This window comes from Schistocerca cancellata, chromosome 2 (genome assembly GCF_023864275.1).
Source record: "Schistocerca cancellata isolate TAMUIC-IGC-003103 chromosome 2, iqSchCanc2.1, whole genome shotgun sequence".
Taxonomy (NCBI): Eukaryota; Metazoa; Arthropoda; class Insecta; order Orthoptera; family Acrididae; genus Schistocerca; species Schistocerca cancellata.
In genome coordinates, this window is record NC_064627.1 from 479,465,790 (window position 1) to 479,682,229 (window position 216,440).

At 41.7% G+C, this 216,440-nt stretch overlaps 2 protein-coding genes across 3 annotated transcripts; one reads left to right on the forward strand and one right to left on the reverse strand.

Annotated features, from left to right (window-relative positions):
• Positions 1–25,181: 25,181 nt before the first annotated feature.
• LOC126162003 (uncharacterized) lies at positions 25,182–27,744 on the reverse strand. 2 transcript variants are annotated; one of them, XM_049918224.1, is made up of 4 exons: positions 27,578–27,744; positions 27,273–27,386; positions 26,806–27,167; positions 25,182–25,880 (listed from the first exon to the last, which is right to left on the reverse strand). In XM_049918224.1, the coding sequence occupies exons 2-4, from the start codon at positions 27,382–27,384 to the stop codon at positions 25,629–25,631; spliced, it is 726 nt and encodes a 241-aa protein (XP_049774181.1). In that variant the 5' UTR covers positions 27,385–27,386; positions 27,578–27,744; the 3' UTR covers positions 25,182–25,628. The 2 variants fall into 2 exon arrangements, with proteins under 2 accessions (XP_049774181.1, XP_049774180.1); XM_049918223.1 differs by having other exon boundaries at positions 27,492–27,629.
• A 102-nt stretch (positions 27,745–27,846) lies between these two features.
• On the forward strand, positions 27,847–202,372 carry LOC126162001 (graves disease carrier protein-like). Its single transcript, XM_049918222.1, has 8 exons — positions 27,847–28,187; positions 73,603–73,695; positions 82,601–82,734; positions 115,468–115,653; positions 156,293–156,449; positions 157,075–157,216; positions 189,313–189,491; positions 201,418–202,372. Exons 1-7 carry the CDS (start codon positions 28,124–28,126, stop codon positions 189,485–189,487), a joined length of 951 nt encoding a protein of 316 aa, XP_049774179.1. The 5' UTR covers positions 27,847–28,123; the 3' UTR covers positions 189,488–189,491; positions 201,418–202,372.
• Positions 202,373–216,440: the final 14,068 nt, after the last annotated feature.

The window sequence follows — 216,440 nt, forward strand, 5'->3', positions numbered from 1 at the left end:
GAACATATTTCAAGATTTTTCAGTCATTTTGAAAGCCTGGAGTGTAACTTGTAGAAATACTACTTCTTTCAGCCTTCTATCTGTAGCTGAGAAGGCCTTAAACTAATATCAGAGTGTGTAGCAGTCATTTCCCCTATTCCATTACCAAACAGCATAAGGATCTGCAGACTTGTAAGGGAAATATCACTTACTATGCCCAGTTTATCCCCCAAATTGTGATGATAACTCATACATTAAATCAACTATAGAGAAAAGGGATCCCCTTCTACTGATCCACAGATTGTCACCAAGCATTTCTTAAGCTGAAGCACTGCCTCCAAGCTGCTCTATATGCAACCTCACATCAACCTCATTTACCACTTATGTTAGCCATGGAAGTATCACCATACCATAAGGCATCGGGGCCATGCTATCACATAAGTAGCTGTATGGTTTGGAATTGCCTATTGCATTCGCATCTAAGATGCTGATCACAGTGCAAGAAAATTATTTGCAGATAGAGAAGGAGGGACTGGAAATTATATTTTTCACATTTTCCTATATGGAAATGATTTTGGGTTGTGTTGTTTGGGGGAGGAGACCAGACAGCGAGGTCATCGGTCTCATCAGATTAGGAAAGGATGGGGAAGGAAGTTGGCCGTGCCCTTTCAAGGGAACCATCCTGGCATTTGCGTCGAGCAATTTAAGGAAATCATGGAAAACCTAAATCAGGATGGCCGGATGCGGGATTGAACCATCATCCTCCCGAATGTGAGTCCAGTGTGCCAGCCACTCGCCACCTCGCTTGGTGGCAATGATTTTCATCTTGTCACAAATCATAAGTTGTCATTGTCCATATTTGGCCCTACATCAATGAGGCCTGAACAGATATTTCAGAGGTTATGCTGGACATTTTTCTTATCAAATTATCAGTATTTTACACATTATTCTTCATTAGCTCAGCACTCAAATCCCGGCACACTGTCTAGATTCCCTATGGATCCAGATGAGGAATTTTATACACAACAGACTGTTTGCACATTGATTAGGAATTAGAACAGTTGGTAGAAGGGTTTACCATGACATTCATAAATGTTTCAGCAGTTGTAACAAAAAGTGTGTCAGTAAATCTGTTGAGTGAGTAACTAAAGAAATCTAAGGAGTTGGTCATTCACACTTAAGGATCCATTCTTGAGACATGCTCACCAGTTTGTACAAACTGGCTGTCCTCTTATCCTTCCTTTGGCAACCTCTGCAGAAGTTCTTCCAGACACAGTGTCTGGTTCCAAGATGGCATACCAGGCAATGTACATCTGGCATTTCTGGTTCTTCAGCCATCATCCAACAACTCTAAGGAATCAGATCTGGACAATCCACTTGTAGACCTCCAGCCTGCATTGTGTCTAATGTCAGGCTACAGCCCATTCAGGAACCAGCAGGAATCCAAGGCTCCGACACACCACTGCCTTCTGCATCTTTGGCACCAGATCCAGGAGTGGTTCCTCTAATACTAGCAGCATCAGGAGCCACATCCCAGGCCTTACAGCAGGCCATGCCCATCTCTTTCTTCCCAGCATCAGCCAGAATGGTTCTGGCTGTATGGGGCAATTCAAGGGGGGAGCCATCTTGTAGTCCTGCCAGCCATATTGATGGATAATTTTATATAATTGAGCAAATATCCAGTGAGATTGCTAAACACAGTGTGGAAAGATACATCTGCTGATGACAGATCATTTGGAGCAATCTCTACTCCCCATTTGACCAAATATCATGCCTATTGTGTGTGTACTGATGGCATGTGCGTCCATCAAGAGAGTGGTTCATATTGAAGTGCTTCCCAGCCTGACAAAGTTACAGTGTACTCCAGCACCTCAGTAAATCCCCAGAGTACTTTAATTGCAAGATATATCCACTTCTAGAAGCCTTTGTTTTTGTTAGGTTCAGGAAGAGTGAGGATCTGTTATTTTTTGTCATTTACTGGAACTTAATTTGTGTCAGTATAAACAGTGTTGTTAAAGAAAGAGTCATACAACAAACAGTAGAAGGACACCAGGATGAAAGCATACTGCCATGGCCACATACTTCAGACGTTGTAGCACCTACTGCATCATTATCCCACTTTATGCCCAACCATCACGGGATGACTTACTGGTGGCCACAACACAACACACCACCAGGTCTCCACCAATGGCCGCAAGGGACCAGTATCCATTCACGGAGCCTGCAGAACAGCTTCACCACAGGTCACAGCTAGCCTAGGAACTACTTTGCTGTGCCTGGGACGTGATCACAAATAGTTCCAGCAGATACACCCACCAATGGGCTTTATAAGGCAGTGCACTGCCAGCAAAAGGCAGTTCAACACACTGCTTGAAAGGATACAGAGCTGTCGCCCTGGCAGCCATGGCCAGTTGCCTCTTCTAGCTGGCCGATCTCAGGGTATAGTTGACAAATCTCTTCACATTGTAGAACTGTTTGTGTTCACTCCCCTTGAAGAGTCAGGTCTTTTTTATTCTTATTATTATTTGTTATTTTGTATTTGTGTCAATTGGAAGTTGGGATTGAGTCTGTTGTTCTTTCGGATATTGTACTATTGTTTCATTTTGGTGAGTCCAACAAATTGTTTTCAGACTTGTTTTCTTCACATTTCTATTCTGATAGTGCAGATACTTCACATACTCATATTGTCTGATATGAGAAATGATACAGAAGTGTGCATCTGCCACTGTGAGGTTACTACCAACACAAGGTTATACAACAAAATGAGTTAATACCACTTGCACTTACCAAAATACCTGAACATGTGGTTGAATGATGCAGTTATTGACATTATGGGCACTATTGGTCACTTGGAATGATTGCTTGCACCTTGTCTTCTCGCAAAAATCTGTTACCAAGTAAATCATATAGACTCCATAGCATAACAAGACATAAGCACAGTAGCTCATGTCTTAGGGATTTATTCTGATAATATGGAATATATTCTGATATTCTCTGCTGTCAGGGAAGCAATTTTCATAAGAAAATTGTGTGTACCATATGTAAATTACTGCATGTTGACAGGATAAGTTTGAATGCATACCATTCAGAAGGTTTTAGATCATTTGGGAAAAAAGAGCATCACACAGACATTCAATGAATTCCTGAGTCAGTGCATGGGGCAACAGACAACTGGATATCAAATGTTGCTCTGTGTGCAAACCAATGGCAATTAGTGTAACCAAGCAGACACCATCATGAGTTATTCTACAGATGGAGATGTAACTTATAATGAGCACTAGAGAAAAGGCAACCCGAATAGTTGAATGGTCTGTCATCTGTGCACACAATTTTCCGCATCGCACACCAATATGAGATGTATGAGGTATGATTGTCACTAGTCCATTGAAGCCTGGAAATCTGTAGTGGATTATCCAGTTTTGCCATACATTATGGTAGCAGCTGGAGCATAACAAATGGTTGTGTGTGATACCTGAAGAAAAGAGTCTCTTGCTAATATGTGAAGGAGAAAGTTCAAGCCATCTCACTCACCAGCATGAAAAAACTACACGTATACAGTCAACATCATGGCTACAAAGTTACTTATAGTTGTAGGATGACTCTTTCATCTGGCTATCACAAAATGATAACATGATGATGCCGCAGAATGACAACACCATCTCTAAACCACTGACCTAGTCCCAGACAAATCTCACCATGACAAATGGTGCACATCACTGCAAAGTGAAAGTCAGACAGCTCACCAGCAGCCATAGATGCTTTGTGGACTCCCATACAAACCAAGTGTAAGAAATTTCCTAGAATCATATCGGAGTCCTCCTTGATTTTATACCATGACATTTAGAAGCTACAATTGAAGTATGAAAGTACTTCATGCAATACTGAAGTCTCTGTCAGAGACCATATACAGTTCTATAATCCTGACTAATTGTTCATTTTTACATGTCTAAAACCTCAATTATAGCAAGTGGTGGTGGTGGTGGTGTGTTGGGGCTTATGGGCGCTCAACATCGAGGTCATCAGCGCCCTGACACACATTAAAAGGAACGAATGTGGACAGACCTAAGAAAACTAAAGCGCACACTCAAAGAAAGCAGGGAAAGAAGGAAAATGCTACATAAGAAAGTAAAACCTGAGGAAAGGGGAAACATAGCAACAAAAATGTCACAGGAAATTGTTATTGGCTGGCCACTTACATAAAATATGGGCGAGCTTGTCACACAGTGAGCAAATTAAAATCCTCTCCCTAAAATCTTTGTAAAAACATTTGACAGGGCACAGAACTTTAAAACTTTAACCACATTCGTACGAGTGTTGCCTAAAAGAGATGGCAGGTCCGCTGGCAAGTCAGCCGCGACCCGCTGGTCAGAAAATAAAACGCAATCCAATAAAACGTGGTGCACAGTGACCTGGACGCCACAAGCACCACACATTGGAGGGTCCTCTCGCCGGAGAAGGAAGCCATGTGTCATAGGGCTGTGGCCTATTCGAAGCCGAGTGAGGAGAACTTCGTCCCGTCGATGGGGCTGAAAGGAAGTACACCACACACGCGTTGTGGGCTTGACTATACGGAGCTTATTGTCAGTCACTTTCAGCCACTCATCCTCCCACTGTCGCATGACCCGTGAGCTCAACAGCGAGGTGAGTGCGTGCAAGGGGATAGCACACTGAGATACTTGTGGATCGAGACACGCCTCCTTGGCTGCAAGATCTGCCCTTTCATTCCCAGCAATGCCGACATGCCCCAGAACCCAGCAAAAAGCTACAACCTTCCCCAGTCGCTGTATTCGGAGGAGGGCATCCTGGATGGTCTGGACTATTTTGTCTGCCGGATACAAACGTTGCAATGAGTGAAGGGCACTGAGTGAATCAGAACAGAAAAGAAATTTAGGAGAGTAAGAATGTCTCATGTGCTCCAGTGCCCGCAAGATCGCAGACAATTCTGCATCAAAATTATAGCAAGTGCAATCTCCTTGGTCTTACAGTTTTCACAAACTGTAATGAATATGAAACTGTATGTCTTCTTCACTTAGCAGTTAACTTCTAAAAATTTCGTCTTTCAGTCTTTACAAGGTTTTAAAATAAAAAACTTTAACATAGAGATTTTATTTCTTTATACATAATTATCTATGAATAGTGCATTACACTCAGAAGCATTTACAAACACTTTGGAAAATTACTTTCTATACTCAGGTGAAGTCCAAAAAATGTGTGCATCTTACAGTATTAAAAGAAACTTTGTGTATGTGGAACAAATAAATGATACGTTAATGTCATAATGGAAAGCTCTTGGTGGAATATAAATAATGGAAAGAACAAAGGTAACAAATCATTGCATTTGTACAGTGGGGGTGCTGAGTGGTTGATAGGACATAAACAAGACTGAAAATGTTGCTAAGCTTTTGACCAATGCCCTTCTTCTAAGGTAACTAGTCAAAATACTCATATACTTGCACAGTTACATTCTCCAGGCTGACTGCTTTGTCCTGGCACTGCAGCTTGGCTCATGTGATGGGTTGTATTGGGTCAAGTGCATTAGCGGAGCAAGAAAGCCATGAACTGGATGAAAGATTTGAGGGAAGCATGATGATAACTGGAAGAGAGAGGCATGGAAAGAGTTGACTGCAAGGAGGGAGAGAGAACAGAGGAGCAGGAAGACGGCAAAGAGGGGGGTTGTGAGTATGTAACAAGTGAAGTTGGTGATGATGACTCTTACAATCCCAGTGGACATATTGATGGTTCAATTGATATAATTGTGCATACATCCAACAAGGTCACTAAGTACGACAAAAAAGAATACATCTGCCTGCACCAAGTCCCACAGCAAAACACCCACAGCATATTTAAAGACTGCTGTGGACTGTGATTTGGACTTGGCTGTTACCTAATGCCAATGGCTGGCTAGCAGAGGGACTTGTCAAGCTGCCTAATGCAGTAATCCCTCCACTCACTGTTCAACTGGCAGTTGTGCCTGCAGTGAAGAAACTGACAACACAGGGTGCACTGTATTCTAGTGCTTCCCAGTCAAACCTACTGCATTTTAACCAACTGCCAGAATACAGAACTAGCCAAGAGGTACACCAGTCCAGAAGTTTTCCATTTTGTGTATTTCTAGAAGAGACAGGAACTATCTCTATAATTTATTTGTACACAATTTGTGCTTAACTGAATCTGTACTGCTGAAGAAGTAATCTTACAAGTGACATGTGTGGAGGTGGATGTGGGATAGGGGCTGATGGACATTGAGGCCATGAGAACTGCAAGACTGAAGAATAAGTTATAACAACAGTTCTCATGTGCATACTTCAGTGAAGGTGGTATTAGGGTGGCGGGGTATCTAGATGGCACAGGTTGTGGAACAGTCACTAAAGTTGAGCATGTTGTGCTCAGAAACATGCTCTGCTCTGCCAGTGGGTAATCATCTCTGCTCTTGGCTACATGATGGCGTTCATTCATTAGGGTGAACAGTTAGGCCACGCAGAAGTTATACCACAGTTGGTATATAATATGTCTGCTCCCACATGTAGCCCTGACTCTTGATAGGATAAGATATGTCTGTGAAGGGGCTGTAATAGTGTGGGTTGAGTGGGTGCAAAGAGCAAATCTGACATGGTATTCCACATGGGTATGACCAGTGTTGTAGGGGACTGGGAATATTTATGGCATAAGTATGAATCAGGATATTTTGTAGACTAGGTAGATGGCAGAATACCACATTGGAAGTGATGGGCATAAGGCTTCTCATTTCTGGGTATGATAAAAATCCTGGTCAAGAACATGCTTAAGTTGTTCCACTTCAGGGTGATACTTAGTAACGCTCTTTTGCAGTTGGTTAATGGAAGTGGCTGCAGGATTAGGGCAAGTGTGGATATGGCATAGAGACCTGGACTGGAGGGTAATGCCTGTCTACTAAGGCCTTAGTAAGACCTTCAGCATACTGAACAAGAGACTGCTCATCTTTGCAGATGAACCACTCATTGGTGGCCAGACTGTATGAGAGAGACTTTGTAGCATAGAAAGGATGGCAGCTCTTGAAAGAAAGACACTGTTGATTGTTAGTAGTCTTGCTACATATAGAGATTTTTATGGAGCCATCGGAGAGCTGGAAGATGGCTGCTTGTTATTTATGCCTAGATCTTGCATCAACTTGGAAACAGAAGCTTTTTTCCATCTGCATTAGTTTATATGCTTGCAAGTGCTATCTTTTTCCTCAGTGATAAAAATCATTACTGTTAATACAGGAAAAGCAATAGCTTCAACAACTGCTGGCAGCTAATATAATATATAAGGTGATTCAAAAAAGTTTGCAAACTGACACAGCACATCAGGCATACAACAAGGTTCAGAAATCATACAGGAATGAGGGGCCACAAAGGCCATCTGTGGCTACTAAATGGAGCTGCAGTTATTTGGCTACAAATGGTTGACTGCTACAGAAAATTCCCGAAGTTTTGTCCAGATGCATCGAGACATGTGTGACATCAACACTGCATTGAATGGTGCACCTTCTCAAATATACCTGGTCTATATCGAAGGCATCCTGCTACTACAACAATCCTACCCACAAGGTCCTCTGGCAATGTAACAGGTGTTTTGTATACAAGACGCTACAGATGCCCATCAGGAAAAAATCAATTGAGGAAAGATCAGCTGATCATGGTGGCCATATGTCTGGCTCACAATGATAAATCCAGTGGCCAGAAAAGATTGCTTGCAGATGTGCCCTAACTTGTCTGCTGGAATGCACGGGGCTCCATCATTCTGAAACTGAATGCAGTGATGCATACCCATTTGAACATCATTCAACATGTCCAGCAGAACCTCTCACAGGAATACGAGATACATGCAGCCATCAAGTCAGTCAACAAGAATGTATGACCCAATTGAACTCTTTCCGATAATTCCAGCCCAAACCTTAAGAGTAAATGTGCATTGTGAGGCTTGCATACATATGTGGGCTCACATCCAGCTATGTATGCAGGTTGTGGACATTCATCACACCCTCTAGTAAGAACACAGACTCATAAGCGAAGGGGACACTCACTGTGAAGCCTCGGTGTGCAGCAGATTCCTGTAGAAACTGCTATGCAAATCCCATACATTTGTTGTAACCTCCCCAGTTGCAATGCCTGGACACGCTGGAATAAAAGAGATACAGTCTTTCATCATGTAAAGTGCACCAGACGGAGGGTTGGGGGATATCAGTGGTGCAGGATACACCTCATGTACTTGTTTACGGTGCATGCTGCACTGTTTTGAGAATGCTTTCTTCTGTTGCAACTGTCCGGGTTGTTCACTGGCGACCAGCATCCAGCTTGTGCACATAGAATGAGCCAGTTTCACACAATGGGCAATGCAAAGTGGTGAATAATGTTTGGCACAGTACTTTTCTAATGGGGTATTTTTCATGATACAATTGCACGGCTTCTCATCCATTGCAGTGGGTTGTTCCATAAATCAAATGCATCTCAGCCATTTTGCAGTATGTGTAGCTAGTCATTTTAGTCCCAACCCACAATGGTCTCCACATGCTCCACCTGTGTTTGTATAGCAATGCCCTCTCATGACTGTAGTGCCCTCTTGTGGTGTTTACAGCCCCCAGTTCCTATATGATAATTGATCTTTGTTGTATGCTCGATGTGTCATGTCAGTTTGTAAACATTTCTGTGAATCATGTTGTTGTTGTTGTTGTTGTTGTTGCTGCTGCTGCTGCTGTGGTCTCCAGTCTGATGACTACTGCAGCCTACATTCTTCTGAATCTGTTTACTGTATTCATCTCTGGGTCTCCCTTTTTGGTTTTTGCCCCCCCTCCCCCCACCCAAACTTCCATCCACTTCTAAATTGATGATCCCCCGATGTCTCAGAATGTGTCCTACCAACCAATCTCTTTTTTTGGTCAAGTTGTGCCACAAATTTCTTGTCTCCTGACTTCAATTCAGTACCTCTCAATTAGTCACATAGTCGAACACTCTAATTTTCTACATTCTTCTGTAACATCACATTTCAAAAGCTTCTATTTTCTTTTTGTCTAAACTGTTTATCATCCCTGTTTCACTCCCATACATGGCCACACTTCAGACAAATACCTTCAGAAAAGACTCCCTAACATTTAAATCTGCTTTCTTTGGAACTGGAATCCTTACATGCTGCTTGAAGTCTGAGGGTAGGTCAAATGTCTCATGCATCTCGTGCACCAGATGGAGGAGTTTTGTCATGGCTGGCTCTCACAAGGCTATCAGTAGATCTGACAGAATATAGTCTACCCCTGGGGCCTTGTTTCAACTTGGATCTTTCAGAGCTCTATCAAATTCTCCTCACTGTATCATATCTCCCATCTCATCTACATCTACATGCACTTCTGTTTCTATAATATTGCCTTCAAATTCACATCCCTTGTGTATACCCTTTACCCAATGGTGTCCAAAATTAAAGAAACAAAGCACTATTTCCCTGTTCTGTGTCTAATTCATGTTCTGCATGGAAGGTGGCATTCTGGTCAACAGACAACCATGCCAATGATGACAGCAGGGCATCTATCAAAAGGGGTAGCTTTGCTGGCTAGTCCCTCATCCACGACTGCTTTGTACATAGTCACAGACAATGCAGTGTGGCACACAGAAGTTGTCTACCAGACTCTCTGCAATGGATGGCCATAGGAAGAATGGAAGCAGGACAGTCGCAAAACTGACGTGGCCCAATGGCTTAATGTGAATCGTTCTGTTGTTTCTCAGTTGTAGCAAGACCGAAACTGTATCCTGAAGACCAGGGCAGGGCCAACCATTTGTGACATCAGAAAGAGAGGACCGCTATTTGGTTATGTAGTGCACAGCAACTGGTATCTGACCCTGCAGCATCCATTGGACATGTTGTATCGAGGTAAAAAGTGTACAGAAGGCTTCGGTAGACTGGCCTTTATTGACAGAGACCTGCTGTATGTGTACATCTGACGTGTCTTCACAGAAGGGAACATCAAGAGTGGAGTCGTCGGTATGCCCCCCAGATAGTCAAACAGTGGGCCAACGTTCTTTTCACAGATGAGTCCCAATTTGGTCTGCAGTGTGATTCTTGATAGATTAGCATCTGGAAGGAACATGGAACTTGATTTTGGAACCCAAACATTGTGGAAAGAGATCAATATTGAGAGGGGTCTCTAATGGTGTAGGCAGGGATTATGTTAACCACAAAAACACCTCTTCACGAAATTGTGAACTGGCAAGGTTTAACTGCTACCAGGTACCTCGACAAGATCTTTGGACCTCATGTGTGGTTGTTGCAAGGTGCTGTAGGCCAGACTTTGTATTGATGGACAACGATGCTTGACCTCATAGAGCACAGATGGTTGATGTTTTCTTGGAAATGGAAGATATTGCACCCTTGGCGGGACCTGCTTGCTCTTCCAATTTGAATTCCATAGAGAATGTCTGGGATGGATGGGGAGACAGGTTGTATTAAATCAGCTTTCACCAACCACTCACCAAGATTTGTGAGCAGCTCTGCAGGAAGAATGGGTGCTATTGCCTCAACATGAGATTTATGACATCATTCATAGCATGCCCCATCGTTGTCATGCCTGTTTTGCTGCCAGAGGTGATCACACCCCACACTGAGCAAATTAGCCAGTTGAATGTGCAAATCTGTTAAACTGGAAAAAAATGAAGAACATTTTTGTCTATCATTATATATGTTGCAATTGTTTGTGTGCTGTATTCTTTACATTGTTTCTACTTTATTATTACCTGTGTATACTGTTTTGCGGCAAAATAAATGCAATCTTGCAAAATTTTCATTTGTTGCTTTAATTTTGGACATCAGTTTATACTCCTTCCACCTTTCAACTTTCACTTCTTTCCTTAGGTCTGGTTTTCCATTTGAGCTCCTGATATTTGTAGAGCTGCTTCTCTTTTTCCAAAGGCCTTTTTAATTTTCCTGTAGGCGGTATCTATCTCTCTGCTAGTGAAATAGGCTTCTAAATCCTCACATTTGTCCTCTAGTCATTGCTACTTAACCATTTTGCACTTCTTGTCAATCTCATTTTTTAAGTATTTGTATTTCCTTTCACCTTCTTCATTTTTAAATGTTCACCTTTCATCAAATAAATACACTTTTTAAAAAGTAAATTCTTTTCTCATTTCATACAATATTCCAGCTCATATTTGTTCACTGATGTTATGTTAGGTTATGTTATGAGCATACATGCCCCACATAAATAAATATATGTTTAAAATTTACTTCTAAAATTATGCAGCCTAATGCTACTAAGCACAGTCCTTTCGCAGGTACTAAAATGCACAAATCCAGAATAAACAGTGGCATGCTGTATCCTTAATTCTTTTTTAACTTTACATGGGTTCCCATCTTTCTGTTATACATCTTCTGACAGTCCATCCATAATTTCAGTGCCAATAATAACCTCTCTTTCCGAATACTTGACAGGGATGAAAACTATGTGTAAGCATTAGCCTAGCTCTTGAAACAGTATATTTTTTAGTTTACTCAAAATTTATTTTCATTGTTGGATTCAAATAGCACAAATATACAGAGACCATAAAAGAAAAATGAAGAGGTCTTTGCACGAAAACTGATTCTAAACATTACATACTTTTCACACTAATCACTTCTACTTGAGAACTAAAAATTCATCAAATAGTTCCTTGTTCTAAAAAATGACACCACAGGAAAATTCTGAAAGAAAGTATTCCAAGAATGCTGTCATCTTTGCATGCACACTAGCACAGCAACAGAGAAGTATAACTGTAAAGCACACAGAATTTAGATTCTTTGAGTAGAATATCAAAATTAAGAGAATATTTTAGTTTATTCTCAGTCTGGATATTAGAGGACTTCACATGGGTCATATAATCTAAAGTGCCCCTCCATATTCCCATTTTGTTATTGTGTTCTTCAGTCCACCATGCTATTTCATCCTGTAGAGGCTTCTTCATCTCTGCATAACTACTGCAGTCTGCATCCATTTGAACCTGTTTACTATAGTTAATCCTTGGTCTCCCTCTGCATGTTTTAACCATCACACTTCCTTCCATTACCAAATTGACAATTCCTTGATGCTTCACGATGTGTTCTATAAATAGTCAAGTTGTGTCATATATTTCTTTTCTCTCCAATTTAGTTCAGTACCTATTCATTAGTTATTTGACCAACCCACATAAACTTCAGCATTCTTGCGTGGTACCATATTTCAAAAGCAATCTTCAGCGTTCTTCTGTGGTACCATATTTCAAAAACTTCTATTCTCTTTATGTCTGAATTGTTTACCGCCCATATTTCACTTTCACTCCAGACAAACACCTTCAGAAAGAACTTCTTAACACTTAAATTTATATTCAGTTTTGACAAATTACTCTTTAGAAATGCTTTTCTTACTATGCGTTTTATATCGGCCCGTTTCAACAATTGTCAGTTATTTTGCTCCCCAAACAAGAAAACCCTTAAATTAATTTTGGTGTCTGTATTGTGTTGGCAGAAGAGCCAACACTGTGTTGCTAGAGGAGGCCGAAATGCATGCTTTTAAGCTCACGCAGGCTGGCGTGAGGTCTGGAAAATGACAATGTAATTAATATAGCCAATAAGGTACGTTGCTGCTGGAATACTGAACTTTAATCCATAATTGGTGTATATTGCTCTTGACTGTACTGGTTTTACACTCAATATTAACTGGTAATGGCGCCTTGCTAGGTCGTAGCAAATGACGAAGCTGAAAGCTATGCTAACTATCGTCTCGGCAAATGAGAGCGTAGTTGTCAGTGTAGCATCGCTAGCAAAGTCAGCTGTACAACTGGGGCGAGTGCTAGGACGTCTCTCTAGACCTGCCGTGTGGCGGCGCTTGGTCTGCAATAACTGACAGTGGCGACACACGAGTCCGACATATACTAGCGGACCGCGGCTGATTTAAAGGCTACCACCTAGCAAGTGTGGTGTCTGGCTGTGACACCACAGTCTGATTTCCTAATTTAATTCCATCAGCTTCTTTTGATTTAATATGAATACATTCCATTGACCTTGTTCTAATTTTGTTGTTGTTGTTTTTTAACCTTTTTTTCAAATACTGATTGTATAACAGATTCACTAAGCAGAAATAGTTGTTGTTGGGAATATATTGTAACTCAGCTAAAGCTTTTGACTATATGAACTGTGATAGCCTCAAGCAAAATTTGATATTCTGGGATATATTCAATATAGTAAAATCACTGCTTGATTTCTATCTTTACAACAAGGAGAAGTAGATATAAATTCCATGTTCATCTTATGTTGCTAAGCATCCTGGATTTAGATTATTCAGGTTTGATGAACCACAGGCATCTGTCTTGAGTCCTTGTTTCTAACAATTCCAAACAAAAATGAGGAAAGGCAACCACTCACCTATAGCTGAACTGTGTGTTGTGCGTAGACACATGAAACACTACAGAGACGTAACTACTTTTTGAACTACCACTCTGGAAGTATACCCTATCCGACACACAACAGCATGTGAGGAGTGATCAAAAAGTAACAGGAATTTTTTTTATTTCGTGGGCTTTATACATCCAATTTCCAAAATGTTTTATCTTGTTGGTACACATGTTCCTGATGTATGTTTGTATTTTTAACTGTTTTGAATATTTTGTTTATTGTTGAGAATTGAAAAGGTTATATGTGTTTTTGAGTGCTTGGTAAATTTTTAAAATGTGATCAAGTTCAGCACCACATTAGAAATATTGACTGTGGCTTTTGGCAAATCTACTATGATAAGACGAGAGTTTATGAGTGGTGATGATGTCAGCATATCCTTTGACTCATGTCAAGAAATGTTTTTGGGTGTTTTGGGCATGAAATATGTAACAGCAAAGTTTGGTCTGAAATTGTTGAATTTCACCCAAAAACAATGTAGCATAGATATTGTTCAGGAGTTGCTGAATGAAGTCAACAATGACACAGAACTTCTAAATAAGGTTAGAACAGGTGACAAAACATGGGTATTATGTCAAAACCAAGGCCCAATCATCCCCTGAAGAGACAAGACTGAAAAAAATTTGACAAGTCTGATCACAGGTGAAGTTTCTTCTCACTGTTTTCTTCTATTACAATGGGACAGTGCATCATCAGATCCTGCCTTATGATCAATAAGGAACACTACTCTAAGTTATGTTCTGTTTGCATCAGGAAGACCAAAGAAAATGACCAGAATTGTGGCAAAACAACTCATAAATTGCATCACGATAATGCTCTCGTTAACACCTCAATGTCTGCTCATGATTTTTTGGGAATAATCAAAACCATTATGCTGCCTCAGCTACTGAACTCCGGGAATATGGCCCCCTGCAGTTTCTTTCTATTCCCAAGGCTGAAGACAACCATGAAACAAAATGAAGAGAGCCATGAAACAATATTATTTTGCCACCATTGATGATTCCAGAAGTGCTTCCAAGACTGGAAAAAAGTGCTGGCACCAGTGTATTATGTCTAAGGGGGATTACTTTGATGGGGATGAAGTTGATTAATAAATAAACATTCTGCACCAACCTGTGACTGCAGGTGAATGTGTGTGTGTGTGTGTGTGAGAGAGAGAGAGAGAGAGAGAGAGTGTGACTTAAACTACACAGAGACTGGCAGTTCAAGAGTTAGTAAAGTCTCCGTACTGTTATGCATGTCTATGCTTCACACATCAGTCAGATACTGATGAGTGGTTTCCCTTCCTCATTTTTTCTTAGGGTTTCCATCCTGGAAATTCATAGTTGTAATAAACTTCTGTTTGCACTATCACAAACCATAAAATTCATCATTTGTACAGATAATACAAGTATAAGAATAATTATTAGCACTAGTTGCCTTACTAAAATAAGAACAAATGGTTGCAGGTAAACATCATCACAGTTGACAAGATTCAGTACTTGCAGTCCAGTATTTCTTACAGAAGCATAATCTATGCCATCAACAAAATCCAGAAAGTAGATAGTCCATTGTTTTTGTAAATACATATCAACTATAAACTTAAATGGGAAATCTAAGCATAGACTAAGAATTGTCTCAGTTCAGCTACATTTGCACCACCACTGATTACAGCTAAAGGGGATTTGTAAATGAACAAACTAGTTTATTCTGTATATTTCTGCTCAGTAATGAGTTCAGGAATCATAGTGTGAGACTTTTAGCTTAAAGAGCTAGATTGTTCAGCATATACAATAATGCTGGAAAAATAGTGTGTGATGTTACTCCTGGAACATTCCGCACATAACTTCTCAATGGTTTCGTGTTTTGAGGGTTGATTAAAATATATACATCGATTAATGTCTTTTTGTTGTTACCAATATCTCTTCTTTTCTGAAACAATATTTGATTACATAGCAGAATCAGATGCAGGGGTACACATTCTTTCAAACAACCTGCCACATTCTTTCAAACAACCTGCCAATGTACGCTGAATTTCTTGTCAGAAATACGGTAGTATCAGAATGTGAATTAAAGAACTGTATGTTGACCACCTCCTCCTACTGTAACAAAAAGTATCATCAAAGCATACAGAACTGTTAGGCTTCTGCAGCCACTTCTTGATGTATTTTCTGTTGGCACATCTTGTGTTCTTTGGCCGACATTTTTTGATGATTTTTCTGACTCATGTAAGAGATATGTCAGGCATAAATCATCAACCAAACATCAGCTGTAGAACCTGAGCCAGAAGCCAATTGGTACTATGGCTTCAGATAATACTTCTGAATAATGTGAAATGGCTTCAGATTTTAATTCTCCTACATCTATACTCTGAGAGTCACCATGCAGTGTATGGTCAAGGGTATTTTTTTATTTCATTGTAATGACTATAGTTAGTTTCACATTACACAGAACATTTTCACGATAACTGTTAATATTTGGAACTTGTCACTGAAACAAAAGATATCAGATACAACTTAAACTGAATTATATTTACAGGTTATTTAATGGCCATTTACATGTTTGTAATTGACTACTTATTTCTTTCTGGGGCTTCCTCTATGCTATAGGAGAAACAGTTAAGGAGAAACATGTTATGTATGTTTGAAACCCCTTCTGCAGTCTGTCAGACTTTTATTTCGTGGACAGAATGTAAAAAGAGTTGTATAACTGAGTATTTCACTTTCTTCTATGCCAAATTTAGATTCACTGGAGGGAGGTACAGATCATTTTTCCTTATAGAACTGTATTTGTGCATATCTCCTTTGCTCTCAATTGCAATTGATTGTTGATAAAAAATGTCATCAGTGAATAAAAGCATAGTAGAGTTTAGGTAAATATTTCCAATTGCTTAAACAGATGCCTGCTAGCTGTACGAGATTGAACCTACACATAAATCTAATTAATTTTTTTGTTGATTGAATACTTTTTGCCTGAGTGAGAAGTTACCAGTGAACATTATCTGGTAGTCCGTCAGTAAATAAAACTAAGCTAATTCTGTTACTTTGCTCCTTTTTATGCACCTAAATTTGGCATTCATTCTAATGGTAAAAATAACTGACCTTAAATGTATTAATGGGTCCACTATGTGGTTTTTCCACTTTAGGTTTTCATCAGTATCCCCCCCCCCCCCCCTTCCAAGAACTTCAAACTTCCTACCCTGTTAATTATTTTTTGCTGGTAGGTTAGGTACTTCAGTCGGACGTGTGATATATATATATATATTTCTTCCAATACAAAACTGGATTAACTGAGTTTTTTTAAAAAGTTTAAATTGTTACATTTATGCAAAACAGTAAATTTAAACACTACAGCATTTACTATTTTTCTTGCTGATGCTTCTTTCCTCAATCAGATAATAATGCTTATATCATCCAGTAAAATGACTAATTTTCACCCCTGATTAAAATAAAATGGTAGACCATTGACATTATTGTAATGGGTATATATCTAACCTTACAGAGCACCACTATGATTTCCCCCCAAGGTGCTTAGTTACTCATACATCCTGTTTCTCAAATTCCTTTGGTATTTCTAAACTCATTGGGGCAGATGACGGGACATGCATTAAGATATCAAGGAATAACTTCCATAGTACTCAGGAAGCTGTGGAGGGTAGAAACTGTAGGAGAAAACAGAGATTGGAATACATACATCAAACAAGTGGGGATGTTTGAAGTATTCCAAGGTGAAGAGGTTGATAAAGACAACAAAGTTGTAGCAGGCTGCTTCAAACCAGTCAGAAGATAGGGGGGAAAATGAATGAGTCCGGATATGACCTCAGGTATGTATACCATAAAAAACTTATTTTATGTAATATAGAATATTATGTAAATTTTCCTTGATATAATAGAATACTGTAATTGACACAATAAAATACCCCATGTAAGTTGCTAACTTTTGATACTTCTCATTTAAAATTTTTATTATGTCACATGAAAAAAGTAAAAATAGCTTCCCCAGTACTGAAAAACATTTGACATTTAAATCCTGATTCTCTAAGTATAACAATACGTTAGTGTGTGACAACCATTAAGTATACAACTTTCTCAAAAATTACAGAATGTGGAGTCGCCTTTCTTAGACAGGCCTAACAATGCGATATTTTAGTCCATCTGGTAAAACACCAAAAATTAATATGTATTACACATGTAACTAAGAGCATTACATTTTACAAGACCATAACACACAATCTGTAAATAACAGCAGCATTCATAAATAGAATTACTTACACTACCCAACATTCACTATTAAAGAGTGGCACTGAAAGAACTGAGGTATCCAGCCACAAAAGTCTTTGACCTCTTGCCCAGTAATGTGAAGAATTTAATAGATAATGAAATTAACTTCACACATACTTATGAGCCTTGAAACATGCAAATAACTAAATTAACATTTTAGTTTCTTGTCAGAGATATCAACTACTCCAAGCACTTTTACGTTTCATGGCAGTGACGAGTTTCCTTTTTCATAGGGATTGTGTGAGATATTTTCATTTCACTAAATTTCCTCTGTATTGCTTCTTCAGTGTACCTTTTTGCTTGATCTTATTGACATGAGTAGCTCTGATTATTGTTTGATAAATCGGTAGTCAAAGAATAGCACACTTTTACGTTTTGTGAAGTGCATATTTTCGTATTTCACTAAGTTATAAGGAAGCTTTTAACATTGTCTGTTTTCATAGATATGATGTAGATGCTGTTAAGACATTACTTATATCTTAAATTACTACATCCAGCCATGTCATATTGCTGAACTACATATTTCTTGAGAACAAGCATCCATCTTTAGCAAATACTTCACCACAGCACCATTGTGGTTCTGTCTCCCATTTCACACTCCAGCCATTGCTTAACCTGGTAATGGGCAACAATGAGGTGAATGTTACACTGGACCACTGTTTCTGCTTCTGACTCTACCTAGTAGAATTTATATGCTCAGGAACTATCTCTAGAGAGGTTGACAATTATTAAAATACCAGAATCATTTTTACGGGAATGAAGTTCAAATTTACTTAACTCAAAATACTGAGTTTCCTTGAAATCACTTCAGTTAAATGTCAGGATGGGTCCTTTAACAGTCCATAACTGCTTTGTCCTTAAATGGATCAAATATTTAGCCTCTGAAAATCCTCGCAAAATGTTGTTATCTTTCCCCTTTTTCCAAACTCTTCAGGGACTCCTGTTTCCAGACATGTTATCAACATTCAAGAACAAAGGGTATGAATACCCTAAAACAATACAATGGAACCTCACTTAATGAGCACCTCCCATGATGTGCAATTTGCATAATGAGCAAAACAAATTGTAAAAAATGAACTGTTTAACGAGCAATGTTTCACATAATAGTGATAACAATTTAGGATTTAGTGTGATGTGGTGGGGGAAGCATTCTACAATATGAACGCCTTTCATTGTCAGGGAATGGCAACTGAATCTCAATGTAGACAAGTGTAATGTGCTGCGAATACACAGAAAGATAGATCCTTTATCATTTAGCTACAAAATAGCAGGTCAGCAACTGGAAGCAGTTAATACCATAAATTATCTGGGAGTACGCATTAGGAGTGATTTAAAATGGAATGATCATATAATGTTGATTGTCGGTAAAGCAGATGCCAGACTGAGATTCATTGGAAGAATCCTAAGGAAATGCAATCCGAAAACAAAGGAAGTAGGTTACAGTACGCTTGTTCGCCCACTGCTTGAATACTGCTCAGCAGTGTGGGATCCGTACCAGATAGGGTTGATACAAGACATAGAGAAGATCCAACGGAGAGCAGTGCGCTTCGTTACAGGATCATTTAGTAATCGCGAAAGCGTTACGGAGATGATAGATAAACTCCAGTGGAAGACTCTGCAGGAGAGACGCTCAGTAGCTCGGTACGGGCTTTTGTCAAAGTTTCGAGAACATACCTTCACCGAAGAGTCAAGCAGTATATTGCTCCCTCCTACGTATATCTCGCGAAGAGACCATGAGGATAAAATCAGAGAGATTAGAGCCCACACAGAGGCATACCGACAATCCTTCTTTCCACGAACAATACGAGACTGGAACAGAAGGGAGAACCGATAGAGGTACTGAAGGTACCCTCCGCCAAACACCGTCAGGTGGCTTGCGGAGTATGGATGTAGATGTAGATGTAGATGTAGCAGCAGCATATGAACAATGTCTTTAGTATGTACTGGAGTCGGGGTTTAGTGCTCTTTCTGCTACCATCTTAGTGCAGCTGTGATCACACATTTTTCTAAACTTGTGTTCCCACAGTGTTTTTTGTGTGCAAGTTAACCTCCGTAGATATGTCTCCAAAGATAAAAAAAGCAAGAAGACAACCATAACAGAAAGAAAATGATCTTAGAAATCACTGAACATAAAACCACTGAAAAACATTAAAGTGTTGTGAGCGTTGCTAATTTAGCATGCACATACAATCGGTCTATTCTAACTATTTGCACTATTATAGAGAACAAGAAGATTAATGAGATAGATACTTCACAGGGAATGACAAGTAGCTAAACAACAGTTTTGTATTCTGGACAAAACTGAAAGGTTGCTCCTTATATGGATAAATGAAAACCAATTGCAAGGCAACACTATTAATGAGAACATCATTCCTGAGAATGTGAGACTGATTATCGCCGACCTCGTTAAGAAGAAGCCAGGATCATCAGCGGCTAAAGAATTTTTTAAGGCAAGCCATGGGTAGTTCAAGAATTTGAAGAGAAGAACCAACACCCACAGCATTGCGAAGCAGCCAGCTCCGACATAAAGGCAGCAGGATCTTTGTTGTCAACTTCAACATGTTCGTAGATTCTGAAGGTTATCTGCTGCAAAATGTTTTTAATTGTGAGACGGGTCTATTCTGGAAAAAGACGCCAAAGCGTACCTTTATAAGAGCGGATGAGAATGTGTTCCCCGGTCACATGCCAATGAAAGACCGTGTCACTTTGCTATTCTGTGGCAATTTGAAAATTACACCACTGCTTGTTTACCATTCAGAAATTCCATGAGGCTCCAAGAAATGCAAAGCCCAGAAGAGCATGTTAAATGTGATGTGGAGTTCAAACAACATGGTTTGGGTGACACGTGACCTTTTTTGTGATTGGATCAATGAAGTGTTTGGCTCTTCAGTGAAAAAATATTTGCTTCAGATTAATCTGCGATTCCATGTCTTGTTTGTTATGGACAATGTTCCTGCCTATTCTCCAGGCCTACAAGACCACCTCTTTAAAAAATTTCAATTCATCAAGATCCAGTTTCTGCCTCAACACCACACACTTACTCGAGCCTATGAACCAGCTGCTTGTTTCTAACTTTAAAAAGCTCTATATTAAAACACTTTTTGACCATTGCTTTGAGTTGATGGAAGCTACCAATCTCACTCAGAGAGAGTTTTAGAAATGTCATTTCAACACTGTTTCCTGTGTCAAGATTATTGAAAAGGCTTGAGAAGGGGTTACCAAGAGAACTCTCACTTCTGCATGAAAGCAGCTTTGGCTGGAGCATGTTGTTGAATGTGACTAAGGCATTTGAGTCACAACCTGTGGAGCCTTTAGTCAACGAGAATGTGTCTTTGGCCAAGAGGATGAGGCTAGATGTGGATAACAATATTGATGAGCGTGTGGAAGATCACAGCTAAGATATAACCACTGAAGAGCTTTTGGAGTTGCAATGTGTTTTACAGCAGGAAGTTGCATTTGAAAAGTTCTTCAGAGGAGGTGGAGGAGGAGGCAGTAACAGTGAAGCAGCAATCTTCTGGTGCAATAAGAGAAATGCTGAAAGCATGGGAATTGGTTGTATTGTACATTGTAAATCATCACCCCAATAAAGCAGTGGCATCACATGCACTATAAATTTATTTCACGATAATGCTGTGTCAATTTTCAGCAAGTGTTGAAATTTCAGCAGAAAAGAATGACTATAGATAGCTTCCCAGTAAGAAAGAATTAAGTTACATATCATAAAGTACATAATACTGTATGTACAATTTTCTTTGAATAAATGGCATGAATAAGATAAAACTTTTAGTGCTTTTTCTGCATGGAATGCATTAACGAGTGTTTTACACTACAAGTAAGATTCTGGAACGAATTAGGCTCGTTATGTGAGGTTCCACTGTACTTCATTCATATATAAATTACACTTCCAATGTTATTCTCCTAATGAGTAACAATCAAGCTTTGCCTTTTGATTTACTGGAGGCATGTCATCCTTCAGCCACATAAAACTTCCAATATGCACTCACACAGATTTATCAAACATGGGTGTTTTTTTTTTTTTTTTTTTTTTTTTTTTTTTTGGTACAAAACTGCTAGGGCCGTAAGCGCCCATTCTGTGGCTTTGAGAAGAGTAAAAAACCGAATGTTAAATCAACAGCAATGGGAGCGAAACTCAAGGAGGAGGGAAACTAAAAACGGAAGGAAACCTTAGAAAACTACTATTTAAAGGGGGGGGGGGGGGGTATTCCCCAAAAAAGAGATTCAAATGACCAATGTCATCTCACCGACACTGATAAACTCAAGGATGTGATCGGCTGAGCGCATGTCATCTGCTAAAAGGGAAGATATATCATATAACAGCTCAAACATGATGTATAGTGTAATTCCACAATAGAAAGGAAAAGATAAAACAGAATGTGAATAATTACATCTTAATGAAACTACAACCGAACAAAATTAGAAGGAAAGCCATATTAGTGGCAGAAGGACAAGAGATGGAGATAACTCAGGAACAGATTACAGAAACTGTGAAGAGGGAACCAGGAAAGGTGAATGATGACAGAAGTAGGGATCATTTCAGGACATATAATTGTTAACCTAGCAAAGATCTCACAAAGGTGTTAACTCTGTACCACGGAATTGAACTAAGTTGAAATACTTTTATTTCAAGACCTTCAGTACAGAGATAACTATTCCAGTAATAGTTGAGTAACATACTTATTACAGAGAGGACTATTATGGAATTTGATTGACATTCACCATTACACTCCATGACCGCTGCTGTTTGAACTATCTTTTATGTAGACAATGACAACTTAACTTCTGTATTGATTATTAATTTATCTGCATACTGAACTTTCAAGCATAGACGCGCAATCACTATTATGAAACTGCATTGTTTCATTGGAAGAATGCTGATATACAGAATGAGCAATTCCACATGTCTTGGCATTGTTTCTATGAGTCTTGATTTTTGACATCATGATGCCATATTTTTTGGATCAGTTTCTCGACGAGTTGCAACCTTGTTGTAATGTTGATCTTCCTCAGCTTCCAATTAACAATCGTCCATGGATTCTCTATATTGTTCATGTCTGGTCTATTTCCAGGCCATGGCAAAGTTTCTACATTGTTTTCAGCTAATAACTGTGAAACTGACTGAGCCTTATGCCAAGGTGTTCCATCATGCATGAACACAAAGTTACCGTCGGAAAACCATTCCTTCGCCCGAGATAAAAAGCCACTACTTCCAGAACTTTCCTATGCTGAGTTTGATTCATACTGCCTTCCACAATGTAATGGTGGCCAGTACCCTTGGCTGGCATGACAGTCCATACCATAACAGACTTGAGATGTTTTACAGTTTGCACTATGCAAAACTCTTCTTCAACCATTCTTCGGACATACTGGGTATTATCTTCACATATGGGGAACAGACTCATCAGAAAAGCAGTTGGGAAAGAAAAAAAAGTTTAAGCACAAAAAAAAAAAAAATCCGTGACGTCAGATTTTATATTCTCATCTGAACAGAATGGAAAAAAAGGACAATTTCTCAATACGTTTTTAAATATTTTGTTGAAAACAAATACTCATCTTTCAGAAGAAATTTTCACATACAGATTCTTGGTTGGTTTAAATAAACTTTATTTACCTTGCTCCAATCCTCTCCAAACTGAATTCTATCTTCATCAGTCCACCTAAGTCTCTTTCTACTCATTTCAGGGGTAAGTTTTGCTATTTTGCATGGACGACGAGCTGGAAGACCATCACTAATAAGCTTTCTGAGGACTGTGGAGCAACCAACATCGACTCCAAAGTTCTCCAGAGCCTCCTTCAAATCTTGACTGGTAACTCTGCTGTTGTTTTTTTTTGCCATCTGGACAAGATTGCATTGAATTCTAGGTGACAGTTTTCTCTTGCGTTCACAGTTCCCTCGACTTGCAGGACTGAAATTAAGGCCATCTTTTGCTGCCTGACAAATCCAGCTTACAGATTTGTGAAATTTATAACCTGGTTGCTATTTTTTACTGTGAACACCGTTCCTTCGATTAACAATTTTACAGTAACAACCTTTCCTGGTGACAGATCACTTTTCCGACCCACACCAACAAATATCTGACACACAAAAGAATTATTGATAACAAAAATATTGTCTCGGCTGAATTAAACTGTCTCCAAAACAACTGCAGCCATGCTATCTCTGATTCAACAGTAAGTTAATTGCTTAGGGAGTCCTGTCAACATTGTTGTCGGCACAGTATCTCCAATAGCAAAGGTAAATGTCATATATATGTAATAGAGTTAAAATGCCAATATCACATGGCTGAATAATTCCAGAGGAGAGAAACTAGGAAATATCAAACTCTGTTTTGAGTCTAATAATTTTCACACCTCTGTAGATCAACAACTACCGCACAGCAAGAGGAGAAACGTTTAGTGACATTCATACAGGTTCTTAATTTCGAATATAAGAAAGAAACTGTACCTGTTCTAAGTTAAATCCTTGTCATTTACATGGCTCTAGCAAAGTAAAAGTTATAATCACATCACACACAATTACTTTCAGAATAAAGTCACTATTGAAGGCTTACAGAAGGGTGAAGTGATGTCAACATGTGGATGGGTACAACTTAAGTGATTATCATGAACTATTTAGGGTACACAGAGTACGATTCCAAAATTTATTAGCTTCTGCATTATTATTTAACAATCAAAATATAAAAATACATGTCAAAAATTATGTTTGGTTGCTTGTAGATAGGCAACCTGAACGAATAATATTCTGGACCACAATATTTTTAATATGATAAAAGCAAACAACACTGTACCTAACACAAATACTCAGGTACAATGTATCTTAGAAGTTCTCACTAGAGAACAGATACTATATTACTACAGAATCTGCATATTTCTGGCGAAATTGAATTCCCTCTTGAAAACAGCTTAACAAATCTACTTCGTTGTAAAGCATAAATGGGTTTCCTCTACCCATTTTCAAATATATTCTTTGCAGGCTATAAATTAACTACTCTGTATCACATACTTTGGTGTTAATAAGTTTACAAACCAGTCACAGTTACATTCAGCCTTATTTTCAGAAATCACAAAAAGAAATTTATATCAACCTCTCACTTTCATAAGAAAATGAATATTTACAAACAGCTATATTGAAAACATGCAACAAACCACAAAAAAATGTTATTCATTCAATACCAAAAATACCTTATGATACTCAGAACCATCCTCAAGAATGTATTTAACAGAATCTGAAAACTGACAATTCATTACCTTCTGGAAAGCTTATACATAAATTTTTAAAATAATTCATTTACATAATACACACACTCAAACAACAAAATCTGCACTTATTCCTATATTACACAGAAATTGCACTAATGTTCAAATAATTTTAATTTTATATGATATTCAACGTCACTTCTTTTACTTCATTTACCAATCCTCCATCATTATCTCAGCAATGACAGTCTAGAGCTGTGAGGTATAGTGAATGACAAGGTCAATAGCACTTGGCAAGATTTTGGTGTTCTTACATGGTGTGTGTGTGTGTGTGTGTGTGTGTGTGTGTGTGTGTGTGTGTGTGAGAGAGAGAGAGAGAGAGAGAGAGAGAGAGAGAGAGAGAGAGAGAGAGACTATTTCTTTTTGTACAAACATCATAGATGTTCTATGTATTTTAACAGGTGCAACAACTTAGTGCCGTAACATGTATTTACGATTTCTATTCTGCATAAATGCCATTAGTGTCATGTGTATTCTTTATCCAGTTTTTTTGTATAAAACTTGTTCTCTCATATGTGTTCTGGTGTGAAACAATATGTAAAGCTTTGAAGGGCCTCATAGGTCTATTACAAAATTTTACAGTAGAAGAGTTCATGATATTAGCACTTCAGTAAATATATTGAATTTCTCAAACAAATTAACAGCACATAGCAATAGCAAGTAATTTTACCAGCACAGTCTGTGTCAAAAGTTGTTGATTACACCTGTCTGCTACCCACTGTCTGCAGAAGTCAGTGAGTTGATAACACAGTCAGTGAGTGTAAATGAAACCAGGTAGATGGCAAAAACACCAATCAGATGGGAAGCTACAGACACACAATAGGCACAAGTCGTCACTAAATGTGAAGGCAGTCCTATCAGTATCAGAGCTCCTCCCAAAATGCCGTAAGTGCTTGAGCTATTAACTGTTTTGGTCAGCAGTATTTCACTCAGCAGCAGAAGCAGTAATGGTAAAAACACAAGCTGAAACCAAGGAATATTTAATTACTACCATAAAGTTCTCAAAAACTATCTACAGCAAGCACCAATTCAATTATAATAAACTCCTGCTACTTCATATTAGAATTGCCTTATATATGTAGCCTAAATATAGCTACATAAGTTGATTGAGACAAGACAAAGTTGCCATCAGTTCACTTGAATGTTATAACATTGTACCCATCCATATGTAACACACAACTACAACACAGTAGCACAAATTTGTACTGAGACAACTGTGACAATATTAAAGTAATTTTAATATGAAACATAACCTGTTCTTTATTGTGCTGGTAATTGGTAACAACATTCTGAGCAATAGCCATGGTCACACATTAAGATCTGGGGCAACAGAATTAAGCCAACTTCCCAAAATCATAATCATCTTATAGCTTATGTAGAAAATGATACTTCTGGGTAAGTTCAATATAATCTTCTGAATCCACAGTTTTGAATAGGCCTACACTGACTGACTACCTATGCACCTCTGGTTGATTTGTGGTAATAGGCCTAGTTCATTTGTTACATGTACCAATGGGTCAAAATCTTTATGATAAAAAATAAAAGAACTATTTCCAAACAACACATTCATTTCCCACTGGTAAGGCTACATGCCAAATATTTTCTGGTGTCCGCTGTGCCAATTCATGCGAGATTCATTTCTGGCTACAGTAGCTCTAATTACACCACAGCTACCCACATACCAATACCCACTTACGGTGAGAGGTAGGCTTAATTGTTTACTTGTCACTGTACTACTAGTGTCATCATTACATCGGTTCCTTCCAACCTCATATCACATTTTATGAACGGTCATTCTTTCTCATTGTATTTTATACTATTCAGTACAATTCCCTACAAAGAACTGTATGATAAAATTTACGTGAAAATAAGGCCACTTTGCTCTTACCTCACTAAATAAGTACCCTAGTCCAAAGGCAAATAATGTTCTTGTGATTACTGCCGTACAAACAAAATGCAGATTCCACACAAAAAACAGTGATCTGTGGGTTCGCTGCTCCACTGCTTTAACTCCTGTTGTCGCCTCATTAGAAGTTTCATCTATTGGACTGTCTAATCTGCTGTACGGGATGTTGCAATTTTGCACTCTTCTTAGTATTTCGTCTGCATATTTACTTCCAGCACTCTCATAGTGTTCTTCAGTTTTCTGCTGGATTTTTACAGGCCTAATAAGCCCATTTATCGCATCCTTTTGAATGCTACTCTTCCACGTCGTTGCTTCTTCACCTGTTGTTGAATACTCCGCTTTTGCTGTAAATAAAAGCGTTTTTCAATCGTACATTAAATATGAATGGCTAATCATAGACTGGGTTCAAAACAAAGCGCTAAATCTTAACGAAGTATCGTTTTTATTACCATCCGACCCGCTCTCATATCTTCCTGTTATTCTCTGCAACCTGTTCTCCGAATTTTCTAAAATTCTTCGCCTTCTCGCTTCTCTACGAGCCGCTCTTTCATCAGCTGCCATCACTGAAACAAGCGTACCACCACAACCAATTATATCACATACTCTGCCTTTGTTTTTGTTACCACCTTATTTTTTTCTTTTTTGGTAGCAAGAGGCTTCCAACTAACCTACACTAGTGTTTGAAACTGGAAAGTAGTTGTGTTATTAAGTCGCTATATGCAGTATAGCTTTTTATTATGAAAGTTATATTTACGTATATTAGCCGTTCATTTTTCCGAGAAGGTACAAACGCCTCTCAAACAGCAGAAATTTCGTAAAGGGTCGTACGCTGTTTCCTATTTTGCATTCCCTGAATACGCGATTGATTTATGTCAACATATCACTTAAAGAACAGATAACATTCTACGTTTTAAGACCCCACTATTCAGAGCGAAAAAAAAGCGAAAGTGACTAGTGCACGTAAAGCAGCTATCCCCTCCCCACCAGTTCATTCATACCAAGTACGCGTTTGACGTCAGAGATTTGCTGTGCAAAAATCAGCTGGTACACTGTAACAGCAGTCTATGGGAAGCTCCGTGCGCTGCAGTGTTTTGCAGCTGCAGTGAAGTTAATGTAAATGACGGATTGTAGTAAGGGTAGAATTATCATGAAGTAGGTCATGACCGCGACATATGGAGGGTACGGGGACGTCTTCACTTCCTCAGGTGTGCTGTCAGTTGACTCGGGGACATGCTTGAGGTGAAAGCAAGCGTGCCCGCCAGTTCTGTGGAAGCGTTTTACTTGTCACATTTGTGTAGCAATGGCTCTAGCAACAGAGCAAGGAACGTCAGTGGAATTTATTTTGAAGTCACTCTTAGCGGGAGGTAAGCCACGCTTTTTAGTCATTTATTGATGGGAGAAAGTATGTATTTCACCAAAACAGCATGAATTCAAGGTTTACATCTCTATTTTGTTTCTTCCAGAAAACTGAGACTGCTATAATCACTCTTTCTATAAATCTACATTATGGGTGCATATATAAACTTCATGATAATTTACAGTTTTGTAGAGTGGGTGTGATTCCATACCTTTTTTTTAAATTTATTATCATTTACTGAAAGCAGCATTCAGTTCTGCTCACCTGGAAGACACCTTTGCAAAAAAGAGCAACTACATTAGTAACTGTGATTCCTGACATATGTTCAAGATTAAGACTGAACTTGTTAAGATTGTAATGAAACAGTTTTTATTGCATTCTTACATTTCATGAAAGCAAAACATTGTTGTCATCTTCACTGTTACTCTGTTACTTTAAATAAAATGTCTTGCGTTACCATATATTTTATGTACATGTAGTTTGAGAATCTGCCCGATATTATCAAGTATCTTTTACCCAGTATCAGTCACCCTCCTGCCTTTTCCATGAGTCGAAGATTTTATGTTTTGCATTTATTAACAGCTTTTCTTATAAATGTAACACTTTGTTGTTCGATTGGAAAGATTGGGTTCCCCAGCATTCCTAAACTTCCAAGGAGACCACTTTATTTCAAAGTAGATATTGCATCAGTACATGGATTGTTGTGGAAGCCTGAGTGGTTAACTCCTAATACAGATCATTTTCAATGAGGCACTGATACCTTCATCATAGCAACACCTCTGCCAGAAGAAGAGATAAGATGCTTTGTCAAACATACCCTGGATATAGAGATACTACTGAAGATTTCACATTATTCATTAAGCTCTTATACACAAAAATGCACCTTCAATGAAATAACCTAAGTATCTTTTAAACTGAGGCCATATCAGTAAAAACTGAGGAAGAAAGATGGCACTGATTATTTTTATTAGTGTTATAATGTTTTTTTCTGGTAAAATTATTGTGGGAAAAGTAAATGTAACGGGACCCAGTAGAAGTCAGTTAAAAGTTATTGTTAAAGTCAAAAACGGAATATTTTTTAGATGTTAATTATTACTTCAAAAGTCAACAGAAGTAGACATGTATGTGCACACATCATATATATCATGAGAGTGGATACTCAAGGATATACAATAAGTAAGCATACATTTATCAACAATTAATTTACATGTGTGCCTAGTTGTGTGTAGTGACCCTTTTCACCATGATGGCTGGATACACATCATAGCATGGAGTAAATGAGACACCAGAAGTATTTAAGAGCTATGATGATACATAAACTCAACTGCTGTGTACAGCTCACAGACATTGACTGTAGTTGGGTTCAAGGCTGAACATCCAGATTGATGGGTCCCATTTATGTTCAGTAGGACTCATGTGAAGTGACTTTGGGGCACAAAATCATCTCTGTGGAGTGTTCCGGATACCATCCTGACACAGTTTGAAAGTGAGTGAAAAGTGCACTGTCTAACTGAAAGTGGCTTGCTGCATGTCACTTAGGTGAAAGTGACACGTTAACAACTTACAAGCTGTAGAGAAACACTGGTATGACTGTCATAGGCCCTGATCTAGATTTTAGTTGGACAGAATGCTTCTCTATCTTTCGGAAGCAAGATGATGAAAGGCACACAAGACCCAATTTTATCACATGTAAACACACCACACATGAGAATCCCATGACTTACCTTAATTTTCAGTAAGTTGGGTTCATTGCATGGATTACGAGGAATATTAGATTGTAGTCATCAGTTTTGATCAGAGACATTATGTCAATGACTGATGTGACATCACCTTTCCTTGTGTATGTTCATGGCTTGATTGTTAGTTGGTGAAGCCAACAAATGTAAATGCAAAAAACATGGTTGTGGTGACAGATTGAGCTATAGCTTAGCCCGTTTGAAAAAAAAAATCACCACTGATATGACATTATAATCACCATGTTGTTTGTAAAGTTCGATGCATGTTTTCTACTTCACTGGTTATAGTATGTTTCCTGCTTTACTGGTTATAGCCGACTATAACTATTAGCCCATTGTCTTACACAGTTTTCAAAATCTCTCTAATGTGCCCATTGATACTATGTGTGATTTCCATCCATGATTAAAGGGACCATGTTTTACACTCAGTTTGCTATGTTGGCCATTTTAATGCAAAAACACCTTGAATATTTAGTGTCTACTTTGATAGCATGAACATTTCTGCTGCAAATGAGGAGAATACCATTGATAAAAGCATGTCATTTCAAAGAAAACTACATCAGTGTGAGCCGTTCATCACTTTCATGAAGATTATTACTTATGATGAAGACCTGTGAATACTTCAATCCATAATGATACATAACTGCAATCCTCAGGTGTTGTTGAAAGATCTATTGCATGGTTACTGAGTGCTGTAAATGAGAACTAAAACTGTCTGTAGGTGATGATTTGTGCTTATCTATCTCGTCAGCAGCTAGCCAACTAAATCTGACATTCTTATCCAAGTTTGTTGCTAATAGCAAGAAAGTGCACTTTTGTTAAAATAAATAAAGGGTGTGCATGATTGGAAAAACGAACAGCTTGTGCAAACATGTTAACATTCACTGAGATGGTGACAGAAGGCTGTCGAGGTAACATGGCTTAGTGTGCTGCAAATTACTTCCCAGGACTTGAACTATAACTCCTGAAATTTTATTTCCATGTACTACTTTGCAGCCCCAATTGAAGAAATATATTAAGGTTGTAGCAACACTTTATTCTCACAGATAGAAATATCTATTGATGTGCTTGGTTGAAAACAACATGCTATACATGGTCAAGTCACATTAATGTGACCACCACATATGTTCAATGTCAACATGCAAAAACCACTCATAATCACCTGGTGGCAGTGGTAACATTGGAGGGTATAAAAATCATGTCAGGAGGATGCAAAAAACAGTGTAGCCATTGTCATAATGCAGAAATGGAGTGATTTGTCTGATATCCAAAAGGGCATGATCATTGGATTTGAGCAGCTGACATCCCGGATGAACCAAGGGGCTACCAACAGGGTCTCCTCAATAACATGCATTCAGAAGCATGATGGTTCAAATCCGGATGGAGCCACCCAGAATTAGGTTTTCCATAATTTTGCTAAATCACTTCAGACACATGCCAGTATGGCTACTTTAAAAAAGGGCACATCAGATTTCCTGCCTCATCATTTTCTAATCTGAGCTTGTGCTCCGTCTCCAATGACCTCATTGTCACCAGAACATTAAACACCAATCTCCTCGTCCTCATCAATGACTGTCCATTGAATGTTGCTGCACTTGGGCCTCCACAGCAGGTGGTGGTTAATGTACTCATGCTGACTACCATTCATTGGTGAAGAAAGCTGGAATTTACACACCAATATCACAACTGGATGTCCACTGAGTAGTGAGATGTGGCCATTTCAGTTGTCGTGTGGATGTAGGTGTGTATGGTGTGAAACATCTGAAAGCAAACATCCTGCAACAATCGTCAGAAGGGCCCAGGCCAGAGGAGAGAGCGGTATGGTTTGCAGAATGTTTTCATTGCTTTCACAGGGTGATCTTGAAATCTGTAAGGCAAAGTGCATCAACACAAGCATGCACCTATCCTTGGGGACCGTACCCACCCCTACATACAGTTTGTTTTCCTTGGCAGTGGCATCTGCCAGCAGGACAATGCAACATGTCACACAGCTTGCAGTGTATGTGCATGCTTTGAATAGCATCAGGATGAGTTTACCATACTCCCTTTGTCACACTCTCTGGACTTAAACCCAATAGAGAGTCTGTGGGAACACCTCATTTGGCTCTTCATGCCATGGGTCCTCAACCAAGGAAATGGAGTCAGCATGGCTCAACATCCCTGTCGGTACTTTCCAGAACCTAATTCACATGTCACTGCCAGCTAGCACAGATTGATAACACTTGGACTGTACATAAAAAAGAACTGCTACAGTGTAGTACAAAGGATAACTGAAGGAAATACACCATGAGACACACGGGAATGACAATGTTATTCAAAGACAGTAATTGCACTAAAATCAAGATGATTCATGATGGTCCCTTGGACACTGCAAATGACAGGACGCAATTCTTAATAGGGTGTGTGATCACCATGAATGGCAGTGCATGCTCTGCAATGTAACCCCAAGTTGGGCACAAGACTGATGCAGAGTCTTGTGGTGGTGTGCTCCAGTTTTTCACCAGTGTAGGTGCCGGATGGTTGTTGGTGTATGTGGGCATGCTGCAGCATGCCCACCCAGTGCATCCCAAACATGCTCAGTGGGATTTAAATCGAGGGAATAGGCAGGTCAGTGCATTCACCGAGTATCCTCTAGTTCAAAGAGTTCCTCAACATGCACTGTTCAATGCAGTCTTGTGTTGTCATCTGTAAAAATAAAATCTGTACCAAATGCACCTCTGATAATTTTGCTGATCCAGATGTTACAGTGTGGGGAGCCATAATTTTCCATGAGCGTACCTACCTCCAAATCTTTGAATATAGAACACTCTCCCATCAACGTTACTGACACTTTACTCCTTCCCAATATGCATCTCTTCAGGGGAGCATTCGGCCCTGACTTCATTTTTGTGGATGGCAATCCTCGACCGCATCGAACAGAGCAGGTGGAGAAGCTCTTGGAGTAAGAGGATATTCGGTGAATGGGCTGGCCTGCTTGTTCCCCTGACTAAAATCCCACTGAGAACATATGGCATGCATTGGAAAGATATATTCACCTCGAACCACATGCACCAACAACTAACCAGCAACCCCACTGGTGAAAGAACGGAATCCCCTACCAGAAGAAACTCATTACCTGCCTTGTGCCCAGCATGGGGGAGCATTTCAGAGTATGCATTGCTGTCCATGGAGATCATACACCATATTAAGAACCATGCCACACCATTTGTAATGTCCAGGTGACTATCTTGAATCACGGTGAATTCAGTGTAATTATTGTCTTTGAACAACAGTGTCATTCCTCTTCATTTCATTACGAGTTTCTTTCAGTTACTATACTGTACTGTATTGTACATACTGTAGTTCTTCTGTCTATGTATGGTCCAAGCTTGATTGAGTTTGTTACTTGACAGTGACATAATGTGAAAGCTATTTTCATCCTTAAGTTTTGCACACCAGTATAGTCACTGGAACCCGACACCTGGTAGACATTCATTTGAACCTGAATGATTTGTATTCTTATGTGTATAACAGTAAGGGTTTTGGTACATTGCAGTGTTTGTTGTAGCCCATTAGGCAATGGAAGTGTAAACAAATGTTGGTGCATAACTGTCCCTGTTGAATAGGCCTAAGTGTCACTGAACCTAATGTTTCCAGTGATTTGTCTCCTTTCCAGTAGAATACTTACAGGTAGAACAATGCAACAGTAACATTTCAGTCACTAACTTGCATGCATGCAGTCGCACACGTGGCACGTGTGGGCCCCAACCACTGCAGTACTTCTTACTTTTCTGTGCTGCATGTCTATCCTCCTCCTATTCTATGTCCCCTCCCATGGGGACCATGTCTTGTGTACAGTTGGGAAACTGAAACTTGTGAAAGTGTTAGAAGACTTAGGTAGGGCTCCTGCATACACCCTGATAGAGGCCAGGCCTAGGGAGGGGTGTTTCTACCTTGCCAATTGCTGGTTGGTCTCTATGTCTGGAGTTCAGGAGGTGTGACCTGATATATGACAAGTCACCTAAGGTGGCTGTGCTCTTCTCTGTGGGGGCCTCCAGAAGGAAGGAGCACACCATCAGAGACACTAGCAGTCTTGGGGACTCACCCTTGATGAGTACTTCAACTCCATGAATGCAACCTAATAAACAGAACGGAATGAGGCCAAAGACATGATGAAACTTGCAGTTGCACCCTGCTATCATGGTCGCATGCTCAGAAGGTGGTCAGAACTTTTGTACAGTGAACCTCTTCATCATTCAGAAAGGTATGGATATAATTGCAGGCCCACTTAAATCCTGCACTTGCTTACACAATGGAAGTTTGCTTCTAGAGACAGACAGTGCCTTTCAAGCCCAAAAACTGTTTACAGCTATGCTTCTCCACAGATACCCTGTTTGTGTAGAGGCTCATCAAGCACTGTATTCTTCACATAGTGTCGTGTACACTCAGCTGCTTGATGGCTTGACTGAGGGCAATATAGAATGTTATCTCTCCGATCAGGGTGTAACTGCAGTCCATTGGATTATGAAGGTGGTTGATGCAGAATTAGTGCCTACTGCACCCTTTCCTTAACGTTTTATCGAGTAGAGCTCCTGTTGAAGATCAAGGTGAGCTATGAAGTCATCAACATCAGACCTATATAATGTATTCAACGCATTGTTACCAAATGTCAGTGTTATAACTATACTCGCATGGCCTGTAAAAACACAGCCAAATGCAACTTGTGTCAAGGATGTTCATGAACGAGACGGCCCACCTCATTCTCCCTACTGCATCAACTGCACTGGCAACCATGCTGCTTCATCCCATGAATGCCCTGTGTACCTTGATCAGTGATCTATTCAGGAGATCTGGGGGAAGGAAAAGGTACCTTTTAGTGTTGCTTACAAAATGTGAACTATCAGAAAGCCTTGCATACCACTATGCAGCAGTTACAGTACTGTTGTTTCTATTTCACTATGCATGAAAGATATGCCGAGGCAGACCTGCAACCTCCGTCCTGTGCTGTGGTGGTGGAATATCGTAGTGCTACAGTTCTGGCCTCACCTGCGTGCACCACAATTATTTTGACTCAACACACCAAAAGAACGTTTGTCCATACTGGTGAAGCCACTTGGGACACAATGAGCAGAACGGAAATTTAGAAAGGAAAAAAGTCAGCAAATGTCTGGGACCACGTCTGACGGACCAAAGGTACTAAGAAGTCAAACAAAGACGAACATTTTTCCCCTACTCCATCTCAGAGATCCTCTACAACAGTGACACCATGTGACACCTCTGCCTGGCTGACCTCTGTCTTACCAGTGCACCTCACGAACCAGTTCTCCACCACAGAGTCAGCTGACCAACCAAGGAAGTTTACTGGTATCTCTGAAGAAATAATGGAAGTGGATGCTCCAGCCTCAGAACCCTGTAATAGTTCACAGCTGAAATCTGGCTCTCGGGAGCCTCTGAAGTAATTGCTCCTTCTAAGAGAAATATCTGCTATCATCTAATACGGCTTTTCTGCAATGGAAAATTCGTGGTATCAGATCACACAGGATAGAGTTACAGCTAATATTGCGATGACAATGCCCAGTTGGTTTATGCCTCCAAGAAATGAAATTATGCCCTGAAGACCTCTTTGTTCTCTTACAATTCACTCCAGTATGTTTCGACCTTTCTTCCAAAGAAGGAACTCCAGCTCACAGAGGAGTCAAGATGCTCATTTGGGATGACATTCATAGCCAAACCGTTTCATTGAACACCCAGCTACAAGCTGTTGCTGTCCATCTTTCTCTCCCCAATTATGCCATTTCTCTTATCCCATCATTTGATCTCACCAGGAGGTACATATTGCAGCTTACCTCTCAGCTCCCTCAAACCTTTTTGGTACTTGGCGACTTAAACTCCCACCATTTCACTTTGAGCTCTGAGAACTGCCCAAGAGTCTCTCTCCTGGCAGATACTCTCAAGCAGCTTACTCTCATTTCTCTCAACACAGGTGAATCCACATTTCTTTCAGATGACACACACACTTTCTCGCACCTGGATCTCTTGTTCTATAATGTTCAACTTGCCCACCATCTAGAGTGGTCCATCCTCTCAGATACATATTCAAGCACGATTTTCTGTGTGTACTTTGTCTGCTAACTCATGTCCCGTCTATGTGCAGAGCCAAATGGCATCTTTCTAAAGCTTACTGGAGGCCCTACTCTTCACTGGCAATCTTCGATGAACAACATTTCCACACCAGTGATGATCAGATAGTGCCTTATGAGTGTTATCCTTACTACTGCAGATTGTCCATCTCCTGAAACTCTTTCATACTGCGATGTGTCCCAATATCCTAGTGGAGTGAGGAATGCCACAACACAGTCTGTCTGCAGAGATGTGCTCTCCATGTCTTTGAACACAATCCTTTACAGAAGACATGTATTCGTTATAAACAGTTGCACACAAGATGTCTCATCGCATTATCAGAGATGGCGAAAAACCTAATTGGATCTCTTACTATTTCTTTCAGCTGTTTAACTCCCTCTTCTGTTGTTTGGGGTAACCAATGTCGGATTTCTGGAAACAAGGTACATCTTCCAATTCCTGGCATGACTGTAGTGAATGATGTTATTGTGAGCCCTATCTATATCTCCAACACCTTGGCTCAATACTTTGCAGAGATCTCGAGTCTTCCGCCTTCTGACTAGTTTGATGCAGTCCGCCACGAACTCCTCTCCTGTGCCAACCTCTTCATCTCAGAGTAGCGCCTGCAACCAACATCCTCAATTATTTGCTGGATGTATGTCAATATCTGTCTTCCTCTGCAGTTTTTGCCATCAACAGCTCCCTCTATTCCCATAGAAGTCATTCCCTGATGTCGTAACAGATGCCCATCATCCTGTCCCTTCTTCTTGTCAGTGTTTTCCACATATTCCTTTCCTCTCCGATTTTTCGCAGAACCTCCTCATCCTGTACCTTATCAGTCCATCTAATTTTCAACATTCGTCTGTAACAGTCACTTACTTTAGTAAAAACATCAGGAAATATTGGGGAAGCAGTTGGGGCACCGGCCATAAGCGGATACTCAAAACTATGCCTATTGCGGATTTCATTTGCTTTATGATTTGGTGCGGAAAAAGAAATTAACAAGGGACCAGTCTTCAACTATAAGGTATAAGCGATATTGTCTAGACTATAAAACTGCTTTTGTCTCGGCCGCAAATAGGTGGGTTCTTATGTGTGGATCATACTACGCAGGGCTACAAATACTGTATTATTGAAGCATGCTATTGTGACCATGAGGTGATTTGCAACTCAAGATGCACCCTCGATTTTTTTCTCATTATCTCTCACTTTAGAGAATAATTGCGGGGAACGCATATGACTGCCGCATTTTCTCTGATATAGCCATGTCTCATTCAATTTTGGAATATTTATTTCGATCTGCCAGACTTAAACTAATGAAGTATCTGTCTACAGTGCTGCGGATACCGAGTACTCCTTTTATGGTTGATAGTATGATTGGTGGAAGAGGTATGGACGAACTGCAGACACTTATGTGATGATGACTCACGCTGAAGAACCTAAGCGCGAGCTCTACAGGCAAGACGGATCATTCTCTTTTAGTTTCCGAGCACGGATCTAGTTTTCCGTGTTAGAAGCTGGGTAGCGTTTTTATTTGTGTAGTGTGAGTCTTGAGAGGTTATCGTAGCAGAACAAATGGCTCTGAGCACTATGGGACTTAACATCTACGGTCATCAGTCCCCTAGACCTTAGAACTACTTAAACCTAACTAACCTAAGGACAACACACAACACCCAGCCATCACGAGGCAGAGAAAATCCCTGACCCCGCCGGGAATCGAACCCGGGAACCCGGGCGTGGGAAGCGAGAACGCTACCGCACGACCACGAGATGCGGGCTGTAGCAGAACAAAAGAATTATGTTGAAAGTAGGTAGACTAGAATTCCCATCAACGTAGAGTTTACTAGACCAAGGACAACGCTCGAATCCGTAGTTTCCTGTACAAATTTGGGAAAACCAATATCAGCAACTTGCTGTACCGTCCACCAACTCTAACAATACTTTCGCAACGTTCTCTAGAGTGGTTAGATATTTTAATCTGAATGAGGGACATATAGCAAGTGAAGAGAGAAAATGATATAGAGAAACAACTCTTTTCCAAAATGAGACTTTTACTATTTCTCAACATAATCTCCACCAATATCATTATGCTTGTCCCAACGGTGAACTAGCTTTTTGTATCTGATTTAAAGAAGCCTGTCTTGTTGTTGAGCCACTTCCCCAAAACTTCTTTGACCTCCTCATCGTTTCTGAACTTTTTTTCCACGTAATGGCCTCCTTGAGTGGACTGTTTCATCAGGCCTTAAAATCTTGTTTAGAAAAGGATCACCTTCCCTTTCATACCATTCTCTAAAGTCTGTACACACTTCGAATCTTGTTTCCTTGTATTGTTGTATTAATTCTTTCGGGACCAATCTTGCACTTGTTTTGCTTACTTGAACTTTTTACTGATAGCTTTAGGAAGTGTGCCAACACTTATCGCAAATGTTTCAGCTACATATTCATTTGTAATGTCAGTCTTCACAAATGATGTCCTCAATGCGTGTTTCAAGTGAAGGAGCTGACATGTCCAGGACGTTGCTCGTCAACCACTGAGGTTCGATCGTCTTTGAACCGTTCTACAAACTTAAAACATTTCCGCGCTTCATAAAACTTTCATCATTCATTGAAATCATTCGAGAGAAGATTGTTGCCCATTTTTCACCTTCAGAAAGCAACAAGCGGGTCACTCCAGATTGTTCAGCTAATGTGGAAATTTAAAGCGGACGCACCATCGTTAAATGCAATATTGAAGTTATAAATGAAACAGTTTTTATCCGTTAGCTGTTCTTAGCCATCACAGTGACGCCAACCTAAAGTCGTGAAAGAACAAAACTCCTCATACAAACTGTTTCATTTCTACATCAGTTTGCCTTTTATTTATTAAATGTCCCTAGCATTACGGTCGAATGAGCTGCATGGGCTTGTTAAAAGGGATATTTTATTTCAAAATCCTACGTTTGCATTATTCAAACACTTAATCCATTGATCTATGTTCCATCCTTTTAATAGATTGGTCTGCAAAGTCACGTTTCTCATGCATTTGGGAAAAACTACTTCACTTACAGTTTCTACTGCAGCTCCACAGCATACCACCCTAAGCGCCCCACAGTAAGCCAGCACAACTAAAAGGAGATCCCTTTCACGTGCACGTCGCATGACATAAAGACGCCGTCATTGACCGTGAAGTTTGTGTAGTATTCTTATCTCCTGCGAGGTTTGTTATCGTGTCTTACTCTCCGCTACTCTCGATAGACGATTGTCTGGTCATACATGTGGCTGTTGAAGCACGGAGAAGCGAGAGACATCAGAAAGCTACTAATGAAATCTGTGAAACAGAGCTACGCGGAACGCACGTTGCTTTGGAAGCTGTTGGACACTTAATTACAAAAATACTACCATAAGCAATGGTTACGTCGTGGTTCTTTCCCCTCTCTCAAAGAATCATTACAACGATGAGGCACGTTTAGGAATGAAACAGGTGTAAACTTAGCTTCCAGCCAGTAGTCGACGCAACTGCTGTGAATTCACGGCAGCGTGTCTAAATGAATATTTTTCGTGAACATCAACCGAAAAGGCTCCGATACGAGGAGTTCGATTAACACATTGCTAATCCAGTTTTTTGTTGTCTCTGTCATCACTTCTTATTTCTAAATGGTTTCATCTACCTTCCAAAAAGACAATGGCCGTGTGGGTAGCCGCGCGGTCTAGGGCGCCTTGTCACGGTCCGGGCGGCTCCCTCCGTCGGAGGTTCGAGTCCTCCCTCGGGTGTGTGTGTGTGTGTGTGTGTGTGTGTGTGTGTGTTGTCCTTAGTGTAATTTAGTTTAAGTTAGATTAAATAGTGTGTAGGCTTAGGGACCGATGACCTTAACATTTTGGTCCCATAAGATCTTACCACACATTTCCATTTTCCGAAAAGACAATAGATTTAAAGAAGCCTGATGGAGTGGATGTGGAAGTAGTTTCATCATTTAACTGCCCCGTAATGCCGAAAGAAATAAGTTTGCTGTACCATGTGTCTGCGAGTCGGTGCTCCATAGTGATTTCTTCCGATGGCCAGCACTGAAAGGTACAGCCTGTTACGAAGCCTCAACTACGCCACACGATATGCGCCCTCGAATTGCCACAGCATGCGACAGCATATCATCAGAATGTAGTTTTATCTGTTCCTCTCATCATCTAACTGTATCACATTGCAAAAAAAAAGGCCGTGAAACATGCAGACACCGATAAATCAGAAACAGCTGATAGATTTTGGAAATACTATAGCTCCCGAGTAAAAAAGTTTCAGCACTAATTATTTGAATTATTATAATCAAAATTTGAAGAACCTCATATAACCACCGTACCATTGCCTCACATGCTCGGTCTGAACAACTAGTGCTGTGGAACTGAAACGGTGAAGTGTCATGCTATTTGTTGACATTTCTATGCAAAGAATCATTCGATATGAAAATCAAGTTATTTGCAGTATCTATAAACAATCTCATTCTGGTCTGAAGTACCCGCACGAATCCTTCTTTCTTGGCTTTCACGTAAAATACACGACAGTAAGATTAATATCATGTGCACGAGTGTACTTGTTGATGGGCACAGATTCCTTGTACTACATGTAGCTTTAGTTACACAGCGACCGAGACTTTCAGATAGCTGTAGCATACGATTGAAGAGAGAATCGGGGAAGGGACTACGCGAAAAGAAGCTGCCCACTGAGAAAGTCAGCAGGCCGCTCTGCGCAGTAGAGAACAAAAGATCTCTCTCTCTCTCTCTCTCTCTCTCTCTCTCTGTGTGTGTGTGTGTGTGTGTGTGTGTGTGTGTGTTTCATACCGACGTCAAGTCACGTGTGACAGTCTTACCGTTAAAAAAAAGGCGTATTGCCGAAGTTTGGGTGCAGATTTTAACAAACACAGTAATTTTAAAAGACAGAACGCATCTTCCTTTCGTAGCCACTAAATGGCAGAACATTCGCAGTGATCTTTTCGTAGATTAGGCAACTGAAGCACGATGGACAGATTTCCCGAGTCGGTGCTACGAAATGACAGCTGATTCAATGGCAACAGTGCAAGTGGTTTCTGTAAGACTCCTTCATTCATAACATATTTTCCTCTAAAATCTATTTCATTGAACGTTACAGACATTTGTAGTATTTACATCATGGACTCAGTTCAAAGTTCCAGAACTCGGACAAAAAGTTAGAAGTGCTATTACTTAGTATAAGCCAGACAAATCAGCCACGACCGAGCGAGGTGGCGCAGTGATTACACTGGACTCGCATTCGGGAGGACGACGGTTCGATCCCGCGTCCGGCCATCCCGATTTAGGTTTTCCGTGATTTCCCTAAATCGCTCCAGGCAAATGCCGGGATGGTTCCTTTCAAAGGGCACGGCAGACTTCCTTCCCCGTCCTTCCCTAATCCGATGAGACCGATGACCTCGCTGTCTGGTTCCGGAGGCATCAAAGGAATCTTGTGAACTAAGATATACTCGCAGATATAAATTGTTTCTACGCATGTTCGCTTTCTTCCATCTAAACATGGAAAGAGAACAGTGTATTGACAGTCTGGCTAGATGCCAGAAAGATATGATAATATTCTCCCATGATTGTCCACGTCTGATATTTGTATGGTAAACTTGCAATGAGGTAGAAAGGTCACGGGATACCTCCTAATTCCGTGTCGGACCTCCTTTTCCCCGGTGCAGTGCAGCAACTCTGCGTGATATGGACTTAACAAGTCGTTGGAAGTTTCCTGCAGAAGTATTGAGCCATGTCGTCTCTACAGCCGTCCATAATTGCGAAAGTGTTGCCGGTGCAAGATTTTGTGCGCGGTCTGTCCTCTCGATTATGCCCCATAAATGTTCGATGGGATTCATGTCGAGCGATTTGGGTGGCCAAATCATTCTCTCGAATTCTCCAGAAATTTTCTTCAACCCAGTTGCGAACAATTGTGTCCCGGTGACATTGCGCATTGTCATTCATAAAAAGTCCATCGTTGTTTGAAAACGTAGAGGCTATGAATGGCTGCAAATGGTCTACAAGTAGCTGAACATAACCATTTGAAATCAATGATCCTCGCAAACACAGCCCACACCATTGTGGAGCCATCACAAGCTTGCTCGGTGCCTTGTTGACAACTTGGGTCCACGGCTTCGTGATGTCTGTGCCACGCTCGAATCCTCCCATCAGCTCTTACCAACTGAAATCGGGACACAACAGGAAGGGCTACGGTTTTCCAGTCGTCTAGGGTCCAACCGATATGATCACGAGCCCAGGAGGGGCGCTACAGGCAATGTCGTACTGTTAGCAAAGGCACTCGCGTCGGTCGTCTACTGTTATAACACATTAACGCCAGATTTCGTTGCAGTGTCTTAACGGATACATTCGTCGTACGTCTCACATTGATGTCTGCGGTTATTTCACGCAGTGTTGCTTGTCTGTTAACACTGACAACCCTACGCAAACGCCACTGTACTTCGTCGTTTTGTGAAGGCCGTCGGCCACTGCGTTGTCCATGGGGAGAGGTAATGTCTGAAATTTAGGATTCTCGGCACTCTCGTGACACTGTGGATCTCGAAATATTTAATTCCCTAACGATTTCCGAAATGGAATGTCTATTGCGTCTAGCTTCAACTACCATTCGGCGTTCAAAGTTGTTAATTCCTGTCGTGCCGGCGGTAATCACATCGGAAACCATTTCACACGAATCATCTGAGTACAAATGACATCTCTGCCAGTGCACTCCGCTTTTATACCTTGTGTACGCGATACTATGACAATCGTTATATGTGCACATTGCTATCTCATGACTTTTGTCACCTCAGTATATGAACATTGCGCATTATCCAGGTATCTGTCGACCATATCGAGCTCCCACGAAAACATCGAGACCGTCTACTTGATGCTAACGAGGATGCCGAAATTGTATACGCACAGTACTGTGCGATCTTTGTGTAACATTTTTGGAAGTTGGACCGAAATAAATCTAAATTTCTAATGTCATTCTTTTTTAACAGGTGCTTGAGTATGGTATGGTAAGAATGGTCTCTATGTTCGAAGACAGTGGAAGCAAGAGTGTGGAACACAACCAGTAACACGGTACAATTTTTCACTATTATGATAAGTTATAAACTTCAGTAGTGTGGAGACGTAGATGTTCTGCGGATCTCGCACAATTTCGTTCTGCTTCCTTTCCAGTGATCGCTATCGAAATGTACCTTTGCAGTGTTAAAAGAAGAAGGTTTAGTGAAGTACACTGCCACCACACAATGCATGGGAAGCAAAGATGTAGTACTAATATTATTGTCAGTCTTAATTTTATTAGTTCATAGTCGGTGTTATTGACTCATATTGTCGCTACAGGCACTGTGTGCGTGAAACCTTGGTCAGACGTAATAGAGGGCATGGTGGCCCCAGTCATATCAGAATAAACAAAATAAAAAATAAATTGAATGCGTTTTGTGTCATAACCCGGCGGAAAGTTTAAGGACCTTTCGTTTTCGGTAAAGGCAACTGTAACTGGTGTTTCCTATCTTGATGAGGTAGACCTCTGGCTCATTCCACAATTGTTAGACGATGGATCACAGAACGTTATTTGGCAGCAGATGATGCACCGCCTCACTGCCGTAACTCAGTACGCGACTGGTTAAACGGCGTTGTACCCTATCGCTCGATTAGCCGCAAGAGGGTGGATGACAGAGCTTGTTTCGAATGGCCTCCACGTTCACCCAGCCTGACGCCATGCGGTTTTTACCCTTGAGGGTTGATAAAGGATCATGTGTATATGCCTCTGCCACCAGTTGATCTACACGACCTAAGAAATAGTATTGAAGCAGCTGTTGCAACAATTACTCTAGTCACACTGATCAAGGTTTTGGAGGAACACTCTTATCGACTCGATGTGTGCCGTGTGAAGAATGGTTTTCAGATTGAACACTTGTGAGACAAACTTTTCGAGTTGCTCTTCCACTTGATGAATTATTTATACTTGTAAGTTGAATATAATAAATGCTACAAAGCCTTAAAACACCGATATTCATTTTGAAACTCTCGGTTGTTTAGAGCACGGTGTAAAGCGGATTTGGATTTTCTACGCAAATTTTTGATTTGAGAGTATGTTTTTCTGGAAAAGAAAGCCAGGTTACTAAGAATTAAGACTTGGTTTAAACTGTCATCTCCGGCTCTGAGTGGACCAAGTACTGGTGGCAATAAACTGAATCACAACATACATAAGCACTCTACCGCACTACCTTCTATTCGTACATTATGGAATTGAGCAATTTTACTTACTATTTACAAGAGAAATTGTGCACATTCACATTACAATAAATTTGAGCTTACCACGATGAAAATCATGCAGTATACTGGGTGGAACGTAGTATGAGGGTGAAATTCACATTTTCTCTGAACTTAACAATGAAGACGTCTATATACGAAGAATGTCATTTTCAACATTTGGAGTAACTGCGTAAGCCGGCAGCTGCAAGTGTTCTCTATTTATGTCTGATCAAATTTGACGCTTCAGTGTTATATTGCTTACTTTTAATGTAACGCGTGTGCATTTCTTGTTACCTTCAGTACGAGACGTTTTGTTTGATCAACGAGCAAACAATAGAAAGTTTTGTCACAAACAACATCGTCTCTTATTCCGTGCAAACATTGTACGTTACTATTAATTTTATCTACTTACAATTTATTTCCATGAGTTTCAGCCAACATTTTAATACGGAAACAGTTAAAACGTCATTTAAATTGTACAAGGTATGCTACTACTACACAACGCACTGAGATTTTTTACACTTGCTACCACATCTTTTATTAGGTTAGGGTATACAATCTTTGATCTGTGATGTGCAGAATTAGCGCACTCATGGATCTGACAAACGCCGAGTTTTTTTAACTCACGATATTCTCTTCAACCACTTCATTTTTATGGATCTGACAAACGCCGAGTTTTTTTAACTCACGATATTCTCTTCAACCACTTCATTTTTATGAGAGATATGAAATAGCTTGAAAGAATGTAAGTGTTGCATTAAACATGAGAAATAGTACGAAAAATGAGATCAAGAATACAGAGAAGCTGTACACTTCTAGTAATGAAAGAAACTATGCAGCTGCAGTTAATGACTGACTACAAGAAAAGATTTTAAAAACACATGAACAGGATACGTACATACCTCGAAAAGGGAGACGACGTGTCAGGGCACCGAAATACGGCACACAAAATACAGGGCATTTGAACGAAGAACTAAAAGGTGTAACTGAAGATTCCGCTACAATTTCCAATTCGTGTTATGTTGTCAGTCCCAATATTTTATCAGTATCATCAAGCAGTAAGGTGTTCTTTACTGGCTGACCTAGGTAATATAGCGTCAATTTGAAATATTTCGAGAAACCTAAAAATTCTGGCTTCGGAACGATGTGTGGTGCACAAAACGCAGCTACAATCTTCTGTTCAAAAATAAAAGAATGTAGTGGCGCCTAAAAACTGTGGTATATAAAGTTATAATAGTTCAAAGAGGAAACACTTCGGTCTGTTAATGAAGGAACGTGTTTTTTGTTGCGTGAAAATGTACATCATATCTTTTAGGACAACACACCATGTTCAACATTTTTGTGAGTTGGTTCCGTCCATGAAGTGGAGTGATACTGGAAGAGCTGAAAACACTAGTGTAGGATTGCAACAATCACTGGACCAGGAACGCTCTACAACCACAAATACTTTTATGTGCAAGTAGAAGGGTACGAAATATGATGGATGAAGAGCGTATGTTCTAACAGTCTGTAATCCAAACTCCTCTGTTTTCAGAATGTCAAAACACTTCCATGGGGCGATACATTTGTCTAGACGTAAATGACTTTTTTTCTTTTGAAAACCTTGCAAACTTCTTCATCCAGCTGGCCGACTTCGATAGCATCCACGAGCTGTTGTTTTACCCTTTGCAAAGAATTAAATGAAAAGAATCCATTTTGCGTACCGGAAAACATTGTTAGTAACGTTTTCAACAAATGAAATAGCTTCGTCCTCTTGGGTGCAAGTCACGGCTTCTTCGCTTTACTTGATTTTCTCATCATTTTGTCATGAATTGATCCCTTTGGTTTAGGTAAATTGGTCACGTCTTGAAACGGATGGAACTGTTTCGTGCCCTAGCAGCAGTCACACGAACGTACCGGCTGCTCACTACAAAGTTCTTCAAATTGCACCTGACGACTACATGCACACACGTATTTCCACGATAAATACTATAGAAAGCGGGGAAAAAATTCAGATTGTGTCTTGTAAAATTGACCGTTGCAAACTTGAAGCCTCACTAGCAAAATAAATTCAAAAATGCCTGTGTCAAGTCTGGCAGCGATTATCGGCTGTGGATTTAGTCACACCTGTTTCCTTGTACAACAGCAATTGCATGCGTGTAGTACAGATAGGCGCTCAAAAAACGATCGTTACTCTTGTGTTTACTACGATACGGGTTATCAGCTTGCCACTCGCGGTTACCGTGGACACAGTCGTGACGATAGTTCAACTCCCTGCCAAGGCCTCTGGGAATGGGAATATTCCAAACTGACGTGCGTAGTTAAGTGGATGCCGCATCTAATGTTGCTAGCTGACATTGGGGGTACAGTGCTGTGACGGTTTGTTTTCAGTTACCTACTCCTGCATCACATACGAAAAATCAGCTAATGGTTGCTGAATTAATTTCACAGTTTTCAACCTTGTCGTTGAAGGGGCAACATTATTTAAATCGTATACCGTGCATAAGGTCATGTCCGGTTTCCCCAGCACCAAGATGAAAACTGTACTTAGTCTTAGACGATCTCTGCTGGGAAGCAGGCAGAACTAAGGAGGATAATATGTGAGCGCACAGCACAACACCAATGTTCAAGGACAAATACCAGTGATGAAAAAGGACTTCCAAAGTGGCTGATATGTATTAAATGATTAATCAGATAGGATTAACAGCACTGTGATCATTCGCTGATGATTCTGTTTCCTACAGGAATGTAATGTCGGGCGATCGAAAGGAAATGTCGAAGCAGTTTGACTAAATTTCCATTTGGCGAAATGAATGAGAGGTACAAATGGTGATGGAACAAATACTTTCAGAACCAGCTACATACCGATGGAAAACAGGCACTAAAGTTTCGAGAACATACCTTCACCGAAGAGTCCAGCAGTATATTGCTCCCGCCTACGTATATCTCGCGAAGAGACAATGAGGATAAAATCAGAGAGATTAGAGCCCACACAGAATCATACAGACAATCCTTCTTTCCACGAACAATACGAGACTGGAATAGAAGGGAGAACCGATAGAGGTACTCAGGGTACCCTCCGCCACACACCGTCAGGTGGCTTGCGGAGTATGGATGTAGATGTAGATGTAATACCTGAAGCAGATCATACAAATGTGAAAGAGCGCATTTTTCGACTGAAAATAAATACAATTGAAATTACTGTACTCTAGGTCATCTATCTTCTGTTTGCAGCGAACCCTATATTTCCGAATTCGTAGATACCATATACTTAAACCGTATTCCTACCATGCAGCTGAATGCAAGATCCGCACTAAAAGACGTTTTGCTCATGGTAACACGCATTTTATTCCTCATTTCCGTGTGACCCGGTAAACGTAAATGTTTAGGAATGCCCACATTTGTGAATGTGGATCTACCCAGCTTTGAACAGCCAGTGAAGTAACAGCACTGCAATACTGCGACGTTTCGACGAAGGTAATAACAATCAGTTTCTGGCGAAGTGTACACGTAGCGGCATGTACAGTCATTGGTCAGTACACGGTATGTGGTAGAGGGTACTTTTGGCACCACTAGATTTTCTCCTTTTCTCTTCAATTCACTAAATTTGCTAGGGAAGGAAGATCATCAGTAGGCCTCCGTATAAGTTCGAATTTATCTGCTTTTCACACTCATATTTCTTTCACTAGATGTATGTGGGAGGATGTAATATGTTTCATGACTCTTCTTCGGTCGTATCATTTTGGAATAGGTACGGATTGAATAAAAAATCAGTCGTGTGAAACTCTTTACTTTATTCGTACGCGACAACTTACAACTGGTAGATACAGGTGAACACGTTTGACTGTATACCACATCATTGACTAATAACCAACTTATAGATACACGAAGTGTTTTTACAGATATGTTATTGACTCGATGAATATTTGACTAAAAGATCTCATTACGTTACAGTGGTTGCCGAATGTACAACAAACCATAGTAACAGCGAGTGTGCCCCGAAGAAGCATGGGTAATACACTCCTGGAAATTGAAATAAGAACACCGTGAATTCATTGTCCCAGGAAGGGGAAACTTTATTGACACATTCCTGGGGTCAGATACATCACATGATCACACTGACAGAACCACAGGCACATAGACACAGGCAACAGAGCATGCACAATGTCGGCACTAGTACAGTGTATATCCACCTTTCGCAGCAATGCAGGCTGCTATTCTCCCATGGAGACGATCGTAGAGATGCTGGATGTAGTCCTGTGGAACGGCTTGCCATGCCATTTCCACCTGGCGCCTCAGTTGGACCAGCGTTCGTGCTGGACGTGCAGACCGCGTGAGACGACGCTTCATCCATTCCCAAACATGCTCAATGGGGGACAGATCCGGAGATCTTGCTGGCCAGGGTAGTTGACTTACACCTTCTAGAGCACGTTGGGTGGCACGGGATACATGCGGACGTGCATTGTCCTGTTGGAACAGCAAGTTCCCTTGCCGGTCTAGGAATGGTAGAACGATGGGTTCGATGACGGTTTGGATGTACCGTGCACTATTCAGTGTCCCCTCGACGATCACCAGTGGTGTACGGCCAGTGTAGGAGATCGCTCCCCACACCATGATGCCGGGTGTTGGCCCTGTGTGCCTCGGTCGTATGCAGTCCTGATTGTGGCGCTCACCTGCACGGCGCCAAACACGCATACGACCATCATTGGCACCAAGGCAGAAGCGACTCTCATCGCTGAAGACGACACGTCTCCATTCGTCCCTCCATTCACGCCTGTCGCGACACCACTAGAGGCGGGCTGCACGATGTTGGGGCGTGAGCGGAAGACGGCCTAACGGTGTGCGGGACCGTAGCCCAGCTTCATGGAGACGGTTTCGAATGGTCCTCGCCGATACCCCAGGAGCAACAGTGTCCCTAATTTGCTGGGAAGTGGCGGTGCGGTCCCCTACGGCACTGCGTAGGATCCTACGGTCTTGGCGTGCATCCGTGCGTCGCTGCGGTCCTGTCCCAGGTCGACGGGCACGTGCACCTTCCGCCGACCACTGGCGACAACATCGATGTACTGTGGAGACCTCACACCCCACGTGTTGAGCAATTCGGCGGTACGTCCACCCGGCCTCCCGCATGCCCACTATACGCCCTCGCTCAAAGTCCGTCAACTGCACATACGGTTCAAGTCCACGCTGTCGCGGCATGCTACCAGTGTTAAAGACTGCGATGGAGCTCCGTATGCCACGGCAAACTGGCTGACACTGACGGCGGCGGTGCACAAATGCTGCGCAGCTAGCGCCATTCGACGGCCAACACCGCGGTTCCTGGTGTGTTCGCTGTGCCGTGCGTGTGATCATTGCTTGTACAGCCCTCTCGCAGTGTCCGGAGCAAGTATGGTGGGTCTGACACACCGGTGTCAATGTGTTCTTTTTTCCATTTCCAGGAGTGTACATATAATGGTCTCATTATACATAAATGGTTTGTTAGGTGTTGTCTACAGGAAAGTAATGTTGGGGGATAGAAAATGAGTGGAGAAATACTTGGATAAAAATGAATGATAGCTCTCTTTAAATGTGGATAAATAAAAGATAATAACAAAGAGAACGAAACCGATAGTATCAGATGCAAGATTTGTAGTGAATGTCTGGAACAAATCACATCATTTACATATTTAAAACTAATACTAAGAAACGAAATGAAACAGGGACAAATCTTCAAAATCAGCGTTAGGGGAGCAAGTAGATGTAAACTTAGTTTGAAGAGACAGGAAAGTGCAATGTACTTCAATACCGTATCCAGTAAACTTGTGTGTCCAATTCTAGAAAACTGTTCCAGTGTTTGAAGTCCTTATCAAGTATGCAAGACAAGTCGTCGAAGGAATTCAGAGTCGCGCTGGTAAGATCGTAACAGGTAAAATAGCCCATACAAAAATCTTGAGAGCATGGATAACTGAGATTGGAATCATTGGAAGAAAGTTGATGTAGTTCCCCATGAAGCTCTCTTGAATAAATTTAGAACATCTGTACTAGATGAAGACTGTGTGAGTAGTCTACTGTTGCCATCAATACCTCGCATAGGGATCGTGGGAATGAATACAGAGGCTTGTATACTTAAAAGCCAAAACATTATGACCACTCCCCTGCGAGATTTAATGCAGCCTAGTGGTGCTGTAGGCGCGTGATACGGCAAGAAAAGTATATTAGTGGAGCACAGTTGCATGGTGAATCATTCTTGTGAGGAAACATATTGTTCTGGTCTGGCGTCTGCAAATTAGGACCTTGCAAATGGAGATTCTGGTCAGCTGTTCGCATGGTTCAAGCACGTTCACATTCGATGTAGGAGACAGAGTGATGGGGTCCACGTCTCGTAACAGAATGATGGAGGTTGGAGGTTCAAATGGTTCAAACGGCTCTGAGCACTATGGGACTTAACATCTGAGGTCATCAGTCCTGTAGAACTTAGAACTACTTAAACCTAACTAACCTAAGGACATCACATACATCCATGCCCGAAGCAGGATTCGAACCTGCGACCTTAGCAGTCGCGCGGTTCCGGGAGGTTGGAGGCTTGTCTGCTTTCTAGAGCAGAATAGGTGGCGATCTTTGACAGATTTGACGACACATTGCAATGCTGGTGCAGGTACAAGTCTTTTAGAGCCGATCGTTCAGCGCACATTGGTCAACATGGGTATCTGTAACAGACAAACCCCTATGTGTACCTATTTTAACCAACGACATCGTCAGTTACGATTGCAGGGGGTAAAGGAACATTGGGACTGCACTGTGGATCAATGGGAACATGTCGCCTGCATGGAGGAATCCCGTTTCTCCTTACACAAGGTCGATGGTCATCTCTGGACAAGCCATCGTTCTGCCAAACACTATCACGATTGGTACACATAATCGTTACTTTGGACAGTTGACCACAATTGTGACGCGTACAGGCTGTTGGTTGTCATATCTCCGTGACGTTTCCTTCCAACAAGATAGCACAACACCACATGTTGCTCATGCTGCCTAATCTATCGCAATACACTGGATATTAGACTGTTGCCTCTTCCAGCACATTCGCCATGTCTGTCACCCACTGAAAGAAAACATCTGGTATTCGTTGCCAAGAGAGCGCTATTACTGCACTCGCCAGCCACAGCAATTGAACTCTATACCAGAGCTGAAGGAGCCTAGGATATCGTACCTGGACTGTCATCCAGGCTCGGTTCGAACCAGCCATGTTAGAACCATTGTTGTTAATTTGGCACGTCTATTTACTATATTTTGCCATCTGTACATCCCAAATCACCTACAAATTTAATCGTGTGTTCTTTCTATTGTAATGTACACATACAATAAACAAAATTTTGTTACTTGCTATCCTCCCTGGTGTTGCTATTTTAATAACCAGTACAAATTCCAATTGAAATTTTAAGACTTCGCTACTGTTTACTTCTGATTTCAGCCAGCTTACTGTTCCAAATAATTAATATGCGGACTCTCTGGCACCGCACCACTGACGTTCTTGTTTTTAACATTTTGTCTTTCTGATGTGTAACGACGAATGTTCTTCTCTCTGATGTGGGTGGTCCACGTCTCTCTATGAATACTCCGTTTCACTGCGTGTGGCAGGACTTCTTCTCGTCCTGTGCCATGGTAGAGGACCAACACGTCGATTTTTGCTCCAGGCTGGTGTACATTGATGTTCTATGGCTCTGATCGTTCTTGGTGAGTTCCTGAAGTATTGTATTGATGTCCTCTCATACCAGCAGCTTCTCAATTGCTCAGCAGGTGTGGCCAACTTGGTGAGTTCATTCTCTGCCTAGTGTACGCACTTAGGGGTTGCTAGGCTACGCAGTCTTCTGTTAGAAAAGGGAGGTCTACATCTACATCTACATTTATACTCCGCAAGCCACCCAACGGTGTGTGGCGGAGGGCACTTTACGTGCCACTGTCATTACCTCCCTTTCCTGTTCCAGTCGCGTATGGTTCGCGGGAAGAACGACTGTCTGAAAGCCTCTGTGCGCGCTCTAATCTCCCTAATTTTACATTCGTGATCTCCTCGGGAGGTATAAGTAGGGGGAAGCAATATATTCGATACCTCATCCAGAAACGCACCCTCTCGAAACCTGGCGAGCAAGCTACACCGCGATGCAGAGCGCCTCTCTTGCAGAGTCTGCCACTTGAGTTTGTTAAACATCTCCGTAACGCTATCACGGTTACCAAATAACCCTGTGACGAAACGCGCCGCTCTTCTTTGGATCTTCTCTATCTCCTCCGTCAACCCGATCTGGTGCGGATCCCACACTGATGAGCAATACTCAAGTATAGGTCGAACGAGTGTTTTGTAAGCCACCTCCTTTGTTGATGGACTACATTTTCTAAGGACTCTCCCAATGAATCTCAACCTGGTACCCGCCTTACCAACAATTAATTTTATATGATCATTCCACTTCAAATCGTTCCGCACGCATACTCCCAGATATTTTACAGAAGTAACTGCTACCAGTGTTTGTTCCGCTATCATATAATCATACAATAAAGGATCCTTCTTTCTATGTATTCTCAATACATTACATTTGTCTATGTTAAGGGTCAGTTGCCACTCCCTTGCACCAAGTGCCTATCCGCTGCAGATCTTCCTGCATTTCGCTACAATTTTCTAATGCTGCAACTTCTCTGTATACTACAGCATCATCCGCGAAAAGCCGCATGGAACTTCCGACACTATCTACTAGGTCATTTATATATATTGTGTCTCTCTCGCAAAGGAGCGGTAACTCACTTATCCATTGAAGACCCCCAGTCGAAAGTGTTGTCACAGGTGTAGGGCTAAGCGGAGGGCACAGTTCTGAAGTCTCTGTAGACGACCAATACGTGTGCGTGTGCGCTTGCGTATGCGTCTGCGTTGTGCATTTCAACTATTTAAAGCACAAGCTTCATGTAGGTAGCGAAGCTCTGCTGTGGGAGAGGCGTGGTCTGACAATTTAGGGATAAGTATGGAAACCATATCCTTCCTTAGACTGTGTGGAGGAGGTTCTCAGTATGTTGATTCCAGGTTAAGCTGCGATCACTGTTAATGCCCAGGTATTGACTGAGATGCCCCAAGGTTTTCCATTCTCTGGATGGTAGCCAGTGGTAGTGCTGCTGCATTGGCCATCAATGCAATCAATGACACGTGTGGGAGTATGGCTCTAAAATACTCCATCATTCAGTTGCATCCAGTGCCTCGAAATTGGAGCAGTGGAGTATGTCTTTTTGCTGTTGGATTTCAGGTGCCATCTGGTGGGCCACCATAACGAATCCTCGACAGCTTGTTGCAGTTAGTGCTATGGATGGACGGCACTCACGCTACAACTTTAGTATGCTGTGTTGTCGGCATGTGGGGCCATCTGGACTTAGGGACCGTCCTGGTAGTGTCTGCTGTGTATAATGTGTACAGAAGTTTTCAAGGATGGGTTCCTGAGATAGGTCGGCACACATGCGCTGTTCCGAAGACTTCCCTTCTGCTCCAGCGATGTATGACTGGAGGAGGAATATATGTAGAAAGAGGACTCCCTTCTCTAGAAGCTTGTACTGAAGCTGCTTGTGCCAAAATAAGTCAAATACTGTTGACACGTGTGGGAGTATGGCTCTAAAATACTCCATCATTCAGTTGCATCCAGTGCCTCGAAATTGGAGCAGTTGATCCATTGTCATGTGGTGATGTTGGAAGTGAACTGTTTCCTTGGGAGCAGCATTATGTCTCAACAGCTTGTAGACGACGGCGTAAGTAATGCCATCTGAAGACCTCCACCTCCTTCCAGTCTTCTGGTTAGGTACCTGAGTGAAGGACCTGATTAAACGTTGCTGCAATATGATCAATGGTGGCAAGTGGCGTAGAAGGGCATTCCTTCGTGGTTTTCTAACGTTGGGCCATCAGAGGTGTCGCGTAACCTCATCTGGGCTAATCCCGTCAACGGTGTCCTCTTCAACATAGAGGTGTGCTGTCAAGAAGACAAGAAGCCTGTTTACAACGAGTGCAGTGTAGTCTTGATCCATAGGCTCTTCAAAAGGCATAAAATTTGCCTCAAAAATGTCTACCACAGCATTTCATTATGCAACAGGCTCGCTGACGACTTGCTGACAATCCTGTACCTGTGTCAAAGGAAGGTCTTTGTGGCCTTCCAAGCGGAGTCATCGTCCTACCTTAAGGTTGCCATTGGTGTTCAATGACTACGACCTGGATTTCCTGACAATTGATTCGGCAGCTGCTTAGTTTGCGACTGACAAGTTAACTTGTCACTGACAAAATACTGTTTTTCTGTTATGGCTTCCAGTGACTGTAAAGAGTCTGTGATTGGTCTGTTGGAACTCACGTGGGAGGTGGAGCTGCAAGTCGCGTAGCTTCGGGGACTTGCTCGACAAAATGTCGGAAGCTCATGTCTCTGCCGACTTCTTCCGTTGAGAGGCAGTGACCATAGCGATCTCCGTCTGTGTCCTGTACTGGTCCCAGCTGGTGCGCTGTGAGACGAAGTGTCGTCGTTGGGGTAGCGTCCCGTCGACATAAAGGTAAAAAATAACGAATGTATAGTCAGAGGATAGCGGGTTGTAGGTAGTCGCTCCGTTAATACGCTTCACAAGCGCTACGTGAAGTGCGTCTGGGTGACGGCCTGCTTTTGGGTATCATGTTGGGGACAGCAGTATCCGCACCAGTCGTCTCTGTTGCACGGAGAAGCCGCGACTGACTGTTGTTGATGAGCCGCGAGTTCACGTTGCATACTTCGTGATGAAGTCATTCTCGACGAAGACATTGCCTTTGGGAAAGAGAAGAGCTTTTAGCGCGAGCCACTTCGAGATCTGCTCTGCGTGGTCTATTGCTGCAACAAATTTTATGCCCCCAGCTAACGTCTCTACGGGGACGGCGGTTGCTTACATTGCCTAGAATGGTGCTGGTTATGCTACATGGTGTTGTTCAAATATGTGTGAATTCCTAAGGGACCAAACTGCTTAGGTCATCGGTCCCTAAACTTACACACACTACTTAAACTGTTGCTAAGAACAACACACACACACACACACACACACACACACACACACACACACATGCCCGAGGGAGGACTCGAACCTCCGGCGGGAGGGGCCGCGCAGTCCGTGACATGACGCCTCAAACCGCGCGGCCACTCCACGCGGCGATGGTGTTATGTACTGCTACATTTACCCACCTCTGTGCTGTTTCGAATTTGGAACGAAAGTCGTCCACAGGCCCAAAGACGAGGCGCTTCCTCCTAGCACAGATGCTGTCTCAATAGTCGTCAGTACTTCATATCTGTTGCTAAAGCATAAGAGGGCAGCCGTATAGCCTGTTACTTCTTCTGCCTACTAGACACCTAAGAACCTAAAACTCTCCACTCATCACCATCATAATGCATAAACATTCTACGCTATATATATATATATATATATATATATATATATATATATAATCAGAAGGCGCAGCGCCATCAGCATTTCCAGGGAACACTGGATACAACGCTATATATATATATATATATATATATATATATATATATATATATATATATATATATATATATATATATATATATATATATATATATATATAATCAGAAGGCGCAGCGCCATCAGCATTTCCAGGGAACACTGGATACACCAGAAGTATTTTTACTCAACAGGCGCATGAAAAAGACGACCCTCTAGTCCAGGAAAGTAGCATGAAGCCTTCCGATCATGGCTAATATAGCTTCTTATTGTTTCTGGACAGCGGTAAATTTGTACTATAGCCATAAACAAGCGTGCGTCCGTGAGTCTCTCCTACTATGAAGAACTATATAACAATTCAGACATTGTAAAACTGAAAACTATGGGGATTCAACTATAACAAGAGATCGGAATGCACTATATGGGACTGCAGATGATGCAAAAGTATGTTATTATTACGATCTGCAATGAACGAAAACAAGGAAAATAAGACTTGGCCAGGTATCTCAGAATATATTCGTCAGAGGTTCTCTTCCTTTATACTCGTGAAATATTTTCACAATGCAGGGTTTTAGTAATAGTCGGCAGAATAATCTTCAGAATAATTCTCGTAGTGTGGCAACTTTTCTGTATCCGCGTGACTGGTCAAGGTGACGCAATAGTTACGGTACTGCACTCAGTGTGAAGGAGGAAGGTCCAAATCCGCATACGTTCATAAAGAGTTAGGTTTTCCATCGCTTCCTTAAATTTCTAAAGAAAAAATCCGGGTAAGTTATTATAATCAGACACAGCTGATTTCCTTCCTCGTGCTGTTCTTCCCTACCGTATTCCATGTCCGTAATGACCTTCTTGTCGACAGAATCTTCCTTTCTTTCAAACGCGCATTTCGCCAGTTATTGGAGTTTCTGTTTTTGAAGTTTCTTGGTAGCCTCCTTATAAAAAAAGACAGTGTATGGTATCATTTCATTCGTCCGTACTAACGCGAATCTCAGCGTATGTCGGAAATTTCCAGTGCCATACGGCCATGTGACACGTGGCCGAACTCTCGTAAACCAGGCCGGGGAACGAGAGCACTCAAACAGCGAAGCAAATACAGCCTACAGCAATCAGGCAAAGCAAACAGACTGCGATCGATCGTCATTTGGAGTTCTAACACGAACGACGTCTATGTTCCCTCCGCTTTTAAGATTTAAAGGGGGAGATGATTTTACTGCGAAAATGGAGCATTAGCACATTGTTATGTCAGTTCGTGTAACAGGTCATATTAAAAATAATGTTACCCTTACGTAAGCATCTACACGAGCAACCTTAGGCGGTTGTGAAACTGTGTAATAAGAGTTGAGACTGTCCTTCACTACATGCGTTGTATTTCGTCCAGATATCAAATTGTAAGACGCTGAGATGTAATGAAAACATGGTAAGATGAACAATCGAAATGAATAACAGAATGAAGAATACAAAATAGAAATATGTCGGGTAGACAATAGATATCATCAGTTACGATGACACATGGAACAAGTAACAAATAACAGAAAAATTGTAAAAGCATTACTCGATTCCTGTAAATGTTTGTGCAGTTAAAGAGGTTATTGTGACACACGGGCAGTTATCCATGCAAATAGTAAAGTAGTATAGTGCTATAAGAAGTATGCCAATGACGCTTATTTCATGAGAATGAGGAAGACATGAAGCAGGTGGCGACGAAAATGTGTACCGTGCTCTCTAAAAGACAGTTTACTTTAGAAACAGAACAATAATATCCTCAGTTATCTTGACTTAACCATTTCAAAAGCGAATGGGAGACAAGTTCGGCATCTTCAGAAAACCGATATTCACGGAACTGTAATTCATGCAAAATCGTACCATCTTAAGCGGTATAAGGAGGCCTATTTTCAATCTAAGTTGTTCAGAATGATACGACTGTCTTTGGCACAGTACGATTTAGATACGGAGCTCGAGATATTGAAGCAGACTGTGGAAACAAAGGGATACGACAGTCCTATGGTTACACGCATATACAGTAAATTAAAGCGCAGTCAGCACGAACTTAAACCAAGTAAGAAGTGTAATTTTGTCAAAATGTATCGTGGTGCAACTTCTGATAAAATCGAAGGGCACCTACAAAAATTTGACGTATACGTTGCCTACAGTTTGGAAAACGATCCATCAACCACACCACACCGCATCACTGACACTACCGCGACGTGGTACCTTCTCGTCAATAGCAAATATACTACAAGACAGAAACTGCACTGCGTCGCGCTGGTGGACTCACCCCTGTGCTCAAGTGCTATGTCGAAGATACAGATTTACTCCGTTTTGAGTTTGGGACAGCAACAGCTGTCTGGATCTTTGTACAGAAGATCGTAGCTTTCGACCAGCGAGTAGCCGCACATCAGGTCTCTCCTTCCATGCTGACATACCCTTACTCGACCTACTTTCCGTCATTTAAGTGGCACGCCATCATCCGAATCAGTGGCATGGATATCAACTATCTCTCCTGGGACGACATCGTCGAACTGGCAGACTTCTGGACATGTCTCCAAGCACAACACGATTCTCTGCGCAGACATCGACATTATCGGGCCACTTTCGCGAACTAACCAGCGAATTGGTTCAAATGGCTCTAAGCACTATGGGACTTAACAACTGGGGGTGACGTTTTTCGACGGGGTTTCGGGGTGGGCGTGGTCGGAGAAGGCGGTAGATGTCGTGGGTGGTCATCTTCCTGGACCTGAGGAGCTCGGTGCATATGTAGCTGTATTCCAAAAAGAACCAACTGATGTGTGATATCGGAGGTGGGATATGTGCCAAAGACGTCGGCAGGCGTGCGAAACCGGTGGTCAACATTCTAGTGAAACTAGTCTATTATTTTGGCTTTTCCATAACTGGAGCATAATATCGGTGTAAATTGCTGTGGTCCTAGCTCTCACGTTAACCAGATCGAGGCCACCATCCCGCTTCGGTAAAGTGAGGGAATCATACTGGACATTGAAGACGTGTCCGGAACATATAAAAACCTGAAAGCCACCTATAGTATGGCCGCCGTTAACGCAGCGATGGGCATAATCTGCGCGATTTAGGGTATCCGGGCTGCCAGATAGGTACTGACGAAGGTGACTCTGGCACATATTCAGCGGGCACGGTGGTGATTCTGTACGTTTGCCTGGATGCGTTGCAGTAGCGCCCGAAAATTGATCGCCGAGGTGCGGCGAATGACTCGGATATACACCAATCCGAGACAGCGAAGGGTGTCCATCGCTTCACGGCGCATGTTTTTGCGACGTTCATAGCGCTCCCTGCTCCTGCCCCTGCACTGCAACGGGTAATCCACAGCATCGTAGCTTGAAGGTCGGCCGCTGAAGTACGACGAGGTCCACGTCTTCAGCGTCAGCTCGTCAGCGGAACACGGTGTTCCGTAGTGGAATACCCGTCAAGCGTCGCCGTAACCCGCATATGAGTGGCTTCATTGCAATGGCATAAAGCACGGTCGACGGTGGGCAGCTTTGCCCTAGTGAGCGTTCGATCCGTGTAGGTTTTTTCAGTCTGCCATTGTTAAGAAGCCTGGACGTTGCCCCTTGAAGGAGCCACATAATCACCTTCGTGATCCAGTCCATCACTGCGTTGAGGAATGCACGATTGGCACGGTCAAACGCTAGGTTGAAGTCGATGAAGATTTAAACGCCTGGCAGTCGCGAGTGGGTTCCCACAGCGATCTCTGAGGGCAGTCTGGATGTTATTATCGCTGCCTAAAGAAACAATTTCTTGTAATGAACCAGCTGGCGGAGTGGCTCTTGATGTGTGTATGCCATGGGCAGTCACCGTGTACAAATCTCCAAGTGTCGATGGATAAATACAATACTGAAGTGCCTGCAAGCAACTTTCAAACAAAATGAGATATTAAAAATATTAGGTGAGCTTTGCTACATGGGTAGTGAAATAGCTGACGATGGACAAAGCAAAGAGGATATAAAATGGAGGCTGCTAATTTCTGAAAAAGAGAGATTTGTTAACTTTTGATATAAATTTAAGTATTAGGAAGTCTTTCCTGAAGGTATTTGTCTGGAATACAGTCTTCTATGGAAGTGAAACATGGACAATAAGAAGTTCAGACAAGAAGAGAAAAGAAGCTTTTGAACTGCAGTGCTTTAGAGGAATGCTGGAGATTAGACAGGTAGATAGGTATAACTTACGAGGAGGTACTTAATCGAATTCGGGAGAAAAGAAAAATTGGTGGGATAACGTGTCTAAAAGAAGGCATTGGCTGATAGGACACATTCTGAGGCGTCAAGTAATTGTTAATTTGACGTTGGATGGAAGTGAGGGGGGTAAAAATTGCAGAGGGAGAACAAGGCTTGAATATAGGTTCAAATGCATATAGGACGCGGTACGTACGCAAAGACGAAGAGGTTTGCACAGGATAGATTAGCACGGAGAGCTGCATCAAATCAGTCTTCGGACTGAAGACAACAGCAACAACAACAGTATTGCTAGGTATGAGTTACTACGTTGAGAAATTTACTTTTAATTAGAAAATCGTTGAAACGCTGAGAGTGCCTAAGTAAGCATTCGAAAGATGCTTATAAATTACTAGAAAACATGGAAAAACAAGTAATGGATCAGAGAACAGACAAGAGTGGAATGATTGATTATAACTGTAATTAAAATGAAATTAAGTGGACGGGACATGTAGCTAAGCGAATGGATGGTAGATGGGCCAAGTAAATTATTTGTCGGATTTAAAAACTAGAAACGACGACCTAATGGAAGGCTGGTGGATGGCATTGTAAAACAAGCGGGAGCAACCTGGATACGTATAATCAGTGTCCCTAATGCATAGAAACGTCGAGACGAGAAATTATCGGGAAGTGGATGTCAAATGGTTGGTGATGGTGATAATGTGACAAAACAGCGTGTGGATACTGCTATTGGCAATGGAAGACTATAAGGGTGTGGTTCCCTGGCCACAAGGCTGGGAGTGGATTGTTTGTGCTACCAGGATGCCGCAAGAGTCAGTTGGGAAGCCAGACGTGAAAGTGCCTCTTGTGGCTTCTACGTAAATATCGCGGCCCCATTCCAACTGGGAGCTGATAGCGCCCGTATTTTCACTTCGACAGCTCAGCATCCTCTGAGATAGCGCTCGATTTGGCCTGCAGTACTAATGAGTTGGCTAGGAAGTTAGTTTGTTGAATTATTCACAGCAGGTTTAAATATACATATTCTGCTTCCTTCCGCCCTCACTCCTTATTCCTCGTTGTGAGGAAAGCGAAGGAAAAAAGAAAGGTGCTGAAGAGTGGAAGTGCGACGTAACTGCAACGCTTGGAATAAAAGAAATGTTGTCCCAAAAAGAGAATAAACGGAAAGTTAATTGCCTTTTCGTAACGTTAATGGCAGCTGTAAGTAAAATTCTTGTAATTTGGCGTGTGTAACTCAGTATCTTCAGAATAATAATAATTAACGTCGTTAACTTATATTGCTCTTTATGCTGTTGAGGCTTCGCTGCAGATGCTGATTCCTGGATTTTTTTTAATGAAAACGTGCCGTGAACTGCATAGTTCTATACTCGTGTAAAGGCAGTTTTTGTTTCAGGTGTGCTATTTATTATGTCACAGAGTCCTCGTCGAAATCTTACATCGTGCGCCCACCTTTACTCCCCCTCTTACACTCTTCGTGTATCTTTTATAACATTCAATACATTGTTACACACAGAAAATTCGCCAATTACAATTACAATAGTTATCAGCAGTTACAAAAAAATATCATCCGGAAGTTAAAAATGAAATGCATAGAATGTGATATCGAAATGCTTTGAATAAACAACGCTGGCTATGGTTTTGTTAATTACACAGAAGCTACTCATTAATTCGAAATGCCCTTCGTTTATTACTGTATGTTGTTGGTCTCACTTTTGGATACCCGCTTATTGACGATGTAAACAAAACGATTATTTCGACTATTGTAGCATTTATTGAAATTCTGTTCACAACAACAAGCATCTTTCGCGGAAGTGAAAGGAATGTTAGACTGTTATAGGGATAGTGGGTTCAGCAGGTATCCAAAAGTGAGACCAACAACATTTAGTAATAAACGAAGGGCATTTAAAATTAACTAAAAGAAAATGTACCTATAACTGCTCATGTAAAAGCGTAGGGATCCTGTTACATTTTTGGGAGGCCCATATCATTAACGTCGATATACAGCAGGATTTTGGAACATACATTGCGCTCGAACATTGTGAATTTCATCGAAGAGAACGGTCTATTGAGTATTGACACACAATCAATACGGATTTAGAAAACATCGCGCTTGTGACACAGAACTAGCTCTTTACTTACACGAAGTGTTGAGTGCTATCAACAAGGGATTTCAATTCCGTATTTCTAGATTTCCAGAACGCCTCTGACACCGTACTTCATAAGCGGCTTGTAATCGAATTGCGTGCTTATGAGTTATCGTCTCAGTTATGAGACTGGATTGGTGACATCCTGTTAGAGACGTCACAGTTTGTAGTAATTTACGGAAAATCATCGGGTAAAACATAAGTCATTTCTGGCGTACCCCTACGTGGTATTATAGTTATACGCCTCTGCTGTTCCTTATCTTGATAAACAATTTAGGAGACAATCTGAGCAGCCGTCGTAGATTGTTAGCAGATGATGCTGTATATCGTTTAGTAAAGCCATTAGAAGATAAAAACCTATTGCAAAACGATTTAGATAAGATAACCGTATGGTGCGAAAAGTTGACCCTAAATTGTGAAAAGTGTGAGGTCATTCACGTGAATGGTAAAAGGAATCAGTTAAACGTGAGTTACAGGATAAATCAATCAAATCTAAAGACCGTAAATTTAACTAAATGGCCAGGAATTACAATTAAGAACAACTTAAATTGGAAAGAACACGTAGTGGGGAAGGAGAACCAAAGATTGAGTTTATTGGCAAAACACTTAGAAGATGCAACAAATCTGCTAAAGAACTGCCGAACTACGCTTGTCCGTCCTCATTCGGAGTACTGTTGCGCGGTGTGAGCTCCTTACCAGAGAGAATTAACGGAGGACATTTAGGACGTTCAAAGAAGGGCAGGAATTTTAGTTTTACTGATAAATTGGGGATAGAGTGTCACGAACATGATACAGGTTTTGCGGTGGAAATAATTAAAACACAAACGTTTTTCGTTGCGACGGGATCTTCTTATGAAATTTCAATCACCAACTCTCTCCTCCGAATGCGAAAATATTTTATTGACGTCGACCTCCATAGAGAGAAATTATCATCATAATAAAATAAGGGAAATCTCGAGCTCGCACGGAAAGATGTAGGTGTTCTTTTTTGTGTGCGCTGTTCGAGAGTGAAATAAAAGAGAATTAGTGTGAAGGTGGTTCGTTGAACCCTCTGCCAGGCATTTAAGTGTGACTTGCGGAGTAGCCATGATATCTTCAGCTGATATCAAGTTTTGTATGTTCTGGAGAGAAGTAGAAGCAAATGTAAATTAGCAGAAATATTACGATATACGGCAGATTTTTCCAAATATTCAACACAGCAGTGTGCTGTGAGCTAACGATAGCGATACGCCCAGATCTGGTTGTTCAGTCGTTAATGATTCAAGTGTTGTAGATGATTCTGTCGATAAGACTGTTTCAGTATAGTGTGGGTCACGAAAGTAGCATAACCCACAGAAGCACAAAAGACTACTCGCACCTATGCTTGTGTTTTGCATGGACTGGCCGGCACTGCCCTGACATTTAACATGGCCTTTCACCACCCACTGCGAAGATTACAACTAAATGACCTATTTATGGACTAAATGAATAACGGAGAAGAAATACCAGTAACTTATCATTAGGCTGTTCGTAAAATATCCTAGGGTCGCGATATAAAAACGCCGTAAACACTCTAAGGTATCATTCTTTCCAAAGCATGGTCTTAACATATTGCTGCTTGTTTGTGTGTTGTCGTGTGAAAGATTACAGTAAATATCTAATATTAGTGTAGCAAGCAGTTCTTTTTATTTAATTCAGCATGCTAGTAATGTCACAAAGAACCATCTTAAGAATAACTGACAAACTTAGATACAATAACATTTTAGAAAAAAAATACAAAAATTGGGAACTACAGTTGTGGTACGAGGCGTTACTATCGAAATAGTATTTTTTGAAACGTGTACTTCTTGCCGTTTGTGAGAATTGATTTAGCAGTATTAATAAACTTGCAGTTACTGCATACCTAAATATCCCAAGGTTCAATAGCGTTACGCGTAGTAACTAATTAATCACATATATTGGATGGAATCCACCTGCGGTGCCCTCCTACCTTCACAGGTTCGTACACATTTGCTTTGTCAATTACTCCGGTTCTGGCCATATGACGGAAGTCCATTTGACCATTGGTTCAGTTTTAGCAAAAGACAAAGTCGTACAGCATTGTTTAGGAGAAGCTATTGAGTTGTTAGTCACCTAAAAGTTTAATGTTTCTTGTTTCTGTCGCACACTGGCATCTGATCTACTTAAACTAATCGTGTTACCAGAAATAATCATGCTATATGAACGATATTCCTGGCTGTGGAACAATGTTATGCATGATGATGCACTGCATGTCAAATGTCAGTCGCCGCAAATTGGGAGTTTCATTCTCATTGGGCCGCGGAAAGCTATTGTATGGAGAGTTCAGCGAGGTCTTGTATCACTTGGTCTGCAATAGTATTGTGCACAACGGTCCCTCTCAGTTGTGAGTAATGTTCCTTGCCAAGTGGAACGATCTTGCTTTGTATTATACACACATCAAAAAATGTTTTGCGTCACCCCGTTTCCCAGAACTCCTGAAGATAGACGTTGACTGTGGATATTGTATGGCAAGTACAGTCCCTTTGACTGTTCAGAGATGTCACTAAATCCGCCCAAAGATGTAAACAATCATGCATGAGCAGCGCCTGTTAGACGGAGGGGGTCCGACAGCCGATCAGTTCCAGTCATTCCACCAGGAAGGAGGTACACGGCTCGTGTTGTCTGTAGTTCACCCCTGCCTAGACGGTCAATGCCGCGGTTCGATCGCTTCCGCGTTGTTACCTTGTGCCAGGAAGAGCTCTCAACAAGGGAAGTGTCCAGGCGTCTCGCAGTGAACCAAAGCGATGTTGTTCGGACATGGAGTAGATGCAGAGAGACAGGAACTGTAGATGACATGCCTTGCTCAGGCCGCCCAAGGGCTACTACTGCAGTGGATGACCGCTACCTACGGATTATGGCTCGGAGGAACACTTACAGCAACGCCACCATGTTGAATAATGCTTTTCGTGCAGCCACAGGACGTCGTGTTACGACTCAAACTGTGCGCAATAAGCTGCATTATGCGCAGTTTGACTCCCGACGCCCATGGCAAGGTGCATCTTTGCAACCACGTCACCATGCAGCGCGGTACAGATGGGCCCAACAATATGCCGAATGGATCGCTCAGGACTGGCATCACGTTCTCTTCACCGATGAGTGTCGCATATACCTTCAACCAGGCAGTCGTCGGAGACGTGTTTGGAGACAACTCGGTCAGGCTGGGCACTTTGGACACACTGCCCAGCGAGTGCTGCAAGGAGGTGGTTCCCTGTTCTTTTGGGGTGTCATTATGTGAGGCCGAAGTACGCCGCTGGTGGTCATGGAAGGCGCTGTAACGGTTGTACGATACGTGAGTGCCATCCCCCGGCCGATAGGGCAACCATATCGGCAGCATATTGGTGAGGCATTCGTCTTCATGGACGATAATTCGCACCCCCAGCGTGCACATCTTCTGAATGACATCCTTCAGGATAACGACATCGCTCGACTAGAGTAGCCAGCATCTTGTCCAGACATGAATCCTACTGAACAAAAAAAAAAAAAAAAAAATGGTTCAAATGGCTCTGAGCATTATGGCACTCAACATCTTAGGTCATAAGTCCCCTAGAACTACTTAAACCTAACTAATCTAAGGACATCACACACACCCATGCCCGAGGCAGGATTCGAACCTGCGACCGTAGCAGTCCCGCGGTTCCGGACTGTAGTGCCAGAACCGCTAGACCACCGCGGCCGGCTCCTATTGAACATGCCTGGGATAGATTGAAAAGGGCTGTTTATGGACGACGTGATCCACCACCATTCTGAGGGATCTACGCCGAATCGCCGTTGAGGAATTGGACAATCTGGACAAACAGTGCCTTGATGAACTTGTGGATAGTATGCCACGACGAATACAGGCATGCATCAATACAAGAGGACATGCCACTGGGTATTAGAGGTACTGGTGTGTACAGCTATCTGGACCACCACCTCTGAAGGTCTCGCTGTATGGTGGTACATCATGCAACGTATGGTTTTCATGAGCAATAAAAAGGGCGGAAATGACGTTTATGTTGGTATCTATTCTACTTTTCTGAACAGGTTCCGGAACTCTCGGAACCTAGGAGATGCAAAACTTTTTTTGATGTGTGTATGTGCGTCGTAATCCACGGAAAATACGTTTCTCAATACGTACATATCAAGGCAGCCTCGGATTAATTAGTCCAGCTAAACGTGTACCAAGAATCTTGCGTTTCCTATATAAGTCTTTCTTGCATGATCTGCTTAGAACATTATCGGAATCAGTAGCAGGTTGTTCTATGCTTTGACAGTTGAGGTATCTTCACTTTGCGAAAGTTCACTTGAAATCGGATATTATTCTTTCCAAACAGTTGCCGCTGTTTATGATGATGATGATTATGGTGGTGGTGGTGGTGGTGGTGTATTTACAATTGTAATGTTTATCATCAATGCCATTTCTAAAAACGAAATTGCTGCGGCGATTCTCCGTGCAGATACATAGGGGGAATTCTTCAGAGTTTCTGGCAATGCTGACACCAATACGTGGTTTGTCATCGGTAAAATCATTTTATCTGTTATCTTGTCATATATTAAAATCCATCAATTGTTTTGAGAAAAGTTCTTAGGATATACTAAATTACGACACTTAAAATATTCAGCTCACTGTTTCCTCGGTGGGTGGTTGGTTAGTGTTGGATTTAGTGCATCTTAATACTGTATTATTACAGTCCATAATTTTTTTCTTCAAAAGGGAGCCATGACACTTAAAAGTTTACTTATCCTCCTATTAAAAAAATTGACCAATTGTAATTAGGACTCGCGCACGGAGAGTTCCGTACAAAGTTAAAGTTTGTCCATCCTGGAATGGAGGCTCTCAACAGTTTTTGTTTGTTGTCGATACTGGCAAGATATTAGTCTCAAGAAGTAAAAGACTGTATTAAAATCTGTACAGGATTTCCGAAGACAAGCCCGGATATACAAAAAGAAGCGAGCAGGTGATTTAAGTTTGTGTATGTAGAGAGAGAAGATTTAATAAAACATTTTTTATTTACTTAGTAGCACATGTCTACAATTTATGTTTTGTGTTTACATGCAGTAATGTTCGTCTATTATACTTTTGATGGATGGTGAATGCATTGTATGCTCAAATGGCAATATATATTTTTTGTGATATAATTACAGTTTAACAAGTTTCAGATTTATTACTTTATTTGTAGTGTGAAATCCTGTGTCTTGCCGAATTTCATGACTCCAGGTCAAGGGGAAGTACCCTATAGGTTTTGATGAGTCAGTTTTCGAGTATCAAAATATGAGACCTAGATGGCCGTATATTTTGATTCCATTGATGTAGAAGCTTAAATTTTTTACACCTCCAAGGGACCATAGGCCTTAGAGTGTGACATAAAATTGAACTTAATACAACAAACTGTTCCAAAGAAAAAGGGTCTTAAAAGCGGACAGACTAACGGCCAGAAGGATAAAAACAAGAAAAATATTTTTTTCGCGTGATACAATTACATATTAATTATTTTCGCATTTGTTACATTACTTGTAATGTGAAACCTTGCTTCTCGCATAATTCCATAAGGAAAGCAACTTATACATGGGCGACTTTTCTACTATCAAAGTGTGTGACATAAATGCCTTTATCTTTTGACTGAAGTGACTTAGAAACCTAAAATTTTTACACCTCCAAGTGATCGTGGACCTTTTTCGTATTTGACATAAATTTGAACGTTATATGTCTCCATGTTTCTGAGAAAAAAAGGGTTCTTAACAGTCGGACGGACGGAAAGACAGACAAACAACAAAGCGATCCTCTAAGGGTTCCGTTTTTGCATACGGAACCCTAAAAAGGTTGAGCATGGGAAAAATTTATGAGTGTTAGTATCCCCACTCAGTCTGGCGTCTGTATAGGTGAATAAAACCTTACTAATGTCCTGCTTCTACTGCTTGAATTTTGTGAAAATGAAACAAGGATAAAATGTTATATGACCGGCGAATATAAGGGAAGTAAATTCGTCGCAGTATTTTGTACTTAGTTTTGGCAGATAAAACTTCAGATAGATGACAGGCTGCACTTGAATGGTATTACTGTTTCCCGTTTCCTTGAAAATTAAAGACGACAGTTGTGATCTCTCAGGTTTTCTCGATGCGATTGATTAACAGTGATCTTCCGAGTGTTCAGCCGGGTTGCTGTTATTTTCATTTTATGAACAATATTTCGACGACCGACACAGCCGACCTCTTCACGTGCTCCGAGTTTGGCTGTTGCGTGTTCTCGCTGCCTCGTCGCCAACCAGACTGTGAACTATTGTTGGTCTCACGCTACTATTTATAGCAGATTTCGACTCCTGGTGCTCACTACGGCCTCTGATGCTCTTTTATTTTTCAGAACTCTCACGGAACGCAAAATGTCTGTGGTTTCCGACTCTGGTGGACGTTATGGCCGACGAGATTTTAATAAACTGAGTGCCGGACCCCAAGCGTTATTGAAATTAAAACTGCCGTCCCCTTTTATTAAGTTTTCTGACATCTCAGTCTTGATAAACACCTTAGTTATGTTGTCCGAGAAACCTGACGTTTGTGGTCACATACTGATCGCATCCTATTTCATTTCGTGATTATATCAGAGGCAGCTGATTTGCTTGGTTGTTTCAGTCGGGTATGTCACTGATATTCCTAGCCTCTTCCCCGACTATTTCAATAGTCATCTCCACTAAAGACATGCCAAATTCGCACCCGGATTTTCGAGACCCAGATCGTCTTTAACATTACCTTAGCTGGAGGGAACAAAATCACTGGATGCCATGTTTCGGCATGAATCAACCAATCTTTCCGGATGTTGGGTCAACATCAGGTAAGGAGGCGATTTTTGGCTTCTCTTTCTCGGTCCCTTTCTCAGCCTCATTCTCAGGCGTTTTTGAATTTGACTCCATCGCCCTTTCAGTTTGATGATATAAATACCCAACATTCTTTGGAGTGGCTCCCCTTGTGTGAAAGTGTTAGAGCTCGTTGGACTAGAGTCCTTAGCACCGAATATCTTTGTGACGGACGGTGATGGTTCGAGATGTAGAGATACAGGTCAGAGTTTGTAGGTTCTATTTATACACTCTAAGACAAAAAGAGAAAGACGCACCACGAAGCACTTGCCCGAATGGGACGGAAATCGATAGATGTGATGTGCATGTACAGAGAAAAAAAAATACAATTTCAGAAAAAAATGATGATTTATTCAAGAGAAAGAGCTTCACAAATTGAGCAAGTCAATAACGCATTGGCCCACCACTGACTCTTATGCAAGCAATCATTCGGCTTGGAATTGATTGACAGCACCACAGTGCTGAAATTGATGAATCAACAGTATATAAAAAGAAACCAGAGATAAACATGTTTTATAATTCTACGAAAGGTGGAATTGACATTGCAGATAACCTGTCAGCAACTTATGATGTAATCCGTAACTTAAAAAAAAAAAAAGGCCTCAGACTGTCTTCTACGCAATAATGAACATGGCCAGCATAAATGCTGCTATTGTTCAGCGATCAAATGACACTAAAAACCAAAAGCATCGTAATTTCATAAAAACTCTAGGCTGTGTGCTCGTCAGTGAACATTTGAGTGCCAGACGAGAAATACCTCAACTGCCAAGCACTCTGGGTAAGAGAATCAGTGAATTTAGTGGAGAATCTACACAAGAATCGACTGCCGCTGTACGAAAAAGACGTCAAGAGTGTCCCCACTTATGTTTGTGAAGGTGGTCATAAGTACGTTTGTCAAGAACACATTGTTCGATTCTGCCAACAATGTGCTATGGCAAGAGATGATTAACAGCTCATGTCAAAAGTTTATTGTTCATTTTGTGTTCAAAGAAAATTTATCTCGTAAATAATTAGCAAAAAATCCAAATTACTTATGAGAATGTATGGTTTTGTAGATTAAAAAAAAAGTAACGTTAAGAGCTGTTAAAATGACTGTTTTGTAGACTTTATGTAATAATTTAGTAATGAAGCATTTGTACGCTTAATGGCGTTTATTTTTACGAAAATCCCTTAATTAATAAATAATTCACAAATTTAACTCCCATCGATTTTTGCAAGTGCCATTACACACTTAAAAAACATAAATGAGAAACAGAGTCAATATGACCCTCCACATTCTTGTACCCTTTTTGCACCACATCCTCACCTGGTTAAGAGAAGAACGGATGGATCCTGGATCAGAATGTAGACGGAAAACCTTCACGCACTGACTCCTATTTCCACACCTTATGCCATCACCATCTGTCACAAAGAAAATCGGTGCAGGAGACTCTGGTCCACAGGGCTCTGACACTTTTCAGACAGAGAGATCCTCAGCGAAGAATTAAAACACATACGAATAATGTTACGAGGGGATTGGATACTCAGAGTTTGAAACTGAGAAAGATAGATAGACTCCTACGTCAACATGGCATTCAGTGTATTTCGCTCCCTTCAACTAGTACAAGAAGTGTCCTTTGCATTATTAAAGACGATGTAGGTCTCCGAAAGTCGGGTGTGCTTCGCATTCCGTGAGAAAGTGACTTGTCTTACATGAGATAAGACAGTCAGAACAGTCGAGGAGAGATGCAAAGGAACATCAGCAACGTACGCGACTAAAACAAGCAAGCAAATCAGCTGCCGCCGAGCAGTGCCTCCAATATAATATAATTAAATGAAATTCGTAGAGACCAGTATCATGGTGCAAACGTCAGATACTGGGACAGCATAACTAAGGAGCTTATCGAAATAAGGATATCAGAAAACCTAATAAACAGTGACGGAGGTTTCATTTTAAATCCCACTTGGAGTCTGGCACTCAACTTATTAAAATTTTGTCGGCCATCATAGCCCCCACAGTTGGAAAGCCCTCAAAGAATACGCGTTTCACGAATCACGGAAATATCGGCGCGAGATCTGAAAAACAAAATACCATCAAAGGGTGTAGTGAGAGTCGGGAATAAATAGTGGCGTGAGATCAACAATAATGCAGTGTGGTAGTGTCGAGGCAGCGAGCACACAACAGTAAAACTCGCAGCCCCTGAAGAAGACGGATGGGTCGGTTGTCGAAAAGTTGCGGATAAATGGAAACAAGAACTGGGCAGAACACCCGAAGGCATGTTTTTAAAGGCGGCAATTATTTTGATAAAACTGGGAGTTTATTCAGCAGAGACTGAACCGCCTATATGTCACTCTGGCAGTGAACTGAAGCTTCGAAACAGCCAAATACGCGCTTTCTGACCAACGTGTAGAACTGTCCGACCTCACGTTGTACATTCTTGAGTAGCCTTGATAACGTGTAAGCCGTAAACTGCAGCGTTGCAGTTCGCAATGCTGGACTCGATGTTTCTGAATCTCTTCGGAATTTCACCTGGTCAGGGGTTCGGCAGAGTGTGTTTCCAAACGAAGGAAATTTGTCATAAGCACGTCATATGTCCAACGATTTTTCAGTGTAGAATAAATACTAGTTCAAATGGCTCTAAGCACTATGGAACTTAAGATCTGAGGTCATCAGTCCTCTAGACTTAGAACTACTCAAACCTAACCAACGTAAGGACATCACACACATCCATGCCCGAGGCAGGATTCGAACCTGCGATCGTAGCAGCGGCGCGGTTCCGGACTGAAGCGCCCAGAACCGCTCGGTCACAGCGGCCGTCTATAAGTACTAGGATAATGTGTGTTCTCATAGATACAATTCCATCGTTTCTACTTGTCTCAGTCTTTCGTTGATAACTTTCTCGAGAAACTTGTACATCCACCTCAAATGCCTATGAAATTTACTTTCCTTTATTATTAAAGACTCGTTTTTCATGCCCTTGTGTCCATAGTTTCTTCGTTTTAGTTGCAGTTTCTGAACATCGTGTTTCTTGTTCGCACTATGCATCCATCATACCTTATACACATATTCTTTGGTAAACTGTTTAACTTTGTATTATTCTATTCTATTTTGTTGTTTGACTTCCATTTTGAAAAGTTGCCCATGTATCGGTTGCAACTGTCATGTTTTTTGTCTTCTGTCAACAGCAATGTTAGTGGTTAATTTTATATGTTTGGTTTGAATTGTATCAGTTGCCTGTCTAAGCCTTTAGCTCAGTCGCTTCGTTGAGACGAAACAGGTACAGACATGTGATGTCAAATATTGGTCGTTATGTTTGTATGTTCACTTGTCGAGCTGGTAATATCTTGTGCACACTGGCAGGAAAACACCTTATTACGTATGCAGAAAGCGTAGAAGCAAGGCATCTTTAAGAAAGTGTACGGATATTTGATGAGATGTCACATCTAGAAAATACATATTCAATCACTTCCGCATTACTTCTTAACACGTAAACGTTGTAAGATTATTTCCTACTATACTGTCATCAATTAATCGATACGGATGAAACGTAGCGCAACTCGATGTGGGTATACAGGGTGAACATTAATAAAGCCGACAAACTGCAAGGGCGGATTCGTAAGTGCAAATGGAGGAGAAACGGTCGTATGAACATATGTCCGAAAATGCATCGTTGCCACGGTAGACGGCGCTGACGAGCGACATTTCCTCCGACCATGTGCCGTGTGTGCCTAGTGTGTTGCAGGTGAACAGTAGTGGTTGTCATGTAGGATACACAATCATACTTTGGCTTACATGTTCGCGGGCCACTGGCCTAGAGCTTGTGCTAGGGTTCGTCTCAGTATCTTGTAGAACCCTGTCCTTCAAATCTGGTGCACGCACAGTCCGCCACCTCACTGCAACGCACAAGAAATAAACGGCATGTGCTCAGAGGAACTGTCATTCGTCGGTGCTGTTCCGTAGCAACGATCCATTTCCGGACACATGTTCAGGGGGCCTTTTTTTCCCCATTTCCAGTCACGAATCCGTCCTGTAGTTTCTCGGTTTTCTTACTGTTCACCTTGTATAAGCGTCGACCTTTAGGCAAGGGCAAAGACGGTAAACATCCATCGGAGAAGGAAGAACGCGTATAAGGCAGTATGTCTACCGAAAACCATCGTTGGGAATTGTGCGCCACGAGATGCTGCTGTTTCATAATAACGCCCGTCCCCATAACGCAAATGCCGTAACGCAGATGCCCCGTAATTCTGATCTCTCCCCATGCGGTCGTCTGCCTTCGGTCTCTTAAAAAAGGCCTTGAAGAGTCGACGATTCTTGACGGACGAGGATGTGCAGCAGGCAGTTACGGAGTTGTTCACGTCGCAGGACACGGTGTTTTACCAAACGGGTATCTTCAAGCTGGTGTGTCGGTGAGATGATTGCCTCACTGCTCGCGACGATTTTGCCTGATTGGCATACCCATTCTGGACTGTACGGCCTCCGAACGGAAACTCTGAGATTGGCCTTTAGGAACGGTTGTTTCCAAAACTACTACTTTTTCTATTTTTGTTGATATTTTCACTACTTCTTTGTAAGACATTAATACTGTGTAGTATGTAAAGTTACCATTACTTTTTTCTGACTTTAATGTGGTCTGGAAGCTGATGTTCAACGTTATTCAGAAGCTGCAAGTTTAATTTGTACTATATGTTTTACCGTAGTGTTTTTCTTTGCAGGAGTGGCTGGTATGTGCTCCAAGACCGCCGTTGCCCCTCTTGACAGAATAAAAATCCTGCTGCAGGCGCACAACAAACATTACAAACATCTGGGTGAGTACACGCTACGTATTGGACATGCCGGACTACGTAAGAGCGCATCGAAATTTCATAGTTAAGAAAGGAAATAAACGCTAAAAGTAATTAGATGTATGTCTTCGGACTGTGCATATTTCAGGGATTTGCTGCAGATGATGTCACGTGAATTAAATCATGCACTAAAAAGTAGTTTCTCTATATAGGTTCTGCTGAAAATTAAGTGTCGCCAGGAGCAACATCAGCAGTGTATTGTAGATGTTTTTCGCGGATCGAGGACAGATATAAGGCAAAGTAACTGAAAACGGAGATCATGAAACATAAACGGCAGTAGTTATTGAAGTACAGACCCTGAGCATCGATTCGATCATTGTATAAACTTGGGTTTCCGTCGGCCTTTCTTACCACGGAGCAGAGTTAATCTCGCCCAGCCGGCCTGTTGTCGAGATGTAAGGCTGTGCCAGCTTACTTGGCCGGGTGTGCGTGTTTAGAGACCGCGAAGGCCAGTGATTCGGAGTCAAAATAATCACACGTGCCGGACTACATTGGCTTCTCGTGTGGTGTAGGGTGACAAAGACTTGTCATACTGTGTACGACGAGGAGTTGTAACGAAAAGCATATTCTGAGTTCGTATACAGTAAATTTTCTTCATAGAGAAAAACTTCTTTCCATAAATCAAATCGAATTGAGACAGCATCGCTCGTGCGAAACTCAACTCGCCTGTTTCTCGCACGATACTGTGCAAACCGTGAATGAAACCCAACAGGCGGAGTGCATATTCCTAGTTTTCCGGAATGCTTTTGACACAGTGCCATACTCAAACTGTCAACGAAGATCCGAGAATGATTTTCCAGATGTGAGAATGGTTCGAAGATTTCTTAAGCAATGCAACTTCGTACGTTATCCTGGATGACGAATGTTCATCAGAAACAAGGGTGTCGTCACGCGTGCTCAAGGGAAGTGTGATAAGACAGCTCCTGTTCTCTGTACATATGAATGAGCTGATGGACAGGATAAGCGGCAGTCTTTCACTGTTCACTGACGATGCTATAATGTACAGGCAAATGTCGTCATTAAGTGACTATGGGAGGATACAGGATGCCTTGAATAGAATTTACATTTGGTGTGGTGAATGGCAAATTGCTCAATATGCATAAAAATGTAAATTAATGCAGATGAGTAGTGAGAACGATTCTCTAATGTTGGATTATTGTGTTAATGGTGTGCTGCATGACACAGTGACCTTGTATAGCGACATGAAATGGTACAAGCACGGAAGGTCAGTTGTAGGAGAGGCGAATGGTCGACTTCGGTTTACTGGTTTATACCAGGGGTCTCCAAACATTTTAGTCCGCGGGCCACATTGAGTCCTCCATGAAGTCATAAGGGCCAAGATCTACCTAGTGGGATTAAAGCACCCTAGCACTCCATGATCACCGTAATATAAGGCTAAAGGAAAGATGAAATCGCAAAAATCTAAGGTTGTGGGAATAGCAAGCACTGAAACGAACCACGATTTTTATTTAATTTCATAATTTTGATTGGTGGACGTACGTGACCGAAATTCTGGCGTATTTTATTCTGGCGAATTTCACCGACAAAAAAGTATGTCACTGCACATTCTGTATGTATTTTACAACGTAATCAAAAGAAAGTGAAACCTCGCTTAAGAAGCATCTTCCATAATGATTGATTAGTAGGGCTAGTCGCCGAAGTGGCGTCCATTTGAAAGACTTGCACCAGACTCGTGAGCAGAATAAAATGCAAAGAATTTTTTTTACTTAAAATGTTTTCGCCAACTAGTCTGTTAACCGTTCTTTGTTTTCACTATCGCACGGAGAATGGTTTGTCTGTTTATTGTGGATAGCCACAAGTTTAACCATGACCTTCCGCTTTGTAAAGATAGAGCTCCGACAATGTCGCGGTGTATTGGTCGCGATAGGCCTCGAAACTCAATTGTTGCCAGTATAGGTACCACCTAAAATATTTGGCGGGCCGGATACCGGGGATGACCGGCTAGCTACCGCGGGCCGGTTAGCCGGCCCTCGCGGGCCGGTCTCGGCCCGCGGGCCGTAGTTTGGAGACCCCTGGTTTATACGAAAAGACGACCAAAGACGACCACTTACAGAATAGTTGTGGATCCATTCTGGAGCACCGCTCGAGTGTTTGCGATCCCATCAGGTCGGATTAAAGGAAGACATCGATGCCATTAAGAGGCGTGCTGCTAGATTTGTAACGGGTATGTTCGATAAACACGAGAGTATTACCGAAATGCTCCATGAACTCAAACAGGAAACCCGGAGGAAAGATGATTTTGCTAAACACTACTGAGAGAGTTTATAGAACCGGCATTTACGACAGTCTGCAGAACGATGCTACAGCCACCAACATACAACTCGCTTAAGGCTCACGAAGACAAGATAAGAGAAATAAGAGCTCGTACGGAAGCGTATAGACTAATTTTGTCTTCGCATCATTTTTCAGGTGGAAATGGAAAGGCAATGGATCAAGGTAGCCTCTGCCATATACAGCGTGTCACTCCTAAGACGAGTCAGGCGCATTTTGTCTGGTGTTTCGGCAGGTATGAGGGGCAGTCTAATCAAAATCGAACACCCGCCCAACGGGACAATGTAATGGCCCCATTCAAAAGTAATCACCACGCGTTTTATGACAAGTATCCACTGGGAGACAGGGCGATCAATTCCTGTCTTGTAGAATGCGGTCGGCAGCTGACGGCTCCACAACCGCAACCACTCTTGCACTTCCTCGCCCGACTGCAATCGACGTACACGCGTATCTTTCTTCAGGTCGCCAAAGACCACACAGTGAAAGATCCTGGCTGTACGGAGGATGTTGCATTGTTCCCCAAACAAATCGCTGAAGTGTAGCCTTCGTCGGATTGGGAGTGTGATGGAGGTTGTTATCGTGCCTACAGCATTCCGACAGCCCGAGGCCAAACGGCGAGGCAACAGTGGAAACATCCCACGTCTCCCCCGCCAAAGAAATCCGAAGCTGTTCACACAAGTTCCGATAAGGCCATGACGACCTTTTTCTTCGACTGCAGGGCCCCTCTGTTCGTTGAGTTTCCCGAGCATGGAACCACAAAAGCGTTCAACGCTATGAAGACAGTCCGCAGAAACTGCGACGCGCCATAAAGCCAAAACGCCCAGGAATGCTATTGGACGGAATCATCTCGTCGATAACGCCCGCCACAACACTGCCAATCGGACGAAGGCTACGTTCAGCGATTTGGTTGGGAAACACTGCAACATCGTCCGTACAGCATGGTCTTTCACCGTGTGATTTTCACATCTTTGGCGACCTTAAAAAAAGACAGGCGAGGACGTCGGTTTTAGTCGGACGTGAAAGTGCAAGGGTGGGTGCTTTTGGGGAACTGTCAGTGGCCGGACGCGTTGTACGCAAGAGGAATTGATCTTTTCGTCTCCCAGTGGATAACTGCCTTAATGCGTGTGCTGATTACTTTCCAACGGTACCATTCCGTTGTGTCGTTGTGACCGGTGTTCGGTTTTCAGCTGACTGCCCTTTATATTTGGAATTTCGTTTTTCCAACGTGTTTCTGGAGTCATCCCAAATAAGTACTGCTTATGACGTCTTTCATGCGACACCAATGTCGACGGAAAGCGTCTGTTTGTTTCGCGTTAAAACCAAAACCATTTTTTAAAACACATTTTCCGTGCCCGTTCGATAGTGCGGTCCTAGATTAATCCAGTGCGATATTCGTTTTATTATTATGTATTAACAGGAACTGTAATACACGGAGAATAAACAGTACTACAGCAGCACAGCACCGCCCTGGTCGGCGCCGACTGCTACCACCACGCAGCAGCACTGCTCTGTCGCTGCTAGAGTACTGGTTCAAATGATTCCAATGGCTCTGAGCACTATGGGACTTAACTTCTGAGGTCATCAGTCCCCTAGACTTAAAACTACTTAAACCTAACTAACCTAAGGACATCACACACATCCATGCCCAAGGCATGATTCGAACCTGCGACCGTAGCAGTCGCGCGGTTCCGGACTGAAGCACCTAGAACCGCTCGGCCACTAAGGCCGGCAGTACTGGCTATTCTCCGTGTATTACAGCTCCTATTAATACATATCTATAAAACGAATATCACATTAAATTTACCGAGCGAGGTGGCGGAGTGGTTAGCACACTGGACTCGCATTCGGGAGGACGACGGTTCATTCCCGCGTCCGGCCATCCTGATTTAGGTTTTCCGTGATTTCCCTAAATCCCTCACTGCAAATTCCGGGATGGTTCCTTTGAAAGGGCACGGCCTACTTCCTTCCCCGTCCTTCCCTAATCCGATGATATCGATAACCTCTCTGTCTGGTCTACTCCCCCAAAACAACCCAACGCACATTATATTAATTTGGGACTGACATCGAATGGGCACATAAAATTCCGCATGAAAAATCGTTTTTTTTTTTTAATCTGAAACAAATCGACGATTCACGTCGAAACGGGATGCCGTATGAAAGACATGATGGGCAGTACTTGTTTCAGCGGATTTCATCTCCCATCGCAAAAACGAAATTCCAGATATCTGCCTAAACACCAGAGAAAAGGCTCCAGAAGTCTGTTAGGAGAGACAGCCTGAGTGTACACACTGACGGAAAAAAGTCGCAGCACCAGCTAAGAGTTGTGCAACATAAACGAAAGTGGGTAGGCGTGTTTCTACATCTGAAGGATGATCTCTATTCAAATTTATGCGCGAGTCGCATAAGAGTGGCGCCAGTACCTTTGAGATTAGACATGGTGAATTGATGTTGGTCAAGAACGCCTTTAACGCGACAAAGGCGCCATTATCAACACCCCACTGAGGTTGAGCGAGGTCATGTAAAATGGCTACGAGGAGCTGTATGTTCCTTCTGTGATATTGAAGAAGGACTTGGCAGGGATGTAGACAATGTCTGCTGGGTAGACATACTGGACCGACACTTGGAGTTATAATCTGGGGTGCGGTTTCTTACGACAGCATGAGCACTAGCGCCGTTATCCCAAGCACCTTGGCTGTAAGTTTATACGACTGTCAGGTGATTCAACCTGCTGCGCTGCCATTGGATAACAGCATTCCAAAGGGTGTTACCCGACAGGATAACGCTCGCCCAAATACCGTTGTTGTAACCCAGAGTGTCGACATGTTGCCTTGGCCTGCAAGACCACCAGATCTGTCATATGGGACGACAACTTCAGCGCCATTCACACACAGCATAAACCGTCTCTGTATTGAGCGACTAAGTGCAACAGGCATGGAACTCCATCTCACAAACTGACATCAGGCACCTCTACAACACTATGCATGCACGTTTGCATGCTTGTATTCAACATTCTGGCGTTTGTACCGGTTACTAATGTATCAGCATTTCACATTTGCAGTGGCTGATCTCGCGGATACATTAACGTGTGATCCTGCAACGTTACTCACTTAAATATGTTATCTAGACAAGTGTATTCCCGAAATTTCATTACTCTTTATTAATTATTTTTTGGCATTGCGATTTTTTTTCGTCAGTGTGTGTAGACTTCACTGCTACTGTACAGCGCATGGCGGAGGGTACTTGTCCTGGTATTACACCGATTTTCTGTTCTATCAGTAAACCCCCGATTCCTTAAAGAATCGAACTCCCTCATATAAAGCAGCTTCAAACGCCTAATAAAAAATGAGTTAATTTTCTAAATATTTGACATTAAGCGTGTAAGTGAGAAAAAGTTTGAAAAAAGGTTTGAAATTATGTTTAAATTTTGTTGGAAGCCGCTAAGCAGTCTCATTATCAAACACTGGATGAGTATAGTCCGGGTAATTTGTGCTCCGTTTTAAGCAAAAGCTAGTTGTTCGCGCATCTGAATGTCTATGACGTCATATCTCACAAAAATACGTGTAGTACAATGATGTATTTTTGTACACACTTTCAGTGATATACGCGGATATTATATGCAAAATGTGTCGCTAATACAGTCAGTAGTAAAGAGGTAATAAATTAAAAGTTGTGCATGATGCGGCAGTTTTACTGCCTGAACAGCGAAAATATAGTAAGCAATAAAGCTTTTCATCATTTTGTGGACAGGTGTCAGAGAGAAAAAGTTTCGTAATGGCTTTAAATTGTGTGTAAAGTTTGTTGCAAGTCACTAAGTGCTCTCATTCTCAAATACTGGTTGAATATAGTCTGGCTATTTGCGTGCTGTCAGTTACTACACCTCAAGAGGTGTACATATTTTTAGCTGTAATACTTGTCGATTAAGATTATACCCCATTAATGAGTAGGTTATTACAGTGTTTTAAATTATTAAATTCGGTCAATAATTACACTTAGTATTGAGAATCCAAATTTTAGTTGCCCCTGGAAGCCAGTGGGTAGGGAACTTGTAACTGCGATCATGCACCTCGTTTGCCATTTACCAACATTGACTCAATTCGCGTGCTTGTGTGAGGAAACTGCCTATATCTCTCTGTACGTGTCCTACTCTCTGTTGTCATTTGAGTGATACCTGCGCAAGATAGACGGTGGTGGCAGTATAATGATGGCACCGACTTCTTCGAATATGGGTTCCTACAATTTACTCAACATGTTTCGCGAAAACCCAGTCGTTGTTCTCCGGTTTCCTGTTTAAGTTACCCGAGTAGTTCTATTACTTTTGTATATGCTATTATCATATTAGCAGCGCGTCTCTGAATTCGTTCAATGTCAGTTGTAAGGCCTACTTGAGAAGAACTCCAAATACCGGATCAGTACTGTAGAAATGGTCACACTGACGTCTTGTCTGTGGTTTTCTTTGCAGATGCATTTCTCTTTCCGACAACCATTCCAAGAAATCTATTTTTCATTCGCCTTTGGAAATACTGATTTTGTACATCTATATACATACTTCGCAAGTCAGCATACGGTGCGTGGCGGAGGGTACCCTGTATCACTACTAGTTATTTCCTTTGCTGCTCCATTCGCAAATAGAACGAGAGAAAAACTAGTGTCTATATCTCAGCATGCGCCCTGATTTCTCGTATCTTACCTTCGTGGTCCTTATGCGAAATATATGTTGGCGACAGTAGAATCGTTCTGCAGTCAGATTCAAATGGCGGTTCTCTAAATGTTCTGAATAGCGTTCCTCGAAATGACTCTCCCTCCAGTGATTCCCATTTGCAGCCCCGAAGATTCTCCTTAACGCTTACGTGTTGCTTGAATCTACAGATAAAAAATGTAGTACGCCGGCTCCTAATTGCTTCAATATCTTCGTTTAATAAGATCTGTCGCGGATCCCAAACACTCGAGTAATACTCAAGAATGGGTCGCACCAGTATCCTGTACGCGGTCTCTTTTACAGATGAACCACACTTTCCTAAAATTCTCCCACTAACTCGAAGCCGACCGTTCGCTTTCCCTAATACAATCCTTACATCCTAGTTCTATTTCATATCGCTTTGCAACGTTACGCCTAGGTACTTAAACGGCATGACTGTGTCAAGCAGGACACTGTGATTGCTGCATCCAATCACTATGGTTTCCTGCTCATCCGCAATAACTTACGTTTTTCTGCATTTGGAGCTAACTGCCATTCATCACACCAACTAGAAATTTTGACTAAGTCATCTTCTAGCCTCCTTCAATCACTCAACTTCAACACCTTCCCGTACACCAGAGCATCATGAGAAAACAACCGCAGACTGCTGGCCACCCTGTCTGCCAGATCATTTACGTATATACAAAAAAAAATGGTGGTTCTATCACACTTCCCTGGGACACCACTGACGATACCCTGTCTCTGATGAACACTCGCCGTCGGGGACAAAATATTGAGTTATATAACTTAAGAAGTCTTCGAGCCACTCACATATTTGGGGACCTGTTCCATGTGCTCGAGCCTTCCTTAACGGTCTGCAGTGGGGCACCGTGTCAAAACTAGAAACATGGAGTCTGTCTGTTGTCCTTCATCTATAGTTCGCAGTATATCATGTGAGAAACGGCCAGGCTGAGTTTCGCACCAGCGATGCTTTCTAGAACTATGCTGATTCGTGGATATAAGGTTTTCGGTCTCAAGAGAACTGAGAATATGTTCAAGGATTCTGTATCAAACCGATGTTACGGATATTGGTCTGAAATTTTGCGGATCCTTTATTTTCTCCTTCTTGTATACAGGAGTCATGTGAGCTATCATCCAGTCGCATGGGAATCTGCGCTGGGCAGTTGATTGGCCGCGAATGCGAGCCAACTAATGGGCCAGTGCCATAGGGTACTCTTTGTAAAACCGAATTGGGATTCCATCTGGACGTGGCGAATTATTTGTTTTTCAACTCTTTCTGTTGTTTCTCTACATCAGGGATGCTTGTTACTATGTCCTTCATTCGGGCTCTATGCGATGATAAAACGACAGTATGTTTGCACGATCCTAGTGCGAGGAAGATTTTTTAATTTTGCTATCTTCTGTTGCCACGCTGTTTGTTGGCCCGATTTCCTATCTTTCCCTAGTAGTTCCTCTAAATACTAATACCATTTGACGTGCTCTAGATGTTCGCTACTAATCTTGTTATCAGGTATTGTAGGTTATATTGAATTGTTCCTGACCTGCGGTTCTCTGAAAAGGAAAAATAATCCCTAATATTGATTTAATATTTTATCCATTTACTTTTAAGTCAATGTCAGTAGAATTAGAGGGCAGCTGTTAACATCCGAGTGTTATCCTCATTGAAAAATGGAAATCACTTTAAATATGATCAGTTCCTAGAACAATGTTCATTACGCTAAGCTGTAATTCTAATTCAGAGAGGAGCAGTCTGTTATTGGGATACCGTTGTAGTGTTTGTAGTGAGCAGCCGGAAGATAAGAAAGTACAAGGAGCAGCAGGATACTTGTTAGGACAGTTACATTTCCGAAGCTAACACTTTTTTCTTCGATGTTGTTTTAGGTGTGTTCTCGGGTCTTCGGCACATCGTGAGGAAGGAGCGGTTCTTCGCTCTGTACAAAGGCAATGGGGCGCAGATGGTGCGGATCTTCCCGTACGCTGCCACGCAGTTCACAGCTTTTGAGCTGTACAGCAAGGTAATCGAGCTGAGAGACTCTCTTCCTCTGCCTCTCATTGAAAGCGTGTAATCTCATTTCTGTGCAGCTCTACTTTACATAAACGCGATGGTAATTAACTTTAGATGTATATGTCCGCCTGAGGAGAAAGTACGTTTTCATAGTCCAAGAGCCGAGACAGCTTACTTTGTGTTCCTGCAGTGAACACGACGATGTTTTCTGACAAGAAACTGTGTGTGATAAAGATATCAAGTTACGTCACGATACGTCGTTGGAACACACCCCCCCCTCCCCCCCCCTCTCTCTCTCTCTCTCTCTCTCTGTCTGTCTGTAACTGGCTAAATGAGCTCGCTTTCTGGCCGATAGTAGGAAAGAGCATACTATCTGCAGTAGAGTTGTACTGTGTTGAAACCACTCTTACGAGTTAAGACTGATAAGGACGAAAGTAACTTTCGCATGATGTTTCACTGCCAAGCAATACAGCTCGGCGAAACTTTGACCATACATAGACACAACTGCTAAAGTACAGTACGGAGGGTAACGGAGAGAAACGTTCATTGAGACTAACAGAAATGTCTCTGTTATTCAAAGACAATAAATGCACTTAGGTCACCACGATTTCTCATCGTACCCTGATATTGCAAATTAAAGGACATGGCGTGTGGTCGTCACAGACGACAGTGCATATTCTACAATGTGCTCCCATACTGGCAACAAGGTTGGTACCAGTAAGGCGTTCTTGTGGTGGGGCGGTCTATTCTTTCACCAGCGCGGCCAGAACCGCTGGATGGTCGTTGTTGGGTGTGTACGCATGTCACACGTGCTCGGTGAGATTTAAGTTGGGCGACCGGACAGGCCAGTCAGTTTGCTTGAGTATCTTCTCGATCTAGGAGCTGCTCCACTCGCGCTGTTCGATGAGGTCGCACATTATCATCCACAAAAAATCAAGTCAGGACGGAGTGCACCCGTGAAAAAGACGCACATGGGAAAGGAGTACAGTGTCACAGTAACGTTGAGCGGTCAGTGTACCGTGTTCAAAGATTTGTATGCCAATATGTCCATGCAACATTATGGCGCCCCACGCCATAACACATGGACGACCAAAACGATTTTGTTAGACAATGCGGTTCGTTCCCTCATATGGTGAGAGTTGGAAGCACGTAATGCACTCAGGAACATTGTCGAACGTGATTGTTATGGTGGTACAGGTGTTATGGTATGTGGAGGAATAGTGTTGCATGAACGCACTGATGTCTAATTATTTGAACACGCCTCACGCACTGGTTAAGGTTACTGTGTCACTGTACTACTTTTTTTCGATCTATTGTTATTTCATCCGCCCCTCGCCCCATATTGGGGCTGGGGGGGGGGGGGGGGTGAGCCGTTAGCGATACAATCAACCTGCTCTTCTGATAACTGACAAGAAAAATCTAAATGAGATGAAAGAATAATAAATAAAAAGGTGATATACGTACATTGAGTTTAAAGATTTAAAGGTGAAAATAAAATGAAAGTTTTTATCTATAAAAGACTTGAATTCCTTCACATTTAGCTAAAAACAATTGCAATAAAAGATAAAACTCAGAAGCACAATAAGATTACATTTCAAAACATATTAAAAAACCTTGATGCAGAACACTGATGTTACAATGAAGCACTTCACTGGCACGAAAGCTTGGAAGGACTTGCTGTGGGGTAGGTGGTCTGTTATTAAAGTTGGAATGGTGATCATTCGGAAGGATAGAATGAAGATGGTATATAGATGGAGCATTGGTGCGGAGGTAGTGTGGGGTAGGAGCGAGTTTTGAAATACAAGACGGTTTGGGGCGAAGGGCGTTTTAACGAGGCTAACATTTGTTAAGGGAAAGGGGCTAGGGAAAGAAAGATGGAAGAGGAAAAAAGGGCTGGTTTGGAAAATACGTAGAAGGGAGGGAAAGCAGAGGTGGAATGCCTGTGGTGGGTTTAACGTTCGTAGGAGGGATAAATGTCGGAACGGAATTCATGGTCTGGGAGGTGGAGACGGTTAAGCTCCTTTGGCAGACTATGTGGAGGATGTGTAGATGGAGGATTGGTGGGAGTTGGCACCAGCGAGGTAACATACTAGATTGGAAAGTAGAGGGGAAACTATAGGATTATCGGAGTCGAGTTTGCGAATGGTGTAGGTTTTTTTTAGTTCAGTGTGAGGAAAGATGGGAGTATGATGAGTTGATAAAGGATTCATATTGGGAAAACTAGATGGATGTGGGAGGTAAGGTGGAGTGCATGGCATTCAAGGATCTGGAGGGACATACAGAACTGGGGGGGGGGGGGGGGGGCGTATATCAATGCAGCAGCAAAGGATGGGTCAGATCAAGGTTTTGTAGGTGTGGAGAACAGTGAAGTGGTGTAATCCACATGTTTGGTCAGTTAATAGTTTTAATATATTTTGGGCGTTCTGTGGGATCGCTAGTAGAGGAGGTTTCCGCGTTAGTTGCCAGTCGATGGTTAGTCCAAGTTATTTCAGTATGTTATGAACTGGATAGAACGGTGGTAACGGTAAGGTAGAAATCGTGGAGGTTGAAGGTGCAGTTGGTTTGTCCTATAATTATTCCCAGGGTTTTGGAGGGGTTGATATTGAGGAGCAATTTGTTATACCAGGTAGTAAACTGATTGAGCTGGATTTGGAGGGATTGTTGGATTTCTTGAGTGTAGGGGAGAGGGCGAGGAAAGCGATGTTATCAGCATACTGAATGATGGGGACTAGTGGGGATGATTTGGGCATATCATCGTCCAGAGGAGATAACTGAAAATGAATGTATTTGTTTGTAATTACTTGAACCACCTCATAGTGTCTCTATAGTTCTCAGCTAAGATAAACGTATTAGCTGATAGGCACAGTCATAGGTTTTCTCTCTTTTAAAAGAGTGTTAATGCGTCTAAGGCACGACGTCGTTATGGTGCTTATGCGTCCATAGCAAGGAGATGGATTAGACGATTTAGAGATGATGGTGAGGTAGCGAGACGTCCAGTACCTGAAAGATCACAGCTCTCTAAACGGAGACAAGATGAAGAATTGATGAGGACGGCCCAGAATGCTCCCTTGTCACTCATCCGGGAACCAAGGAGAGATTCACATTTCCCGAGCTTGCCGAGAACTGCTCACAGATGATTAAAGGACCATCGATTCATGTCCCGTCGTTCTCTTATCAAAGAACCGTTGCCTGACGAACAAGTCGTGGATAGACTAGCAATTGTCAGTTCCTGGACAGATGTTGATTGCAGGAAAGTCATTTTCTAGGGCAAGTGCACAATTGAGTCCTCGAACAGAGGTCCTGCTCATGTTTACTGCTGAAGTGGTCAACGATATGACGCGCATTTCGTGGCCACACGCGCTAGAAGCGAATGCATAAATGTGGAATGTTGGGGCTGGATGTCTTACATGGGTGCAGGAACTTTAGAACGTATCCAAGGCAAGTTCAATTCAGCATGCTATGAACATTTCCTTGAAAATGTAATCATTTCTGGGCTTGACTTTGGTTCACCGAAGCATGTCTTACTTATCAACACGATAATCATCCATTACACAATAGCATTAGGATTCAGATCTGGTTTCAGAGGAGGGAGTATATTATTCAGTGTCTTCCGTGGCCTCCAACGTCATCTGATTTCAATACCATAGAGCACGTGTGGCACAACTTAAGAAGACTCTGCGGGACAATTTGCCAGACCCTTCTCCGGGTACTGTGAGTGCCCTATGGGATTTGGTTCATTCTTCATTGGAGAGAATTGCCATGGATGAGAACTTTTCCCATAGACTTCTCACTTCTATACCTCAAAAGATCCAAGCTGTTCTTGACGCCAGTGGCATGTGGACTAAATACTGAAGCTATACGTAGCCTATTATTCATTTTATTTTATTTAATTTTTCTGTAAAAGGTCTACTAGTTATTAATTTAAAAATACAGTTCTACTTGCCACTATATTATTTGCATTTTTATGGGAGGCCAGATGAACATCACCCTCCAAGGATGATTATTTTTGTTGTTATGGGAGGTCAGATAAATATTACCTTCCAAGGAAGATTATTTTTAGACATGAAATTCAGAAACCATAGTTAGTTAGTTAGTGAAGAGAATAGTGAAAAAAGTAAATAGTGAAAAAAGTAAATAGTGAAAAAAGTAAATAGTGAAAAAAGTAAAATAACAAAAAGTAAATAAAGCACGAAATCTCTGCGACGCGATAAAGAAAAAAGACTGCGATGAGATTCGACTCGACACATAATACAGTAAGCTGACATGCTGTCAAGGAGCTAACGATCTCTTCTTTTTAGCGTAACCGTCAAGTATGCCTACCGTAGTTGAACGAATACTAATCTGGAAACAACAGATCTGGAAGGCACATGCACTCGCTCGTGTAAGCCGCGCGTGAGGAATTGAAAAATACGCCAATCAGCTGATACGTTTCTTGTGGAATCTAGAAAAGCCTACAACCGCACAATTTGTAACAAATTAAGGTTTGAAATATTAACTGCACATGTCTAAATAAAAAAGAAAATGACAATCGACTCCAGTTACATTCAAACGCTCGTCCTTTGCGATAGTAAACCATCAGCCTAAAGTATAACCACTCAGCCATTGCATCATATGTGAAACGCTCGTCGTTGTAGTAAGTCTGGCTACGTGGAGTTCTTATATTTCAACCGTTTCTAAGTGCTCGAATAAAGATTTTCAAAAGAAATGATATGATGAGTTAAATTGCAATTAATCTCGACATACACTGTATCATAACTATTACATTGCCTCTATTTGACTATGTTAACACCAAGCTGAAGCTCCACAGACTGCCAGAGTTATGAACACTTCTGAACTTAGGCATGTGCAATGCTCTATTCTTGGCCTCTCATTGTACGTGGAGAAGCTCTTGGAACAAGAGAATATTCGACGAATGAACTGTCCTGTCTTTCGCTCGGCTAACTCTTTGAGTATCAGTGGTTTCCGCCCGAAACCTCGATCCCATTAATTTTTTTAAAGAAATATTAGTGTGTTTCGCATGAAATCACAGACGCTACTGCAATACGGGGACATCTAATGGTACACTTAGATACTTACACGTATGTAGTGCATTTGGCAGTCCCTTAACAACGCTAAAAGCAATAGTCGGCGCGGAGATTGTGACTGTAGGAGATTGTGACAAGTGATTATATATGAGAGAGAGAGACCATATTGAGATCATTGACAGTGAAACGAAGTACATGTTACGTTATTGTAACGCAGAATTGAGTTTGTACTACTGTTTTTATGAGTCGTTAGCAGATGAAACTATTGGGGAAGGATGCACTTTTGATAAACATTTGTTAAATTTTAGGCCCAATTCTGATATTGCGGTCTGTAACCTGTTTCAGGCATTACGGGTTCATGGAAGTTTTGAGAAGTGGGATTGTGTCTAGGGCAAATGCGAAATTCTTTCCAAATATATTGCACGAAAGACAGGTGGTTGAAAACAAATACGTCCCAGTGCTCCCAAAGTGAAACTTCCTCCTGAAAGGAGTTGATTGTTTACTTCTTGCCAATTTTTTTCTTGTACTCGTTGCTTGCTAAGACGGTAAAAAAACAATATTGTGAAACATTTTAAAATTATGATTATTATTATTATTATTATTTGTATTCCTGGAACTGGAAGCGTTAAATCCCATCGAGCGCATGTGGGATGTGTTGAGGAGACGTACTGTAGCACTTGCACATACACCATCGACCATCTAACAGTTGCCAACTGTGGTGGAGCAATGGAAGGACCAACCACAAGAACTCCTGACCAATCGTATGGCCAGCATAGGAGCTCCTTGCAGAGTATGCACTGCCGTCTATGGTGATCACACAACCTATTAAGAACCATGCCCCACCTTTTGTTATGTCGAGAGGACCATCATGAATCGCGGAGACTTCAATGTAATTATTGTCTTTGAATAACGATCTCCTTTCTGTTTGTCTCAACGCTATTTCTTTGCGTTACCCTCTGTACAATACTGTAGCAGCTCCGTCTTATGTATAGTCAAAGTTTCACCGAGCTATGTTACTTGTCAGTGACACATCATGCGAAAGCTACTTTCCTCCTTAAGTTTTGCACACCAGCGTAGTAATCGTACATGAATAAGCAGGGTTCAACCTCGATGTCACTGGAGATCGGGCCCAAGCTCAGATTGTACACGGTAAGGACATGAACGCGGCCGCAGTCTTTCCTACATTTATATGTACATGATTATTCTCCAATTCACACTCGAGTGTGTGGCAGCTGCTTCACGATATCACCTTCAAGCTATTTCTCTGCCTTCCATTCCCGAACAACGCGGGGAAAAAGGAACACTTTAAACTTTCCGAGCGGAACTCGATTTATCTTACTGTATGTCGGTGATATTTCTCCTTATGTACGTGGGCGTCAACAATATATTTTCGTATTCGGAGGAGAAAATTGATGACAGTAATTTCGCGAAAAGACCTCGCCGCAACGAAAAAGTCTTTCTTTTAATGATTGCCACCCCTTTCGCGTGTCTTACTCCTAGCACTCTCTCTCTCCCTTATTTCGCAACAATACAGAACGAGCTGCCCTCCTTTGAAGTTTTTCGGTGTCCTCCACCAGTCATATATGGTAAGGGTCGGCTGCCGCGCGACAGCATTCCAGCGTAGTACAGACCAATGTAGTGAGGAGCCTGCCCGGCTAGCCGCGCGGTCTAACGCGCTGCTTCCCGAGCGGGAAGGCGTGCCGGTCCCCGGCACGAATCCACCTGGCCAGCCTGTGGATGGTTTTTAAGGCGATTTTCCATCTGCTTCGGCGAATGCGGACTGGTTCCCCTTATTCCGTCTCAGTTACACTATGTTGGCGATTGCAGCACAAACACTGTCTCCGCGTACGCGTACACCATAATTATGCATGGTGTAACCATAATTACGAATCACACAAACATTTGGGGTTACACTGGTCTAGTATGAGACGTTCAGGAGGGGGGGGGGGGGGGGGTCACACTGGGGGTCTAACCACACAATAACCCTGGGTTGTGAACCACCGTGGGCTACGGCGGGGACGAAGCCTCTCCGTCGTTTCTATGTCCACGGTTCAATACACACAATGTAGTGAAGGCATTCTCCGTAATAGATTTGTTACATCTTCTAAATGCTCTGCCAATGAAGCTTTCCCCACATCATTTCCTGTGATCGTTCCAGTTTATTTTGTTCGCAATAATAATCCCTCAGTATTTAGTTCACAGCCTCCAATCTTGTGTGATTTATCGTGTAGCCGAAATTTAACGGATTCCTTTTACTACTCATGTAGATGAACTCACACTTTTCGTTATTTAGAGTCAGTTGCCACTTTTCGCTCGCTATAGACATCTTGTCTAAATCATGTTGCAGTTGGTTTTGACATGTGGTTACTTCACTAGACGGTAAATGACATCATCATCTCCAGACAATCTAAGAGGGCTCCTAAGATTGTCTCCTGTGTCGTTTGTGTGGATCAGGAATAGCAGAGGGCCTATAACACTTCCTTCCATGGTTACTACGAACTATGATCTATCGGACAGGAAATCACGAATCACACAACTGAAAGACTTTCCATAGGCACCTGATTTAATCGGAAGTGTCTTGTGAGGATCTGTGTCAAAAGTCGTCTGGAAATCTAGAAACGTGGAGTCAATTTGTAATTCCTTGTCGATAGCACTCGCTGCTAGAGTTTCATAAGAACGGTATTTTCTGAATTCGTGTTGACAATAGATTTTTCTTCGAGGTAATTCATAATGCGCGAACACAGCATATGTTACAAAATTCTGCTAGAAAACGACGCCAGTGATATGGGTCTGTAATTCAGCAGATTGCCCCCATTTTCCTTTCTAGAGTACTGAAGTGATCTGTGCAATTTTCCAGTCCGTAGGTATGGATCTTTCGTCGAATGCGTGGTTGTATATCATTGTTAGGTATGTGGCTGTCATATCAATATACTCTGATTATGAGCGAAACAATCCTACATTCATTGGTTACAAAAAGGAGCGACCTCTGTAGCATTAATTTCTGTTAACTGTATGTGGTAAATGTATCATGTAGAAATGACTTGCGTAAATGTTCATGTGACAAAATCACTGACATCAGTTTCTATTGAGACTCAAGGAAGCGTCCTGGTACGAGTACTGTACAATGTTCATACGAATGATCAACCAATACATCAGAGAATCAATTCGTAGATGCTGACGATACAAGACTGACAGCTCAAGGTTCGACCATCTAAGAGGCAGAAGAATAACTGACACAAATTTGAGCACTGTCTACGTCCTTTACGATGAAGCCAAACCCCAGCAGGTAGCGACTTTCCACCTCAAGAACAGACAAGCATGGCGAGAACTCAGTGTGATGTGCGAGGTGAACAGCATCAGCACTGCCCACGACCCTGGATCGCACCCTAACTTGGGTTGTCGATCCTCGACTGTTGCGAATATCAGTTATGGGAATGCGTCTGTATGCAGCAGAGTACACTGCTTGTGTCTGAAGTGCATCTGCAGATTTAAAGACTGTGGATACCGCAGCAAACTGGTTAGTGCCAGTTCCAACGGGATGCCAGAAGCAATCAACAGTGCAAAAACTCTACCCTCTCATTGGTATTGCATCCGCTTACATGCACCGGGACATTGCGTCGGATGTGAAGAGGACGAAGATGGAAACCGACTGCCCTCAATGCACGGATGAAGACACTTGCGACCCAGGAAAAGCTTCATACGAGTAACGCAGGTCCTCGTGTGTGCCCATAAAGGCACCTGGTCGAGAGATGACGGACAGAACTGGATAACCTGGACATCCTAACAAGAGAAGTGCCAGACTGTGGTAGTGAGGTCTCCTATCCTGCTTGGCGAAATTTGAACAGCATGAGGGTGGGAATCCGGTGCTGCGTGGATGTGACGACTGGACCACTTGTTGCAGTGCCGCTTTGTGGGTCAACATTTCATACCAAAATATATTTTTAACTTTAAGTACAACACCATTTCGGCCGCCATTTTCTGGAAACAACTTCTTTAAACGGACTCTGAACAGAAAGAAAGAATGTGTCATGCTGATAGGATCAACTGAATAATCTAGGGATATGAATCCAAATTGGAATGTAAAATTTGAAAAAACTTTATAGGGCAAGGTATCAGAATATTAATTTTTCATCAGCTTTTTTGTGATTATATATACAGGCTGTCCCATTTGTCTTGACCATCCTAAATAACTGTTTGTCCAGATGCAAATTACCAAATGTTTCAAGCAAATGTTCTTCAGCCGTCAGGGGGACATCAATCAGCATGATTGCCTTCGTTGTAACTTTGCTTTTTACAAAGATATGAACAGCGGTATGACTTTTTTAAATGGCACCCTGTATTTTTTATTCGGTAATTCATTTCCTCTCCTAAAGACCTATTCAAAATGTATCACAGTGTACCATTCACTGAAACACAACGTTATTAATTACATAGTATAACATTGACTTTGAGCCCGGGATCACAAACTCGTCCACTTGCTGGAGTTTTCAGAAAACAAATGAAAACCAAGTAAAAACATAACACAAAATTGACTTTGACTCTCCTGTACCATTGCCCAGGAGTAGAACATTCAAAGATGCTCAAAGTGGTGACCCTGGACACCGATACACTGGTTCACTCGTTGAATGGAAGCGTTATTTACCTCTTCCAGTGTTGCCTGCTGAAGAGAATTACATGCAAGCACGATACGTTCCTGCATGTTTTCTGGAGTTGTTGGAATATCACGATAGACAACGTCTTTAATGCATCCCCAAAGAAAAAAAGTCCAGAGGATTTAAATTAGGAGACCTAGCAAGCCAAGTGACTGCTCCTCCTCGACCAATCCATCTGACAAGATACCTTCGGTTCTACATCTACATCTACATCTATACTCCGCAAACCACCTGACGGCGTGTGTGTACACGACTTGTACTCAAGGCATTATATGCTGGACATCCATCGTGTTGATATCACATAGGCATTCTGGTTCTTAGCGGCACTTCATCGAGAAGAGGAGGAAGAATTCTTCTGAGGAAGTTGGCATACGCTGTGCCGTTTAGACTACCGTTGATGAATTAAGGGCCAATAATTGTAGTACCAAGCATCCCACACCAGACGTTAACTCTCCATTGACGCTGATGTTCCACCTGTCTAAGCCATCGTGGGTTGTCGCTGGACCAATAATGCATGTTCCTTGTATTTACCGGTCCTATGAGAAGGAACATCCATCGTTAAATAGAACATCGGAGAAGAAGTTCGAGTTGGCGAGGATTTACTGCTGTGCCCACTGACAGAACTGTACACGATTCTGGAAATCATTCCCATGCAATTCTTGATGATGTAGGTGTACATGGTAAGGATGGAACCGGTGATGTTTAAGAATACGATGTACACTTGTTTTAGGAATGCCAATCTCGTGTTCAATCTGTCGTGTGTTCACATGTGGATTCACAGCAACGGAAGCGAGAACAGTAACTTCGGCAGCTTCGTCTGTGCAAGTGCTACGACGATTGCGTTGTCGTGGGTTGAAACTTTCCGTTTCCTGAAATGTCGCAACAAGACGAGAAAACACCCGTCGGGAAGGTGGGTTCTTGTCAGGATATCGCTCTCTGTACTGTTCCGCTGCCCTCGTAGCATTTCACCTACCTTCAACAACAATATAAGTAACGTTATGTCGATGCAGTTTGTAGGAAGGACAGCCAAGGACAGCCTACTTTACACAACAGTATTTAAAAGGACTAAACTACTGTACTAAATGTGCCATACGTAAGAAGATAGTATTGTAATTACTGTTCTGCCAACTTACATTCCCCATAGATGAGTAGCATTTCTACCTCCTCTTCGTTGGTGTACATTCTGCTCACACAACTCTTCAACTGACGATGGTTGACGGAATGACGGGTGTGCATTCTACTTATGTTTACATTTGTCCTCTGCCAACGTCAGTACGTGGATGTGTTCCATACTCCGAGTACTTGCACTAAGCGCTGGGAGCGTCAACGTCAGTGTTGTGTTATGTAATTAAAACGTTGTGTTCCAATGAATGGTACACTGTGATACATTTTTGAATAGGTCTTTAGGAGAGGAAATGAATTACCGAATAAAAAAATATAGGGTTCCATTTAAAAAAAGTCATACCGCTATTCTTATCTTTGTAAAAAACAAAGCTACAACGAAGGCAATCATGCTGATTGATGTCCCCCTGACGGCTAAAGAACATTTGCTTGAAACATTTTGTAATTTGCGTCTGGAAAAACAGTTATTTAGGGTGGTCAAGATAAATGGGCACTCCGTATACACATATACGCATTACTCATATTGGTTTATAAACAACTCGATAGCTGCGTTTCGTGAGATTCATGCCGAATGATTTGCTCGACATGGAATTGTCACTATTATAGAGTCAAATCGTCAGGGACACATGGCGATTATTGTTAGAGACAACTCGAAACAATGAGGACTTCATGTGTGTAGGAACACCATTATCAACAACTCATGTGGCTAAATACACATTCCCTAACAGTAATCATTTCTCATTACAATTACACACCTGATTGAAAACGTTTATTTTCGTACACGTTTCATTCTCGACATTGCATGTTGCGTTCTTAATATAACTGTATAGTGCAGGTGACTGATGGCACAACGGATACTGTTTGACAGTTACACTGTTCACGATTGATTCACTCTTGTTACAAGGCCGAACATGCGTATCACGTAGCGCAGAATGCTTACATATCGCCGGCCAGCGTGGCCGGGCGGTTCTAGGCACTACAGTCTGGAGCTGCGCGACCGCTACGGTCGCGGGTTCGAATCCTGTCTCGGGCATGGATGTGTGTGATGTCCTGAGGTTAGTTAGGTTTAAGTAGTTCTAAGTTCTAGGGGACTGATGACCTCAGATGTTAAGTCCCATAGTGCTCAGAGGCATTTGAACCATTTTTTGCTTACATATCAAATTGAGAGACTGACTAGTAAGCTCCATCTCATGCAAAATAGGCTCGATTACATTTTTCTTTCGCCCATGCCTGTTTCAGCATGTTATATGCTATCGTCAGTGGCCTTATTATCTACTCAAAATCAGTGTGAAGACTGTCATAGAACAACAGCTTTTGAAGATACTGTTAAGTCTTAGAAATAAGAACTATTCCTACAAATAAGAACAGTTTTCTGATTCATATTCATTCATGTAGGTTAAGACCGTGTCCCACGTTAGGAAACGATCTGTGCAATATTCATGCCTGTAAGGTTCGTTGCGTAAATTCTCTTTATAAATAAGAGAATAAAATACTTTATTATCTTAAGGGCCCCACATACGAGCGGGACGAAAGATCGCTTTGTACATTGCGCGTGTGTAGCAAACTGCAGTGATCGGTCGCTGATCGCTGGTCGCATGGAAATCCCAGACAATCTGAAGGATTGCATGCGATCTGTGCACGAAATATGCCGCCTGATTGGTTAGCAGCTATGTGTCTCAATGTGGCTGCGACTCGTTTCTCCATTTATCAAGCGTGGTTGTGTAGTTTTGGTTCGTTTCGCTTTGACCACATTGATTAAGAAATTTACGTTAGAATTTATATTTATCCAGGAACCAAGAACCGCTCTGAGAAGTGATGTAGAAGCTGGGGTAGCCATTTGTATTGAGAAGTAATACACCCAGTGATTAGTATTTTGAAGCTTGTGCTTTAGTAGCAGAAGTAATCGGAAGTTCATAGTAATAGTCGCGATACAGTGGGCTCCATCTTAGGATTTTGTGTTATTTATGAAATAATTATACTCATTATTAAAGTTTCTAACTTCTAAATGGAATGACATACGTACTGACTGCAGTGTTAAGAGGACATTTTAATTTAATTGTTCAGAGCAAATCTATTATACAGCTTCATTATAACAATAATTAAGGTCTTCAATAGTACTGCTGTTGACAATATCTCTATATAAACATCGAGTAAATTGTGTAGGCCTAAAGATTTGCAATTAAACGATAAGACTAACGAATAGAAAAGGAATTGAGTACTAATAAACGTGAAACATATTGTATTGGCACTCTGGAAAGATTTACACAACCCATTTGGCGTCACTGGAAAATTTAATATATTTGTAAAGTAACCTAAAGTTCCTAAGAAAAGTATTTAAAAACAAGTTCAATAACATATAAATAAAATAAATGTCGGACAACACAATACCAAGTCCCTGTGCGGAGAAAATCTCCGATCCAGGCAGGAATCGAACGCTGGCCCTTAGGATTGACATTTGTCGCTCTGACCACTCAGCTACCGGGGGCAGACCAATAACTTATAATTCTCGTCTGTTTTAAATTTGGATTTAGAAGTATTCGTGAGGATACGGAAATCAACTGCAAGTGCTGCTAAACAGAACAGTTCATTTTCTGTAGCAGAGCTTTTCGACACATTGACATTCATGATACTGACTACAACCACTTAGGAAAACGATACCGCATGCGAGGAATCGCCGCGATTCGTCGCTCGTGTGTGGGGCCGTTTACATGACACTAGCTACTGTCTTCAGCTGACAGTGTCACGGCGTATACATACTGTTATAACTTAACCTACATCTACATGTTCTAACGTCAACTAAAATTATTATTCCTATTTGTGAAATAGTGTTACGTCTTATGTATGAGAACTAGCTTTGAATTCTGTTTTGACATTTTCAAATCAAACCAACTGAAGTTGGCACATAATGTGCTAAAACATGCGTGAGTGAAACAGAAGTTAATCAATAGTGTCTTGAATAAGGAGCATTTCGAAACAAATTTCTCCATTTTTTTCTGCGGAAATTAAGAACCTTAGCTTCAAAAATTTGTCCTCCCTTATGAATATTCGAATTTTGTTGCTGAAATATGACGAAGGGGATTGGGTTTTGTGTCAGTTAGGTAGAGAATTAAAGCCATTAATTAGAATGGTGTAATTTCCAGTCAAATTAGCCGTACTATACACAGAGTGGGCTTTGATACGTGGAATACTGAGCGTGTGGTTGTCACACCTTCACAGGATCGGTGTATGTACGTGGCTGAAGAATATTGCTGCTTTCTGCCCTGACAGCCGGTTAAGATTTTTCATAATTCTTTTGCCAGCCTTCCGGTCTGAACAATAAACATGTTGGCTTTTCTATAATTTTACACCCTTTGTGCAGGCAGTTACAGGTAAATGGGGAAATGATGTCATCTAAAGAAGAACCATTCTCTCTTGTTAGAGGGTGTGATTTGCCCCAATATATGCAGAATTAGTTTCAACAGTTGAGTAAAATTCAACATTGTAACTAAACCATCGTATATTTTGCTACTCCATATGTGATACAAGGAAGTCGTTACTTATAGTTTATGCACTAGTTAAATACAATTATAAGGTCTCCAGTGGTATCTCATATACAAAATAAGTACAAAACGCCCCGTTCTACATCCTATACTGGCCACTGTACTACACAAAATAATGGTGGGAACCACGAATTGGTACCAATCGCAATCATGAATTCTAGGAGGGTTTAGTGGTCTAGTGTTAAATTGCTGGGAGTGAAGCAGTGACTTTTGTATTATTTGCTGTTACAAATACTTGGATTTTATTCTACGAGTAGGTTGCGATTTCCAGGAGTGCGGTTAACCTGTTTTCGGCTGTATTTTCCGAGTATTTCGCGATTTCCTGTGGTGGTGTTATGTAGGGACATAAGAGCACAAAGCGTAGCCAGAGGTCTAGCTTAGATTGAAATACAACAGTTTGGTTGTGAGTTGGCGAAGCCAATCAATGCGAAAATAAAACTAGAACTAGTTGGGGTAACAAATTGATCGGTAGTGTTGCCAAACGTCTAGGTTAGGTTGGAATGCAACAGTTTGGTTGTGAGTGGGCGAAGCGAAATTTGGGGAAAGGAAACACAACAAAAGCTGTGAAATAGCAGGAAGGCGGGTGTTCGGTTGAATTTAGCGAGGGTCAAAAAATACTCCCTTGAGCCCGTTCAGAATAATAGAGAAGATGCTCCTTGCGGCGACGATCGTTACTGACTGCTTTAGTTCATACAACATTCAAGGTACTGAAGGCTTTCAGCACTGTAAAGTTAACCATGGGCTGAACTTCGTAAATACGGAAGATAGTTTCGTTCACACACAGAACGTGGACAGAATGTTGCGGGGCTAGAGAGGCGCCACCCCACGGTATGGCAGAAAGACTAAACACTTCACAAGTCGTCGGGTGCATCGCTAGAAATAAATATTGCATCACCTTTTCGTTGAAGCGGGTACACTTTATAATATAATAATTCTTTCGAAGATTGCTGGCCGGCCGGAACCACGCGACTGCTACGGTCGCAGGTTCGAATCCTGCCTCGGGCATGGGTGTGTGTGATGTCCTTAGGTTAGTTAGGTTTAAGTAGTTCTAAGTTCTAGGGGACTGATGACCTCAGATGTTAAGTCCCATAGTGCTCAGAGCCATTTGAACCATTTTTTTTTTGAAGATTGCTGTAAGCACGACTAGTGACTACAGTTCCGTGCCTTTCGTGGAAACCGGTGCCTTCAATTTCCTCAACATTATAGGTATGTTACAGCATCGCTTTGCTTGATTTTGTACATTAAATTTGAATATCTACTTTTTCTTTTTTCATTCTTAGAATTTTTTCGTTGTTTGTGTGATCGCGCATTCAAAATTTGATGATGCGATTGGCTGATTACGTAACGTATATTATGCTCTCATTCTGTATTCTGATTGGTTTGATTGGATTGGAAATCACGTGTCCTGTGCCCATGTTGTATAACAAAAGTACATCGTAGATCGCAATCTCGATTTCACAATTTCGGAAGCTATCGTGCCGTTTTTGGTGGATTTCGTGTTTATACTTGCTTGTTCCCAAATATGCAGTTTCAATGCTACAGCGCATTGAAGATCTATCCAAGAGACGTCCTTTTTTTCTCGACCCGTTGTGCTACAGTGCCTGAAAGTGCGATAACGCTATATAAAAATTCTTTCTGTAAGCCATGCTTAAATCTGTATTGTGCCGCATTCTGAGGTCAGCTTGAGCCTTCGATACTGCTCGACGGTTTTGAGCTGTGACGTAATACTATTGTTGTGGGTCACTACATTATCAGTCAGAGATTAAATATTATTTTTAGTTGTCTTAGTTATGAGTGGAAACAATGATTACAGTTGAAATGATCGTGATGTTATTTATGAATACATTTTACTTTCGAATGTCAAATTCTAGCCTGACGTGCTATTTGATTTTAAAGACCGAGGCTCAGTTCGTGTATTATAGTGATGTTAACTTATTAACCTTTGTTTTATTTCAGTACTACGTAATTACTATATTTTTCGCAAGTTTCCTATATCACTGGTCAAAAGCGACGACTGGATCAAGAGAAATGTTCGATAGGAGTCATTGGCTTTGGCCAGTAAAGTAATGCTAATGGCTGCCGTGACGTCACCGTTTAACGAACCCAGTGAACAGGGGAAAAGAAAACAAAAAAGAAGTTGATTGCGGTGGCAGACTGATCTGTAGCTTAGCTCGAGTTGCAGATTAGGTTCGACGGTGACGACTTATGCGTGAGTTGGCGAAGCCAAGGAATGTGAAACTAAATAAACCTGGTTGAGATGACAGAGCGATCTGTAGCTCTGCCCGAGGTCTACGTTATGTTGGAAGGTGACTGGTTGTGAGCTGGCGAAGCCAACAAATGTGACACTCGAAAACCTGGTTGTGGTGACAGACTTACCTATAGTTTAGCCTGTCGGAAACAAATTGCCAATAACATCCCGCTCTAGTTGCCTTATTGTTTACGATGTTTATCGCTTATGTCACTGGTAAAACCCCACGACTCATATCAGGCATTCCTCTGTATTCGATATATTGTTGATTGCAGCGAATTTTGGCTGCGTGTTTCGTGGTTTTATGTACTGCTATCGGTTCTTGGCTATTTGCATTGTTATTGCCATTTAAGTTGAGCTAAATAGATCAAGTGACGTTTCTGACACATGTTAAATTTCGCGCTAATTTTGCGTTTTTTTGCATGTTTGAAACCACCCATTGCGTCATTTTTCTCTGTTTTGTCATTTTATATGATATTATTGTGATTTTGCGGCTGTTATTTTAATAAGTCCCCGCCAAAACCCCCAATTTTCCGCGGTTGTCCCATGTGGCAGCATCAGCAGCAGGCCGAAACAGACGCAGCAACAGGGAAATAACCGATTTTGTGATTTTTACGAGTTCCTAAGCAGGAGCGAATTGTATAATTTCATCTGCGTCTCTGATAGTTTGGTTTCCGTAGTTTCTGCGTGTTAATTTAATATCTAATAGCCACAGTTCTCGCGTTTTCGTTTGCGTCGGAAAGTAAACCGATTTTGTGACGTATTACAAGTTCCTCATCAGGGGCGAACTATTTAGTTTTACCTGAGTGCTTCGGTCGTTATGTTTTTCAATCTCTGCATATTAATCTAATTTATTAGACACAGTTCCTATGTTCCCATCAGCATCTACAGTAGAGTTCCGCAACACATGCTAATAGTCCGTTTATCTGGGTAGTTTAGTTTTCCACAGTCTTTAGTATAGATAGGGACTGTGATTGTTGTGTGCGGATGCCAGCCGAGTTGGTGACACTTCTATCTCTGCTCCAGGCTGTGATGACTTCGGTTACACAGCTTGAAGTTACAGTGGACAGGCACCATTGTTGGAGGCAGGCCGTGGGGATCCAACATACATCCAGCACATCCGAGTCCTTCTATTGGTCCTCATCAGTGGCAGCCCAGTTACTGCTCTTAGTGAGGTTGACCCTCACCTGTGGTCGAGTGGGAGGTCGCCCCAGGGCGTAGCATGCGACGAAAGACTTCCCAGGGGGCTGCACCCGGTCACTCTGACAAACAGTTCCAGGTGCTATCTGTGGCTGACACTGGCACTCAGCCAGATGCCGTCACCCGTTCTGTTTCAGAGGAATCCTCTCATCAGCCTGCAAGATCCGGCAATCACAGAGGGTGGGCTTATTAATATTTGGGAGCTCCAACGTTAAACGCGCCTGCCAATTGGGGGGGGGGGGGGGAGCCAATGTGCACTCCATGTGCATAACAGTTAGTTGGAATCATTCCAGATGAGGAATGGGTCCTTCCAGATGCCATGAAGAACACAGGGTGCAGCCAACAGCAGGTGGTGGCTCACCTAGGTACCAATGATGTATGTCACTTTGGATCGGAAGAGATTCTCTCTGGTTTCGAGCGGCTAAGTGGTAAAGACTGCCAGTCTTGCTTGCGAGATGGAAGCAGAGCTGACCATTTGCAGCATAGTCAACAGGACCGACTGCCGAGTGGAGGGTCTGAACCAGAGCCTCAGACGGTCCTGCGACCGTGTAGACTGCAGATTCCTCGACTTGCGCCATAGGGTGTTTGGGTTTCGGGTTCCGCTGAATAGGTCAGGAGTCCACTATACGCAGGAGGCGGCTACGCGGGTAGCAGAGGCTGTGTGGCGAGGAGTGGACGGTTTTTTGGGTTAGAGGGTCTCTGGAAATCACAAAAAGGGCTTCAGTCACAAAGGGCGCAGGCCGAACACGCAAGAACGTAGATACAGGAACCATCGGCATAACAGTTGTAAACTGTCGTAGCTGTGTTGGGAAGTTCCAGAGCTCGAAGCGCTAATAGAAAGCACTGATGCTCAAATCGTTATAGGCACTGAAAGCTGGCTAGAGCCAGAGATAAGCTCAGCCGAAATTTTTGCGAAGAACCGAACGGCGTTTCTAAAGGATAGGCAAACACGGTTGGCGGTGGTGCGTTGTTGCTGTTAGAAGTAGATAGTTCCTGTGAGTTAGTATGGGCATAGGTCATAGTTGGCAACCAGGAATAAAATAATAATTGGATCCCTTTACCGAACTCCCAATTCAAATGATACAATTGCTGAAAGGTTCAAAGAAAACGAATTTTATTTCAAACTAGTACGCGACTCATACAGTTATAGTTGGTTGTGACTTTAATTTACCCTCGATATGTTGGCGAAAATACGAGTACATGTTTAATTCCGGAGGTACGCATAAAACATCATCCGAAATTGTGCTAAACGCATTCTCTGAAAATTATTTCGAGTAGCTAGTTCATGAGCCCACGCGAATAGTAAAAGGTTGTGGAAACACACTTGACCACTCAGCAACAAATAATCCTGAGTTAATAACGAGCATCAAAACGGATACAGGGATTCGAGAACACAGGGTTGTCGTAGCGAGATTGAATATTGTAACCCCCAAATCCTCCAAAAATAAACGAAAAATATACCTATTCAAAAGAAAGCAGATAAAAAGTCACTTGACGCCTTCCTGAGAGACAATCTCCACTCCTTCCAAATTAACAATGTAAATGTAGACCAGATGTGGCTTGAGTTCAAAGAAATAGAATTAGTAGCAAATGAGAGATTTATACCAAATAAATTGACAAACGACGGAGCTGATCCTCCTTGGTACACAAAACAGGTCAGAACACTGTTGCAGAAACAACGAAAAAAGCATGTCAAATTTAAACAGACGCAAAATCTCCAAGATTGGCGACCTTTTACAGAAGCTCGAAATTTAGCACGACTTCAATGCGACATAGTTTCCACAACGAAACTTTGTCTCGAAACCTGACAGAAAATAAAAAGAGATTCTGGTCGTATGTAAAGCAAGCTAGCGCCAAGACACAATCAATGCCTTCTCTGAGCGATAGCAACACTACCGAAGACAGTGCTGCCAAGGCAGAGTTACTAAACACAGACTTCCGAAATGCCTTCACAAAAGAAGACGAAGTAAATATTCCAGAATTACAATCAAGAACAGCTGCTAACATAGAAGTAGACATCCTCGGAGTAATGAAGCAACTTAAATCACTTAATAAAAGCAAGTCTTCTGGTCCAGACTGTATACCAATTAGGTTCCTTTCAGAGTATGCTGATGCAATAGCTCCATACTTAACAATCATATAACACCGTTCGCTCGACGAAAGATGCGTACCCAGAGACTGGAAAGTTGTGCAGGTAACAGCAATATTCAAGAAAGGCAGTAGGAGTAATCCAATAAATTACAGGCCCATATCGTTAACGTCGATATGCAGCAGGATTTTAGAACATATATTGTGTTCGAACATTATGAATTATCTCGAAGAAAACCGTCTATTGACACACAGTCAACACGGATTTGGAAAACATCGTTCTTGTAAAACACAACTAGCTTTTTACTCACGTGAAGTGTTGAGTGCTAAAGATAAGGGATGTCAAATTGATCTCGTATTTCTGGATTTGCGGAAGGCTTTTGACACTGTACCACACCAGTGGCTTGTAGTGAAATTGCGTGCTTATGGAATATCGTCTCAGTAATGTGACTGGATTCGTGATTTCCTGTCAAAGAGGTCAGAGTTCGTAGTAATTGATTTCTGGCGTTCCCCAAGGAATTGTTATAGACTCTTTGCTGTTCCTTATCTGTATAAGCGGTTTAGGAAACAGTATGAGCAGTCGTCTTAGGTTGTTTGCAGATGACGCTGACGTTCATCAACTAGTAAAGTCACCAGAAGATCAAAACAAATTGCAAAACGATTTAGAAAAGATATCTGTATGGTGCAACAATTGGAAATTGACCTTAAATAATGAAAAGTGTGAGGTCATCCTTATGAGTGCTAAAAGGATCCGGTAAACTTCCGTTACACAATAAAATAGTCAAATCGAAAGGCCGTAAATACAACTAAATACCAAGGAATTACTATTTCGAACAACTTAAATTGGAAGGAAAACAGAAAATGTTGTGGGGAAGCTTAACCAAAGACTGCGTTTTATTGGCAGGACACTTAGAAAACGTAACAGATTTACTACGAGACTGCCTACATTACGCTTGTGCGTCCTCCTTTAGAATATTGCTGCGGGGTGTGGGATCCTTACCAGATAAGATTGACGGAGTAGATCGAAAAAGTTCAAAGTAGGGCACTACGTTTTGTATTATCGCGAAATAGGGGAGAGAGTGTCACTGAAATGTATGGGATTTGGGATGGACATTAGATAAAAGCGTTTTTTGTTGCGGGGGAATCTTGTCGCGAAATTATGATCACCAACTTTCTCCTCCGAATGCGAAAAATTTTTCTTGACGCCGACCTACATAGGGAGAAACGATCACCATGATAAAATAAGAGAAATCAGAGCTCATACGGAAAGATATAGGTGTTCGTTCTTTCCGCGCGCTATAAGAGATTAGAGTAGTAGAGAAATGTGAAGGTGGTTTGATGAACCCTCTGCCAGGAAGTTAAATGTGATTTACAGAGTAGCCATGTAGATGTTGTCTTTAGTATTTATTATTAAGAATTTGTTCCCTTCTGTCTGTGTTTATATTTGACGCTGTGGGAAAGGGTATTGTCATTGGTAGCCATTTTAAAATACTTTTGTGTTGCATTTTGGGGCATATTACACTCTAGTAAAAGGGTACAAAGCTTCTATAAATTTCTGAAATGATGTCATATTTGCCTTTAGCTGTTACTGATATCTGGTTTTATAACTCAATTTCAGCATTTATGTCACTTGAAGTGTAAGAATTTTGATACGCATGTCTACCGTGTCAGAAATCTCATGCTTGAAAATCGCACAAATGCCGAAATCGCAAGAATAAAATAAAAACGCTAACAACTAAAAGCAAATATAACGTCATTTTAAAAAATGGGCCTTGTTATGACGTCGTTGGTCACAGTCAACCGATGGTATCGAAGGCTCTGGTTTCTCTGTATTCTGCATTTCGTCTATATAGCTTTTCATCGTTGCTTCCCATTCTGCATTTCAAGCTATCGTTCTAACCAGCGTGCTGGCGTGACGAGACATTCATACTTTACTCCTAGTCATGATTACTTGGGAATAACTTCCATTATGCTACGAGGCACAGAAAACCGCCAGTAACGCTACTCGCACAATTGGTAAATTGCTGGCTAATGTTGCGATTGAAGGCCGCGGAACACTGCCAAGAACATGAGCGCATCGTGTACAGTGCCTTGACACCTAGACCCGACCTCCGTGGCACGCATTCCCTCGAGGAACGAAAGTCGGCCACACTATTCCCGTTACATCTCACCTTGTGTATTTTGAGCAACCAATTTGACCCATTACCCAGCGGCTCATTGTCACAGTATATAGCTCTGTCTATCTTTTATGCGACTCCTGTGATAAATGAGCATAGCTTGTGAAGAGTCTTACCTCCTTTTCATTCCTGGTTATTTGTAACTTTTCGTCGTCTTCATCTTGATACAAATAGCTTTTGATCATCGGTTAATGAACTGTAAGCACAGTTCAGTACTCATCTGTAAAATGTCCCGTACCGCAACTTCGTTAAAACGTTAACTGGAACTATTTTCTTACTCTGGATACACGAAAACAAATGAAGATACACTGACTGCTATTCATACACTCTCTGCTGCAGTCTGAATGTATTCTGGGGCGATAAGGGATGCATTTGGCCACTATTGTTGGCGCCCGGCGGCACGTGTGTTTCCTTAAATAACTGCCTAGATGCTGATGCGTATTTGGCAAACGACCAATATGCAAGTAATAGACCTATTTGGAAGATACTCGTTGCCGAGAAGATTTTTTTCCAATAAGCGATATATGGTTGCTGCCTTTCACCGTATTCGTTGTGTCTTTCTCGGAATGATTACGCAAATGCATTTGACCAACGTTGTTTTATCGCTTGCTTATACGCCTTTGCTCTGTCTTGAATTCTCAGCCACTGATGGCAGCCTGCAACCGTCATGGTATGCCTTGATTGTCTTCAAGTTGTCCTTCATGATGTCGTAATAATTTTCTCGTTATACTGCCTCGCTACGAACAGTGTCTTCCCATCCAGAAGACACGGGACTAGGTGGTAGTTTCCAGGAAATCCTTAGTCCTGCTCGGGTGTCATTGGTCGCATCATGCAGATAAAGTGCATTGCTGTGTTATTTTTAGTGGGATACATCGACACTAGAAAATATATATTTGGAACACTAAAGTAGGAGCTACACGAAACCACATAACTGTAAAATCCATTGACTTCTCAAGTTATTTTATATACATAGCTTAAGGTGATATCTTATATTTCCTTTTTGCACGAAATCCGCGTCGAAGCTCTAGATCTCAACATTTTAATGCAAATTTAAATGTGCCTTCCGTGTTGTTTCCCCGTTAACTTTCGCTGACTGGATCAAAACTTCCGCGTATGTTGTGATATCTGCACCTATACTATTACACTGATGGAAAACAATCGCAATACCAAGGGGTTGTGCGACAGAAATGAAAGTTTGTAGGCCTATTTATGCCTCTAAAACATGATGTCTGTTCAGCTTTCGCACCAGTCCCATACGAGTGGAACTACGAGGATGCAAACCAGGTTTTCTTTAAATACACCCTGTAACTTATGGGATATAGGTTCCGCCTTTATGCAAACACACTGTTTTTTTTTTATTATTATCCAAACATGTTTCAGCACCTCTGTGCCACCAGAAATGGTTCAAATGGCTCTGAGCACTATGGGACTTAACATCTGAGGTAATCAGTCCCCCTAGACTTAGAACTACTTAAACCTAACTAACCTAAGGACATCACACACATCCGTGCCCGAGGCAGGATTCGAACCTGCGACCGTAGCAGCAGCGCGGTTCCGGACTGAAGCGCCTAGAACCGCTCGGCCACAACGGCCGGCTCTGTGCCATCATCAGCGGGTTTTTCGTTTTGAAAACTGAAGGAAGTGAACATATTTGAGGTTGTAACTGATATAATGAAGTGAGGCATAAAGAAAGTTTTTGTTCGTTTTGTTTCTTACTGTGATTTTACATTATATCGTTTTGCAGAACCAACTGTATGGTGTCCTGCACTAATCGCTTGCCACCTGCAAACCAAACGATGTAAATGTGAATGTCGTCAGCGAGTTAACACATTCCTTGATTTGTAAAACGTAATTTTGGCGTATCAAAATGTTTTGCGTATATTTTTGTTACTACTGATGTTTTGTTGTCTGAGGACACTGCATGCACATAATAATGGACGTTGTGTGGTTTCGTTCTTTATAAATTTTTACTGCGCAAAATGCGGTGAGCACCATGTTGTTGTGTTTCATAACCCCTTCGGCGTTGCTTTGTTCCCGAGATAGTTTGGACACGGATTTTAATTTTGTTTACTTTCTCTCTCTCTCTCTCTCTCTCTCTCTCTCTCTCTCTGTGTGTGTGTGTGTGTGTGTGTTTGTGTGTGTGTGTGAGAGAGAGAGAGAGAGCACCTTTAGCTGTTTTTGTTGTGTCGCAGTGGGCAGAAAATTTTGAGTAAATGGGTCAAGAACTTTTGGAGATACATGGTAACAGCGTTAAACAACGACATGTCTTGATACAGTAGTATAGATTCTATTTATGTACCATTAATATGGAGATTTTTGGTAGCAACTTTGAACGATGACTTATCTCTATATACACAGACGGGAAAAAATCGAAACACTATAGCATAAGACTAATTGTTTCTCTCATATACCTATTCTTCCTCTTTATAAATAACTTGAAACAAACACTGTGTACACAACTTGTGCTGTTTTGTTTTCTTATTTGCAGCCGGTTTTAACAAAACAGGTAAGTTGTGTTTATGGCTTATCGGCCCATAATCAGAACACTGATACGGAATCTGAATCGTCCGAATGTAATACTACCTATTTGCAGATTAAAACTATGCCAGATACTATAACTGAAGCTACTATAATAATAGATACAGCAACAGGAGAGGTCTCTCATAACCCGTAACCAATGATGCCAATCGATTTACCCTTCATTTTAAGCGACTTCAACTCCAATCACCGAGCGTGGTCGCGCAGTAGTTAGCACGCTGGACTCCCATTCGGGAGGACGACGGCTGAAACCCGAGTCCGGCAATCCTGGTTTAGGATTTCCGTGAATTCCCTAAATCGCTTCAGACAAATGCCAGGATGGTTCCTTTGAAAGGGCTCAACTGATTTGCTTCCCCATCATTCCCAATCCTGGCTCGTGCTCGGGCTCTAATGACCTTGTTGTCGACGGGACGTTAAATACTGACCACCTCCTCCTCGTTCCCATTCAAGGTTTCCTTAGCAATAATAACAAACAAAGCTCAAGGTTAGACACAGGGGGAAGACAAGATTGACAGGGGGGGGGGGTGTGGAAGTAGAGAGGGAGAAGAGGGAAACGGATGGAGAAAGGGGGAGAAGGTGATGGACAGAGAGAGGGGGCAGAAGTAGATTAGGACGGATATCCAATTCCCATACATATATAGCAATGGCGAAGCATTGCCGTGTTCGCTAGTATTCTATATTTTCGAACGCTGAGCCGCGAAAAGCTTATTTTGTAGGTACCATAACATCAGTTCTAATCTACATTTGTACATTCTAAAGATTTTTCCGAATACTGTCCTCTGTCTGAAAACAGTAGTTAGTAATTTTATGGTATAAGTACGTGAATGGAGCTAGCTTTCGAAAGTTTCGGTAGTTTATGAGTGTCTTGCACAAGGCAGTTCGTAGTAAATTGCTGGCTGCAGGTTATCTCCACTTTCTACAAATTTAAGCAGGAGTATTCGATTTGGAAAATCGTTTCCTTTTAATTGCAGTTTATGAATTTACTTAAGCAGTGGAATATAACCACTAGTTTTCATCCATTGATCAGTTCGTTCTAAGGACGTACAGTATGTTCAAGTATACAAACCGCGATGTAAAAATAGCTCTTAAAAGTATACTGCTGTTGTGTAATAGTGAGTTCTGCACATGTACTGCCATGTAGCATTTCATTTGGTTTCTCCTTTCATCAACAGTGTATATTGTCTGCGTTTGTCGTAAAATTCTGCTGTTTTAGAGCATTAGTGAGAATAACCGACGAAACAAAAGTTTGAGATTCGAAGCTCCCAACAGAAATCACTTTGTTGAATGAAAATCTCTTTAGTTCTTAAAGGTAACTTGTGATCCTGGTAGCATATCCAGAAATTGAAAGAATCAGCAAGCTTAGTTTAAAGTTATTTCCTTGTTTTCTCAGAAAAACATTGCGCTGTTATGCGTAAGCAGCTGTAAACCGCCCGGACTACTTTCGTAAGATAGGAAATGTCTGGTGGGAGGGCTACCACGAGACATGTACCAGAGATACTGACGGCATCATAAGTACTACTGACTATCCTGTCCTGTGCATACTGTCTCCTCTACTGGAAGAGTCAGCGGGAAGCATGCGCTAAAGGTAGTCCGTTGATAGTTGGCAATAGAAACGTATGAAAAATAAAAATGTCAGTTATGGAAGCGGGAATAATAGACAGGGTCACCTTGTGCACTGTGTCTATGTGCGAGAAAGTGCACGCGGTCGCCCTCCTGGAGACCTCGTTCAGCATGTTCAACGACTGTTTTGAAAAATAAGAAACCAATTGCAACTCCAACAGTAGGCTGTGTCGCACGTTGGAACAATCGATGTCGTTTGTCTGGGATCAAAAGTCATCCACTATCTGATGAAAAGCATCCAAACACCCCAATGTAATATGGAATTGACCACTACATGTTACAAGAGGCCGACCTGCCAGTACATAAGGAGGCGGGGAACATTGTCTATTCTTGAAACCACTTTCGACCACTTCTCTCACTCGATGGGCTCGTATTAGTGGGTAACCCTACCCAGACGTATGGACAACATCACAGAACCGCATGCTCTGAACTCCTCGATGTAATTACTAACAAACGCAGAGGTGACAGTAGAACTTTTGCGATGGTCACCATGACGGTGCAGGCGTGGAGGGGCTGCGCCCTTAAAAAAATGCCTTATTAGTTCAGAAGCAGCAGCAGCACGGATCGGTGAGGAAAGTTCATTGACTCTGATGTTAGACTAGTCATTGAATGTCACCTCAGTACGAAATCGATCAGGACATTTCAACCCTTCTGAGGCTTCCAAAGTCGACTGTTGGTCATGTGATTCTGAAGTGGCAACGCGGAAACGGCCACAGCTAAACCAAGATCAGGAAGACTTCGTGTACTGACGGACAGGGACTGTCGAGCATTGCGGGTGTAGGTTGTAAAAAATCGCCTGAAATCAGCGGAGGGAATAACTTGCCAGTTTCAAAGTCCTACCAGCAGTCCAGTTACCACAGTGACTATGCGTAGGGAGTTGAAAGGGCGGGGTACAGTGGTCGAGCAGCTCCTCATAAGCCAAATATTCCTATAGTCAGTGGTGAGCGACGCTGGAGGTGGTGTAAAGAGCGAAGCCACTGGACAGTGGATGCGTGGAAACGAGTGTTTTGGAGCGATAAATGCCGCTATATCTTGTGGCAATCCGATGGAATGGTTTGGGTTTGCCGAAATCCTGGAGAACGTTACCTGTCGTCACGTGTAGTGTCAACAGTGGAATGCAGAGGAGGTGATGTTTCGGTACGGGGGTGATTTTCGTGATTGTGCTTAAGGAAACGCTAACTGCAGGGGGATACAAACACATTTCACAGCGCTGGGTAATGTGGACAGTAGAGAAACAGTTAAGCAATGATTATTGTTTGGACCAGAATGACAATGCATCCTGTCATGAAGCAATGTCTTTAAGGCAATCGCTTGTGAACGGTAACATTGCTGAAATTGTCTGGTCTTCCCAGAGTCCCGACGCCTTTGAGATGAGTTAGACCGTCGACATCGTTCTAGAGCCCAGCGTCCAACATCACTGCCTTCTATGGTTTCTGCTTTTGAGAAAGAACGGCCTGTCATTCCTTTACAGTCATTCAGACACACTCATTGAAAGTGCCTCATCAGATTTCAAGCCGTCATGCGGGCGGGTGGACGCACTCCATATTCACGTCCACTAATAGGTGTCTGGATACTTTTGATCAGACAGTGTATGTAAGTTTCTAACTTGAATCGGGACTCATTCCTGAAGAGTGTTCCCTACCTGGTTTTCTATTCGATGAAAAGTTTACCACCTCCCCACTTACAGGTTTGACTTAAACGTCGTGTGTAACACGTTCCGTCGTATTCAGTTTAAACATCGTGACGGGGGTATTAATTCTCACCTGTCTCTTGCTCTTTCTCGTAAAATGTGAATTTGACGTCTTAATTCGTGCATTCACAAAAATTTCACTTTCGGCACTGATAATGGAAAAAAAAGGAAAAAGGTAAGAAAACCTGCAGCCAAGGTAAAATATATGTGAAATATGCTATCAGGCAGCAAATTCATTCGTGAGAAATAGAAGTCACAGTAGTGGAGCTGGAGTAAAAGGGCATGTTCCTACAATGGTAATACTGATATTTGAAGCATACGTGTATCGAATTTATTATGAAAGTAGTGGATGCGTATAAGACGTAAACGATCATGACAGTGTTACATAGTTTCCATCATAACACGAGTGGCAAAATAAGACGTTTCCATTTTGTAGGTGGTAACGGATATAAAGACACTCACTGTCCTGTTGTGTTGTTGCATTGTCAGTACTTTGGCCAACTCCGTTCTTCCCTATCACCTCAAAAATGCTCTTCGGCATTGATTTTGTCAGGATTTGTAGTAATTCTTTCAGTTCACATAAGGCCTCAAATTGCCTTCCTTTGTGGTAAACATGCGTTGCGAGTATTGTCCAAAGGTTTGTGGTAAACAGGCCTTGCGCATATTGACCAAAGGTTTTCCACAGGGTTCAAATCCGGGCTACGTGCAGACAAGGACAAGACATCGGTATTTTTATCTTCAAACCACTTCTTGGTTGTAGTAGAAACATGCACAGATTGCATTATCTTGTTGAAACATTACACTTTCGTCCCTAGGTCCTCATACATTCTGCCGGCCAGTGTAGCCGAGCGGTTCTAGGCGCTTCAGTTTGGAACCGCGCGACCGCTACGGTCGCAGGTTCGAATCCAGCCTCGGGCATGGATGTGTGTGATGTCCTTAGGTTAGTTAGCTTTAAGTAGTTCTAAGTTCTAGGGGACTGATGCCCTCAGATGTTAAGTCCCATAGTGCTCAGAGCCTCATACATTCTAATTAATTCCGTATCTAGCAGCTCAGTGTACATGTTACAATTCATTCTAGTGTTCAGCCAAGCAATGCGTGACTTACTTTTAGCGCAGAAGGCTGCCGAAATCATAACATTTCCACCATCAGAATTCCTGCTCGTTCTTACCTGCTGCTCTGTTCTCAGATCATGGCAGTATTAATTAAATCCATCCGGCCCACCTAAATTAAACTACTTCTCATCACTGAAGACCACTTTATCCCATTCCGAAGTCCATGACATACTTTTTTCAGCAAACTCCAGTCTAGCCTGTTTATGTTTGGATGTTAGAGCAGGTTTCTATAGTCTTCTCTTGAATGCCTGAAGTTTGCCATTTGGCAAAATTTGTCGTACACAATTATAAATCGGCAACAAGTTTAGAATTATATCGGTAAGTGGAACTTGCTTTGCACAAATCTAGCCATTTTGATGCCTTAGATAGTTTTCTACTTTGTCCATATTTTGCCTTGTGTCCATATCGTACGCCCAATCTGACGTAATTATAAGTCACTGTATTTGAAAGGTTCAGGTCCTTGGCGACCTGACGATTATAGTGTCCCATTTCCTTGTCCACACGGATTTGTAGTCTTTCATGAAATGATAACTGTTTTCCGCATGAACATCTTCACAATCGTGGTTTATGTACACAACACGTACTGTCACAAAGATATCTATTTCCTATCTGCAATTAAGGCACACACACACACACACACACACACACACACACACACACACACACACACACGAACATCGCACAGAGCCAACTGCCTTATCAAATGCGATGCTATTTAACGACATTTCTCGGTAAACTGGCTCTCATACTATTGCGTATATACTGTGGACAACTTTTCAAACCGTCAATGTTAATTTTCTTACAAATTTCCGTGCCTTTACATTGATTTCCATTACTGTAGAATCCCTCCACCGAGGAGTCTTAAGTCATTAAGAAGCGATGTGTATGGTAACAAAAAACGCATTTTAGTACTTGTAGACATAGTTATTATGAATAAGGCACATCATGTCACAGCGTGGAATTTCATATTCCATTACAGTGCAAAGTCTGAAAGGAAGAATGTGCCAACTCAGATTTTTGCCTAGTGGAGACTAACGTAGCCAGTGAGCTACAGGATCAGTATTACGTCACAAGCAGGACTTCGTGGCGCTATATTGGATTAAGTCATATGGAGCTGAACTCTGTGTTTGGTGTTATTTATATTATAGCGTAAGTGCTATGAATATAAGCTGCTTCAAAGCACTGGCACATTCAGGATCTCTCGAAAACACGTCGTTTTTTGTACAATCTGCTGTAAAAAAAGGACCGGAAACTACAAAATCGTATTGGTAGTCGAAGTCTTCTCGTAGCAAGTGGTCTCCAAGTAGCCGAACATAATCATTTCCAGTCAATGATCGGTTTAGTTAGACCAGACGTCCCAGTCCACTCCGTGTAAACACAGTCCACACCATTACGGAATCACCACCAGCTTGCATAGTGTCTTGTTGACAAGTTGGGTCCGTGGCTTCGTTGGATCTGCTCCACACTCGAACCCCTACCACCAGCTCTTACCAACTGAAATCGGGACTCGTCTGACCAGGTCACAGTTTTCCGGTCATCGAGGGTCCAAATGATATAATCACGAGTCCAGGAGAAGCGTTGCAGGCGATGTCGTGCTTTTAGCAAACGCACTCGCTTCGGTGGTCTGCTGCCAAAGCCCATTAATGCCCAATTTCGCCGCACTGTCCTAACGAATCCGCTCCTCGTACGTCCCACATTGGTTTCTACTGTTACTTCACGCAGTGTTGCTTGCCTGTTAGCAGTGCCAACTCTACGCAAACGTCGCTGCTCTCGGTCGTTAGTGAAGGCCGTCGGCCACTGCTTTGTCCGTGGTGAGAGTTAATGCCGGAAATTTGGTATTCTCGGCACACTCTTGACACTATGGATCTCGGAATATTGAATTCTCTAACGATTTCCGAAGTGGGCTGTTCCATGCGTCAAGCTCCAACTACCATTCCCCGTTCAAAGTATGTTAATTCCCGACGTGCGGCCGCAGTCACGTCGGAAACGTTTTCACGTGAATCACCTGACTGCAAATGACATCCGCGCCAATGCACTGCCCTTTTATACCTTGTGTACGCGATACTACTACCATTTGTGTACGTGCTTAGTTCTATACCATGACTTTTGTTACCTCATTGTATTAACTGAATGTGAAAAAGAAGTGAACCACGAAGTTACCCACCGCAGCCGTGGGGCAAAAGGCAGCGATAGGAAGGAGTGTTTCTCCGAACAGAGAAGGCATTCTTCTGAGCTTCCTGCTAGATCTACATCTACATCTACGTGGATACTCTGCAAATCACGTTTAAGTGCCTGGGAGAGGGTTCATTCAACCACCTTTACAATAATTCTCTATTATTCCAATCTCGTACAGCGCGCGGAAAAAAACGAACGCCTGTATGTTTCCGTGCAGACTGTGTTTTCTCTTATTTTATTATGATGACCGTTTCTCCCTATGTAGGTCCGCGCCAACAAAATATTTTCGCATTCGGAGGAGAAAGTTGGTGACTGAAATTTCGTGAGAAAATTTTTCCGCAACGACAAACGCCTTTCTTTCGATGTTGTCCACCCCAAATCCTGTATCATTTCATTGACACTCTCTCCCCTATTTCGCGAGAATACAGTACGTGCTCCCTTCTTTGAACTTTCTCGATGTACTCCGTCAATCCTAACTGGTAAGGTCCCAAAACGCGCAGCAGTATTCCAAAATAGGACGGACAAGCGTACTGTAGGTAGTCTCTTTAGTAGCTCTGTTACATTTTCCAAGTGTCCTGCCAATAAAACGCAGTCTTTGGCTAGCCTTTCCTACTTCCCCACAACGTTTTCTGGGTGTTACTTCCAATTTAAGTTGTTCGTAATTGTAATTCCTAAGTCTTTAGTCGAATTTGTGGCCTTTAGATTTGACTGATTTATCGTGTAACCGAAGTTTGACGGATTCCTGTTAGCACTCATGTGGATGACCACACAATTTTCGTTATTTAGGGTCAATTGCCAATTGTGGCACCAGACAGATATCTTTTCTAAATCATTTTGCAATTTGTTTTGATCTTCTAACGACTTTAACTAATCGATAAACGACAGTATCATCTACAAAGAACGTAAGACGACTGCTCAGATTGTCCCCTAAATCGTTTAAATAGATAAAGAACAGCAAAGAGCCTATAACACTTCATTGTGGAACGCCAGAAATCACTCCTATTTTACTCGATGGCTTTCCGTCAAATACTACGAACTGTGACCTCTCTGAGAAGAAGTCACGAATCCAGTCACATAACTGAGACGATACTCCATAAGCAAGAAATTTCACTACAAGCCGCTTGTGTGGTACAATGCCAAAAGCCTTCCAGAAATCCAGAAATACGAGATCAATTTGAAATCCCTTGTCAATAGCGCTCAACACTTCATGCGAGTAAAGAGCTAGTTGTGTTCCACAAGAACGATGTTTTCTAAATCCGTGTTGACTGTGTGTCAATAGGTCGTTTTCTTCGAGGAAAAGTACAAGTGACATCTGCGCCAATGCACTGACATTTTATACCTTGTGTACGCGATACTACCGCCATCTGTATATGTGAGATCTGCTATTCCATAACTTTTGTCACCTCATTGTATTATCTGAATGTAAAAACGAAGTGAGCCACAAAGTTACCCACCAGCAGCAGTGGGGCAGAAGGGAGCGAGAGGAAGGACTGCTTCCTCCCAGCACAGGAGGCATTCATCCGAGCTGCCTGCTACAGTGATCGCTGGTCGGTTGCAGGCGCTGACCTCGCTGCTGGGCCCCGGGCACCACGCGGCCAAGTTCGTGGCGGGGTCTTGCGCCGGGGTGACGGCCGTGGCACTCACCTACCCGCTGGACACGATACGAGCGAGGCTCGCCTTCCAGGTGACTGGCGAGCACGTCTACACCGGCATCCTGCACACCGCGCTCTCCATCTTCAAGGAGGTACTCCTCAGCACTCACATCTCTTTTGTTTTGATTAGTTAGTCCAGCAGAACAGCATAATTGAACTTGCCTATATGACCTTACACTGTATGACCTTTGACCACCAGAAGTTACGAGAACCGGACCTGCCAGTGTAAATGGAGACGAGGAGTATTGTCAGTAGAGAAGCAGTAGTAGCCGAGTGGGGTGGTCAGGAGAACTCAGTGACATCGAACGTGGACTAGTCATGGGTGTCAACCGAGTAACAGATCCATAAATGACTTTTTTTTATCTGTCTTCTGACTGGTTTGATGCAGCCCACCACGAATTCCTTTCCTGTACTAACATCTTCGTCTTAGAGTAGCACTTGCAACCAACCTCTTCCCTCAGTTATTTGCTGGATGTATTCCAGTATCTGTTTTCCTCTAAAGGTTTTATCTTCTACAGGTCCCTCTAGTACCATGGAAGCTATTCCGTGACGTCTTATCGGATGTCCTGCCATCGTGTCCCTTCTTCTTGTTCATTGTTTTCCATGTACTCCTTTCCTCGCCGATTCTGCGGAAAGCCTCCTCATTCCTTACTTTATCAATCCACCTAATTTCCAACATTCTTGTGTAGCACTACATCTCAAATGCTTATATTCTCTTCTTTCTCGATATTCCCACCGTCCATGTCTCACTGCCATACAATGTTATGCTCCAAACGTATGTTCTCAGAAATTTCTTCTTCAAATTAAGCCCTATGTTTGATGCTAGCAAACTCCTCTTGGCCAAGAATGCCCTTTTTTCCAGTGTTAGTCTGCTTTTTATGTCATCCTTTCTCCGTCCGTGATGAGTTTTTTTTTTTAAATGTGTGTTAAATCTTATGGGACTTAACTGCTAAGGTCACCAGTCCCTAAGCTTACACACTACTTAACCTAAATTATCCTAAGGACAAACACACACACCCATGCCCGAGGGAGGACTCGAACCTCCGCCGGGAACAGCCGCACAAGCCATGACTGCAGCGCCCCAGACCGCTCGGCTAATCCCGCGCGGCGTGATGAGTTACTTTGCCGTCTAGGTTAGCAGAATTCCGTAACTTCATCTACTTCGTGGTCACCAATCCTGATGTTAAGTTGCTGCTGTTCTCGTTTCTGCTATTTTTCATTACTTTCGTCTTTCTTCGATTTACTCTCAATCAATATTCTGTACTCACTATAGTGTTCAGTCCATAAAGCACATCATGTAACTCATCACTTTCACCGAGAGTAGCAATGTCATCAGCGAATCTTAACATTGAGATCCTTTAACCTTGAATTTTAATTCCACTTCTGAATCTTTCTTTTCTTTCTGTCATTGCTTCTTCGATGTATAGATTCAACAGCAGGGGCGAAAGACTACGTCCCTCTGTAACTCGCTTTTAAATCGAGCACTTCGTTCTTGGTCTTTCACTCTCATTGTTCCCTCTTGACTCTTGTAGATATTGCATATTACCTGTCTTTCCGTATAGCTTTCCACTGTTATTCTTAGAATTTAGAACGCCTTGCCCCAGTCTTCATTGTCGCATGCTTTTTCCAGGTCATCAAATCCTATGAACATGTCTTGATTTTTCTTTAGTCTTCCTTCCATTATCAACCACAAGGTCAGAATTCCCTCTCTGTTGCCTTCACCTTTTCTAAAGCCATACAATTCATCATCTAACTCATTCTCAATTTTCTTTTCCAGTCTCCTGTCTATTATGCTTTTCAACACCTCGGATGTGTGAGCTGTCGAGCTGATTGCGTGATAATTCTCGCACTTGTCGGCTCTTGCAGTCTTCGGAATTGTATGGATGATGCTTTCCCGAAAGTCAGATTGTATATTGCCAGACTCATATGTTCTACACATCAACGCGAATAGTCGTTTCTTTGCCACTTCCCCTAATTATTTTAGAAATTTTGAATGTTATCTGTGCCTCCTGCCTTATTCGATCAAGTCTTCGAAAGCTGTTTTAAATTCTGATTCTAATACTGGATCCCCTGTCTCTTCTATATTTACTCATGTTTCTTCTTACACGTCACCATCTGGTGACAGAGGCCTTCAGTGTACTCTTTCCGTCCACCCGCTCTCTCATCTACATTTAACAATGGAATTCCCATTTCAGGACACAACATCTACCAATTTCCGACCCATTCGGATAATTCCTTCGTGGTGCGTCGTTTTTCGTCTTCTTTCGCCCTGACATGTAGGTCCTACGGCTCGATGATCGAGGTGGATTCAATCTGCCAGGCATGTAACAGTATCACGGTTGCTAGTTGCTACAGTTCGACCAGTACACATATGTTGGTCCTATAATAGTCGTACGGTTTGTTGGAAAGGTTCAGTATTCAAGGAGTCCTACATATCTTCCTGTGGAGATGTGATCACATACCGGGTGATCAAAAAGTCAGTATAAATGTGAAAACTGAATAAATCACGGAATAATGTAGACGGAGAGGTACAATTTGACACACATGCTTGGAATGACATGGGGTTTTATTAGAACCAAAAAATACAAACGTTCCAAAAATGTCCGACAGATGGCGCTTCATCTGATCAGAATAGCAATAATTAGCATAACATAGTAAGACAAAGCAAAGATGACGTTCTTTGCTGGAAATGCTCAGTATGTCCACCATAATTCCTCAACAATAGCTGTAGTCGAGGAATAATGTTGCGAACAGCACTGTAAAGCATGTCCGGAGTTATGATGAGGCATTGGCGTCGGATGTTGTCTTTCGGCATCCCTAGAGATGTCGGTCGATCACGATACACTTGCGACTTCAGGTAACCCCAAAGCCAATAATTGCACGGACTGATGTCTGGGGACCTGGGAGGCCAAGCATGATGAAAGTGGCGGCTGAGCACACGATCATCACTAAACGACGCGCGCAAGAGATCTTTCATGCGTCTAGCAATATGGGGTGTTTTTTTTTTATCTAATAAAACCACATGTCATTCCAAGAATGTGTGTCAATTTTTACCTCTCTATCTACATTATTCCGTGGTTTATTAAGTTTTCAAATTTATACTCACTTTTTGATCACCCGGTATTATTCTGCCTCTTACACTTACTCATTTTTCGTTATAACTGAACAGCCTGATACGTCGTAGTCGATGCAATTGTACCAAAGTTTTGTTCGGATCAGAGTCTAGACTGGAGTAATGTGTATAGGGTTGTAAGATGCACCATAATTTTATTTACACGTTTAATAGTAAAAACACAACAAAGTTCAGATTATGTCTTAGTCAGTTGGATCATTACATGATTGGCGGTAAATTTGCTTTATATGTGCCTTATTGCAGATGAGGTTTGTACCACTCGTGATATGATGCATAGCCGACCGAAGTGGCCGTGCGGTTAAAGGCGCTGCAGTCTGGAACCGCAAGACCGCTACGGTCGCAGGTTCGAATCCTGCCTCGGGCATGGATGTTTGTGATGTTCTTAGGTTAGTTAGGTTTAACTAGTTCTAAGTTCTCGGGGACTAATGACCTCAGCAGTTGAGTCCCATAGTGCTCAGAGCCATTTGAACCATTTTTTTGATATGATGCATAAATTGTTCTGAAATTTCAGTAATATCAGATGAGAAATAGATATACTTATTCAGAACAAGTAACTTTTCGCTGTGCACATCAGTTTCTTTTAATCGAGTCACATACTACAGAAATGTGCTCGGAATATTACATACATTTACAGATAAGTCGGAGAGGAGGCTGTGTGTCGCTCCTGTTGCTAATAGGAAAGACGTGGCCGTGTTATTTTACTTGTCACATTTCATCTTTGGGCGAAAGAATTTTAGTATTCTGTGGCTGCGCCGTATCAGGCGACTGCCATCTGGCCGCTGTGACCTGTGACCACCAGCCAGCACGCGAACCGTGCGACGCCGTTACAGCGTCACATCCGGCAGGTAACTTCCGGTGAGCTCGGCCCTGACCTATACCCACTTGAGGTGAAATCGCGCGTCTCTCTTGGAGAAACAACTACCGTAAATACAGCGCAACTGACGTGTGTAGACATTCAAACAGCGACGTAAAAGATTTAAGTGAGGTTAAGGGCTAGAGATAGGAAAGGCCAAAATAGCTTGACAATTTTCAGCGCAAGGATCTTTATCTCGTGACACGCCGTCTTTGCAGTAACTGGTAGGATCACTACGAGGATGGCAACTGATAATTTCATTGCTATAACGCGGTGCAAGAAATGACCGTCGTGTAGGTACACTCGAGTCGACAGATTGAGCTTCACAGTGTATAGTATTGTGCTGTCGCTTCTCTTCTTTCGTTGTGCTTCAAGGGTAATTAACTTTTTATCAAGTTGATTGACTACTTGAAAAACACAGTGTTGCCCTCTGGTAACGACTTGCAGTAAGGGTATTTTGCAAATGAACCACTGGAGAAACGTTTGTTGTTTGATATAACAGAAGCGTAGAAGACCTACCTGAAGATGATGCAAAGCCCCAGAATAGAGACGTGATAGATACCTATACTGTTTTTGAAGCACTAGCTAGCTATACAGTGTGCCTCAAACTTTTTGGGCCAAATTAAAATTGGTGATAGTGGATCCACAACCAGTTACATTAAGATAGGGAACCAATGGTCAAAAATGTATATTTATTGTGTTATGGAAATACAAAGTGCATGCTGCGTAACAACAACGTTGCTCACAGCAATTCTTCAAAGCGACGACCAACAATCTCAGTGCAACTGCGCATGCAGTTCTGGTACACTCTCGCAAGGATGTCGGGAGTCTGTTGTTCACTAGAACAGCCAGCGGGTAATAAACAGTGTACGCCCCTGGCCACCAAACAGACATACTGTACACAACTTAGCTCGTAGCACGAGTATCACATGACGACAGCAGGCATCGCACCGGCGCGTTAACTTGTGCCGCACGCACATCACTCTCCCTGGTGTCAGATGTCCATTGCGTTAAACAGCTTGATGTGTTTATGATGAGGTGTGTGACTGTGTACAGTGCATGACGCGTAGTCAAAGATGGAACGTTACTCGTCACGACAGTGGTAGAGTCCGTAAAGCAACATGAATGTACAGAGAACGCTTTTCCAACAGGTGTCATCCTAATTGGAAGTAATTAATCTCTGTGGATATTAACTTACGAGAGTCATTTCCATGTATGCATTGAGACTGTCGGCCGTTACTTTCAACAATTACTATCATCTTCGTTGTTGTCATGCGGTGTACGCTGTGTACGTCAATGTCACAATAAATATGCATTTCCGATCATTTGTTCCCAGTCATAGTATAATTAGTCGTGGACCCACCATCACCTAGGCGCTCAGTCCGGAACCGCGCGACTGCTACGGTCGCAGGTTCGAATCCTGCCTCGGGCATGGATGTGAGTGATGTCCTTAGGTTAGTTAGGTTTAAGTACTTCTAAGTTCTAGGGGACTGATGACCTCCGCTGTTAAGTCCCATAGTGATCAGAGCCATTTGAACCATTTTGAACCCACCAACACCTGGCTCAATTTGACTCCAAAGGTTTGAGGCACCTTGTGTTTCATTCTGAATGATCACTGCCACCAGTACCACTGCAACTGCATTCTTGTGTTAGATTCTCCATTCAGCTCACAATTATTTCTTCAGTGGCCTCTATGATTTGTCGTACGCCTCCAATTGAAATTTCGATTAAGTATTTCACATTTTAGGTAATAATGAACACCACAGATAATACCTTGGGGATATTTATCGATAAACTGATAGATACAGTCGTTAAAGATGGTGAATCATGCATATATAGAGTAATGTTATTAATAATTAATAAGTTAGATCGGATAAGAATACTAATTATTCTAACCAGTAAAATTTATTGTTCTTCCCGCTACACGTTTTGAGCATTATACAGGATGCGGCGCGGGGACATACTTATTTGAAAGGCGCTCCACTCAGTGGCCATTACTCATTGTTGTGAGGGGATTAACGCATTCGAAATGGCTAGACCTAACTTTAAAAAAAAAGTTTAGGTTAGTAGCGATCATGCAGTGGACGAGAGAGGAGCGCGCGTTCGCCGCGGCGACTTACTTTCCTAATGAAATTACAATGAAATCCAGACCATTAGCTGCTTACAGGCGTTGATAAATATCAAAGGGTACAGTTCAGAATGTGTGTCCAGACCGGGACTCGAACCCGGGATCTCCTGCTTACATGGCAGACGCTCTATCCGACTGAGGATAGTGCGACTGCAGGGACTTATGTCTGGAACGCTTCCCGTGAGACCCACATTTCGACATTTTCGGACACGTCCGAAAGAACAGATATCATCTTCATTAGATAAGGCTTACCGGCCAATGATCTTCTTCAGTGCGGGTGCACTCACATTGCCCAAACTCTTACGGGAATCGTTAGACTGACTGCCGCGAGTAAAGGTTATAGTGGGCAGGGGCACTATAAATGTAGTGTGTGGATAGTAGTTGGAAATGTGGGTCTCACGGGAAGTGTGTCAGAGATACGTCCTGCAGTTGCACTGTCCGGTATGTCCTCAGTGGCTCAGTCGGATGTAAGCAGGAGATCCCAGGTACGAGTCCTCAAAGGGGCACACATTTTCAACTGTCCCCGTTGATATTTATCAACCCCTGTAAGCAGCTAATGGTCTGGATTTCATTGTAATTTCATTCTTCGAGAGCTGCAAGATCACTAATGGTATCTGTTCTTTCGGACAGTATATCTTCATATACTTTTCTAATGGCCGTTTGGTCTTCGCAGCCCAGCGTGCACCCAGTGATTAGTTTAATATCGCGCCTGCGGATCGTGTTCCTGGTCGAAAATCGATTTCCATGTGGGTGGACACGTTTACGGATACTGGCAGTGAGCAGAAAAAGAAACCAGGGCATTCGGGAACCACCAGGACACCAGAAAACGTCGAGAAAGCAACGCTGGCGATTTTGAATTCTCCCAAGAGATTTGCACGCAAACGTGCAGTTGTTTTTGCAGTTTCTGACTGCATAGTGCGACGAATTCTTCATGTAGATTTGTAATTACATCCATACAAACTGGCAGTAGTGCGCACACACTTGATTCCCGCGATTTTGTTTAATGAGAAACTGGAAGTGAAGCCTTGATAAAAACCTGCCTCATGACGCCCTTGTGTTTTTCAGCGACGGGGCACATTTTCACTTCTCTTTATGAGTGAATAAACAAAAAAATACGATGTTGGAGTGCTACGAACCCTCGATAACTTCATGGGCAGCCCCTGCATGCAGAATGTATGTCTGTTTGGTGTGCATTATCCAAAATTGGCGTTATTGGTCCATGGATTTTCGAAGGGAACGATAGGGCAGTTGCGGTCATTTATAAGCGTTATGTCCAGATGATTGAGGAGTTTGTTCCTCCCGAACTTGAAGAAGAGGATGTGGGGAACCGTCTCATCGCTTAAAGCACGATCCTCATTCGCGGGCACGCTCACCAGACTTAGCCTCCTGCGCCTTTTTTCTTGTGAAGCTATCTTAAATCCTTGGTTTATACCAGTAATCCACGAACTCTGAGTGAGCTGCCATTGCCAACACAGACAGAGACATGCTGGACATAGTGGACCGAAGCTTCCGATTTCGACTCTCCAAAACCATTGAGCAGAGCGGAGGCCACGTTCAGGATATTGTTTTCAAAACCTAATGAACTAAACTTTAAATGTACCTCTGTGTAAAGAAAAGAGGATTGAATTGATATCTCCAATTCTTTCTGTTCTATGTTATTTTTTTAAAAAAGTAAGGGAGTTTCCGCGCCGCACCCTGTGCATCCCTCATCTCGTGAATTAGGGTGCTTCCCTCATCACGTGAATATATTTCAGTTAATAATGCATACATCTATGCCTACGTATGGTAGTATGTTGGCGCTGTATGGCAACAAAAAGTATTTAGCTTAATGACATATTAATAATAGCTTTATATAACATCTGCCGCAGTTGGCAGCATTGTTATTGTATATCTTTGGCGTCTTTGGTTAGTTCAGTGTGTAGAAAGTGTACGTCATGCAAATAGGTCTTGAGAAAGGTAGTATGTTGGCGCTGTATGGCAACAAAAAGTATTTAGCTTAATGACATATTAATAATAGCTTTATATAACATCTGCCGCAGTTGGCAGCATTGTTATTGTATATCTTTGGCGTCTTTGGTTAGTTCAGTGTGTAGAAAGTGTACGTCATGCAAATAGGTCTTGAGAAAGAGCCAGTGACCACTGATGGGTATTTATATTTATATTACTGTTCACCTATGAAATTCTCGTAACTTTGAGCTTGTTTTTTGCCTTCTGCTGCGAGACACTAGTACAGGATACAATTAAGCAAAAATTTGTTTTTACGTTATTAATTGAAATAATCCACCGGACTATTTTGAGGGATAATCTACGAAAATGCGTAATGAGAAGAATAATATATATTACTGGTAAATATAATGAGCAGTTTTAGTTGATATTCATAGAGGTTATGTCAGTCCTAACGAAAATGTAAGTTTTTTTATTTAAAAAAAAGTCATATATCCGACGCTCCACGATTTCGATGAAGAAGCACTATTACAGGAAATTATCAAGGACGTTGTGCTTATTCTAAAAATATTTGCTGCAATAAATACTCGTTTTCCCACATTGTTTAACACACAACAATGACGTTACAGTGGTATATTGTCTTGACAACTTCCGCATCCGGGAGTATATGCGCCTGTTCAGCATTCTCCCGTAGGTTGGAAAAAGGGAAAATCGTCATCGTTGTCGTGTGGAGGATGATGAAGCATTTCGCTTGCCGTGGTATGAGGTAGATTTGTTATTTCTTCGACGGCTTGGGATAAACGCTATCACGAAGAGAAATAACGACGTTTGTTAGGAGCTCTCGGCGACTGATGTCAATTGGCACTTTGATATAGTATCGTTGTTGGCTGCTTCGTTGGTTAATGCACTTTTGTGAGAAATGTATCGAACAGACCAAAGGAAGCGTGCAGCCTGACCTTACCAACTAATGGGGTCGATCTTATTCTCTTCATTAACGCCATTGGTCTCGTAAGTTTCCACAGGGCACCATGCAGTGAAGGATTGCGTCTCCACGGCAGCGCTGACTCTATAGACACATATTCACTCGTACCCAGCAAACCACTCTAAGGCGCATGACTGAGGGTATTTCCTATTGTATTACGTATTGGGATATCTTCGTGTTCATTCGTTTATGGAGCGGAGGAAGAATGAGTGTTTAAATGCCTCAGTGTGCGCTGTAATTAGTCTAATCATGTCTTCGAGGTCCTTACGGGATCGATACTTTCGTGGCTGTAGTATATTTCTAGATTTCTGAATAGTAGTTCTATAGGCTTTGATTTTCGCGGATATCTGCAAGCGTCTGACAGTTCAAATTTTGTACCATTTGCATGAAGCTCTTCCGTGATTCACACAAACCTATGACCATTCGTCTTGTGCTTTGCATTTATTCAGTAGCCCTCATTAACCCTAACTGGTATGGGTCCCACGTATTTAAGAAGCCACTAGATTAGATCGAATATCAAATCAGACAATCATCCGATTTTGAAGTGCTTCAGGTCCCCTTATACACGTAAATATCTTGCGACCCAACGTAACATTCACGATATGCTGTGTACCACAGTTACCGACAGACGATGAAAGTTCACCGATCGAGCACCCTCTTTTCACATTTCGTTGTTCTTCCTTTAATATGACCGTCAGCAGGAGTTTTAACTTTAACCTTCAAAAGTGTACTGGTGTTCTCCCGCACTATAAGAAATATTTTCTGAATAGTACCGCAAACATACTAGTGATACTGTTTTAAATTTAAGAGATATTTATTGCCACTCTATCAAAATCTTAAATTCTTATACAATTTCATAAAATTTATTCATTTAAACGTGTCACTGTCTCCCGTCTCATTAGTTTCAACATATTTCGGCGTTGCTAAGTTCCGCATTAAAACTTATCTGTGCATCCTCTCACTACGAGCAACAAGAAGAATCACATGGTCTCCTACACTATTCTTGTACCACATTAAGCCTAGTGAATTTCCTCTGACAGGATAGGATCCATCCCCCCCCCCCTCCCTCAGCTAGAACAGTAAATACGCCTTCTTCGTTTCAGATCCATGTAATTATCACATGCTATCGTCGTCTTGATATCTTCCAAGTACTGCATCCTAGACCATCCTCTTCTTCCCTTCGTTCTCAGCACCTTCCCTTCAAGAATGTTAATCATGAAAGTGTTGTGTCTAATGAGATTCCAATAAATTCTATTTTTCTGTTTTCCATTTCATTTAATAATCTTCTCTCTCTGGTGACTTCACTTAGCGCTTCCAGATTGATTTTTCGTTCTGGCGAGCTCATTCATGTCATTTTGCGCCATAGCCATCATTCAGCAGCTTCAAGTCGATTTCTTTCCATTCTACCCAGAGTTCAACTTTCACTTCCATAGAGCAGTATACTCTATACAAACGATACAAAAGAATTTCCTGACACATATGTTTGCTCGTTAAAAATGGCTTTCTTTGTCGTAAATGTCTGTTTTGCCACTGTAATCCATCGTATACATTAAGGATTTATTGTCTTTTGTGATTATGCCACCGAGATAACAAAATTGTAAGTATATAATGTAATAATAAGCCTTAATGGGATAATTGCTGCACTTTTCTTGGAAGGTTTAGGAAAACCACAAAGCAAACGTTTCTTACGGACTGAAGACCTGCGAAAGACTGGGATTCAAACCGGATTCTAAAATGTTCAAATGTGTGTGAAATCTTATGAGACTTAACTGCTAAGGTCATCAGTCCCTAAGCTTACACACTACTTAACCTAAATTATCCTAAGGACAAACACACACACCCATGCCCGAGGGAGGACTCGAACCTCCGCCTGGACGAGCCGCACAGTCCATGACTGCAGCGCCCAAGACCGCTCGGCTAATCCCGCGCGGCAAACCGGATTCTCTGCCTTCCCAGTTCCGTTATGTGAACAGTGTACTCAGGCCTCACAAATTGACTCCGACTCACCCCGAAAGTAACTCAGACTCTTTCCTGTTCTTTCTTTCTTGTACTTATCTTTCTCCTTCCATATGTCACGGAGGCACTCCTGTTTAGCTTTCTAGGAATGGTAGCGCCGAGTGAAAGTTCATGGTAATTAAACCATTCCCACTTGTTCCCTTGTCCTCCTGCAATGACTGCCCAACAAAGTATACGGCATATTTCGGATTGTTCACCTGGTAGAGAGCTTCTCCCCACCTCTGTCCCCTTCCCACACTTGCGGTGAAAGTTCTAGAGGCACAGCTTTTAGGTTTTTCCCTAGAACATTAACATGTGACTACGTTTTTAGGAAATGTAGCTAAAATTACGTCTTCCCTCGAGTATCACAAAAAGGGGAGAGTGATTAGAAAAAAAAAATTGTTGGAAAACCGTGTTACGAATCATGTAACTCTTATCTAGTCATTCTGGCAGTTTTCCCTAATTCGTTATAAACGGTGCGCTTAATTTAGTGGTGCGAGCAATTTCAAATCATACTAATAAATATTAAGCAGTAAGTATGCGTAGAGGTAGCACCACCACACATTTGTGATCTTGTGGAACTAGGTCCGCATTCAAACTGGATAACGATGCTTTAAATTTCCTGTTTTCCCCCGATGAAAAGCGGAACGATTTCTTCGGCATCGCCACGACAGAATTCGCCTGTCATTCTTGTCAAAAGTTGGGCTAGTGGTTCGTTGAAGCCAATAAAAACGTAGAACTAATGCCGTTCGTTACGTATCTAGTCTTATGACACACATTGAAGCTGTTACCACTCTTGAAACTACGAGACACACAATGAAAACCGTGATTTCAGACTCATCTAGACGTGAACATTAAATTGCTGTTGATTTCTCCTTATCTAGCCACCAGTCAGTGAAATACTGTAAGCTCTTCCGTCCTTATTAATAAATTACGGGATTATGTACGGCAAAGCTTAGTGAGAGTAGTGCCAGATCCTAATGCATTGTCAGCTATCTCAGACATGGGTCACACGGCACATGTTTCTCAAAGTGTCCTAATTCTCTGAATTTTTTGTTGTGAATATTTATTCAGAGTTCTGACCCACTGTCAGCCTTCGAGAACAATTGCATCCTTTACTATTCGTCTTTTGTTTTCCGTTGCATCCCTTGACGTTAACTGAACAACTGCTGGACCCATGGTTCTTCTATACCTCCCGTGTATTGACAGATTTTTCCGTTATAAGTCAATATTTTTGTTTATCCTTAATTAGTTTCTATAATATCAGGCTGTTATTTAGAAACCATGAATAATACAGTTAGTGTATGGAAGTTCGTGAGTTGCCACTATTTGTTTTCGGCCCCTAGAGCTGTTTATAGTTTACAAAAGTTAGTTCTGCCCTGTCAGCTGATTTCGAGGTGTGGCCAGTGTCATTTGCTTTCTGAAATACCCAAAGACCGAAAAACGAATTTCACCTTCTAAAAGTTATTGCTGCACCCAGGCGCAAGGTAAGCGTAATAGCTAAAATACTCGTATTCATTGTCAGATGTTGACAGCCTAACTACTTCATTTAGTCACTGTTCTGTTGTTGCTCAATATCCTTCTTCAGAAGGATGTGGAACAAATACAAATATTTTTAGGCGTAATCATTTTTCGCAACAAGTGCATTTAGTATATTTGTGCCCCAGTTATATCTGTTAATATATCTCCAGTTACTGGCAACACAATGGTCCACATCACAGCGTGGAGTTTCCGTGGGAAAACACCTGATATCCCTCTCTTTGGGTCCAGGGGTTAGAATAGGCCCGAGGTATTCCTGCCTGTTATAAGAGGCGACTAAAAGGTGTCTCACGCGTTTCGGCTTTTATGTGATGGTCCCCTGTCGGGTTTGACCTCCATCTTTCTAAATTTTCCCGTTGAGCGAGCCAATTGGGGAAGGGCGCCTTACACACTGGAACATGTCCATTGTGCATTGAGATCTTTAGCCCACTTTCTCGTCGTCGCATTGCAGTCCCACTCATTCTCCATCTCTTGTGCGAGGACACCTTCCTGGCTGCGTTTTCCAACATGCACTATGCAGTGTAGCTTTCTGCTCCAACGATGACCATGGACTTCTTAGCACCTCATATACAGCACAGTAGCCAGTCCATTGTAGTGGGGCCACAATGTACCCTGTTAGTTGTAGCCCCCTGACAACACAGGGATCGCTCTGCTGATGCCTGTGCCGTTAATTCCCCACGCGTGCCATGGAGTAGATGCCCATCTCCCTGGGGCATGGGGACTCCCAACAATGGCCATCCTGCTGGGTGGCGCCCGTGGGGAGGGCCCCTGGTCGGAGTGGGTGGCATCAGGGCAGATGACACGCCATGAAACGTAGTACATCATCTCTTGCTGGTGGTCTGCCACCAGCAGTCTCTAAGCGGGCAAAGTCTAACTTCAATGCTAAGAAATATGATCTCAAATCGTTCCCCTCCCTGGCCACACCATGGGAGGAACGCTAGGCTAAGGATGGCAGTGAAGCTTATTTGTCCCAGTACCTCATATGTACGAGAGTTGATGGGGAATCTTTCACATCCATGAAGCCTCAGTTTTTTGTGGAGCATTTGGAGAACAAGTTTGTGGAGATGGAGGGCTTGTCCAAAATGCCTCTGGGTCAGTCTTGATAAAAACAGCATCCTCTGCCTAGTCACAGGCATTACTCACTTGTGACAAGTTGGGTGATGTTTCTGTTAGCATCACGCTCCATACGAGCTTAAATACGATCCAGGGTATTATATTCCGTAGGGACCTACTTTATCAGTCTGAGGACGAGATGCGCGCCAATTTAGAGCGGCGAGGTGTTCCTTTCGTTTGGCACGTCCATCTGGGCCAGAGGGATGATGGGGTTGCCACCGGTGCCTTCATCTTGGCCTTCGAGGGTGACATATTGCCCGAGAAGGTCAAGATGATGGGTACCACTGCGACATCAAGCCATATATCTCTCCCCCCTATGTGGTGCTTTAAGTGCTGGAAGTTTTGCCACATGTCTTCCTGCTGTACTTCCAGTGTCACATGTCGAGATTGTGGACATCCATCATATCCCAATACTCCAAGTGCTCTGCCTCCCATCTGTGCCAACTGCAAAGAGCATCGTTCACCTTGCTCGCCAGACTGCAGGATTTTACAGAAAGAGAGGAAAATCATGGAATATAAGACCCTGGACTGACTGATCTACACGGAAGCTAAGAGAAAATTTGGACTGCCTACATCCTGTGGCTATGACCTCCTATTACGCCGCCGCTACGAGAACAGTTGTCACCCCCATCAGTTCCTCGCATTCCTGTCACCTCTCAGAACCAGAAGACTACACCTGCCCCTTTGATGGTGGGGGGCACTTCCCTCCCTGTTGCTCCCAAACCACCTACTTTCAGAGCAGCCCCCCCCCCCCCAGCCATCGGGCATATCATTCCCCACTTCTGAGCCGGAGAAGTGTAAGTCTTCTTCGGCTCCTCTCGCTAGCAAGGGGTCTCCTGGGTCACTTCCTTCCCAGGATTCTGCTACATCTACATCTACATTTATACTCCGCAAGCCACCCAGCGGTGTGTGGCGGAGGGCACTTTACGTGCCACTGTCATTACCTCCCTTTCCGGTTCCAGTCGCGTATGGTTCGCGGGAAGAACGACTGCCGGAAAGCCTCCGTGCGCGCTCGAATCTCTCTAATTTTACATTCGTGATCTCCTCGGGAGGTATAAGTAGGGGGAAGCAATATATTCGATACCTCATCCAGAAACGCACCCTCTCGAAACCTGGACAGCAAGCTACACCGCGATACAGAGCGCCTCTCTTGCAGAGTCTGCCTCTTGAGTTTGCTAAACATCTCCGTAACGCTATCACGCTTACCAAATAACCCTGTGACGAAACGCGCCGCTCTTCTTTGGATCTTCTCTATCTCCTCTGTCAACCCGACCTGGTGCGGATCCCACACTGATGAACAATATTCAAGTATAGGTCGAACGAGTGTTTTGTAAGCCACCTTCTTTGTTGATGGACTACATTTTCTAAGGACTCTCCCAATGAATCTCAACCTGGCACCCGCCTTACCAACAATTAATTTTATATAATCATTCCACTTCAAATCGTTCCGCACGCATACTCCCAGATATTTTACAGAAGTAACTGCTACCAGTGTTTGTTCCGATATCATATAATCATACAATAAAGGATCCTTCTTTCTATGTATTCGCAATACAATACATTTGTCTATGTTAAGGGTCAGTTGCCACTCCCTGCACCAAGAGCCTATCCGCTGCAGATCTTCCTGCATTTAGCTGCAATTTTCTAATGCTGCAACTTCTCTGTATACTACAGCATCATCCGCGAAAAGCCGCATGGAACTTCCGACACTGTCTACTAGGTCTTTTATATATATTGTGAAAAGCAATGGTCCCATAACACTCCCCTGTGGCACGCCAGAGGTTACTTTAACATCTGTAGACGTCTCTCATTTGAGAACAACATACTGTGTTCTGTTTGCTGAAAACTCTTGAATCCAACCACACAGTTGGCCTGATATTCCGTAGGCTCTTACTTTGTTTATCAGGCGACAGTGCTAGTGGGAAAGATGACACCCACCAGTGGCTGAAGAGTCCAAAAGCAGCTGGTCATAGGGTTTCACACTCATCCTCAGTCCCAGAGACTGAATCAATGAAGTCCTCCCAGCCAGGGAAACCCAAGGAGCAGCGAGAGAAATCCAAAAAGAAGGTCCTCAAGACCAACGGAATTGCGTTGGCACCCACACCACTGCTACCTACAAGCTCTGTGTCTGCGGATGCGGTGGAGATTCTGGTATCTGTGGAGGACCTAGATCTCGCCAGACCCTCAGACACATTGGATATAGACTGCTCAGGCAAAAAGTCGGTGGCAGCAGGTGACCCTGAGGCGTAAACTGCCTCATTCGATGTTCCATGCCTTCCCAGACTCACGATGACGTCATCCTCGAGTGGAATTGCGGCAGTTTTTTCCACCGCCTGGCTGAGCTTCGGCAACTGTTAAGCTGTACACCTGCTTTCTGCATTTCCCTCCAGGAAACCTGGTTCGCGGCAATATGGACCCCTGCCCTTCGCAGCTATAAGGTATATTACAGGAACCGTAGCAACTGTAATCGAGTGTCAGGAGGAGTTTCCGTTTATGTCCTAAAATCAGTCTGTAGTAAAACTTTGCCCCTTCAAACTTCTCTTGAAGCTGTGGCTGTCAGAATAAGAATGACACAGGAAATAACTGTCTGCAATGTATATCTTGCTCCAGATGGTGCAGTATCCCTGAATATATTAACTGCACTGATTGATCAACTCCCTAAACCTTTCCTACTTTTGGGAGATTTTAACGCCCATAACGCCTTGTGGGGTGGCACTGTGCTTACTGGCCAAGTTTCGCCAAGTTTCGAAACTTTGCTGTCTCAGTTCGACCTCTGCCACTTAAATACCGGGGCTGCCACACATTTCAGTGTGGCTCATGCCAGTTACTCGGCCATTGATTTATCAATTTGCAGCCCAGGACTTCTCCCATCTATCCATTGGAGAGCACATGACGAACTGTATGGTAGTGACCACTTCCCCATCTTACTGTCACTGTCCCAGTGTCAGGCCCACAGACGCCTTCCCAGATAGGCTTTAAACAAGGCGGACTGGGAAACTTTCACCTCTACTGTCACCGTTGAATCTCCCCTACACAGTAACATCGCTGTGATGGTTGAGCAGGTGACTACAGCAATCGTTTCTGTGGTAGAAAACACGATCCCTCGCTCTTTAGGGTGCCCCCAGCGAAAGGCAGTCCCTTGGTGGTCGCCGGAAGTCCCTGAAGCAAGGAGCGTAGTCGAGTTTTACAGCGCCATAAGCGGCACCCTTCTTCCCTGGAGCACCTCATAGCCTTTAAATAGTTCCGTGCCCGCGTTCGCCAACTTATCAAACGAGGGAAGCAAGAGTGTTGGGAGAGATGTCTCGACCATTGGGTGCCATACGCTACCTTCCCAAGTCTGGGCAAAGATCAAACGTGTTTTCGGGTACCAGACCCCAACAAGTATTCCTGGTGTTAACATAAATGGCGTGTTATCTACCGACGCAAACACTATTGCCGAGCACTTTGCTGAGCACCTTGCTCGAGCCTCTGCGTCAGAGAATCACTCTCCAGCCTTTCGCACTCTCAAACGGCGGTTGAAAGGGAGAGTCCTCTCGCTCACTACATGCCACAGTGCATCCTGTTGCTCCCCATTTACAAAGTGGGACCTCCTCAGTGCCCTTGCACATTGCACCGACACAGCTCCTGGGCCAGATCGGATCCACAGTCAGATGATTAAACATCTCTCATCTGACTACAAACGACATCTTCTCGTCATCTTCAACCATATCTGGTGCGATGGCATCTTTCCATCGCAATGGCAAGTGAGCACCATTATCCTGGTACTCAAACCCGGTAAAAACACGCTTGATGTGAATAGCTATCGGTCCATCAGCCTCACGAACGTTATTTGTAAGCTGCTGGAACGTATGGTGTGTCGGCGGTTGTGTTGGGTCCTGGAGTCACGTGGCCTACTGGCTCCATGTCAGGTCGGCTTCCACCAGGGTCGCACTACCACTGATAATCTTGTGCCCCTCGAGTCTGCCATCCAAACAGCCTTTTCCAGGCGCCAACACCTGGTTGCCGCCTATCTTGATTTACTGAGAACGTATGACACGATCTGGCGACATCATATCCTTGCACATTATACGAGTGGTGTCTCCGAGGCCTGCTCCCGATTTTTATCCAAAATTTCCAGTCGCTTCGTACTTTCTGTCTCCCATAGTCCCCCCCCCCCCCCCATATCCAGGAGAATTGGGTCCCGCAGGGCTCTGTATTGAGTGTCTCTCTTTTTTTAGTGGTCATTAATGGTCTAGCAGCAGCTGTAAGGCCGTCCGTCTGTATGCAGACGACTTCTGCATTTCGTACTGCTCCACCAGTAATGGTGTTGCTGGGCGGCGCCTAGAGGGAACCATCCACAAGGCGCAGTCATGGGCTCTAGCCCACACCTTCCAGTTTTCGGCCACAAAGTGGTGTGTTATGCACTTCTGTCGGCGTTGTACCGTTCATCCAGAACCAAAACATTACCTTAATGAGGATCCACTCACTGTAGTGGAGACATATCGATTCTTAGGACTGGTTTTCGACGCCCAATTGACTTGGGTCCCCCACCCTCGTCAGCTTAAGCGGAAGTGCTGGCAGAACCTCAATGCCCTCCGCTGTCTGAGCAGCACCAACTGGGCTGCAGATCGCTCTACGCTGCTGCAGCTCTACAGGGCCCTTGTTCAATCCCGCCTTGACTATGGGAGTCTGGTTTATGGTTCGGCGGCGCCCTCAGCGTTGCATTTACTCGACCCAGCACCAGGGCTTTCGCTTAGCGACAAGAGCTTTTAGGACGGGTCCGGTGACCAGCGTCCTGGTGGAGGCCGGAGTCCCTCCATTGCAGTTTAGGCGTGCACAACTGCTGGCCAGTTACGTTGCACACTTTCGTAGTTCTCCTGCGGATCCAAATTACCGTCTCCTTTTCCCACCGACGGCGGTTCATCTCCCGCATCAGCAGCCCAGGTCAGAGCTTCCAATTGCAGTTCATGTCCGATCCCATCTTTCCGAACTAGTGTGCTTTCCTTTACCACCTATACTTAAGGTCCATTCACGTACACCTCCATGGTGTACATCTAGGCCGCGGCTTCGCCTGGATGTTTCACAAGGCCCGAAGGACTCAGTTAATCCTGCGCCTCTCCGCTGTCACTTACTCTCGATTTTTGACATATACCGAGGCCACAAAGTGGTTTACACGACGGCTGGATGGCCGATGCTCTCGTCGGCTTCGCGTATGTCCATGGAGGACATACTGAACAGCATTCCTTTGCCGATGACTGCAGTGTTTTTGCTGCCGAGGTGGTGGCTAAATCTCGTGCTCCTGAGCACATCCATTCATGCCCTGGGGAGTCGTGTCTTCTGTGTACTGACTCCTTGAGCACCCTACCGAGCGAGGTGGCGCAGTGGTTAGCACACTGGACTCGCATTCGGGAGGTCGACGGTTCAATCCCGTCTCCGGCCATCCTGATTTAGGTTTTCCGTGATTTCCCTAAATCGCTTCAGGCAAATGCCGGGATGGTTCCTTTGAAAGGGCACGGCCGATTTCCTTCCCCATCCTTCCCTCACCCGAGCTTGCGCTCCGTCTCTAATGACCTCGCTGTCGACGGGACGTTAAACACTACTCTCCTCCTCCTCCTTGAGCACCCTACAAGCTACCGACCAGTGCTATACTCGTTATCCTTTGGCAGCGACCATCCAGGAGTCCATCTATGCCATGGAACGGTCCAGTCGTTCAGTCGTCCAGTCTGGACCCCAGGTCACGTCGTAATCCCAGGCAACGAACTTGCAGACAGGCTGGCCAAACAGGCTACGCGGAAACCGCTTATGGAGATCGGCTTCTTTGCAACTGACCTGTGTTCAGGTTTTGCGGCTTTGGGAGACGAAATGGAATAACCTCAACACGCACAACAAACTGCGTGACATTTAGGAGACTACGAATGTGTGACAGTCCTCCATGCGGGTCTCTGTCGACTTCACATTGGCCGTGATGACACACGTCAGTGTCGGTGCGGCGCTCGGCAGGCAGTGGCCCATACCTTGGTGAGCTGTCATTCTTTGGCTGCTCTGCGACGGACTCTTCAGTTACCGGACTCGTTGCCATTAATTTAGGTGACAACGCCTCATCGGCTAATTTAGTTTTACGTTTTATACCTGATGGTGGGATTTATCATCCTATATAAGTTTTAGCGCATGTCCTTTCTTCTCTTTGTGTTCTCCACTCTAATGCTTTTAGGGTAGATGTTTTAATGTGCCGCAGAGTGGCTGGCTTTTCGTTTTTATTCTCGTGGTCGGCCAGCCACGGTCATGTTCTCTCTTGTTTTTACCCCTCCTACCTGTTTCTTGCTTCTCTCTGTGGTTTTCTCTTCCTGTTCTGTCCATAGTAGTGTTGGTTGTCTTTCTGTCGTTCTTCTGGTTCTTCCTTTCTCTTGTTATTGTGCTGTACGTCTCCTTTCTTTTTTCTTTCCCTTGTGTAATTATTTTACCGGGTACAAGGGACCGATGACCTCCCAGTTTGGTCCCTTTCCTCCCTCCCGTCTTTTTAACCAACCAAACACCTGATAAAACAACACTTCGATCGGGAGTTCATGAATGTACCATAGGACGCAGGAAGATGGAATGGTATCTGCGGAATACCTTTCAACACTAAGAAAACAATAAGAAGATTTAATTCGTCGTAGGAAAAGAGAAAAACTAGACGCATAGGTCTCAAAGAACCGAGTATGTATCTACTGCATTATTCTAGGAAAAAAAACGGAATCAAGCTTCCTTGTCACAGATAACCGTCAGCAGGCCTAGTGGTCGAAGCAGTGTACACCCACTGTGGTTGTCTGGGAGCTCTAGCAAGGACAGTGAAACCTCCCGCTGTTTTTAGATTGCAACCACGACATAGACAAGGAGACAGTATACTGTTTTGTGATTTCTTTGATCAGAGGGGGCGTAACCGGTGCGAATTCACTGGCAGATGGCGGGGTAATACTGGTATGGGGAAAAAAAGAAAGGGAATCAACTCAACTGGTGCGGAGGAGGAAAAACAGTAACATTCTAGGAATCTTAGTTGTCCAGCGTACAGGAGTACGTTATTAAAGTGGGTGTTTTGATTACGATGGCCTTTGGTAAGAGTCTCTGATGCGTCGATCGTTTTAGGAAATCAACTGTGGATCAGCATTTGGCGTAGCCCATAAAGACTTCTGACACCTTAGGTTCTGGAATCCCAGTACCATTACTTAAGTATTTAAATAATATGGTTCAAATGGCTCTGAGCACTATGGGACTTAACATCTATGGTCATCAGTCCCCTAGAACTTAGAACTACTTAAACCTAACTAACCTAAGGACATCACACACATCCATGCCCGAGGCAGGATTCGAACCTGCGACCGTAGCGGTCACGCGGTTCCAGACTGAAGCGCCTAGAACCGCACGGCCACACCGGCCGGCTATTTAAATAATAGTTGATTGATTCCACTCTGATTCTCCGAGGGTACGAAGAGCAGCAATGTGGGGTGAATTATTGATGGGTGATGAGGCATGGATTTATGGCTACGACCCGGAGAGTGTATTGGAGACACCAGAGCATTGCTCCAGGAAAACGGTATTTTAGGACATAGCATGTTCTATATTTCTACACTTTTCAAGAGCATTAGGAAAAAAAACCGACTGCGAATGTCACAGTGCATTGCTACACAATTAACACTGAACCAGTAATTCTCAAGAAGTGAAAGAAAGGTATTTAAAAAGTATTGTTAATTATATCAAAGTGCTTTCTTACACAGCGGCTATCGCTGTTTGTAGGCTTGTTTAGATTGTGTCTCATTCTTCTTCCAACACAGACTTAGTCGTTCGCGCTATTTCATTATCGGTCCATTGAAAGAGACGTTGCGCGGTAATAGATTCGCTTCCCAAGACGAAATACGGGAGGCGATAGAGCCAAAGTTTCAGAAGCAAACGAAAAAGTTTTATGCAAGCATACAAAAGCTCATTAACAAACAGATACAGTGTATCGCAAGGTGTATGACACATCTATTTCATTCCCGTTTGATTCTCTGGAGAACACCTAACTCTAAATACGTCTTTACCGTTGCACCAGAATTACAGCCATTGGGCTGAGCATAATTTCTCTTTTTACTATATTGCACAATAGAATTAAAGGGCCACTTTTTCGAAACCACTTAATTGACTCCCAAGGCGACCCATAAGTATGAAATTTGGCTCAAAGGTGCCTACAAGCTTCCTCTGTAATTGTGTAAAAGCGCGGCGCCCTTGGACGTCACCTTATGGCTCGGCGACGCTTCAAACAGCAAGATGTCTACGCATCCGAAAGGAAGGGCCAAAGCTCGGAAGTTCATGTGAGCTGTAAGGTGGGTTAATGAATCAATTCGGTACCAAATTTCACCACAATTCTGCTCAACGCCAACGTGGACGTGTCACAAGATGAGGAGGTAGTCCCAACCCCTCTTATCTTCATTTCAATCATTCTTTTGACGTCTCTGCGCTGGAGGTCAAAAGCTAGACACCCAGCGTCGAAATCATGCGGTTTTCTTATGGTGGCCGAGGAAAACATTTCAGATACACAGCCGCTCAGCCGGCCGTTGTGGACGACCGGTTCTAGGCGCTTCAGTCCGGAACCGCGCTGCTACTACGGTCGCAGGTTCGAATCCTGCCTCGGGCATGGATGTGTGGTGTCCTTAGGTTAGTTAGGTTTAAGTAGTTCTAAGTCTAGGGGACTGATGACCTCAGATGTAAAGTCCCATAGTGCTCTGAGCCATTTGAACCATTTGAACAGCCGCTCAGAATCGACAGAAAAATTCTCAGGAAATGGCATAAAGGGCTACTGTGAAGCCACCCCTTTCCCTGGGGCGTTGATTCCCACACAATTTGGGGTTCGCAGTGCGATGAGCGACAGGAAGATGTTTGTGACAACCTTTGACACTGCTGACAGCCTCGGACCTTCAAATCCTTCTCCAAGGACATTGTGGGGCTGTATCCCCATTGACTGTGATCACAGATGTTTGGTGTGCAGCGTGACCGCAGTTTTTGCTCACGTACACAGGTGGGAGCCACTCGAGACCGTCTAAAGCCACCCCATGAAATCTGAACGTGACCCGAAGCAGGAAAGAGTACTTATGCTTTTTCAACCCTCCTGGTTTCCTCTCTACTGTGGCGTGGTCATACGGGAGTGCAACACTAACACGTGTGAGACTGAAACTGCAGAAGGTCCCTCTAACACGCACGCACCATTGTTGAGCACGCTGTAAATGTGCCTTTAGAAATTTCGGCACCAAATCAGCCTGGCGGCTGCTCTAGCAGCTGAAGGTTCGGCAACCACTTAGACACCTCTTGGGTGGGGTCTGCCCACCTTGGCACCGAGGATGTGTTACCTACATTATTCCGTGAAGTACTGAATTTTCAAGTGTTAACGAGTACTTGTAGCCTCTGCACATTCTAGGTCTCAGGTGACACATCATTTGAAACTAACAATCCCCGGAAGACGGATCGGCAGAAACGGTCACGTTTATTGGCCACTATGGTCACCACCCGACGAATTGATCGTCCGGGTGCTGCTTTCATAAAAGAACGACAAGACGACCTCGGTAGAGCTACACGTGGTTGTGAATAGAATTAAAAAATACCTAGAAGTGTGAGGAGGAATTTATGAAATTCAGCTTTGAATTTAATGCCTTCGCTTTTGACATATTCTGAGTATTTGTTTTTGGATTATATTGTAAGTAATATATAAAAATAGAACACATGTTACATGGAATATTTTATTCGAATTAGTTATTCTAACACCGCTTAAAATATTTGCTGTCCCTCCTGAAACACCGCGCATGTGGTCATTCCAGTTTAGATTCCTCTGGATGGTCACTTGTAAGTATTTCACGACGATCTCCAATGATTTGTCGCCAATAGTGTAATCGCCCAATAGAAGATTTTCTTGCCTGCTTATTTGCGACACATTACAATTATTTACATTGAGGAAGACCCGAATCCAATTATAAATCTGATCCGATACTCGGTAAGCTCGTATTTCGTACACTAAACGACACTGCAGAACTGCGTCAGATACCTTCCTATGGGACTCATAGACTCATACCGTACTTCAAGAACACGTCAATGAAATGTAATAATGTGGCAGAGACGGGAGAAGTCCACTTCTCTATTTTGACGAGGTGAATACTGAACTAATTACTCAAATGAAGCCACGACATTTTAAATTTCGCGGACCTTTCGATCTAAGCTCGAATTCCAAGAACGTGCACGTCTCCCTCGTCGGCTTTTTCATCCGTTCCAGCAGAGTCAAGATTGTAGGAAACAGCGCATGCAGTGTCCGTAGTTTCCCCCTCGATGCTCGCTGCACAGGAGGTTGTGGAACACGTTACGCTTTCAGCACCCGTCACGTGGCCTGAGCCCCATGTTCATCTTCGTTCTGGTAGCGCCTCACCCATTCCGGATTAGAAAAGTGCAGCTGTGCGTTTTCCTAAGACAAATGCTGACAGAATCATTAGCTGCGTCTAGGGGTACCTCTCCATCTCGTATCTAAGTTGTTAATTCTCCATGGCGCATTGTAGTTACATATGCAATGATACAGTGAGTAATGGTAATATAAAAATAAATAAATAACACAGATCGACAAATTTTAACTTTTTGTGTGGGGTTGGCATGAAGATTCGATTTTCTGAGTAAATCTATTGCACTGATCATGAACCTGAAGAGTGTTTCTCTACAGCATGTCAGATTTTCGCATCATTGTTCCACGAACAATACGAGTCTGGAATAGAAGGGAGAACTGATAGAGGTACTCAAAGTACCCTCCGCGCACCATTTTTTCAAGAACAATACGAGACTGGAATAGAAGGGAGAACCGATAGAGGTACTCAAAGTACCCTCCGCCACACACCGTCAGGTGGCTTGCGGATTATGGATGTAGATGTAGTTCATCATCATCGACATCTGTATCCAGTGAAATCGGAAAGCAGTTACAATATGATGGAGTCCAAATGGAACAATAAAATGGTAAAAAAAGAAACGTGAAAGGCATATGAATTAGAAGAAGCAAACACGTACCCGGTATTACTTCCGTTTACATTTGCCCGTGAATGAACCCTTGATATCCAACATTTTCCGTGTCACCTCTCCTTCATACAAGCAGTTGTCATACGCCGTGTTTATTCCGCAGTGTCCATGATAACGATGTTCCAGCGTTTAAGTTACTGATAGAAACATTCACCGTGTTCCTCAAATTTGTCAGCCTAATTGTCCTGAAAATTGTCTAGGTGTGGCATTAGAAAATGAAGTTTTAGGGAGACCTTACATCCTAACTGGTTAAACGACTGTGGCATATCTTCTACCGTTTCCTTGTAATCAGGCTGCCTATTTTGGCCAAGGAAACGATGCACAACAATTTTTAAACTTCTCCAAGCTTGCTGTTCTATTTCCATCATTGTACTTTCAAAGTGTTCATCAGACCTCAGCTTACATCTATCTAGACAACAAATACCCCTTCTTTCAACTTTGCTGCCAACAGATTTGGGAATTGCCTACATAAGCATTGGAAACAATTCCCTGTTTCGTCCAAAGCTTTCACATACTGCTTCATCAGTCCTAATTTCGTGTGCAGTGGAGGCAATAAAATGTGATCTGCATTATTAATCAAAGGTCATTCACAATGTTCATCAATCCTTCTATCAGATTTTTGTTGTTAGGCCGCTCACTCCTATTCCAGTGGTATCCTCCACTGTCCCATTCACACATACAGCAAGTCAGCTCGGTGTACCCCTTTTGGCGGCTGAGGAGACTCCCAGTCAAAGAATGTCGATCACTTTAAAGCACGGGTGGCCAAGACTTCACCTTGATAGCCATGCCGTGGCACGAGTGCCATAGCACTGAGCCTCGCTGCACACTTCCCTCACCGCCACAACATGATTTCGAGTGAAAAGAGGGTAAGAGTGGGTAACTGCCTTTAAATGGCAGTGCAGCTGCACTGCATACGACTTGGTTTTATATTTCACATTCCTCAACAACACAGATAAAAAACAAACAAATATTCACAATCATTTAATTGTTTTTGCCCCGTTGAAGACATACTATAATTTTTATCTGGTACTGCAGACTGTCACAGACAATTTCATAGGTTTTTGCACTCAGGTTGCCACATAATCTTGACTTATCTAGTTTCATAATTGAAGAAAAGATCGTTCACACATCTATGTTGTTCGTAATACTGTAGTACTTTTACAACCTCATTATGGAGACGTGGAAACTCTACCTGAGGAAAGCAATGTAGACGTCCTAAACAGTTTTAACGTACATGGATTTGTCTTTAAAATGGGAATTACCTTGCAGATCAATCAGTTACATCTGCACGTGCACAGGGGCAATTTCAACTGACATGGCAAACGGTCTCGAAAACGGGTATAAGACTGGCATTGCGCTGAAAACGTTTAGGAAACTATCCTTATAATCAGAATGAGATTTTCACTCTGCAGCGGAGTGTGTTTCCAGAAACATCCCCCAGGCTGTGGCTAAGCCATGTCTCCGCAATATCCTTTCTTTCAGGAGTGCTAGTTCTGCAAGGTTCGCAGGAGAGCTTCTGTAAAGTTTGGAAGGTAGGAGACGAGGTACTGGCAGAAGTAAAGCTGTGAGTACCGGGCGGGAGTCGTGCTTCGGTAGCTCAGTTGGTAGAGCACTTGCCCGCGAAAGGCAAAGGTCCCGAGTTCGAGTCTCGGTCGGGCACACAGTTTTAATCTGTCAGGAAGTTTCATATCAGCGCACACTCCGCTGCAGAGTGAAAATCTCATTCTGGAAACATCCCCCAGGCTGTGGCTAAGCCATGTCTCCGCAATATCCTTTCTTTCAGGAGTGCTAGTTCTGCAAGGTTCGCAGGAGAGCTTCTGTAAAGTTTGGAAGGTAGGAGACGAGGTACTGGCAGAAGTAAAGCTGTGAGTACCGGGCGTGAGTCGTGCTTCGGTAGCTCAGTTGGTAGAGCACTTGCCCGCGAAAGGCAAAGGTCCCGAGTTCGAGTCTCGGTCGGGCACACAGTTTTAATCTGCCAGGAAGTTTCATATCAGCGCACACTCCGCTGCAGAGTGAAATTCTCATTCTGGAAACATCCCCCAGGCTGTGGCTAAGCCATGTCTCCGCAATATCCTTTCTTTCAGGAGTGCTAGTTCTGCAAGGTTCGCAGGAGAGCTTCTGTAAAGTTTGGAAGGTAGGAGACGAGGTACTGGCAGAAGTAAAGCTGTGAGTACCGGGTGTGAGTCGTGCTTCGGTAGCTCAGTTGGTAGAGCACTTGCCCGCGAAAGGCAAAGGTCCCGAGTTCGAGTCTCGGTCGGGCACACAGTTTTAATCTGCCAGGAAGTTTCATATCCTTATAATTCTATCAAGGCCGCAACGAATTCTCCACACTTCTCATTATCTTTAGCGACACTGAGTTTAGGGAACTGACTGTGTTTCTCAGAAAGTGTCCCTTGTACTGTGCAATATTCTTCGGGAGTGCATCCCCATCACCTGAAAAAGAAGTTGTTTCTCACCCTGCAATATCTTACTTTGGCAGTGTGCAGTCCAGTCCATTTAAAATGTAAGGCCTGCAATCAATCCCGCATGTTCTAATTTTAGCTTCTGTCCTTTTTTCATCACAAATTCAAGAATAGCGAGTTTTAAATCGAATAATCGTTCAAGCAATGCCCATTAACTTAGCCAATGTGCTACGCAGAAATATATAAAGTGTCTATACTCTTCGTTCAGTTCCATCGAAAACTGTTGCAGCTGACAGTAGAATAATGTATCCGGCTTCAGAAATCTTGCTGTTTGTACCACAGAAATCTTACTGTTCATACCACCAATTTCTTCACATGCCTCATGCTTGCAAATTTAAACACAGAACGTTTCTTGATGTACAGAATAATGAATCCAGTCTGTCGATTGTTGTAATTTTTTGCTCTTTCATTGTCAAATAAATTATTTCTGAATTGTACCGTAATGCCGGCCGCGGTGGCCGAGCGGTTCTAGGTGCTTCAGTCCGGAACCACGCAACTGCTACGGTCGCAGGTTCGAATCCTGCCTCGGGCATGGATGTGTGTGATGTCCTTAGGTTAGTTAGGTTTAAGTCGTTCTAAGTTCTAGGGGACTGATGACCTGAGATGTTAAGTCCCATAGTGCTCAGAGACATTTGAACCATTTCTTTGTACTGTAATGTTGTTACATAGCAAATTTGCGGTACCTGTAGCTTATGCGGCTCCGTAATATGTACTGAGAATTCTCATCTCTATCTTCTGTCATTCCCCATTCATTTATAAAGTCTTGGGATGATAGATCGTTAGCCTCCATCGTTTGTATGAACAGCCACGGGACCTGTGAACATCCTTCGTACCACGAACAAACAGCAAAGCGTAAACAGCCATTCTGTCGAACTGAAGAGAGTTGCAACAACCGAAAAATTCACACCGCAGTACTAAATAAAATATGACGCTGTAACGGCTACTTCCTGAGAAGAACTGAACAAAGCGGAGACAGGCCGAGCCTTGGCCCGCATAGCACACACGGCCCACGTGAAATTTGGCATGTCATGGCCGGCCCTGCCTTACAGTTTTCATATGCAAGCCACTAGTGTTCTTCATATGTCACATTTTGAGAGAGTACTTTCTTGGTAGTGTATGGGCCTTTTAAGTGTACTACATACGAAGCCAGAATTGATGCTAGCCCATTTCCAATATGTAGCAATACTGCTTTCAAATTTCTTTTTGAAAAATCTATAAATAATCTCCGTTGCTTAGTATCATACTTTTGATCTCCCACTTTCATCACTAATCCGGTCGATGTCTTTGCGGAACATTATTAAACAATCTTAAACAAAAAATTCCTTAGTGTTTTTATCACGATTCTTCTACACTGAATATGAAGTACCGTGTGCAAGTAAACTATTTCCCTGGGACATGACCCCTGAAGTTGTCCCAGGCCCTTCATTAATTTGTTTAGTTCTGTTTGGGTTAGAGATTTTGGGTTACTATTAATACCACAGTCGGAATAGTCATATTCACTACTTTCATGATTTGCCTCGAATTCAGAGAGTTCAGCTGTATGCATTAATGATGTTGGACAGGGGATCAGCAGCCCTGGACCATGAGCGACAGGTCTAATCACCAAATCTAAGTTTGGATGCAAGATTTTGTTCATGTTTCTTTTGTTGTATTGCGCTGCTTTCGTCACACAGTTGTAACAGAGACGTGATTCCTCAGTTTGCTCTATCATGAGAATACTGAAGTTCAGATACTTCATTGTTCCATCATTCTACTTCCTTAATTGTTCCTGTCATGTCTGACACACTATGTGCAGAGCAAATGATTTTTTTCTGATCTCCGAGCTTCGTGCTGAAATAAGCGAGCTATGATTTCCCCACAAATTCTGTTATTTGTCGATGTCTTGTACTTGTCACATAATGTATCTGAGCTATTCACACTCTGCCTTCCCAACATTTTGATCACAGCTTCATTGATATAACACTACTCACAACAATGTGCGTAAACACCTTCTAGCTCTCACACCCACTCAACTGTTGATTTCTGCAGTGATAATGGAACTTCAGCTTTGAAGTTCATCTTCCTTGTCTGCTTCACCATCCATCAAGCAAACAATGTTGCCACATTTATCTAAAATACTCTCCTAAACTCTCATTTATATAAATTACTCTCAATAGTAAATAGCCTGCAGTAGGTTGGAAGGGCAGTAGTTGTGAAGAGAAAAGTGAGGGTTATAGAATAAAACTGATATTGTTATCATGTTTGAGACTGCCAAATTAGTAAAGAACTCCACTTACTTTGCAAACACCAGAACCCGTGTCAACCTGTATAATCAAATAAGAAAACAGACACAGAACTATGATGAATAGCTTATTCTGTGAACCTTTTTTGAGGAGTAGGCTTATATTTAAATTCATGTAAATTATATTTCTTTAGAATTATGCATATGATGATCATCTCCATGTGATGTAACTTCCCCATTTAATACAGTGTTATTTTGGGCTGATGGATAATACCTTCAGCTGCTAATGCGGAAGTTTCAAGTTCACTCCATGCCTTTCTTAATATTTTTAAAATACAAAGAGAAACTATGAGGTGGGACTGATACTGAGACCTTCTGACTCTTAATTTTCTGAATGATGTTGTGCAAGACACATTTCTATTACCATTGTGAATGGAGCAGCTTGTTACACAACCTTGTTGTTCATGTTGTGTGTTAATAATTATGGCAGATAACATTAACAGTAGCCTCAGACATTTTGCTGATGATGCAGTTATCAATAATGAAGTGCTGTCTGAAAAATTCTACAGAAATATTCAATATGAGATAGATTTCCAAGCGGTATGAAGACTGACAATGTGCTTTAAGCATACATATAAAATTATGCACTACACAAATTGAAAAAAAAAAAGTGTTAGCCTATGCCTACAATATCAGTGAGTCACAGTTAGAATCAATCAATTCATACAAATACCTGAGTGTAACAACTCTTAGGGACATGAAATGAAATGATCACACAGGCTAAATCACAGGTAAGATGGGTGGCAGACTTTGGTTCATTGGCAGGATACTGGGAATGTACGGCCCTCTGCAAAGGTGACTTCTCACAAATCACTTGTGTGTTCCCTCTTGGAATACTGTTCAAGTGTGTGAGACCCATACCAAATAGGACTAATAGGAAATACTGAACATATATATATACATCTACATGATTATAATTCACAATTAAGTGCCTCGCAGATTGTTCATTGAACCATTTTCAAGCTATTTCTCTACCATTCTTCTCTTGAACAGCACGCGATAAAAATGAACACTTAAATCTTCCAGTGCAAACTCTGATTTCTGATATTTTATTGTGATAGTCATTTCTCCCTATGTAGGGTAAGTCAATTATTATCTGCAAGGCAGTTATAAAATTTTCTTGTGATCAAACAGGAAACTTACAAGACATGGTGTCAGAGGCTTTCTGGAAACCTGAAAATCAGCCTGGATCTGTGAGCAAGGTGTCACCAACTCAGCTTGCACCTGAACACTGCAATTATAGATGGTGGAAATATGCACTAGATAGTCAATAAAACACAGAACTGTGCCAGATAAATACATAAACATGCTTGAGGTACAACTGTGCCAGCCCATAGACAAAAATGGTACCCTCAAATGTGCTTGTGCATTAACAAAAACTATCACTCAATTGACGGGCTACTATCTGCAAGTGGTTTGTCAAACACAAGACTCTATACAAAGAATAGTTGCTTGAATGGTTGTACATCAGATGAATTTGCAGTTGCAAATAATGACTACCATTGGCTGTAAAATGGAGTGATGACAATGAAAATTTGTGCCGCACTGGGACTCGAACCTGGATTTCCCATTAATTGTGAGTGGTCGCCTTACCATTTGGCTATCCATGCATGACTCACGGCCAGACCCAAACTTCTATATGCCATCAGCCATATGTACATTGTCAATTTTTTAAATTTTATTTACACTTCAAGTTCCGTAGGACTAAACTGAGGAGAAAATCACCAAAGTCATGGAACATGTCATACATGAAATTACTACATAAAAGTAATAACAGATAAGAATAAAATGTTTATGAACCCAAAAAAAGTCAGTCATAAGTTCAAGTAAACGCAATCAACAATACAACAAGAACCAGTTTAATTTTTCAAGGAACTCCTCAACAGAATAGAAAGAGTGACACATTAGGAAACTATTCACCTTCGATTTGAAAGCGCGTGGATTACTGCTAAGATTTTTGAATTCGAGCGGTAGCATATTGAAAATGGATGCTGCAGTATTCTGCCCACATTTCTGCGAAAGAGTTAAGGAAGGCCTATCCAAATGTAGGTTAGATTTCTGCTGAGTATTAACTGAGTGAAAGCTGATTAATCTTGGGAATAAGCTAATATTGTTAAAAAGAAATGACAATAAGGAATATATATATTGAGAGGCCAATGTCAGAATACCCAGACTCATAATTATTGACTCAATCTCCCCCTTGTCTGTATCACACAAGAGTATTTCAGATATAAATCTCGGAAAGGCATTTGCCAAGAAAGTTATATTATTCACTGTAGAAACTAAATTTTTATTTGATTCATCAGCAATGCTCAGAAAATGATTGTTAAATACTGTACATATATCTGATTTATCAGTAACAGAAATGTTTTTACTATGAACTGACTTTATATTGTTGATCTGTTGCTGCTGAACACACACTTCCTTCACAACCGACCACATAGTTTTAATTTTATCCTGTGAATTAGCTATTTTTAAGCACCTTACAGTAATGTTTCTGATGGGCTACTATAGCTTGATTACTTCTTACATTTTGATATAATTTCCACTTTGTTCTACACGATATCCTTATCCCATTAGTCTGCCACCTGGGCTGCCTATTACTGCTAGTACCCCTTTTAGGAAGTTCTAATGGAAAGCAACTCTCAAAGAGCATGAGAAATGTGTTATGGAAAGCATTATATTTATCACCTTTGTTATCAGCACTATAAACATCCTGCCACTCTTGTTGCTTGACAATGTTTAAAAAACTCTCTATTGCTGTTGGATTAACTTTCCTACATTGTTTTTAATTGTATGTGACATTTGTTTGAGTACAAAAGCCTTTTAGTGTTCAAATTTGTGCATCGTGGTCTGAGAGGCCTTTCACCCTGTTACTAACTGAACGCCCATCTAGTAATGAAGAATGAATAAAAATATTGTCTATGGCTGTGCTACTGCTCCCGTGCACCCTAGTTGGAAAAAAATACAGTCTGCATCAGATCATATGAATTTAGGAGATCTATCAACATCCTTTCTCTCGCAGCATCATATATAAAATTTATATTGAAGTCACCACATATAACTAACTTCTGGTACTTCCTACGAAGTGAATCGCGAACCCTCTCTAGCTTGAGCATAAATGCTGTGAAGTCAGAGTTAGGGGACATAGAAATCAACAATTAGAAGTTTAGTTTCACTATATTCAACTGACCCTGCACAACATTCAAATATCTGTTCAGTGCAGTGCTGTGAATATGTCTATGGACTCAAATGGAATACTTTTTTTTACGTACATGGCCACTCCACCACCCCGCAAGGAACTCCTTGAAAAACAGTCAGCTAATCTGTATCCTGGTAAAGGAAGCCTTTGAATTGTCAAATTACTTAAGCAGTGCTCTGATATACCAATAATTTCAGAGTCAATATCTATAAGCAGTTCACTAACTTTATCTCTAATACCTCTTATATTTTGATGAAATATGCTAATTCCTTCTCTACTTGAAAATGTGACGTCCTCTGAAGGTGAACCCTTAGTTAGAGGGACTTCCTTCAAGCAGGTTTACTTATCAGCTGACTTCAATCTAAAAAAGGTGCAGCTCTAACACAGTGACTGCCATATCATATTGAATGGTCACAGGTTTGCTTGAGTCACAGGATAATCTAATGTAAATGCTGAAAAATTTAAACTGCAGATGCCTGAGGATATATCTCAACTATCCTACAAAAGCATACTTACAAAACTTCAACAATCACTAATAAGTTGCAAATCTAGAAATATATTGCAGGCCCTTATGTATCAGTCTTGTAGGGACTGCAACGACAAGATTATTTGATTACAGTACACACAGAAGTGCTTAAACACTCACTCTTCCCTCATTCCATATGTGAATGGGATGGCAAGAAGTCCATGTAACTTGCACAGTGTGAAGTGTCCTCTGCCACGCACTTCACAGTTGTTTGCAGAGTATACATGTTGATGTAGAATGTGGTTTAGACCCTGCACTGAGATACTGGGTGACTGTTGTACACAATAAGGGCAAAAGACAATATCTGAGAGCATTACAATCCCATTATTGTTGCAGAGCTGTGGGATGCTTGATCTTCAAAGTTATGCCAGGCTTTTCATAGACTAAGTGTCCAGAGTCTACCCCAGATACAAATATTCAGATAAAACCTGTAATGCCAGTGAAATGCACATTTGGCTGATGGTACGGCATCACTCGCAAGGATTCTGATAGTCTGCAATGTAGCTGTCCACTTGGCAATTGAATTAAGGTCAGGAACAAAATATGGAGCCTGTTATTGTGTTGTGGTCTTCAGTCCAGAGACTGGTTTGATGCAGCTCTCCATGCTACTCTATCATGTGCAAGCTTCTTCATCTCCGAGTAAATACTGCAACGTTTATCCTTCTGAATCTGTGTTGTGTATTCATCTCTTGGTCTTCCTCTATGATTTTTACCCTCCACACTTCCCTCCAATACTAAATTGGTGATCCCTTGATGCCTCAAAATGTGTCCTACCAACTAATCCCTTATTTTAGTTAGGTTGTGCCACAAATCCTCTTCTCTCCAATTCTATTCAGTATGTCCTCATTAGTTACCTGATCTTCAGCATTCTTTGGTAGCACCACCTTTCAAAAGCTTCTATTCTTTTTTTGTCCAAACTATTTATTGTCCATGTTTCACTTCCATACATGGCTACACTCCATACAAATACTTTCAGAAAAGACTTCCTGACACTTAAGTCTATACTCAATGTTAACAAATTTATCTCCTTCAGAAATGCTTCCCTTGCCAAAGCCAGACTACATTTTATATCCTCTCTACTTCGATCATCATCAGTTATTTTGCTCCCCAAATAGTAAAACTCGTCTACTACTATAACGTCTCATTTCCTAATCTGCTTCCCTCAGCATCACCTGATTTAATCTGACTGCATTCCATTATCCTAGTTTTGCTTATGTTGATGTTCATCTTATACCCTCCTTTCGTGACACTGTCCATTCTGTTCAACTGCTCTTCCAGGTCCTTTGCTGTCTCTGACAGAATTACTATGTCATCGGCAAACCTCAAAATTTTTATTTCTTCTCAATGGATTTTAATTCCTGCTCCAAATTTTTATTTTGTTTCCTTCACTACTCCCTCAGTAGAGAGATTGAATAACATTGGGGATAAGCGGCAACCCTGTCTTACTCTCATCTCAACCACTGCTTTCTTTTCATGCCCCCAACTCTTATCACTGCAGTCTGGTTACTGTACAAATTGTAAATAGCCTTTTGCTCCCTGTATTTTAATCCTGCTGTCTTCAGAGTTTGAAAGGGAACATTCTGGTCAACATTGTCAAAAGCTTTCTCTAAGTCTACAAATGCTAGAAACTTAGGTTTGCCTCTCCTTAATCTATCTTCTAAGATAAGTCATAGGGTCAGTATTACCTCGCATTTTCCAACACTTCTACAGAACCCAAACTGATCTTCCATGCAGTCAGATTCTACCAGTTTTTCCATTCATGTGTGAAGAATTCATGTTAGTACACTCCTGGAAATTGAAATAAGAACACCGTGAATTCATTGTCCCAGGAAGGGGAAACTTTATTGACACATTCCTGGGGTCAGATACATCACATGATCACACTGACAGAACCACAGGCACATAGACACAGGCAACAGAGCATGCACAATGTCGGCACTAGTACAGTGTATATCCACCTTTCGCAGCAATGCAGGCTGCTATTCTCCCATGGAGACGATCGTAGAGATGCTGGATGTAGTCCTGTGGAACGGCTTGCCATGCCATTTCCACCTGGCGCCTCAGTTGGACCAGCGTTCGTGCTGGACGTGCAGACCGCGTGAGACGACGCTTCATCCAGTCCCAAACATGCTCAATGGGGGACAGATCCGGAGATCTTGCTTGCTGGCCAGGGTAGTTGACTTACACCTTCTAGAGCACGTTGGGTGGCACGGGATACATGCGGACGTGCATTGTCCTGTTCGAACAGCAAGTTCCCTTGCCGGTCTAGGAATGGTAGAACGATGGGTTCGATGACGGTTTGGATGTACCATGCACTATTCAGTGTCCCCTCGACGATCACCAGTGGTGTACGGCCAGTGTAGGAGATCGCTCCCCACACCATGATGCCGGGTGTTGGCCCTGTGTGCCTCGGTCGTATGCAGTCCTGATTGTGGCGCTCACCTGCACGGCGCCAAACACGCATACGACCATCATTGGCACCAAGGCAGAAGCGACTCTCATCGCTGAAGACGACACGTCTCCATTCGTCCCTCCATTCACGCCTGTCGCGACACCACTGGAGGCGGGCTGCACGATGTTGGGGCATGAGCGGAAGACGGCCTAACGGTGTGCGGGACCGTAGCCCAGCTTCACGGAGACGGTTGCGAATGGTCCTCGCCGATACCCCAGGAGCAACAGTGTCCCTAACTTGCTGGGAAGTGGCGGTGCGGTCCCCTACGGCACTGCGTAGGATCCTACGGTCTTGGCGTGCATCCGTGCGTCGCTGCGGTCCGGTCCCAGGTCGACGGGCACGTGCACCTTCTGCCGACCACTGGCGACAACATCGATGTACTGTGGAGACCTCACGCCCCACGTGTTGAGCAATTCGGCGGTACGTCCACCCGGCCTCCCGCATGCCCACTATACGCCCTCGCTCAAAGTCCGTCAGCTGCACATACGGTTCACGTCCACGCTGTCGCGGCATGCTACCAGTGTTAAAGACTGCGATGGAGCTCCGTATGCCACGGCAAACTGGCTGACACTGACGGCGGCGGTGCACAAATGCTGCGCAGCTAGCGCCATTCGACGGCCAACACTGCGGTTCCTGGTGTGTCCGCTGTGCCGTGCGTGTGATCATTGCTTGTACAGCCCTCTCGCAGTGTCCGGAGCAAGTATGGTGGGTCTGACACACCGGTGTCAATGTGTTCTTTTTTCCTTTTCCAGGAGTGTATTTTGCAGCCATGACTTATTGAACTGATAGTTCAGAAATTTTCACACCTGTCGACACCTGCTTTCTTTGGAATTGGAATTATCATATTATTCTTGAAGTCTGAGAGTATTTCACCTGTCTCATACATCTTGCTCACCAGGTGGTAGAGTTTTGTCATGGCTGGCTCTCCCAGGCTATCAGCAGTTCTAATGGAATGTTATGGAATGTTGTCTACTCCTGGGGCCTTTTTTTGACTTTGGTCTTTCAGTGCTCTGTCACATTCTTCACACAGTATCATACCTCCCATTTCACCTTCATCTACATACTCTTCCATTTCTATAATATTGCCCTGAAGCACATCACCCTTATGTAGACACTCTATATTCTCCTTCCACCTTTCTGCTCTTCCTTATTTGCTTAGGACAAGTTTTTTGTCTGAGCTCTTGATATTCAAGACAGGTGGTTCTCTTTTCTGAAAAGGTTTCCTTAATTTTCCTGTGGGCAGTATCTATCTTACCCCTAGTGATATATGCCTCTACATCCATACAGTTGTCCTCCAGCCATCCTTGCTTAGCCATTTTGCTCTTCCTGTTGGTCTCATTTTTGAGATGTTTGTATTCCTTTTCGCCTGAATTTTTATATTGTCTCCTTTCAGCAATTAAATTCATTATCTCTTCAGTTACCCAAGGATTTCTCCTAGCCCTCGTCTTTTCACCTACCTTTTTTAAAATCTCATTTTGTTTGTGATTGTTCATTGCTTTTGTTCGTGGTGGATGTCCCCTGACACTCGTTGAAGTTCATTGTTGATCCATTCACTCAGTTTTTTTATTACAGAGGACAGCTAACCCTCTGACCGAACACGCTGAGCTACCATGCTGGCTACTTGGCCCTCTGCTGCCTTCACTATTTCATCGCTCAAACCTACCCATTCTTCTTTTACTGTACTTCTTTCCCCTGTGTTTGTCAATCATTCCCTAATGCTCTCCCTGAAATTCTCTACAGCCTCTGGTTCTTTTGGTTTATCCAGATCCCATCTCCTTAAATTCCTACCTTTTTGCAGTTTCTTCAGTTTTAATCTACAGTACATAAGCAATATATTATGGTCAAAGTCAACATCTGTCCCTGGAAATGTCTTACAATTTAAAACCTGGTTCCTAAATCTGTGTCTTACCATTATATAATCTATCTGAAATCCTCCAGTATCTCCAGGCCTTTGTCATGTATACAACCTTCTTTCATGATTTTTAAACGAAGTGTTAGCTATGATAAGTTATGCTTTGCACAAAATTCTAGCAGGTGGCTTCCTCTTTCACTCCTTTCCCCCAGTCCATATTCACCTACTACTTTTCCTTCTCTTCCTTTCCCTACTATCAAATTCCAGTCCCCCATTACTATTAAATTTTCATCTCCCTTAACTGTCTGAATAATTTCCAATCTCCTCCTCATCTGTGGAACTAGTTGGAATATAAACTTGTACTACTGTGGTGGGTGTGGGCTTTTTGTCTATCTTGACTACAATAATGCATTCACTATGCTGTTTGTATTAGCTTATCCCTGTTCCTATTTTTTTTATTCATTATTAAACCTACTCCACCATTACCCCTATTTGATTTTGTATTTGTAACCCTATATTCACCTGACCAGAAGTCTTGTTCCTCCAACCACCGAACTTCACTAATCCCCACTACATCAAACTTTCATCTATCCATTTTCCATTTCAGATTTTCTAACCTACCTGCGCAATTAAGGGATCAGACATTCCACTCTCTGATCCATAGAATACCAGTTTTCTTTCTCCTGATAATGACGTCCTCCTGAGTAGTTCCCACCCAGAGAGTTGAATGGGGGACTATATTACCACCAGAATATTTTACCCAAGAGGACACCATCATCATTAACCATACAGTAAAGCTGCTTGCCCTCAGGAAAAATTACAACTGTCGTTTCCCCTTGCTTTCAGCCATTCACAGTACCAGCAAAGCAAGGCCATTTTGGTTAATGTTACAATGCCAGATCATTCAGTCATCCAGACTGTTGCCCCTGCAACTACTGAAGAGGCTGCTGCCCCTCTTCAGGAACCACACTTTTGTCTGGCCTCTCAACAGATACCCCTCCATTGTGGTTGCACCTATGATGTGGCTATCTATATCACTGAGGCACACAATCCTCCCCACCAATGGCTAGGTTCATGGTTCATGTGGGGGGGGGGGGATATGAACCATATCATTCAAAAAATCTCTTCACCTCGAGGTACAAAGGTTGGTATCCTTGATAACCAAATATGAGACATAAGCATGAATGCAGAAGTACTACTATTGCAAATGCATTTAATATGGCCACCAGGACACGGAATATGTTTATATATGATGTCAGCAGATGAGTGTAAAATGTTGCATGAGGTAACGAATCTTCTGATGTAAGATAAAGTTTTTGCTCATGTAGGTGCAGGGAACATTTGGCACCATTCTTACTGCCCTTCACAGTATGTTTGTGTGGTGGTGCTGGTGATAATAATGATAATGATGATGATGGTGATGATTTAGTATGGCATACTGGCTTGGTGCAGGTCATTGAATTGGATGCTACTTCAGTAAAGTGTGTGTCCCTAACCTACCCCAGTTGTCCAACCTACACGTGCCATTTCTGGCAGTTCCTCACATCACTGAGAGGTGAAGGCTAGGTTAAAATGTAGACTGAAAAATCCAAGGTTCAACTGAGATTCAGTTGTGTGACCCCTTGGTGTCCAGTCAAGTGCTTCTCTGCTGGATTATCAGTCCTAACATTTGTGTGATTTTAATGGTCAACAGAAATTTTACTACCTTGCTCCATAGGAATTTTGATTCAGCATGACAATGTATCATCCCACAACTTGTGGCTTGTGGTGGTCATGCATCTTGAGAGGATGTTTGCACCTCAGTCCAGATTCAATTCCCTTTGTAAAGATAAGTTGCTGCGAAGTGGTAATTGTTGATTGTAGCTCATCATTGCTGTGCTTATTGCCACTGGCATTATAAGAAGAAAGTGAGTACCTGATGGTAGTGGTGAATTTCCTGTAATAAGGCGCTCATTGGTGTACTTGTATTCATGATTTTGAGTCAAGACTGTGAAAGAGGTGGTGGAGGCACAAAAAGGACGTATCTCTACTGATACGTTAGTCACCATAACAAATAAATAGGATAGGAAAACTGAGTATAATGTATTTTTCTATCTCTACCTAAGTCACATTATTGTGTAATGCTATGATACTGAGTATTAAATCAGTGTTAATGATTGTTGTTTACAAATTGAGGTTACATGTGAACTGACATAATGAGGTATGGGATACACTGGGTTTCATTAAAGTGCAATGGATTTTTATAGATAGGAATTGTGATATTTTTGTGGATAGAGGTTTTACTAATGGTGACAAATATTGTGAGACAATTACTGGTCCAGAACAGATTACTCACAGCAGGTTTCATTGTGATGTGAGACTGGAACCAGGAGAAAGATAAGGGAATAATGATGTACATAAACAGATTTTGCAGAAACACATTTAAGGTATATCAACTTCATATTAAATTGTAACTGACAGAAACACCTCAGAAAATGCTACTGAGGTACTTAAAACATAGTCCAAAGTACTAACAAATGTGCATCTATCTAGCAAGTATGCATCTAATTAGTGAGTTGTGGAGTGCGCTGAATAGGTAGCTTGTGCTCAACAAACTTTTTTGCGCCTGCTATTAACAATGTAAAGGCTGTTTACATTATCATTACTTTCAGTCACTCAGTACATTTAAAATACAATAATTATGCAAAAACATTCAAACTAGAAATGTTTTGCACAAGGTGGAGGGCTATGTGTACAAACAGAAAGAATAACAAATACCAGCACATTACAACAGATGGTGTACACTCACACCTGGAACAAGTACTTTACCTGCTGGAAAGAGCCATTTTGACTTCAAGTCTATCTTAGTTCAGTTGTTCTAAACATGCTCTGTGTTGAGAGATTGGGTAGGACATTGGAATGATAACATGTGACTGCATGTATGAACATCTCTCTACACATTCCTTTCTTTGACACAGGCTACAACACACAGCTTAAGTCAGTCACTTTAATGCAAAAAGTTTTTTTTTGTGATGGGTTCTGGAATTGACATGGATTGCTTATAAACCTGTACATATGATGAATTTATTATAAATGAGTTGAAAATTTCTAAAATGATATCATTTAAATGTCCAGTGACTTTCCATGATTAGCAAGTAACTATATGTATAATAATTTTGAGCTAATATAATTCCTAAAATTTTAATTGTAAAGAAACTTATGATAATGGAATAAATCATTGTAAGTTGACTTTTTTCAGGAAGGTGGCATCAGAGCACTGTATCGAGGATTTGTACCAACATTATGTGGTATGGTCCCATATGCTGGATTCTCATTCTACTGTTTTGAGAAGCTGAAATACCTCTGCATGAAATACATTCCTAATGTAACTTGTCAACCGTGCCCTCGCAACACAGGTATTTGCAGAACAACTTCTAGTTAACTTTCATGTAGACTAATTGGTTTGATTTTGGGATGAGGAATGATAAGTAAAACAATATAAAAAAATAAGATGAAGAAAGAAAATACATGTATATGTGATATTTCTTTATCACAATCATAACATACTGTTTGACTGAATTCTGATCTCTAGAAGTATTTTGAAGATGTTGCAAATACTTTCCAAATTGCAAGTGTATGTTTATTTATGGAAGTCAGCATTCTGAGGCATGTTTATCCCTTCTAGTGTCAAAAATAGAGCTTAAATCTGAAAAATGTTAAATTTCTGCAGAATTACGTACCCAGAATCAACTTTGGTGTCACATTAGTTTCACAGTGGCCAAGATGTCAGAATATTTATGTAATGTTATCTTTCTTTAGGTAACAGCTGTTGGCTGCACAGCATTGTTCAATGAGTTATTTTATTTTAAAACTTTTTCATTGTAGCATTTACCAGATAGCAGAAATAACAGTTTGCCACTGTTACTGTGTGTGTGTGTGTGTGTGTGTGTGTGTGTGTAAGAGACTTTCACCAGTCAATTCTAGAGAAACAATTTTTGTAATAATAAATTTTATTTGAACTGAAATTAAATTTGTGACTAGGTGGCCTTGTTTTGGCTGTGCCAGCAAAGCTCTTATGTGGAGGTTTAGCTGGAGCTGTGGCACAGTCAGTGTCATACCCACTGGATGTAACAAGGCGTCGGATGCAATTAGCAATGATGAATCCAGATACACGGAAATTTGGGTTTGTAGCATAGCATTGATATTTATGGATCAACTTCACTTTATAGTTTACTGCATAGTGTAATGTATTTACTAATTGAGACTAAAACATTACTTTAATTTCATAATTATACACAAATATTTGTCAGTATTGATCACTTCTATTATACTGTAGAGGTGTATGTGAATGAAAAATAATAGGGATAAAAGTAATGCATTTGGTAGTTTACAAATATTACATGACCTTTGCAAAATTTTAGACACTCTTTTTGTATAGCATTTATGTTGAACACAAAGATGATGAGACTTACCAAACAAAAGCACTGGCAGGTCGCTAGACACACAGACATACACACAAAATTCAAGCTTTCGCAACAAATGGTTGCTTCATCAGGAAAGAGGGAAGGACAGGGAAAGACGAAAGGATGTGGGTTTTAAGGGAGAGGGTAAGGAGTCATTCCAATCCCGGGAGCGGAAAGACTTACCTTAGGGGGAAAAAAGGACAGGTATACACTCGCGCACACACCACACACACATCCATATATCCGGATGGATATGTGTGTGTGTGGAATGTTTCCTTCTATTATATCCCTATGTGTGTGTGTGCGAGTGTATACCTGTCCTTTTTTCCCCCTAAGGTAAGTCTTTCTGCTCCCGGGATTGGAATGACTCCTTACCCTCTCCCTTAAAACCCATATCCTTTCGTCTTTCCCTCTCCTTCCCTCTTTCCTGACGAAGCAACCATTTGTTGCGAAAGCTAGAATTTTGTATGTATGTTTGTGTGTCTATCGACCTACCAGCGCTTTTGTTTGGTAAGTCTCATCACATTTCTTTATATATATATATATATATATATATGATGTGGACGGACGTGTGAAGCTGGCCATTGGACAGGTGACAAACCCACCAATAAGCAACAGTACCTCCATTATGACAGCTGCCACCCATTCCACATCAAACGGTCCCTTCCCTACAGCCTAGGTCTTCGTGGCAAACGAATCTGCTCCAGTCCGGACTCCTTGAACCATTACACCAACAACCTGAAAACAGCTTTTGCATCCCGTAACTACCCTTCTGACCTGGTACAGAAGCAAATAACCAGAGCCACTTCCTCATCTCCTCAAACCCGGAACCTTCCACAGAACAACCCCAAAAGTGCCCCACTTGTGACAGGATACTTTCCGGGACTGGATCAGATTCTGAATGTGGCTCTCCAGCAGGGATAAGACTTCCTCAAATCCTGCCCTGAAATGAGATCCATCCTTCATGAAATCCTCCCCACTCCACCAAGAGTGTCTTTCCGCCGTCCACCTAACCTTCGTAACCTCTTAGTTCATCCCTATGAAATCCCCAAACCACCTTCCCTACCCTCTGGCTCCTACCCCTGTAACCGCCCCCGGTGTAAAACCTGTCCCATGCACCCTCCCACCACCACCTATTCCAGTCCTGTAACCCAGAAGGTGTACACGATCAAAGGCAGAGCCACGTGTGAAAGCACCCACGTGATTTACCAACTGACCTGCCTACACTGTGAAGCGTTCTATGTGGGAATGACCAGCAACAAACTGTCCATTCGCATGAATGGACACAGGCAGACAGTGTTTGTTGGTAATGAGGATCACCCTGTGGCTAAACATGCCTTGGTGCACGGCCAGCACATCTTGGCACAGTGTTACACCATCCGGATTATCTGGATACTTCCCACTAACACCAACCTGTCAGAACTCCGGAGATGGGAACTTGCCCTTCAGCATATCCTCTCTTCTCGCTATCCGCCAGGCCTCAATCTCCGCTAATTTCTAATTTCAATCTGCCGCCGCTCATACCTCACCTGTCTTTCAACATCATCTTTGCCTCTGTACTTCCGTCCCGACTGACATCTCTGCCCAAACTCTTTGCCTTTACAAATGTCTGCTTGTGTCTGTGTATATGCGGATGGATATGTGTGTGTGTGCAAGTGTATACCTGTCCTTTTTACCCCCTAAGGTAAGTCTTTCCGCTCCCGGGATTGGAATGACTCCTTACCCTCTCCCTTAAAACCCATATCCTTTTGTCTTTCCCTCTCCTTCCCTCTTTCCTGACGAGGCAACCATTGGTTGTGAAAGCTAGAATTTTGTGTGTATGTTTGCGTTTGTTTGTGTGTCTATCGACCTGCCAGCGCTTTTGTTTGGTAAGTCTCATCATCTTTCTTTTTAAATATATTTTTCCCACGTGGAATGTTTCCCTCTATTATATATATATACTGTAAAGGAACAGTGAGAGTGAACTAACAGAAGAAACTTGTCACTTAAGATTCTGAGGTCAATATTATTTCATAAAATTGCTCTCTTGCACAGTATTTAAGGTACTTTCATTACTCACTATTGCTGACATTTTTTACTCTTTGGGACACAGTGGAAAGAAGAGAAGGAGAAGTATTGTAAATAGACATTAACGTAAAAATATGTAAAATAAAAAAGTAGTTCTTACTGATGTCCATATAATATAATTTTGGGAATGGATATTTTGTAAATATTTGTGTTATGATCATATAAGACTGCTGTAAGTTAGTATCCCATTACTGCAGGCATAAAATAAGGATGTGGGAAGTGACTATATAACAAAAAGTGGAATAAAGTTTCAGGCCATGGGTGCTAATGAGTATCATATTCACACATATTAAAGTGCCATTTTTCAGTAACTAACTGAGAAAATAATAATCCGGCAGCTCTAGCAGACCTCTAACGGTGATGTTTCAAATTTCATTAAGCAGTATGATTAAACAATTAAAACAGTTGGAGCCAGAATAGTAGACCATTTGGATCTCCAGGTGGGGACAATTCAGGAAGGTGCTGTTGTCAGAAAAACAAATCTGACGTTCTATGGGTTGGAAAGAGTATTAGGTTACAGAATTTAAAAGGAGAAGTTAACAGGCTGAAGTTAGATGTAGTGGGAACTAATGAGGTATGACGATTGGACAAAGAGGACTTCAGCTCATTTGGGTAATGCAGGAGTAGGTCTAATAATGAGCCAGGTAAAGAACTGTGAACAGTGTAAAGAACAGATCATAACAGCCAAGATGAGACAAAAGCCACAACCAAACACAGTTCAAAGACACGTATGCTTACTAGATTCACAAATGATGAAGAGATTGGAGAAAATGTATGATGAGTTAAAAATTTAAATTATATAAAAAAATGCTCAGTATGTCTAAAGACACAAAAATTTAATTGTAATGGGACACTATAATTCAGTAGTAGGAAAAGTAGTAAGAGAACATGGACTGGAGAAAGGGATGAAATGTGAAACAACCTAGTACAACTTCATATAGAGCAGAACTTAGTAATTTCTCTTGCTTTGTTTAAGAATCAGGAAAGAAAGTTGTATATTGTGGAAACAACCTGGAGACACAAGAAGGTTTCAGATAGAATAAAACAGATTTGGAATTAAATTTTAAGCTACAAATCATGTCCAAGGGTAAATGTGGAATGCAGATTCAAATTGAAGAAATTTCAAAAAGGCAGGAAGTTAAAGAGGAGCATCCTGGATAAATTAAAAGAATCATTGGCTGTGGAGAGTTTCGAAGGGAGCATTAAACAATGATTCAATGAAATGGTGGAAAGGAATATAATAGAAAAAGAATGGGTAGCTTTGAGAGATTAAAATGTAAATGTGGCTGAGTCTAATTGTTTCCTAACATGTCAAAAACTGGACATTTTATGTCTTGTGATTTGAGCTAGTTTCTGTAGGCATGACTGCTCACGACTCATTAGTGTTCAGTCACTTCTCACAGGGAGAACATATTGTTCTTGTGCATCACCTCCTAGGAGCACCCTAGCAGTTTTCAAGGATGATCTTGAAGAATTTGCCACCTTTATTTTGGCATTTTCCTTTATAGACAAGTGTACTTCTTGATATCAACTCTCCTTTTTTAACAACCCTGCACCCAAAAATACTGAAGGGGAAGTAGTACACACAATGAAATTCTCACTCTGGATTGCCGGTGCCTCTAAATTCTTCACATAGTGTATACTACAACTTTAAGAAGTAGTGTGATCTGTCCACACCAGGGATGGACAATAGTTCTGGTGTGGGGGGCCACTTTGTGGAGGCAGAGATTATCAGAGGGCTGCACTTTTTAAAAGAGTTGCATGCATTAGTTAACTTTGCCTTCCAAGGAAGGTAATATTATGTTATAAAAATTCTTAGTGGCCCACAAAACAAAATCATTAGTGGGTCACATGCGGACTGCAGGCCTTTATTTGAACACACCTGGTCTACAGATTGCTGTAGTGAATGGGTTTATTGGATAACCACATATAGGATTTGGAGTGTACGTGGTGACATGTCCATTAAATTAGACTAAGTGACCTTTTGGCAGCTGGTAGCCAAACATTTAGAAGTTTGTTAAATGAAACATTCTTTTGATATGTGATCTTAAGACAAGAAGAACTGTGGTAGTTGTCTATGTGCTCTTCAGTCTGAAGATTGGTTTGGTGCAGCTTTCTATTATAGTCTGTCCTGTGCAAGCTTCTTCATCTCTTGCATAAGCTTCTTCATTTCTGCATAGTTACTGCAGCCTACATTCATTTGAACCTACTTCCTATAGTAAGCCTTGGTCTCCTCCTGCAAATTTTAGCCACCCCACTTCCATTACCACATGGACTTCCTTGAAGCTTCTTTATGAAAGCTGTCAATCAATCCCTTCTTTTAATGAAGTTCTGCCATATATATATATCTTGTATTTCCAATTCAGTTCAGTATCTCTTCATCAGTTATTCATTTGAAATGCATCTATTCCCTTCTTGTCTGAACAGTTTATCATCCATGTCTCACTATCATACAAGCCCACACACCTGACAAGTAGCAAGTACTTGTATTTAATTTTAACAAATTTCTCATTTTCAGAAGTGCAGAAATGCTTTTCTTGCTATTGCTAGTCTGCATTTTATTTCTCTAGACTTCAGCCATTGTGAGTTATTTTTCTCTTCAAATAATAAAAAAAAAAAAAAAAAAACTCTTCTACTACTTTTAGTGTCTCATTTCCTAATATAATTTCATCAGCTTCTCCAGATTTAGACAACATTCGTACACCATTGATTTACTTTCATTGATATTCATCTTATAACTTCTTTTCAAGACACTAACAATTCCATTCAATTGCTCTTCAGAGTCATTTGTTGCCGTTTAGGGAACTAAAGTTATCAGCAAATCTTGAAATATTGATTTCTTCTCCCTGAAATTGAATTTCCTTCCTAAATTCCTCCTTGGTTTTCCTCACAACTTGCTCAGTGTACAAATAGAATTACATCTGGGATACATTACACCGCTGTTTCACTCCCTTATCAGCTACTGCTTTCTTTTCATGACCCTCGATGTGTAGAACTGCAGTCTGATTTCTGTACAAGTTGTTGACAACTTTTTGTTTCCTGTATTTTACCCCTGCTACTTTCAGAATTTCTGGAGTGTATTCTATTCAGCATCATCAAAAGCTTTATATAAATGTACATATACTGGAAACATGAATTTGCCTTTTTTCTGTCTGTCCTCTGAGATACGTCGTAGGGTCAGTATTGGCTTACATATTCCTCCAGTGCTCTGGAGCCCAAATTGACTTCAACTACCAAGTATACACGTTAAATTAAAATCATTGTGTTATGTTGTTGTTGTTGTTGTTGTTGTTGTGGTCTTCAGTCCTGAGACTGGTTTGATGCAGCTCTCCATGCTAATCTATCCTGTGCAAGCTCCTTCATCTCCCAGTACCTACTGCAACCTACATCCTTCTGAATCTGCTTAGTGTATTCATCTCTTGGTCTCCCTCTACGATTTTTAACTTCCACACTGCCCTCCAATGCTAAATTTGTGATCCCTTGATGCCTCAGGACATGTCCTACCAACCGATCCCTTCTTCTAGGCAAGTTGTGCCACAAACTTCTCTTCTCCCCAATCCTATTCAATACCACCTCATTAGTTACGTGATCTACCCACCTACTCTTCAACATTCTTCTGTAGCACCACATTTCAAAAGCTTCTATTCTCTTCTTGTCCAAACTATTTATTGTCCATGTTTCACTTCCATACATGGCTACACTCCATGCAGATACTTTCAGGAGTGACTTCCTGACATTTAAATCTATACTCGATGTTAACAAATTTCTTTTCTTCAGAAACGCTTTCCTTGCCATTGCCAGTCTACATTTTATATCCTCTCTACTTCGACCATCATCAGTTATTTTGCTCCCCAAATAGCAAAACTCCTTTACTACTTTAAGTGTCTCATTTCCTAATCTAATTCCCTCAGCATCACCCGACTTAATTCGACTACATTCCATTATCTTCGTTTTGCTTTTGTTGATGTTCATCTTATACCCTCCTTTCAAGACACTGTCCATTCCGTTCAACTGCTCTTCCAAGTCCTTTGCTGTCTCTGACAGAATTACAATGTCATCGGCAAACCTCAAAGTTTTTATTTCTTCTCCCTGGATTTTAATACCTACTCCAAATTTTTCTTTTGTTTCCTTTACTGCTTGCTCAATATACAGATTGAATAACATTGGGGAGAGGCTACAACCCTGTCTCACTCCCTTCCCAACCACTGCTTCCCTTTCATGCACCTTGACTCTTATAACTGCCATCTGGTTTCTGTACAAATTATAAATAGCCTTTTGCTCCCTGTATTTTACCCCTGCCACTTTTAGAATTTGAAAGAGAGTATTCCAGTCAACATTGTCAAAAGCTTTCTCTAAGTCTACAAATGCTAGAAATGTAGGTTTGCCTTTCCTTAATCTTTCTTCTAAGATAAGTCATAAGGGCAGTATTGCCTCACGTGTTCCAACATTTCTACGGAATCCAAACTGATCTTCCCCGAGGTCGGCTTCTACCAGTTTTTCCATTCCTCTGTAAATAATTCACGTTAGTATTTTGCAGCTGTGACTTATTAAACTGATTGTTTGGTAATTTTCACATCTGTCAACACCTGCTTTCTTTGGGATTGGAATTATTATATTCTTCTTGAAGTCTGAGGGTATTTCGCCTGTCTCGTACATCTTGCTCACCAGATGGTAGAGTTCTGTCAGGACTGGCTCTCCCAAGGCCATCAGTAGTTCTAATGGAATGTTGTCTACTCCCGGGGCCTTGTTTCGACTCAGGTCTTTCAGTGCTCTATCAAACTCTTCACGCAGTATCGTATCTCCCATTTCATCTTCATCTACATTTTCTTCCATTTCCATAATATTGTCCTCAAGTACATCGACCTTGTATAGATCCTCTATATACTCCTTCCACCTTTCTGCTTTCCCCTCTTTGCTTAGAACTGGGTTTCCATCTGAGCTCTTGATATTCATACAAGTGGCTCTCTTTTCTCCATAGGTCTCTTTAATTTTCCTGTAGGCAGTATCTATCTTACCCCTAGTGGGATAAGCCTCTATATCCTTACATTTGTCCTCTAGCCATGCCTGCTTAGCCATTTTGCACTTCCTGTCGATCTCATTTTTGAGACGTTTGTATTCCTTTTTGCCTGCTTCATTTACTGCATTTTTATATTTTCTCCTTTCATCAATTAAATTCAATATTTCTTCTGTTACCCAAGGATTTCTACTAGCCCTCATCTTTTTACCTACTTGATCCTCTGCTGCCTTTACTACTTCATCCCTCAGAGCTACCCACTCTTCTTCTACTGTATTTCTTTCCCCCATTCCTGTCAATTGTTCCCTTATGCTGTCCCTGAAACTCTGTACAACCTCTGGTTTAGTCAGTTTATCCAGGTCCCACCTCCTTAAATTCCCACCTTTTTGCAATTTCTTCAGTTTTAATCTACAGTTCATAACCAATAGATTGTGGTCAGAGTCCACATCTGCTCCTGGAAATGTTCTACAATTTAAAACCTGGTTCCTAAATCTCTGTCTTACCATTATATAATATTTCTGATACCTTTTAGTATCTCCCGGATTCTTCCATGTATACAACCTTCTTTTATGATTCTTGAATTGTGTTATATGTTTATGTAATTTATAGCATAGTTTTGAATTTGGATCTGTTGTTTAAAAAATATGTTCTGAATGTAACTAAACCTTATAGAATGATACTAAATTGTAGCATAGACAGGAGAACACACATGTATCAAGGATAAGGAACTTTACAAGCTTTCAGAGTCAGTGGCAGAAGATTTGAAGGGGAAGAAAGAGGGATGAAGATAAAGATCTGGTGAGTTTTCAGAAGTGGGTGAGCTTCAAAAAGTTATCCAGAACCTTTGGTCAAGGGAGGCTTACTGGGTGGGATGAGAAGGAAAGACTGATTGTTGGGGACTGCACCAGATGAGATTGGAAAATCTGAGGGCTTGGAAGTGGAAGATAGGGTAATACACAATACAGAGATTACTGACAAAACATCATGCAAGAATTGATAAGAGTGGAAAGCTAAGTACATTGTAGGAGGTAGATGTGGGGAGTAGGGAAAATAGACAGGTCAGAAAATAAGATACAGAAGACTAAAAGGTACTGAAGAAAGAATTAATTACTGAGCAGAAATGCTGAGATCAAAGAGATTAATGTAAATTAAGGCCAGGTGGGTGGCAAGAAGCAACAACATACTGTAATGCCAGTTCCCACCTGTGGAGTTCTGGGAAGTTAGTGTTTGTGCGAAGAAACAAAGTGGCACATGTGGTGAAACAGGCACCAAAGTCATGAGTGTCATGTTGTAGATAATGCTCTGCATTAGGATATTGTGTGTTGCCAGTGTACAGCCACTGTCTATGTCCATTTGTTCTGATTGATAACTTGCGGTAGTCATACCAATGTAAAAGGCTGAACATAGCTAGTACATGGCATGTCATTTCACAGGTGGCTCTCGCTTCGATAGTGTATGTTTTGCCAATTACAGGGCTTGTAAAGGTGGTGGTAGGAGGGTGCATTGGGCAAGTCTTATAGCTGGGACAGTCATTGGGATAGGAGCCATGAGATAGGGAATAGGGAAATGGGTGCAGGAGGAGCATAGGGTTTGACCAGGATATTGCAGAGATTGGGAAGGTGACAAGAAGCTATTCTAGGTGTGATGGGAAAAATGTCAGGCAGAGTGGATCTCATTTCAGGGCATAATTTGAGGAAGCCATAGCTTTGTTGAAGTAATTGATTTATTCATTCAAGACCTGGATAATACTGAATGACAAGAGGTGTGTTCCCAAGCTATTTTTTGAAAGTATGAGCAGTACAAGGGTTGGATGTGATAGCCTGGGAAATTTGATTTTGAACTAGCTGGTTGGGTAATTATGTCCAGTGAAGGCTGAGATCAGAATGATGGTGTATTTGTGTAAAAAGTCTGCATCTGTCATTGGGAAGGATGGCAACTGTCAAAATCGAAGCACTGTTGCTTGTCAGTTGGTTTAACATGAAAAGAAGTGTGTAGCTGACCCTCAGTGAGGATGAAGTCAGTATCAAAGAAAGTTGCATGGAATTAGAATAGTGTTGCCAGATGTCTCATATTTCCTGGGACATCCTGTATTTCTGGCATAATTTTAAATGTCCCATGGGGACAGACTCTGTCCCGTATTTCACCCTTGTTTGATTATTAATGCAAAATCTAACATGCTACACTGTCGGGCACCTCTTATATACCCAAGTACCACATGAAGATGCGATTATGTCAACTGTCAGTCTTTGATAGTGCTGGAGGGGGGGGGGGGGGGGGCAATATTCACCAATTCCCAACTTCTCGCTTGGTGCCATGCATCTCTGTTTGCCTCTGTCTGCTTGTTTTACATTCTTCTACTTATTTATTATCCATCTCACTTTCATTCTACAATTTTATATTTAACATTTTCATTCATTTGCTAATTCCTTTAAGTGCTATACCAATATGTGTTTACAATACTGCAGGGATTTTTTAATTCAATTTTTGATTGTCATTCTATTTTAAAATTTCACTCATTGTATTGTGAGAACTGCTGAGTGTTGAACAAGTTACACTTGTGAATAATTTCTAAAGCTATAGACAAAATGAGTGATTTAAGTGACAGTGACACAGATAACTCATCAAGAAGTGGTCAAATACCTTCTGAGAAAGAGAACAGGTTTATGAAGTGTTATCTGAATTGGGAAAATAGTTATTCCTGATAAGGACAAGGAAAAGAAAACTCATACAAGGCATACTGTCGCTAATACAATGAAGATTTCTCGTGTGCTCATGGAGGCTTTGCTGATGCAAAACAACATGCATCTACTAAATGTCACATGGTTTTTTTAACAATAGAGCATCAAGTACCTTATACAGATATTTCTCAAAGCCTGAACTATCTGTCTGAGACATATTAAGACTACTACTGAAGAACTCACATCTGTTTATCACATGGTAAAGCATTCTCTTGATTACAATAGTATGGATTGTTCATGTACATTATTACCATATATATGTAGTGATTCAAAAATTGCTCACAGTTTTAGCTACGGAAGAACAAAAGTGGAATCTGTTGTATGTGAAGTACTGGCCAAAGAATCTGTTAAAAATATCTTAAGGAACAGCCAAGGAGAAAATCTATACTTTTCTGTAGTGACAGGTAAAAAAAAAAAAAGGTAGAAAAATGTTTCCAATTTGCCTACAATTCTTAGATTACAATACTGGGGTTGTAAACCATCTACTGGAATTTGTAGAATGTAATGATGAATGTGAATATAAAGTTTTGAAGTTATTAATATACACATTGGGTGGATTGGATGTAAATAAAGTTTTAGCATTTGCTGCTGACAATACTAATGTAAACTGCGGCAGAACCTATTCCATTTATACACTTCTTTTACCTTAAAATGATAAAGTTGTCAAAGCTGGTTGTCCCTTCTGTGTTCTCCACAGTGCTGCAAAATACAGCACTGATAGATTGGAAGTGGATGTAGAAATTTTGATACTGAAAATTTTCAGTCAATTCAGTAGATCTGTGAAATGAACAGGCTTACAACTCCAATTTGAAGTGAATAAAATGCAATGGGAAGAAATAACAAAACATGTCACCACAAGATTTTTATCTCTTGGTCTTGCTGTCAAAAGAGTATTGAAAACATAACCTACACTGAAAACTCTTGTTCACAACTTCCACAATGAAGTCCGCATCTCTTAGAGAAAATGATCCCATGTGGAGAAGAAGGGAAAAAAACTTCGGTGTATTTGTCATTTTTGCATAACATAATATTTTTGGTAGAAACAACAATGAAGAAGATTAAATCAGATTCTCTGTAAGTTGTTGAGATACATGCTGAAATGCAAGGGATTTGTGAAAAGACTGAGCAAAGAATTAAACACAACTTTTTCAGAAGTAAAAAAAAAGAAATAATGGATGAATTAAGCACAAATACAAAACAATCTATTTGGAACAATTTTCTGCAATTCTACACCAATATTGTAAGATAGTTGCTACCATGATATGATTTCTCAGAAAAAAATTCTTTCCAGGATATTGTTTACAAACTTAATATCACCAATAAATTATGGCCATTTTGAAAAAGCTGTATAACTTTCAAGGATCGATCAACTGACCATGGACTCCTTATACGAGGAATTTCAAATAATTAAAATAAGCCTGGACATGGGAGTCTTTTGATAACAAAAATAAGTGTGTGATTGAGAAATGGAAAAAAATCATGGAAGGGTTTTCCAAGAATGAAATCTCTAATGTTTTTCACATCATATCATTCATCTTTAGTATCTCTTGTTCTAAGTGCTTTGTAGAAAGGATTTTTCACAGATGGAATTAAAATTTAAAATGGAGTGCTGCATAAAATGAATATACCCCAAATTTGATGAAAAATGAATTAATGACCATTTCCAACTATGATTATAACCACGTTGATTTTTTAAATATGTAAAATCAAACAAAAGCATGTTGAAACTTACACATTCTTCATTAAAATATAATAAAGACAAATAAATCACAAAAAAATAATTGTGCTTCTCATTTGTCCCAGGTAAAAAAAATGAAATCCCATTTTTTTGCCCAACTGAACATTTGTTCCTAACAGGGGAAAAAAAAAAAAAAAAAAAAAAAAAATCTGGCAATGCTAGATTCGAATAAGCTCTCAGGTTTTCAAATATTATTTGGTGTAGTCCCTGAAAATCAGTCTTTCTTTCTCATCCTGTCCTGTAAGACCCCCTGAACTGTGTTTCTGGATGACTTTTCCATGCTCTCCCCATTTCCTAAACCTCACCAATCTTCCTTCTTCCTCAGCCCTTCTGCCAGAAGAAGGGGCCACTGGGTCCGAAAGCTTGCAAATTTCCTTAACCTTTACATGTGTGTATGTACTCCTGTCACCACATGGTGAGTAGATTTTCTTATCTATCCAGTTATATTGTATTTTCAAAAATTGATAAATTGTAGTGTAGGCTACATTTTGTTGACAAGCATCAGTCTATCTAATCTGTGAGTTAAGCAAAAATGAAATGCACATAGAAATGTTGTTTATATTGTGATATAAGTATTTGACTCTTTATGTTTGTATTTTTGTATATACTTGTTTGGTTATTCTACAATAAAGTCTTTAATGTCCATTTCAGCAGCATGATTTAAAAATCTAAGCATGGGTGGCATGTGTTACTTAACATTTTAATTTCTTATTTGAGTAGATCTGTGTTGTTGGTCTTTTCTTATTCACACTGTCTTTCATTTTCCATGATTCATGGTGTCCTCTTGGTTCTTTGGACTGCTGCTATTTCTGCTGACATTACATCAGACGGTATGTTACTAGAATTGCATTAACCTGCATAAGTTGTTAAGAGATAGTATTTGTGTTTTGATATTATTTCACTTGGTAGACTCCCTTCCATTAACTTTTTGACTGCTTTGGACACACTTGGTATAGTCTGTCTTGAGCACTGAGTTTTCATTGCTTAATCTGTCCACTTTCACTGAGTGCTCTGTACTCTAATTGCTCCCAGGTACTGAACAGCTAAGCGTGCAGATTTTTCCCTGTGCTGAATAGTTATGGAGTGCTTGAAGGTTAATGTTATTTGAGTATACACAGTTATCTATTAAAGAGAATATGTAAATATTTTTAATTAACACTATGCTTACTGTGTTTTCTTCTCTTTTGTATTTCATGTACAGAATATATGTATCATCTAAAATGTCCTGAAGTTTGTCAGTGCAGTAGGTTATTGGGAGAAAGGTTCAGAATCAGAAACTTTAAATGGCACTGTATTGTTTACATGCACCACATGTGTTTTTCATCTTTCATTTTGCAGGGACTTTAAACCAGCTTTGGCAAATTTAAAGCCTAATAGTAGTTTGTTTTGGTTTCAAATACTCTTGTTTTTTTTTTTTAATAATGCTTTGAGAAGTAGTATTTCCCATGCATTTGATGCATTTTTTTGCAGTAACTCATTAATCAGGGAATAACATTTTATGTTCTGCATTTGTATCCAGTTTGTTGGTACACTTTGTTTTGAATGAACTATGTGCTCATAAGCAGTCTCACTTGGCTTGGAAAGTTTACTAAAAAGAGAGGGTGGGGGATGAGGGGCAGTTGAAAATGTGCCCCAGTAGATAGCGGAAGATATCCATCAAAATGTCTCCCTCCATCAGCTTTTACCTATTTTGTCACATGTGGTTTTAAAAGCTCTCTTACCAGAGATTGGTCAAGTTGGCTGCCCAATATACCATCCAACTGACTTAGTAGTGCCTGTGGAGGTCTAGCCTGGTGACATATGAAACATAAGCTCTTGTACAAGATCAAACAGATACTTAATTGCTTACACAGCAGGGAAACTTATTGGGAGTTAACAGCTTTGGAGAAGTTCTATGCAAGAAGATCCTTAACTCAAGGAAACATGAAACTCTCTATCTAGTAACCAATCAACCAAATTGGTAATACACTATCTAAAAACAGTAGTGAACCACTCTAAGAATAAGCACATTCCTAAGTAATAAAATAGTGCCTCTTGCAGCTGGTGCAAAAAATGTTTTAACAGCTGTGATGTAAATAAACACATGCTCACATGATTTGACACTGCACAAGGAGGACTGTAACCTAGATTGTTAAATTAGCCCCCTTGGGGGAAGTGGAGCAAGTCCACAAGGTATGCTTGGAAATGCAAGCATCATCCTGATTGTGTTGTGCATTCTGAAAGAGGGTCTGTGATAGGGGGCATAAGGGCTGGTGGTGGTGGTGGGGTGGTGATGGTGGTGGTGGTAGTGCTGCTGCTGCTGGGGGTTGTAGGCACACTACATCAGTCAGTAGTACTTCCTCGGAAACATATGCAGATGTGACATGGTTGATAGAGAAGCTGCCATTTACTAATAGGTCCAGAACGTGTGCTCCCCCTTGTAGAAATCTGTGTGGACATGTGTACCATTGTAGAAGTGAGAGTTTGATGCCATCCATATGAAGCATCATGTATGTACATGTTTACAGGACACGATGTATACAGCTAGGAGATTTGTCATGTCACAAAGTGTGTGAGGGTGAACTTGTGAAGGCCAAACCCTCGACTGATGAACAAAATCATGCTAAGTTGTGGTTAGTATGTTGGAAGGTTTGTGTGTGTCTACAAACTCTCCTGCAAGCTGCAGAGCTTTGCCTTAAACTAGTTCTGCTGACTAGAAATCTAGGTCTGGATTGTAAGTACTCCTTAGACCCTGTAAAACATTGGTACAGCTGTGGTCCAGTTTGTTTTGTGACCCACGAGTCCCGCCTTTAGAGAATGGTGCCGCTGTTCTGTCATACTGTTACTCACTGGATGATTGCTTGTGGCCTTGTGGTGAACAGTGCTGCAGATTTTGTTGAGCTGAGCAAACAGGTCAGATTCAGATTGGAGGTCATGGTCTATTGTGACATGTAGTGGGCCATCAAATTGAGAAATCCAACTTGAAACAAAAGCGAAGGCTAAGGTAACTGCAGAGATGTTATCAACTGGCACTGCTTCCAGCCAGCAAGTGAAATGGTTAATAGTAGTGAGAATATAACAATGCCCATTCAACAGAGGCAATGGGCATATGATGTTGACTTACACTAGTGTAAATCTTGTAGTTGTGTTAGGAAAGTCCCCTGCTGATACATACACATGGCAGGAAAATTTGCTTTGCTGCCACTTTACATATGTACAAGTCCATTCTTGGCAGTCTTTTTGCATTCCAGGCCAAACCAGTCACTGAAAGACTAGGTGGAATGTTGATCTGATGCCAGGATGATGCAGGTTATGTATGCTTTCAAATGTTCACATGCAGAATGTAGTAGGCAAGAATGGACAAGGTTTTCCACTTGAGAAGTCACAGTACAGTTTGACATCTGCACCAGGGACATTGACTAATCGCAATTCCAAGGGTTATAAAGATTCCTTCAAGAGGTTCTGTATTCCATGGTCATTCTCTTGTGCTTTGCAGTTTGAGTGAAATTTATAGTGCTTGAGATGCTGTTGATATGAGAAAGGCAATGATGTCCATGCTGAGATGAGTGATGAATACCAGGTGGTTATGTTGGTGGAGCAAGCAATTGTTGTTGTTTTGCTGGAACGAATAAGTTAGAGGCTTATGATTCATGAAAGTAGTAAACTGTCTAGCTTCCAATTGTGGGCAAAAGTACTTGATAGCCTCCTAGATAGTAAGAATGTCTCTATTATATGTACTCCACTTTTGCTGTAAGGCTGCACCAATAGCTGTTTGGCTTGCATTGACAAGTAGTGTGAGGGTTTAATTCATGTCAGGGTGAATGGGAAATGCTGCATCCACCATGCTCTGTTTAGCAGAACTCGTGGCATCCATCCACTGAATCAGACTTCCAGACAAGTATTGTGATCAGTGGTATTTGTGGCTCAGCCAAGCAAGGCAGATGTCAACAGCAGAAGTTGAGCATGCCTAGGAAGTGATGTAATTCTATAAATGTATTTGGTCAAGCAGTTTGTAAAATGGCTTCCACTTTTTCAGGTAATGGTAGCAAGCCTTTATATGATGTCTGTTGCTGTAGGAAGTTAACTTTTGACTGACCAAATACATACTTAGCTGTATTCGGAACCATGTTATACTGTTCTAATCACTTGAAGACTCAGTTCACTGCTGTTATGCAATGGAAAAAAGACAAGATTGTCATCCAGGTAGGTCAAACAGAAAGAAAAACCTTGCAGTACTGAACTGATTAATCTTTGCCATGATTCCACAGCATTCTGTAGGCCGAATGTCATGGAAAGACTCTCAAATAACCCAAATGGGATGATGATGGCCATCTCTGGGATATCTTCTTCCACCACTGTGATCCAAGTAATGTCTTAGCACAATCAAGTACATTGAATGTTGTTGCACCACATGAAGCATAATTATAATCCTGTAACAGACGCACTTGATACCGGTCTGGCATTGTCCAGGCATTGAGTGCATGACAGTCTCCACATGGACCCCAAACACCACATTTCTTTGATACAAGGTGCAGAGGAGATGACCATGGGTTAAATTCTGCCTCTGCAATGGGTAATCAGTCAGGAACTAGATGTCTGGGTATACATGAGACAGGTGGTTCATCAGTTGTTTTAATATGGTGTATAATGTTGTGAAGAATATCCTTATCTGCCCCATGAAGTCACATCATGACTGGAATTTGGTGCAGTAGCCCTGGCCACTTCCACAATTTTGGCCATGTGCAGTGTTGCACTTCTTTGGAGCACTGAATCTATCGGGCCTTTGATTCTGGGGACAGTTTACATGTTTGCCATGTTGGTAGCTGGTGGTAGTGTGCTAGGAAATCAGCTCCAAGTTTAGTTTCTGTCACATCCATTGTTATGAAGTCCCATGCAAAGACATAACACAGCACCAGATCTAGTTCCATTTGCTGTGTAACCCCCCCCCCCCCCCCCCCCTGCGGTTCTGGGGGTTAGAATAGGCCCGAGGTATCGTTGCCTGTCGTAAGAGACAACTAAAAGGAGCTTCACATGTTTCACTTATAAGTTCCAGTCCCATTTTATGGTTTGACCTGCCAGTTTCGAAATTCTACAGAAGGCCATATGGGGAAGGACGCCTTACGTGGTGCATGAGTTATCCATAGTGCCCTTAGATTTGCTCTCCTGAACCTCTTGTCATGGCTTTGCATCTCCACCTGCTATTCAACTATTTGGGTGAGGACATTTTCCGGGGTATGTCATCTTCTTCTGCTGTCTCCTGTCATCATGACAATATTGGATTTCTCTGCACCCAACATCCAGCACAGTAGCCAGTCCATTGTGGTGAGGCCGTCATGTACCCATTTGGTGGTAGCCCCCTGACAACACAGGGATCACACTGCTGATGCCTAGGCTGTAAACACCACACATATGCCAAGGAGTAAATGCCTGTCTTCCTGGGACATCTGGACTCCCAGCAATGGCCATCATGCCAGGGGGATTTTGCTGTGTCTGAGTGGCACCCGTTGGGAGAGCCCATGATCAGATTGGGTGGTATCAGGGTGGATAACCGCAATGAAGCGGACTAAGTCATCTCTTGCTGGTGATTGCATGATGCCAGCAGTCTCTAAGAAGGGCAAGGTCGAGTACAATGCTAACAGATATGACTCTAAATCATTTCCCTCCCTCGCTACACCATGGGAGGAACATAGGGCTACAGAAAGAAGAGAGCCATATTTGCCTTGGTGTTTAGTCTGTAGCAGAAAACATGAAGGCTCCTTTCTACCTACGAAGCCTCAATTTTTTGTTGAACATCCTGAGGGTAAGTTTGGGGAAGTAACAGTGCTGTCCAAGATGAGAAGCAGTGCAGTCTTGATTTAGACAGGATGTCCAGATCAACCCTGGGCATTACTCGCTTGTGAGGCTGGGTGATATTCCTGTTTCTGTCACTCCCCATAAAAGCCTAAAAAACAAAAACAAAAAAAAGGATACAGATACTTAAATTGGTGGCAGCAGGTGACCCTGAGGTGCAACCTGCCTCTTTGCATGCTTCATGCCTTCCCAGCCTCACAATAACGTCATCCTCCAGTGGAGTTGGTGGGGTTCTATCCACCACCTGGCTGAGCTACGGCAACTGTTAAGCTTTACACCTGCTTTCTGCATTCCCCTCCAGGAAACCTGGTTCTTGGCAATGCAGACTCCTGTCCTCCGACACTTATGAGGATATTACAAGAAGCGTAGCAACAATAATAGTGTGTCAGGTGGAATTTGTGTCTTTGACCTGAACTAGGTAAGCAGTGACCCTGTGCCCCTTCAAACCCCTCTTGAAGCTGTGGCTGTCAGAATAAGGATGACCCAAGAAATAACTGTCTACAACATATATCTTCCTCCAGATGGTTCAGTACCCCTGAACACATTGGCTGCACTGATTCATCAACTCCCTAAACCTTTCCTACTTTTTGGAGATTTTAATGCCCATAACCCCTTGTGGGATGGCACTGTGCTTACTAGATAAGGCAGAGATGTCAAAACTGTTCTATCTCAACTCGACCTCTGCCTCTTAAATAATGGGTACCCCCACACATTTCAGTGTGGCTCATGGCACTTACTCAGCCATTGATTTATCCCTCTGCGGCCCAGGACTTCTCCCATCTGTCCACTGGAGAGCCCATGATGACTTGTGTCGTAGTGACCACTTTCCCTTCATCCTGTCACTCCCCCGGCATCATGCCAATGGATGCCTATCCAGATGGGCTTTAAAAAAAGGCAGACTGGGAAGCTTTCACCTCTGCTGTCACTGTTGAATTTCCCCCACATGGTACCATTAATGTGGTAGTTGAGAGGGCCACTAGAACAATCATTTCTGTGGCGGAAAACATGATCCCTTGTTCTTTAGGGTGACCCAGTGAAAGTCAGTACCTTGGTGGTCGCTGTAAATCGCTGAGGCCATTAAAGATCATCAGCAAGCTCTACAGCGACATAAGTGGCACCCTTCCCTAGAGGACCTAATAGTTTTTAAATGGCTCCGTGCTAGCGTTTGCCAGCTTATAAAAAGATGGAAACAGGAATGTTGGGAGGGATACGTTTCGACCATTGGCTGCCATGTGGCACCTTACCAAGTCTGGACGAAAATCAGACATGTTTGTGGGTACCAGAGCCTGACAGGTGTCATTGGCATTATCATCAATGGCATGTTATCTACTGATCCAAACACAATTGCCGAGCACTTTGCTGAGCACTACGCTCGAGCCTCTGCATCGGAGAATTATCCGCCAGCATTTTGCACCCTCAGATAGTGGATGGAAAGGAATGCCCTCTCATTCACTGAATGTCACAGTGAACCCTATAATGCTCCATTTACAGAGAGGGAGCTCCTCAGCTCCTGGACCAGATTGGATCCACAGTCAGATGATCAAACCTCTCTAGTCCGACTACAAGCAACCGGATCTGGTGTGATGGCATCTTTCCATGGTAAGAGAGCACAATCATTCCAGTGCTCAAACCCAGAAAATACCCGCTTGACGTGGATAGCTGTTGGCCCATCAGCCTCACCAACGTTCTTTGTAAGCTGTCAGAACATGTGGTAAGTCAGCGGTTGTCTTCGGTCCTGGTGTCACATGGCCTACTGGCTCCATGCCAGGGCAGTTTCCGCGAGGGCCGCTCTACCACTGATAATCTAGTTTCCCTCAAGTCTACCATCCAAACAGCCGTTTCCAGATGCCAACACTTGGTTGCTGTCTTTTTTTGATTTACGAAAAGCTTACAACATGATCTGGCGACATCACATCCTTGCCACATTATATGAGTATAGTCTCCAGGGCCTGTTCCCGAATTTTATCCAAAATTTCCTGTCGCTCCATACTTTCCATGTCCAAGTTGGTGCCTCCCATAATTTTCCCCATATTCAGGAGAATGGGGTCCCACAGTGCTCTGTATTGAGTGTATCTCTACTTTTAGTGGCCATTAACGGTCCAGCAACAGCTGTCGGGCTGTCCGTCTCACCTTCTCTGTATGTAGATGATGCCAGCATTTTGTACTGATTCACCAGTACCAGTGTTGCTGAGCAGCACCTGCAGGGAGCCATCCACAAGGCACCATCATGGGCTCTAGCCCACGGCTTCCAGTTTTCTGCCACAAAGTCATGTGTTATGCACTTCTGTCAGCATCATACTGTTCATCCTGAACCAGAACTTTACCTTAATGATGATCCACTCACTGTGGCATTAAACTGGCAATGGGAGCCGGAGCCTTTAGGACGAGTCTGGTGACCAGCGTCCTGGTGGAGGCCTGAGCCCTCCATTGAAGGTTAGGTGTGCTCAACTGCTCACCAGTTACATTGCACACATTCGTAGTTCTCCTGAGCATCCGAATTACTGTCTTCTTTTTCCACCCATGGCAGTTCATCTCCCACATCGGAGGCCCAGGTCAGGGCTTATGATTGCGGTTCACGTCCGATCTCTTCTGTCTGAAGTGGAGCCCTTGACTTTACTACCTATACTTGAGGTCCATTATGTACACCTCCATGATGTAGACCTAGGCCGAAGAGGGCACCCACTCATGCCCTGGCGAGTCGTTTCTTCTCTGTTCTGACTCCTTGAGCTGCCTACAAGCTATTGACCAGTGCTACCTCTGCCATCCTTTGGTAGCGAACATCCAGGAGACCATCTATGCCCTGGAATGGTCCAGTCAATATGTGGTGTTTGTGTGGACCCTAGGCCACGTCAGAATCCCAGGCAATGAACTTGCCGGCAGGCTGGACAAACAGGCTACACAGAAACCGCTTCTGGAGATTGGCATCCCCATAACTGACCTGCAATCATTAGTACGCCACAAGGTTTTTTGGCTTTGGGAGACAGAATGGCATAATCTCAGTATGTACAACAAACTGCCTGTCATTAAGGAGACTAAGAATGTGTGGAAGTCCTCCATGCCAGCCTCTTGCAGTGACTCTGTGGTTCTCTGCCAGCTCCGTATTGGCCATACGTGGCTAACACATTGCTACCTCCTCCATCGCGAGGATCCATATAAGACTGTCATCCACATCTTGCTGGACCACCCACTTTTAGCCCCTCTGTGGCAGACTTTTAACCTTCACAGCACCCTACCTTCAGTGTCGGGTGACAATGCCTCAACAGCAGATTAAGTTTTACATTGTATTTGTGAGGGGGGTTTTTTATTGTACCATCTAAGAGTGGGCATTTAGCCTTCTCTCTGGGGCTGCCACCCTCCCTCCATTTTAACTCTGTTGCACTTTCTTTGCATTTGTTTGTCTAGGTGGCCATCTTTTCCCTACATGTGTTCGTCTCACCTTGCCTTTTTGGGGTGGACATTTTAATGTGTTGCAGAGTGGCTGGCTCATCCTCCTTTATTCTTATGATCAGCCAGCCCAGACCATCTGCTCGATGGTTTTAATACCGTTTTCTACTTTTCCTTGTGGTGTATGTTTTCCTAGATTTTTTTTTCTTTTTTTTTCTTTTCATTCCATTCGTTTTCTTTTTAGGTGTGGTTCCCCATGCTTTTTCCCCCTTTTACTTTCTCAAACATATTTTGTGATTTTTTGTGCCTTGAGCCTGGCTTATGTCAGGAAAAAGGGACTGATGACCCTGTAGTTTGGTCCCTTTATACCCCAAACCAACCAATCAACAAATCAGTTGTCTGCTTAAAACCCTACTTTATTTGGATGAAATAAGAGTAATATTCTTTAAACTAAAATAGGATTTTGTCAATGAAAAGCCTTTAATGTGGATAAGATTCACTATTGGATACCTTGTAAACTTTCCCAAACAGTTTCTAATTTCAAATGAACATTTTCCTCTGATGGTGGAAGAATTTTACTGAAGTGAAGCATTCTCCACAGTAACACAGAGCATGATGTAATTAAAAATTGAAGAGTGCATAAGTAGATGAATAGGTCAATTGTTAACTTTTTGCCTAAACTAAGAGAAGAGAAAAAAAATGAAGCAATAAAGCTTGTCAGTCTCTACCTCTCTTCACTTTGACAACCTACAATTGACGGATTCTTCCTTATCCTCCTTGGTGTGTCACTAAAATCAACTGCCTTCATTGAATACAAATATCATCATGTTTTGTGTTACAAATATCATGAAAGATGTCTATTTCTTACTTGACACTTCTGTACTGAAGTCAGTCCTAAAATACACTCCTGGAAATGGAAAAAAGAACACATTGACACCGGTGTGTCAGACCCACCATACTTGCTCCGGACACTGCGAGAGGGCTGTACAAGCAATGATCACACGCACGGCACAGCGGACACACCAGGAACCGCGGTGTTGGTCGTCGAATGACGCTAGCTGCGCAGCATTTGTGCACCGCCGCCGTCAGTGTCAGCCAGTTTGCCGTGGCATATGGAGCTCCATCGCAGTCTTTAACACTGGTAGCATGCCGCGACAGCGTGGACGTGAACCGTATGTGCAGTTGACGGACTTTGAGCGAGGGCATATAGTGGGCATGCGGGAGGCCGGGTGGACGTACCGCCAAATTGCTCAACACGTGGGGCGTGAGGTCTCCATAGTACATCGATGTTGTCGCCAGTGGTCGGCGGAAGGTGCACGTGCCCGTCGACCTGGGACCGGACCGCAACGACGCACGGATGCACGCCAAGACCGTAGGATCCTACGCAGTGCGGTAGGGGACCGCACCGCCACTTCCCAGCAAATTAGGGACACTGTTGCTCCTGGGGTATCGGCGAGGACCATTCGCAACCGTCTCCATGAAGCTGGGCTACGGTCCCGCACACCGTTAGGCCGTCTTCCGCTCACGCCCCAACATCGTGCAGCCCGCCTCCAGTGGTGTCGCGACAGGCGTGAATGGAGGGACGAATGGAGACGTGTCGTCTTCAGCGATGAGAGTCGCTTCTGCCTTGGTGCCAATGATGGTCGTATGCATGTTTGGCGCCGTGCAGGTGAGCGCCACAATCAGGACTGCATACGACCGAGGCACACAGGGCCAACACCCGGCATCTTGGTGTGGGGAGCGATCTCCTGCACTGGCCGTACACCACTGGTGATCGTCGAGGGGACACTGAATAGTGCACGGTACATCCAAACCGTCATCGAACCCATCGTTCTACCATTCCTAGACGAGGACCATTCGCAACCGTCTCCATGAAGCTGGGCTACGGTCCCGCACACCGTTAGGCCGTCTTCCGCTCACGCCCCAACATCGTGCAGCCCGCCTCCAGTGGTGTCGCGACAGGCGTGAATGGAGGGACGAATGGAGACGTGTCGTCTTCAGCGATGAGAGTCGCTTCTGCCTTGGTGCCAATGATGGTCGTATGCATGTTTGGCGCCGTGCAGGTGAGCACCACAATCAGGACTGCATACGACCGAGGCACACAGGGCCAACACCCGGCATCTTGGTGTGGGGAGCGATCTCCTGCACTGGCCGTACACCACTGGTGATCGTCGAGGGGACACTGAATAGTGCACGGTACATCCAAACCGTCATCGAACCCATCGTTCTACCATTCCTAGACCGGCAAGGGAACTTGCTGTTCCAACAGGACAATGCACGTCCGCATGTATCCCGTGCCACCCAACGTGCTCTAGAAGGTGTAAGTCAACTACCCTGGCAAGCAAGATCTCCGGATCTGTCCCCCATTGAGCATGTTTGGGACTGGATGAAGCGTTGTCTCACGCGGTCTGCACGTCCAGCACGAACGCTGGTCCAACTGAAGCGCCAGGTGGAAATGGCATGGCAAGCCGTTCCACAGGACTACATCCAGCATCTCTATGATCGTCTCCATGGGAGAATAGCAGCCTGCATTGCTGCGAAAGGTGGATATACACTGTACTAGTGCCAACATTGTGCATGCTCTGTTGCCTGTGTCTATGTGCCTGTGGTTCTGTCAGTGTGATCATGTGATGTATCTGACCCCAGGAATGTGTCAATAAAGTTTCCCCTTCCTGGGACAATGAATTCACGGTGTTCTTATTTCAATTTCCAGGAGTGTACATGGGTAAATGGACTAAAATGACTGTTTTATGATTAAAATATGTTGTAAAGCATGATTCTGTGCCAAGAATTTACGTCTTTTTTGGATTTTTCAGATTCTGTAGAACTATTAACTACATCAGTTGTTGTACAAATAGAGCAATATGTTGCACCCACTGAAGCATAAGGTTCAGAACTATTACTCTGAAATTCTTAGATGAGTGTCACAGTTTCTGATATTGAAAAATAAATCTCACTGTCAATTTTACTGTCCGTTAGGCTTCTCCTTTTGCATAAATATGATTGTCATTTTACTAGCACAACTGAAATTTACTTTGTAGAACAGCACAATGAAGAGTACAAAACTCTAGTGTCCAATTAGATAATTCGTCACTACAAGGATAAACTGAAAACCTCAACAGGAGACACCACCATTAAATGCCCACAAATATTCCAGTTCAGTCACCTAAACTTTGAAGAGCTACTGGGGGAACAGGATAGAAGTACAGGTGTCCATATTAAGACACTCACAGCATGAATGTACCTGACTGCACCATCTCAATAGGCACAGTTGGGGTTGAGGAGGTAGCATGAATATATTACCTCTACAGTACCATAGGAAAGGCGGATTGGTGCATGTTACGAGATCCACAGCACCAAGGGAGAAGTATGGTACTTTGCATTAGTGTGTCTACTGCAGTCAAGGGGTTAATGTTTAGTTGGATTTCTGCACCAAATGATTTCAGGTTAAAGTGACCATTCTTGACCCTTACATACAGTATAAGTAATAAAAGCTATACTTTGCTACAGAAACGGTGTGTTAACGCTCTTATAGCTTTTTTCTAACAATGTAAATGTCATTTTTGTTAACATAGTCAGTAAAAAATTGACTTTTTCAATTTAAAATTAGCATATTATAAAAATTAAAACTTTATTAGACAAATACCATAAGATTTGAAAAAAAAATTGAAGTAATTAACCTCTAGTGGGTTTGTCAATTCTGGGTACTTTGGAAGTACTTGTCTTAATGCTGACACTTTCCCTAATTTTGAAACTTGTTATATGAATGATCAAAGCTAAAAACATAATTTTATTGAAATGTGTGGTTAGAAACATTCAATTAGCACTGTATTTATGGTATATCAGGATGTCAAAATAGGCTTTGTTACTGTTGTTGCCTTCAGTAAAACTTTCATGGGTATGTGATGCCAGCCATATTATAAAAACAAAAACAATCAGTTATTGACAAAATTATTTCCTTCTCATCCCATATGGTAAGTCTCCCCTGCCCCACAGTTCTGCATGACTTTCCCAAAATCTACCCCTTTTCCTAGACCTCTCCAGTCCTTTTCTTTCACCCCTCTTCCTTCCCCATCAACCCTTCTGCCTGAAGAAGGAGCCACTGGCTCCAAAAGATGGCCAATTACAACCATCTTTTATGGTGTCAAACAATGGAAAATCCAGGATGGAATGTAACAATATATGAGAAGGAAAGTTGCTACTCATCATACAGCGGAGATGCTGAATTGCAAATAGGCACAACGAAAAGACTCTCACAATTAAAGCTTTCCATCATTAAGGCCTTTGTCAACACTAGACACGCACATGCGTGCACGTCGTGTGCGCGCGCGCACCCACCCACCCACCCACCCACCCACGCACACACACACAAACACACACACACACACACACACACACACACACACACACACACACAACTGCAGTCTCAGGCAACTGAAAGCACAGTTTTAGTGGTTTCAGTTTCCTGAGACTGCAGTCGTGTGTGTGAGTTGCGTTTGCATGAGAGAGAGTGAGAGAGAGAGAGAGTGAGAGAGAGAGAGAGAGAGAGAGAGAGAGAGAGAGAGAGAGAGTGTTTGTGTGTGTCTAGTGTTGATGAAGCCTTAATGGCTTGAAGCTTAAATTGTGAGAGTATCTTTGTTGTGCGTATCTGTGACTCAGAATCTCCACTATATGGTGAGTAGCAACTTTCCCTCTCATAATATCATCTTTTATGTGTGTGTTCTGCTGCCGCTTGGTGAACAGATTTTTATCCATCCAGCCATATTGTAATATAGACCAATCTTTCAGCCACTGTTGCAAGAGTCTTCATCAGGATTGTGTTTTTGTGATGCTCCCCATTGAACTTGGCTTGAATAAGTTTCTTAATATTTAGGTTTAGCCTTGAAAAGTAGTCTCATGCATACTTACTTCTGTTTGTCTACAGAAAGGGTCAATGAGGGAAAAACAGTCTTCCACAAACTTCCTAACCCCCAATAATCATTTTGTTGTAATAATTAATGATTCATGTTATGATCATGCAGTGGCAGCATTTGACTGGTGTGCTTCACATAACGTAGATAAAAAATACAAACAACACTTCAGTTAATGAGGGAATATATCTTTTTAAATTTTGAATGTAAGACTGGGCCAATATTGGTGCAACTACATGGCTTTCAGATGAGGATTTATTTGTTGTGACTAAAAGCTACAATCAATATATCCCTGGTAATGGAAAAATAAATGAAAATAGTGATCAATTTCATCAGTTGGAAGGATCTTAAAAGTAGACAAAAATATGACCTTGTACAGAGCCAGACATAAAAATGAAAAAAATTCCTAGAAAAAAGACAAACGGTCCATTCAGATAAAATAAGTAGAAATGAAACACTGTGGAAAACAGATGAAATATTTAGCACCTACAGAAGAAGAAGGACAAAGTTTTAATTATGGGAAGAAAGTTATATTTTCTAAGAGCTCCACATGAGCACAATAGAATGGTTAGCAAGCAAGACCAGGATGAGTTAGGAGTCTATCAGATAATCCTCTCATGAAAAAAAATAAAATAAAATAAAATAAAATAAAAACAATATTAAGTCATCGGTATGAGAGCAGAATACAAAGATGAGCATTTGCAGAAATACAAATCAGCCAACTATTCCCAGAGATCATATTAGTGGAGTGAGGGAACTTTACTGTTATGGTCTCCACATTTCAGAGTTTACAGCAGAACTGATATTATCAGTTTTTACTACAGTTTTATCCAACTTCCTAAGTGCCTTCCTCAGTTATACGGATCACATATTTCATTTGCCACCAGTAATAGCTCCAACCAAACTTGAGAGATTGTTAGCCACCATTTGTAACAGTAATGATTCCCTACTGCTGACAATGGTGTTCTGTTGCAAGTCTGATTCTAACATATTCTCTGTACTGGGCTGACATGGTATTCAGTAAGGTCTAAGCTGACTGAAAACCATACACATGCTGTTTTTTAGCTAAAATTTGATCCATCTGGCATTTGCAAGCTGTAGCACCTCATTTACTAAACCATCCCACAAGTTTGGCTCTAAGGGAAGGTAATAGTGTGTTTGAATAATTTAATTAAGAGAGGATGTGGCTTAACCAAAAGTTTGGCATCAGCACTCAGTTTGCTTATATGTCAGCAACAGTAGTATCTATCTGATATGGCAGATATCTTGGAAGCTCACTCGCAACAGAAGTTGATGCCAGGACACAATTGTTGTTATAAAAGCAAAAACTGTAAAGATGATGGTTTTATTGGAATTAAAACAGTGAGCAACAGAGACTGCACACAACATATCTTATGAAGACAGGTAAGGAACCTGTTGAAATATTACAGGCAAGAATGACATATATGAGGGCTGGAACTTCCACACTGGCAACTATTTATTTACAAGTTATACAAAATAGATACATATTTCAAAGTTTTACTGTCATTCTGCGTAATCACCAGCGTTGTTTATAACCCATTTCCAGTGATGTGGAAGTTGTAGGATAACCTTAGCAGCACCAGTTGTGTTGATAGTTAGTAGAGTGGTCTATTGCCTGAGAAGTCTCTGTAACAGTTCTGAAATGAATACCATGGAAAACTTCCTTCAGTTTAGAAATCAATTTGAAGTCCCAAGGGTTTAAGTCTGTAGAGAGTGGTGGGTGGTACATCATTTCCAAGCAAAAAAATCAGCCATAATTTGCACCACATGCTCCCAAGCATCATCCTGCAAAGTAATGGGTGGATCCTATAGAAAGTAACACTGCTTCTTTCTCTAAGCTGGTCACTTGCTGTGTTCCAAATATGAACAGGCTGAGAAGTGTTTAACTCCCTGGAGTGAAGCTCTTGTGACTTCAACTTAATTTCTTAATTGAAGGGAAGCCCTTCATCACTTTTGCTTCAGACTTGTTACAGAGATCCTTGAGGCAATAGACTGTTTCAATCGAACTATAAATGCAACTTACACTGCTAAGGTAGTTGTTGGGTTGTTTTTTGGGGGAGAAGACTAGACAGAGAGGTTGTCGGTCTCTTGGATTAGGGAAGGATGGGGAAGGAAGTCAGCTGTGCCCTTTCAAAGGAACCATCCCAGTATTTGCCTGGAGGGATTTAGGGAAATCACGGAAAACCTAAATCAGGATCACCAGACGCAGGACTGAACCATAATCCTCCCAAATGTGAGTCCAGTGTGCTAACCACTGCTAAGAGTATCGTATGACTTCTTTATCACTGGTAATGGGTTACACACAATGCTGGTGACTACTATGAAGGACAATAAAACTTTGAAACAAGTGTGTGTTTTATAGAAGTTGTAAATAAATACTTTCTCCAATAGCATTAATGAGACCACTTGCCCAAAGCCTTAATAAGTGCGTTTTACAGTGTAGACTGCTGCAAGATGTGCAGAAAGAATCAATGAGATTCTAGAAGGTACTGACAGGTACGTGGAGCCGTGCTTGCTCCAGTGCTGCTGCCAACTGCAGTAGGTTTCTTGGTTGAGGATCCATGGTGAGAGCAGCCCGACAAAGGTGGTCCCGTAGACCCTTGATTGAGTTTAAATCTGAGATATTTGGTAGCCAGGAGAGTATAGCAAACTCACGATATCTCTCTTTGCACAATGTACACACATTTCAAGCTCTGTGACACATTGCAGTGTCCTGCTGGTAGCTGCCACCGGAAAATGAATTGCGTGCAGTGGTGAACATGGTACCAAAAGATAGATGCATACTTGGGTTGATCAATTGTGCCTTCCAGAGTAATGAAATCACCAAGGGAATGCCACAAAACCATTCCCCAGACCATAATGTTCCATCCTCCAGATGTGTCATGCCACACATGACAACAGCCATCTGGAGCATAAAATGTGATTCATCTGAAAAGACCACCTTTCACCACTCAGTGAATGTCCCGGTGTGGTATTGGTGTGCAATTTCTGACCTTCATTGCCAGTGAACGGCAGTCAGCATGGGTGCATGAACCAGGTGCCTGCTGCAGAGGACCATATGCAGCAATGTTTGCTGAACTGTCATTGAGGAGACTCTGTTGGTAGTCTCTTGGTTCATGCGGCCAGTCAGTCGCTAAACAGTTTCACATCTATTCACCCATAAATGTCTCCACAGCTATCATTCATCTGTGTCATCTATGGTCCTTGTTTTTGGACAGTGCCATTGTGCCATCCACAGTATACTTTAACCATGGTGGCATGTGAACAGTTTCCATATAGGAAATGCTTTCAACCTTGGCCTGAAAGCCAATGATCCTGCTGTTTTGGACATCATATAAATTGGTCCATTTCTGCATTAAGCCATAAACTGTACTGTTTTCCACATTCTCCAGGCATTCTTTATATGCCCTCCACTGGTAGTGCTGCCACCTGTGAGCCGTGAGTGGTTATTGCACATTGACATTGAACATAGGCAGCACATTAATGTGACAGTTCCCCATACTAAAATTCCAAGCCATGTATACATGGCTACTGTTCTATCCATAGGACACTGTAATTTATTTTTTGAACAGTACACACACATGAAAGACAAAGTACAATACAAATAACAATACACAAGTGGCCAGCAGAGTCTTGCACTCTGGCCTATATATTCTTAGTTCAACAGGGAGCACAGCCAGTAGGTTGCGCATGCAGCCGCTGTTGTATTAGCAGGCCGGGTGGCCTCTAGTGACCAAATAAAGCACAGACTTCACGTGCAAACTATGAAGTGGCGCACCCACAAAATTGGTAGTTACAGCAGCTACAAACCCTGAAATATCAAAGTTATGTGCTATGCCGAGAAAACTTGAATTCTCACAGGCTTTTGTTGTTACTTGTCATGAAATTAATCTCTGCTGAGAATACTTATTACATGCACTGCTGAAATATTTAGTGGTAGGTTTAAATGTTCCTTGAAATTGTTTCGTAGGCAAGGATGACTACCATTGGGAATTTTTTATATGACTACACTACCAGAGAAGGCATTCAGGTGATAGGGAGTAGTGCATACTGTTGTTATCGATCAAGTAATCGATGCTGAAGGCGAGACATTGTGAACTTGGCTTTGAAAATTTCATTTATTGAATAGTGTACAAACAGACCGATGACCATGCTGTTTGGTCCCCATCGCTAGACCAACACCACTACCACCACCACCACCACCACAAACAACAACAACAACAACAACAAGAGTACAAACAGTTGGTTCTCCTTATTGCTTCACAAATCAAGGTTATGTTTATTTACAAATTATCACAGAAGGCTATGTAAGAGAAATAATACGGAGATCAAAAGTTTTTGTGTGGTAGCTGTGGTTCCATAAGCATGGAAAATTTCTTATAGGGCTGTGCATCTGCTGCCACCACTGATGGAAGTAGCAAGCACATTTGTAAGAACTTCACAATAGATTTATGAGAAACAGTGAAACTGAATTTCAAGTAAGTTCATTACATTAGCTTGTACACAGCATTACATGTGTTGTTTTGAACATGAATACGATTCACTCACTCATGGTTCACAAAATGCTGTCTCCAAGCAGAAGCAAGAGAATGTGTCAGTAAAAATCAATCTCATTTATTTAGAAAAGACAAGTCACAGCCTATTGGAATATTTGGAACATGTTGTGATCTGTGATGAAACCTTTATTTTCTCAGATGAAAAATCAATCAACAGAATAAAAAGTCTCAGAAAATGATATGCATGGAAATTATGGGAAACTGGTGTTTTGGGACACACAGTTTTAGTGATAACATTCTTGGAAACATGTTAGTCAGATACACTTTTCCTGTAAATTATGTAAATACATGGTTTCTGGTTCTGTCAGTACTTGGTAATAATGTAAATATTAAAATACTCTGTCATTTTTGCAACAAATGGAAAGTTTTACATCAGTTAATGTTGAAATATTCAAATATGAAGTAGTCAAGGATATATTTACACACTAACAGTAACTGTAAAACATAGCTAGAAATGTAGTTGCTTTTTCTGCTAAGTGAGATATATCATCATAAGGACCTATATTATTAACTTAGGTAGATGAACAATAGTTGCATATATAACACTGTATGTAAGAATATCATTGGAAATAGTAGAATGAAAATATAAGTGGTCCAGAGCATATAATATAATTACTCTGTGTTTAAAGAAATGTTTGTACTTTCAGAATAGCTGTAAAAGGATTTTTGCCCCACACCAATGTAAGCAACTAGCTCCTTTATGTTTATTTCATCAGTCTGCTGCCAGTGAAATCAGGGCTATGGGAAAATAATGAAGTAAATGACAAATGAATACGTGACAGCTGTTGTCATTTATTATCTGTGTACACAGACTTATTTCTTTTTGCAGCTTTTGTAGTATACCATAAGATGGTTTCAATAATAATGGGTACTGACAGTCTTGTAAGCTACAGCTAATGTAGAAAATGTCTTGATAAAACAAAAATATTTTCCTAAACTGGATGCTCTGAAAGCTCAAAGTGCCACTTTTATGATTTGTGAGACTAGGCCAGTCCTTTCAGAATTGACATTGAAGTTAATAATTTAAGAACATAATTTTGGTATTAATTCATTAGATATGCAATTTGTGACTACTTAGTGTTAACATGTTCAATATCTCAAGGTTAATTACAGACAAAATTGTTTTTGTGAAGCATTAGTTAGATATTGAAGCTATATATAATTATATGGATAGAAACACTCGGGAACGAGAGAGAGTGAGTGGGTGAGAGAACACAGACAACATGGGCAGTATGACATTGAGAAGGTATTGCTCTTGACCTACAGCATGAAGGCCTAAAACTTTGTCTGTGTCCTCAGTAAAACTGACAAAAAATGGATGTAATTACACTGCATTGTAGACTTATTGGTGGTTTCTGTCCATCAGACTAGAACCAGTTTAAATGAATGGGCAGTAAAATTTTTGTTTTTGGGTGTATCAAAACTAAGGAAAAAATAGAAGTGGCAATGGGGATGGTGAGAGCAAGTAACACAGAGGATTAATATTAATGTCTTTTTTTTTGCTCACTGTGTGTCTCAAAAACACAAGCATGCTTTAATGCTAAGTAATTATTTTGCAGGATGGGCATGAGCAAGACACTTTTGCTCATATATCGAGAAAACGGTATACTCCGTGGCCTATACCGTGGCATGAGCATTAACTATATGCGAGCTATACCTATGGTTGCTGTATCGTTTGCAACATATGAGCTCATGAAACAGACACTTGGGCTTGATACTGGATTAAAATTGTAAACTGGTAAGTAAAGTGTTACACACACACACACACACACACACACACACTAATATTATTTGTGAGTGAGGGGCACAAGTCTTAAAATGACCATCACAATTTATGTTAATACCGATCCACTTTATTTTGTGGACATTTAGGGAGAAGAAGAAGAAGCAGTCAATCTTATGACAATTCAAACAGTTTTTTGTGTTGGTAGACACTATTTTTTGTTATTGTGGTCTTCAGTTCAAAGGTGGGTCATATGCAGCTCTCCATGGTATTCTATCCTGTGAAAGCCTCTTCATCTCTGGATAACTACTGAAACTTACATCCTCCTGAATCTGTTTACTGTATGCATCTCTCAATCTCCCTCTATGATTCTTAACCTGCACACTTCCCTCCAGTACTAAATTTGTGGCCCCTTGATGTATCAGAACATATTCTCTCAATTGATGCCTTCATTTAGTCGAGTTGTGACACAAATTTATTGTCTCTCCACTTCTGTTCAGTACCTCCTCATTAATTACAAAGTCTAATCTTCAGCATTTTTCTGGAGCACCACATTTCAAAAGGCTCCATTCTTTACTTGTCCAAACTATTTATTGTCCATGTTTCACTTCCATACATGGCTACACTCCACACAAATGCCTTCAGAAAGCACTTCCAAACACTTAAATCTATATTTGATGTTAACCAAATTTCTCTTCTTCAGAATGCTTTTCTTGCTCTCACCAGTCTACATTTTATATCCACTCTACTTCGATCATCATCAGTTATTTTGCTGCCCAGATAACAAAACTATCACAACTTTCAGTGTATCAATTCCTAATCTAATTTCCTCAGCATCACCTGCTTTAATTTGATTACATTCCATTATACCTGTTATGCATTTGTTAATGTTCATTTTATATTTGCCTTTCAAGATGCTGTCTGTTCCATTCAACTGCTCTTCCACTCCTTTGCCGCCTCTGACAGAACTACAAAGTCATCGGCAAACCAATGCTAGTTTTTACTTCTTCTCCCTGAACTGTAATTCCTGCTCCAAATGTTTTTTGGTTCCCTTTACTGCTTGCTCACTGTACAGATTGAATAACATCAGTGATAGACTACAACCCTGTCTCACTCCTTTCTCAACCACTGCTTCCCTTTCACTCTTGACTCTTATAATTGGCATCTGATTTCTGTACAAGTTGTAAAGAGCTTTTTGCGTGCCCCCTGCAGGTCCTGGGGTTAGAATAGACCCAAGGTATTCATGCCTGTTGTAAGAGACATACATTTTGGCCTTTATGTAATGGTCCCCTGTAGGGTTTGACCTCTATTTTTCCAAATTTTCCTGAAGAGCAAGCCAATTGAAGAAGGGCACCTTAGATGGTGCATTGTGTCCATCATGCATTGAAACATTCAGCATCCTTTATCATCATGGCTTTGCAGTTCCCCTCATTCTCCATCTCTTGGGCGAGGACACCATCCTGGGTGGACTTCCTCCATCCCCTATGCAGTGTCATTTTGTGCACCGATGATGACAATGGACTTCTCTGCACCTCATATCTGACAAGGTAGCCAGTCTGTTGTGGTGGGGCCACCTTGTACCCTGTTGATTGTAGCCCCGCTGACTACACAGGGATCACTCTGTCGATGCCTTTGCCATTCACTCCACACGAATGCCAAGGAATAGAGGCCTGTCACCCTGGGGCATCAGGATTCCTGGCAATGGCCATCTTGCCAGGTGGTCTTTGCTGCGCCAGGGTGGCGCACATGGGGAGGGCCCCTGGTTAGATTGGGTGGCATCTGGGCAGATGACGCACCATGAAGTGAAGTGTACTACACCGTCACTTGCTGGTGGTCAAACATCAACAGCCTCTTAAGTGTTCAACAGCTTAATTTAATGCACAAAAGTATAACATTCCCCTTGCTCACTGGACTGCAGGATTCTCCAAAAAGAACAGAAAATCATGCAATACAAGATCCTGGACTGACTGACCTACTCTGAGGCTAATAGGAAATATGAAACGCTCCATCCCGTGTGCATGACATCAACTTATACTGCCAATATAACTACTGTTCCAGCCCCATCCATTCTGCCAATTCCAGTTGGCTCTCAGAGACGTAAGACTACACCTACCCCTTGATGGTGGGGGGCACTTCTCTCCTTGTTGCTCCTGCACCACCTAACTTGGGAGCAATGCCCCCACAACCATTGGGGACATCAGTCCCCACTTCTCAGCTGGAAAAGCATCATTCTTCTTCAACTTCTCTTACTAGGAAGGGGTCCCTTGGCTCCCTCCCTTCCCACGCTCTTAACGGTGGCAAAGCAGACACCCGCCAGTGGCTGAAGAACCCACAGGTAACTGGTTGTAGGGCTTCACGGTCCTTCTCAGTCAAGCCCTTCCAGCCAGAAAAAACCTAAGGAACAGTGAGAGAAACCCAAAAAGAAGAAGACCCCCAAAAACGCAGACATTATGCTGGCACCCGCACCACTGCTACCTACAAGCTTTGTGTCTGTGGATGAGGTGGAGATTCTGGCACCCACTGAGGACCTAGATCTCACTGGACCCCCAGACACAATGGGTACTCAGTCGGTGGCACCAGGTGACCCAGAGGTGTAAACTGACTCCTTGAGCATTTTATGTCATCCCAGCCTCATGATAACATCATCCTCCAGTAGAATTGTGGTGGTTTTTTTCCACCACCTGGCTGAACTACAGCAGCTGTTGAGCTTTACACCTGCTTTCTACATTGCCCTGCAGGAAACCTGGTTCCTGCCCTCAGCAGGTATAGCGGATGTTACAAGAACCATAGGGAATATAATAGAGTATCAGATGGAGTTTTTGTATATCCTCTTGAAGCTGTGGCTGTCAGGATGATGATGCAGAAACAAACTGTCTGCAACATATTTCTTCCTCCAGATCTGCAGTACCACTGAATGTATTGGCTGCACTGATTCATCAACTCCCTAAACCTTTCGTACTTTTGGGAGACTTTAACGCCCATGGGGTGGCACCATGCTTACTGGTCGAGGGAGAGATGTAAAAAAATTTAAAATGTCACAACTCGACCTCTGCCTCCTAAATACTGGGTCCGCCACACATTTCAGTGTAGCTCATGGTACTTACTTGGCCATTGATTTATCCCTCTGCAGCCCAGGACTTCTTCCATCTGTCCACTGGAGAGCCCATGATGACTTGTGTCATATTGACTAGTTTCCCATCTTCCTGTCACTCCCCCTGCATCATGCTAATGGATGCCTATCCAGATGAGCTTTAAAAAAAGGCAGACTGGGAAGCTTTCACCTCTGCTGTCACTGTTGAATCTCTCCCACATGGTACCATCGATGTGGTAGTTGAACGGGCCACTAGAACAATTGTTTCTGTGGCAGAAAACATGATCCCTTGTTCCTTAGGGTGCCCCCAGTGAAAGACAGTACCTCCGTGGTCTCCCGAAATTGCTGAGGCCATTAAAGAGCATAGGTGGGCTCCACAGCAACATAGGTAAGCAACACCCTTCCCTAGAGCACCTAATAGCTTTTAAATGGCTCCATGCCCGCATTCGCCAGCTTGTAAAAAGACAGAAGCAGGAGTGTTGAGAGAGGTATGTTTTGACCATTGGGTACCATGCATCACCTTCCCAAGTCTGGATGATCAGACTTGTTGCCGAGCACTTTGCTGAGCACTATGCTCAAGCCTCTGCATCAGAGATTTACTCCCCAGCCTTTCACACCCTCAAACAGCGGATGGAGAAGAAAGTCCTCTCGTTCACTACACACCACAGTGAACCCTGTAATACCCCATTTATGGAGTGGGAGCTCCTCAGTGCCCTTGCACATTGCCCAACCCAACTCCTGAGCCCAATCGGATCGACAGTCAGATGATTAAACATCTCTCATTCAACTACAAGCAACATCTCCTCGTCATCTTCAACCGGAAATGGGGCGATGGCACCTTTCCATCGCAATGGCGGGAGAGCATCATCATTCCAGTGCTCAAACTCGGTAAAAACCTGCTTGATGTAGATAGCTGTCGGCCCATCAGCCTCACCAACATTCTTTATAAGCTGTTAGAACATACGGTAAGTCGGCAGTTGTGTTGGCTCCCGCAGTCACAGGACCTAATGGCTCCATTCCTAGGCAGTTTCCGCCACGGTTGCTCTAGCATTTTCCAGGCACCAACTACTGGTTGCCAATTTTTTGATTTACAGAAAGCGTATGACACAACCTGGCGACATCATATGCCTGGGGGCCCACTCCCGATTTTTATCCAAAACTTCCTGTCGCTTCATATTTTCCGTGTGCAAATGGGTGCCTCTCATAGTCCCCCCCCCCCCCCCCCCCCATATCCAGGAGAATGAAGTCCCACAGGGTTCTGTATTGAGTGTGTCTATATTTTTAGTGGCCATTAACAGTCTAGCAGCAGCTGTGGGGCTGTCGGTCTCACCTTCTGTGTGTGCAGACGAATTTTGCATTTCGTACTGCTGCTTCAGTACTGGTGTTGCTGAGCGGCACCTACAGGGAGCCATCCACAAGGCACAGTTATGGGCTCTAGCTCACAGTTTCCAGTTTTCAGCCGCGAAGTTGTGTGTCACGCATTACTGTCGGCGTCGTACCATTCATCTGGAACCAGAATGTTACTCTTAATGATGATCCACTCACGGTAGTGGAGACGTATCATCCACTCATGGTAGTGGAGACATATTGATTCTTAGGACTGGTTTTTGATGTCAGATTGACTTGGCTTACTCACCTTCATCAGCTTAAGTGGAAGTGGTAGCGGCACCACTATGCCCTCCGCTGCCTGAGCAACACCAGCTGCGGTGCAGCTCGCTATAAGCTGCTGCAGATCTACAGCACCATTGTTCAATCCTGCCTTAACTATGGGAGTGTGGTTTATGGTTAGACGGCACCCTCACCGTTGCATTTACTCAACCCAGTGCACCACTCTGGCGTTCGCCTAGTGACAGGAGCTTTTAGGACAAGTCCAGTGACCAGCATCCTTGTGAAGGCCAGAGTCCCTCCACTGCAGGTTAGGCATGCACAACTGCTGGCCAGTTACGTTGCACACATTTGTAGCTCTCCTGAGCATCCATATTACCATCTCCCTTTCCCACACATGGCGGATCGTCTCCTGCATCGGAGGCCCAGGTCAGGGCTTACAACTGCAGTTTGCGAAGACTCCTCCTATTGGAACTCGAGTCCTTCCCCTTACCACCTCTACTCAAGCTCCATTCACATACCCCTCCATGGTGTGAACGTAGGCTAGCAGCCTGGACCTATCACATGGCTCTAAGGACTCAATTAACCGTGCGTCTCTCCGCTGTCACTTCCTTTTGAGTCTTGCAATGTCTCAGGGCTCTGAAGTGGTTTACACTGGGGGCTCAATGGCTGATGGTCATGTTGGCATCACTTGTTTTCACAGAGGACATATTGAACAGCACTCTTTGCCAGATGGCTGCAGTGTTTTCACTGCATAGCTGGTTGCCATATCTTGTGCTCTTGAACACATCCGCTCATGTCCTGGTGACTCTTTTCTTCTCTGTCTTGACTCCTTGAGTGGTCTTCTACCCTTGCCATCCTTTGATAGTGACCATCCAGGAGTCCATCTATGCCCTGGAGTGGTTGAGTCATTCAGTGGTGTTTGTCTGGATGCCAGGACACATTGGCATCCCAGGCAATGAACTTTCTGACAGGCTGGCCAAACAGGCTACACCGAAACCGCTTCTGGAGATTGGCATCGCCATAACTGACCTGCATTCGTTATTACACCACAAAGTTTTTCAGCTTTGGGAGATAGAATGACATAATCTCAGTACACAGAAGAAACTGCGTGCCATTAAGGAGACTATGAATGCATGGAAGTCCTTCCTGCGAGCCTCTTGCAGGGACTCTGTGGTTCTCTGTTGGCTCTGCGTTGGCCACGCTTGGGTGACCCACGGCTATCTCCCGTGCCGTGAAGACCTACCAGTGTCAGTGCAGTGCCCGGTTGACAGTGGCCCATATATTTTTGAGCTGTCATTCTTTGGCTGCCATGTGACGGAATCTTCAGTTACTGGACTTGTTACCATTAATTTTAGCTGAAAACACCTCATCGGCTATTTTAGTTATACATTTCATACATGATCGTGGGTTTTATCGTTTGATATGTTTTAACACATGTCCTTTTTCCCTCTGTGTTCCCCACCTTAGTGCTTTCAGGCTGGAGGTTTTAATGTGTCGCAGAGTGGCTGGATTATCCTTTTTATTCTTGTGATGAGTCAGCCATGGTCACCTGCTCTCTTGTTTTACTTTCTTCTATCTGTCTCTTGCATCTATATGTGGTTTTCTTGTCCAATTTTGTCCATTTTAGTGTTTGTTGCTCTTCTGACATTCTTGTGGTTTTTTCTTTCTTCCAGTATTGTGCTGTATGTCTCATTTGTTTTACTCCCACCCTTGTGGAATTATTTTAATCAGAACAAGAGACTGATGACCTAGGAGTTTGGTCCCTCCCCCCCCCCCCCCCCCCCCCCCCCTCTTTAAACGAACCAACCAAGCCTTTTGCTTCCTGTATTTTACCCTGCTACCTTCAGAATTTCAAAGAATTATCTAAGTCTACAAATACTATAATTGTAGGTTTGCCTTTCCTTAACCTATCTTCTAAGAGGATATGTAGGGTCAGTATTGCCTCTTGTATTTCTACATTTCTTCAGAATCCAAACTGACCTTCCCCAAGATCAGATTCTACTAATTTTTCCACTCTTCTGCAAAGAATTCATTTTAGTATTTTGCAGCTATGACTTATTAGACTGATAGTTCAGCAACATTCACACCTTTCAGCACCTGCTTTCCTTGGAATTGGAGTTATTATGTTACTGTTGAAATCTGAGGGTATTTTGCCTGTCTCATACATCTTTCACGCCAGATGGAATACTTCTGTCAAGATTGTCTTGCGCAGTAGTTCTGAGAGAATGTACATTCTATGGGCCTTATTTTGACTTAGGTGTTTCAGTGCTATATCAAATTCTTCTTGCAGTATCACATCTCCCATCTCATCTTAATCTAATTCCTCTTCCCTTTCAGTAATATTGATTTCAAATTCATCTTCCTTATACACGCCCTCTATAGACTCCTTCCACCTTTCAGTTTTCCCTTCTTTGCTTAGTACTGGCTTTCCTTCTGAGCTCTTTATATTCGTACAGTTGCTTCCCTTTTCCCCAAATGCCTCTTTAATTTTCCTGTTGGTGGTATCAATCTTTCCCCTAGCAAAATGTGCTTCTAACTCCTCATATTTGTCATGTAACCATTCCTGCTTAGCTATTTTGGACTTCCTATCCATCTTAATTTTTAGACCTTTGTGTTCCTTTTTGCCTGCTTCATTTGCTGCATCTTTAGGTTTTCTCCCTTCACCAGTTGAATTCAAAATGTCCTGTAACACTCAAGTATTTCTACTAGGCCTTGTCTTTTACCTTTTTGATTCTCTGCTGCCTTCATTATTTCATCTCTCAAAGTTACCTATTTGTCTTCTACTGTATTCTTTTCCCTTGTTGTAGCCAGTTGTTGTGTAATGCCCCCTCTGAAAATCTTGACAACCTCTCATTCTGTCAACTTATCCAGGCTCTGTATCCTTAATTTCCAACCTTTTTGCAATCCTACAGTTTTAATCTACAGTTCATAACCAATAAATTGTGATCTGAATCTACATCTGCCCCTGGAAATGTCTTACAGTTTAAAATCTGGTTCTGAAATATCTGTGTTATCATTATATAATCAATCTGAAACCTTCCAGTGTCTGCAGGACTCTTCCATGTACACAGCCTCCTTTCATGATTCTTAAACCAATAAAACCGAGTGTTACCAATGATTAAATTATGCTCTGCACAAAGGTCTACCATGTAGCTTCCTCTTTCATTCTTTCCTCCGTTCCATATTCACTTACTATTTTTTACTTCTGTTTGTTTTCCCACAGTTTAATTCCAGTCTGGCACCACAATTAAATTTTCATCTCTGTCAAATGTTTGGATAATTCCTTTTACGTTATCATACATTTCTTCAATCTCTTCATCACCTGTAGAGCTAGTTGCTTTATAAACTGTACTTCTGTTGCTAGATGTGGGCTTGTCCATATAGGGTATGATATGCATCCACAATGCTGTTCATAGTTCCTTACCCTTTATCCTATTTTTGTATTCATTATTAAACCTATGCCTGCATTTTTCCTATTTGATTTTGTGTATATAAATCTGTATCCACCTGGCGAGAGGTCCTGTTCCTCCTGCCACTGAATGTCACTATTACCCACTGTATCTAACTTCAAAAAATCCATTTCCCTTTTTAAATTTTCTAAACTGTCTGCCCAATTAAGGGATCTAACATTCCATGCTCCAATCTGTAGAACACCCGTTTTGTTTCTCCTGATGACAACATCCTCCTGAGTAGTCCCCATCTGGAGGTCTGAATGGGGGACTATTTTACCTCCACAATATTTTACCCAAGAGGATGCCATCATTTAACAATATAGTAGAGTTGCATGCCCTTGGAAAAAAATTGCAGCTGCAGTTTCCTTTTACTTTCAGCCATCCGCAGTACCAGCACAGCAAGGCCATTCTGTTTGAGGTTACGAGGCGAGATCAGTCAGTCATCCAAACTGTTGTTAGAATTTATTAGTTTCATTGATCTGTTGTGTAAATTTTGTACATGTTCTCCAGAATCTGCCAGGAGACATGATCGTCTGCCAGAGTATGTAATAATTTGTTTCTGTTGACTTTATTGAAAGTTTTTTTAAGTTGATGAAGGTGGTGTGTGTTTCTAGGTTACAGTCTCTATATTTTTCAATTAGTAGTTTGAAAGGAACATAGCCATCACAGCATAAAGTTTCTTTTCAAAAGCCTTTTTGGTGCTCACTTATGCACTTATGATGAGTTTATAGTGTCTGTACAATTTATTTTCAGTGTTAGCAAAATTTCAAAATTTTTATATGGTGAGCTCAATAGGCTTTTTTCTTGGTAGTTGTTTTTTTTTTCTTCTTCCCCCGAGGATGGCAATTGACATAGTACAGCTCTCATGTACATAATCTCCTGACCGCATCATATTTAAGAAGTCTATCTATAAATGTCTTGCTTGCATATTTAAACAGCTTTAGACTGACTGAATCTTCTCCTGGGGCCTTTTTTATTTTGTTTAATACTTCTTTAGGTACATATTTAGAGATGGTTTCTCTTGATTATTTCCATGAGAGTTGGACTGTGAGAGAACTGATGTTTGAGGCCATAGATTCTGAGAGTATTGTAACCATTTAGATAAAGTGACAGGGTTCACTCTCACATTCTGTTTTATCTCACCTTTCCAGCCTTAATAATTTTAATTGTGTGTGGTTGGGAGCTGTAAATATCATATTCAAAAGGGGCCACAAATTCTTCACAACTCTGTTCTTCCACACTTTTTTTCCAGCAATTGCTCTTTTCCAATGACATTCTGTTATATATTCTTCCTTCCCTGCTGACTGGTATTTCACATATGGTTCTCATCTGTCCTTTATAGCCTTTTGAGCACCATTATCCCATTTTTCCAGCAATTGCTCTTTTCCAATGACATTCTGTTATATATTCTTCCTCTGCTGCTGACTGGTATTTCACATATGGTTCTCATCTGTCCTTTATGGGCTTTTGAGCACCATTATCCCATTTTCTCAGTCCCTTCTTCCTGTGGCATTTTGCTTTTCTGCCAAGGCCCTGAGTGACAGCTTCTCTTAGAATGTATTGGAGGGCCTCGCATTCTTCCTTTGAGCTCCATTTTATAGGTGGTTTTTCACGAGATCATCAAGTCTTTTTTGGTATACCTAACCAAACTATATTGGAGTGTTTGAAAAGCCTTATGGGGAAGACAGTTCTTCGTTCATTGGCAGTTTCTTGTTCTTATTTTTCTGTCATCTTAGTCTTATTTGTATGGGGCTTTGTCAGTGATTGGATTTAATTTCAGGACCGTGAAACACTCTGGCAGCCAATACCATATCAGCCACTTTGTTATGACTCTGAATATTTGTGGCTCACTTTATTTTTTAACATTGTGTTCATAATTCTGAGTTGATTAGATAGAGAAAAATCAATTACACTGTAACTATTAATTATTATTGCGTGTCTCTTCCCCAAGAGGGCTTGCATTACTGTGCTGAAACTCTTTGCCTTTACAAATGTCTGCTTGTGTCTGTGTATATGCGGATGGATATGTGTGTGTGTGCGAGTGTATACCCGTCCTTTTTTCCCCCTAAGGTAAGTCTTTCCGCTCCCGGGATTGGAATGACTCCTTACCCTCTCCCTTAAAACCCACATCCTTTCGTCTTTCCCTCTCCTTCCCTCTTTCCTGACGAAGCAGCCGTTGGTTGCGAAAGCTAGAATTTTGTGTGTATGTTTGTGTTTGTTTGTGTGTCTATCGACCTGCCAGCGCTTTTGTTTGGTAAGTCTCATCATCTTTCTTTTCACAATATAACTTGTAATTTTTCCCATTCAGCATGAACATGGGCTTCATTCACTGTGGTGTAGCCTGATGATAATTTTAGTTGAACTGAATGATCCTTTTGCTTCAGCCAATGTAGCCATGGACGGCTGACCTGAAGCCTTTCCATACTATCATCACAGCAGCAGTTTTTGCTCATTTTCTGAGATCAACTCCACTTTTGAACTGTAAGTAATTCTATGTCTCATTTGAGCCTCTTACATTCTTTTTGCTTCTGAAATTGCTGGTACTGAAATTCCATTTCTCGCCAATGTTATCTAGCTGGCATTCTTCATGGGCTATGTCTAGTATGTTTCACGTGATGATACAGTATTTACAATATTCTCCATTTTCTATGCATTATATTTTGCCATAGCTGAGTCATCAGTATCACTCCATTTATTTCCAAGTCAAGACTTGAAAGCATGAAGTGATGTTCTTCCAGAGGGTTGCTGGCTGAGGGGGGCTGCCACCTTGTAGCTTCTGGACCAGCTTTGGAGGTTATTTTAGCAGTCCTTAGCGTAGGGAGCTGACACTGTTGGTACCTCACTTTAACCTGGGAAACAGATGCTGCCTGGTGGCTTTGAGAAAATTCTTCTGCTTTGTCAACAATTGAATGAATGGTCCTCTTACAACCTGAAAAACAGTGACTATCTTAACTGTAACCCTAACAAGTGATCACTACAAGGTACTGCCCAGTGGACCAAGGTTTTTCTTTGAGAGGTGTTACATCTGTATCACTCACCCTTCATCCTAGCTTGTGACAGGTAGTGTCTGGTTTCCCAATGTTGAGCTTGTGTTAGATTTATGACAACTACCTAAAAGTTAAACTGTGAAGCACTGATTAAATAACAACACACTTTTAAAAATGTATTGCGTTAATAGTCATCAATGAAAAGCCCAGGATGGAAAACAACAGTTTTAGGAAAAGGATAGAGGGCTATATAGAGGAGTTGTTGAGTTGCAAACAGGCACAACAAAAACATGGCTATATATTTTAGCTTGTGCACAAAAGACCTTCTTGTGAAGTACACACACATGTACACGAGCACAACTGACACTCATTAATTTCATTTGGTTAGAAATGAAATACTCTCCAACTATTTATCTCAGTACTGTCACTTTTGGGAATGCACATTCTCAGGTGTTAAATTGTAGTCAGTGCTTATTGTTCCTCACACTAAAATATTGAGTATGGTAGTTTTCCAGTTATGGGAAACTCTGCAGATGTTAGTGTCTATTTCATGTTGTCTTCCACATAACTGGTCTGAGAGCTAAATGAGAGGACAATCATATTTCTTATTTCCCTCTTACATTAAGCACAAATTAAAACATGTAAAAAAACACATAAAAAATAACTGAATCATTATTTTAATTTCTCTGTATTTCATTTGGTCATATGACTCTCAATATGTATACTTAATATAATTTAATCAAGCATCCCACTAATTCATTATGTACTGACACTAGATTCTGATTTGACACTTTTTTTTTCAGATTTTTTCGAGATGATGTGGGGAACGTTGTCCATTCCATAAATATTGTTTGATGGTTAACAGAGGTTAATGCCATACAAATCTATAATTATTTATTAAAATTGTTTTAGTGTCCAAGCAGTTTCCTTATTTATTCTTTAAATCTGAAATAGTTGCGAGAGCATAGTAGTAAATTTTTGGGAACAACACTTGACTACAAAGAAGGGGTAAAAATGCTTTGATTGCAGTATTTTCTGCAAGTTTCCAGAGTTTCTCATTAGAAATTAAAGACAGTACTATTCCTTAATTCCTTATGGCAGTGAATCAGTTTTTTATTGTCAAGATGTAATAGATTTCACATTTACATAGTTACCTTTAATTATGACAATTACGTAATTTACTCCCAGGGAGCTACATTTTGTGCTAATACTTTTAAGATTGGAACAAAAAGGCAATGTGTCTTTTATTAATGTGTGATAGGATAATGCAGCTTCAGTTGATTATAGAATAATTCGTTTATTATACTTTCTTGTTTCAGTACAGTTCTGTACATGAGATAAAGGAAAAGTAGATTTTCTCCAACTTACAATACTGCAGTGCCTCTATGAATGACATGACATACACTGTAATTTTTGTTTTATGATTGGAGTAGAACAAGTTATTTACAGAAAACCTTGGCACTCTACTCATTGTGTCAGTATTATTCCTGTTATAGTTCTTCGTTTTAAATGGTACTGTGAATCGTATGACTTGTATACCAAAGATTGTTTGTGAAGGGAAAGGATGGGAGGCTACAGAAAATGATTTCTTTCCCATGTATGTAAGGCCATTACTTAATTATATTTTAATGTCATGTATTTTTGAAATGTTTATTTTTACAAAGGATGTTAAGTAAAATGTGTTACTTTTCCTTTGTACACTAGAGTATGTGACATCTATTTTCAGAAGGTGAAAGAATAATATTTTATGTATGAAGATACTGATGTTTATTTGCTTTTTATTAAATGATTCTTAAATTTATTTTTCCATTGACACCAGTAGATCATCCTCATCAGTAAGGTTAGCTAAAAAGGGAACAATAAGATTTCACAGAACCATAAAAGCTTACTTAGTCACAAATTCACAATCAATTTACATGATGAGCAATAGAAAGATGTTTATAAAGGACATACATTAGATGAAAAATTCAGTGGTTTCCTATAACTTTCCTTAAACCACTATGATCTAGTTTTCCTTTACAATGTACCAAGAATAACTACAGTAGAAACTCAGATGAAGAGTAGGTAACCATCTGAAATTGAAGTTTCATGTGCCAGTACACCATAAATAGTACTGCAAAATCCTTCACAAAAACAGTTAGAAAATCAAACACCATACAGTCTGTTGTGAACATTAAAGTAACTGACCACTAAATTCAATAAATACTTCCCAACAGTAACTAAAACACAATGAGAGAAATTAAACTATATGAAGTATGGTAGTTCGCATACTTCATCACCAGACATCAATTTTGCAAAAAATACTGCTAAAGATGATAAAGAAATTATGATTTTACTAAAAACTATAATTATTCTGGTAATAATGGTATTTTTCAAGTTGGATGGGAAATTGTCTTCAGAGAGATAGCCAAGTTGTCGAGAATCTTGTAAAGAATTTCAAAGTGTTGAACTATACTGCCCAATCTTGACAGACAAGGCAAATCATCCTACTGTTAGTGCATGAACTACTGCTTAGCAAGTATCAAACCTTGTATCAACTAAGCACAGCTGATAGGGTGTCAAACATATTTGCTCTATGCACTGGTCAGTCACAGTAGTTGATGTGTTTTCAAAATCACTGCAGGTTAGCTGAGCGTGTAGATTGTGGATTATTTTTGCAATTTTAAAGCATGTAACATTGTAGCATTTACCAGTTATCCCCACAGGCTTTGAGGATCTCTCCTGGAGCAGGAGAGGGAACACTGAGCAAATAAATATTTTTTGACACAGTCAGCTCACAAACCTTCACCACAAAAGAATGTGTTAGTGGAGATAGTCGAAATCATGCTGTAAGACGTCCAGAAAAAGAGTTGTTTTTAATGATGAAACTGGTTTAACATCCTTATATCTTCTGGGAGGCATCGTCTGGTGTAAAAAGAATACAGAACTGTAGACGAAAAATGTATGGTAACTCCAACTGAAAAACATGTGAGTGAGTCAGTGTTGGTGCATAATAAGTTTTGCTGGTGTAGGAAACCTCCATGTCACTGAAGGAGTCCTCGGGACCATAAAATATTGATATACTGAAGGGAAACTTGCAAGAAATGCAAATCTGCTGGTCCCCACTCTATCCATGACATGAAATCAATTAGAATGAATTTTCCCAGTCATTCTGGCACAGGAGACCAATAATGTCAATGGTTTTAAAAATTGTGAGATGGAATGTCCTGCTCAGAAGACGTGTCATGACAAAAGATAACTGACCCTGGACAATGAACTGTATCAGTTCATACAGGAGGAGGCCACTGTAACCATGGCTGAAAAGTTAGTTCCGTACACTTATAGTTGCTTTACAACATGATATGGCACCATACCCACTAAACCTTTAGCGTAACTGATTCTAGTACAGAAGCCCACTCAATTATTGAAATGTTATACAGAATCAACAGCAGTGTACTGTAAGAGGTAGAGCACTGGCTTTCTTTTAAGTAGATGGTTTTCTCCTCATAGTGCATATCCATATAAAATAATTTAGCTGTAATTCCAACAATTATCAATGTGAGAGCTTAGAACCAGTCATAACTTGTTGTTAGTTTAGTTTATAGAAGTAGCTTGCCGTGGCTGCTTGTGATAACTGTTAATGCATAACTTAAAAGGGCCCTCCTTCACATTGGGTTTTAGAATCGAAAACAAAGATAATGTGTGTGTGAGAGAGAGAGAGAGAGAGAGAGAGAGAGAGAGAGAGAGAGAATCATACACAGAATTGTTAATCTGTCAAGAGGGCTAACAAGTAATTTTATTTTTAAACTTGCACCAGCAGATCTCCGCAACTAGATTTTTCCCAAAAAATGGCCAACATGACAGAGAACCAAAAATGAGAAAAGTGTTTAAAATATGCATTGGTAATGCCAGCAAAGGAAAACAACCTAAGCAGTAATCTCAGATAGTATTGTAAAATTTGAAACTGCCTAGACTTATGCATAAAAAAATCATATTTTTACACTATAAATAAGGAATCAAATTACAAAATGAAAGCCTTGGAGAACACCAAAGGCAGATTTAAAAATTGAGAAAGTGAAAAATCTGCAGTTTCTGAGCACAGTCTCACAAATAAACAGAGGAACGTATACACCTGAAGATGGTAAGAGGAGTCTATACTGAAATATTGTGGTGGCATGTTATCGGCATCTGGAGTTTCACATGAAATTTCATTGAACAGTCTATACACCAGGAAAATTTTAAATTTCAGAAACACAGGATAATGTTTGATGAAACTAAAACATTATCTCATACTTCTACAGACTGGGATTCTATTACTAAATAAGTAGTATAAATCAGAATGTGAGAGAACAACTTCAACCAGGACATTGGCTATAATGTTATTGGTGCAAGGAAGTGAGATGTTGATGGTGAGAAGAGACAGAAAAACGTGCTGGATTTTTTAGGTTACTGCGAGATCTGCAGCACTACTAGTGCAGACATGGACACAATCTGTGTCAGCATGCCTTGACAATCACCTACACTGATCACTCACAAGCGATCTGTGGATATAAACAGTCATCACAACAGTCAGATTTTCCTGATGAAGTAATGTTGGATTTCATCAGTTGATAAAGAGGGATATCAAAATATTCTAGAAACATTGTCCCTGTAATTGGCTGACTGTCCTGAAAATAAGGCGCATATGCAAAATCAACCTCATATAGCAGGTGTCCCACCTAAGAGTTGTTGGGAGTATTTTCTGTGACATTTTGGCAGATATCTGCAATTTCATTTTTTCAGAGTGTAGCAGGAGTCAACCCAGACAGATACTGATCATCACTTCTTTTATGAGATGCCCAATGTCAACAGAAAGATTCAGTTCGTTTCTCATAACAAACAAAATGATTTTAAAGCGGAATTCTGTGTACCCTTGTGATAGAGCAGTCCCAAATAAATCTAGTGTGATATTTGTTTTATTGACACACATTAGCAGAGACTGTAAAACATGTAAAATAGCCAGTACTCCAGCAGTGACAGTGTTGCCCTGGCCTGCACTGACTTCGATTGCCATGCAACAGTGCTGCTTGTCTGTATTGGAGTACTGTGTACTTTTTGTCCTTTACTGACCCTGTCAATACATATCAATAAAACGAGTATCACACTAGACTAATTTGGGATCACTCTACTAAATGGGTATGTAAAATTTTGCTTTAAAGTAATTTGGTTTGTAATGAGAAACAAACAGATGCTTTCCATCAACACTTGGTATTGTGTGAAAGACATGATGAGCTGTTTTAGTTTGAGCTGATTCCTCCCCCCCCCCCCCCCCCCCCCCCACCCACACACAAACATTGCAAAAAAGAAATTACAAATTGTTTATATTCTCTAACAACACGACAGCAAAATATAGGTTTTGGTTTGAAACAAAGTTCTTAGTTGGGGAACGAGCTAGCAGCCCATTTAATTCATTATCCAGTTCTTATTATCTGTCTTGTGGCCCTGTTAGTCATACTTGTCAATGCATGTTGTTGACAACCAGCTGGTTATAGGACAGAATCCCACAATGGGCATAAATATGAAATATTATCTCTGTCTAATGTGCCTTGAAAAGTTCTGAAGTGTTTAATGGGAACCAGCATTATTTTAAAATTCTGCACGTCAATAGATCTTTCAGTGATGATAAATAACAGGGCGTACACACCCCAGGAAATCTGGGATATATCCAGGAAGTTTTCATTATTTAGTTTCAGTTAAATTTCTCTTATTTCTACTGGTAAGAACTGATATTCTAACAAAGAATGACTTTAGGTCATTACTGCAGAATATTACTGCAGCAATAAAACATAAACAAGAGAACAACACCAAAATAAATGTTTAGTTGTAAAGAAGATGCACCATTTACAACACCTTGTTTGTACAAGCATCTGCCAACAGCAAAATGTGTCAAAGGCTTTCGGACGAACACAACTGTTACTGAAAACTAAGTTCACAGTGCAATGGCTGGTGGGAGTGACTGTAAATGAGAAATGCCTTTCAGATCACTCCTATCAGCCAACATGCTGAGTGTCAATTTAGTTTGTGCAAATAATATGCAATACTTCATAACAACAAACTGCTTTCAATGAGCATGACATCACAACTGTTTATGTTTCTGACAGATTGCGGGAATATATTGTGAATGGTAGTTTGAGAAGCATTACCTTCAAAGTAAATTTCCTTTTAAGAAAGACGAATTATGTTGCACATGAGAATTTGAGGTGAATTTCTTAAATCGTGGAGCATTTGAATCTCATTCTAAACTTAACACTATAAGGACCAACCACTTGGAAAATTGTTGGGCCCAGAAGACCAGCCATTTATGCCATCATTTAAATTTTTTTCTAGCACATCAGTGCTTGATATATGTTAAAGGGTAACACAGGCTAAAAAAGACCAACCTTCATGGATAGTTTTTCATATTTATTTCAGTTTTTTCGTAGATTATAAATTATGCAATAATCATTGCAAAAAGCATAATTATTGTTCAAGAAAAGGTGCAAGGTGAGCTCTTGAGAAATGCCATATGCACCCACAAAATTTTTGGTGCACAGCAGTGAAATTTACAATCATGCTTATTAGAAATATTCAGCTGTTGCAATTTAAGCTGTTCTCTTAAGGTCCTGCCTAACCGCATGCTCGGAGGGAAAAAAAAAAAAAAGCTTCACATTGTTGAGAATCGAACCCAGTTGCTCCACATGTTGCAGACACATACTGACTGCTCAAGTATGAAGGTAAGTGTTCTAAAAACATAATAATCTGAGGAAAACTATAAACAACAAATGATGTTATTACAGAAACTAGCAGAGAGTGATCATAAAATTGTAAGGGTCTTTTAACACGTGTGACTGTAACACTCACACTACTCACTTGCCCATGCATATACTGTAGTTGGAAATATTGTTCAAGTAAAGTGTCAGAAATCTTTTTCAAAGCAAGAAAGATTATGAAGCAACGGTTCTGTCTTCAAAGTATGTCACAAGATGCAAGCTATCCATGCAGTGATCCCACATAATTTCTGGAGTTGTCCATCTCAATCAGTTTTGTGTGTGACCATACAATTTCAAAAGCACAGGATAGCCAACTTAGATGCTGCCATCTGGGTTGTTACTAACCTGATGACTTCTTTCTAAATAATAGACTGACAAGAGACAGATACAAGAGACCAGGAAATGTTGGACCTTCCAATGTTCACACATGGTGACAATAATTGGTAAGCACACATTTGGCATCCAGATAATTCGCTTAAGTCTCTCATGCATTTCAGTGACCGGTTCTTGTTGTTATGAACTCAAGAGGAGAAGGGCTATAACCCAACAGTAAACTGTCCATTTTGCAACTCCTGGAAGGCTGATGTTATTGAGTATTGTAAGGTTTCATCAAGGTGGGTGAGATGAAGAGCTGTGATTGTTTACTCACCACTGAAGGCAGTAACAGTACACAAACATGAAGTCTGGAAAGCAGATGAGTGGTGAACCTCTCTTCAGAAATGAGTTTTGATGTAGATTAAAAAAATAACATCACCCATGTTTGGATCTGTCAAGGTGTCAAAATCAGTTGTTCTGTTACAATGACTGTGCCTGCAAGTATGAAGTTAAAAAAAAAAGTCATTTTTGGTTCTGGTCATCTTTGTCCTGATGCAGTAGGTCATGGCACTACTGACACAGCAGCTGACACCACAAAGATCGTCTCCTGGACAAATGGATAAAACAGCAGACATTCAGATCATGATTTGCCAACTTTATGGCTGGTTTAAAGTTGTGAGTACTGTGAAATGCAAGCCTCCTATTCAGCAATATGTAGGCCTATTCCCATGTTTTCTACATGTATTATAATATAATGCCTAATAATTTTTTCTTTAATTTAAATGCTAGCTTTCTTTTTCAAATAAGCCTCCCCATCATAAAACTGAAGCAAAAGTTGTGGTGATCAGACTACTTGAGGCAGAATAAACATTGAAACTGACCAAGTAGCTAGAGCATTGGTGCAATTGGTTTTGCTGTGTGGGGAAAAATACTGTAAGGTAACTACTGTTCCGTATTTCTATCATTGCCTGAGGTACCATCAAGCAGTTTACTGTTATTGCAGGTACTGTCTTGAAATTCTTTGTTAACTATAACATTTCACGTTGAAAGAGAAATGCATAGTATTATAAATTTACGAAGTTTAAATCATTGAACAAGACAAAATTTCACAGCACGCTCAATAGAGATGTAACACAGTTAAATGTTATCACTCCTCAATTGAGAATGACTGATCTACAATGTGTAAGCTGGAAAATTAAAACTGTCTACATTAAGGGGGAGCCAATGGGCACACTGGCATATCTGGTGCATGAAACCTTTACAGAAAAGTGTGGGAACGGGTACACAAATGTACTGCAAAAATACTTTGACTGATCCAGAAATTGGTGAAAGGAACATGAATCAGGTCTGCAGATGCAACAGTGCGTGAGTTAGATTATTATTAACTGTAATTCAAATGAATTTTGAGTGTCCAACTATTTCATTTAGCGTTATACATAGTTTGATACGAGAGTATATCTTCAGATGATTTCTGGGGATATTGATACCTACTAGCATCAACTGCCTCATCTTTGGATGACACAAAAACAATAGGGCAGTGTTGCCAGGGCCTTTGAATTTTCAGAAGATCTTCAGATTTTTTTAATAATTCCAGAAATAAGAAATTTTTGTGTAAATCTACTTAAAATTTTCCGATCTTCCTGAAATTTTGAGCGAATCTTTCAAAACTTTCCAATGTTCCTTCGTAGATAGTATATGCAGCTACATAACACATACCTACCAATTTGATCACAACCAAACATTTCATTAACAATTACTACCACTGTACTACTACAGTACTGTTTGGACACAAAGGCTGGCAAAACCATGAAAAACAAGTGCTGGCCAGCTGTTGTATTCAGAGTTTTGCCAATTCAGAGGAGGAGTACATGGGCAACAAAGCACTTGCAAGGGCTGGGTAGTTCGTGACTGTTACCAGGTGACACAATAAGCTTGCGCAAATTAGTGAAGTGCTGTGCTTGTTTGAATATGAATTGAAGTCGGATTCTGCATCTGTGGTGACATTGCCCAAAAATGTAAAATATATTACAAAATATGGAAATAAAAACAGTGTTCAGTGGTTGGCTGTGAAGCAGCAAGAAAGGTCCTTATAACACTTACTGCTGCGCATGTAACTGTGATCTAAAAATTACATCTAGTAAAAGTGATGCTGTACAGCACACGAGTGGTAAGAAGCACGTAAGTAATTGTGGTGCTTAGCAAGGGCAACCTAAACTTACAGATATGTCATCGGTTAGTGGCAACTCAAAATTACATGTCACAGTTAAGGCGAGTGAAATTCACCTTGGTAGTTCTGGTGCAGAGCGTGACTTAGCACTCTGAGTTATTTAATATTTACTGAACCTCAACCATGCACTACTGGTATGTCTTGATTCCCAAGTTGCAAAAGATGTTCATTGTGGTAAACAATAGCAGCTGGAATCATAATTAATGTTACTGGCAAGGCAAGTTTGGCGGAAGTAATTCTCACGCTTGAGACAAATAAATTTAGTCTCATTGTTGATGAATCAACAGATAAGGGGTGCATAAAACATTTGTGTTTGGAGTACATGTTCTGAAGGAAATGAAATAACTGATGCATTTCTAGATTTGATTCCACTTACTGATGCTACTAGTGATAGATCATATCAGGGCAAGTTCTGTGACAATAATATTCGGGTCAGGCCGTGCTATTATCTTGTTACGGAAGGACACTTTTCTGTGAAATCTGGGAAAAAAACTTTAATTAGAAACGGAGAACAAGGGCACAACATATATTCTGCAAACTGTTACAAGCAACAGGAAATTTTTTATGCATTTAAATACTAATATTATGTTTCTATATTTTCAATATTAATTATTTTACTGAGCGTTACGGATGGACAAGAAAAAGCACAGCTTTTTTGATACTTGAATATAAAGATTATTTCCTACACTGATGTTTATGTTTCACTTAGCAAATTTTTTAATTGGTTAACTGCATATGTTTAGTATATAAATAAGGACATAATAGATTTTTTTAGCTCTTAGATTCAATGCTGCATCCAAGAAAGTGAGTAGCTGCAGTGTTACGGAAGGACATTTTTTCCCAGCGATACAAATTTGACTTTTAACACAAAATATATTGTTAGTTATTGAATTTTATAACAATAAATGCTATCATACAAGTTACATATTAATTTATTACTGAAATTAAAATTATGTAGCATAGGAAAGTGATATTATTGTTAGTAAAATATAGACTTTGTACATACATAATTTAAAACACTGTTCTGAGAAAGTACCCTTTACATTTAATAAAGTAACAATGGAAAATGGTTTATAAACTTCAAAATAATTGAAAAACTATATACTTAGGCATAACTACATGCTTAAGAAAGCACGAGTAATGTTGCTGAGATATTTCTTTTTTTTTTTTGTTTTTTAAGAAAGTACTAGGAAAAAAACTTTCATTTAGTTATTTTCATAACCATCGACAGGATCTGAAAATTTATAAGTAAGTCTTTCAGAACTACCATTAATATGTGGTTCACTTAACACACAAATAATGTCAGCAGGAGAAACATCATTCTGGACAACTTTAAATGTGCTTGTAGTATTGTCTGTTGACTTCATTCCCATCATTTGTAAATGTCTTTATCAGCATGAAACTTCTGAATAATGCATGCATACCTATATACAACAGCTGTATCACTAAACACTTTGCAAAGTAAAAATGACCTATTAGACAAGACTGAATCATTTGTTAACTTGCTTTTAACTACTTGGTTCTGGTGCTGCTTGAAAACATTTGCACTCTGAATGAGTTTGTAGGTCCTTCCACTACTATGCTGCCCAGAAAAAACAGAATTTTCCAAAAGTGTGATGTGTTTTTTATCAGAAGAGGGTTGTGCAACATGATATTTTCGAAGGCCACTTATAGGCAAACAGTTATTCCATCGGCTTTCCAACATTTTCTTTACTGCTTCAGTTCTTGACTCTGGAATGTAAATCACAATAATACTTTTGACAAGATCTTTTGCAGCTGTTACAGATTCTTCTGTATTATTTACTACTATTTTTTCTGGAGTATGAAATGAAAAATGACTCTTCAGTTCTCCTCCGATGCCATCATGTGGACCCTTTCCATGAGTTGTTTTGAAGCAACTCCGATCAGCTGTTACATCAAAATCTTCTTCATGAAAAAGAAGATCACAAACAGAGAACTGGCTTTGACCTGACTTGCAACTCCATCTGTAAAGTAATGGACATGTGAAAATGGAAACCGAACTTTTGTTTTCAGATGTGCTAAAATTGCCTGATTGAAAACATGGACACTGTCCTTACTATGTTCTAAAGAATCAGATACAACACAGTAGTTTATATGCTTCAGTTCAGGACACTTGTAATACACAATGGCTGTAAAAATACACAAATTGAGTGAACACCACTGAGCCTGCATGATCTCAGATTGATGTTTATCGAAAAGTTTTCTGAGAAATCCTCTAGTACAACTATGTCTGTTTTGGGAAGGACACGTTTTACCACACGCAACTCGGACTGCTGCCTACGTGCATTGTCAACATGCCTGGTCAAAGTCTGTAATTGTAAATAAAGTTGTATCTTTGCTCCTGACATCTTTGTTTGCATTTCTTGTTTCTTTGTACAACCATCTTCTACACACCATTTATAAAAAACTATTCTTTCGTTTAAATCTAACCCTTCAAAATAGCTGTCAAGATTTGAAGTGCCACACTCTTCACAATTCCTGTCTATACAGCTGATATTGGTGCAATCACAAACTGTTTTCTCAAGTACTTCATCTGAACTTTTTGGTATGCTTGTTCGAAGACCTTAATAACATAGCAGCATTTTCATGATAAGTGCAGACACAAACTTCTCGATCTCTTAGTGTTATAGGTGCAACATGCTTTGGTCTTAATTGTTTAAATTTTGATAGTCTAATGGGTAACTCCCCATACTCTTTGCAGAAAACTTCATAAATTTCTTTAACAATGTGTAGCAAAAATCTCTTTTGCCTGTACTCTTTACCGCGTTTAATAGAAATGAATTTCTTTCTGCCAGGGCACTGCCAGCTTACGTCATCTCTTTCATAAAATTGTATCACCTTCTGTATTGTTTGATTTGGCACAAAATCCCTTCTTTTTCTTTTACATTCCTAGCAGTAAAGCCAGCAACTTCAAAAAAATTAATTTTTTGAGGCGAAAAGGATTTGACGAGATTTCCAAGAACTTCGGGATGCTTGGAAGGTGATTTTGGTAGACATCTCTTGATCCTAGTGTTAGCTTTACCTAATGTGGTAGGTGACATTTTTAATGTTGGATTTGCACTGGTTTGACGAGCAAGGGCGTGTTGCATCTTTTTCTTTTTCATATTTTCGTAAATGACCTATCTTTCCCTCAGCTATTAACTTCTGTTGTTTTGATTTCTTTCTCTCACGACCTTGACGATACACTTCTGCTGTTCTTGGATCATTCATTTTTCGTTTTCTGCATTCTTTAGCATGCTCGGCACCAGTTTTGGCCATCACACCTGCACATATATTCAAGAAACTTGTTAAGTCTATAACTGAACCAAAAAAGCAATTTAATTTACATTACATTTCCAAAAATTTCATAGTAAGCCACTGATGTACATTACATTTTATTTGCAAGCTCAAAGAGTGAACATATGCTCAGCTCAAAGGAGATATGCCATGTTTGTTTAGACTATAAATTAAAAATTACAAAGCCAAAAAATTGATAAATTCTTTTTACATGTTTTTCAAAGTGTTGCACATAACAATGTCACCTAGTCTTTGCAGAGTAGGCTACGATATTCCTTCACTGTTAATAATTATAAAAATATTTGGAAGTTGTCAGATAAATACTAACAATATTAACAAGATGCCTCAGCATGTAAATATTTGATACACTTGCTTATATAGCCTACATTCTTCACTCAGGCTTTTGAAGTAATCAGGCTTATTCTAACAAATGATTCAGACTTATGCATAAATAAATAACTTTGTTTACATTAATCTAATACTTACTTTCAAATTGTTTATAACCTTTGTATGAGATTTTTCTAACAAAGCATTTTTCTATCCCAGTTTGAATGGTGTTATCTGGCTCTAGACTCGATGACTGTGTTCAGTCAATGTTTGATAAAGTAGAGAGTGAGTTCAGCTTCAACGATGGCTCAGATGTTGATCAAAATTATTGAAGCAAACATGAAAGTGATTCAGAGTCACACAAGGAACGAGAAAATGAAAGTAATGTGGAAAATGGAAAGGTGCTGAAGCAAATAGGTCAAAAGACAGAATAAGAAAAGTTTGCTGTTTAGTTGTAGCATATCAGTATGTAGTGATTGTTGAAAAAAGTTTGTAGGAACTGTGTATAAAACTCTCTTTGGATTTGTTTACTTCCTGGTTGAAGAAGTTTAGAATTTACATTATTTGTTTGCTAAGGATTGTATTGTTATAGTCCATCAATAATTTGTGACTCAACAATTTTGCAACAGTAAAAAACATACCAATTCTTTGTACACAGTATTTTTGTTACTTTAAAGTACTTATTTAAGAAGAAAATGTTAACTGTTCTTCCTAAGTCACGTTTTTTAAGTATGTTCACGATAAAATATTAGTAACTATTAAAATTAAATTGATTATAACACAGTGTTTTATTTTCATTCCCCTAGTCAGGAATAGAGGTTATATGTATGTAAAGACCAATTTCCATCTTCTGAAATTTTTAGGCTCCATATTCCGAAGAAAAATTCGCACCTGGCAACACTGCACTAATGTGTTCTGAGCTATGCTTGGGAATGGTCGTGTTTCATGTATCATGCTTGTTCAGTAAATCGTGTATCGTCCCGTCATTGGTACATTCCTACTGTCTCCTAGTGAATTCTACCAAAGGTTGTTAGGAGAGCTTTGTTAACTATGTAAAGCAAACGATCTCTATCGACGACAACGTTACTCAAGTTCATAACAGTAATAGATAGCAGACTAGAGTGGAACAAAACTCGCAAATGAATTTCTTGTGCCACACTGAACACGTAAAAAATGGTTTAATGAAGCAGAATTCTGACTATTGTGTTCTTCAAACATTCAAAAGTACAGTTTTGTGCAAATGACCAATTATTTCCGGTACTGAACAGTCGCGCACACATTATTCCAAACTGTATAATTATTTTCAGTTCGGAACTACTAGTGGTCAATTCCCTCCCCCTTCTGAAGAATTGTGCCATGTGGTAATGTCCCCCCTTACAGCATGGGTCCCGTAGCAGGTTCTGTTGGGACGAACCGCATCTACCCACCTGCATCACTAGGGAATTCAAGTAATCGATGCTGCAACCTCTACAAAGCCGAAAAAAAGAGGCAACGCCCTTAAGAACTGTGTTCAGTGGCACCAGGACATAATACGTGCATCCTGAGGGGTTGCAGTGTTAGTGATTCATTTCTAATGGTCATCGGCTACCAGATGGCGCTTAAGAGGCCTGTCTGTGCACCCTCTGTTTTGACTCTGCAGGCAATAACTGCGCTGAGTATAGAGATGAACAAGTGTTTGCAACATTTATTCTAGGGTACAATCATGCTCTATTGACAAGTGCATACTACTATTGAACAGTTTCAGCCATTTGAAAGAGGAAACATTAGGTGTCTGCGGGAAGCTAGATAGATGTATCGGTGGGTTACTCTGTGTGTGAGGCACAATGTGTTGGTGGTGTGTCGCTACTTTCAACAGTGAGCTGTGGAACATTTCCATATCTACAGACTAGATTCTGAATGGCCTTCATGGTACAGACACACATTAAGCTCGACACACTGTGCAAGCAATGATGACCGACCGAACATCATCTAGGGATGGACTCTGTGCACGTGTTGCACCTGCTGCGTCGTCAGTGACGACTGGGGACCATCTGCTTGTAGTAGGATTAAGATCACCTGTGCCTCTAGTAAGGATAGCACTGACACTGGGACACTTATAAGCATGACTATTCTGGTGTTGTGAAGGAACTGACTTGGGGTGGAATGATGCCTTACCACCTTCAGTGTTGACCGTAGATTCTGTCAGTAGATGAGTGATGGATGTCCACGTGTGTGGGTGTATGGTGCAGATCTGGTGGGCTGCCTGTTTCAGAGTACATTCGCCCATGACATACAGGTCTTATCACAGGCCTTACGATATGGGGAACCATCAGCTGTACCACATGGTCGCATTCGGTATTTCTGCAGAGTAAAGTAACCATTGACCATTACACTTTGCAGGCTGTTATCTCTGTGCAGTTGCCACTTCTTCGACATGTTCTTAGTGTACAACAACTGCACTGAATAGTAAACTGAACACTTATGGGATATAATGAAGTGGGAACGTATTCGTTCTCCGAGGACTGCAAGAACTACTCTCGAATTGCAAAAAAAGGCACAAATGCTTGGGACAATCTATAGCAGGCTGCCATTCGGCATGTTTATGATCGCTTTCATGCAAGAATATAGTCCTGCGGCGCCACCAGAGAAAGTGATAATTCCAATTCCAATGACCACATCAGAAGCAGAATGTTGTATATCGGAAACAGAGTTGAAGATATAAAGATTGAAGGAGCGAGAAGGAGAGGAAGACTGAAAATGAGGTGGAAGGATAAGATATCCAGGGACCTAAGGGAGAAAGGATGGAAGAAGGAAGAGGCAATGGATAGAGTACTATAGAGGAGAACGATCCAGAAGAGCAACGCGGACCCTACGTGACGTGGGACAAGGCGACAATAAAGAAGAAGAAGAAGAA

Bases quoted from the DNA above. Each gene is read 5' to 3' on its own strand.
- LOC126162001 (XM_049918222.1), top strand. From the start codon at position 28,124: ATGGCTCTAGCAACAGAGCAAGGAACGTCAGTGGAATTTATTTTGAAG. The intron at 73,696-82,600 runs GTGAGTACACGC...ATGTTGTTTTAG, and splicing joins CAAACATTACAAACATCTGG to GTGTGTTCTCGGGTCTTCGG. The intron at 157,217-189,312 runs GTTTGTAGCATA...ATTATTTTGCAG, and splicing joins CCAGATACACGGAAATTTGG to GATGGGCATGAGCAAGACAC.
- LOC126162003 (XM_049918224.1), bottom strand. From the start codon at position 27,384: ATGGCAGCTGATGAAAGAGCGGCTCGTAGAGAAGCGAGAAGGCGAAGA. The intron at 27,168-27,272 runs GTAATAAAAACG...TTTTATTTACAG, and splicing joins ATATGAGAGCGGGTCGGATG to CAAAAGCGGAGTATTCAACA. The intron at 25,881-26,805 runs GTAAGAGCAAAG...CCTTGGTTTCAG, and splicing joins TAGGGTACTTATTTAGTGAG to CTTGTGTTTTTACCATTACT.